The sequence below is a fragment of the Sarcophilus harrisii genome, chromosome 3 (genome assembly GCF_902635505.1).
Source record: "Sarcophilus harrisii chromosome 3, mSarHar1.11, whole genome shotgun sequence".
Classification (NCBI taxonomy): domain Eukaryota; kingdom Metazoa; phylum Chordata; class Mammalia; order Dasyuromorphia; family Dasyuridae; genus Sarcophilus; species Sarcophilus harrisii.
The window spans coordinates 487,319,596-487,570,022 of record NC_045428.1 but is presented as its reverse complement, the minus strand read 5'-3'; the positions used below and the strand labels follow the sequence as shown (position 1 = coordinate 487,570,022).

At 36.1% G+C, this 250,427-nt stretch overlaps 4 protein-coding genes and 1 pseudogene across 20 annotated transcripts; 1 reads left to right on the top strand and 4 right to left on the bottom strand.

Moving 5' to 3' along the window:
* Positions 1-36,019: 36,019 nt before the first annotated feature.
* On the bottom strand, positions 36,020-60,415 carry LAYN (layilin). 2 transcript variants are annotated; one of them, XM_031961159.1, is made up of 8 exons: positions 60,004-60,415; positions 59,488-59,511; positions 51,562-51,862; positions 49,560-49,717; positions 46,895-46,945; positions 45,208-45,291; positions 38,716-38,818; positions 36,020-37,790 (listed from the first exon to the last, which is right to left on the bottom strand). In XM_031961159.1, the coding sequence occupies exons 1-8, from the start codon at positions 60,098-60,100 to the stop codon at positions 37,433-37,435; spliced, it is 1,176 nt and encodes a 391-aa protein (XP_031817019.1). In that variant the 5' UTR covers positions 60,101-60,415; the 3' UTR covers positions 36,020-37,432. The 2 variants fall into 2 exon arrangements, with proteins under 2 accessions (XP_031817019.1, XP_023355233.1); XM_023499465.2 differs by lacking the exon at positions 59,488-59,511 and having other exon boundaries at positions 60,004-60,199.
* A 15,413-nt stretch (positions 60,416-75,828) lies between these two features.
* Positions 75,829-113,640, bottom strand: C3H11orf88 (chromosome 3 C11orf88 homolog). 10 transcript variants are annotated; one of them, XM_031961157.1, is made up of 7 exons: positions 111,019-111,192; positions 108,640-108,802; positions 108,284-108,531; positions 107,640-107,666; positions 107,118-107,188; positions 100,087-100,421; positions 75,829-75,909 (listed from the first exon to the last, which is right to left on the bottom strand). In XM_031961157.1, exons 3-6 carry the CDS (start codon positions 108,504-108,506, stop codon positions 100,362-100,364), a joined length of 381 nt encoding a protein of 126 aa, XP_031817017.1. In that variant the 5' UTR covers positions 108,507-108,531; positions 108,640-108,802; positions 111,019-111,192; the 3' UTR covers positions 75,829-75,909; positions 100,087-100,361. The 10 variants fall into 10 exon arrangements, with proteins under 10 accessions (XP_031817017.1, XP_031817012.1, XP_031817015.1 ...); XM_031961152.1 differs by lacking the exon at positions 111,019-111,192 and adding an exon at positions 110,856-111,012; XM_031961155.1 differs by lacking the exon at positions 111,019-111,192 and adding an exon at positions 110,379-110,563.
* BTG4 (BTG anti-proliferation factor 4) lies at positions 111,367-241,102 on the top strand. Of its 7 annotated transcripts, none has more exons than XM_031961145.1 (7): positions 111,367-111,555; positions 122,198-122,405; positions 122,960-123,097; positions 123,961-124,159; positions 190,045-190,317; positions 192,703-192,870; positions 196,466-196,733. In XM_031961145.1, exons 2-6 carry the CDS (start codon positions 122,233-122,235, stop codon positions 192,829-192,831), a joined length of 912 nt encoding a protein of 303 aa, XP_031817005.1. In that variant the 5' UTR covers positions 111,367-111,555; positions 122,198-122,232; the 3' UTR covers positions 192,832-192,870; positions 196,466-196,733. The 7 variants fall into 7 exon arrangements, with proteins under 7 accessions (XP_031817005.1, XP_031817004.1, XP_031817002.1 ...); XM_031961144.1 differs by lacking the exon at positions 111,367-111,555 and adding an exon at positions 121,558-121,733; XM_031961142.1 differs by lacking the exon at positions 111,367-111,555 and adding an exon at positions 121,579-121,697.
* On the bottom strand, positions 144,532-159,614 carry LOC116422523 (annotated as a pseudogene).
* Positions 160,102-184,139, bottom strand: LOC111720271. The gene is given in 14 exon segments (XM_031957247.1): positions 160,102-160,298; positions 161,329-161,617; positions 161,619-161,708; positions 162,252-162,463; positions 163,291-163,412; positions 164,054-164,175; positions 164,177-164,350; positions 164,352-164,372; positions 164,781-164,891; positions 165,298-165,419; positions 165,562-165,634; positions 168,601-168,843; positions 168,948-169,109; positions 184,083-184,139. Coding segments are annotated over 14 exon segments (1,995 nt in total).
* Positions 241,103-250,427: the final 9,325 nt, after the last annotated feature.

Sequence of the window (250,427 nt, the reverse complement as noted above, 5' to 3'; positions counted from 1 at the left end):
ATTAAAATTAACGACAATAAAAAAGTGAAAATAACATACTTTGATCTATATTCAGTTTCTATAGCTCTCTCTTTCTGGATGCAGATGGCACTTTCTATCACAAGTTTATTGGAATTGTCTTGATTCACTTCATTGTTGAAAAAAGCCAAGTCCATCACAGTTGATCATCACATAATCTTATTGTTAATGTGTACAGTGTTCTCTTAGTTCTGCTCACTTCACCTAGCATCAGTTCATGCAAATCTTTCTAGGCTTTTCTGAAATATCCTACTGATTGTTTCTTATAGAACAATAATATTCCATTATATTCATAAATCATAACTTATTCAGCCATTTTCCAACAGATGGGCATCCACTCAGTTTCTAGTTCCTTGCCACTACAAAAAGGGCTACTGCAAATATTTTTGCACATATAGGTCCTTTTCCCTCTTTTATGATCTCTCTGGGATACAGACCTAATAGAGATACTGCCACATCAAAGGGTATGCACAGTATGCCTTTTGGGCATAGTTCCAAACTACTCTTCAGAATGGTTGGATCATTTCACCACAACACCAACAAAGCATTAGTGTTCCAATTTTCCCACATTCTCTGTAATATTACCATCTTTCCTGTCATTTTAGCCAATCTGAAGGATGTGAAGTTGTGTTTCAGAGTGAGCTGCTTTTCTTCAATAGAGAGCAGGGAATGGGAGCCAAAGTTCTCTTTAGTACAAGGCTAGAATTGTAACTGTCTGCTCCCATAAATATAATTAGCATGGGGGAAACAATTTGTTGGCCCAAACTGAGGTCCTGATTGTTATGGGGGAGGGAAGAAGTACTCCAAGCTGTATATCCAAGGCGTGAACCCCTTCCTATCAAATGCCTGTTTCACAAAGAATACATATAGTAAATAAGAAATAAATCCATTTATCCAGGCTAATAATAATCAGAGAGGTTAAATAGATGAGATATAAAAGGCAATACATAGAGTCAATGAGCCTTTCCCATGAGAGTGATATCTTAACTCAGTGAAGAGAGACTATCCCATTTTACATTTAAAGGGAATTTTTCCAAGTGTCTACTGTAGCAAGCCAAGAATAAGGACATGATTGAGATGCCTACCCCTCTATATAGCAACTTCTTTCTAGTCTTTCAATCCACTAGGGACCTGAAGAGAACTAGAGCCTCATGCCTTTCTTCTTGAAGCTAGAAGGGAGATCTATTTCCAAATTCTCTTCAACTTCAGCTTTCATCAAGGCATGGGACATTGAGTAATAAGTCTCCACTAATAAAGACAGCTTTATGCAAATGATTTTGAATCCTGGATTATACTTCCATTTTTGATTCAGTTACTATTTATCTTTATAAACCTTGCGGGGAAATTGGGAGTAGTTCTGAGAGATAAGAGGTTAACTATTACATTAGCATCAGGAGTATGACAACAAGCCATGAAAGATAGTGCATTGGCCATATTTTCTTTCTAAATATGGCTTGAATTAAGGAAAATTTCTCAACAATTAGAGTGACATCAGAATGGAATGGGCTGCCTTTGGTGGTAGTTTTCTCCCTTTCAATAGATATTTTCAAGCAAAGGTTGGATGACTGACCATTTATTAGACATATTGTAAAAGGGATTTTTTTTTTTTTTTGCATCTGGTATTGAACTAAATAGATAAGATTCCTTCCAATTTGAAATTTTTGACAGTCTTTGATTCTTTTTTCCTCATTTTCTTTTTTCCTATTTAGCCAAAAAAGAAAACTACTCCCCAAAGAGCTTTTTATTCTTAGCTTTTCTTACTAGGGCAGCTAGGTAGTCAATGGATAGAGTGCCAGACCTAGAGGCAGATCATTTTCCACAAAGAATTGGGAAGGGAGAAACTCCTGTACTCCTTTTTCTTTCCTGGACCTTGTATATGTGCATAGGGTGGGAGCAGGGTACTTCCAGCCTTCCATTTCAGAGGACCTCCTCCACAGTAACATCTCCTGGCTATCTTGGAGAAAAGGTCTATTTCCTGCTTGTAGAGACAAATCCTGATAGGGTTACTAAAACTCTGGTTATGTTTGTTGGACCTAAGAAGTAACATTTTCAGTTGCTAAGGTACTAAACCTCAAGGGTTGATCTTGAACATTTAATTTAGACCTTCACTCATTGGATGTCTCCCCAACTACTGATATTATATGCTTAATTGTTAGTATTCTCCCCCTATACTCATCCTCACCCCATCCCCCCCTCCTAGTGACTGAACCCCTGACTGACATTGTATAATCCAGGCTTCTTAAACTTTTTCTACTCCTGACCTTTTTTGCCCTTGAAATTTTTATACTATCCCAGGTAAGTAGGTATATAAAATAGTTATACAAATCAAATATTTACTGATAACTCATAAATTTTTTTGGAAACAATTCTTGTTTACACACACACACACACACACACACATATGAATTTTGTCATTTATTAAAGATAAAACAAATTTGCATACTAATGAGATGTTTATTTTTACATAATTAAATCTTGGATTATTTGATACTTTTTACTTTTGCAGAATTTTTCTCAACCCCCACATTCATTTAGGTGACCCCATGTGGGATCATGATCCATAGTTTAAGAAAACTGATTCTAAATCCTCAACTTGTTATTCTCTATCTTCTTACAAAGTCCAGCTCCAGATTTATTTGCCTCTTCCACTGTGCTCTCTGAAATGTCTACTCTATTACTAATATACTTCTCTTTAAATATCTTTATCACTCCATTTTTCTGGTCTTCATTGAAACTTGGCTTCCTCCCAATGATACTATTTCCCTCATTCTTTTCTATGTCTGGGTATATTTTCTTTCATATCCTCAAACTTCTTTAATAGTTTCAGTAGAGCAGTCAGAATATTCTTTTCTCTACATTGTCACTTTCTAGACCTATCTCCTCTGAGATATATATGTATATAGTTGTTGCTGTTGTACTATATATCTTTCCATCCTTGTGTGGCTAAACTTCTGGAGAAAGCTATCCACAATCTATGTTTTCACTTCTAAATTCTCTTCCAAACCCTCTGAAATTTGGCTTCCAATCTCATCATTCAACTGAAATTGCTCTCTGCAAAGTTACCAATGATCTCCATTGCCAAAACTCTTGGCCTTTTCTCAGTTCTAATCTTTAATGTCTGCAACACTTGGCGCTATTATTCACTTCTTGAGAATACTTTCTCCTTAATAAATTTTCATGACACTGTCATCTCCTGGTTCTTCTCTTATCTCTCAAACTGTCCCTTCTTAATCTCTTTTGTTGGGTCTTCATTTATGTCAGGCCCATGAGTTTTTTTCTTTGTTTTAACATATTTAAACTTTAATATTGTCCCACCCCAATTTATTAAATTTAAATGAAAAATTTGAAAGTATATCATTTCATAAAAAAAATTTTTTTTGCAGAACTAGGTATTTGTTCTTTTATTTATTTCACTTTTCCTCCTCCTCAACTTCTGCCAGCCCAGACTAAAATCAATAGGTCTTGAGTCCTTTTTTCTTTCATAATTGGTGCTCTTTATGGGACAGCTTTTTGGATTTTTTTCATTGAAAGTATTTTTAATTAATTAATTTTAAGACATTGCTTTATGAAGCATATTGGGAGAGAAAAATCATAACAATAGGGAAAAATCATGGGAGAGAAAAAAAGAAACCAGAAAAAGAAGTGAACATAGCATTATTGATTTATAGTCTCTCTCCTTAGTTCTTTTTTTGGATGCAGATGGCATTTTCTGTCCAAAATCTATTGGGATTGCTTTGAATCACTGTACCACTGAGAAGAACCAAGTCTTTCATAGTTGATCATCATACATTCTTGCTGTTATTTTGTACAAAGTATTCCTGTTTTGCTTATTTCACTCAGCATTTGTTCGTGTAAATCTTTCTAGGTCTTTCTAAAATCAACTTGTTCATTTTTTATAGAACAATAATATTCCATTACCTTCATATATCATAGTTTATTCAGCCATTATTCAACTGATGGGGCATCTACTCATTTGTCATATCTTTGCCACTACAAAAAGAGCTGCTACACACATTTTTGCACATGTGGTTCCTTTTCTCTCCTTTACGATTTCTTTGGGATATACTCAGGAACGGCACTGCTGAGTCAAAGGTATGCACAATTTTATAGCCCTTTGGGCATAGTTCCAAATTGCTCTCTGGAATGGTTGGAACATTTCACAACTCCAATACATTAGTCTCCCAGTTTTCCCTCATGCCCTCCAACATTTATCATTATCTTTTCCTGTCATCTTAGCCAATCTGAGATGTATGAGGTAGTACCTCAGAGTTGTTTTAATTTACATTTTTCTAATCAATAAAGAATTACAGCATTTTTTCATATGACTATAGATGGCTTTAATGTCATAACCTGAAAATTGTTTGTTTGGCCCACCAGTTTTGTAAAAAATTTTTCTCACTCTATACTAAATTGGTGATCTCATCAGCTCGTATGGGTTCAGTTATCATCTCTATACAAACAATTCCCTTATCTAGATATCTAGCACTTGTCCCTGTGCTGAGTTCTGACCATATATCTCCACCTGCCTGCAGACAGATGTCCTGTAGGCATCTCCACCTTAATTCATACAGTCACAAATCTGTCCAAAATAGAGCTCATTATCTATCCCAAATCTATTCCATGTCTGAATTTCCCTGTTATTCTTGAAGGCTCCACTCTCCTCCTGGTGACCCAAGACTCCCAATCTCATTGACATCTTTGATTCCTCACTCTTAGTCACATATCCAATTCACAACTAAATCTTATAATTTCTACCTTCACATCTCCCATCACATGACCCTTTCTTTCCACTCTAGTTCAGATGCTATCACCTCTCACCTACAATACTGCAGTAGATTCCTAAGTGATCTCCTTGTCCCAATCTCTCTCCACTACAAACCACCCTCCATTAAGCTGCCAAAGTTATTTTTCTGAGGCATAGATCTGACCTTGTCACTCTTCAATGAGCTCTAGCGACTCTCTCACTTCCAGCATCAAATAAAAATCCTCTGTTTGACTTTTAAAGCTCTCCATAACTGACTTCCTCCTACCTCTCTGGCTTCTTACATCTTGCTCTTCTCCATTCACTGTGATCCAATTACACTAGTCTATGGTGTTCCTGGAACATGACACCGCCCCTCCTCTCTCCATGCCTTTGAACTGATTGTCTCCATGCATGGAATTTTCTGTCTCCTTGCCTCTGTCTCTCAGTTTCCCTGGCTACCTCTAAGACTCAGCTCAGATTCTAGCTTCTGAAGGAGGTCCTTTCTGACCCCACCTTGGCAGCTTATCCCTTCTTCTTTCAGATTATTTTCAGCAACTCTGAATATTTCTTATATGTGCTTAGTTATTTAAATGCTACATTAGAGTGAACAATCCTTTACTTGGAACTGTTTTTTTGCTTTTCCTTATATCCTCAGCACTTAGCATAGGTCCTGCAACAGAATGAGCTGTTTATAAATGCTTGTTGATTGACATTTGATTAACTCAAGGGACTAAGGCAGGGGTCCTCAAACTACGGCGGGCCAAATGTGGCCTGCTGAGGATGTTTATACGGCCTGCAGGGTTATGGCAAACTCAGATCAGAAGTGATGTTAGACCTAAACTCATGTTAGCAATACACACTTCCGGCACTGGGCTGAGGCGGCGGAGACAGAGTGTGAGGTGATATGGAGGTGAGGTGAGTTCCCAGGCCAGGGTGTGTGGTGTGGGGAAGGGAGAGAGAGGCAGAAGATGGAGAACTGATGGCCCGTGGCCTTGTACAGTAATGGCATCCACCACAACATTCAGGCACGGGGGATGTACAGTGATGCTGCGCATGTCACGGCTGCTGCAGGGGGAATTCACTGCAGCAGTGAAGTCAGAAGTGGAGCATGAAGAGTGGGAGAGAGAGTGTGGGAAACGGAGGCACCACAGCGCAGAGGAAGCTTGGAGGAAGCTGGGCATTGCAGTCTGTATGTCTCTGTGTGGGCAAAGTTATTGCTGGTATATTGTTTTTGTAGCACTGTATATGTATGTTGGTATTTTACTAATAGCAATTTGGAATCCCTAGGAAATAATGATGTCAAGAAAAAGAAAAATTTGACTCGGAGTGTAGGATATTCAAAGAACAGTGGACTTATGATTACTTTTTCATGCAGTCCAAGGAAAGAGCTGTATGTCTGATATGCCAGAATATTGTGTTGTGCTCAAAGAATATAATTTGCGTGAATACTATGAAACTCAACATAAAGATAAATATGATTGTTTGGTTGGAGAAGTGAGAAAAGATAAAATATTAAAACTGAAAAACACATTGACAACTCAGCAAAATACTTTTGTGAAGCAGAAGCAGCTAAATATTTCATCACTGCGAGCAAGTTTTCAAGTTGGCAAGCTAATAGCACGCACTGGCAGACCATTTGTGGAAGGAGAATTTGTTAAAGAATGCCTTCTTTCTTTTGCCAAAGAGATGTGTCCAGAGAAGGCCAATTTATTTAGTATAGTGAATCTTTCAGTATCTACAATTACACGGAGGATTGAAGAAATGGAGACAATCTGCATCAGCATTTGCAAAACTCCATTAAAAAAATTTCATATTTTTCCTTGGCACTCGATGAAAACAATGATATTTGTGATTCTGCACAACTTCTAATTTTTATTCATGGGATGAATGATTATTTTGAAGTCATGGAAGAGCCTGCTGCACTGAAAAGCATCAAAGGAACAACTATAGGAGAGGATATCTATAAAAAGGTTTACCATACTATGAATGGTTTTGAACTGGACTGGGCTAAACTAGCCAGCATGACAACTGATGGTGCTCCTTGCATGGTGGGGTCTAAGAAAGGAGTAATTGCTCGCATTAGCCAAGAGCTGGACAAACATAACCATTCTCATCCAATAGCCATACACTGCCTCATCCACCAACAAGTGCTGTGTAGTAAATCACTGAAGTGGGACTCTGTTATGCACTAAATCACAGACAATTTCGGGAATTTCTGTCTGAGCTAAATGTTGAGTATGAAGATGTTCTATATCACACAAGTCCATTGGCAGAGTCGAGGGAGAGTTTTGAAATGTTTCTATGACTTATTTCCACAGATTACAACTTTTCTGCTTTTCTGCTGAAGTAAAGTTAAATCAACAAACTTAGCAGTATTTCAATGGGAACTATAGGCCTGCTTTTGGCTAATGAGATGGTCAATGTCTGGTTCCATATTTGTCACTGCTAGTCCTAACAAGTGATGCGAGTGTGCATCCGTTAGTCTTGATCTGGTTGGAGATTTCAAATGTTTCATTCCAGAAAAAGTCTGTTCAAAAGTACCAGCGCTCAATGATGCAGAATGGAAATGGCACCTTGCCTTTCTGACAGATGTAACAGAGCTACTCAGCAATTTCAATATGCAACTTCAAAGAAAGGGGAAGTTCATCTGTGATATGCAATCACATGTCAAAGCATTTGAAGTAATATTAGGCCTCCTCATCAAACAAGTGAAGGAGGAAAACTTCTGCCATCTTCCCACAGCTCAAAATCTGTTAGCGGAAAAATCGCTGATTGCATTCCCAAACAAAACATGTGTGGATTCAGTGGAAAAATTGCAAAAGGAGTTCCAATTTAGATTTAAAGAGCTTCATCTCCATGAACAGGACATACAACTTTTCTGTAACCCATTTTCTATTGACATTGAAAATGTGTATACAATTTACCAAATGGAACTGGCTGAACTGCAGAATTGTGACTCTCTGAAAGACGCATTCAAGTCAAGCAGCCTTCATAATTTCTATGCATTTCTCCCCTCTGAGATATATATCCTCATCTCAGGAACCATGCACTCAAAATGGCAACCATCTTTGGCAGCACTTATGTCTGTGAACAGACTTTTTATGGAATGAAACATTTGAAATCTCTAACCAGATCAAGACTAATGGATGCACACTTGCATCACTTGTTACGACTAGCAGTGACAAATATGGAACCAGACATTGACCATCTCATTAGCCAAAAGCAGGCCCATAGTTCCCATTGAAATACTGCTAAGTTTGTTGATTTAACTTTACTTCATTTTAAATATTGTATTTGTTTCCATTTTGTTTCTTACTTCAAAATGAGATATATGCAGCATGCATAGGAATTTGTTCATAGTTTTTGTTTTTACTATAGTCTAGCCCTCCAACAGTCTGAGGACAGTGAACTGGCTCCCTATTTAAAAAGTTTGAGGACCCCATGGACCATTGATACAGTTTCCTGGTCACCTGGATACATAACAGTTTGGACCCTAGAAGAAGCCTTTCTGGAAAGCACTTAATCCATGCATTTTCCTGGGAGTCCAGGAATCAGAATTATAGTTTTGACTTTATTAATCAGTTCTGAGTGATCTTGAATGAAATTAATCTTTAGTTCTTTGTTTATTCTTCTGCAAAATGAAAGAATTGGATTGTGACCTGAGGCCCTTTCCAGCTCTAACTTTCTATGGTTTCTTTATACTTTCCCATTAATTTTTCTCTTTCCTTTGTGTCTTTCATTAGTTAATTTCTTGTTTAAAAAAAGTCCTTCAATGCCTTATTATACCATGGTGGTAATTCTGGCATCTCAAAGATTATTCTGGGGAAGTACAAACTATGGAAAGTTCTATCAGATTTTCAATGTAGGCACAGCAGTGGATGTTTTGTCCGCTGTATCTTTGGTAGTCACCAGTTATCTTGATTTTTGTCTTGCGATTGGACTCTGAAGACTCTGAAGGAGAAAGTGAGGCTAACATTTTGTTCAGCCCTGCTATTATTTAAATACAATTCATAAGCATCCCTCTTGGGATGTCATTGATCCTTTTCTAGAATGAAGGAAAAACATTCAAGTCTGTATGATGGGCCAACAGGTGATAAATATTTTTGGTCACAACAACTTATAAACTACCTACTAAATTGTAAAAGGGATTGTAACCTACATTATTAGAAGATAAAAAGAGATTTTTGAAGTCTTTGAAATGTGTTCTATAAACAAATATTTAACAAATACTTGCTAATTAACTCTCAAAAGATTAGGTTAAAATTAATAAAAGGGCAATTGAATCCCTCCAGAGAAAGGAATTATGTAAAACATTATTTTCCTGCCTTACAAGAAGCATTATGGGCATGATGAGGTTTAGAGTGGTCTAGATTCCTGGTGGTCTAGAGGTTAGTGGCTATAAGAGAGTTATTAAGAATCCCCATTAAATCGGCCACAGGTTTTAGGAGTGAAAGAATTCACTCATTCCCGAATTATTAGTTGCAAAATGAAAGTTTATTGTTAGATAGAAATCAGTTTACCAAGAGACTGACTTCTATAGTGGCAGATCTTTGGGAAAATGGAGTTTTGCACTGAGAATGCAATTCTCAGTGGACAGAAAATCCTAGCAGCTGAGTAAGCTACTGAAGTCCATTTGCAAAGACTTTAATTGATGGAAGCTCATTATATTGGGCATCTTAGGGGGGAAGCCTGAGCAGATCAGAACCAGTGGGGTCTGGGCACCCCAAGCGAGTCAGAATTGGGGCTGGGACAATCCCAGATCTCCTATTGGAATTCAAAGAGATGGTTTTTGGCCAGGATTTGTAACTGAATCAAAGGCTCTGGCATCCTGAAAAGACAACTTGTCTGGAAAGGATATGTCTCAGCCAGGAGGGGCTGGGAATCTTAAAGGAATCACAGATCAATAGGAAATATAGTTTCTTAAAGGGACCCCAGCCCGCGTCAGGCATTGTACACAGTGTTGGACCTCAAGCCAGGAAGACAAAAGTTCATATCCTACCAGGATTATTTACCAGCTGAATCACTTTGGGTAAATAAGAACTTCACTTAATTCCCTAGAATTTTTTTTAAGTCATAATTTGGTTACTAACAACCTTGATGTAGGGTAGTCTCATAAATATAAAATCAGACTCAAATGCTAGAAGGGACATTAGAAGTTATCTAGTTTAACCATATTTTTCAAGATGAGAAAATTGAGACCCAAATCATAGTTTTAGAGTTGGATAGGACATTAAAGACTACCCAATCTTCTCATTTAACAGTTGAAAGTGCAGAAAGGGTAAATGATTTGTCCTAAATCCAATGGGTATCTATCAGCCTAGCTGAAATTCAAATCAAAGGGCTCTGTCTCCTAATCCAGCCCTCTTTCTAGGGCTAAACTGGCCAGTGATATCAAACTCAAATAGAAAAAAAGGTCATACATAAGGATCCCTATGAGCTGCATATTACTTAGAAAATCACATCTTAACATTACCTATGTTCTATTGTTTTTGTTAAATATCTCCCATCTATATTTTAACTTGGTTGGCTATATTTGGGAATCATATCTAATATTTCTGGCATGTTGGATTTCTGGCTCATTTAATCTTTTAAAACCTGAAGGTTATTTTAAAGATGCATTAAGTGTATAAGTATGTGACATTGGTCAAAGTTAAAAAAAATAATTCAACAAATCCCAAAGCTGAGCAGATGTTGGGTCATAAATAGAGGATAAGTGAAAAAGGGACAGTTGTCCTTTGGTGACTAAGAGGGGACCCAACATATATTACATTTTACTTTTTAAATAGCATTATAAATAATGACTACTCTTGGAGGGGCTCTTTGGGATGGGGTTGATCCAGAGACTCAATTATTCTTCATCAGCCTTTAAATTTCAGATCAAGAAAGAGTCTTATGCTAATTTTCCCTTAGTACCAGGCAGAGAAGGTAGAATTCTGAACGCCAGCAGGGATGAAAAAGCCATGCAAAAATAGATCAAAAAGCTATGGTAACTGAAAAAATATTTGTTTTAATCAATGTGTGGAAAACAAATGATGATATTTGGCTCCTGGAATAACTTCTCCAGAGCCTAAATTGGCGGCTCCCATTCATAGGAAAGTCCTGTAACCACTTCTGTTGTTTTCTTCCTCCCATATGGACATGTTCTGCAAAAGAACATTGGCCCATTTGCACATTTGGGATTCCTGGTGGTTCTTTCGGATGTGTTTGGCTTGGATATCATGATTATTTATTATAGTTTCCCTGGAAAGGCATAAAGAAAAAAAAAGAACATTTATATTACTACTACTTCTACCTTTTGCTACTAGATCTTCTTCGGATAGAGTCCAAATTGCCTAAAATTCAAGCTGCTGGGTTTGTACTTATTTCTGGCACATACACCCACCCATGTGTACAGAAAATGATCATAATTTAGATAAGCCAGCAAAGGACAGTGAGTGTGAATTGGTGGGGCAAATATTTGAAGGACTCACCAGAACTGGGGACTGAACAATGACCAGTATTCATCTTTAATAATATTACTGTCACTAATTGATGTGTGTAGAGCACTTAAGGTTTGCAAAATACTGTAAGGGATAGTGGATGGAGTATAGGCCCTGAAATCAGGAGGACCTGAGTTCAAATCTGACCTCAGAAACTTAAAGCTTCCTAATGTGTGACCCTGAGCACTTAACCCCAATTGCCTAGGCCAATATATATATATATATGTATATCTGATCCTCACAAAAACCATGTGCTTGTAGACATTATTGTTAGTCCTATTTTACATTTGAGGTTGAAAAAGAATGAGTCACCTAGGCTCATACAACTACTAAATGTCTAAGGTTGAATTTGAACCTAGTCTTTCCATTTCCAAGTTCAATGAAAATTGCTTCTAACAAATTTCACTGGCCAGTCTAATATATCTTTAAACACTCCAGACTATTTGTTTGAAGTGAAAGAATTGACAATGTAAGGCAGGCCTCATGAAGATATGTACAGGAAGGAGCCTGAGGGAGTCAGACTGGCAGCTAAGTCAGCAAGGATTCATGGAACCTGGTCAACTAGGGAAAGTTTCCATGTTACCAAGTAGGGAAGAAGTTTCAATGGAATCAGGAGCTCCTAAAAGCAAAGGGGCAAGTCTACCGGTAGGAGCCAGGCTGAGAGACTGCAGCTAGAGCCATCAGCCAAGAACTGATAGAACTGTAGAACAGCAGTGAAAGGGGATGGTGTAGACCTAAAGAGGCAGGAGGGAAAACACTACTTCCTCATGAAGTCACTCAATTCTATTCACTAGTGGGTCTGTGAATTTATGAGGACCTCACAACTTCAGAAAGGAAAGGAGCTTACTAGAAAAGGACTTTTTTTTAAACTGTGCTTTTCTGTGTTTTTACTGTTTTTAATCTGTTTTGGGGTGAATGTTTTCTTAGCTTCAGAACTTGAAGGTGAACAGAACTTTTGAGAGACTTGAGCCAAATTCTGATGTTCCCAAAGACTTATCCTGGGTAGAAGTCAATTTTGTATTTATTTTGCCACAACTGCCTCCTAATTTTTGCAACTTTTTATATAGTTTCTTTGGTGTTGCTGTTTCATTCCATACTTTATTTGAAATTGTGTTTTATTACATTTTGTTTACATAGCTAGTTTTATACAGTTATTATACTCCAACCAGACTGGACTGGTTACCTATGCTAAGAGATATTTCCTGTCTCTGGGCATTTGTGTAGACTGTCCTCCAGTCTGTAATGCATTCACTTCCTCTTCATCTCAAGCCCATCAGAAACTTCCCACTTCCCCAAAGTGTAGCTTAGGAGCCACCTCTTCCCTGATCCTCAGAGCTATACATTCTTTCCCATCTAAGTTTTTATTGAGCTCTTTGTATTTCCATCTCGCACTTGTCTAAATCTACCCTACATTATAGTTATCTCCGTACTTGCAAGGCTGTGTTGGTAAATGTTTAACAACCAAGGTCAATCTGCAGTATTGATGTTTTCTCCATCACTTTCCAGATCAATGGTATAAAAACTCAAATAGAAACTGATCCCTCTGGGTTGCATATTGATTTAGAAAACCACAAATTAAAATTATGTTTTATTGTATTTTTATTTTGCTAAACATTTTCCAATTACATTTTAATCTGGTTTGAATCCCCCTTTGTAATTCACTCTGGGAACCGATAATGTGTAGATACAGCTGTTTGATGATTTCTGAGGAATATTCTTACTAAAAATTTAGTGATTCTCTCTCACAGCCACTGGAAATTGCTCTAACTCATCATTATATGTCATACTTGTATACTCCATGAGGACAGGGATTGTATCTTTATCTTTCAGGCTTTCTATGTGTCACATATTGTGCCAGATCCTGGATATATTAATACAAAAATGAACAATCCCTATCCTCAAGGAGCAGATGACATTTTATTAGGGGAAGGCAATAAAATCATAGATAAGTAAATACATGTTATATACAGAGTAAATACTCAGTAATTTGGAATATTTGCTAACCACTGGGAGATTTAGGAAAGGATTTTTTGTAATGCTGAAGAAACTGAGACAAGATAGAGATTAGAGTGTATTTAATAATTTATTAAATGGAAGAGATTTACTGGGTGTAAAGGGCTGAAACTTTGAGTTGATGCACTGAGGTTGGACAACCGAGCACTTAAGGATAATTACTGATTGGACAATACTCTATTAGCATTTGCTTGGAAAATGGCCCTTCTCACTATTCTATGCTGGCTCAATTTTTTGGTGTATACAGAGAATTGGAAAGGATTAGTGGGGTGGAGAAAGACAAGCCAGAGTCAGGTAGAAGAAGAGAAGAAAGGTCGTGGAGATCCTGTGTCCATCCTGTTCACTTCTATCTCTAAAGACCAAGAATAAAGAGCAAGGACTTTTGCTTATCCAGACTTCGGCTGATTCTAAGGTACCCAGGGTGCTAACTCGGTCTTCACATTTGACTACCAATTGTTTAGCACTATGAGATTTGCAGAAAATCTAGCAAAATATATCATAAGGTCCCTGTTCCCTTTTTAAAATTTATTTAATAATTATAGCTTTTTTATTGACAGAACCCATGCCTGGGTAATTTTTTACAACATTATTTCTTGTACTCACTTCTGTTCTGACTTTTCCCCTCCCTCTCTCTACCCCCTCCCCCAGATGGCAAGCAGTCCTATACATGTTAAATATGTCACAGTATATCCTAGATACAATATATGTTTGCAGAACCAAACAGTTCTCTTGTTGCACAGGAAGAATTGGATTCACAAGGTAAAAATAACTTGGGAAGAAAAATAAAAAAGCTAACAGTTTACATTCATTTCCCAGTGTTCTTTCTTTGGGTGTAGCTGCTTCTGTCCATCATTGATCAATTGGAACTGAATTGGATCTTCTCTTTGTCGAAGAAATCTACTTCCATCAGAATACATCTTCATATAGTATTGTTGTTGACGTATATAATGATCTCCTGCTTCTGCTCATTTCACTTGGCATCAGTTCATGTAAGTCTCTCCAAGCCTCTCTGTATTCATCCTGCTGGTCATTTCTTATAGAAAAATAATATTCCATAACATTCACATACTACAATTTACCCAACCATTCTCCAATTGATGGGCATCCATTCATTTTCCAGTTTCTAGCCACTACAAACAGGACTGCCACAAACATTTTGGCATATATTGGTCCCTTTCCCAGTAGTAACACTGTTGGATCAAAGGGTATGTACAGTTTGATAACTTTTAGGGCATAATTCCAGATTGCTCTCTTTTTTAGAATGGTTGGATTCGTTCACAACTCCACCAACAGTGTACTGGTGTCCCAGTTTTCCCTCATCCCCTCCAACATTCATCATTATTTTTTCCTGTCATCTTAGCCAATCTGACAGGTGTGCAGTGGTATCTCAGAGTTATCTTAATTTGCCTTTCTCTGATCAATAGTGATTTGGAATACTCTTTCATATGAGTGGAAATAGTTTCAATTTCATCATCTGAAAATTGTCTATTCATATCCTTTGAAGGTCCCTGTTCCCTTAACTGTATTTGTTTCCTAGAATTTCTAATACATCCCACATGGGCTGCTTCAGAATTTTGAATGCTTTACTTAAATACTTAGTAATTCACTAAAAAAACTGTTATTATTCAATTTGCTTTAAAATATATTATAGTCATTGATATTATGAATATAATTGCAATAAGTTTAAATTTAAAATTTTTCCTATTTAAAGAAGGGACAGATTGATGGAAGCCAACAAAACACGCATATAAGCTAGTTCATCATATTGGATAGGATGTTAATTTTGTAACAGAAGTAGTATTTTGGAGAGTTTGTACAGAATCTAAAGGCAGGAAGATTTATATTCCTGAATTCAAATCTGGCTTCAGATACTTGTTGGCTGTCTGACCCTGAGCAAGTAAGTCACTTAACCCTGTTTGCCTCAGTTTCCTCATCTGTGAAGTGAGATGGAAAAGGAAATGGCAAATCACTAAAGTATCTTTATCAAGAAAACTCCAAATGAGGTCATGAAGAATCAGAATATTGTTGTTTGTCTTTCATTCTGCATAGTATTGGAATCAATTGTTCTTTAAATATTTGGTAGAATTCACATGCAAATACATCTGGCCCTGAAGATTTTTTCTTAGGGTGTTGATTAATAGCTTGTTCAATTTCTTTTTCTAAAATGAGTTTGTCCTTCATTCCGGAAGAGAACCATAAAGGCAATGCCATAACGTGCAAATAAATTGGATTTAACTGAGGGAGGGCTATGCAAAGTGACAGGACTGAAAGGACTGAGCAACAAAAAGAATATTTTAATTTTATATTTTTCATATTTGCATGTATGTTTAACACAAACAAAACAAGGTATAATAATATTTTAAATATGAAAATAGTGTTATAAGCTTGTATCAACAATTAAAACTTAAGTTCCACTAAAATTAATTTTCTCCTTATTTTAATTTTGTGCATTTAATACAAAGTGATTATTATTTTAATTTCAAGAAATATAGCATTATAGCTGAGATTTCAAAAAACAGGACATTATGAAATATAAAGATAATGTCAGCATTTTATTCTCTATCTAATTTGTTTCTATTGATAACAGAACAAATAATATTTTAAAATAACAATGTAAACTTTAGTGTGAGGTACAACAACAAAAAAATTCTTTTGAGTTATCTATTTTCTAAAAATGAATATTACTTTTAGGTTCTTCTATAAAGTCTTTTATTTATTTTTTCATTTGAAATGTACCAAAACAGAGTTCTGATGTACAAAAATGTTTTTATTCAATGTGTTTTATTCTTTGATACATGCAAGAAGGGCAGTATTTTCAGTTTTTCTTGGAATGTATATTATTGGGGAGTGATACAAGCTATTCAAGGTAATAGAATTTTGAGGAATCAATTGCAAATAGTATTATAAACACTTTCTGTCAATAAGGGTATTTGTAGAATATTGAAATGGTGGTATGTAGATATTTGTGGCATGTCAAAGCTAACTGTAGTAGCTTAATAGTAAGGGGAGTTGTTATGGGTGTAAACTTTTCCTGGAACCATTCCTATTTCAAATAGCTGGGAGATTGGGTGGGGTGGATTTAAAGTAAGCTGCATGATATTATAATGCACTTGATCTACTGAACTACAATAGAAATCTATTAGACAATCATTTTGTCTCTGTATAGTTTAGCGTTTTAAATCCCAATACATCTTGTAAAAAGATTAATATTATAAGACAACTATTTTTAATCTATATTGATAATTGAGCATATCTCACATGAGCTCATTACTTTTCTAACCAAATTATTTATGTAGACAATCCCCACTCTTTACCCTGCAAAAATGCCCAGTTGTCCATATACTCTAAGATTAGCCCTGCTTCTATCTACTCCCTGTTCTAGATGTGGGGATTTAAATCACAGCAATTCAATAAGAAAAGTCTAATTCATTCCACTATTTGACAAAAATTAAATGTTGGATCATTGGTTTGTACCGTACATTACAATGAGTTTCTAATGTATACATGACCTATGTATTAAATATCATACCATAAAAATTTAGGGGAGAAGGGAAGAAGATACTTTTCACAACTATGTTGAGTGGGGGAAGAATTTTTAACTAATCAAACAGAAATGGCCACAAAAGAAAAAATGTTCAATTTTGATTATATAAAATTGAAAAGCTTTTGCACAAGCAAAATTAATGTAGTTAGAATCAGAAGGGAAAGAATCAAACTGAAAAAGATTTTTTAAAAATCGCCTTTTGTTTTGAAAATGCATGCAAAGATAGTTTTCAGCATTCACCCTTGCAAAACCTTGTGCTCCAAATTTTTTCCCTTTCTTCCTCCCATCCCCCTTCCCTAGACAGCAACTAATCCAATAAATGTTATAAATGTTCAATTTTTCTTTTTTTAAAATTATAACTTTTTATTGACAGAACATATGCATAGGTAATTTTTTTACAACATTATCCCTTGCACTCACTTCTGTTAAGACTTTTCTCTTCCCTCCCTCCACCCCCTCCCCTATCTGGCAGGCAGTCTTATACATGTTAAATATGTTATAGTATATCCTAGATACAATATATGCGTGCAGAACCATACAGTTCTCTTGTTCATGTACAATTTTTCTATATATATTTCCACATTTACCATGTCACACAAGAAAAATTATATCAAGAAGGGAAAAAATGAAAAAGAAAAAAAGCAAACAACAAAAAAGGTGAAAATACTATGTTGTGATCCATATTCAGTTCCCAGTCCTCTTTCTGGATGCAGATGGCTTTCTATATCATAAGTCTACTGGAACTGTCCTGAATTACCTCATTATTGAAAAAAGCTATGTCCATCAGAGTTGATCATCACATAATCTTGTTGTTGCTAACCTGATTTTTGGTTCTATTCTTTTCATTTCATCAGTTCGTGTAAGTCTCTCCAGGCCTTTCTGAAATCAACTTGCTGATTGCTTCTGATAGAACAATAATATTCCATAACATTCATATACTATAACTTATTCATTCATTCCCCAACTGATGGGGCATCTACTCAGTTTCCAGTTCCTTGCTACTACAAAAAGAAAGGGCTGCCACAAACATTTTTGCATATGTGGTCCTTGGGAAAAATCTTTGTGAAAGAACTCTCTGTTATCTTAATTTTGTATGGAATTGATAAAGATGAGTAAGAACAAGAGCTATTTACTAGTAGGGAAATAGTCAAAGGATAGAAAGTCAAATTTCAAATGAATAAATGCAAGCTATCAACATCCATTTTTTTTTTTAGAAGTTTCAAATAACTAGCAACAGAAATTAAATCAAAACTCTGAAGTTCTACTACACACCCATAAATTAAGAAATAACAAAAGTTGAAAATGGAGATTGTTGGAATGTCTGTGGGAGGACAGACACTAATCCACTTGCTACAACCATTCCAGAAAGCAAAATTTCCCTGCGCTTTCTGTTTTATTTTGTTTATTTGAAAGTAACAGCATTAGAAAGGTCCATGAAAGGTCTTTTTGCTCCTTCCACTTTATTATTTACACTTAGATTAGACTCTAGTCCTATCCCTTGCCCTTTTTGTAATTTTTCCAGAGAAGATTTCCATAGACTCCTTGTGTGTTCTAGTCCAAGGTCTAACAATTGTCAATGTCAGAAAGTTCTTCTGAAAGTCTAAGCTAAATATTTATGCTGTGCTATATGCACCATTTGCTCTTATTCAGTCAGTTCTTCATAAGAGATGAAGAGCAGTAGCTAACACTCCTAGATTTTATCTTACTCTCCTCTTTTTTCCTGTCAGTTAATCCAAATAACTGTAATCTCATCTTGACCTTTTGTATGCAAACATATATGTATATATACATATATGTGTGCATATAAATACAATATATATATATGTATTTGTTTGGAGACCTAGTATGGATGAAATGAAGTATCTTCAAATACTGGAAAGCAATTTGGAACCATATCCCAAAGTATCATTAAACTGTGCATAATCTTCGACCCAGTGATACAACTATTTGGCACATATTCCAAAAAAGCCCAAAGACAGAATGAAAGCACTTCTATAAACAAAAATATAAGAGCAATTTTTCATAACAAAGAATTGAGGGCTGAAAGATATTGGACATTATCGTATGGTGAAAAAAAGGAGGAAAAAAAAGAGCTCTTCCACAGAAAGAATATCCTCTTTCACCCATAAGAAAAGGACTTGGTGTAACATATCTTAAAAGAGTTTCGTTGCTAAATTTCAAATTATCTTGAATCAACAAATCTAAGCAACTTTCTTTGTAGAAACAAAAGAAAAAAGTTCAGTTCAACCTAATTCAGTCTAGCTAAAATGTATTAAGTACCTGTTAGAAAGGCGTTTCCTTTTAATAAAAACATTTTCTTTCTAGAATGAAACTTAGCTAGTCTTACAAAAAAGCAGATACAAAGAGGGCAGTGGTCTGATTGTTGCTGTAGCAGCCCCAGGTTACTAGTGACAAGTTATATAATTTCTATGGATCTCAGTTTATTCATCTGTAAAATTAAAAGGTTGGAATCTAAGATCTCTGAACATTCTAAATCTATGATCCTACAAATATAGGACACATCCTTTGTACTCCCTTCCAATGTTGCCAGCTGCAGTTCCAAGAAAATTTAGTTGCCAGGGGCATGATGGAAATTGAAAGGAATTTACTCACCTCACTCCAAATATTAAGTCATTCTGTGGTCTTTTCCATAGGGGGAATTCAAGATTATCAAAAAGAAAGACAATTGATTTGAAAAACTTTATACTATGCCAACTGGATATGGCTGATTAGCAAAAGAGCTAAAATAGGTTCTAGGCATGGGAATTCTCAAAAAAGAATGACAAACACAGAAACCAGCAAAGATTCTGGAATTGGAGGTTGCAATACAATCAAGTTTCTCCCACAGCTGCTCCTTAAAATATCTAAGGAAAACAACAAACTAATTAGTAATGGAGAAGTCTAGGGGGAAAAAAATCTACAGGCAAGTGAGCAGAGTAGGACCAATGAAACAAGGTTGGACTGGGATTGTGGACTCAACTCTTGGGTTTGAAATTAGGCTTTAGGGCTATTGTGGTAAACCCAAAGGAAGATCTGCAGACCCATATACTTGGAATTGGGCTGGGTTAGTAGCTTGTAACCCTGACCCGAAAAAGAATCTTAGATTCCACCTGGCTCTGAACAGAGATATATGGTAATGTTGTAGCCTTCCAACTAGCTGACAGAAATTGAGATAGTGACTGTCTATTGGAACTCCACCTGGAGAAATTTTGTAGCTTTATTGCCTAGATTCAAACCAGGTTCTGCAGTCTCAAAAGCCTATGAAGCAGCAATAAGACTGTGCCTTGGTTCAGACCTCAAAAAGTTTCCTAAAAATTTGTAGCTTTCTGGCATGAGCCACCCTTGTTATCTTTGAAGAATAGTGCATTCAATACCTAGAGAATGTTACTACATATAAAATAAATCCTGTATCTAACACAAAGTACCAATCTGGAAAGTAAAGTTGAAAGATTAATACTGAAATGTCCATTCAAATTTAATAAATATTGAAAATTATCCGTATATATATGTATATATATATATATATATATAGAAAATAAAAAGCTTTAATTAAAAAAAGAATTTAATATAATATGTAAATCCAGGAGACAAAAACCAAAATTTAATACTTATTAAGCATATCTAGCTTGCTAGCTAATTAGCAGATGTTGCTGTATATGGGTGACGGAGTAACCCCTATTCTTTGGATACTAGCATTTGTATCATACTTTAAGAATTTTATATTGTACTTTAAGGATTGTGAAGCACTGTTATGAACATTATTTCATTTTATTCTCACAACAACCTTGACAGGTAAGTGCTATTATTATTTTCCAGATGGGGAAACAGATTTGCCAAGGGTAAAAGTGCTAGAAAGTTTTGGAAGATTTGAACTCAAACCTTCCTGATTCCCCATCTAGCACTCTATTTGTTGTGCCACCTATGCCCCTTTGAAATTTTTTGGGGGGATTGCCCTAGGATTGTCACTTTTCTTAGATCATATCTTCCTCCTAACTGATAGCTCTAGGGGAAAGGATTGGGATTCCTGTAGTCTTTCCTTGTTCTATACCTCTACTTTGCCTCTCATCCAGAGATCAGAATCTTCACAGAAACATCGATCATTCTAGGTTCTCTTAATCTTGTTTATCTATTAATCAATATCCTAGGATTAAAACCAAGTCATGTGGTTTATTTACCTGTGAAATTTAGAAGATTTTAAAAAAAGAATTTAAAACAAAATTTATTTTTAAAGATTAGAATATTTTTATATAGCCAAAGCCACACTATTCTCCTTCACTGCCTCAACCCCCTAGTATTTTGGATTAAAGTTCTAATCTCTATCCTATTTAGTTTTTCATATTCCAAGCAATTCACTGTCATTCTTCAGTGCAACCTCCCCTGCCAATATCCCCACCTTATATACATCTAATTAATATACATAGTTGTAGAGCACTCAAGAGTTTTTAGGAAATGAAACCAGAAATTAGAAATATTTTAAAACTACAGAGAAAATTACATAAAAAATACTTGCCAATTGCAGGCATAGGACAAGATGCACAAGCTGGTTAAATCTTTACTATTTTTACCCTAATGACAAAAACTAATATAGCTAATAGCCCGGTACATTCTAACTTTCTGTTTTTTTTTTTTTTTTCTTCCTAATGAACCAAGGCTTTGGTTTCTAGAGCCAAGTCTGCGATACCCAACTCTAGTCTTTGAGCTCGTCCTACAAAATAAGAGGTTCTTTTTCACTCCAACCACCATTTCATCCCTTCCATTGTGCTTATTCCTTTCCAAACCCAAACTCCAGCTGAACTTCACATGTAGCCACTTTGGCTCTAACTGCTCCCAGTCCTGTGTGACCATGTACAAATTTCCATAAGAATCTCTTTCCAAGAGCAAAGGAAAAAACATCGTCTGTCTAGGACTCTAATTCCCAGAATTTACACAGTTGGACTCCAGAGTCATTCCATGCTTCCTAGTAAAGTCTGATATCCAGTTACACATGTACTATGTTTCAGGCATTGTGCTAGAGGCCATTGGATCCAAACAAAAAAAAAATTCTAAAGACCTGATCCTCTCCTCCAAAAATCTTACATTGATGGTAAGACCTACACATAGGAAACAAAGAATAACACAAAAGAGTCTGTAATAAAGTGCTAAATTAAATAATTCAATTCAGCAAACATTAAGTGCCTGTTATATGCCAGACGCGGTGCTAGGTAGACTTTTCATTCCTTGCCTCCAGGACTTTTCACTTTTTATCCCCCAATAACTAGAATGTTCTTCCTCCTCATTTCTGCTTTCTGACTTCCTTCAAATTTTACCTCAAATTCCATCTTCTGGAAAGTCTTTTCTAGTCCCTCTCATATTAGTGCCTGCCCTCTGAGATTACCTCCAAATACTTAGTATATATATTTTAAGTACATTGTTGCTTATATATTGATTTGGAATATGAATTTCTTGAGGTCAGAGTCTATTTTTGCCTTTGTATCCCTAGTGTAGCACAGTGTCTGACACATATAGTCACTTAATACTTTCTTATTGATTTAGAACTAAACGTCTGAGTTAACCTGCTTCAAAGGTGGGTCAAAGAGGTTATTCTATAGGCTGGTTTCTCACCATTCAGCTGCTGCTTTTGCTAGTTTCAGTTCCTTTCTAAGCTCATAAAGTTGTAAGCTGAATTTTGCCATCTCCAATATTTACTTATTTAAAACCAGGAAAGAATAAACACAACAGACCAAAAAATCCCAGTTATATGCAGCTAGGCGGTTTGAGCAGCTTACAGAAGAAGTCATCTTCACTAGAAAGCAGCCCAAAAGAGAGTAAAAGATCTTCTGATCTAATTTTTCTTATGCACACTTATCTGCAGCTCAGCTTCTGAGTCATTAACTCTTTTAATTTCTCGGTCAACCAAAAGACTTTTCCCATAGTAATTCATGGTACCTCAGTCACAAATAGCCAGAAACCAGCTCCCCTTATTTTCTGTGTTGCATTAGCAGCAAAATGAGAATGTTTATGTTTTGCATAACTCATTAGAAAAAGAATATCTACACTGGCTCTAAAAAAGAATGTCCTTGTTGGCCATTCCCTCAAAACTTACTTATTTGCCAATGGATGCTCATGAATTTTTTCTATCTTAAGCATTTATTTTTGGTGGAGAAAATAAATTACTAACCTGTAGCTGAAAGTTATTTTGACAGCTTTCCCAGCTATCTTTACTAATACCAGCTGTACTTCATCCTCCCTATTTTCCTTTTGGTTCACTGGTTGAGAGAAGGAATTGTTCCCCTCTATTGCTTCTAATTTCTCTTTCTATCACCATCATTTAGTATTCTCTCCTCCTTTGAAGTTCATGTTAGTTATATCTACCATCCAATCAAAATCCTGGTGGTTGTGGTCTACAAGCCTCTAAGGCACTCTTCTTCCTTCCTCAATGAGTTTGGTAGATGGCTTTCAATTTTTCTCTCCTCTTAAATTCCTATGCAAAAGGAACTCAACATACTTATTAATTCTCCTTCAAATACCCTAATCTCTCAGCTCCTCAACCTGTTCACTTCCTATCACCTATTCCTCCACTCTACCTAAATCACACAGAAAGACCATCATATCCTTCATCATGACATTACTTACAAATATACCACCTCCACATTCAAAAATTCTCATATCCCCTTATCTGATTATAATGTGTTGGTTTTTCTCTGCTTCCTTTTCTTTCTCTTATAAAACCCTACCCTTCATATGAATCATAACTTCTAATTTTTGAACCCCCTCATTTTTCTCCTACACTAGGATATCTCTCCTACACTAATTAATCTTTCCTTTTTTCCTTATCTTGACCTTTTGGTGAACAAATTCAATTCTATGCTGTTTTCCTCTCTTGGATACCTAGCCCACCTATCAGGAAGAGAGAGTATGATTTCTGGCGTTGAATATCCCTACCTCACTTAAATTCAATTCATTTGCTAGTCATGACATTACCTTCCTGATCCTGCACACCCTGCCAACCCCAAGCCTTTGCTCATTCTCACCATTTGCCATCTTTTCTCCTATATACATACTGTTCAACAAAGTATATACATACTGTTCGACTGCAGAAAGTCACTGGGCCTATTACAAATTTGTGCTATACAATCTCAACTGAGCCTGCACTACTGTTAGGCAATCCTATTGTACTTCCCCAATCAGTTCATTATCCCACTCTCTACAATGGCTCTTCCAGATCTTTTCATCCCTTCTCAAACCTTCCATTACTTTTTCTTCCCTTTATCTTCTCAGCTTCATATTTTACAGAAAAAAAATTGAGTTAATTTACTGGGAACACTCTCTCCTCTCCTCTTACTCATCTTGTAGCATTCATGCCTTCAGCAACAATATCTCTTGCACCATTTTATCATATGATGAAATGATCTTACTTCTTACCAAGATTAACTGCTCTATCTGCTCAAAGGACCCTACTCCATCCCTGTCTCCTCCAACAGATTGACCCCTTTGTTATTCCTACTTTATCATTTATTTTCAATCTATCCTTACCTATTGGTTCATTCCATACTTCCAACAAATATGTCCATAGCTCCCCCATTCTGGAAAAAACCCAACAATCCCAAAATACTCACTTGATCCTTCACTGATTAGTGTCCTTTATATCTTCTGCCCTTTGTAGCTAAATTACTTGAAAAAGTCGTCCATAATCAGTGCCTCCATTTTTTCTTCTCTGACTCTTAATCCTTGCACACCATTGTCTGACCTTATTCCAAGAAAATTGCTCTCTCCAAAATTACCAATGATATCTTAGTTGCCAAATCCAATGATCTTTTCTCAATTCTCATTCTTCTTGACCCCACTGCAGCCTTTGACAGTGATGAATATTGTCTTTCTTCTTTGGTATTCTGTTTTCTCTAGGTTTTAGGGACACTACTCTTTCCTGGTTCTCTTCTTATTTATTTAACCAGAGCTGCCAGGGCACTTCAGTTTCCTTTTCTGGATTTTCCCCTATAAGTATCTCTCAGGGTCCTACCCTCACTCCTCTGCTCTTCTCCTTCTGTTACTTTACTTGGTGATGTCATCTGCTCCCATGGATTTAATTACCATCTCTAAGCTGATGATTCACAAATCAATTTACCTTGATTTCAACCTCTCTCCTGCTCTCCAAACTCCCATCTCCAGCTGCCTTTCAAATATCTCAAATTAAATTAAGATGTCCGTAAACATCTTAAACTCAGTAGGTACAAAACAGAATTCATTATTTCCTTCCTGCCCCAAATCTTTACCTCCTCCTATTTTTCCTATTACTATAGAGGGCAACATCATCTCCTAGTTCTTTAGGCTGGAAATTTAGATGTTATCCTTTATTCATCACTCTTACTCTTCCCTCCCCCCCCCAAAAAAAAAAGTCTGTTGCCAAAGCCTATCAGTTTCATCTTGCAACATCTCTTGTATCCACTCCTTTCTCTCTTCTGGCACTGCCATCCCTCAGTGTGCTAGTCTTTATCACCTCATGGCTGCATTATTGCAATAGGTTGTTAGTGGGTCTGCCTTCCTCAAGTCTCCCCTGTAATCGATTTTCCATTTAGCCACCAGTCATTTTCCTAAAGCACAGGCCCATTCTTGTCAACTTTTAGTAGCTTCTTGCCTTCAGGTAAAATACAAAATATTCTTTGGGGCATTCAAAGCCATTTTACAACCTAACTCCCCTCTTATTTTTCCAATCTTTTAAAACCTCAGTCCCTGTCATGTTCTCCTGATCCAGGGTCACTGACCTCCTGACTGTTTGATGAATAAGAAAACTCCATCACTCTATTTCTTGGCTCCAGGCATTTTCTGTGCCTGTTCCCCATGCCTAGAATGCTTTCTTTCCTCATCTCTACCTATTGACTTTCCTGACTTCCTTCAAGTTCCAACTAAAATCTAATTTTCTCTAGGAAGCCTTTCCCAACTTGTCTTAATTCTAGTGCTTTCCTTCCTTTTGTTAATTAATTTCTATTTACCTTATATACAACTTATGTGTGTGTACATAAATATCTATATATGTATATGTATGTATATATATGTATATGTGCGCATATATATATGTATGTGTATATTTGTATATAGTTTCTCAAGGTAGTCAGAAAAAAGTGATATAAAGATACTCTCAAGGTCTCTCTTAAGAACTTTAGAATTGATTGTATGACATAGGAGGCACTGGCACAGGACTCCCTGGCATGGTGTACACTCATCAGAGAAGGTGCTGTGTACTCTATGAGCAAAGGAGAATTGAATTAGCTCAGAAGAAATGTGAGATGCACAAAAGTGGAGAGTCCATCCCAAATATTCATGAAGACTATTTTTATCTGACCTGTGACAGAGCATTTTGAGTTCATATTAGTTTGATCAGCTTACTTGGCTCTAACAGTAATGTCATTTTGGTCTTCTTCAAGAATGAAGGTCAACAACTCTGTGTGTGTGTGTGTGTGTGTGTAGATAGATATGGTTTTTTTTTTTTTTTTTTAGATTGTTAGTTTCTAAATGGCAAACGCTACTTTTTGCTATTTTTGTACTTCTGCTGTTTAGCATCACGCCAGGCATATAGACAACTAATAAGTATTTTTTGAGTCATTGATTGATTGATATATTAGGTACCTTTTCTAAAAGCTACCCTGTTCATCTTTTTTGAGGAGATTCTAGACATGGAGAATATATTAATGTTATTTTCTTTGTAATTCTTTTCTGGGGTGGAGGTACAATAAACAGAGAGCTGGAAAAGTGTGATCCTCTTGCTTTAGGGTCAGACTACCATCAAGATAAATTTGTGCTCAGTGGAAGTTCAGAGCAGGAATCATTTTTAGAAAAGGGGCCCTCAGGCCACCAGTCATAGAGATAGTTATTGTGGTGCCTTAATGTTAGAATGAGGAGTTTTAGATTTGATATGTTTTGATGTTGATTTTTCATTTGCCCTGTGTCCTTATGTATATAGAATAATTTATAATTGTACTTATATTTTGTTTTTTAATATTAAATCATTTAAGCCTCATTTTATATTGGAAAAAATAGGGCAGATATTCCATTTTTAAAATAGAAAAAGCAAACAAATGAGATATCTTGGTCTAAAAACAGTAAATATCCTTTAATTTTCTCAATAGCATTTTATTTTTTCAAATATATGTAAAAAAAAGTTTTCAACATTCATTTTTGTAAGATTTTGTGTTCTAATTTTTTTCTCCCTTCCTCTCTTCCTTACCTCTTTCCTTCCAACACAGCAAGTAATCTGATATAGGTTAAATATGTGCAATCCTTTTAAACAAATTTCCATTTTTGTTATGTTGTGCAAGAAAAATCAGACCAAAAAGGGAAAGAAAACCATGAGAAAGAAAAAGCAAAGATTCAAACAACAATAACAAAAAAAGGTGAAAATAGTTTACTTTGATCCACATCCAGTCGCTATAATTTTTTCACTGGATACAGATGACATTTTCCATCCTGAGTCTTTTGCAATTGTCTCATAACCATTAGTTTTCATAATTTTTCTTCAAGAAGAGAAAATAAGGGTATAAACTGCTCTCTGTCTTTTCTAATTACCAGGTCACAAGGAAACTTTCTACCTGGACAGAATTAGATTATCTGTACCTTCTTATCTATGATTCTAATCCAATCTGAGGCTAATATTTGTCTTGGCTTGCAGTAGCAGCTGTCACTGGGTCACTCCACTTTGTAGGTGACCTTTATTTTTATATACACAGCTAAGCAATCTTATATACTACCCCAGCTTCTTGCTGGCTCCTTTTTGTCTTCCCACTTTCTCTGGCATGGTGTTTTCTGTGTCTATGGAGAATGAAGGGTTTGAGGAGAATTGCTTATACAAGTATTGCCCTTTATGGCCAAACCATTTTCAGTTCATTTATGTGGAATTTTAAAAATTACAGACTTGTCACTCTTTGTATATTCATTGGTCGATTATTTAAACTTTGTGAGCCTCAGTTTCTTCCTCTGTAAAATGAAAGCATTGAACTATACTGCTTCTGAAATCTTTTCCAATTCTTAATCTTTGGTCTTAAAATGCAAGGTTATTCAATTTTAATCCTATCTGGATGATCTTGGCTGACCAGTAGTAACTAATTATCCAGTTATTCATCTAGCAATGACAACCCTCCAATTAGTTTCTCTTATCTTTTCACTTTCTGATTTTCCTTCACACTCTCAAAAAGTTCCTCAAAAGGAAACTGACTGATACTCATTGTCCTTGATAATGAGGTTAGCCATTATAGAATAGTAGAATTTTAGCATCCCCAGAGTTCAATCTGACACATAGTAAATGCATAATAGATATTTATTGATTTGACTTCCATTGAGAAGAATTGGAAGGATTTTTAAAGTCATCTAGGTCAATGGTGTCAAATTCAGATAGGAAAAGGGGTCACTAAAAATCATTCATAAGTATCCCTAGGGACGGGCCACATATTAACTAAGAAAATCATTGGTAACATTATCGATGTTCTCTTGCATTATTTAAAAAAAATTTGTGAAATATTTACCCGTTACATTTTAATCTGGCTTACTCTTAGGAGTGTTACACGGGTATGTGTCCTGGGGACTGAGGGCTTGACACCTCTTATATAGTCCCAGCTACCATCCAATACAATAATCCTCTCTTCAACTTCATAGGTACTTGATAGGTAAATTAAATGGACATCCATCCCCTGTTAAAGACTCTGGACACATGACCTCAGCAAGTGGTCAGTTCCATTTTAGATAGATTTGTTTTAAAGAAGCTTAGATTGATCTGAAATTGGCCTCCACTTATTGGCCTGGGTTATACATGCTGAAAACAAACAGAATATTCTAAGGTCAGAGAGCCTTCAAGATGATATTTGCAGTTCCATGACTCTGTGGGAGTAGAACATACACTTCTACTTACAATTCAACAAAGCTGTTTTGTGTATTATGTTTCATCTCTCCAAATAGAATGACAACTTCCCAAGGGCTTAGGACAATAAAGGCTTTATATCTTAAAGATTTCTCTATTTTCAGGCACAATACTCTGGCCAATTAGCTATTTGCTTCTGTACTCTCATAAGAAAGAAGTGTTAATGAAAGCAAGTGGTGAGATTCATTTTGTATCTTAACATTGCCACCTGTTGGTGAAGACAAAATTTCCTCCAATCTAATGATCATAGTTCCAACAGCCTTGCTTGATCTTGCTTGTGATTCCATCCCAAAGAATATATTATAACCCTTTAAACCTATCTAGTGTGACTCTGGGCAAGTCACTTCACTCTGTTTGCCTCAGTTTCTTTCTCTGTAAAATGAGATGGAGAATGAAATGGCAAACTACTGTAGTATTTTTGCCAAGAAAACCCCAAATGAAGTCATGAAAAGTTGGACACAATTGAAATGATTGAGTAACAATAGCAACAATAACAACAAGAATTTTCTAAAGAAAAGACACACCTGATAAAGGTATATTCCTATTGTAGAAATACATATGTGTGTGTATATATACAGGTATCTATAAATTTAGAAACATTTATTAATTTTTTTTTTTACTGTGTACTAGGTACTGTGCTAAGTACCATGGATACAAAAAGAGAGAAAAGATTATTTCTGTCCTCCAGGAGTTCATAATCTGATGAGAGAGACAGTAATGTATAAATTATATAGAAGATAAATAGGAAATAATTAATAGATACTAGAATTAAGATGGATTGGGAAAGGCTTCCTTTAGAATGCAGGATTTTAATTGGAATTTAAAGGAAGTCATGAGAGCAGTATTCTGAGTAGAGAGAGAATATCCATGGGACTCAGAAAATGCTTGGAGCTGAGAGATGAAGTGTAATATTTGTTTAAAAGCCAAAAGGCCATTGTTACTGAATCAAAGATTACATGACAGGGAGAAAGGTGTAAGAAGATTGGAAAATTGGAGGGAGTTAAGTTAAAACAGGTATTTGGATGCCCCAAAAGAGCATTTTGTATTTGATCCTAAAGGCAATAGAAACCTTCTGGAGTTGGTTGAATGGGGTATGGGCTGGTGATATGATCAGACCTGGATTTTAGGAAAATCTCTTTAGTGGCCTCAATGGAGAATAGGGGAATGGGAGAAATGTAGAAAGACTTGAGGTGGGAAGACCCTTCAGCAGGCTATTGTAATAGTCCAAGGTGAGATGATAAGGATCTATAAAAGAAGGTTCAGAGGAGAGAAGGGAAAGAATACAAGAGATGTGGCAAGGCAAAATTGGCAACAGATTGGTTATAAGGTGTGTGTATGGGGAGGATATCTGAAAGTGAGGAGTCTAGGGGATCAAGAGGATAATGCTATCTTGTAGAGTAATAGGGAAAGGAGGAGGGGGTAAGGAAAGATGAGTTCTGCTTTGTATCTACTGGACATTCAGTATGATGTGTTTGAAAGACATTTGGAGATAGGAGATTGTACAGGAGGTAGATTTGAGAATCGGCATAAAGATGGTAATTAAACCCATGGAAGCTGATGAGATCATCAAGTAAAGTAGTACAGAGGGAGAAGGGAAGAGGGGCTAGAATAGAAACGAGGGACATTTATGGTTAAAGGATGTAGTCTGGAGGAGAATCCAATATAGGCAACTGAGAAGGCATAGTCACATACACAGGAGAGCTAGGAAAGAGTGGTGTTCTGAAAACCTAGGAAAGAGAGTATCAGAAACGGGAGAGAAATCCATACTGTCAAAAGCTGCAGAGAAGTCAAGGAGAATGAACGTTGAGAAAAGGCCATGGGATTTGGCAACTAAGAAGAAGTCATTAATAATTTCAGAGAGAGTAGTTTCAGTGGAAGGATAAAATCAGAAACTGGATTATGAGGGATTAAAGACAGATTGAGAGAGAGAAAGTGGAGACATCTCTTGAAGCCTTTGCAAGGAGTTTAGCTACAAAGAGAAAAAAAAAATAGCAAGGAAGGAAGGCTCAAGTAAGGATTTTTTCAAGGGAAGTAGAATGTTTTTAGATTATAAGAAATGAATCAATAAAGAGGGAAAGACTGAAAAATCAGTGATAGAGTGGGGATGTCAGAAGGGACAGTGTTAGAGGAGTTGGGATGGAATGGGATTACTTGAATAAGTAGAAGAGAGAGCCTTTGTTAAGGAGTAAGACCACTTCACAGAAGGTGGAAGGAGGAGAGGGCAGAAGGCAACTGAATGACTGAGGAAGAATATGAAAATGAGTAAAGAACATTCTCAAGGAATATATGACATGAAGAAAGGATGTATTGTTCTTGTAGCAATAATAAGAGATGAGGGGTAGATAGCCAGAGTATTCAACACTCAGTCTCTACATGAATTAGTGCAACAACTTCTCCATCATTCAGACTCTTCCCTTTCTAGTTCTTTCTCCATTTAGCTACTACATTGATATTCCATGTCGTATGTCCATGTCTGTCACACTCTTATTCAAAAATTTTCAGTGTTTCCCTTTTGCCTTTAGAAAAACAAATTCTAAATTTTAAATGGGCAGTTAAAGACTTTTACCAGTTATGTCCCACTTACCTTTTCACTCTTATTGATTTCCCTTTACTATAATCTCCATTCTGATCAAATTGGTTTGTTACCTGTCTTCTGGACAGAATATCACATTTCTCACCTCCACCTTTGCACAAGTGGTAATCCCATAAGAATAATGTCAGGATTCAAGTTTGGCCAGGATAGGATAATGATAATTGAGGATAGTTTTCTTTACTAAGGAAAATGATTTTCAGGTGCAAAGTTTAGCATAAAAATAAATGACAGGGGATTGAAACCCAAGATAAATAATATATCTCCTAGCTACCTTTGCTATTATCAGGAGTGTATGAACTGTATCCTAGGACACTGAAGGAACCTGAAAATGTCATTACTCAGTCTAATGACTTTTAAAAAATAGTTGACAATAGAAATGATGCCCCAGAATGAGAGATGAATAAAGGTAGTTCCAATTTTCAAAAAGGTAAAAGAGAAGGATTTTAAAAATAGAATGGAGGATTTGACATTGCTTCATAAATTCTAGAATAACTCATTAAATCATTTGTGAATACTTAGTGAAATTTTGGTTATTAAGAAATCAATCCATTCTAAGAGATCATTCCAGACTAACATCATTTTTATTTTTTTAAGAAAGTAGAATTGGTACACTCATAGATAAAATATTACTAGATTTAAGATAACAATCTTGATTAGGGAATTGGTTTCTTACTCAAAAAACTCCAATGACTTCCTATCACCTCTTTTTATTGTTTAGTCATTTCAGATTCTTTGTGATCTCATTGGGAGTTTTCTTGGCAGAGATACTGGAGGGGTTTGCCATTTCCTTTTCCACCTCATTTTACAGATTAGGAATTGAGGCAAAAAAGGTTAAGTGATTTGCCCAGGGTCACACAGCTAATGTCTAAGGCTGGACTTGGACCCAAGGGCTCTAACTATGCCAGTTTGTTACACTCTAAGCTCACCTATAACCACTTCTATTGGAAATTAAAACTTTACAATCTGCCTCCAACTTACCTTTCCATATACTATTTACACATTGTTATTTATCATGTCTATGGCTTAGTTATCTTAGCTTTCTTACTATTCCTTACACATGAAACATCTCCCACACTCTTTCCCATCTCCACACTTTGTATTGACATTTTCTACAGTCTACAATGTACTTTCTTCTTACCTCCACCTCCAGTGCTTCCCGGTCTCAGATACTTAAGCTTCTATATGAAACTCAACTGTTAGTTAGTGCATTCCACCTCAAAAATTGCCTCATGGCTCTTTTGTATACCTCTATATTTTGCAACAAGAAGGTAGCACTACATATGTATATGTTTGTCTTCCCTGGTAGACTATAAGCCCCTTGAAGACAGGGTCTATTTTGCTTTTGTCTTTGCATTCCCAGCACTTATAAATTCTTGTTGATTGCTTGAAAAGATGGAGAAATATGCACTGTATCATAACACTACAAAACAGATTTGAATTGGTTGAATGGAAGGATACCGAGAATATTGATGAATAGATTTGATGTTAACCTGGAAGGAAGTTTCTAGTAGAGAACAATAAGAATTTTCTGACTCTTTTCTGTTCTGCAATTTTATCATTGCTTTAGATGGTGGCACAGGTGACAAATTATCAGATTTATGAATGACACAAAGCTGGGAGGGATGAATAATACGTTCTAAGACAAAACTGGAATTCCAGAAGTTCTTGACAAGATAGAATTATATGCTGAATCTATTAAGATGAAACACAATAGGGATCAATATGAGTTACACTAGAGTTAAAAAATCAGCTCTACAAATACAGGATGGAAGAAACATGACTAGATAACATGTGAGAAAGAACGGAATGTTTTTGTGGACTTTAATCTCAACATGAGTCAACAGTGTGACATGGCAAGCATTACTAGAGACACAGCATCCAGACTAAGGGAGTTCATAGTTCCGGTGCACTTTGTCCTCATTAGATGACATCTGGGCTATTGGGTTCGGTTCTGAGTGTTGCATTTTAGGAAGGACATTGAGAGGCTGGAATGTGTACAGAAGATTAGAACCATGATGATTAAAGGGAACTGGAAACTATCATATCTTATGAAAGATCTTAAATCAGAGCCTAGATGGATTTTTCTCCCTTCTTGATTCTCCCTCTCTTCTTTTAAGATATAGCTCTGTCATCTCCTGCCTTTCCTGATTCCTGCTCCCCAAATGTGAGTGCCCTCCTTCCCAAACTACTTTGTAGATAACCTCTTTGTATTTATATTATACATATATATAAATACATATGACATCACACATATATACATGTACATGTATGTATACAGAGTGTTCCAAGCTTTAATGGCTTAGAATTAGACTAACTTAAAATATTCTGCATATATATATATTTATGCATATATATATTTATCAATTTTATGCCACATATATTTTTAAATACTCATCTTCTCCATTAGAATGTAAATTCATACAAAAATACAACTACAAAGAATGAAATAATTTGAAAGAAGGAATTATTTTCATTCTTTGTAGTTGTATTATTGACTAATTATTGATCTTGTGGAGGGGAGGCCTTACTCAGTCACAGATAGGATTTGATGATCTCTGAATTTCTTTTTGAAAACTAAATTTCTGGTGTGTATACATGTTGTGTGTGTATATGTACAAAATTTAAACATATATGCATAGTATATGTATGTCTATATATATGTCTATTTAGATATTGGAGTCAGTCGATTTTACTATGTAAAACTCATTTCACTTATTGATTCTGTCCTGTTTGTATTCATTTAATCCTGATAATCAATTTTAGTTATAATTCTGCTGTATAATTAATGATCAGGATACAACCATAATTTAAAATGAGTAATTAATTAGCATCACTGCTCTGAATGAGTAAAAATGGAACTATAACAGAGTGGCTTTTAAAATCTTATTAATGATGTTTTTTTTTTTTTTTTTACTTTTCATTATGGAAAAAAGTTTTTATGTCTTCAAGTTATATTTATCATAAACAGAATCTACCTTCACTTTAGTAAGACTATGGACTTATTAGATTTACTAGAAGCACTTATCAACAAATTAGGGGAAAATGTCTTAGGATACAGAACAACATAAATCAGGAATCTCAATCCCACAGCCCACAATGGATTGAATGTTACTTGGTGTCTTTTTGCTCAAAGACTTATCTAACAAACTAAATATATTTTTGTAGACATGTGAATAGCCTAGCTTTATGAACTTAAGACAGATGTGTAGTTTTCATTTAAGAAGACTGATTTAGATTATGCAACTTTTGGAGGGAAATAGCAAGAAGGAATAAGATATATGTATGGTGTATGTATGGCCTATTGGCTGGAGGGGCCCACTCATAAGATGCTTATACTGAAGTAATGAAAATGTAGGGTTAGAGCCCTTTATATTTTTATTTTAACCACTGTCTAATTCAAAAATTCTATAACTATGACTTAAATAAATAAAAAGAAAAAAAAACTTAAAACTTTCCAATTACAGTGTGGATGGGGAAAGGAGATAGAAAGTGATTTGGAAAATAAAATCCAAATTTAATTTGAGTAAAGTGGATTAGAGAAAGAATGGTGATTAATTCGAATTAATTAATGGTAGTTCCTCTGAGGAGGTAAAGGAAATTGTAAACCTCTAAGACAGAAATATGCAAACGTATCAGAAAGAAATCTAGGAGTTATTGTATTTAATAAATTGTCTGTGTAAGGGGTAGGACTATAGGAATAAACTTTGAATTTTGCCATAATCTCTGCAAGACTTAGGGAGAAAGAATGCTATTAAATCTTATTGACTTAATTCATTAACATGGGTTATAAAAGTGATTTGTTAAAACATTCATCTATGTCTCCATACTTCTATAGCCCCATAAGACTTTAAAGCTAAACACCCGATTAGAATGATAGATAGTATTTATAAGTTGTTTTAAGGTTTGCAAAGGCCTTTACAAATATTTTCTCATTTGATCCTTATAATATCCTTGTAAGATGGATACTATTATTATCATCCTCATTTTATAAGTAAGGAAACTGGCAGAAGCAGAGGTTAAGGGACTTGCCCAGGATCACACAGCTATTAAATGTCTGAAATTGTATTTGACCTCAGTCTTTCTAACTCTGTGTCCAGTGTTCTTTCCATTTTACCACCTAGCTGCAGGTTTTAGGACAACTTGATGCTTTTTAAGTTTATGAATTGGAGATGATTTATAATAGACCAAGGATCTATCCTCTGGATCTTAGGCCAAACAAAAATTCTAAGATAAAAGTTTCTAACTTCTACATAAGTTCTCATATTGAAAAAAAAAAAAAAAACCGGGCTTAGCAGAAGAACTGAAAGGCCTTGAAGCCATGGATTAGATTTCTCTTACTTTCCAGAATATTGGAACATTTCTAATATAGTAAGAGGAAAAAAGAAAATATTTGAGGGCAATTCCAATAGACTTGTGATGGAAAGTGCCATCCACACATCTAGAGAGACAACTATGGACACTGAATGTGGCTCAAAGCATAGTATTTTCATCTTTGCTTGTTTCTTTCTTCTTGTTTTTTACCCTTTTAATCTGATTTTTCTTGTACAGCATGGTGAATATGAACATATTTTTAGAAAAACTGCACTTGTTTAACCTATAAAAGATTGCTTGCTGTCTTAAGGAGGTGGAAGGGGTGAGAGAGGGAGAAAATTTGGAACATAAAGTTTTACCATATCTTTGCCTGTATTCAGAAAAATAAAATACTATTAAAAAAAAGAAAACATTTGAGGCCAAAGGTTGAGGAAAACCTAGAGAGAAAAAAATGGCTGATTTGTTATCCTTTCACCTTTTATTTCATTCTTGTTCTGTGGGACATACAGATAAGAGAATATTCTTTCATACAATCAGGTTCTCCCACATGTGCCCTGGGAAACAGAAGACAGCAAGCTAATGTATTTTCATGATTGTATACGTGCAATTGATTTTTGTGCCATGGACAAGGGCCACAAAAATAGAACCCAGAAGGAAATTCTCCAACCTTCACTATCCAGCACCACCATTGTTGCCCTTTGATTAAGACGAGGTTGGGACCTACCCCTGTAGGATACTTACTGGGATAAGAGGAACTAACAAAATTTTGACAACCAGGAAAAAAAAAAAACTTCATTATTTCCATATCTGAACTTATTTTTCTCATGCCAGGCATCATGCATTTGTCAAATTCATACAAGATTCCTTGAAATTTTTAATAACAGAAATAACTTTGTTCATTGATTCTAATTTTTATTGAGCAAAGCATGAACCAGGAGGTTTATGCTTGCCAAAGGTATTTGCCACTAATATGGAGGATGTTTAGTGTAGAATACATGTCAAAAAAGAAATTGCTTTTAGAAGGTATCCAAATGTTTGTATTCATGAGTGCCATTCTGCTGATTTCATCAAGGTCTGGAATGTTAAGTCTTTGACAACCACCCATACAAGAAAAATCTAGTAGATAAAAATGCCTTTTGTTTGAATTATGGTGAATTGTTAGATGGACAATCTGCAGAAGACATGCATAAGTCGATATATCGTAGACAGACAATGCAACTGGAAAATAAGCTGGGTCCAAGAGAGATGGTGACTAGGCTGGCTTGCCTTTGGAAAATTATACTATTTTTTTTTAATGACCCTGAGCTTTTCCCTGACACAAAGGCCCATCTTTTTAACATCAACATTCTCCTGGTGGTATTGTATAGTGTGAGTTAAGAAATGCTGAAGTCTCCAAAAAACTGAAATTGCAGATCACCCAAAAGGGTAGTGAGGTACACGATGTGGGCATGATCAGGCTGCAACATAGGACATAGGCAATTGTGCTGGAGAAACAGTGCAAAACAAAAATGTACGACTGGGGAAAAAATGCGCTGTCACATAGTAAGAGCTATGTAATTGAGGCACGGTTTGCATGCTCTGCTTCTATCATTATAAAACCAACAGAACCAAAGAGTGGAATGGATCCCCTCTAGCAGACTTAAGTGGGGACATAAGTAATACTGCTCAGGATGGGCAAGCACAGCCAAGTTGAGATCTTCAGGGCTGGAGGGAGTCTCCATACTGATGAGACCACAGGTCCATCCAAGTGTTCAGGCAGCCTTACTCTAATCCTGCCAGTTTTATTCAAAGTAGGAATGTTTTTTCTTTCTTTTCTATTTTGTTGTCAGTTCAAACTTTCCCGCATTATCTAATAACCGTAGATTTCATTTTCCACCCAGCCAGACTCCTTATTCCTCCCCATCCTCTCAGGGGATAGTTCATAGATATCATTGGCCACAAATCCACTTTCCATGCTTGCCAAAGTCACAAAACCACTCTCAGAGGCATTCACTACTATGTTATCATAGTCACAAGACAAGTCATTGGGAGTGACTCCTCCAGACCGGGTCCGGAATGAAATGTTCTTCAGGTCTGGCCGAGGTTCGGTTAAGTCTGCTTCACTTTGTTTTTTTATGACATTATAAACTTCCAGATCAGGACTATTTCTTCTATGGGGAGGTGGCCAAATGTTTGGTTCCTTTGTGCTTTCTGTCTGCTCTCGTTTTCTGTAAATAAAGTAAACAGCATATTATTTCTAGTCTTATAGTAGCTGCTGCTGTGTTCTTCTACCAAAGGCCGCTTGGGCAGAGCAGTGGTATGGGGGTATATTGGAGTAGAATTGTGATTTTGAAGATGAACCCAAGATTTAAATATAAGAAAACACTTTGTTGAAGGGAAGAGGTTAGGAATTATGGAGAGGTAATTGCTAAAAGATTCCCCTAACTATTGTGTATCATATTCTCAATCTGAGAGAAGGGACAGTTTCTATATATGCCATTACTTCAACTACCACTTTCCCTCACACCCTAGTGGACCTAGCTCAGGGCCTTGTGCCCAGGAGTCTCAAGCAAGCCTACAGACCACTGGCTCTTCTTATAGCCTACTGATTATGAAGCTAGCATACTGGCCACTATGCCAATTCGTTCATTATCTATATAGATTAATTAGTATGTATTTTAAGAACTGTGCAAGGCACAGGGCAAATACAAAGAAGTTTATTCCTCTATAATTGCTTTTTTTTTCCCCCTGAGGCAATTGGGGTTAAGTGACTTGCCTAGGGTCACACAGCTAGGATGAGTTAAGTGTCTGAGATCATATTTGAACTTAGGTTCTTTTGACTTCTGGGCTGATGCTCCACCCATTGTACCACTTAGCTGCCCCTGTAATTGCTTTTAAGGAATATATAATCTCATTAGGGAGATAAAACTTAATACAAAGGGGAAAAAAGAGAGATGTGGTATGATACCAGTTAATGAAAACAATTCTTAGCTCATTTGACTTCTTGGTGTACACTTAGGAATTTACTTTTGAATTTCAAATGTGTCTTCTGGAGTTATTATTCCCTAGTTTTTATTAAATAAACAGTGATACATACATATACACATACACATACACATACACATTTCCATCAAGAATGATGATTTAACTTGCCTCCTTCCACAGATCCATAACCAACATATGATGGTAGTGACCACCAGAAGCAGGAAGAGGGGAATGCTGGGAATAAGGATGTAGGCAAGATTCAAATCAGCCCCTAGAGAGATAAATACACATTAACACTATTTGTAAATTTTGTATGTTCTTTAAGGGAAAAAAAGGTCTTTTACAAAATTTCAGAGTTGGAAGGGATCTTGGTTGCCATCTACTTTAAACCACATCTGAAAAAGAATCCTCTCTAAGACATACCTGACAAATGGTCATCCAGCCTGAAGACTTCCAATAAGAATGGGGTCCACAACTTCCTGAGGGAGCCAATTCCATATAAATATATACATGTGTACACACATATACACAGTATACATATGTACATAGGTATATATAACATATGTACATATTGCATGCATAATATGTAGACTATACAGTAATTCCATAAATATTAAACTATACACACATATATATCTAAATACATATATTAGGAAGTTTTTCTTTCCATCAAGTCTAAATTAGCCTCTTTGCAATTTCTGTTTATTCCTCTTTGTTCTACCCTCTGGGCTCAAACATAACAATTCATGTTGTTTGATTCTTATGTGAAGGTCATCCAAATATCTGAGGTCCTCTCTTCTTCAGGTTAAAACCTTTGGCTCCTTCATTCTATTTACATCTAACATGGGCTTCATTTCAATTCACCCTTCCACTTGCCACTTGTTCCAAACCTCTCCATCCCCTTTCAAACGTCCCATGGCACTCCATCCCAACCAAACTCTCAGTTGAGAACCTGGCCTCATACTTCACAGAAAAAACATTAAGACTATTCCGCAAGAACGCCTTCTTCAAAGGGTATAATATGTGTAAAGCATTTAGTTCAGTGCTTGGCACATTGTAAACACTTAATAAATGCTTGTTCCTTTCTCCTTTGCTCTCCCCTTTCCTCTTCATTTCACCTCCTTCATTTCTGCCTCACATGAGAAGTGTCCCTTATCTTTGTTGATGGGAAACTCTCTACATGCACAAGAGATCCTATTCTATTCCATCTTTTCCCCCAGATTGATCCCTCTACCATCCCTCTTTCACCAACCTTAATCTCTCCCTGTTTGCTGGTTGTTTCTCTATGGACTGCAAACAAGTTCATGTCTTTCTCATTAAAAAAAAAAAAAAAAAAACAACCAAACCCTCTCATTTGATCTGACCATCCCCAATAGCCATCATATAGATATTTCCTTTCTTTTGTACTTACTCTCTAGAAGGCTGTCTGTAATTTGTGTGCCTGTTTTCTTTCCTTTTACTCTTTTTTAAGTTCTCTAGCTGCCAACCTCATTACTTAGCCAACATTGCTGTTTCTAAAGTTATCAATGATCTCTTAATTGCCAAGTCAGACCTTTTTTCTCAAGGCTCATCCTTCTTTACCTTCTCTCTATAACCTTTGATGCTGTTGATCACCCTCTTCTGAATACTCTCTCCTCTATGGGTTTTAGTAAAACTGCTTTCTCTTAGTTTCTCTCTTAATTGGCTGACCACTCCTTTAATTCATTTATTTTTGAGAGGCAATTGGGGTTAAATGACTTGTCCAGAGTAAGCTAGTGAGTGGCTGGGGTTGCATTTGAACTCAAGTCTTCCTGACTCCAGGGCTGGTGCTCTATCCTCTAGCTGCCCCTTTAGTTTAATTTACTGGATTTTTATCCAGACCATACTTACTAACCATAGATGTTCTCCAAATGTCTTTGGACATTTTGGGGTCTTTTTTTCTCTTTTTCCCCTAGATTATTTTACTTGATGATGTTCATCCACTTTCATAGTCAATGATTATCTTTATGTAGATGATTCTTAGATATGTTTTCATCCTGAATTGGATTTCTGGAAGTAATATTAAATTTCATTAACTTTCTCCCAAACCTTATTTATTTATTACCACTATCCTTCCAGCTATCTAGTCTTACAACTTTGATCTCATTCTTTATTTCTCACTCTCACTCACCCCCCCCAATCCAATCTGTTGCCAAGTTCATTCATTTTTATCTGTTACACCTATCCCAATATATCATACAGACAATATCCTAGTATAGAACCTTATCCCTTCATATCGAGAATTTTATAGTCTTCTGCTTGATCTATCTCAAATCCTGTTTTAATCCTGCTCCAATCCATCCTTTATTTAGTTGTCAAGGTGATCTTCCAAAAACATGTCTAATTATATTACTCCCCTCCTCTATAAACTCCAGTGGCTCCCTATAGCTTCCAGATCTAATAAAAAATTCTTTGTCTGTTAAAGTCCTTCACAGCCTCATCCCCTTCTTAACTTTCCAACTTTCTTACATATTAATTCTCCTGGGGTCCATATATTCTCTGATCCAGTGATTCTGACTGTCCTTGCTGCTCCTGACACTTTTTCTCAAAGCAGTGTTTTTTTAATCCCTGCCTCTCATTCCTAGAATGAATGCTCTCCCTCTTTATGTCTGCTTTCTGACTTCCCAAGCTTCCTTCAACATTCAGCTGAAATTCTAGGTCTTTACTGTACCCTTCTTTTCCATCCTGCACTTCTAGTACCTTTCTCTTGAGTTTAATTTCAATTTACCTTGCATATGTCTTGTCTGTGCATAACTATTTATATATTGTCTCCCCTATTAGAATGGGAGTTTCTTGAGGACAGAAGATATTTGTACTTTTCCCTGTATCTTCACTGCTTGACATATAGTAAGTACTTAATAAAAGCTTATTTACTTGATTATTGTGGAAAAACTTTTCCAGCTGATAAATGTCCTTCACTAAACTGTTGTACTGAAAGCACACTTTAAGAACTTTCTTCAGGTATTTGGGGGCTGTTGTATTTAGAATAGGGATTAGACTTAGTCTGCTTAGCCCTAGCGATACAACCAGCGATAGCAAAGGGAGAAACTGAGGCTTGATGGGAGGAAGAACTTACCAAGAGGGTAGCAATCAGCATGGTGAATGGTGTAGGGCAGGAATGTCAAACACAAGGTCCTGAACCAGATGAAAATGTCATTGGGAAATATTTAACAAAATAAATAAAAATACACAAAACACCTACAGATAATATGACATTTTAAAACTAAATTAATATGCAGGTCACAGGATTAGTGGGTCGCATTTCTATTTGAGATTGACATCATATGTCATATAAAAACTGAAGGAATTGGTAATGTTTGACTTTAGGAAAGGGCAGCTAGATGGTGCCATAGTGCAGAGAAGACTGCGCAAGGAGTAAGGAACATTCATCTTCCTGAGTTCAAATCTGACCTCAGACATTTACTAGATGTATGATCCTGAGCAAGTCATTTAACTCCATTTGCCTTATCTGAAAAATGAGTTGGAGAAGGAAATGGAAAACTACTCCAATATCTTTGAGAAGAAAACCCCAAATGTGACTGAATAACAATAACAACCTTACAAAGAGGAAAATTACATTTTCTTTTTAGTCACATCTGTGATACCATTGATGGTGGGGGAAGGTGGTCTTGGTGAGGAAACTTAGTCTATTAATGCAGAAAGCAACTGTTTTGTAACTTAGAATTTTAGAAAATTAGTCTATGACAGTATAAATCACTTGCCTAAGATCTATAATTAATAATGTGCTGGACATAAGTCCAGGTCTTCTGACTCTAGGCACATTTATCTGTCTGTTATTTTTGCTGACATATTTGGTAATTTTTATCTTGCTAAATTCTGCCCAATGTTGTCTTCCATCAAGACCTTTCTAGGTCTGTACTGTACTAATCCAGAATGTTGGCTGACTCTTCTGACTTTGGATTATCTGCATCCCATCTTTACTTATATGGATTGTTCAAAATGACAGCATTCCAGTTTTCCTTCTATTTTATTAGTTTCACAATAAATTGTTTTCTGGGGAGGAGAGGATCAGCTGATATTCATAAGTATACAAATGGGAACCATCTGTAAGGAAGCCTCAAATTTTAGAAAACTGGAAATGTTGACGTTATTAGTTGGAAAGAAGAGAACCTGTGATACATAAATTAAATTGTTGTCCTTTCTATATATTTTTAAGACAAAGAGCTTGGCATTAGAGTTAGGGGTGGTAATTATGTAAGTTAATGATACCAAGTGTTTCTTTTTGTTCTCAATTTTCTTTTTTCTCTATAAACTTTCTCCTTTGGTTATCTCATCTATGCCCGTGATTTCAAGTATCATTGCTACTCAGATGATTCCTAAATATCTAATTTTAATCTCTCTCTTGAACTCTAGTCCCATATTGCCAAATACCTGCTTAAAAATTCCCATCAGGGGATAAACGTTGAAAACTATCTTTGCATGTATTTAAAAAAAAGTTATTATCATAAAAAAGGAAAAAATGATACACAAACATTTCATAATAAAATGATTATTGGTTGTTAAAAAAAACAAGCCTATCTGGATATCTCAGTCCCAATATGCTTAAGATGGAAAGGATTATTCCTTTCCCCCTTCCCTCCTCTAAATATTTAGTTTTTATTTCCAGTTTTCTTTCTTTTCTATTTCTATTTTTCTATTAAAGGATCACCTTTTTCTATTTCTATTAAGGATATCACCATTATCCTAGCCACCCATGTTTGTAAACTGAGAACTTCATTAGCTCTTCTCCTCCAGTTCCTTATAGCTAATTAGTTGCCAAATCTGTTTGCATATTTGTGAATCAGATCTATCATTTCATTGGTATAGGGAATTCCTAATGAGGAAAAATATCACAACTGCTTTTATTCTTTGGAAATTGCCTGGGGATGAGAAGTTAAATGAATTATATGGAATAACATATCCAAGACCTAATCTGAAAAGGTCAGAGGCTAACTTTGAACAGTTGCCAAAGTCTTGTTGAATCTGACTTTATAACATTTCTCATTCTTGTCCACTTCTTTCCACCTCACCAGAAAGCCACTTCCCTAGGTCAGGAGCTCACCACCTCTTAGTTGGGACTACATTGGGCTCCTAATTTGTCTCCCCAATTCTAATCTCTCTCTTCTCCCAGCTCTCCTCTCCACAGATGCCAAAATCATCTTCCTAAAGCCCATGGTCCTGGATTAAAAATCTTCATTTGTTTCTTATTGATTCTGAGCTAAAATACAAACTCCTTAGCCAGATATTTCAGATGCTGTGGAGTATGTTCTAAAGCACCTTTCCAATCATATTCCATACTACTTCACATGCTAGGCATGTGGACTCCTGTTTTCTAAATTTAATATTTCATCTTCTGCCTCAGTACATAGGCCATCTATGTACCTGCAGTGCACCCCCTCTTTTTTCTATGTCTAAGAATTGTCTTTCTGCATGTATCAACTTGAGTCACCTCATTTGAGAAACCTTTCCTGATTTTTTTTCTAGTTAATAAACATTGGTGGAATTGACAGTGTAGTAGAGGGGTTGACAATTGTAGAGGGATAAGATATTTATAGAAATAGCACAGTACAATTTAGGATATGCTCTGTATGAAATTAAAGGGAAAGCTTCTGTTAGTCAAAAAGGGATAAAAGGTTGGAGATAGAATCAGAAAGAGTTTTGTAATGAAAATGGCAATTAAACTGGTTCTGAAAGTAAAAGAAAAACTTTAAAAATGGAAATGCCTCCAGTAATGTGAGGTAATTTGCACAATATAAAGAAGCAAGAGACAAAAAACATACTGGGGAACAACTAGAGGTCCACCTTGGACAGGACGGGGGGAGGGGGGAGGTTGTGATCAAGTCCCAATGATGGGAACAGGAAAAATGAAACTATGGGAGAAATGAGAGGACATGAAGTTGTGATCAGTGGGGAATTTCAGAGGTTAGAATCTTGGAAGTGGAGGGGCTTTAAGTGATTGAGAGGTATGAAGTGTAACTACCCCCATAAGTTGCCAGAGTGAAATGAAGATGGAAGTCATGTGTGTGGAGGAAGTTGAGGGAGAGAGTAAACAGAGAAAGATTAGAATTTGGGAGATCAATTATGGATAGTGCAGCTAAGAGGTGAAGCATTATCAGTAATAGTACTGGGGTTGCCAAGGGTTACTAACTGTCCCCTAGCATGTCAGGAATGGTTCTTCTTCATTTCTTTAAATTATTTATGTTTTATTATATTTTTACTTATTTTGTTAAAATTTTTCCAGTTACCTTTTAAGCTGTTTGAACCTTATTTGAGAGTGTTATGGGCTACATTCTCTGCTCTGAACCAATAATGTCACAATAATGTGACTGATAAGGAAATAAGTCCAGAGAAGTCCTCATTCTTGGGTCCTCTAATTCTTATTTCTGTGCATCTGTACATTTAGCCACTTCCTTTATGTACTTAGTCCCAGAAGATACATTTGCCATCTTGGCTTCTCCTCTTCAGTCCTGATTTTCCTTAGGACATCTCTTTTTGAATACATCTCTAACTCTCAAGCCACTTTGTGGCTTTAAAAACCAACTGTCTCATTTTTAAGCAAATATGGAAAAATGCAGCTGTATCTGGTCTGTGACCAGAGGGAAGCCTGGCATTAGTTTTTCTTCAGGAAAGTCCTATGTGTACCTTTGGTTTCTTTAACTGTTCCATTAGTATCTTCTTTCAGGAATCTTTCTGGAAGCGTTGGAGTTACCGGTTCTCTTTTATCACCTAGGTAGACATATAGAATCAAGAGCATGAAAAATGGCAGTGATCAATCATAATTTAAATTAAATTAAATTTAAATTTTAAAATTTAATTTTAAAAATGGACAAAACCTAGAAGTGATTGCCTGGTCCAACAACTTCATTTAACAGATGAGGGACTTGGGAAGGAGCCCTGGCTTAGAGCTAGAAAAGTGAAGGGACTTGTCTAAGATCACATAATGTAGGATGTAGCCAGTGTTCAAATCCAGGTCTCTGACTCCAAAGTTGATGTCCTTTTCCACAATAATTATAAACATCTTTATTGATCGCCAGCAAGGCAATGTGCTAAATGCTAAAGAAAGTCAATACAAAGAGCACTAGCAATTTTTGCTTTTCCTTTCTTTTCCTTCACCTTTGCATTTCCAGAAAATGTTTTTAGGAAAGTTGGAGGCTGCTGCAGAGGTTTCATGATACATGGGTTTTTATGGGAAGCTCCTGAGTTCATAAGTTTTCAAGATCAGATTTGAAACTCAATAAGCCAATAAGTATTTATCAAGCACCTATGGAGTGTGTTATGTGTTGGACCATGGCATATGAGGCAAGAGGCAAGTAGGCATGACAAACTGAAAAATCTAAGATTGGTTAGTGATAATTTCAATGATTTGGAGTTGGCATTTTGGTTCCTATCTTATGGATTAAAGGGAGCCATTCACAAAGTTTATGAACAAATTTCTGAAAACAACATAAATTATATTTTCAGCAGTTTGTTGGCACTTTCTGAAAGTACTCAAAGAACAGCAGAAGGAGATAAGTTAATGTTTGCTTGGTTTTGTACCGTAGATTTATAGCTGGAAGGGACCTCAGAGATTATCTATACCAGTGGTGTCCAACTCAGATAGAAATAGGGGCTTCTGAACCATATACAAAGATCTCTTTGGGTTGTATATTGACTTGGTTTTAAAATAAAATGATTTATGTTTTATTATATTTTCTACTTATTTTGTTAAATATTTCCCAGTTACACTTCAATCTGTTTGGGTTTTAATAAGGAGTATTGTGAGTCTTATGCTTGACACCTCTGATCTTGATCAACTACTTAGTTTGATTGATGAAGAAACAAAGCCCAGAGGAATGATGTTCTCAAAGTCACACAGCTAGAATGTAGAAGAGCCAGGACTTGAACCTGGGACTGAGGATTATAATGCCTCCTCAAAAGGTACATGATTCTTTTTCAGAATGAAAAGATTAATAGCAGTCATATTTCCTTTTTCCCAATGCAAAGAAGACCTGGTTTCAAATCTCATAAAAGAAGGCTTATAGCTCTGTACAGAACAAGAGTAACCATGTGGCTCAACAAACAGGTAGTATTAAAATCCTGGAGTCAGGAAGACCTGAATTCAAATCCTGCCCTAGATTCTCAGGATCTGGGTGATCCAAGGCAAATTATTTAATCTCATTTGCCTTCAGTGTCCTCATCTGTAAAATGGGGATAATCACAATGCCTCTTCTTATGGAGTTATAAAAATCACATGAGGTTATATGTATAGAAGTGTTTTACAACACTTAAAGGGCTATATACATGCTAGCTATCAATAATTTAGATTGTAAATATGAGGCTGCTAACTTACCTCCAGGTAAATGACTCCATATCACAGAAGTAGCTGCCAGTATTGGTTTCTCTGAAGAAAATAAAGCAAAACAAGATTCACTTTCTATATCATTTAGGTGAAGTCAGAGCAAAACAAAACAAAACAAAAAAAGATTTTCTTCCTGCTTATTACTTACGGGATAGCAGAAAGAGTCCCATTTCTGCTATCATAGGAACACAGATTTAGAAGGAACTTAAACTCCCTCATTTTACAAATGAGGAAATGGAGATGTTCAAGTCACTTGCTAAGGGCTACGTAACTGGGCAGTCCCTGAGATGAGATTTGAACTCAGCTCTTGGTGATATGAAATCCAGCTCCCCATCCACCACACTGGGCTGCTTTGTATGACTTTGGTCATCTCATTACTCAGTTTCCCCACTTGTAAAGGGTTTGGACTGATGGTACTTTTCTGCTTTAAACCCTATAAGCTGATATCATTTTAAATAATAACAAACATTGAATTTAAGAGTTCAACGTACTTTTGACTAGACCATAAGGCCAGGAAAATAATTATGCACAGATTCATATACTATTGAGAAATGGTAGGAAACCAAAAATGATTTTTATATCTATCTTAACATATATGAATATACACAGACATACAGATCTGACATATCTTTTCTCAATGGGAGATGGAAACCATTATATGCCAAATTCTCTGCTCCACACCAACTTTTCCTTGAAGATGGGGTGTACAGATTAGCCAGGAAAGTCCCAATAATAATAAACTCACACTTAAACAGCACTTTAAGGTTGATAGAATACTATCCATAGGACAACCTCCCCCCCCCCCCAAAAAAAAAGACATAGTAAAGGTATTTATTAGTTTCAGTTTACAGAGAATGAAAGGGAGGCTGAGATAAGTGATTGACCCAATCTCATAATACCGAAGAAGTGACTCCAGACCTAGTTTTGAGACATCACAATGCTTGCAAAGAATAAGAGGTTTTCTAAAGTTCATCATCTTAAAGTTAAAGATCACCCAGAAAGTCAAGGAAAAAAATCTCTATTTGAGTGAGCTGGAAATTATGAAGTAGGTAGGAGAGAAGAAGGAAAAAAAAGGGCAGGTCGAGATTTTGTGGAAAGTAAGTAAAATTTTAAAGATAAGTAAAAAAGAAAACATACTTTTTAGAAAAGCTGGCAATGAAAGCATATTCAGGGACTAAAGAAAAGAGAAAATTTAGGGAAAAAAAGGCAAATTCCAAGGTACAAAAATACCTAATATAAATAATAATCTAAATCTAAATCTAAATAACATGAGCTCTCACCCCAAAAGTTTAAATCAGACCAAATTTTAAACAAGAAAAGCCTATTTGGACTTGTGAGTATTATTTAGATGCTCTTCTCTTCTCTCTGGCAGTGAAGAACAGGATCGAATTGGAAGATGCAATTTAGAAAAAAGAGAAACACAACTTGAAAGCAAAATTTTACTCCAAAAGGCAGACAAATTCTAATTAACTTCAAATGAAGGTATTATTTTTATCCCAAATTAGATCCAACCAGTAAAACTGATTCTAGCCCTGTCTGGAAATAATGTGAAATAGAGGCTAAGCAGTCAGCTTTGGAGATGAGGAAAAGATTGACTGAAAGCCATCTCCAGTTTGGAACTAAGTAAGCAACGATAGGAGTATTTGAGGAGCTCAAGCAGGTTAAGCCAATTCAGAAGTAAAATTCTAAAACAGAACTAGAAGCAACATGCCTATCCAATTCAAAATACTTATTAAAGAGTAGAAATGCCTGTTATCTCTGTCCAACATAATTGAGATAAACCCATTGATTGTCTCAATTCCTTCCTTCCTGCTTTGTTTTCCTATTTTCTAAAAAAAAAAAAAAGATCCAAAAATAGACATAGGAAACAATCTATTCTTATTATATCTGATCTGAAGCTTTGCAGGAGAGAATATATACCTCTTACAATTCATCTTTTCCTAAAACTTAACCTCTGAAATAAGCTGGAGTTTATTGCCATCTACCTTTTGGCTCAATGTCTGGCATTTTAAAGATTGTTATACTTTTTTTTTTTTTAACTTGTCTTTCAGGTTTTTTTAATTAAAGCTTTTTAATTTTCAAAACATTTTGGATAATTTTTCAACATTAACCCTTGCAAAACTTTGTTCTCCAATTTTTCCCCTCTTTCCCCCCACCCTCTTCCCTAGATGGCAAGTAATTCAATATATGTTAAACATGTCAAAATACATATTAAATCCAACATATGCATGATTGTTATACTTCTTCATATATCATTCAATGTTAGGTCACCACTGCATTTCCTCACTATCTGGACCACTTTGTCCTTTCCCCACCCTTTTTTCCCTTCTCTCCCTTCTTGGTTAACTGCTAGCATTTCTTGAATCTGCCTTTCAATTGAGATGAATAGCTACTTTCTGTCTGTCTGTCTTTCTGTCTCTCCCTGTCCCTCTGTCTCTATCTGTCTTTCTGTGTCTCTTATCTCCCTCTGTCTCCCTGTGTCTTCGTGTCTCTGTGACTTTCTGTCTCTGTCTCTGTCTCTATCTCTCTTTCTCTCCATATTCCAAAACACTGAAAAATTTTGGAACAAGCATTTTAATTAACAAATACCCAATATCTCTGAAGTAAGAGGAGAGGTTGGAAACTTTAAAGCATGGCTTATGTAGTGAATCATTACCCTCAGAATATTTGCAGATGAAATTGTTCTTCATATTGCATCTGTCATCATTCCACTGAGACATGTAGGGGCCTCCAATGCCCACTGGGGCTGATGGCTGGTGGTACATAACAACACAGACTTCGCTCCCACAGGAAGGCTCATCCACATACCAATTCCTACAGGAAAGAAGATAAACTATAAAGACACACAGGAGATGATGCTGCAAAAGCTCCAGCCTGTGCTTTCTCATCAAGCTCTAGGGAACTGTAAAATTAAGACAGTTCCAGATCGTGCCATAGGATGAGGGATAAGCTGAGATAAATGATATGGACAGGCTTTAGATTTAATGTGTCACAGTCAATCACTGGACATTTGCCACAACCTCTTTTCGAGGAGGTTGAAATCATCACAGACCATCTGCAAGGCTAGTTTGGGAATAAATAAGAGATTTAAAAAATTTCCTGGTTTTTTTCTTTTTTGCTAATTAGTTTTTTTTTAAATTGAAAAGGCCTTTTAAAATTGTAAATTTAATAAATGTCAACAAAAATAAGCAGTCAAATAGGCCAAACAAAGGACAAAATCATACTCTCAAGCCCTTAGCTTTTACAAAGGTAAAACCAAAAAAAATTAATAAACAATAAGAAGCAAAAAAACCCCTTTCGCTTTATTCCTTTCTAAGCTTTCCCTAAATTTTGGATCCCATTGTGCCCTTGTTTTTCTTCATGCTTTTATTCACTTTATACTAGTCCTTTTAAATTTCTTGGTATATTTCATATTGATCATTTTGTTGTATCATAATAATCTATTAATGACATTAATATAAAGTATTTTATATTCACCATTCTCCAATTGCTGGAATAAGATTGTTTCCAATTTTTTTGCTACTGTAGAGAAAAAACCTATGAATATTTTTGCACAAATACATTATTTTTTAACTTTTATTTTGTTCTTTTGATAAAAGTTCTACCCATAAAGCTGATGGATCTGTAGGTATGAACAGATTTGTGATTAATGGCATATTGTCATATTGTTTTCCAAAGTTTTCAATAATATTCAGTTCTACTAACAATAAATAAGTGGGATATAGCATTAATATATTAATATTAGTATATTAATTAACAGTGATTATTATATTTTTGTAGAATATATATGATTATATAAATGTAATATATGGAAATACAACAATACAATATTACATATGATATATGCACAATTACTTTAATTGATGATTAACAATATTAATTGATATATTGTTATTTATATATAATATTCCATCCTAGTCTCATAAACAATGGGTTTTATCCTCATTGGGGGGGTTACTATTTTTTGCCATGTTAGTAGGTAGAAGATGAAATCTTAAGGCTATCTTGGTATATATGTCTCTGATAAATAGGAAATTTGAGTACTTCAGGGCATTTTTAACTGTTTCTATTTCCTTCTTTCTGAGGTGTCTGGTTATGTCCTTTGATTATTGTCTCAGTGGCAAGTATGTATAATAAATAAGTACCAGTTTCTTATAGATTCTTAATGTCATTGGCTATTTTATGTATTTACCATCTTTGATATATTTACTACAAATATTTTTCTCTAAAATTTTTTTCTTTAGTTTGAGATATTATTTTTGTTGTGCAAAAACTTTATATAATTAAACCCACTAATTTTTGTTTCTAATTCTTCTTTCTGATTAATTAAAATATTTCACCTCTGTAAGTTGAGATGGTCATAATATTCTTGTTTTACTTTTATATAATTTGTTATTTAGTATTTAGATCACTAATCCAGCTTGGCTTGATTCTGATAAATGATACGAAGTATGACTTCAAAAAAATTTTTTTTAATCTATCATTTCTCAGTTTTTAAAACTGAACAATGATTCTATTCTTCAGTGCTTTTAAGGCCCAACTCACTGATCTCTCTTTTTGAATTCTTTATCCTATTTCATTGATCTTCTTTTCCTATTTTTTAGTACTAAGCAGGTTTTAAAAAAAATAATTATTGATGTATAATACCAGACTCTTACCGAAATGTTGATGTGCTGCCATCCGTCCACATATACAGATCTGGGCAGGCTGTGCTGTTGTTGCCCTGGTTCTCCTCACGCCTTCGGAGCCCAATCCAGAAGTCCCCATCAGAAGCCAGGAGATTTTCAATGAATTTTTCTATCAACCTCTGTTCATCTTCAGACTCGATACTGACTAGCTGACCTCCATCCCTGCGGCAGGCCATGCTGGCTTCATCAAAGCTGACCCTTCTGGAAGCATCATGAAAGTACACAACTTTATAGCATGGCCTCTGAGTCCCTCCTCTGCAGATTGGCTGTCCTAGAGAAAAATAAGCCAGCCGGCTTCAGAATTTCAAAGTATATACCTGGGAAGAAAAGTTTAGAAACTACTGACTTCAGTAGCTCCAGGGAGAAGAAGGTGAGATTGTGCTCAAAGAGTTTGCAAGGAATTCTCCTAATTGAAAAGCAGAAAAGCAAGTAACAATGTTAGGCAACCTTCTGCCTAATGTCTACCTTCCCCCCGCCCCTGCCTCTTCCTGCCATGGATTATTTTTCTTCCTTCCTGAAGTCCCCACTACATTCACTTCTACTTTGGGTATTGCTCCTTTGATAATAGGAATCTATTCCTATTCCTGCCCTTTGCAACCTCTTTTTATTAATCATGTTCTCTCTTTTGACACAGCTCCTACTCTTATACAGACCTTTATTGCCTCATATCTGGACTACTGTAATAGTCTTCTGGTTGATCTCCCAACTTCAAGTTTCTCTACTCCAGTCCATCCTCCACTCAGCTGTCAAAGTGATCTTCCTAAAGTGTGCATTTGACCACATTACCCTCCTGGCCCTTGCAAAAACTCCAGTGGCTTTCAAAGCCTTTCACAAACTGGCCCCTGCCTACAATCTGATTTCTTACCTCTTATAACCCTCCCACCTACTCTCTGAACTTGTGACTCCAGCCTCATTGCTGTTCCTTTTATATTAGCTTATATCTTTTAACTCCATACATTTTCACTGAAATTTTCCTCCTCACTTCTGTCCTCTGGCTTCCTTCAAGTCCCAGCTAACATCCCATGTTCTATAAGAAGCCTTTCCCAATCCGTCTTAATGTTACTGCCTTCCCTTTAAGATTATCTTCAATTTTTCATGCATACACACTACATGTGTCTCCTTATGTACATATGTACACATATATAAATATATAGGTATATTGTATTACATCCATACATATTATATATACACACATATTATTTGTATATGTGCCTGTCTATATATACATGTGTATAAATATATAAACATATGTATATATACATGTATGTATATATATATATATGCATACACACACATGTATTTGAAAGAAATGGTGAACTACTCCAGTATTTTTGACAAGAAAACTCCAATAGGTCATGAAAAACTGGACATGATTGAAACAATTCAGCAACTATATGTGGGTTTTGCGGACAGAGACTGTTTTTGCCTTTCTTTGCATCAGTAGCATATAGCAAAATATCTGATTCAGTTTCTTGTGTTGCTTGATAATTTCATGTTTATTTACTTGATTTGACTTAATGGATAAAAATAATAAAAAACTACATTTACATAGCACTTACTATGTGCTAGGTGCTTTGCAATTATTATCTCATTTGAAATTCAGAACAGCCCTGGGAAGTGATTATCCCCATTTTATGGATGAGAAGACTGGGGCAGAATGAGGTAGCTTTGGGGGCTGGATTTGCACTCAGGGCTTCCTGACTCTAGACCTAGTGCTCTACCTACCACACCACCTGGCTGCCTCCTAGATAAAGTGTCAGACTTGAAGTCAGTCAAGATCCAGCTTTAAATCCTTCTTTTGACACCAGCTGTATCAATTAACATCTTAGAGCCTCAGTTTTCTCCTCTGTAAAAAAAAATTAGAATAACATCATCTAGAATGTTTACAAGATTGTTTTGAGGTTTAGTTGAGATAATGTTTAAAGCATTTTATAAATGCTGTTATTATTTTTATGATGTCATTTAGTCAGTACACAAGCATTTATTAAGTACCTACTATGTGTCAAGAAAAGACACATAGTAGAGAATACAAAGAAAAGCAAAAGACGATCCTTTCTCACTCTTAGTTTAATGGGAAAGACAACATACAAACAAGAATGTATGAACAAGTTGGTGTGCAGGGTACACTGGAACTAATCAAGAGAGGGCAGATACTGAGAGTACCAACTTCTACTTAAAGACCTTAATGAATAGGAACCTCAAAAGTACTTGACATAGCCTAATCTGGATGACTTTTACTTGTCTTACTTATATTGTCTTACATACACACACACACACACACACACACACAGAGGGCTGATCCCCTGACATGGCCTAACAGAACAGATTTGCTCCAGAGCTAATGTGATGCATCCCACCTGACTACATCCTGAGATGACTAAGATCATCTCTCCAAAATAGGAGTGGTGCAAAGTATATAACCTAAGGAAGTCAAAGACAGAACAGTCCTATATGCATCAAAATATTTGTATCACCACTATTTGTGGTTATAAAGAATTGGAAATCAAATAAATGCCCAGCAACTAGGGAATGGCTATATAAACTGTGGTATATGAATATAATGGAAATTACTGCACAGTTAGAAATAATAAATATGATAATCCAGAGAGCTTATTTTATTTATTATATTATATATAACATATATAATTATTACCAGAATCTTCCCTCCAGGGGATAAGTTAAAGGAAAGGAGCCAGTAAAATTCATTGCTACAGAGGGCTGATCCCCTGACATGGCCTAACAGAACAGATTTGCTCCAGAGCTAATGTGATGCATCCCACCCTCAAAAGTACTTGACATAGCCTAATCTGGATGACTTTTACTTGTCTTACTTATATTGTCTTACATACACACACACACACACATAGTGTGTATAGTCTTACTTATACTGAGCTGAACTCCTCCTCCTTGTGAAGTTTACCTATTGATCATACTTTTGCCTTTTGAAGCTGGGCAGAAATCAAATTGCTGTTCTGTATAATAGCCCTTCAAATAAGAACAGTTTACATGTCTCCCCAAGTCTTCTTTTCTTCACTTTAAACATATCTAGTTTCTTTGGTTCTCTTGACATAGTTTCCTGTTTCCCTTCCCCCCCACTATCCTGGTTAAGTTCTTCTGGGCAAACTCTCCTGTACCTTTTAAAATATAGCATACAGTATCAGGAGTTAATCTTATGGAGGTGCTCTGATGAGAACAGAATGCAGAAGTCTTTATTCTTCTCTTCTGGGCATTTTTGCTTCTCATCATTATCTCTCTCTACCCCCTCCCCCTGTTTGTTTTTAAATTATTATTATAGCTTATTATTGACAGAACATATTCATGGGTAATTTTTCAACACTGACCATTGCAAAAACTTCTATTCCAACTTTTCCCTTCCTTCCCTATACCCCTTCCTCCAGATGGCAGGTAGTCCTATACATATTAAATATGTTAAAGTATATGTTAAATACAATATATGTATACCTATTTATAAAGTTGTCTTGCTACACAAGAAAAATCGGATTTAGAAAGAAGGTAAAAATAACCTCGAAGAAAAACAAAAAGGCAAGCAAACAATAACAGAAAGAGTGTAAATACTATGTTCATCATTATACCTGTCCACTCCACTGTGCACATACTACATTTCATCTTTATCTTGTTATTTGCATGCACATTTTATTTTCCAACTAGGCTGTAAGATGCTCCATGGCACTCGGGAACTACATCACTTTTCTTTCCCATATCCCCAACATTTGTATAGTGCCCAGAACATGGTAAGCACTGAGTAATTGCTTGCTGAACTGGATCTGCTGAATACAGACTCAGATCTCATTAGCTTTTTTGGCAACCTCATCACTCTGCTGACTCATATATTGAGCTTACACAGCCAGGCTAAGGATGCAGTGACTGAAAGTCCCCTGCTTCCATTATGTAAGGACCCTACCTCTGGTTTCTGAAACATTACCTCATTCCATTAGAGATTCCTGAAAAGCAGAATGGCTATTCCTCGAAATGTGCACAGAGGAGATTCCCAATTTCACTCAAAGGGAGGCAATTTTCTCTTTAGTGACACCATGGAGTCTCAGGAGATTCTGACAATCAAAATTAATGAATTTTCTTGATGATTCCTTGAGTCAGGAGGCTCAATGAGAAATCAAACACAATGTCCTCCATCTTACAAAGCAGGATTGGAAGTTCATGTATTGGTAGATTTTAAATTTATACACGTTCTTGTTGTCATCATTAGATGTGTAAGTAAGGATTATTTCTTTCATTGATCTTATCACTCACCTTCCCCACTCTCTCTTTGCACCAAACACACTGATTTACATAAATAAATATTTATTGATTGGTAATCTATTATTACCAGAATCTTCCCTCCAGGGGATAAGTTAAAGGAAAGGAGCCAGTAAAATTCATTGCTACAGAGGGCTGATCCCCTGACATGGCCTAACAGAACAGATTTGCTCCAGAGCTAATGTGATGCATCCCACCTGACTACATCCTGAGATGACTAAGATCATCTCTCCAAAATAGGAGTGGTGCAAAGTATATAACCTAAGGAAGTCAAAGACAGAACAGTCCTATATGCATCAAAATATTTGTATCACCACTATTTGTGGTTATAAAGAATTGGAAATCAAATAAATGCCCAGCAACTAGGGAATGGCTATATAAACTGTGGTATATGAATATAATGGAAATTACTGCACAGTTAGAAATAATAAATATGATAATCCAGAGAGCTTATTTTATTTATTATATTATATATAATATATATAATTATATATTATATATTAATATATTATAATTATATATTATTTTATTTATTATATAGGCAGAATGGGGGAGGAATTGATGTTTTGGTTTTTTTTGTATTCCTCAGTGCCTGCCTAGCACATAGTAAGTGCTTAATACGTGTTTCTTAATATAAATAATATATTATCTTAATATAATCTTAATATAAATTCTTGAATATAAAAATAAGTATAGCAATACAATTATAAAGAACAAGAAAAAATCTGAGAGACAGCAAGGATATAGATAAAGTATGGAACTTACAAGTCAGGAAGATTCAGATCAAATTCTCTCTTGGACATTTGCTATTCATATGACCCTGGAAAAGTAATTTAGCTGTTCCAACTAAATTTCCTCATCTGTAAAATGAAAAGGTTGGATCTAATACTTCTAAGGTTCCTTTTAGCTCTAAATCTCTGATCCTATGGTTTTATGACTGAATATTGTGCAGTTACAATGACCAAAAAAGCACTCTTTGCAGAGGTGGGGGGTGGGGGGGTATGGGTTTGAAATATTGCATATACTTGGTTATACTTGCACCAGACTTGGTTAAAGTATAGGTTAGTTTTCCAAACTACTTCCTCCCCGACTCTCCTTCCTTTCCTCTTTATTCTATGTTATAAAGGATGGGTAAGGGGATTTTAAAAAGAAGTATTTGATAATGAAGGAATTTTTTTTAATGAAAATAATGATAAAAAGATACTGATAAAAACATTTTAAATTAAGTGATAGAGATTCTTCTCCTGAAGATTATGCTTAATCTTTCACTGATATATATCAAAGAACAATATGGTCATTTCAACTTTAGAGACCACCTAGGTCAACCTTTTCATTTTATAGATGAGGGAACTGAGTCTTTAGAACTCAAGTCATGAGACTTCGAATAGAGCACTCAGTCTCATACTGCCTCACTGAAACATCATTATGTTTGAAATCCACATCATAGAGCATAGAAGTATCTGATATTTTTATTTCAAGAGCATGCAAAAAAGAAAAAACAAGTCTTTTAAAAAAGATCAAGGCCATGTAATATAAGAGCTAAGGCTCTTATAAGGTGGGAGTATAAATTGTAACCACTGAGAGAAGAAAAAAAAATTGGTTTCACAACTTTTTTTTTTCATTTCTAGGAAATTTGTCATTTATAGATGAGGGTGCCCTAATCTGCTTCAGGAGTGGGACAGTACTATCTCAGTCATACTAACCTACTTTACCAGAAAACCAGGACAAGGTTTGGTTGTCTTGGCTGCTTACATGCAGCCAAATCCAGATCTGTACTAAGGATAGGTAAATCTTTATAGGATTGAAAGATGAAATCAGGAAGTAATCCAGCAACCTCAAACTCTTCTTCCCTAACTCTCCCCTCTCCTCCAACATCTCACTAAACACTTTAAACAAGTAACTGATTTGAGTTTCACATCAGATCAAGTGTTGGAAAGGACAGTATAGATCTTTCAGTCTTCTAGGGATTCTTATCCTGGATCCATGAATAGATTTCAAGGAGTTGATGAAATTGAAGAAAAATCACATCTTTATTTTCACTAACCTTGAACTAAGTTTTAAGATTTTCTTCTATTATAATAACTAGCACTTGAATAACACTTTAAAATTTGCAAAATACTTTACAAATATCATCTTATTTGGTCCTTACAACATTCCTGGGAAGTTAGTGCTATTATTATCTTCACTTTACAGTTGGGGAAACTTAGGCAGAGAATGTTAAAACTTGTTAGAAAGTGTGCCCAGCTAAAAAGTGCTTGAAGTGGAATTTGAATTCAGATCTTTTTGACTTGGATCTGGGGTGGAGACTACTAACTCTTGTTCCAGTGGCTGCCTATTATAAGTATAGACAACAAAAACATTATTCTGTGAAGGGGTCCATAGGTTTAACCAGAATTCCAAAGGATCACATGACATAAAAGGTTAAGAACTCCTAACCTAGTCCAACTCCTTTAGTTTACTGGAGAAGAAACTGAGGCTCAGCGAAATGAAGAAGCTTGATCAAGATCCCATATGTGATAATAGAACCAAGTTTTAAAATAGGTTTTCTGTTTCTAAGTGCAGTTCTCTCCCATGACTTTCCCCATCCCTCCCTCCCCACCTCCCAGTCCCTTTTTGTTCTGCTTTTTTCCAAATTCCTTCAGATACTACATTATTACTGAGTAGATCTTTGTAACAATGAGTTAGATTAAATCTTAAATATTAGAGTTTAGGGGTTTTCTCGCATAACACTTGTTTTTACAGATGAAAAGATGCATGCAGGAATGTAAGTGACTTGCATAGCAGAGATGAAACTAGAATCCAGTTGGTCTGACTACCAGTCCAATGTTCTTTTCAACACATCATGCTGCGTCAAGAAATGAGATCCTTTGCCAAGAAATGAGGTTCAGCTAGAAGCTGGATAACATCTTCCAGTTGTTGTAGAGCAGGTTTGTACAGGGGGTGGGAGTCTGGACTACAGCACTTCTCAAAAGTCGACAGGTGGATCAGGGGAAAGAATTGTTAGAAATAGGCTAGTCTAATTCAGAAATTTAACAATCTAACACAGGAGCTGATTATAGTCAGCTTTCAATCGTCTGTGAATTGTTCACGGAAATTCTAAATTCCTAATTCAGTTTTATTTCCCCAGTTTTCTTTTCTTGGGACATACTTCTTGGCTGCCTGCTGATGTGGATTTTGGGAATAAAAATTATTCATCTGAATCAGAGCTGGACCTTAATCATCTAGCTTCCTGACTTTAGTTTCCTTTTCCTCCTAAGAGGACAGCGAGTAATATTGACCACTACAAAGAGATCTAAACCATCTAGCTATTTCCCCTCCTGAAAATATGAAGGCAATAGGGATCCAAGCCCATAAATGATTTGGGGTTACTTATGACATGTTTTGAATTTGGGTAGTTGAGTAAAGGTCAGTCTATTTGGCTAGGGAATAACCGAAAGTCAAAGCAATTGCTATCTGTTTTTCTTCGGCTCTCTGTTAAATCTTAGCCTTATAGAGAGGATCCAGCTTCTTTGGACGAGATCTGTATAAAATAAATTATGTTCCTCCTCCCCCTCTCCCCACCCCTCATTCCGTAGGCATGCAAAATTATATTGGAAAAGGCAAGAAGCCAGAGCTCTGTACCTCCTCTGAGGTCCAAGTCCGAAGCTAAAATGAAGCGATAGAAGGAAGGAAGCAAAGAAAGCGAGTTAAACCCTGGGAATCAGGCGGGCTTGGTTCCCAGTAACTATAGCTTTTCCGATTTCTAAGGCACAAGTATTTGGGTGGAAGCAATCTGCCTATCCTATGCCCACCCACTCTAATTTATACACCTCCCAAGAGTTAAGGAAATTCTAGGGAACACCGGCAAGGGAACTAAGCGATGCTAAAGGAGCACCCCGCCTTTCAGGGGCTTGCTTAAGTAGGTTTGACGGCTCAAGTCGCGGATTTGACAGGAGCTCAAAGGCTCCGGTCCGCTTTCTGTACAACCCACAGGGAATCTAGTGGAATTAAGAAAGATTGTCCCCTCAAGGAGCCCCCCAGTTTCCCTCTAACCGCCCCATCCTAGCAGAAGGGACTTCTCGCTGCTTGTGCAGGGCGGAGGATGCGCGGGGACAGGCCGCTTTGCCCCCCGGGGACGAGGAGAAGCCGGGGTCTCACCACTCAGCAGACGGCTCCCTCCTTCCCGCGGCCAAGCCAGGACTGCGGTGAGGAGCGCGGTGAGCGCGGCTCGGGGCTGCACAGACCCGGGCTGCATGGCCCAGGATCCCGGCGCCCTTAACAGCTGTGCGGAGTGCAGTAGAGCTGCAGCAGCAACAGCAGCATCTCCCGGGACCCGCAGCCGACCACTGCGAGGGCGCCCTGGAAGGGGCAGAGCCCCTGCCGGGAACGTCACGGCAGGGGAGGGCAGCCCCTCCGGCTGTCCCGCCCCCCAAATAGCCCTCCTCCCGTGGGCGCCGCGCCCGGGGCCGCCCTTCGGCGGGCAGACACAAGATGCGGCCCTGCCCAGCCAACGGCTCAAGGCTCGGCCGGCGCAATCTCCTTCCACTGGCGGTAGGGAGAACCGCTTTAGTTAGACTCCAGTCACTTTCTGAAAACTGTAGCAGCATCCCGGCCGGGCAATTTCTTTTCCTCTGAACTTCCTTTGCTCCACAGTCCAGTCTGAAACAGTTGCCGCTACTTTCCTCCTCTTCCCTGATCTCCTTCCCCCCTCCCAAAGAACTAAATCAAGCAAGCCTCCTAACTTCTGTCTAGTGAGCGCTGCGGCGGGGAGCTTTCAGAGATCAGTAAATCCTGGCAGGTTCAGACAAAGGGGGCCCGAGCTGAGCCAGCACATGCTTTCGACGGGAAGAGGAAGGGTTAAGGAAAAGGAAGGAAACAAGTGTTAAGCTTCTACTATGTGTCCGGCACTGTGCTAAGTAAGCTTTTTACAAATATCTCATTTGATGAATGGGATTTCAAGAGCACCTAGTTTAGCTGAGAAAAGGATGATCGATAAAGATTAACAAACAAACAACAACTGGAGAAGCTGAGCCCAGTAGGGTGGACCCAGAAATTGTGTAGGAAAAGTTATTAAGGTTGATGTGGCTTCCAATGGTACTGTAGTTTTGCTCTGAAAAAGTTTGCTCAAGATCCATAAATTAGAATAATATATACATGTATGTATGTTGTTCTAAAGCACTTTCAGTTTTATAAAGTGTTTTTTAACCCTCCCATATAATTGAGAGAACTTACCCTGAAATTAAAGTTTGCTCACGATGTCTAAATTAGAATAACTCACATAAATATGTCTAAAATCACGTCTAGGTATATAAATCGTTCTTTCCCTTGCCACAACCTTGTGAGTAGGTAGGTAGCTCAAGTAATAGTAACTACATTTTACAGATGAGAAAACAGGAGCTAATAAAATTTGTGACCCAGACATTTGCTGGATAAGTCTTAGAAAATGGCAAAACCACTTATTTCAATAATAGAACTGTCTGAAAAGATACTGCTCTCCACTAGAAATCTTAAAGAAATAGATGTTTCTTACCATGCTTAGAAATGAGAATCACCTAAAAATTTAATTAGAAAAATTATTAAAATATTCTGTGCTCCTTCAGTGTGTGTAGGTTGTACCCAAAACAGTCTTTATTCTCAAATAGCTTCATTCTAACAATATATATGTATATGATGAAGGACAAGATATATACAAAGTTTAGAAGTTGGACTAGACCAGGGCTTGGTAAACTTTTTCCACTTCAGCCTCTTTTCACCTGAGAAATTTTTACCAGACCTCAGTTATGTATATGCAAAATAGGTATATGATTACTGATAATCATAAAGAAATTTATTTGAAAACAATTTTTGGTATACATATAATTTTACTATTTATTAAAGATGAAAGCAAATTTGAATACTAATAAGGTGGATCTTCTTATGTTTACATAAAATATTAAATCTTAGTGGAATATTTGATACCTTTTATTGCCAAATTTTTAATGACTCCCACATTTTCACTCAACTCCATATGGAGTTGCAATCCACAGTTTAAGAAGCTTTGGATTAAAGTACTTTCTATGGTGCTGGGTATATGTGCTTTGGACTAAGTGAAGGAGAAAAAAATATATATATACATATATATATATATGCTACATATATATATCCACACACATATATTACATAGAATATAAAGTAAATATGTATAAATATGTCACATATTTCTTATATTTTATATATACATTTATACATACACATTCTGACTTTACTAAGCCTCTTATTTGGTTCTTTGGCTCCTGTGGAAAGAGATGTTGAAAGGGCATGGGGGAGGGAGGTTTACTAAAGAGATTTGTGACTGAACCAAAAGAAACTGTAAGGATTTAGGAGAATAGGCTCCTGATTTCTTTCATTAGAGGAAGGCTCTTTGTTGGGACATAGCCAATGTTAGCTCTTTCTTAGATTTTTAGTAACAACTGCCATTTCCCGCCCCCCACCCCTTTTTTCCTCATCTTTGTTAATCTGGTGGAGATGAGCTTTATAGTTGTTTTAGCTGTCAATTCTCTTACAGTGACTTAGAACATTTTTTTCATATGTTTGTTCATAGTATTCATTTCATTTTTTGAAAAATGGCCAATTCATGTTCTTTGATTATTTATCTTCTGAGGAAAAGGAATAAAAATTAAAACTCTGACATTCCATTTCATATCAGGTCGATTAAAAAAAAAACTGTTGGAGGACAGGGAGGCTATGAGCAGGCAGGCACACAAATGTACTGTGAATTGCCTTAATTCTGGAAAACAATTTGGAATTATATCCCCAAAGTGATTAAATTATTAATATTTTTGTACTACTGGTAACATATTACGTATATACTCCCAACAGGTCAAAGACAGAAAAGATTCACATGTAGAAAATATTTTTACTAATACTTTTTTATTGAAGCAAAGTGAAGCAGATTCCTGTCAACTGGGAATGCTGAACAATTGGTGATGTAAAATTTATGAATATAAAAAGATTTTTAAAAAGTAGGGAACTGGTATGAATTGATGCAATAAAATGAGTAAAACCATAACAATTCACATCATGACCACAATAATGAAAACAACTTTGAAAGACTACAGAATTCTGATCAACCCATTGGCCAATTATGACTTCAGAAAACCGATGATCTAATGTGCCTTCTACTTCTTGGCAGAAAGATGGACAAAGGTGGAGAATATGGCATGTTTCCAGACACAATTGTTGCTCTGTTTTGCTGATATAACTATTGTTTATAAGAGATGGCTCACATGATGGGTAGGAGATGTATCAGTAGATATTTATAAAAATACAAAAAAAGTATAAATAAAATAATAATTTTAAAGTTTGCAAAGTAAAACAGGTCAAAGGGAAGTTTCTCCCTGGACCAGTGCCTTTTCTATTAATAAGCATTAAGACCTACTATGTGCCAGGCAGTGGGGTTAAATTAACTCTCTTCAGTATCTCATTTTGTTACAATCTTGTGCCTGAACTACCGAACTACCAGACTAAGTTTAGTCAGGCTGCTCAAGTATAATTTATTGGAGTGGCCCACCTATATTCTCTCCTCACTTAGCTGTGGAGAACTCCCCACCCAAACCTGCTCATTTTTCACATTCTATTATTTTTGCCACTAGTTGTCATAGAACTGGTTTCTCAAGGGTCTAATCATTTCCACTTGGCTGCATCCCTTTGGATTTCTCTCCATTAGACTGTAAACTCCTCGAGGGCAAGAGATCTCTCTCTCTCTCTCTGTGTGTATGTATTCCTTAATGCTCATCAAAGTTCTTGCTACATGGCTATGGTTGTTGTTCAGTCATGTGCAACTCTGTGACCCTGTGGACCAAATACCACAAAACTGTCCATAGGGTTTTCTTAGGAAAGACACTAAAATAATTTGCTATTTTCATCTTCAGTGGATAGAGGTGTCCAGGATCGATCACAAAGTATTTGAGGCTAAATTTGAACTCAGGTCTTTCTGACTGCAGGCCAGGGGGTTTATGCACTTAACTAGAGAGCTGTCTCTTCTTGGCAGCTTAATTGCAGGCACTTAAATTGTTCGTTGGATGAATCATCCCCTCATTGTAGTAGAGGAAACTGAGGCTCAAGATAAAATGACTTGTCTTAGATACTCTTACTTTAATCATTCAGGCTCCAAATCTGGAAATCTTTTTTCCCCTTTCTCCCACCCTAAATCCAATAATCAGAGTTTCTTACCAATTCTTCTTCCTTTGTAGAACATATGATTTTTGAGGGCAAGAACTATATATTTTTTCCTTATTTGTATTACTGAGCACTTTTTATCTGAGGATTTAGCTCAGAAATATTTGAAGTGAAAAAAGGGAAAGGCCACAGATCCCTGATTGCTCTTTTGTAGAAAAATCTAAAAGTAGGTGGTTATAGGCCATCAGTGACAATGTAGCCAAGGTTCTTCTTTCTTCCCTCCTACTTTCATCAGCTTCTAGCTAATACAGCAAACAACTTCAGTTGGTAGGGTATTCCTAACTACTAAAACTTACCAGTGAATTATGCCTAATCTTGTCATAGGGGAGTAACAAATTCTTTGTAAAGTCTCTGTAAAACATCTTTTAATTCCCACTACCTGTTATCCATCTTCAAATCCTTATTGCCTTACCTGAAAGGGAATGCTCCCTTAAGGCATTCTCTATGAAAAAAGGCACCTTAGATTTTGGGCTGTTGCTACTTATTTCATTAAATGTTTGTGCTTTGAACTATATCCTTTGACAGTAAAATTTAACATATTGATGGGTGATTGATGGGTGTCCTGTGAACTATAGTTTTGAGTGGATGTAGACTCATCTTAAATCTCAAATCTGAGGTAGTTTTTCTGAGAAGCTCACATGCATTATGGGGATATATGAAGGGCTACAATATGAAAGCATTTATAATGTATTTATAGAACATATAGAAACAAACATGTTCAGTTGTATCCAACTCTTTGTGATCCCATTTGGGGTTTTCTTGGCAAAGATAGTAAAGTGGTTTGCCATTTTCTTCTCTAGCTCATTTTACAGATGAGAAAACTGAGGTAAACAGATAAGTGTCTTGTGCAGGGTCATACAGCTAGTACCTAAGGCTGGATTGAATTCAAGCCTTCCTAATTTCAGGCCTAACTCCTGACTCTATCCATTGAGCCATCTAATTGCCTCAAGAAATAAAAGACTAATTGCCATCTTCCCCCAAATTCAGATGGCCTATATTGGATATATGGTAGCTGAACCCTCACTACATCTGCTCTTTTTTGCAAATGTTTTTTGCTGCTGAGTAGAGATCAGTTTTAGGTCCTGTTCAAAACATCATCTAAGAGTAAGGGAGAGATATTGCCAGCCCCTGGTCTGCTCCAGTGTTCAAGCCATAGAGGATTATCTTTTGGCTAACTGGGCTGCTGCTGAGAACAAGGATGACAGTTGGATAAGAATTGACCAATATTGTCAAGTTGACAAAACTCTGTGATACGTCATTATCAGAATTCTTTCCATTAGATTCCAGAAATTCCTGGTAAGCTTATTAAAGAATTTCTGAGATATTTCTGACACCACAGCATTTGTTAATTGGACCTGTTGCCTAAGTGATTATGGGTTCTTAAATTCTACTTGTAACATCCATAACTTGGTAGCAAAGTCAAAGCTGGGGTGGGGTGGGTTTGTGGGGAATGTTCACCCTGGCCTGAGTTTGTGAACTTAAAAAGTGTCAGCGATGAAAACAACATTTTAGTTCTCAATGACAAACTAAAAAACAAAACAAAAATTCCCCAAACAATTTTTTTTGTAAAGTTGACTTCATTGGGAAATTTTCAGAAATATTGTTTAGCATGTCTGGGCTTTATATGTATGAATTTCAAGCTACTGACATTGTGACGTGGGTATTAAAAACCTGGCAGTGGTCTGCTTTTTGAAAAACTCTCCAGAGTTTTTCCAGGATAATTAGAAAGGTCAGACTTGAGGAAAAGTAATACAAAACAAAGAATGAAACTTTGACTTCCATCCTTTAATGCTGAGGTAGCATTTTGGAAATACCAGCATCCCTCCTCCCCCTATTTCCTTCTTGTCTGTTTTTTCTGATGGCTCTCCTGTTGGTATACTCATAGCACCTGTTTCCGGTGCCTTTGACACACCTACTGTAGTCAAATTCTGCCAATGCTGACAATAAACTTCAAAAAGAAACACAAAAATGTAAACAAAAGAAGGATAAGAAAGTGTGAAGTGAGAGAATTGGAACAGATATTATCAAGTGTAACAGTGACCAAATAGCATAGAAGACAATAAGTACAAACAACTTATCAAATTCTATTGAAAATTTGTAAATTTATTCCACTGACCTTTTAACCTAGAATAACAAAAAAGAACCTAATAGGTGCTAAAATGTGGTAGGAGGAAATTTCAGAAGTGAAATTAGTTTCCTTCATTATCAATTAAGCTGACTCACAGTCTTCACTTCTTCTTGATCCATTCTTTCTGATTTTATGAGTTCTTTCCTGTGGTAGGTAATAAGTCAATTTCAGTAAACAAAATTCTGCAGTTTGGAATATACACTCTACCATCATGAAAAGGTCTTTTGAAAATCTCCCCAGGAAACTAGTATAGACGTTGGGGTACTGCATATTAAGTAAGTATTACAACAAAGGGCAGCTCTAAGCATAGATAAAGTAAGCCTAAGTGATGGTATTTGAGGAATATGGGAAGGATTCCCTATGCCTACCCCACCCAAATGTCGCAGTGTTTGAAATTCCACCATCAATTTCTCTATAATGAATAAATCTATATCTTTTAAAATGTAAGCATTCTTAGGAAGAATTAAAATTTCTAAGTTGCTGAAGTCTTATTGGGGAAGAACTTTTCAGGTTGGTCTTCCTAGAAAGAATGACCTGAATCAGTCAAGACACATAAGGCAAGAACAGGTAGACCAAGAAATTATTCTTAGGGCTGATCCTGCTTAAAAATAATTTCATAAAATCAATGTCAGAACCGGAAGGAACCTCAGAGACAATTTAGTACAATGCTTGTCTATTTAAGAATTGCCTCCACCACATAACAAGTGTTCATGTGATCTTTTCTTAAAGATCTCTAATAAGGGAAGACATATTTAATTATAATCTCATAAATATGGCAATTAATGCAGTGAATAGAATGTTGAAATTGGAATCAAGATGACCTGACTTCAAATACCTCTTCAGACACTATATGACATGGGGCAAATTTAATATAAGAATAATAATTGCACCTATCTCATAGGGTTGTTGTGAAGATCAAATGAAGCAGTATTTGTAAGGGTTTAGCTCAGTTTCTGGCACTTAATAGGTACTATTATGAATGCTAGCTGTTACTATTAGAAACTAACATAATTTTAGAAAAATAATTTCTGAAATAGTGAAGGCAGAATCTTGGATTCTATTCATATATGGCCCTTATACTTTTATGGAGATGCTTTTAAAACTGTAACAAATCTAGGCATACTATATAGGGTGTTCCCTGCTCCAATTTCTGCCATATTTAGTAAAAATAACTAGGGGCAGCCAGGTGATACAGCGAATAAAGCAGTGGGTTTGGAATTAAAATCATTTCTTGAAGTTCCATGAGTTCAAATTCAGACTCAAAACATTAGCTGTGTGACCCATGACAAGTCACTTAACCCTGTTTGCCTCAGTTTCCTCATCTGTAAAATGAGCTAGAGAAGGAAATAGCCAACCACTCCAGTATTTCTGCCAGGAAAATGAGTGAATTTAATTCAGGTTATTATTATAATCTTTGGACAGTATACCAGCATTATACCAGGAAATTGAGTTGCTTCTATTTCTATCTGAATTGTCTTAGGGAGATTCTGGAGATCACTTTGTTGGACAAGATATCAGACACTGAAGTCCTTTCTCGAATTAAATTGCCAACCATTCAAACTCTACTGCAGAGTGTGCAATTCCGTGGGCTGGCCACATTGTTTAAATGTCAAATGTATACTTGCTAAGAAGATTTTTATGGAGAACTCACAGAGGGTAAGCACTTGTGGTGCTAAGAAAAAAATGACACCAAGACACTCTCAAGGTCTCAAGAAGTTTAGAATTGATCATATGACATGGGAGACACTCTCAAGGTCTCAAAAAGTTTAGAATTGATCATATGACATGGGAGACGCTGGCATAGGACCACCCAGCTGGCATGGTGTGCTCTTATCACAGAAGGTGCTGTTCTCTATGAGTTCAGAACAAATACAAGCTGTGCAATGTTAGAGAATCCATCCCCAATGTTCATAGGGACTATTTTATGTCTGACCTGTGATAGATCATTCTGAGCTCATATTGGTCTGATCAGCTACAGTTGGACAAATTAACACATAGTGATGTCATTTTGATCCTCTTTGAAAACAAAGGACAACAACCATCAACCGTGGATAAAATTACCTTAGAAGAAATGGGGTAGCCCTCATAGGTAATAAAAGGATAATAAAAGCAGTACTAGGATTTGAAATATCAAAAATGGCAATGATAGCTGAATACATGGTCCACCATTCATTATCATAGCAACACAAGTCTTTACTATAATCACCGAAGCTAAAGAGATCAGAGTTCATCAATTCTTTAAGACCTACAACATCGTCTAGATATAACACCAAAAAAGAGATTTTGTCACATATATTATATGGGATTGGAATGATAAAGTAGGAAATCAAAAGATAATTGGAATAATAGGCAAGTTTGGATTCGGAGCACCAAATGATGTAGACTAATAGAATTTGGTCAAAATAATTTCATCATAGCAAACACTTTTTCAATAATCCAAACGATAACTCTCTCTATATATATCACCAAATGGACAATGTAGAAATTAGATTGATTATATAATTTGCTGCCAAAGATGGAGAAGCTCTATACAGTTAAAACAATACCTGGAGTAAGATCATGAGGTTATTACAAAATTCAAACTTAAATTGAAGAAAATTGGGAAAATCGCCGTACAGGTATGACCTAAATATCCTTTTTGAAGTTGAAGTGATGGATAGATTTAAGGGATTAGATCTAGTAGATAGAGTACCTGAAGAAAAATGGAAAAAGGTTTGCAATATTACAGGAGAAGCAGCAACAAAAAATATTCCAAAGAAAAAGAGCAAGAAAACAAAATGGCTTTTGGATGAAATTTTACAAATAGCTGAGGAAAGAAGGAAAATGAAATGCAAAGGAAAAGGGAAAGCTATTTCAATGGAATTCCAGAAAATTTCAAAGAAAGGCAAGGAGAAATAAGAATGTTTTCTTAAATAATCAATGTAAAGAAATAGAAAAAATAATAGGTTAAAAATACAAGAGATTTCTTTAAGAAACAGACGTCAAGGAAATATTTCATGTGAAAATAGGCATCATTAAAGACCACAAATGGCAGGGACTTTTAAGTAGAAGAAATTAAGAAGAGATGGTAAGAATATACAGAACAATTATATGGGGAAGATCTTAACATCATCGATAACTACAATGGTGTGGCTACTTATTTAGAACCAGATATACTGGAGAATAAAGTCAAGTGGACTTTAGGAAGTATGCTAACAATAAGGCTAGTGGAGGTGATGGAGTTCCAGCTGAACCATTTCAAGAAACGCAACAGTGCTTCCTAGATTAGAAAAGACGCGGTTTTGTCCCAATGCTAAAGAAGGGCAATGCCAAGAAATTTGCACACTATTGAATAATCATACTCATTTTACATGCCAGCCAAGGTTATGCTTAAGATTCTGTAAGCCGGGTTTCAGTAATATGTGAACTAAGAATTGACAGAAGAGTTGTTTTGATTTTCAAAAGGAATTAGTAGAAACCAAATTGCCAACCTTCATTGAGTTATAGAGAAAGGTAGGGAATTCCAGGAAAAATAAAAACAAAATCCAAATCAAACATCTACTTTTGCTTCACTGACTATACTAAAGTCACTTGACTATGTGGATCACAATAAAATGTGTTAAGTCCTCAAAGAAATGGAAGTACTAGATCATCTATCTTGTCTCCTGAAGAGACTTGTATGTGGTACAAGTAGCAACAGTTAGAATCAAACAGAGAAGTGATTAATTTAAGATTAGAAAAGGAGTATTAACTTATATGTAAGAGTATATTATATGAATTGCCATGTTGGATTAATCAAAAGCCAGAATCAGGAGAAATTATCAACAATCTCAGATATGCATATACTTTTCTGATCGTAGAAAATAAAGAAGAATTAAGAAGCCTCTAGATGAGGATGAAAGAGAAGTGAGGGTGTGAAAGCTGGCTTGCAGTTTAACATTAACAACAACAACAACAACAACTAAGATCTTGGCAAATTGTCCCATCACTTCTGGCAAATAGAAGCAGAAGAAATAGAAACAATGTTACATTTCATATTCGGGTGCTCAAAGATGCAGAGGGTGGCTGCAACCATATGAAATTAAAACCTTAACTCCTGTAATAAATCTAGACAGCATACTAAAAAGCAGAGACATCACCTGGCCAACAAAAGTCTATGTAGTAAAAGCTTATGGTTTTTCCAGTAGCAATATATGGTTATTAAGAATTAGACCGTAAGAGAAGCTGAGTGCTACAGAATCAATACTTTCTAATTGTGGTGCTGGAGAACACTTTTTGAGAGATCCTTGGACAACAAGGAGATCAAATCTGTCAATATTTGAAGGAATAATTCAGACTATTAATTGGAAGGTCAAATACTGAAGCTGAAGCTTAAATACTTTTGCCGTACTGAGAAGACAGGACTCACTGGAAAAAAAAAAACCCTGATGTTGAGAAAGACTGAAGGCAAAAAGAGAAGAAAACAGTAGATGGACAGTGTCATGGAAGCATTGAACATGAGCTTGAACAGACTTCAGGATATTGAGAATAGAAGGATCTAGTATGCTATGGCTCATAGGGTCATAAAGAGTAGAATACAACTGAATGACTGAACAACCATCTATTCTATGCACAGTGAGGAAAAGTACAAGACACAGGGCTGTTCCAAAGGAGTTCATAATCCAATTGGGAGAGACATAAATATGTTTAAAGTTAAATAACAATTCAAGAGATAAATGATAGTTCTAGGAAACAATATAAAAAAACATCACAAGATCATAGGTGATATTTAGTGATAAAGATTTGGATTTGAGCCTTGGATCTAAGGGAAAATAAGGGAATAATAATAATAATAAGCATTTTATTTAATTGGGATAGATATAGGTCTTATTTCCATATATAACTTAAAAGTATAGTTAGTGCACACTAGCATGTATAAATTCAGAAAACTCAACTTTGCCTTTTGAAAGCAATATCTAAATGGAGACTCCAAGGATAAATTTCCAGAATCTATCTTAATGCTTGATTGGTAAAACTTCAGTTTCCAGAACATTTTTTTTTCAATTTAATGTTTCTTTTTTTTATTTTACTCCCATTTTGAGTTCTCATAATTTTATGGAGGCCAACAGAGTGTAGACCTTGGCAGTTTTACTAAGATGAAAATGCTTTATAAGATTGGTAGAATAAACATTTATTAAATGTCTATTATGTTCCATGTACTCTATTATATGATCTTTTCAAATATCTCATTCTGTCTTTATAATGGCACTATCAGGTAGGTGCTGTTATGATCTTTGTTTTACAGTTGAGGAAATTGAGGCAGACAGAGGTTGTGATTTCACCAATGTCACATGGCTAGGAACTATCTCATGCTGGATTTGAATTCAAGTTTTCCTGACTTTAGCCTCAGCATTCTGTGTCATTTAGCTGTGTGACAAATTCCCTTAGAGCCTAATTTTTCTTATCTGTAAAATAGAGTAAGGTTGGATCATTTACAAAATGATATCCTTTTTAGTTTTAACATTTTAGAATTCCCCAATGAATGCTCTAGAAAAGGAATGCAAAGAAAGTAGATCACTCACTATAGATTGGAAAAGCTTTACATAGGAGAAAGGAAAAAATATATGTCCATATTCAAAAAGAGTTAAATTTACAAATTCAAATGGTTAAGAAAATGCCCAAGCTAGGAAAGAATGTGGTTTATTTTTAGGTGACCACACTTATAGCAACACAACTGGTCCAAAGGAAAGATCTGATTTAGCCCTGCATGGTTTAAGGAACCCAGTTGTTGTTATTCTAGCAGCAGTTATCATGCATCAGACCTAAAGAATCTTTTAGCTGGGCTAGTTTTATGCACAGGAATATAATAGTCCATAGAATCATGAAATTTTAGAATTAGAAGGAAGTTCAGGAACAAGTCCAACCCCTTCATTTTACAAATGGAGAAACAGGCATTTTGCCGAAGGTCACTTAGCAATCTTGTTTTTTAGGGATTTTGCTAAATTTTCTTGAAAAACCATTATTACCTAGGTTGGGAAAGAAAGACAGTCCTCTTTAGATAAGAGATTTAAATCATCCCCAGACTACATCATGCCATTTAGGTGAAAAATGGAAAATTAAATTTTGTTCATGAAATAGATGATTTTCTATAAGAATTTCTCACAATAACTCTATTCTTCTGCCAAGATTAGAGATATATGAGGCTATGACAAATGTCAAAAAAAAAAAAAAAAAAAAAGATCCACTCAGTAATTAATTGTAGACAACAGTTAGGGCCAGCCCTAAGAAAAAAATGTGACAGAGTTTTATAGTAACAGGATTCAAAGAGGAGCTTAGAGATTATCTAGTTTAATCCCTTCATTTTATAGATGAGGAAGTGAAGATCAAGTAAGTTAAAATGATTAGCTTGCTCAAGATCATAGGTCTCCTGCCTCTGCAGATGTAATGGAAAAAATGTTAGATAACTAAAAATAATAGCTAATAGCTAACATTTATTTAGCACTTGCTGTGGACCAGGCATTATGCTGAGAACTTTACAATTATTAGATTCTCATAACAACGTTGGTAGATAGATGCTGTTATTATCCCCATTATAAAGATGAGGAAACTGAAGGAGGATAAGTAACTTAGCCAGAGCCTCACAGCCAGTGAATCTGGGATCAGATTTGCACTGGTCTTCTTGACTCTAAAATGCTCCTGGTAACCAGAAGGCACCATGCTTAAACTCAAATGGTGGATCATAACTGTGGGTATTTGAATGAGATTTTGTTGTTTGTTTTTTGGTTGGGAAAGTCCACAAAAGATAAACACTGAGGACTCCACCATAGGGAAGCTCAGTCAAAGACTTGTGCTATGAGAAACCATTATAAAGTTAGCATTAATGAATTTTATTCTAATAAAAATGATAGGCTAGGATTATCTACCTTTGAAGGCCCAGTAATGTCTAACTTAATATTGACAGGACTTTAATAAACACAAAAAACTTAAAATGTTTATACTTCGGTTCGCTGATGTGAATATAAGCTGGAGTGATTAATTAGCCTTTTTTGTAGGATGTGTGTTATGAGTGGGTTCTATTAGTCTGTTTTCTATAAATCAATATATGCCCTTAATCTTTTTTTTTTTTTCCAAATAAGTGAGTTCCTAAGACATAAGAATAAATCTGGCTTGATCACTTTATGCAGTTAAAATTGTTAAGTCTGTGAATGCTTTTTCAATGTATTTAAAGAATACCAGAAAGTTGTCTTAATCATTGTATAAAAAGATTATATGTATCTTGTGTAGAAAGCTGAAAGGGAACAAGTCATATTAGAAAGTAGTAGAGCTGGGGCTCTAAGTTTTTCTTTCAATTTCACAGGTCTTACATTTTTGTTAGAGGAAATTAATTCATGACACAAAAATAGTCTTTAGGGAGAATGAAACAACGATAGGTTTTTTTTTAATTGCTCACAATTACTTAGTTTCTCTCTTAAACTGATCAGTATCAGTATATATCAGTAATGGATTAGTATATTAATCAATAATCAGTTCCACTAGGGAACTTGTCTTTTCCATTATTAATTGTTAAAACCCCTTTCCTTGCTAACTATATATGTTCTTACAAATCTATTTTATCCTCTTCATTTTATCTGTAATCTCTTTTCATTTTATATCTATTGCCAATTTCTCTCCTCAATATTATTTGTTACCTACATCAATATATCTTCATTAAATACTTTAGTCTCCATGGAGAAGAATAATTTTCGAAGATCAAAATTTGATAGCTGTAAGAAATACTTGATAAAGTGGACAGTTTTGTGTGTGTGTGGTGGTTTTTTTTCTGGCTCGAGTAGTGGTAGTGTGTATTATAGTGTAGGAAATATGCTTTTCTGGCAACAATCTATCTTTGCCCTATGCCCCAACTCCCTGTTAAATTCCCTTTTCCCCCTTCCAAGCTCCTTTTCTATAATCCCCCATATATCTAGAATCCATGCTTTAAACTTTCTAGGCTAGAAGCATCCAGTCTCCTGGTTTGCAGCTTGTTTGTGAGATCAGAGGGAAGAAGAAACCAATTACATTTGAGCAAAATCCTGCCACCTTTCCTTATAAAACAGTAGGTTCTCTTTAAGACCTCTGAGCTGCCTGATGGGTAGAATAACCATTAACCAGGAATCCTGCTTACTTAATTGTCAAGAGCTGTATCATGACTTAGGTACTTCTGTACCTCCCACTTAGCTTGAAGCCCATCATACCTAGATCTCTCCTGTCATATCCTTGATTATATTCACATATCATCAAAGATTATGAGCTAAAAAGGCCATTTAATTCAATGGCCTCATATTATAAGAAATTGAGGCCTAGGAAGGTTAAGTGATTTCCTCTGGCATCACATAGGTAGATAGTATCTGAAACAAGATTTGAACCCAAGTCCAACTATCAAAGATCTCTTTTCACTGTATTTCTCAATCACACTTTGAAGTATTATCTACTGCTAGTTTGCTGTGGGTATTGCCCTAGCTTGGAGAGGGGATGTCAATTGTTTCCCCAGCTTTAGGGGGGTGTTATTGCTCTAATGTTCTTTCCCTGTTGATTCTGTATCCTCTTTGGTGTTCCCTTTGGCCTCTCTAGTTAAGCTATATGATTTCTAAATTAAAGAGCCTATCTTTAGTCAGGAAGTCCAATGTCTGACCCTGGATAAGCCATTTAATTTCTTGTGCTCTGGACTATAGGTGTCAAACATGGGGTTTTTGATTGTTATTTGAGATTAAAATGTATTTGAGAAATAATTTAACAAAACAGAAAAACAGCGGAACATAGATAATGTTAATGTGGTTTTTGTTAATGATATGTGGTTTTTAAAGTCAATTTACAGGCATCAGGGATCTTGATGTACAATTTGGTAGCCCAGTTTCCATTTGAATTTGATATCAATGTTCTAGGCAACTCTTTAAGACTATTTGTTGCAGAGCCAAGTGCCAAAGCTCTAAATTTTTTCATGTAGGAGTTTCTCTTTATCAATGAAATTATAGGGCGATTTCCTATTCTTATCCTATTGTTTCAATCAATCATTGACTAGATCATCTGCTCTTATGTAAGACCTTCCTTTCAAGACCTGGCAGTAGAGTCCTGGTAGGGCAGAAAAAAAAAACCAAAACACAAAAAATAAAACTATTGACTATGTAATCACTAACAGTGACTCATATTTACATAATACTTTTAAAGAATTTTATAATGCTTCACATTTCTCAAAAGCAGGGAGTGCAAATATTTCCATTCTACAGATGGGGAAATTCAAGCTCAGAAAGGTTAGATGGTTCAAATACTTCAGAGTATGATGCCAGAGCCGATGCCTGAATATTCATCTCCTGATTCAAAAGTCAAGTGTACTGTTTCTACTCTTCTATAGTAAAATACATCCTTAATTAGGGAAATAGAAGTGGGAAATTTTAAAAGGTTTAAACTTACTTTATTTGGGGTACTTGGACCTTTGGCTTATGAAGAAGAGAAACTAATTCTTTCTAAAAAAAAAATAAAGAAAAAATTGGACAGATATAAATGAAATGGACTTGTCTTCTTTCTAGTCATTGCTCTTGACTTGTACTGACTTAATTTTGTCCATTTAAAAACATTTTGGCAGAATAATCATAGTGCCTACACTATAACAAAACATTACAGACTGTCCCTCAGACAAATTCATGTACATTTTTCAGTATCAATCTCACTTCTATTCTTTCTTCTCTTTGTTTTCTTAATAGATCAAGAATCTCTTCTCTTTTCTTGGCCTGTGAAGGAAAACAAAACAAAATAATGAATATATTTACATGTCGTTCTTTTGACTTATGAATATGGCACCCACTTTCATATTTAGGTTCTGAAAATTTGGTTTTCACCAATAGCTCGATTTTTACAAGAGTACATTTACTTAAAACAGGATATAAGAGTAGTATTAACAAGTAATAAAAATCAATGAATGATTATTTTTACTGCCCATTTCTCAAATTAGAACCTCTCAGACTTCTAGAAAAGATAGGTATTTTAGTCTTCTCAGTTCTGCTTTCACAGCATTAATTTATCAGTCTCATAATGGAAATAGTAGAAAAGCAGGTTTGTAAGCCTATTCTCTTTTATCAATGTCCACACATTTTCAATTGCTGTGTTTTACTTGGCTTCTACATCTGGTTTCCAAGGAGAGAACATGTCACCCCCTACAAAAATGACAGCAGCTTTAGGGACTCTTCCACAAGCTGGAGTTTATTAGCAGGTAGCAATATTACTCTTACTAGATTCTGGGTAGAAGGGCATAAAAAAAAAGGAGGGGCAGTTTATACTTTGCTGTGAAAGACTGATTACAAAATTTCATGAAATTAATGAGATGCAGGAAGATACAAGCAAGACACTCTAATGAAAAAGAAAATAAATATGGAAACAGAAAACTCCTGTACAGGTACATTTGAGCTCTGCTTCTGCAAAGAAGTGGTATATTCCCTCCTAAGTACTTTTTTTTTGCTGAGGTAATTGGGGTTAAGTGACTTGCCAGGGTTATATAGCTAGGAAGTGTTAAGGCTAAGGTTAGATTTGAACTCAGGTCCTCCTGACTTCAGGGCTGATGCTCTCTCTATCCATTCCATCACCTTGCTACTCCTGCCTCCTAAGTTCTGAGAAATAATAGATGCCAATAGCTTCCCAATTACAATTCCTAATGTGAGAATTGTTACAAATTGTCGATATATTGCAGATTTAGTACTGGGATAAAAATGCCTTTCTAATTTGAGATTACTGGGTTTTATTACTGGTAAAATTGCTGATGACTTCATGATATAGTTGCATAAGGAATATTGAGAGAATGGACTCACAAATCTAATTTCCTATTTTACTAGCTAGAATTGTTGAACTGATAAAATAGCATGGGAAGGAGAACTAAGATGACTATATTCTCTGGAATTTAGGGAGGCTTTAATTTGGGAATGGTTGCCAAGAATATTTGCTTAATTCTTACTTGGTTCTATACCTGCCATTTTATTTTAGGTAACTGCATTATCACATGATAATCAAATTCTAGATGATCTAGTAGAAGTTTGGTCAGGGGAGAAAATGGGGGTTTATGAGTAGAAACTGAATAGATAGTACAGACAAAAACTAGAATAGGGCATTATACTATTAAATTATTTCTGCTTGATTTTCCATTATTTTCCAAAGAATATTAGTTCCCTTTAAACTAGAAAATTGAAGAATCTCCCCTAACTCTCATACCATGTGGTAGAAATTAATTTACTCTTTTTCATGATGATTCACATTTTTAAGCCAAAGTACAAACAATCTGCAAAAAAATTTAGAACATACTTTCACATCAAGGACAGTAAAACTATCACACTTGACTATAACATCAGTCACAGAGACATTTATAACAAGGAAGAAATGGCATTTAACAGATAGGGAAAGCCGTTCCATTAGATCGAATGTAGATAGAAGAGATCCATGTTGAAGGTGGCACAATTATAGGAGAGTAATTCTGTAGGAGATCATATCATCATTCAATTGACTATGAAATTCTTGGATTTCAGTGTTTGTTTTGATTATGAAAAATTATTTGATTCACTGAGAAGTATTTATTAAGGGCTTACTGTGCCAGATACTGTCCCAAAGTGCTAGGAATTAGATTAAAATACAACCCTTTACCTCAGGAGCTCACATTATAATTGTGATAGTCGTGGGAGAAAAACACGGAAAATAAATGGTAAAGACAAGGTATATATGGTATGAATGGATAGTAATATCAAAGTTTGGCTTTAGGCTTAAGTTTTTAAGAAATCCAAGGAGGTCATGTGTCAGACATGAGGAGATACAGCATTTCAGGGAGCATTTCAATTCAGGGAGTCAGCCAGTGGAAAGGCACAGATTTGGAGAATGGACTACTATATATAAAGGATAGCAAGTAGGTTAGTATAGCAGGATCTCAGAGTATGTAGAGAGGAATAAAATATAATTTCATAATAAAATAAAATATAACCTATAACCTAGTAGGAAGGAGTCAAGTTATAAAAATTTTTATATGGCAAACAGAGGATTTCATATTTTATTCTGAAGTAATAGGAAGCCACTTGAAATCATCCTGAAGGGAAGAGTGACATTGACTTTTAGTTTAGGAAAAATCACTTTATAATGGATTGCTAGATGGAGGTTGGCTGGAATGAAGAGAGAATTGAGGCATGGAGACCAATCGGAAGGTTACTACAATAGTCCAGCAATGAAGGATGATAAAGGTTTGCAACTGAGTAACAGCTATGTATCTGGATAAAGAAAGGGACATACATGGGAGATGTTGTGAAGGCAGAAACAAGACTTGACAACTGATTGGATGTTTGGAATGAGAGAGGACTTGAGGATAACATTAAGGTTGCAAACATGGGTAACTGGGAAGATGGGTGATGAATTGGACAGTAATAGGACAGGTAGGAAGCAAGGTTGGTTTTGTTTTTGAGGAAGAGTTAATGAGTTCTCTTTTGGACATGGTGAAGGTGACTTGTTTATGGCACACCCAGTTTGACATGTATGGTTGCTTTTCTTTGATCTTGAAGACAAAAATGATATGTTAAGAGTTGAGTTTCAGTGTATCCGATGTGGCTGATCAGATCAATACAAGCTAAGAATGCTCTGCCACAGGTCAGACATGAATAGTCCATATGAACATTTGGGGTAGATTCTCTAATTTTGTGCATCTCACATTTCTTCTGGGCTAATTCTACTTTGCTCACATAGTATAGCATCTTCTCTGATGAGAGAATGCAATGCTGGGTTTTTCTGTGCCAGTGTCTCCAATGTCATATAATCTTTTTTATCTTTAAAAGACTTGAGAATGTCCTTGTATTGCTTTTTCTGACCACCTTATTATGAGTTCTTGCTCTGTCTGGGTTTGACAAGTGTAAAAGACAGGTGGTGATATAAGATCAGCATTTAGAGATTAGGGCTGGATATGTAACCGATCCGAGAATTATTTGATAGATATAACTGAGCTAATGAGATCACTAAAAAGGGAAAGAAGACACAAGACATACTTTTGGGGAATACCCATGGTAGCTATTACCTGGATAAAGATACAAGAAAACAGAAGTAAAATAGAGTAGGTGACAGTAGTGTCACAAAAACCTGGAATGGAGAGAATGTTTAGGAGAACAAATTGATCAAAAGTGTCAAAGTTATAAGGAATTGAAGAAGGATGAGGATTGAGTAAAATCTTTTGGATTTGGCAATTTAAAGATTGATAAATTTGGAGAGGCTGGTTCCCTCAAATGATATGAACAAAAGTCAGATTTCAGAGGATTTCAAAGCCATCAAAGGAGAAGGTGGGAAGGGATAGGATTGAAGGGAACATGGTTTTTATATGAGATGGAGCAAAGGAGCAAATAGTTGGGAGAAGACATTTGAATGATGTAAGATGAGATGGCCTTGACTAAAAGCCAATGTCACTCTTCCCTTCATGATGATTTCAATTTGATTGAATTAATGACCTTAATTTTTCTTTTTTTTTTTTTTTTTTTTTTTTTTTAGTCAAGAATGAGTTGAATTCCTCAGATAAAGAGGGTCAAGGGAGAGTGTGCTGTGGGAGGCTAGAGGAGAAATGAAAGGTCTGGAGTAACTGCTGTGGCAAGTGGTATAGTAAATTAATAAGAGAGGTGTAAAACTAATTGCATTGTTGGAAGTCCGGATTCAATGAAGTTGTGATAATGTAAAAAAATCTGTAGTGGACTCAACCAGCACAGCTTCATGACTTTTTCCAGCTCCATAATCACAAGGATATGAGCAAGAAAGGAATGTAGTGGGGATAATTCAAGGTTGAAGTTTAACAAGGTATGATTGTTAATAAGACAAAGGGCAAAGGCTTCCCTCTGGATGCTTTTTTTTTTTTTTTTTATGGACATGACATTGTCCTAATTGCACCAAGTACCAAAGAGACAGTACACCATGGTGAAATGGATCCAGAATTAAGCAGCAGGAGGAAAGCATGCTAGTTTGCCTTCAGGAAACTTGAATTTTCTCCCTTTTGCCCCCTCTTCCTTTTTTCCTCCTCTTTGAGAAAGCCAACAATTTGATACAGATTATACATGTGCAGTCATGTAATGTTGTGCCACAGTTCTATTTTATTGTCCTGACTCAGTTTCCCTAATTGTCCTGACTCAGTTTCCTTGAATTGTTCTCTCAATTCCTAATTGTTCTGCTCAATCCTGCAATACCATCCCTCCCTCCTAATCACCACGATCCAGATAAAAAGATCTTTTATCTTAGATATCATCAAAATGTTGGGTGTCTCTCCCCATTCTGTAATCCCAATTTATCAGAATGTCTAATACCTCCCCTCACCCTGTCAGAATCGCATTGATAGTCCCATTTCCACTATGCTCTGACTTTGCCCCTGTCTCGGTTTACCCCTGTAGCTGAGCCACCTGCATATATATGTCATTGAGAACTCACATTGGTTGCTGGATGCTTTGGACATCAGTCCTGGGGGCAGCATGCCCCCAGCACAATCTCTCCCTTTCAAATAAAATATTAAAAACTCATCTCTATTTTGCCTCAGTTTCTCTGGAGTTACATTTAAACATGTTTCAATGTTAGTTATATTGTGGGAAAAAAAACAAAAAACAAACCTTGAGAAAAATAAAAAGTATACTTCAATCTGCATTCAGATTCCAACATTTTTTTCTCTAGAAATGGATAGCATTTTTCATCCTAAATGCTTCAAAATTGTTTTGGATCCCTGTGTTGCTGAGAAGAGCTAATTTACTCACAGTTGATCATCATACAATTTTGCTGTTACTATGTGCAATGTTCTGTTTCTGTTCATTTCTCTTTGCATCAATTCATGTAAACTTTTCCAGTTTTCTGAGAGCATCCTTCTCATTGCTTATAATCCAATAGTATTATATCACAATCATGTAAAACTTAATCAACAATGGAAATTTCCTAGATTTTAAATTCTTTGCCCCAACTAAAAAAGTGCTGCTATATTTTTGTACAAATAGATCCTCTTTTTGTTTTTATCTCTTTGATATACAGACCTAGTAGTGGTAGTATTGCTTTTATAGCCTTTTGGGCCTAGTTCCAAATACTCTACAGAATAGCTGAATCAGGATACCACTTCACCAACAATACATTATAGTATGTCTCCCCACCAACATCTCCCTCCAACATTTGTCATTTTCCTTTTTATTACTCTGATAAGTGTGGCAAGATGGCTCGGAGTTATTTTAAGTTGTAATTTAGAGCATTTTAAAAAATATGACTATAGATAGCTTTAATTATTTGAAAACTGCCTTTTCATTGCCTTTGACCATTTATCATTTGAGGAATGGCTCATTTCAATAAATTTGATCAGTTTAGTCTTGTGGTCCCACCCTCTGTGGAGGTTGTCAAGTCAGAAATCCAAGTTATGTCAAGCCCCTGAGGCCCCCTCTGTGGAGGTTGTGGGCAGCCCCACCTTCCTATGTCCAACTAAGAAATCCGTTATATCCTCCAGGTTAAATTTCCCGTATAAATCTGCTTATGGCCCATGCCATTGTTATGCCACAGTTCTCTTTTATTGTCCTGCCTCAGTTTCCCTAATTATCCTGACTCAGTACTGCCTCAGTTTCCCTGCTTCTCAGTTCTGCAAAACCTCCCCTTCCTACTTCCTATTTATCAGAATACTTGATAAGGATAAAAGATCTTATGTTTTAGAATATCAGAATGCCTCTTCCCATCCCAAGCTATTGGAATGTTAGGTACAGTCTTATCAAGATGCCTCTCCCCATGTTTGGGGTGCCTCCCCCTGATTATGTCATCTCATCTCCGGTGGCTCAACCAACCTAGTCAGTGTCTCATTCTGCTCTAATACCCTGACCCCACCCCTGCCTCAGTCTACTCTCTGCGTCTGAGCCACGTGTATATATGTCATTGAGAGAACTCAATGAATTCTTGGAGACCATAGTCTCATTCAGCCCTGGGCCAAACATGGATCCAATTGATACAAGTATATCTCTCCACCTAATAAACTATTAAATACTCTCTAATCTCTATCTTGCTCAGTTTCTCCGGTATTATACCATCTCTGCTGAACTCTCTGAGTCAGTTCACCATGACACTCAGCCTCATGGTGTCTTTCCCTTCAGTCCTCATAATGGACTTAGTCAAGAAAAGGACTTAGCAAAGATTACCATAAATAAGCATTTCTTTTAGGAAACACAGCCTTGGAGTTTCCCAGATGTAAAGACATGAACTCAAGAGGGAAAATCAAAGAGCTAGATGGAATGCACCTAGCATACCCCAAACTTATCTGAAGATAGTCTGGGAAAGCTGACCTCCCTTTTGTATGCAATTATGACTGATAAAAGTTTACATTATATATTATTTTATGGTAATAAGACAAGCTGGGAAAGCTAAGTTCCCATCAAGACTGTTTCAAAGGTTGCTGTGACTGTCTTTAAAGATGCTAATTAGATTGGAGAAAGAATGGATGAATTAACAATAGACTAACTTCATTTTATTCTATAGGAACAAGATTTGGGTTTCTTATTGATAGAAGAAGATAGTATAAACTTTCTAGGTCTTAATAGATTTAATGGTAGCTAAAGATGGTTCTGGATGACCTTGGGGGAAAAGTAAGGCAGGTGACCTTGCCCAGCCTTCTCTCGCTTATATCATGGCATCCCTCCCTAAATCATGGTCCTCTTTCAAAATGAAAGACAACAACTGTTATGCCCCAGTTCTCTTTTATTGTCCTGAGTCAGTTTTCTTAATTATCCTGATTCAGTTTTCCCAATTGTTCTGCTTCAGTTTATAATTGTTCTGCTCAATCCTGCAAAACCACCCCTCCCTCTTCATCAGAATATTTGATAAAGATAAAAAAATCTTGTATTTTAGAACATCAGAATGCCTCTCCCCATCCCAAGCTATCAGAATATCAGATACTGTCTTATCAAGGTACTTCTCCCCATCTCTGGGATGCCTCTTCCTATCTCCGGGATGCCTCCCCCCATTATGTTATCTTTAGTGGCTCTCCCCACCCTATCAGAATACCATTCCTGCTCTCAGCACCCTGACTTCGCCCCTGCCTCGATTGGTTACCCCCTGATTCTGAGCCACCTGTATATATGTCACTGAGAACTCACATTGTTTGCTGCATTCTTGAAGACAATAGTCTCATTCAACCCTGGGACCAAACTATGGATTCATTCCCAGTAAATCTCTCCCTTTTAAATAAATTAATTATTAAAATACTCTCTAATCTCTATTTTGCCTCAGTTTCTCTGGCATCACACAACAATCTCTATGATTAGAAATAGGAGCTGCCCCAATGGGGACCTAGCTGGAACTGGCAGTTGGGCAATATTACCCTTTTTTTGCTTTGTTTTTTCTTCCCTTCCCTTCCCTAGGTCCACACAAGGTATTCATATCCTTACTTGCTGGTGCTCTTGAAGAAGGGACCCCAAAATTCTAAAAACTTCTTGAAGGAGAAAATCTTCAACAACTCTTGCTTCAGCGAGGGACTCCACCCGAGGGAAACAAAACAGTTTCATTCTGTTATCTAGAATTCCAACAAATTCCAGCTCGAGCTGAAACCCAGCTAGTAGATGAGCCAATTTGGGACTCATCTGCTGCCAGAAGGGGGTTCCCTAAAACTCCCTGCCTTTGTGCCAAATCCCAAGGGAGTGCAGGGGAGCCAAACCTCTCCATTTGGTTCCCTGAACCCTGAACCCTGAATCTGCCATTAGATCTTATCATTTAACTTCCTGACCACCAGAAACTGTAATCTCATTTTGGTTCCCTAAATCTAGACCTTATCATTTGGTTATCTACTAAAGGGAACCTCCAAACCTAAACCCATATTTTTGGTTCCCATACCGGGAGCCCCCAAAACTAGACTTCACCTCATCATTCTGACCAAAGGAATGTAATTTTTTTGATTTCTGAAACCTTGCATGATATTTTCAGACCTGGCTTAAATTAAAATTACTCTGACTCTTAACTGACCACTAAGAGGTCCTATGCCAAATCCCATTTGGTCATTGTTTAGGGTCCAGATTGGCTCTGAATAAATGTAAATGTAAATTCTTTCCATTTTGATCAGAAAGGAATGTATTCTCCCCAAACTTTTTTTTTTTTTTTTTTTTTTTGACTAGGTAAAAGAGACCTTTCTTTGCCTCATTTCTTACTTATCCTTAATCACTCTTTGGAGTCTTTGTCTCAATCAAATTGAGACCTGTTGAAGACCTTACCTTAAAAAGGCCAAGGTCTCCCACTGCATCCAGGGCCAACTCTAGACTTTCTGTTCTATATCCAGATGGCTTTGGAGGAGAAAGTGAGACTGGTTGATTTTACATAGCGCACTCTCATTTAAAAACCCAATTCACTTAAGCATCATTTCCCCCTCATGTCAGGGTCCTCTTTGAGAACAAAGAACAAACAATAAAGTAAAACAAACCCATACAATCCCCATTTAATTCTGGCGATAAATCTCTCTGAACTGAGACAGACTTCTCCAAAAAAAAAATAACCATTTCTGAGGCCTATAACTTGACATTTGCACCTACTAAAAAGATTACTTTCTACTCTCAAGTCCTCTGAGAACCCAGGATATTACAATATATTCTCATGTAATGGACAATTACATATAACCCATTAAAAATTGGAAAAAGTATATATACATATTACTTTTTCCCTCACTTTTCTTTTACTTCCACTTAATATGTCATTTACATGGCTCTCTTCAACAATGAGATGAACCAAATTAGTTCCAATTTATTCAATAATGAAGAGAACCAACTATACCCAGTGAAAGAACTATGGGAAATCAGTATGAACCACAACATAACATTTCCACTCCCTCTGTTTTTGTCCACTTGCATTTTTTATTTCCTTCTTTTTTTACCTTATATCTAAGTCCAATTTTCTGCAGCAAAAAAAACTATATACATATGGATATGTATACATATATTGCATTTAACATATGCTTTAACATATTTAACATGTATGGGTCTACTTGCCATCTAGGAGGGGTGGGGGGAAGGAGGGGAAAAGTTGGAACAGAAGATTCTGCAAGGGTCAATGCTGAAAAATTATCCATGCATATATCTTGTAAATACAGACTATTAAAAAAAACCTCAATTCAATTGAACTATAATAGGCTCCATGTAGCATGAATAAAATCTTATATTAAATGAATAAGATTCTCTTGAAAAAAAAAAAGAATGTCATTTAAAGGTTTGTATGTTTTAATTTTTTAGATGTTATTTAAAAAAAAAACTTTTGATTATGAGACTCCAAAGAGGAAATAGAATTATCTATATGAAAAATCAGAATGTTAATCTATTCCAATGTTTAATCTGCCCCATTCTCAAACTGGTTTCAATGAATCAGTCAGTAATTCTTTTTTTTCCCCTAATTGAAATAACAGAGCCCAAGAGCTTTGATGTAATCTCTAGCATGTCAAATGATTGAATTAAGATTTACACAGATTGATTTGTAGCCCACAATTGCAACTTGTCCTTTCTTACAACTTTCATAATTTTTCTCTCTCAATGGTTATCTACACAATGCCAAACATCCATACATTTTTCCCCCAACTTCAGTTCTTTTTACAGTTATGATTACTTCAAGAAGCCAGTTACTTCAATAATGGAATAAAATTCTCTAGAAATACTTATGTCAAATGCAATTTGACTTATTCTTGGATATGAAAACGAAATAACAGGTTTTAAAATTATGGACAATAATAGTGTTTATGAAAAAATGCTCCAGAATGTTTATGTTGTGCCACAGTTTTCTTTACAATTGACTTGAATTTCAGACACATAGCCCTGCTTGTTCCTTCCACTGTAATTTTCATAAAAAGGGCAATACCTTTCTTCCCTTGGATTATTTATGACAGTTATACCGACTGAAATAGTTCTAAAAACAGAGTGAGATAGTGTCTGCACCATTTGGCTTATTGTTTCTACACAACCTGGGAGTTTAAGGACCCAAGTATTAGGGTGAATTGAGCAAATTCTGAAAACCTGATTGTTCCCTCAAATGAATTAGAATTCATTGAGTATAGGGTAATCCTTCAATATCAAGACCTGAAATATGGAGTCAAATATGAAAATGTGGTGGTGGTGGTGGTGGGGAAAATGGGTTAGAATACATGAAATTTCATTTAAGAGATTCCAATAATTATCAAGAGTTTTGAGGAAAAAAAAAACCCCAAAACAAACCACCACCATAAATTCAAGGGAGAAAGCTGACTAGAGAATTCGTGGATTTGTTAACTGATTAAATGACTCAGGTATGATAAGTAGGTAGCAGATGGAGTATATGAATTTTCTCTATCAGTTTATGACTCAGGTATGATAAGTAGGTAGCAGATGGACTATATGAATTTTCTCTATCAGTTTTTACTAAGCAGCCTTAATCAACAAATACCAACAATTCAATGGGTATTAGAAGATGAAAAAGAATTTAGGAATAGAATAGAAAAGCTCCTATTTCTTTGATGGTATTTACATGTGTTATTTTTAATATATGTTTAAAGGTATTTTAGTATTATAAAACTATAATGATATGATTTTGAAAGACTATTCCCCCTTAGCCTCAAGTCATCAACAAGAACTTAGGTTTATAGGCATATATGATAAATCAAGAGGAAGCTAAGATAATGTTCAACTTTGCTCTGCATTTGATGTGAAAGCTGGAGACATTTCTAAGATGAAACCTTAGAACAATGGTGTCAACTCAAAAAAAAGGTATGACAAATTGACAAGATATCCACTGGCCATATATTGACTTAGAAAACCACATACTAATATTACATTTTAATTTGATTCTGGCTCATGGCCCAAAAGGCAGTGAAGATTTTATTTTGAAACAGCAGTCAATAAACAAGCATTTATCAGATACCTACTATTGTGCCAGACACTGTGCTAGGTACTGGAGGTAAAGGACAAAAACAAAAGTCTTCACTTTCTAAGAATTTATAATTAAATCAGGAAAATTGCATGTCATTAGCTATTATAAAGTCTTTTTAAGTGGGGAGAACAATAGCAAATGAGGGGATGGGAATTAAGAAACAAGGTAGGAAGATGATGGTACTTGAGCTTTTATTTTTAAAGAAACAAGAAATTCTAGAGGGAAGGACAAAGTATTTCAGATATAGGACCAGCCTATACAAAGGCTATACAAAGATAGGAGATAAGAGTCTTGTGAGTGGGGAACATGAAGATGACCAGAGTGGTAGGATCATAGATGGCAGGAAGTGGAGCAATGTGAGGGTTGAAGATAATGCTGATGTTGCAAGGAAATCCTAGGGAAGGAAGAATGTTGACTTCTGAGAAGTGAGTTTTGGGGAAAAGGCAATGCTGTCTTGGATGTTGAGTTTAAGATATCCATTTTTAAGTATCCAAAAGGCAAAAATGATGCATGACATTCAGTAAGAGCTAGGAAAGTGGGACATACTATATGTTATTCAGTCAGTGTCTACTTTGGTAGTTATATCATCATTAGAAATGGCCAATTTTAATTTTTTGTTTGGAGACAGCATGATACAGTAGTAAAGAATTCTGGATTTGGAGTCATAGGAGCTAGATTCCAATATGATACTTTTATGATTCAGCATATTAGACTCTGGTCCTCAGTTTCCCCAACTATAAATGAAAGGTTTTGGACTAGCTGACATCTGAGGTGTCTCTTCCAGTTCTAAAATTATGACACTAGGAAAATGCTAGGTTAGAATAAAAAATGAAGCTGCCCTTTGCTGAAAGGAGGAACACTAGTCTTAAGTAGCTTTTGAATATATATTCTGGTAAACAGAAAAGAGAGAAGCTGATTGAGAGAAGAGAAAGGGTAAAGCACAAAAGCGCCAATATACTATGTCTTTCTGAGTTCTGGGCTAATGCAGAGTGCTGGGAGGTTTATAACCCCCAGGTTGACCAATCGTTGACAAATACTTTGGTGAGAGAAGAGTACAAAGTGGTCCCTGGCCCTATGTAGGCCACTTAAGTTTCAGCAGTGAAAATGGCAGAAGGGTAGCAAAAGGTAAGTGGGGTAGGGAGCCTGCATTTTTAGATCACCTATAACTATTGCCTTAATTGTTGGTCTGCTAAGGTAAAGACTTTAAAGTCTATTCTTTACCCCTCTGTAAAGAATGGACAAAACAATGCCAGAAGATCTGACAATCTTAGAATTGAAAAAGGAGTTACAAACCACTTAAATGAATGCTTCATAGGTTTTCCTTATAAACACAAATAAAGAAGTTGGTGGAATTAGTGTAACCATTATGTCCAAAGGTAACAAGAAATATAATTTCATGGGAGAGGTATATAGTTACCTTATATTTTAGAGTAAGAATTTTTTTTTAAAGACTGGCAAGAAAAATAATTGCAGCATTATTTATCAATATCCATTGCAGAGGTTGAGGTATAGAAAAATTCTATGAAGAACTTTATAAGAAAACTCCAAATTAAATCAATGCACACTTTGATATTGGTTAACTTCAATGCCAAGGTGGACAAAGACAACTATAGCAAAAGATTTAAAAAAAATACAATCCAAGAGAAAAGGTCAAAGAGCACACAGAAACCTTTTAACTAGGAATAAATTTTCATTTTCCAGTCACATCTCTTTGTGACTTCATTTGGAATTATCTTGGCAAAAATATTGGTTTGTTATTTCCTTCTCTAGTTCATTTTACAGATGAAACTAAGGACAACAGCTTAACTGACTTGTCCAGGATCGCATAGCTAATAAGTGTCTGAGTCTGTATTTGAACTCAGCTCACTTGCCATCTATCCACTATGCCACCTAGCTGCCATGAAGTTTGAAAAAAAATTATCTAAAAGTAAACAATTATCAAAGTGATGCTCCCAAAATATCACTCTCCTCAATACACTGATTTCCTAATATAACTAGGTCCAAAAATATGCTATCATTAAAAGCCCTTTATATTAATCTGTCCTGAACCTATACTTCTAACCTTTTAATATACTTTTCCCTTTTCTGTGGTCTAAAGCTCAAACTAGTGGTCTTATTGTTCTTCAAACACCATACTCCCATCCCTGTGCCTTTGCTCTGGCTGGGCCTCTATCTAGAATAGTATTTTCCCCTAATATGTGTTTCTTAGAATCCCATGTTTACTTTTAAGACTCAGTTTAAATGCTGCTTTCTACATGAAGCTTTTTCCTGATCTCCCATGTCCTATGAATAGATGAAAAGGCATTTATGAAGCATTTACCATAAGCCTTAATCTATGATAGCTAGATTTAGAAAATTTTATTTTGCAGACTTGCCATATTTTGTTTTAATTCCTGGTGTCTTTCCTTCCAAAGTTACATTGTATATATCTCATATACTTATATCTATGTCCACATTGTCTTACCCATTCAAATTTAAGCTCCTTGAGAGCAGGGACTGGTTTTTTTTTTTTTGTTGTTGTTGTTGTTGTTGATAGCTTCAGGAGGTAAAGGGTTATTTCTTCATTATTTTCAAATTGATAGTGACAACTTGTTCTGTGATGGTAACTTGTTCTGAATGACAGAGAATGGGATTCCTTTACTAATGATACTACTACTAGTATAATTCATGGACAAAGTGAAATCTGAGCTGTTTAATGATGAATAGAATTTTTTGTTGATCAACATAAATTAGAAGTTAGAAGGAAAGCAGGGATTCGGGAATGAATAATGATGTTCACAGGAGAATGAAGAAAGTGCTCTTTTTTTGAGCGTTTGGAATGAATGTTGGAGAATAGTGAGAAGTATATTTAAATACAGAGGATAAGGCAAAATTTTGAAAAGCCTTAGAAGTCATAAGAGTTTGAGTACACTACTATACTAATCAGGGAACCCAAAAAAGGTAGATTTTGGTCACAGAAGAGATAGAATGAAAATAAAAACTTAAGGAAAATTAGTCTAGCATCAGTGCAACATGCATTATTATTAGGCCTTATTAGAAGGCCTAAGGTCATATAAACCAGCAACAGGTCTTATTCATCTTGCACTGATTCTAATTTTCCTTGTAGGAGAGTTCAGATAAAAAATGCCAAAAACTATGGATAAATAGAAGCTGTGCTAATAATAAAAATGGAGAGGAAAGGAAAAATATGTTTTTTTTAAGGAGAAAAACATTAAGAAAGTAGTTTTTGGAAACAATAATCATAGAATTATATAATCAATCATAGGATTGGAAGGGATGTGTCTCCCTGTAATTTCTACCATAATAATTTTAACACTCTAGAATAATAGAAAAAATTATGTTAACAGAAGCAAACCTACAGAATTGAGAGCAAGTATATTCCGTTTCAGGTCAATAAATGGAACAGATGATTTGCCCAATGTTGAGAAGTAAATGAACCTAGTAGTCAATGTTTGATAAAGCCAATGACCTCAAGTTGCTGGGTAAGGATTCATTATTCACCAAAAACTACTGGGAAAACTAGACAACAGTTTGGAAGACATTAACACTGCATGCCATGTACCAAAATAAAATCCAAATGTATAAACAGCTTAGGAAAAAATAATTACACCATAAATAAGAGCAAAGAAGAAAATACTTTATGTTATTCATGGATTTATGAAGAAATCTGTATTTAAGATTCAATATAAAAAGTTCATGATAGGAGGATTAGAGAGAATCATAAGAAGAAAACAGGTTAACTTACCTGATGAACATCAAGAAATGCTACGAAATATAAAGGCTTTGTGTTTATTCTAGAAAGTAATTTTGACTATAAAAAAGTAAGTTTTCATAGGCCTAATTTTGTTTTTCTTCAGCATTCTATTCACTTAAGCTGCAAAGTGAAATCTGGTCTGTTGAATGATGAGTAGAATTTTGCTGATCAACATAAATTAGAAGTTAGAAGGAAAGCAGGGATTCAGTAATGAATAATGATGTTCACAGGAGAATGAGGAAAGTGATCTGCATAAGAGCAGAGATAGATTCTCCAAAATTATAGGCTGTTGTAATCAAGACATAGCTTTTTTTTTTTTTTGTATATTTGAATTAGAATAGTATAATAATCCAATAAGCAAGAAATGTAAGATACAATTTTATAAGAGGAAATTCTTTAATACTGCAGATGAAGAATCTGTACAAAGATATGTCTAGGGGGAAAAGGATAAAAATGGTTCCAAAAATTTAAAATATTTATTCACATAGGAAAAAAAAACATTGTACAGTTGATTAACCTTTTCACTTTTCATTTATTTGGCCAGTCTACAGTTAATCCAAAAATATTTACTAATTGATCTGAAATTTCATGACATGGGCATTCCCTCTGCATATTCCTTCCAGTGATGCAAGATCAAAACCTATTTGTGTTTCATGGACTTTTGTAGACTAAAATATTACCACTTTGAAGCCTTTCCATCTTGGTGAAACCTGCAGAATATATATATATATATATCCTGGCATTGTCTTCAAGAACTTGGGGTGAAAAGAGATTCTATTAAGTATAATTTAATGAATTCTAAATATTCCTGTCAAGGACACCATCCTTCCAGGCTTGCAATCTAGTCATCCTCTACTCCTTATACAGGATCAAGAGTAAAGCCCTAAGAGTTGTCAAAGAGATCTTCCTAAATTCATTTTACCCTATTGCTCAATAAATTCCAGCAGCTCCCTGTTCTCTCCAGGATTAAAGAATAAAATCCTGTTTAGCTTTTCAAGCTCTTCACCTCTTCCTTTTCTACCTCTCAAATTTTACATTTGACATTCTTTTAGGAACTTTCCAATATATTTGCTACAAACTTCCTTGCTATTTTGCTTTCACATAAGAGGTACTTATCTCCCCACATCTCATTGCTCTATGCATTTTTCACTTCCCCTATATATGGCTCTTCTCATTTCTGTCTTCTGGTATCTCTGCCATCCTTCATACCTCATCTTAATCCTACCTTCTGCAAAAGGTCTTTTCCTATTCCTCTCAATGTTTGTGCTTTTCTTCTGAGACTGTCTCTATAACATATTCTGTATATATTTTACATGTACATATTTGTTTGCAATTGTGAACTTTTTGAAGGCAGGAGCTGAGGTTTTGCTTTTCTTCATATCTCTACACTTAGCACAGTGCCTATCACATACATAGCAAATGCTTGATAAATGCTTGTTGACTGAGTCTGTTGGCACAGGTACTATATTAGTTTTATTTCAGTTTAAGTTTCAATATGAATTATAGCACAATACTCTGGTGGTTGTTACTTGACGCTTGACATTTTCCAATGAAAACTGGATACTCTATTTACTTTGGTTAAGCAGTGAGTGGGGTGAATTATACTACGTACACCACATTTCTCTTTTTTTTCAAAAGTATTCTAGTACTATTGATATTTCATTTTATATCTGGTGTCATGTAACAATCATCTGGAATAGCGGGTAGAACACTGGATAGAGCTCTAGATCTGGAGTCAAAATCACCCGAGTTCAAATTCAGCCTCAGACACTTATTAGCTATGGACCTTGGACAAGTCACATAATCATGTATGTCCCAGTTTTCTCAACTGTAAAATGAACTGGAGAAGGAAATAGTAAAATGACTTCAGGATCTAAGAAAACCCCAAATAGGGTCATGTATGACTGAAAAATGACTCAGCAATTATAGTCATAGTGTATTGTGCTATAATTCAATTCGTATTGAAACTTATCTGATATAAAGCTTATATGTATGTGGGATGATTAGAGGAGCACCATCAATTTAGCTAAGATAGATAAAACATTTGGACTTGAATAAAGTAAAAAGACCTGAATTCAAACTCTGCCTTAAGATACTGTGTAATCTTGGACAAATTGTTTAACCTCTGCCTGCCTCAGTTTTCTTATCTGTAAAATTAGGATATTATAAGGGCCAAATGAAATATATTCTGTGAACCTTAAAGAACTATATAAATGCTGTTATTATTATCATCAATGATTATCATCAATATATCATCACTATTATCATCAATGTACTAGGGCTCAGGGACAGGTTTATACTTGTATATATTCCTTCCATATTGACACCTTTTGTTTCCCTCTCCCTCATCCCTCCTCCATTTCCCAAAGTCCAGATGATCAGGAGATGGTACTCTCTGGGGGTCATCAGAGCAGTTCAGAGAATTCCTCATCCCCACCATGTATAATTAATTTTAATTAGATCCAAATTGATAATTATTTATTGACAATTTCACTCACATTAGAAGATTAGATCTAAAAGTAATCTTTAATTTTGTAACTTGAAAATTAAGGTTTGTGATGTTTAATGGCCCAGATGGTACTTTTCAAATGCTATCTATAAGAAAGTGGCTTTTCCTTTCTTGGAAAAGTTGTTTATTTTGCTGCTTAACAGAGGTTAAGGGCCTATTTTTTTGAATTTTTTTCTTCTTGGGGCCCAAAATTTAATGTTAGGACATTGCTTAGAAGTTACCTGTTTGATAGGAAAACTGAGAAATGTCAGTGCTTGCTAATTTTCTTGCTATTCCTCTTCCATAGTTCACATGGAATAATAAAGAGTATCATGATTTACAACCAATGTAGAGCAAAATTGGATATTAATCAAAACATAACACAAAAGACAACTTCACTTGGAAATAATTCTCAAATTCTATTTTTTTTTACATTAGTTATCATTCTCTATGCATATTTACTTCAATCTAGATTGTAACTAGGTTCCATAATTGCCACAGAGAGAATTCAGACATGTTAATAATAATGATATAGAGAAGCATAAAATGATATATTGTTCACTTAAAAAAAAAAAGGCTGAATAATCAGTGAAAAGGCTTCCACCTGCACTATTCTGATTTTAGAAGGTGGACTTAATGGCAATAATATATGTTAATGGATGGAAGACACTGACTTATTAATTGAAGAAAAGAGGATTGCTGACTTGCAGTAAAGATTTGCAAACATCAGCACCTTTCTACACCTTCTGGAAACTGCTTTATCTTGGCTAAGTTCCCAGATTTGACATTTTTCATCTTAAAAGGAACATTTTAAAATAAGAAAAAAACATTGTAATTACATAACCAGGATTGCTACATGATTTTAATACTCTAATATAACTTTTTGTTAAAATTTAGGTGTATCATGAAAACAGTACAAAGATTTTAATGCTGCCATGAACTTTTTTTAATAGCTTGAAATAATGTTCTTGATAAACATATAGTATTCTTTGCTGACAAAATATTTACCTGATAAAGAATTTTCATAAAAACCTATCTCAAAATATTTATAAAAATGCATGCAAAAATACATATCTATGATTAACTAAATAGGCTTTTAAATTAATTCTTATCTTAAGTGACAATGAGTGAAATTAGATTTTAAAGTATTGTTCTAATAAGATGAACAAAACAGGTAGAGACAAAATTAAATTCTAAACTCCACTAACAAGGTTTTTACTTCCCCCCAAAAAATTAGTAAAAGGTATTTGAAACATGTCTATGAATAGAATATAAAACCCTACTGACAGATTCAGTTGGTAAAATTTGTTTCAACTTAAGGTGATCAAAAATTGTGAGACTGGTATTTTTCCAATTTTTGTTATGCCATATGATTGTTTAAATAAACTACTATCAACCAAATCTTTTGTCATGTTTTACTCAACTCTTAAGATAGAAATGTACTTATGTTAGTGGTAGACACTGATTGGCAATTAAACTTCAAATGGCAAAGGATATGTTTAAGTGTATATCTTTGAGATACTGTCATATAAACACAGAATTTATAATTTATTGTTTTCAGTTCCTGAATGTTCTTAAAATTTATCCTTTGCAATGAAATCTTTCAAGTTGGGATATAATCCCTAAATGATTAATTTATTTCTATGTTTTTGAGTTATCAAAAGATTTAAACATTTTTCTGCTTATAAAAGTACTTTAGATGAATTTATATAAATAGGATCAACTGTCTTTAAATTGATCACTAAGCAATGGATTTACTTGACTAGAGAAAAAAATCACAAACTCTGAATAGCTAGGCTTAAAGAGTTTATTAAATTCCCAATATTTTATGGGTAAGAAAACATACACCTGCACCCAACTTCAAATATTAGTTCAACTTCAAAATCTGCAATACTTTGCTTTTTTAATTACATGGTATTTAAAACAACTTAAAAATGGTTCTGCGTATAGCAATATAAAACCACACAAGTATTTTGTTATTTAGTTGGGTTTGTGGCATGGATATGTGCTAATTGGGATTTTCCTATAGTGTTGAGCCTGTATTTCAAGCTACAGACTCTTTTGACTGTAAGGTATAAAATATAGCCTTCTTATACCTTCCCTAAAGAATTTCTGCCAGCTCTCAATTTGCACTAATCGTACTGGGACCAAGTCTTTTTTTAAAGTTCTATTTCAGAGACAGATTATTGGAGTTTGAAAGGATGTAAATAGATTATAGATTTTATAGATTTATTATAGATATTAGATATAGATTTATAGATTATAGATCCATTTTATAGATGAAATAAATGACTGAGATCTAGCTTTTCTTCCATGAAGTTCAAGAGATCTATAGCAGCAACTCCATAAGCTTCTCCAATTTTGTGCAGCTGTTACTCTTGAAAACTGGCCTCCTTTTATGATAGAATCAGTGTTTAGGTCTGGCCCTTAATATGTCATCTGTTTTACTGTTAGCATATGATCATTTGAATAGGAAAAGGCAGCATAAGATAGTGGCCTAGTAGAGTGACTATATCCCAAACAAGGAATGCTAGATGATTTAATTGACCTTCAACCAAGGCCCAATAGTTATAGATGAATGTCCAAGAAGCCTGTAACTCATTAAAATAAATCAAAGAACTATGCTCATTCTTGAAGACCAGAAGGTGAACTTCTCTGCATGTTACTTTAGAATAAAAATGAAAGTATTTTAGGAGGGCTTCAGAGATAATAAATTTATCAAGGTCTAGGGGGAGATCTTGGTCTTAACTGATTCTGCTTTACATGGTGCTTTTGTTAATAGCATTCTTGTTAAGTGAAGAATCTGATCACTTTATGCTTCTGTCCAAATATCTTTTGAGCTCACACTCAATTGGGAATCTTGCTTCAAAAGGATGCTATTGTTTCTCTCCAAAACATGAAATATCTTGTGTCATTCTATATTTTCTCTCTCAGCTTTGGGGATCCCTCCTTTCAGGTTGAATATCATCCAATTTTACTCTTGGCAGCTAAAGAATACAATCTGTGCCTTAGACTATTTTCCAAATCATCATCTTTATGGAAGTGGTTTGGGAAACTCCTGTTATTTTCCAACCAGAAGGAAAAAAACTGCCACAAAGCATCTAAGCCCAAGTAAGGTACAATCAGTTATAGTAGTACGATAAACACTAAAACAGTATCTTTACATGATTATCAGAGTACGTGCTGCATATGGAGTTGAAGGACCCATGGGGCTAGTTTTCTGATGTGATTAAAGGAAATTGGACTAGATGACCTGTAAGGTTCTTGTTATGTCTGAATTTAGACTCTTAGAAATTATGAAGCCATTTAAAAAATGATTATATCTTTTTGATCTGAAGACATTTTGGACTATATTTTGCTGTGATTAATAAGTATCCTTTTTTGAGCCTAGGAGAAAGAAATGTCTCTCATTTTACTGTATGACTTTTTAATTTGCCTAAAAGAGGCAAATTCAATTCAATTATTTATGGGCCCAGGCATAATAATCCCTATTAACCTAGTGTTATAAAGTTTACAAAGAGTTATAAAATCTTGAGAAGTGGGTACAAATATCCCTACTATTTTGAAGGGAGGCAAGCAAATTCCAAAGAGGTTTGATAGACTGGGGAAATGGGAGAAAATTAGATTAAATGACAGTAATATAGGTAGAGAAGGAAGTTAAGATAGAAGAGGAAATTTTAGAATTAACAAATGTCTTACTGCTAAAGTTTAAAAAATACCCCCCTTTTTTTGTTCCAAGCAAATCTATGTGGCAGAAGTGGGATAAGTAGGTTGGCTATTTTAATTTTAATTAATATCAGTGTGTTTGTATTTTCCCCATTTTGGCAGAAGTAAGGATAAGTAGGTTGGCTATTTTAATTTTAATTAATATCAGTGTGCTTGTATTTTCCCAATCTTAAACTAATTTTTTGGAAAGAATAATTTGGTATGTCTTATTCATGTACCCCAGAACAATACAGTTGAGAGACAGATTAGATATAGAAGTAACACTAAAACTTTAGTGGGTGATCTCATCTATTCAATATCTTTATTTTACAGGTAAGAAAAAAGGAAGCATTAGAGAAGCTGAGTCTGATTCCTAATCTAATTCTCTTTGTACTATGATATGCTGTTATGTAATCAGCAAGGACAAATCAAGTGTTCAGCAAAATATTTTGCAGCAAACCAGTTCTGGGCAAATGTGAAAATCATTACATCATCAAAATACAGCAACTCAATAGAGCAAAAAAATTCACCAGAAACTTGTTTCCTCAATTGTATATGGGATCATGGTACTATCGTTAGCAGGAATTTTGTTTTCCACTGGTCTCTTGCAGAGTGATTTGTATTGGCAAAACTGGCATCATAGTAAAGACTAGATGATTTCTAAGTTACCTTTAAGTTCCAAAGTCTATGATCTGGGGTAATGAAAAGGGTGGTTGGTGCCCTTGGAATCAGAAGAGATCTGGGTTATAATTCTGCCTCTGCGACTTACTATCAGTGACCATGGATAACCTCTTTGAACTTTAGTTTCTTCATGTGTAAAATGGGGATAAACAGTATTTACTACTTAGGACTGTTATGAAAAAAATAAAGTTTAAAATACATGTGTGTATATACACTTACATATTTGTATAGATTTGTTTTGTGTATGCTATTGTGCATACATATGCTCTTTTTTTGTCATTCCAGGGAAGTTCATGACTTGAATTCCTTCTTAAAGGAGTTGAGTGAATACTGTAGTCAGCACTGGTGGAAATGGGTGTGGCATTTCTTTGAGGCTGCAGGTCATTAAAATCCAATTCCCAATAAATAAATACTACATATTTAATAGGTTACTGTGCCAATCTTATTCTTTGTGGTTTACTTGGTTTGGATTTGTTCATTATACAATTTTGATTTCCTATGGGAATTATTAAGTGCTTCATCCCCTTTTAAAAAGTTCAATAGAGAATGGTCTGATTTCTCCTTCTAGAATTATTGAACTATTTATTTATTTATGTTTCTCTTTATAAAGACATGATCAGATAAAGAGCTCTTTTAAAGGTGGCAGTACTAAATGTGGATTAATTTTATAACCACAAACGAAATAGCTGACTATACATTTATTTTAATTGTTGCAAGGCTATTTCCATAACTCTCAAGAGGAAGAGTCATGCTGTGTATAGTGCTGTAAGGCTTTCTTTAAACATGGATAAAGCCATTTAGTCAAAGCAACTTCAATCATTTCTTTTTGATTTTCTGCCACAGAAATATATCACAAAACTATTAGCATCTTGTTGATTAACCTAAAATTATGACATATGCTTATAAAATACTCCAAAGGTGAGGGTAACATTAAAATTTTTAAAATGCAGATAACACCAAGGGAGATAATAAAGTAATACATTTGTTTCAATAGAGTTTATTCCATATTTAGCCTTCAGTTTGTTAACCTTAAATGATATTTATGGGGGTAAACTTCTGAGCTGGAAATCAGTGAAAAATGTTCCAATCTAAAACAGTATTAACAATGTCCAACATTTATAGAGCAGTTTAGACATCCAAGCATTTAAAGCAGTCTAACAACACAATTAAAAATTTTTTAAAAAATGAATTATTTTCTGCTCTCAGTCAGAAGAGAGTAATAACAGATATAGTAAAAAAAAAAATGTTAAGAGAAAAAAAGAATGAAATCTAAAACCAAGCTATTTTAATAATCATATTAAGCTATATTACCACTCTTCAATCCATTATATACATTAAGAAAATAGTGAACTAAAATATTATGGCAACTTGTATGGGTATGTATGTATATTAACTATTTACTAAGCACCTAATCCAGGCACTGTATTAGTTTCTGGAATGAAAAATGAAATAGTCACTATTCTCAAGGAACTTGTGTTCTTTTGACAAGGAAAGAACATGAACAGAGAACAACATGTAAAATACATAGTAATGTAGGATAAGGATAAGAGTGGATACAACAAGAAAGATCAGGCTATATATCTCATGCAGAAGGTGAGACTAGAAATTAAAAGGTAAATCTTAGGGACGTAGATAAGGAGGAAAGGATATTCTGGGCTATGGGGACAACCTACATAGGCAGATGAGATGTCTTTAATGGGGATTGGCAAGTAGGCCTTTTTGCTTATTACATGAAAAGGAAAGGAGAGGAGAAGAGTGGTGATGTGCAGTAAATCAGAAAATTAGAATGAAATTAGATTGTAAGAGGCTTTATATGTTTATATTTATTCCTAAAGTCAATAGGGAGCCACTGAAGCTTCATATTTATGTACAGATTGCAACACAATATAAATGTGAAGGATTGTCATCGGGAAACAGAAAAGGAACTGTGTTCATCATAAAATCAAAGAGATAATGAAAGGGACAATTAATGGATAGCCTGCAACCTCTACTGACATATATGCAATGTAAAAAGACTATGAAAAAAGGCAACCAGCATATTGGGTAGGTGTCCTGTGGCAAATCAATGAAAAGATACATATATGAGAATTTAATGGCATGATCAGGTAGAGTTACAATCTGCATGACTAGAATAAATACCTAAACTGATGAGGTTATAGATCCATTGGATTATTAAAAGACATGCACATATACATGATATATGCATACATATATATGTATATTATATATAATATAAAGCTATTAGCCCTAGAAAATGTTACTAAGAATATAAAATTCTGTTTTTACCACACTTGGAAATGTCAAAAAGCACCACTATGCTGTAAACCAATAAGATATTGTAATTGTATTTTCATGTAAATGGGGTTAGATCACATAAAAAATTGCTTTTGCTTACTCTGGCTATGTGTGACTTACAATCTGAATACTCCGAGGATGGTGGTGAAAATCCCTGGCTTCCTCCAGCTCCCATGACAATCAGCTTGAGCTTTGAGATGAAAAAGCTTCTCCTTGTTGGCTACTTAGCAGCAAGAACCAATGAGTCAGAAGACCTTTAAAGAGGGGATGATTCCACATCTACTTTCTTTTCCACTTGGAAATTGTGGAATGGCTACAAACCTGGTGGCAGAGCTGGTTTCATTCCCCATTCCAAAACATATGATGACTGTTTCCATGTGGTGATATGTAAGAACTCAAGTGGTTAAGTTTGCACTTGGGACCTTGCTGCCATTTCCACTTAAGGGTTTTCTTTCCTAAATAGATGAACCAAATAATTATGTCCAGGCTTGAAGGTAACCTTCTGGGTTTGAGAGATCCAGGTATCCTGAATCTATCACACTGAATGGTAGAAAGGTGAGTTTCTATATTGGAGAGAATACCACAATAGGGGAAAGACTTCCAACTTTTGAAGCCAGACTTGCCAAAAGAGATGGACTTTGAAGGAAATAATGCAGAGGTGAGATGAAATGCAAAATGTCTAATCAGAAGGCCTGCATATTACTTCCATGTTTAAATAGTTTTGAGTATAATTCTCTTATCAGAGCAAAACAGTAATAGGCTCCTATTTGTTTTGGCCAAATGAGTAGTCTGAATTTTTCATTTTTTTGTCTAAGAAATAAATACCTATTCCTTTTCTGTTTTATACATTGAGAATTTTTCTACCCCACTGCCACCTCTCTTTTTTAAAAAGTTCCCTCCCCCCAAAGGCTAATCTTTAAAAACAAAAAACCTCTCTCCATAAAAGCACTGGGATCAGATTTATTAAGTGGAAGAATGTGAGAAAAAGTCAGTCAGTTAGCTTTTATTAAGTACCTTCTATGTCCCTATAACTGTTAAATGCCAGAAATGCAAAGAAAGACAAAAGGAGTTCACAGTCTAATGCAGGAGACAGTATGCAAATAACTATGTACAACCAGCTATATACAGGATTAATTGCAGGCATTCTCAAAAGGCAAGCACTAAAATTAATGAGTTGGAGAGGTTCCTTGCAGTGAAACCTTAGCTAAGAAATCAAGACAGAGATGGAGAATATTAGAAGCTGAAGTACTATATTTGAGGACAAAGTGTCACTGGATGACAAAGTATGTAAAAGGAAGCAAGATATAAGAAAACTGGAAGGTTGGAAGGGACCTGGTTATGAGGGGCCCAGAAAGCCAAACAGTTTTTTATATCTGATCATGGAGGCAGTAGGGATTGTACTTCATGGAGGCAGTAGGGCGGAATTTATTGAATGGTGGATGATGAAGATATGGTCAGATCTTTTTAGAGAGATCAATTTGACAGATGAGTAAAGAATAAAGTAGGGAGAGACATAAGGTAAGCCTTGACAGTCTTTGTCAATAATACAGTTATAAATGATAACAGCCTTCACTTGAATGGTGATAGTGACTAAGACAAGAGGAGAGATATTACAAAAAATGGAAAAAACAGGATTTGACCACCAATTGGATATGGGGAATGAAAGAGGAAAATACAGGATGCCATCTAAGTTTCGAGTCTAGATGACTGGGGAAGATTAGTAGTAATTATTAGATTAATGGTAAAAGGGGACATCAGGAAGAAGGATGGATTTTGGGGAAAGATAATGAATTCAGTTTTGAATATGTTGTGTTTAAAATGGCTACATAAGTCAGTTTGAGATATCTAAAAGGCAGTTGAAGATGCAAAACTGGAGATTGGAAGGTTAAAGCTGAATAGATTTGAGAATCATCTGCATAGATGATTTCATGAATCCATGAAAACTGATTAGATAGATCATCACATTAAATTGTCATTTGTCCTTTGGTTTTGAAGAAGGCCAATGACATCTGAGGTGAAATCTTGACTTATTTGTGAAGTGAGGCAAAGTTGCACAAAGCCATCAACTTCACTCTTCCCGAGTCATCAAGTCTAGTGGCAGAACAAGTCAAAACTGGTGATGGACAACTGGTGATGCAGTGGATGATCTTTAATGTCTGACCAAGCTCTAAACACTCTATGCTGCTTTCTTCAGTCTCCATGGCTACTGGAACAAATTGTTCTCATCTGCCTACACTGCCTGGACAAGTCTTCACATGTTTGGGATAGAAGTTCCCCTAATTCATCAACAGGTTGGGGCTTATCAATTATGCTTAACATGCTTTAAGCCCACCTGGAGAGGGGGTTTATTAGGGTATAGCCATTGCGAATGCTACAGCTTCTTGGGGCCATAGGTGAGAGCTGTATGAATCAGGTAGACACCAAACATAGATAAGCAGCCCTGAAAAGGGCTTGGCAAGCCTTTACTTCACACCAGAGGTGCTAATCCTCCTGAATACCTCATATGCTTCACTAAGTAGTATAGAAAGGAAAGAGAAGAGAGCCCAAGAGAGACTCTTGGAGGACCCCCCCCTCCCAACCCCCCAGTTAGCAAGTTATTATTTTGATGAAGATCTAGCAGAAGAGACTGAGGAGGAGTGGCCAGGTAGCTAGGAAAACCAGAAGAGACTAATGTTATGAAAACCTAGAGAAAAGAGGCTATTAAAGGGAAGATGTTTATTAACAGTATCAAAGATTGAAGAGAGGATAAGAATGATGGGGAATGAGAAAAGGTCTTTAAGAATTTGTTAGTAACTTTGGTGAGAGCAGTTTAGTTGCATGATGAGATTAAGAGCACAAGATTAGCTTGTGCTAGGAAGATTAAACCAGACCACACAAAGAGTTGAGAGACAAGGATCCAAGCCATTAAATGAACTGCTCCCCTTTCCTGCATGTATACCAGCCTCATGTCTGATCTCCCACCAATGCTTTCTATGTGTGTTAACTTTCTCCACGGAAGCTAGAATACTCAACCTGGTCTAGGGCCCCTCTCTCCGAGTTGTTGGGGGTTGTCCCAGGTGCTACCATAACAGCAATATAAATTTTATTTTGGAAAAAAAAAAAAAGAGAGGCAAGAAAAGGCATCTATTGTGGAAGCCTTCTCAAGAATTTAGCCACAAAAGGCCTACTTATATATGTGGAGGGATTTGCCTTGGCAAAGAGAAATGCCACTTCATGTGGAACAAGAGGTGAAGGAAATAATGGCGGAAGGCACCCTAGTGACAAAACAGGGAACCAGGGAGAAGAGAAAATTCTCTGTGAGGAGAAAGTGGAGTGCTTAGAAAAATTGGGGCAAGTAGGATAGTGAATCAGTGAAGGAGTTATAAAAGGATTCTTTCCCTAGTAAGGGCCCATTTGAGATTATGAAACAAACATTAGATTCAGTCAGCAGTTTTTCATGATTTTCTCCAGCTTCTTTCAGTAGTATGTGAAATAAAGGCAGGACATGATAAGAGTAATCAAGGCTGGGGTTTGGGACAGGATAAAGGGGCTGGATAAGAGGCCAGTAATAGGGGTCAAGCTGGGGAAGGGGAAAGAGTATATGATGAGTGCAAAGACAGCTTGAGAAAGAACTGAGAGTTTGAGGGACTGGAGATCATGGTGAGGATGCAAGACAGTTTGGAATGATAGGTAGAATGATAAATTAGATAAAAGAATTTTAGAATTCATGAATATAAGATATGGAACATTTGTGGCAAGATCAAGCTTAAGGATTTTTATTAGGAGCCCCACTCTTCTAGGACTGAACCTTTCCAGAACTGAGAACATGTTCCAGAACTGAGGAACCCAGATGGAGTCCTCTAGCCCCAAAGAGACACCTGTGACTTTTTAATATTAGATCAATAGAACCAGTTAACTGACAAGTTCTATTAAGCTGACATACATAGGGAAGATAAAAATGCAATAAGTTTCTTCTATTAAGGAGCACATAATCTACTTGAGGGAGTACAAAATATCCAAAGATAGATATATATGGCATATATAAAATACAAAGTAGGGGAGCACTAACAATTAAAAAATCAGAGCTGAGTCTTGAAGAAAGGTATTCCAGGAGGCAGAGATGAAAAATGAAAACACCGAGGCAAGAGGATTACCCTCTACATAAGTCAAGGGAGAGAAGTGAGAGATGGAACTAGATGTGAAGAACAAAAAATAGTACTATCTGGATGCACTATAAAATATTCAGAATTCATGAATCAAATTAAGTCAGTACACTTTTAATAAGTCGTTATTTGTCAGGCACTCTACTATGTGCAGGGAATACAAATAAAATAAAAAGACTGCCTTGAAGGAGTTTATAGTCAAACAAGAGGTTAACAACCCAAAAAGGGTGGGGGAGAAAAAAATGAATGTATTTGGGTGTGTGATAAGAATAGCATTTCAGAACAACTCTAAGAAAGTCAAATGTCAAAGTCAAAAGTCAAATATGTATAGAGTGAAATGAAGACGTGGCTGATCTGGGCCACCACCTAAAATGGAAGTTCTGGAAGGAGCCAGCCAAAAAGAGGGAGAGCTAAATCTGAAAGTACTTTCAGGGTATAAATGAGATTCCAAGTGAATGAGATTCCAGGGTGAAGAGGTGTCTAGACACAGTGAAGAAATTCTGAGTTTCAGGAAAGGCCATGTGAGTGCGGGATGTATCTAAAAATATGGATTTCTTTGGCATGATGCTAGGATGAGGTTAGCTACTGCGGAGAATGCTAGATTTGAAGTCAAGATCTGAATTTGAATCTTGCCTCACAGATACTTCACGAGTTGTATGATCCTGGATAAGTAATAATGTCCTTTATAAAATGAACATTAATACCTATTTCCAAAGGCTGATGATGGAAGGATGACATGAAAGAACATTTTGAGAACTTTTAAGTTCTACACAAATATTAACTATTACTTCTATCAAAATTCCAGAGAGTTCAAAAGGACCTTTGATGTCATCAAATCAAAATCCTAAAATACTGTCATCATTTTTTTTTCTGAGGTCCTATTTTTAAGCTTTCATAAAATCACTGAATGGCTAGAAAGGACTGGGCCAGATTTCTGCACTCTAGAGTCTTAAATAGATGATTACCTCTAAATCAATTCATTGATTGAAACTCTTAGCAAAAAAAAAAAAAAAAAAAAAAAGAGAGAGAGAGAGAGAAAAGAAAATTTAATAAAACATTTTTGTAATCATCACAACGTGGAAATTTAAAATTCTTCCTGTGCTATATGTGACTAGGAGTGATCTCAATAAATAAAGACCTTTGCTATTCTAACTAGAAAATTCATTTTGAGCATATATAGTAGTTTGATGAATTATATAGATGAATTGCCTTTGATGAAACCTTAGAAATTGTAAGGGAAGCTTGATATTCTTATTTGCAAAATATCCATCTCCTATTATACAAAGTTGATGTTTTTGGAATCTCCAAAGTTTTTCACTTCTATAATAATTCTTCATTTATAATAAAATACTTAAAGAGTTACTAAAACACTTTCACATATATTGCTCAGTTTAGGAAAAAAAAAAACCATGATGTAGGCTGGATGAGGATTATTATCCCTAATTACTAATGAGGAAAAATTAAAACCCAGGTAGGTTGTTTTGCCCAATGTTGCTTAAGTATCAAGTAACAGAGCTAATATTCATTTCTAGGTTCAGCGCTCTTTTCAGAAATCATGGGAATGATTTCCTCTTAAAACTCTCCCCACTTAGAATTAAACAAAACAAAACAAAACAAAACAAAAAAAAAACCTTGTTTCTTCAAAAGTCGTTCAATCAATTCCAAAAATTCCATAAAGAAGAAAATGATGACTAAGTATCTTAGTAATTTAATCAAACTGAAAAAATAACAAAAGAACCCACGAAATGGGACAATATGATCAGCAAACTCATCTATTGTTCTGTAATTTATGTGGAATTCCCGATAAAAGTTTCAGAGTTTGCCAATATCTCCTGTGATTAAAGACACTTAGCCAAAATGGGGTCTTCCATCTTTGCTTTATCATAGAGAAGCAGTTACAGGAATAGAATTTGTCCATTAACCAAATAAATGGTTTCTATAAATCACAACATTAGTTGCTGAGTTAAAGGCTATTTCTCTACTATGCAAATTAAACCACTGGGATTGCCAAAAATTGATTTGTTCAGCTGATTTCTTTAACTGTGCCAAATTCACTCTTTTCAGCTTTTGCTTAAAATGATTTTAGCTGATACAATCACACTTTCACCCCATTTTACTTAACTGCTTCTATACTTGTAAATGGTATGTGTTGTATTAAGTCTTGGTTGACAAACTATGTGAAATCTCATCTTTCTCTATTCCATGTATACTATAATTTTGGTTTATAACTTCTTAAAGGCTTTTGCAGAGTTCTTGAAATAGCCAAAGACCCCTTGAAGAGAACCTGAAAGACTCAAAGCAAATAGTTATTTGGAATTCTGCTAAGCATTCCTAACAGCAACTCTTAAATACCCAACAATAGATTATTATCTCATGGATGATTCCCAAAGGCTCCAGGTTGACCAAGAAAGAACTAGAATATGCCCAATTGAGCAAAATCTCATCTATACTCCCTAGAAAACTATAAGAAAATGTGGTTGGAGACAAGTAGTGGCTCCACCAAAATAAAATTATAACAGCACACAAGTAATTTATGTCACAATGACTATATAAGAATATGGACTGGCATTTTTTTTATAAAAGTAATTCTAGTCAGATACCTGCATTTTAGATTCTGACTACTCGAATAATCATCCTCATTCAATTAGTACCAGTGACATTCATTTACTATTATATAACCAGTTTGCAAGAAACTTAAAGAGTTCAAGTTCTAACATTGATGTATTAAGTTAATCAAAATTATATCCATTACAAAGTCCAAGTCTTGATTTAGGTCTGGTTTCAAAATGCAAAATTTGCACACAGTTAATTGCTTAATAAACACTTTCTTATTTATCCATTTTTTCCCATACCAACTTAGCAATGAAAATTCCTTTTAAAGTTTAGGACTATTGTTTATATTGAAAAATTTGGAAAAATTTTTGTCTTTCCATGCAAACAGTAACAAAAGGAATATAAACTTTAAAGAATGTTGCATCAATCAGATGTGCTTTTGAAATATGATCCTACCTTTTGGAGGTATCTTTCTTTTTTCTCAGTTTCTTGAACCTTTCTGTTTTTTTCAAAGAGCTGTTCAGTTTCTAAACAAAACAGTCAAATTTGGAATATAATATTCTGAAATTGCCATTAAAAATAAAAAATTACATATGCAAAAAATAGCATGTAGATTAGGAGAACTTATAAGATTAAACCGTAATATATTAGTGCTATACTGCACTGTTCCCTGGAACTTTTATTAACTCAACAAATGGACCAAATGAATCCAAAATTAGATCCGATTCCAGAGATCTAGAAAACTTTTCTAAAAAAAAAAAAAGAAAAATCTTGAACTTTTTGATTTCTGGGATTTTATTGAGAAAACTTGCAACTTCTTTGAATAGAGAAATTGCCAGGCCCTGAACCAAATACAGATACATTCAAGATTCACAACCTTACCCCTACCAATCTCTACTGTTTTCTACTCAAATAAGGAAAGTACTTCTGCCTACTATAAATACTGAAGTACTTTAGATCATGAGAGTTGATACTTACTGTAATTCTCAGTGTTTAAAGTTCTTTCTGTAAAAGATAAAGTAAATTAATCATTTTAGGATCAGTTGGAAAGAGACTCAAAATCTTAAATGCTATGCATCTCAATGTCTGCTAACAACTGTAACAGATCCATTTACTTTACATACTATCAGTGACCTCTGATAACAAAAAAATTTAGAATCTAATCCTATCAACTTGCTTGGTCACTTCGAATATTCCTTTCTCTTTCCTTAAATTTCACAGGCTTTCATTTGTGATTAAAAAACAAAAAACAAAAAACAAAGACCCCCCCCCAAAAAAAACAAAAACAAAACCCAACACTATACCTTTCGACTATTTTTCATAAACCAATAAAGAATGGTTTTTCTTTCATTCTTTTTAAATATGTCTCAACAATGAAACTTAAATTTGAAGACCTATAGGGAAGGGACTGGGGAATGCATCCCTGACCCTTCCTCTTTCCATTACTGCCATGAATTTTGAGATGAGATGTCAAATGTTTAATCTTCTAGTAATAAATTTGCTTCATGAAATTTGATTTAATAGCATAGTCAAAAGTTGTTCCTGAAAAATAGCGGGGTACATGAATATTATTGGATAGGTTTGAGGGATCAAGGGATTAGCCACCCTTTTCCACTACTCACCAGCCATAGTGGGCCCAGTAGTTCGAGCTACAGGCAATCGCTGCTGGGTGCCGCTTGACACCAACTGAGACTCGGGATGTGGATTCATGGTTGCTGAAACCCAGAACTGTTTGGCCAAAGCCACATCCTCTTCTGAAGAGCCGGTAAACACCAAAGGTCCAGGGTATATACTTTCAATGGGCTCCCTTGAGTCAGTCTCTCTTTCCCCCTGGCTTGTCTCCATGGCAACTGAGGACACTTCTTTCCCACTTAAAACAGGAGACCACAAGTCTCCCAGTTGTATCTCGTGGCCGCTCCTACTTTTGTCCCACCCGCTATAAAAAGGCAAAATTGGGGTCAGTCTGGTTTTCACCTACCCAGAACCTCCAGCGAAAGTATACCAGAAATCTGCAGAGGCAGGAGAAGTCAGAGCAGCGGCTGTAAAAGTTCTGCACTCCTGGCATTGACGCAGTCCCAGCAGCAGTAAGGATTTGGAGACTCGGTACACCTGCTCCTGAGAGTAAGGCTGGAGGTATCCAGCTGTTGAGGAAGCACACCATAACAGGGAAATTAGCGTAGCTACAGGTCGATCTGGTATTATGGTATATAGCTCTTACTAGCACTTTATGATCACAAATTCAGAACTAATATTGAGCAATATGCCCGATTGGAATCTAATACTTGGTTATCAATTGAGAAGAGAACAGTTTTACTCAAAGAGAAAAAATACCAAATGTTGCATGTAGTTAAAAAATATTGATAAAAAGATTTAGCAAGTTTATGTGCAATTAGGTTTGCTGGGGAACTATTTCTTGATATTCCGTAAATAATTAAGAATAGCTAATTTCTTTATTAACTTTATTCAGAAATATTTTGAATTCTGACATTAGAACTAGTAACATTACTGTAGCAGGAACTGACATTTACATATAACAATTCTACTTTCTATTGGTATGCTAGCTTTCACTCGCACTTTTGTAAAGGAAGTGTGTTCAGTATGATATACACAAATCATGTCATGATAGTGTTAAGGAAACTATTCATCAGGATGTGTCTAGGAAATTGGTTACCATCTTGGATTTAATTTCTTAAAAGATTTTTCATGCCTTAAACAATGAAACTTTTAAGGTTAAGCTACTAAGCTAATATACTAATTACCCATTTACTTTATCCTCCCAAAATAGCATTATAGCTCCTTGACCAAGTCTATTATGACTATTTTCTGTCAGGGGAAGGCGCTGCTTTTGTACGTTGTTTCTTCTTTTGGCCTCCAAAACACATTTAGTTATCTGGATAGGATGAATTACAATCTGTTTACTTGGCTGTGTGGTTAGTGATTGGTACTACTACTAGCAATCAGCTAACTACACTGCCTAGTAACTAGACTCAATTTCCCCCCGCCCCATTCTAACTTCTAAAAAAGTGGCACCTTCATAAACACATTAAATTTTAGGTCCAAGTCCACATATACAGGTCACCTAATTGAGTTTATCCTAAGTCTGCTAGAAAGTTTGAAAATGTGCTATTTCCAGGATTACATACACACTGCAAAATATGATTAAATATATCTTCAAGCAGTTTTCTCTTACCCCTTATTAAATCCCCCACCCTCTCCCTCAAACTTTTCTATATTTTAGCTAAATGATGCAGAAGCAGACCCCACGTTTTATACACTCACAAAAAACGGCATGAAGTTACATTTCACACATTTAACACTTAACCTTCATTTCCAAGTTTACTTTGTCAGATTGCCAAACTGTCCCTCTAAACATCCAGCGTGCATACTAATACTGCTGGATAAATCCCAACAAATCACAATTTTCTCCTTAAGCAATTCAAGGCAGGTGCAGGAAAACGAGCCCTTCGGAAGAGACCGCCACCGCCGCCTTCTCCACCATCGAGACCTGCCAAGTGAGCCCACTTACTCCTTCCTCTGGGGCGTTTGGCAGCCGGTGATGCTGTGCCTTGTTTTGATGGCAGTGGAGTTAGTGATTGTAGGCAGTAGAATACAATCAGCTAACTACACTGCCTACAAACCGAGCACTGGACACGCCGCTGGTGTGGGTGGACCGGCGCGGGAAGGGCTGCCCCCGGAGGCATGGGCGCCTCGGGTCACCTGGCGTCTGTTGGTCAGTCAAGTCTCCCCCTCCGGCTTCGAGCGAGCCGCTTTCTCCCCGCCAGACGCGAGGCCCGAGGTTCGTCGGTGCGGTCGCTCCCCCGGACGGGCCCCGGGCTACACTGGCCACCCAGCCCGATCCGGGCCCGCCTTTTGTATACACCTTGTAGTCATGGCTACCCGGGCGCAGTTGGAGGAGGGGAGGGCGTGTGTCTCAGGACGCGGCCCCCTCCCCCCACCCCCGCGTCCCACAGGACCGGCGCTGCCTGTTTCCCGAGACTACCTCGACCAAGTGGCCGCTGACCCGTCGGCCTTACCAGCCCCCTCCCCTCTCCCCGCTCCTTCCTCGGGGTGCAGGGGCCGGCTTCCTCCCTGCTCTTCCTCAGGTCCTGGTTCTTTCTCAAGCTCCCCGCCTCTGCCCTCCCCTCGTCCCCCCTCAGGTTCCTGAGGGCCACTCTTCCTGCTCCCTCCTCTTACCCCTCCTCAGGCTTCAGGGGCCTGGCTCTCCTCTGGCCTCCTTTAGTTTCTACTCCCTCCCCTCAGGCTATTGGCCCGCTCCGCCCTGCCTTCCCTAACCCCCGTCCCCTTAAGCTCTAGGGCCCCGTTTCTCCCTCCCCCACTTTCACCCCTCAGCTCCCACCCTCTGCCTTTCTCCTGGGGCTTCCTTTCCCCTCGGCCCTTTCCCCCTCTCTTCTTCCTCTCTCTCTCCGCAGGGGGTCTCTCCTTCTCCTCAGGGGGTCGTTTTCCCTACTTTCCTCAGAGCTCCTCCACCCTTCTCCCCTAGTCCAGTCCCAGCCGCTCCCCTCAGCTGCCGGCTACTGCTCGAGGGCACGGCTTCGTAGTCCAACCGCCATTCGAACCTGGCGCGCGACGGGGGCGGGGCAGGCACGCGCTGGAGCTGGGGAGCAGGGCGGGGCCGGCGGAATGGGCGGGGAGGAGGCGGGGCTCCTGGAGGCAATAAAAGGAATGGGACGGGAAGGGGCGGGGCAGAACGCTCCACAGGGGACTGGGCGGGGGAGCAGCGAGTCTGTCAGGGGGAACCCCAGCTGTTCTCGCCTCTCCTTTCGCACCCTTCCCCCAACTGTCCCGATACAGCTCGCGAGGCCAAGGTTCCCCCTCCCTCCGGGAAATAAAGCCCTGAGGCTCCAGCCCCCAGCTCAGGGAGATAGTTTTCCAGGTACCTCAGGATGGGGTGGATCTCCTTAGGTTCCCTCAAGGTCTTCCTCAGCTTTCCCTGAGGAGACAGCCCGCGAGTGAGCGGGCCTTCTCTTCCCAGGAGGGCGGCCCTGTGAAGAGATGCCCTTGGTCTGCCTGCCAGAGGACTTGGCTTCAGTGACTAATGGGAGGCCAGGCCAGGAGGAAGAAGGCCTGAAGATCCCAGGCTCTGGAGCTGGGAGGGAGGGACCTAGAGAGAAAGCCATCTGCTGCAGCTCCTCCTTTTACACCTGAGGAAACTGAGGCCCAGGGAGGCCACAGTGACTTAGGTTCCCAGGAGCAGCTGCGGCCCAGTGGCGGGCCTGCAGAGCCAGGGCCTGCACCCTCCCTCATGGTCTAACCCAGCCCCCACATCCTGCATGGAAGGACCCAGGCCTGGGATATTGTGACCTGCCTCCGACATAGGAAGCAACAGAACTGGAATTTGAACCCAGGGTTCTCAGGGTTCTCTAGCACTAGTATTCTTGGGTTGGTTAGCTTCATTGGGGGCTTCTATTATGGTTCTAATGAATTCAAAGTCACAGGTTTGGAGACGCCAGGTCAGCTGTAAGTCAATTGTTACTGGTTAGTCCTTAAGGATTGAGTATTTAGGATTCGGCTAACAAATCAGAGAGTAATTAAATGTAGGACAGAGTGAGCATACTAATTCACGGCCAAGGCCATCAAATCAATGCCCTCAGTTGCACATTACTGACTGTATGAGCCGTGGGAAGCTGCAGCGGGGCAGATCAGGATAAGGAAGACTTGGATGAGGCAGGTAGAATTCTGAACCTTGGAAGGATGAAGATTTGGCCAATTAATCAGAAGGAGAAATGGTGTTTTAAGGAAGAGAAACCACAGCCATATAAAAAGTTTGTGTTTTTTGCCCAGAGTTCTGGATAGTATGAGAAGCATCTGCCTTAGAGTTGCTGGATTAATTTGGTTTCAAATCCCTCCTCAGACACTTAAGAGTCTAAGGCTAGGCAAGTCATTTGACCTCTTTGGTCTTAGCTCCTCATCTGTAAAATGAGAGGAGTTAAGTGGAATTGGCCTCAAAAGTTCCTTTCCAGTTAGAAATCTACCACCCTGTGTTTGTGTGTATTGATGTGCTAGGTTGCACAATGTAGGTGGTTAATAAATGCTTATTGAATTGTATGTGGAGTTACTGAGCATAGAAAGGGAATGGGACTTGTAATTAAAATAAACTTTTTAGAAGTGGAATTCTAGGGATGGTACCATCCGTAAAATGTTAGTTTTCTTGGTGCCACTTGCTTCTGGGACATGGTATAGAGGCCTATTTGGTAATTAAATTTCTTCAGAAAACCAAAAACTGTTATAGCTACAGACTGCATCTATTACTTTCAGAGAATTAAATGAGAAAATGTTGGTGTCCTGGACAAATGCACAATTATTACCATGGCTAAAAACAAATCCAAAACATTAAGTGTAGAAGTCATTTGATAAGTAGCATCATATTTGTATGAAGAGCTCATATTTCTGCTAAGTGACACTTCATTTTGAACATAAAACCTTGCATCTACAAATCTATACCAAAGTCAGTCTCCTAGACTCCACTGAGAAATAAAGATAAAATATGCATAGAAAAATAAATGAATAGTAGACAGAAAATACTAAAATAGCTTTCCCTAGTTTAAATCATCTTAATCATTTAACAAATGTCAAATATGGACAACCTGTTAGAAGCTATACTGAAATCAGTATACATTTTGTAAATACAGATAACTGCCTAGTTACTACTCTGAAGTCATCATTTTTCTACTTTTTAAATATACATCATTTAATAATCAAAAACCTTTACCCAAGGGGAAAAAAATCTGCAAAACAGGCTAGATCACTTAGCACATAACTATTGGAAACGATTGTTAATCTTTAAATGGTTAGCCATTTTAAAAGCTATAATTTTTGGTAGCATTTCTTATTTAGTATTATAAGGGTTAATATATTTACCTTGGATATCTTACCAGCACTGGATAGCTGCCAGGTACTACCCATAACACTTTCAGGTAGATGCCTTCATAAGCATATGTATTTATGCATGTAAACTTTTCTTCCAAACAAAGGTAATGAAAAAATCAATCTAAAAAATCATCATAATATATAGACATTAAAATAATTAAAAAGCTAGATAATTTATACAGCATGCATAAGTACTATGAAACAAAATAACCACAAAATGTATGTGACCTAGCTCTCAGAAAAATTAATGCTTGTTCTTAGGTGACTGTTGATTTGGCCTACCGTTACTAGAGAAACTCTGAGGACTTGTTCCCTTTATAGTTCATGTCTAGGCATGTCTGGGGACCAGGGAGACCTATAATTTAATCTAAGTAAGAATGCTTGTAGTGTTAGATAGCCAAACAGAATAATGCAATTTGTTTTAGACATACCAGAAAAGCACTTTTCTTCGAAACTGTAAAGTCTTTTCATTTGTTGTCTATGTGGGTCAGTTTAGAAGGGGGTGGGGCAGGTTTTGGTTGAAGATGAAGAAAGGTAAGAAGACATAAAAAAGCACATCTATTTCAATAAATTGTTTTTAGCCTGTTTTCCTGTTCTGGGAATCAAACAATATGGGGATTTTTAAATAGATTTACAAAATTCTTATCTCAGCCAAAAGGAGTAGTAAGTGGAAGTAGTTGTATTTCTTCTGTGTAGTTTTGGAGTACATAGTGGATTTACCCTTTGGAATCAGAAAGGAAGAATCAGACTGATTACAAAATATTAGATGGTGCAGTTTCTTTTTAGGTCTACTGGATTTTAAGGGGAAAACATGGAATACATAGTTTCTCTTAGGGAACTTCAAATCGCCAGGATTTTGTTTCTTATATATATCTAATGCCAGATTATTCTTAGGTATGATTAGAATTCATGAAGTTGCAACATAGGAATTTCTTTATGCCACAAGCAAACTGAAGTCAACATTAATGCCTTTTAAGAGCTTCAAATCAATCAATCTGCCAAATTATGAATAGCTATTTTCTTTGCAACTAAAATGAAGTGCCAGCAACTTTTAACTACATACTTTTAGCTTCCATTTCATTTTATTCTCATTAGTTGAAGTGCCCTAGATTCTTAAATGGTCTCTTATTTAAAAAAAAAATTTGACTACTTTCAATCCCAAATCATTTAATGAATTTATCTTTTAAATGAGTCAAAGATAACAACCAACTAGGAAAAGTGAAGTATCTAAGCCTAAAAATAACTTAGTTATGAATTTCCCAACAAAAATTTTTGAATGCCTTTTATAGGGTTGAGTGATGATACAAAGGTATTAGATACAATTCCTGCCCTGAAGAAGTTTACAAACTAGTTAGGGAGACAGAAAATATAAAAGACAAATAAGGATACATGGTAGCAGATGATGAGTGCCAATTCAGACAATAAAACTCTTACCGTTTTTTTAATGTTATCAGTATCTGGCTCAGAGTTCTCTTTTCCACCCCATCATCCTCTGTGACTTCATTGGAGATGTTGTCTACCATTCTAATACTTTGAAATCACAGTTTCTTGATGTACTTTTATGACCTTTGTAAGTAGTCTTGCTATGGCCACGTGAAAAGCCACACCTTGAACCTTATAACTTAAACTGTTGTTCAGCCTTCAAGATCTCTAACTTTGACATTTTCCTTTCTGATCTCATCATTACATCTATCGTGTTCCCTTCTATTCATCCTGTGTTTCAGCTTCATTCACCAGTCCCTTTCTGGGCTCATTTGTCTCCCAGAGAACCCTGGACATTATTATAGGTAATTTCAATAAATATCATCAGTGATCTAAAATTCATTGTCCTTCTGCCATATTTGCATTGCCATTTCCTAACCTGGACAAATTCTCCTGTTCTCTTGTTCTGTTTCTTTGTTCTGCAAGTATCAGACATTGATGAAGAAAAATCACAAAACCTAGTTAATTGATTCCCATTTTAAATTTATGCTGCTTACTATCAGCTAGATCCTCACTGCTGCTTAGCAATCTTTATAGTTTAACTGGCATCCTATCCCATTTCTCTACAGATGTTCCATACTTTTTAAAATCAATATTCCTATTCTTCTCTTATTCTTTGTAGACAGTTTGGACTTCTATTTTAATGAGAAGATTGTAAAACACATGTGTGCATGTATCTCAAGAAAACTCCATTTTTCTACCTCAAAAATTTTAAAATAATTTTACTCAACATCTTTATCTTTAGGAAGTATTCTTACTTTTCAAAGTTAACCTTTTTACTTACGTCTTCTGTATAATCTTCAGTTTCTGTCAGGCTGATTTATTGATTATATTTTCTTTTTTTACATCTTCAATCACTTCCTTTCCATTGACTTCCTTCTACCCTGCTCAAATCTCATCTTAAACAAAAAAGAACAATCTTTTTCAACTCTGCCAAAGTAGATCTATTTATCTCTTTGCCTTCAATATCAACCTTTAATATGTATTTATATATATTTGTATCCACACACACAAATACATATATACATATATAATTTTAATTTCCATGGAAAAATAGAGCATATAATCAAGCACATAATAAAATAAAATCCAAGAATGAAAGATGAAACTAAGATCCTTAATAAATTACAAATGATTATACTCTAAACATCTATTTTCTACAAGCTTATCTTGTTAGCTCTATGTCAAAAGGCGTTTATATTGTCCCTGTTTTCATAATCTTTGACTACCTTTTCTTAGTATATAACATGGATTTTTCTGTTGCCATTGTTATTTTCATATAGTTGTCAACATATATATTATGTTGCTCTTGCTCTTTATTCTAGATGATTTAATATTATATTTCTTTGAATTATTCTTTTTTTTTCTTATGGCACCATAATAGGATAATTTGACTGTAGATTTAGAGCTGGAAAGGATTTCAAAAATCATCTAGTTCTTTACAGATGAGAAAATTGAGGCCCAAGAAGTTAAACAATTCCATTCCATTTATATGCCATAATTTATTCACCTATTCTATGATTCATGAACATGTAGTTTCTTTTAAATTTTTTTGATATTACAAGTAATGCTATTAGGAATATTATACATATATTATATATACATATATATACATATATATATATATATATATATATATATATAATTTTTTTTGTCAATAATCTTTGGGTATAGAACCGCTATGGGAACTATTGGGTCAAATGCTATGAACATTAAAAGCTATATAATTCCATATTCCCCCCCCCAAAAAATTGTACAAATTTACAATTATACCAACAACATAATAGCACTTCAACTTTATTACAACCATACCACCACTGAATTTTATTATCTTTTATTGCCTTTGCCTGTGTGATAATTGTTAGCTAGAATCTCTAAGAATTTTTAAAAATTTGTAGTGTTCTCTGAGATTTTGAACATTTATAATGTGATTGTTAATGTTTTGTTTTTATTCTTTTGAGAACTTCTTGTTTATACCCTTTGATTGCCATACTTCTTTTAAAAAATAGTCTACATTCCTGGTTATTTATTTCTTAATCATTTTATACTCAATTCTTATCTGCTAGTGGTCCAGACTCTAACTAGTGATCTTATTTGCTTCCACTTTTGTATTAAAACTGCTGTCCAAGATCATTATTTACTGCCTGGCAAGAAACCCAAACTTCTTTTTCTGATCTTATCCTTTTAAGCTATTTCTGGGATTTGCCATTAGATTATCTGTTCTATGAAATTTTCACCTCCGTTCTCTTCTGTGAGACAAAATTATCTAACCCTTTTAGTATTTTCTCTTTGTTGTTAATTCTTTGTTTTCCAATATTTACCAATGTTTTTTCTTCAGCCCTCATCTTTTTTTTCTTTTCCTGCAGTCTCTTGATAATCTTGCTAGTGCTATTACTTAAATAATCAGCTTTATATGGATTATTCCCAAATCTATACCTACAATTCTCATTCCTTTTCTGAGTGTGTTTTCATATCCAGATGCCTAGTTAACATTTATCTTCCCTGGATCTCCCATCTCAAATATAGCATTTCCAAATGCTAAAATCATCTTTGTTTTTCCTATCTTTCCTAATTTTACAAATGACACCATCCTTCCAATGACAAATTAAATGAGTCATCTTTCCCTTCTTTTTCCTCATCTGTGTTACATCCAGCTATGTATCACCCATCATTAGTTGGAGTACCTACACTGATGAAATTGGGAATCTTGAAAAATTAAACAAAATCTTTATATTTTAAAAAGATATTTTTGGAGATGATAGAACTATAGAGTCACAATGTTAGAAATGACCTTGAGGTCATATAGAAGTTCAAAGGCATACAGTTGGAAAGGACCTTAAGAGTCATTTAATTCAGCCCCTTTATTTGTTACTGTGAAGCAATAGGGTTAGGTGACTTGCCCAGCATGACAGAGGTAGTCTGAGGCCAGATTTGAACTCAGGCCTTTTGACTGTAGAGCCAACTTCTTCCATTTTTTAGATGAGGAAACTATGGGTCAAAGTGGGAAAACTAATCTAATTAAAGTACAAACTTAGGGCTGTAGCCCCAAGAGATATCTCTTATCCAGATACCTATTATGATCTGAGATGATGAATTTAAAGGATAAACTGCAATCAAAGGCTCTCCCCCTCCCAAAATTTCTTAATATTCTGTAAGTTCATAAGTTTTTTACAGGAATTTTGTGATCAATCTCTCTATATTTAGTTTGACTTAAACCCTATTTATGCCCTCCACTTTCCTAGTTATCCTTCTCTGGATAAATTATAATTTGTCAATGTTTCTTTCAAAATGTGGTGAGTAGAACTAAATACAATACTCCAGATATAGTCTGACTGGTCAAAATTCTGTGCTTATATGAATGTTATTCAAAATTGCTTCTATTTAATTGAAGGAATAGATCTTTAATAGTGGTAATTTCAGGCACTGAGGGTGAGCTGGTAAAAAAAGATCTTTCTGGCCAGGGGATCTTTCATTGATTCACTTTAAATCGCAGTAAGGCATAAGTCTTTTTAATCTATTGAAAACCTGGCCCCAAATGAAGAATTTCAATTGTCAAAACAGAACATTTATTTGCTAATTATTTATAGGTGATACTTCAAATAATACATTTAATTTTGCATAAAAAACTGAACAAAAGGAAGTATTACAGGAAGCTTTATTCAGTTTGATTGTCCCTTAGTGGAATCTAGGCACATTATTATTCTTCTGTTCTATTTCATAAGTTCCAAGACCTGCCTGGGCCTGTTGCAGAAAGTAATACCAAGGAAAAGTTCAAAGTCTCTTTAGGTGATGTGCTTCACCAACCCCAAACTCAATAGTACAGTATTTCAAATGGGAAGTTGAAAATGATAACAATCATTAGGGCTTGTCCTGTTAATCTTCTTAGCGCTTGCATTATCTGAAAATGAAAGACTCCTCCTATCTGCTCTTACACATGCATCACAGTGGGTTGTGGTAATCAAATCCATTCTCCAGTTCAGTTATAGATCCAGTTAATGATCCAGTTTTATACTGATATACATTGGAAAACAAAGAGGATCATTACACATATGTATTAAAGGATGAGCTTTAAAAGTTGTCTCTATCACTGTATGGGCAACAGACATTATTTGTCCAGTTAGAGCTGTATTTTTTTTTTTTTAACCAAAACACAGATAGTTGTGTTGAGTTTATTTACTTTCTCCATTTTTGTTGTTGTTGTTGTTGTTGTTGTTGTTGTTGTTGTTATTATTGGAGTTAAGTGATTTGCCCAGGATCACACAGTTAGGAAGTGTTAAGTGTTTGAGACCATATTTGAACTCAGATTTTCCTGTCTTCAGGGCTGTGCTCTATCCATTGTGCCACCTAGCTGCCCCTAATTTCTCCATTCTTAAGACAAAAGATACTTATAGGCACAATTTGTTCCAGGAAATCATTAGGAGATATGAAAAAAAATTGGCATTAAATAAACATTTAAAAGTTATCATAGTCTTTATATCCTTTGATTGCCATTCTTTAAAAAATTGTCTAGATTAAAAGTGAAATAAAATTATATCTACCTGGGTAACCAGGAAAAAAATTAATTTCAATTCAGACTTATTGGGTTGCTTACTGTGTCCTGAGAATATATACAAATAAAACAAAAAAAAAATCTTCTTTGTTGTAGAAATAATAATTAAAAAAAAAACCAATGCTATCATTACATTTGCTGATGCTTGATTTGCTCATGATGTTTCATACTTCTTTTTATCCATTATTGCTCCAAAGAATTAATTAATGGCATCTTAAAAAATTTTTTTAGCACTACATAAAATAAATTTATTTTTTTTTTACTTTTAAGATAAGTTATAATAAACTTTGAAGGAGATAAGACATTTTCTCTAGGACAGTTTTAGGAAGGATAAATTAGCTACATTAATTAGACAATGGCAGAAATTCTAAATGAAACTATTTTTAGCCTTTATAGATAATTTTCTATATCATAGAATAATGATTCTGTCTTGGCTTTATATCCTGAGTTTCTTTGGAAGAGTTCAAAGAATTTATATATGAATATAGGAGATTGAAGTAGGTGTATGTTGGTAAATGTTTAACAACTGGCTCCCTACCAAAATGTATTCATGTCCCATTTTTAAGTTTAGTTTTCATGAATATTTTTAAAAACGTTTTTACGTGTAGGCAATAAAATAGTAACTCAAACTTTGATTAGTAGCATGTGCCTATTTCTGAGATATAAATGATTACAATGAAATTTTAATCAGCTCTCAAAGAACTATATCAAGCTAGCTTTGGCATATGCCAGGAAAGAGAAAATAAAGTAATAGATCACTTAAGGGAAATATTTGTTCAAGATTTCAGGCAAAAGCAGAGCCAATGATGATATAGGACTTAACTGCTAATTATAGAATTAAAAAAATTTATCACAAAAATATTTCAAAATGTTTTTGATTATGAAAAAACAAACTTTTTTTCCTGATTTTTTTTTAATTATGGTGTGCAAAGACTCCATTTAAATGTTGTTAATTTTAAACACTTAATTGTAAATTATAGGATTCTGGGACAATACTGTATTTTTATTTTTAATTGCTTTAACTCACATAAAGTAGCTCTGATCTTTCTAGTCTTGAGACTGGAGTCTAGTGAGTCTACTGAAATGTTAGATTCTAACTGCACCTCTATTGTCTTTAGTATTAATATATAATTAAGAGATCTGTATATGTATATGTGGGGGGAATCTCCAGACATTTGATGAACTGTCATCTTAGGAACATTTGTTGTTGTTCAGTTCTGTCTGACTCTTTGTGGATTGTAGCATGCTAATACTGCCCATGGCAGTATTTTCCTGACAAAGATACTAGAGTGGTTTATTATTTCCTTCTTCAGTGGATTAAGGCAAACAGAAGTTAAGTGACTTGCCCAGGATCATACAACTACTGGCTGAGATCACATTTGAACTCAGATCTTCCTGATTCAAGGCCTAGCACTCTATCTACCGAACCACCTACCTTTATGTAGGTAACATAAAGAATTTATAATTCTACCTCATTCTTTTGAAAATTCTATATATAAACATTTTAGAAAAAAGTATATAGTCAGAATAGAGTCTACTTACAAAAATTTGCCTTAAAGAGAAAAAAAAAAACTTGTAATGAATTTACTTAAACTTTAAGACTTCAATAAATACATGGTTTTTTGAGTAGTTACTCTTTCTAATAGTATAGATAATATTTATGTTCTTTTCATGTTATCCTATGAATCCTTTCCATTAAGAATCTCTACTCAGTGCTTTGGAGACATTTTTCTAATTCTTATAATACTACAACAATTACAATGTATAATATTTAAATGTGAAAATAGAGACTAAATTATTAAAATGTAAAAAAATTTAGACATAGAAGATTTGATCCATAATCCTTGTAACAAAAATAGGAATAATTTAGGATGTGAATTTTGCTTGTAATTTTTTATATTTGAATTTAGTGTAAAGATCTTGCATATCATGCCAAGATAATTATGCTCTATATAATCTGACAGTGTTGTAGAAGTAGTCATTTCAGTTAGCCTGATTGATAGCACCTGTTCATTGTATTAAACACCCAACAGCCTTTGGGATTTGGGGGTTTTATTAACCTCATCCTAATTGTAAATGGATTAGGTGTGGGGAAGAGATTGAAATTTTAAACTCAAGTATGCTAACTTCCTTGCTTCATACAGGAGGATAAAGTGGGTTATTTTGGGGCAGAGAGGACACAAGTATATGCTTGACTAGTTTAACTAGATTACCTAATTTCTCTCTTGGAGATTTGAAATGTGTTTTTTTTTCTCCCAGAATTTAAAAGAAATAATGCTTGCTGTCATAAAACTTATGCTATCTCATCAAAATTGTACCTACAATTGTGATTGTAATACTTATCTGTTTCTTGTGTGAATCAAAGTTTAAAGAAATACAGTGTTGTTATATATTTTCTTCAAAGGATTCTCAAAATCACTTTGTAAAGGTATAGATATTTTTCGGCCAAGTGTTGATTGACAGAGTATGCTAGATTAACCCTTTAAGGAGTTTAACTCTAAATATCGGGTTTTTGTTTTTTTTTTAAACCATAAAACTTAGACCAGAGTTATGTGGTAAGTAGATATTGATGGTATGTTCAACCCTTGCTACTCTAATTTCTTATTGTCCTTTTCAGTGATTTGAAGAAATTTTTAGATCTCCTTCTTAAAAATGAAAGATGAAATTGCCACAACAATTTTCTTCATCACAAGATTGGTGAAAAAATCTGACAAACTGAATAAACAACAAATAGAAGAATTTGCAGCTAAGCTGATGGCAATATTATTTGAGACATACAGGACACACTGGTACCCAGACGTTCCTTCTAAAGGGCAAGCTTTCAGGTAAGGCCTATTATGCTGTATGGCAGAGGAAAATAACAAATAGCTATGCTAGGAAAGTATTCAGATTGAAGACTGAATTTTTCCTCATCTTACCTCTCCTAATTTTTTTTTTTATTGCTATTCACATATAATGGGGTTAAATATTTGACTACTGGGGCAAGGGAGGAATGTACAAGTTTAACAGTTAATTCTTATTAGCCAATCTGAGCTGGCTCCAGCATATCCCTGTACTCAAAAGAAAACAAGCTGTAGGCAAAACTTGTCAGAGAGGGATCTTTACTGTGTACTTAGAGCAAAATATATAGAATTTGTCTCTAAAAAAAAAAAGTTTTAAAATAAAGGCGACTCTTCATCTTCGTGTCAGTTATAAAAAAGAAAAATAGTTCTCTAATAGAACCTTCCCTTTCACAAATTGTTCCTTTCCCTAGCTATAAAAAGAAAGAAAATGTAATATGCTTATGATCTAGATATCTTTGCACAAAAGATAATTTTGTGCCTTTGCCCTTTCTGTTACTACACCTGAATTCACTGATTTTTGCCCTTTTCAACTTTAGGTGTATCAGGATAAATAAACAACAGAAAAAAGATCCCCTTCTAGATAGGGCATGTGCTGAAAGTAATGTGAATTTTTTTCATCTGGGACTTCCAAAGGAGATGACCATATGGGTAGATCCCTTTGAAGTATGCTGCAGGTAAGTGCTATATGCAGAAATAAGTGGTGTGTATCTTTGTAACTTCTAGTCACCTTTAGAGATAGGCTTCATGGAAATTAGTGCCAGGAAGATCAAGACTCTTCCTTCCCCTAATCAATATCATTCGGGTATCATAACTATCAAGATATCAAAATCATTATGCCTTTTCCAGATGTTTCAGTAGGCTTCCATTATATTCTGAATGCTGGTGTTTTTTAATTTTTTTTAAAAGTATTTTGATTATTGTCCTTTAGTATGGTTTTAAAATTATAAAGGAAATAGGGTAGGACATTTTGGTTGAATTGTCACACTCTAAAAATTTTAGATTAAACCCTTATGAGTCAGTGTCTTTCATTTTAATAGGTTTCCACTGGTTTGAAAGAGGAACCAAAGTTATCATTAAACTTAGCATTTGATTATAATATTTTTCTTCAGGTTATGACCTTTGGGTAAATACTCAAGGTATTGTCACAATGCATTCTATGCTAAAGATCCAATTTGGTCTACTAGCTGAACCAACAAAAAAATGTACTTTCTTTTCTTTACCACCAATTAAAAGGTGGGGGTGAGGGGAAAGATTAGTTTCACTTAAAACCTCCTATTATTATTTGTAATATTGCAGTAGGCTTAGTCAAAGAGTACCCCAATAACAGCTCTTTGCTTGTTGCTTCCATTCTTGTGACTGTCCTTTGAATCAAACTCTCTTTAAGTGATGAAGTAGACTCCCTTTCACTCTGCTCCTCAGAAAATGTTTAAATTGTCTTAGAGAAAGAAGTGAGGGGCTCATAATTGTAGTTTTTAGAAATAAAGAGAAACTTAATTTAATTTCTTTTCTCAAAGGTTTGTTTCCATTTTCTATTTAGGTATGGTGAGAAAAATCGTCCATTTATAGTTGCTTGTTTTAAAGGCAGACAGGAAGAATGGGAAATATCTCAACAGATCAGTCATGCTGTCAGCAAAGTCACATCTGACTACTATTCTGGCACCTCCTCTGATGAGGATACATGTGGCAGAGAGCCTCAAGTAATTCCTAAAGTCAGAAATCCAAAAAGCATTTATCAGGTAAGATACAACTAAACTGCTGTGGAGGGGAGGGATATTTTGCTTGTCTTCATGTCTCAGTTAATGAGTTTGTGCTTAGTTCCAAGACCCACTTGGTCTGTTTCTAGAATGCTGAGTCTTTGCATTCTTTCTCAGGTTGAGTATTTCAAGCAGCCCCTCCAAACTTGGTTCCAAAATTCCCGTAAAAAGAATATGACTGATGGGCGCCCCAACCTCCCAGGAAGTACTTTTTATGTCCCATACAAGATCCACAAGTGCTACAGGCCTGCTGCTGTGTTTCCAGGACCCCGGGTGGATAGATACCACTGGGTCAACACAAATCGACAAAGTAGCTAAAGTATACAATTCAACTGATTTCGATAGTTCACAAGAGCAGCTTTTTTATTTCCTAACCTAAAATGAGTCTGACGTTGAGAGGCACCTGAAATAGAAAAAAAAAGAACCTCACTTGGGGCCAAAGTACTTGATGGTGATTCTTCTCACCTGTATTATGACTCTATTCTTAGCTAGAATTATAATGTTTCACTTTTAAATGAAGTTTTATATGTAATGGATGTACTCAAAAAGGTTATATAATGAAGTTACTGATTTATAAGATTCTACTGATTATAAAAAGTAACAAATAAACTTCACTATGTTTTTAACTCCAGTGTCTGCTTTACTTTGATTCTTCCTCATCCTGACATAGTCCATAGTCCCCATCTGGTTTTACTTGTCAGATTCCATGAGGTCAGCCCTTTGAACAGTTTGTTCTCACCAGCACCTTAGAAGTATTAGACTTTTGATGTTCATGCTTTGCCAGTCTAAAATGAATAGTCATAGTTCCATTCTTCTGTACTATAACATTCTACTAACTTTACCTACTTCCTTTAGGAAGAAGCATTTTCTCTATTACTAAATTTCTTACTTAAATTGCTTCCTCTGAGGTCTTAGTCTTAGAATGTGGGAGGAAAAGATGCAGGACACTCTTCTGCCTATAAATATGCTTCCCTAAACCCTAATATCCTTCTCAAATGATCATTTTTCTCTTTTTCTTCCTCTCATCTTTAGACTTCTATTAGACTTTCTGGTTCTCTTCTCTTTTTTGGAGGGTGGGCATAATCTGGACCAATAATTTTATTGGTAAAGGAGAGTCTGTCTGCTAAAGCAGACTTATTCTGCAAATTATAACTTAAGAGGTGTTTGAGGCATTGAGACTGTGACTTACCTAGATTATATAGCCAATATTATCAGAAATCAGACTTAATTTGGCTTCTATTCTTATCACTATTATAACTGATCTTTTGATGATTACTAATGACATCCTAATCTTTCATCGGCTTTTAAAAATGATACATCTTGATTTCTCTGAAATATTTGACGTTGATCACTTAACTATTCTATACCTCAGTTTCTTTATCTATAAAATGAAAGGATTGGACTTGATGGTCTCTAATAGGATCCTTCTATCTCTAGATCTATGATCCAATGCAATTCTTTTCCCTATAACTTTTGGAATACTATAATCCTAGATCTTTTTCACTTTTGATTATTTTCTTCTGTTTTTATTTTCTCTTTCTATTCCTGAGATAGAATATTTACCAAAATTCTATGTATGATTTTCTCTTTTCTGTAGATAATTTTAATGATTAATTCTTTGCCAATTGTCATCTTTTTAAAAATAATTTTCTGAGATCATCTAAGCTCTAGAACTACATTCCCTACAGCCTAGTACACTAACGTTCAAAATTGAGCTAATTTTCTACCAAAAACTAATTCTTACTTCTGACTTCCCAATTTCTATTGTCTGGCCAATGTCACTTAGGAATAATCAATAACTTAGTCACTTTTTGGATCAGCAGTCTCCCACTACCCCAGTCTCTTTGAAATTTCTTTCCCTTTTTTCCATTTCTAAAACAGGTTCAGGTTCTTGCTGATTTTTTTTTTTTTTTTTGCCTAGAACTTTGAATACTAGGTTAAGGACTTTTTACTTTATTCTGAAACTGAGGTTTGGTGGAGGCAGGAAGATTGGGGCTGGGAACACCTCTGAGGATGACTGAGCATGAACTGGTTGGTTGGTTAGTATCCTTCATTCTTGAAGAGGACCAAAATTACATTCCTATGTTAGAGTTGAGTTACAGTGTATATGACTGTGGCTGATTAGACCAATATGAGCTTGGAGTGCTTGGCCACAAGTAGAGCACACACAGTCCATGTGAACATTTGGGATAGCTTCTCTAATTTTGTGCATCTTGCATTTCTTTGGGGCCAGTTCAATTCTGTTTTGCTCATAGAGCACAGTACTTTTTTCTGATGAGGTTATATTGGGCAGACTTATGCCAGTGTCTTCCAGGTTATACAATCGGTTCTAAAGTTCTTAAGAGAAACCTTAAGAGTGTCCTTGTATTGCTTTTTCCGATAGTCTTGAACTGGACTGAACAGAGCAAAGAATGGTTTTTAGGGGATGGAAGTATCAGGTGGATTAGTTAGCCTTTTTTGAGGCTAATCTCTCTAGTTTTGTTATTCCTTCTAATGTAATATGGATGCTAAGACGTAGCTTTGATTATATCTTTTTTCCTAATCACTCTTTCTAACCTTGGAATTCCTCCTTACACCACTCCTCTCTCTATCACTTTGGAGATGTAGTCAAAATGGGTTACATATTTTTCTCTAAAAATTTCCTGTTCTTTTTGGCCATGTGCTTTTATTCACACTGTTTTTTATCCCTAGTATTTGTAGCAATATTTTTTTTCTCAGTGAGGAAAGAAAAAACTTGGCAATCTCATCCTTATTGCAAAGTAGCTTATTTAGCTTGATATAGATTATCTCTGTTCTTTAGGTTCACCACAAATTCTTATATCTGTAAATCAGCAGACTGGCTAAAGATCTATTTCACCTTTAAACATTACATTGCTGAAAGTCCTACTTCTTTTGATTTGTATCATCAAATATGTATATCTCCTTCCATATTATAAAAGAATTTGTATCCTTACTTATAACTGATTATAGTTATAATGATATGAAAAGAGATACTTATTTCTCCCCATCTCTGACAGGGCAAAAATGTGTTTTAAATTCAGCTTTCTAGGTACTTTGAGACATCTCTGATTTCATCAATGTAGATTCTCCTGCTGCTAATATTAATCATAAATTTCTTTTATGTAATTTCATCCTGAATTATTTGTTCAGGCCATTCTCATAAATTTGTTATAGAATGTCTTTGATAGTCAGTGTCTTAAGGAATACTTCTACTTTCTTCCTCTCCATTTAAAATTTTTAATGATAACGTTCCCTATTGTTTTTGCTATTCTTACTAGACATCTAAACCAAGTCCTTTTCTGGTCATACATTTTCTTGATAGTTACTTTTGATGTTAATTATCTACAAGTTTTTAGTAAATATAATATAGCTTGCTCGAAGCCATAATGCTGTTGTTACCATCTCTATGTTGACTATTGGATTATTTGTAATTTTAGAATTTTTTTGAGATCCTGCTATCATCCTAAAAACAATAGAATACTACATTAAGAGAATATTGATGATAAAGAGATTGGTCATTTCACACTTCCACCATACTCCACATGCATGCATTAGTGTCCCAGCTTTCCTACATCCCCTCCAACATATATCATTATATATTTTCCTGTCGTCTTAGCCAATCTGATAGGTGAGAGTTTTTTTATATGCATTTCTCTAATCAATAATAATTTAGAGCATCTTTAATATGACTATAAATGGCTTTAATTTCTTCATCTGAAAATTGTTCATAATCCTTTGACCACTTGTCAATTGGGGAATGATTTATCTCTTAGAAATTTGGCTCAGTCTTTTACATATTTTAGAAATAAAACCTTTATCAGAAACAGTAGCTATAAAAATTGTTTTCCAGCTTATTGCTTTCCTTCTAATCTTGACTACTTTGGTTTTGTTTGTGTAAACGATTTTTAATTTAATATGATCAAAATTATCCATTTTGCAATTCATAATGTACCATATATATATATTATATATATATATATTTATTTATTTATTTGGTTTGGTGATAAATTCTTCCCTTCTTCAGAGATCTGACAGGTAAAACATCCCTTGCTTTCCTAATTTGTTTATAGTATCATAAGATTTCCTTTAAAAGAGTCTAAAAGGATGATGGATATCAGGTATAGGAGAGCTATTTATTTCCTATATTACAAAATAAATTCTTAAAGCATCAGACTTATAACCACACATTAGCAAATACTTTAAACATGAAACATTATGTAGCTTTATTTTCACTTTTGACCTGTGCTGCCTATCCAACTTACAAATCTGGATCATCTGTCAAGCTAGACTTGTGCTTTATTTATCTATTTAGATTAAGAATCCTCTTGCTGGTTGTACTCTTTTCCTCTGAAAAGTGCTAAGGAATCACTTCCCTTTAGCAGCTAGCCACTGATTCCAGAACTCTTGAATTTTCGATATCAGGAGGAAATTTCCAAAGCTAGAAACAGCCACATAAGAATTACTGTTTATTCATATGCACTAAGAGAAAGGAATCCTCTGTACAGCAGAAGAAGTAGTTAAGGATTTGAGGACCAGATTCATGTAAGCATATATTTCAGTTCCCATTTGTGTATAATCTCTAACTTCTTTGGAAAGGTGGAGAAGAAAGGAAAGAAAAACAACTCAAACCTTTTTCCCTTTTCGGAAGCCAAGGGAAAGCTGGCAGAAGAATCCCAAGCAATGTATTAAAAAGAGAAGAAGAGAGGTTCTTCTTATAATCTATCTTCCTGGCTCTACTGCCAATCATCTTTGACACAGTCCCTTAGTCATAATGATAAGTATATAATTACTACATTATACCAAACATAAGTCTATGAGCAAGGGGTCAGAGAACCTATGGTCCAATGGAAGTAACCAGGTATAATTCATCTTCATGTATGTGTGTGTACTATATACAGATAAGAAAATGGCATTAGAAAGGTTAAAAGATTTCCCCTAGCATCAAATAATTAGTACCTGTTTGAGGCAATATTAAAATTTAGGTTTAACTATCTCAAGGTCCTGCACTCTCTGTTTTTCCATCTGATCTCTCGGTGTCTCCTGGAACTGGATTGAAATCAGAAAGACCTGGATTCAAATTTTACCTCAGATATTTACTAACTGTGTGATCTCAGTCAATACTCAACAGATTGTTTAACAAAAGTTATCCATTTAGTTGTATCTGTCATAGTATTGTATGATTTTGACATTTATGTGGGAGATACTTAATATGAGGAGAGCCTTAAAGGTATTTTCTCTAGTAGTATATTAAAATACTGCTGTGCATATTTTTTTAAAATCTTCTCCAAGTCTCTTCCATTTGTGTGACCAGAAAGATTATCTGCAAAAGATTTCATTTTCTTCTTATGCTTTTGTTGAAATATCCTAAATGTATGCATAGATTATTCTTATAGATCTTATAGAAATGAGAGTAAGTATATGAGTATGTAGTTTTTTTTTGAGTAAAAACACAATCTGAGTTATTTTCCATTAAAAAAATTCTCTTTTCAAAATGTTAAGTATTAGTTTTTGAATGTATTCAAAGTCATTAACTCTGAGGCATTTCTTCTGCATATATTTAGTTAGTTTTTTTCTTCTTTCTGACTTCATTTTTAAGTGTACTTATCACTTCCTATGTTCATTACAAAAATGTTAGAGTGTCAATATGGTCATTTTTCTATCTTGTAAGAACAGATCACTGAAAAATGCTCAAAAATTGATTCATTTCTCATATGTTTATTTCCTTCCTTTTTTATCTGTAAATGCTCTTAGGAGAATCTGACTTGATTCAGCATGGTTAGATCTCAAACCAAGTTTTTCTCAAGTTGATTTTCTTTTCAGCTGTTTTTGCCCGCCCTGTCTTATGAGGTGATAATAGTCAACTAAGCAAGAAGCACTTAATTATTTATTATTAAAGCTTTTTTATTTTCAAAACATATGCATACGTAATTTTTCAACATTAATCTTTGCAAAACTTTGTGTACCAATTTTCCTCCCTTACCCTCACCACTTCCCTTAAATGGCAAGTAATCCAATATATGTTAAACATGATAAAAATATATTAGATCTAATATATGCATATATATTTATACACTTATTTTGCTGCACAAGAAAAAAATGCAAGCAAACAACAACAAAAAAGAATGAAAATGCTATGTTGTGATCTGCACTCAGTTTCTACAATCCTCTCCCTGGGTGTAGATGGCTCTCTTCATCATAAGATCTTTGGAACTGGCCTGAATCATCTCATTGTTGAAAAAAGCCATGTCTATCAGAATTGATCATTGTATAATCTCGTTGTTGCCATGTATAATGATCTCCTAGTTCTGCTAATTTCACTTAGCATCAGTTCATGTAAGTCTCTCCAGGCCTCTCTAAAGTCATCCTGTTGGTCCTTTCTTACAGAACAATAATATTCCATAACATTCATACACCATAACTTATTCAACCATTCTCCAATTGATGGGCAGTCATTCAGTTGCCTGTTTCTTGCTACTACAAAAAGGGCTGTCATAAACATTTTTGCACATGTAAGTCCCTTTCTCTCCTTTAAGATCTCTTTGGGATATAAGCCCAGTAGAAATACTGCCTGCAGGATCAAAGGATATGCACATTTTGATAGTCCCTTGGGCATAGTTCCAAATTGCTCTACAGAATAGTTGGATTAGTTCACAAATCCACCAACAATGTCTTAATATCCCAATTTTCCCACATTGCCTCCAACATTCCTCATTATGTTTTCCTGTCATTTTAGCCAATCTGAGAAGTGTGTAGTGGTATCTTAGAGTTTGCATTTCTCTGATCAATAATGGTTTGGAGCACCTTTTCATATGACTAGAAATGGTTTCAATTGCTTCATCTGAAAATTGTCTGTTTATATTCTTTGACCATTTATCAATTGGAGAATGGCTTGAATTCTTATAAATTTGAGTCAATTCTCTACATACTTTAGAAATGAAGCCCTTCAATGAGAAGATACAATTCAGTTCCAATTGATCAGTGATGAACAAAACTAGCTACACCCAGAGAAAGAACACTAGGAAATAAATGTGGGCTGCTTGCATTTTTGTTTTTCTTTCCAGTTTATTTTTACCTTTTTAAATCAGATTTTTCTTGTGCAACAAGAGAACTGTATAAATATGCACACATATATTGTATTTAAGATATACTTTAACATGTTTAACATGTATGACACTGCCTGCCATCTAGGGGAGATGGTAGAGGTAAGGAAGGGAAAAGTTGGAACAGAAGTGATTGCAAGGAACAATATTGAAAAATTACTCATGTATATGTTCTGTCAATAAAAAGCTATTAAAAAACACGCTGGATCAAATGTCAAACTATAAGACAATAAACATCAAAACTATTAGTTATTAGTAAAAAAAAAATAAAGAAAAATAAATCAAGATCCAGAATTTAAAAAAAAAGAGATGAAGCAGTTATCAGAACCTTTGAATGTAAAAATGTTTTCCCAGTTTATTGCTTCTCTTCTAATCTAAATCTAATCTAATCTAAAATTAGTTTTGTATGTACAAAAACTTTTTAACTTAATATAACCAAAATTATCTATTTTGTGTTCAATAATGAGCTACATTTCTTCTTTGGCCACAAATTCCTTCCTTCTCCACAGACCTGAGAGATAAACTATCCATTGTTCTTCTAATTTACTTATAATATCACTCTTTATGTCTAAATCAAGAACCCATTTTGACCTTATCTTGGTATAGGATAGGTGACCTATCTTGGTATAGGTCACCAAGGTGACCCCTTGGTATAGGGGTGTCACCAAGTGACACCCCACTTGATGTAGGTCAATGCCTAGTTTCTGCCATACTGGTTTCCAATTTTCCCAGCAGTTTTTGTCAAATAGTGACTTTTTATTCCAAAAGCTGGAGTCTTTGTGTTTGTCAAACACTAGATTACTATAGTCATTGACTATTTTATTCTGTGAACCTAACCTATTCCACTGATTAACTACTATTTCTTAGCCAGTACCAAATGGTTTTGATGACCACTGCTTTGTAATATAGTTTTAGGTCTGGCACAGCTAGGCCACCTTAATTTGCATTTTTTCATTAATTCCCTTGAAATTCTTGACCTTTTGTTCTTCCAGATGAACTTGTTATTGCTTTTTTCTGGATCTGTAAAATAATTTCTTGGGAGTTTGATTGTATGGCACTAAATAAGGAGATTAATTTAGGTAGAATTGTCATTTTTATTATATTCCCTTGGTCTTCCCATTAGCACTTGATATTTTTCCAATTGATTAGATCTGACTTTATTTGTGTGGAAAGTGTTTTGTAGTTGTGTTCATATAGTTCTTGACTTTGCCTTGACAGATAGACTCCCAAATATTTTATATTATCGATAGTTATTTTAAATGGAATTTCTCTTTATATCTCTTGCTGTTGGATTTTGTTGGTAATCTAAAAAAATACTGATGATTTATATGGATTTATTTTGTATCTCACAACTTTGCTAAAGTTGTGAATTATTTCTAGTAGTTTTTTAGTTGATTCTCTAAGTACCATCATATCATCTGCAAAGAGTGATAATTTGATTTCCTCATTACCTATTCTAATTTCTTTAATCTCTTTTTCTTCCCTTATTGCCAAAGTGAACATTTCTAATACAGTATTGAATAGTAAGGGTAATAGTGGGCAACCTGAAAAAGGCACTTATTAAACTTTATGTGCCAGTCACTGATAAATATTAGGGAGAAAAAAGGGAAAAAAAGTTCCTGTCCTGGAGAAGCTCACATTCTCTAATAGGGAAGCAAACAAGAAAATGGGTAAATACAACGTGAATATGTGTCACACACATATATGTATTTATATATGTATGCATATATATACATATGTGCATACACACACACACACACACACATATATATATATATATATATATAAAACAGATAATCAGAAGGTAATCTCAGAAGGTATGGCACCAGTATTAGGATAGGAATGATGTCTGGAAAAGGACTCATGCAAGTTAATGTTTCCACTGAATTTTGAAGGAAGCTAGGGAAATTATAAAGTAAAAGAAAGGAAGAAAAACATTCCATTAGAGGAAGACAGTCAGTGCAAAGACACAAATATAGGAAATGAAGTGTTATCTGCAGGAAGCAGCAATTAAGAAGATCATATGGCAGGATCATAAGGTGTGTGGTGAGGAAAGTAAAGTATAAGAAGACTAAAAAAGTAGGAAGGAACCAGATTGTTAAGAGCTTTAAATGCCAAAGAACTTTATATTTGATCCTGAACATGCTCAAACTCATACATTAAGAAAATCACTTTGGCAACTGAATGAAAGATGGATTGCAGTGAAGAGACACTTGAGGCAGTGGGAATAGTTAGAAGACTATTGAAATAGTAAAGGTAAGAGGTGATGAAGGTGGCTGAGTGGAAAGATAGGGCTATATATGAGGGATGTTGTAAATGTAGAAATAATACTTTCTTATTAACACTGTAGTCATGAAAACCTAGCTAGAAAAAAACATCTATGAGAAAGGGTTCTTTATGATGTCAAATGTTACAAAAAAGTTAAGAGATGAGTCTTCATACTGATAAATATCCTTACATTTGCCAATTAAGAGATCATTGGTAATTTTGAAGAAGATAGTTTCTGTTGGATAAATGAAATTGAAAGTTAAACTTCATAGTGTTAAGAAAGTGAGAGAAAAGTTAATGGAAGTCTCTAGTGCTATGTATGGAAAGCTTTGGCTAAAAAGGGGAAAGGGGAAGGAGAGAAATGGAATAATTAGCAGGGATAATTGGGTCAAGGAAGTGATTTTGTTGTTGTTGTTGTTGTTGTTTGTTCTAAGAAGAGATGGATATGGAAGAGTTTGTGGGAAATGGGGAAGCAACCAGTAGATAAAGAAAACCTGAGGATCTGAGAGAATGGGGATAATAGCTGAAGAAGGGAGAGGATGGTATCAAGAGTACATTGAGAAGTATTTGCCTTGCAAAAAGAAGAGCCACACTTTATCTGAAATAGGAACAAAGAGCAATGTGGGGAAAGATATCTTAATTATATAAGTTAGGAGGGAAGAAGAGTAGGCTTTTGGTGAATGGCCTCAATTTTTTCAGTGATATATGAGATAAGAACCTCAGGAGAGATGATGTGTGGATGGGTGGGATGGGGGAATGCCATGGAAGGCTTGAGGAGAAATAAGAAACTTTGGAATAGCTGCTTTTGTAGTGAATCAATTAGGGAGAAATAGGATAAATTTCCTCCCTGTGGTTAGGGCCCAGTTGGGATTATGTAACATAAATTTGTAGTAGATTTTCTTATTTAGAATCAAGTAAATAGAAAAGGCAAATGGTGGTAGTAAGCCAAGATTGGGGCTTAGCAAGGTATGATTGACAATAAGAGAAGGGTGAAAGGAATTTGAATAGAGTATAGAGTAGAGTTGAGGTGTTTCATAAATTGTCAAGAAAGGCAAGAGAGGAGAGTAGTGAAGGCCTGGGACAGAAATAGAGGATGATGGAGATTAGGAAAAGAAGAAAGAACAGAGATCATAAGGCATGGAGAAAGATGGAATGATAAAATGTGATCATTTAACTGTATTTTGGAATTTAAGAATAAAAGAAAGTTAAAAAATACTGGAAAGAGTGGTGAGGGAGGAAGTCTTGAGGTAGCTAGGTATCAGTCAGTGCCAGAAGATAGGAGTAAAAAAGAAAGAAGTTCAAGATGAAAGCATATTTGTTAATTATGGTACAGATATTCAATAGGTCACAGTGAAAAGGGAAGGAAAATATGGACCAGGACATTGTGTGTGGGAGTAGGATTGAAAGGGGAATAAGAGTAAGGAGGTTGGAGATGGGGTTTGGATTTGGAGCCCAGGGTTCATAATCTCTAGCATAGGGAAAGTATGAGAAGTTGAGTATATGTTAAGCAAAAGAGAGTGAGTTCCCTCTCTCCGTCCCTTATCAGTCAGTTAATTAATAAACATTTATTAAGCATCTATTAGGTGTCAGGTACTGTGCTAAATGCTAGAATACATAAAAAGGCAAAAGATAAGTTTCTCCTTTCAAGGAGTTATTCTCCTAATAAGGGGAGAACAAAGAAATATATACAGATATGAGCTATATATGAGCTAAATAAGAAATAATTAACAGAGGGAAGGCATTAGAATTAAGAGAGTTTAGGAAAGGCTTCCTTTAGAAGATGGTATTTTAGTTGAGATTTAAAAGAAGCTGGCAGGTGGGGATAAGTTAGGAGACTATTCCAGGCACTGGGGACAGCCAGAGAAAATGTCTCGAGCAAAAAGATAGAGTTTCTTGTTTGAGGGACCCCAAGGAGGTCAGTGTCACTAGATTGAAGAGTATGTGCTGGGGGAGTGTGGTGTTAAAAAGACTGGAAAGATAGGAGAGGTTAAATTATGAAGGACTTTGAATGTCAAATAGAATATTTTGTATTTGATTCTGAAGGTGATAGGAACCCCTGAAGTTTATTGAGTAGCAGAATGACATGGTTGGCCCTATACTTTAGACAAATCACTTTGGTGGTTAAATGGAGGGTGGAGTGGAGTGGGGAGAGACTTGAGGCAGGCAGACTCATTAGTAGGCTATTGTAAAAGTCTAGGCAAGGATGATGAGGGCCTGCACTAGAATGATGGCAAAGTCAGAGGAGAGAAGGGATATTGCTATTACAAGAGTATTGGTATTGATGTCTCTTGCAATAACATCTCTTGCCGAAGTGAAATCAGCAGACCTTCACAACAGTTTGGATGGGGGGGTGGTGGATAAGAGTGAGGAATTAAGAATGACAGCTTTCCATCCTGGGGGACTAAGAAGATGGTGTTGCCCTGTATGGTAACAGGGAAAATAGGAGGGGGTGAGGGTTTATGAGGAAAGATAACGAATGCTCTTTTGGACATGAGGAATTTAAGATGTCTACTGGACATTGAGTTTGAGATGTCTGAAAGGCAGTTGGAGATGCAAGACTGGAGATCAGCAGAGAAGATGAGTCAGGACAGGTAGATTTGACAATGTTCAGCATAGAAATGGTAATTAAATCCATGAAATTACCAAATGAAATACTATAGAGGGTGAAGAAATGATGACCCATGATGTAACCTTTTGGGGCACCTATGGTTAGGGTATGATCTGGATGAGATTCATTAAAAGATATTGATATGGAACAGTCAGATAGGAGGAGAACTAGGAGAGAGAGTTGCCCCAAAACCTAAGGAGAACAGAGTATCAAACAGTGATCAACAGTATTAAAGACTCAGAGAGGTTGAGGGGTGAGAATTGAGAAAAGATCATTGAACACCATTGAATCCTCTCGTGGAACATAAAGAGTTAAATAAAAACAAAACAACCAACATGGAGAGCACATCTAAAAGACTATGAGCATCCTATACCGGTAGTCACCTTCTTTTCTTTCAAGAGTAAAAAGGTTTGTTTCATTTTTTTCTCCTAGACATTGTTGCATAATATTTTTCAACATAATTTTTGAATTACTTTAGATGATCTTGTTAAGTTCTGGGGAACAACCCTAGGGAAATGTGACCTAGTAACTGCTTCTTCAGGTTCTAAAGCTCTTGCTTTCTCAGAAACCATAATTGAAACCCAGAAAATTGGGGTTTTGACTTTAAAATTCTTGTGACTACCAAATAATTTTTAAAAATCAGAAGTAGATCATGATTTGATCAGTGGAAACAACATTAAAGAAAATATATTTTCATTTGCTTTGTTACTGTACCCTAATGATTGTGGGACCTTTACTCTGACTTGCAACTGAAACCTCCTTTTTGGGGTGTCTTTCCCCTTTAGAGTGAGCTCCTAGAATTAGGGGCTATCTCTGTTTTTCTGTTTTTATCCCCAATACTCGATACAGTACTTTGCACATATCTAGGACTTAAATGTTTTTTCATCGATGCATCTAGTCTACTCTAACCCATACATGAAAGGAAAGTCTACTATAACATTTCCATGAAGGGATTGTCCAATGTCTGCTTGAAGACCTTCAAAGAGAGGGAACTCACCACCTCTCTGGACACTTTTGAATAGTGTTAATTGTTAAGAAATTTTCCTGATGTAATTTTTCTTCTTTTTAATTCCCACTCAGAGTTGTTTGGCCATCTGATCAAACATTAGTTATATGGGTAATCATTTCATCAGTTTCACCTGATATTTTAAGTTAGTATGGTCTCTGATAGTCTTTACCCTTCTGTGATCTGTTGACCTAATCCCTTATACCAATATACCAATTGATGTTATAGAGTGACCATACATAAAACTATTATTCTGCTATTATAAACCTGAACTTGTAGAGTATAGGCTCTATTGTTATTATATTTGGGGGGGGGGGTTTATCTGTGTTCTAGCTGTCCCTTTGACTTAAGTATTTGTTAAAGAAGGTATGACCTTAGGTTTGATTCTCTCTTATAGTTTGAGCTAGTTGTTGGGGTATATTATGCAAATATCTCTTTCAATTGACTCTTTTTCTTACAATCCAAAGAGATGAATAAACATTAGTTTCTACTTGTGTCTATAGCAAGGAATCTAATTCATCTATCAGCAGTAAGTGATGATAATGAATTGTTTTTGTGGAACACCTACTAGCCTGTGGGAATGTTAATAAACCAGCAAGTTGCTCCATCCCTTCAACACAGAATAGGGTAGTATAGCTTTCTATTAGTCTGCTTATTTGTGTATTCCATGAATACCAAGATTTCACAGCAGAATTCTTACTTTGTCATAACAATGGACTAGAGGATCACAGTTTTATTTATTTCAGCATTCTTCTAGGCTAACATTGTATCTAGTTTCTCTCTTTATCAAGGGATATACTGGTTGTGAGTTTTTGTAATTTTCTTATCTTTTAGATAAAACCCCACAAATTTATAGGTAGATGTGGTCTATCTCCAAATATCAGTACATAGGGTACAAAACCAGTAGCATCAGTCAGTCAATAAACATTTATTAAATGCCTACTGCTATGTTCCTGATGTTGTGCTATTGCTTGGGATGCAAAAAAAGGCAAAAGACAATTCCACTCTCAAGGAGTTTACAATTTAATGGGAAAAAATGCCCAGCATCATTTCTGGTAGAGTTGTAGGTGTGCACTAGGAAAACCACATATTTAGATCCGTAGATATTTTTATTCAGATATTATTATAACTAACATGCTCAAAAGTGTGTGGTTGAAATGATCAGGTTGTGGGTCCCCATTAGGGTGGCAAAGCTAACATTTCCTTGAACATTTCAAAATCTCTGCCTAAATTGAAATGGATCATTGTAAGAAGTCCATATTATTGAGAAATATCTAATTTTTCTTCCAACTGCCAGTTCCTCAAATACTTGAAGACAAGTATTCCATCTCCAGTGAATCTTCTTTTTTTCCAGGTTAAATGTTGGAATACATGGGAGAGCTGCTGAAATGCACAGGAGCCACCTAACAGTGGCTGCTTGGAGATCCAATCCAGAATGGATCTCCTCTTGTGAGAGGATGATACAAGGAAACTGAAAGGCAGTTGCTGTTCTCTGACCTCTCTGACTGAGAGGCTGTTACATTGTCTGACCTCTCTCCTCTTCCCTCTGCTTCCAATTTATCTTGTTTCCAGTCCACAATACCTGTGTCAGCAAAGGCTGCCCTGCAACTCCTTCCGATGTTATGATTCACAGTTGTGGAGGCTCTCAGAGAATTGGCATGTCCCTTAACAGTTAAATATATCTAATTCTTTCTAATAATCCCCATATGCCAAGGGACTTCAAGAACCTTTTACCTTTGTTGTCTTTCTTTGAGCACTCTCCAGTTTATCAACAATGTCCTTCTTAATCCTTGGTACTCAGAACTGAATAGAAAAATCCACATGATGTCTGGGGACAGGGTATAGTGGGACTATCACCTTCCTATTCCTGGAAGCTATCTCTCTCTTAATATATGTAGTTTTTTATTTTATTTTATTTATTTTTGCTGAGGTAATTGGGGTTAAGTGACTTGCTGTCTAGAGTCACACAGGTAGGAAGTATTAAATGTCTGAGACCAGATTTAAATTTAGGTCCTCCTGACTTCAGGGTTGCTCTATTCACTGCACCAACTAGCTGCCCCCTAATATATGTTTTTTTTTAGCTGCCAAATCACATTGCTGTTTGCAGTTTACTAAAACCCCAAGATCATTTTCAGAACAATTTTTGAGTATCCATGCCCTTTCAATATTTGTGAAAGTGACTTGCAACCAAATTTAAAACTAAATTTATTCCTATTGAATATTATATTAGAATTAACCCAGTACTCAAGCCTGTCAATATCCTTTTAGATCTTGTCATCCACTGTATTAGGTATCCTATCCACCTTTATATTATTTGAAAATTTGATAAGCATACCATCTATGCTTTTAATCAAATCATTGATAAAAAATGTTAAACAACAAAGGTTCAAGTTCAGATACCTGGGGTACTCTCCACTGGAAGCCTCTTGCCTTGTTGACATTGAACCATTAGTAACTATTCTTTAAGGCAGGTATACAACCAGTTCTAAATTCACCTGATTATATTTTAATTTAATTCATATCTCTCTATCTTCTCCATGAAAATAAATGAGATATTTTATTGAGTATTACTGAAATTAAGGTAATTTGTAATCATAGCATTCTCTTCATCTGCTACTTTAATAATCCTATCTGACCTTTTTGTAAATGTCTGCCAACCTTTTCTTTGATGATTTTAGGAATAGAAGTTAAGTTCACTGATTTATAGTTTAAAGAATCTCTCCTTTTCTCTTTTTTGAAAATTGGGAAAACATTTCCCCTTCTCCTTTTTATAGTACCCTAGGTTTCCCTGAGCTCTTACACATCACTGACAATGGCTCAGACATCACATCTGCTAGTTTTTTCTTGACTCAAGGATGTAGTTCATCTGGTTCACATTTCTTGAATTCATAAAGGATAACTGGATGCTGATTTACTATCTCCTTAATTGTCTTGGATATCAAGTCCTTGTTAGTAAATTTTTGTCATTTTCAGGGTAAAAGTCATTTTCCTTTATAGAGAAAACATAAACAAAATAGTTAAACAATTCTGCCTTTGTTCTATTGTCATTCATATTATCCTACTTACCCAAATATAGATCCTTTTTGGATCTTTCTTTTTCATCCAATATAGCCAAAATTATAAAACTTCACCCTTCCTTCCTCCCTCCCCTTGGCTTCTTTCCCTAACTTTACCTCAGTTCTGAACTTTAGCATTCCTGGTGCTATTTTTTTTTCCAGTACCATGCTATGCTCTTATATTCATCCTCTATTTCCTATTTCTATTTTCTGCACCTTTCTTGTACAAATCTAAGTTGGTTGGTGAGTACCTTGTATATCCATACCAGTTTCATCAGATAAATCCCATTTTTCCTTCTCATTGGAATTGTTTTCCCTTTTCCTTAGCATTGCTATACTTGTCTTTGGAATTTTATTCTTGAATATCTCTCACTCCTTTTTGGCTGATTTCAGTCTATGGGAATCCTACCTCTCTTTCCTCTTTAACTTTTGAAATAACCTTTCCCATAAACTAGAAGTTTATATCAGATCATCCAGATTCCCTATCTTTTTCTATTATAAACTGTAGGAGGAAGTGGGCACTTTCCCTCAAGATTCTCATCACTTTCACTTCTCCAACTAGTTTCTCTTTATTAGTGAAAATCAGACCCAGAACAGAGTGTCAATATAGGTATGCTTTAATTCCTCTACTAATATGCTTCCTCATTAGTGACTAGGAAAGTTCTTACACTGGATATCAGCTTAGCTTCCTTGGTACTGTTTTCTGTCATTGCTACTGCAGAAACAGAGAGGCTACATAGGCCATCAAGTCATTTTATGTTTTATCTTTCACCCACCCCAAAACACTAACTCATGGCTGATTTAGTGAAGAGCTTCTATGTCCAAATGTTGGCCTTTTCACAATGGACATTTACTTGTTCAATATTTTTGTTATTCAAACAATTTGATAATTTGGCATCCCAATAATCAAGAGTGTATATTTTTAAAAAGTTGCTTGAAATTTAACACTTTTGGAAAACAATCCTGATAACAATTCAAGCAATAAATAAAGTCACACAACACCATGATTATTAAAAATGGTTCCCCAGGGAGTGAAACATATTGACATCATTATGTGGTAAAAGTTATTTTTAAAGGCCTTGATTCTCTTATAGTTTTAATTTTATTTCAATTTTAAAAATATGTGCTTAAATTGCCAAGTCTGGTTTAAGGATGGCTATATGTAGTTCATCAGAATTTTATATATGAAACTACAGAATTTCAAATTATATTAAAATATGTAGAAAAATGTCATTATGATTATTATTAATGTTTTGATTAAAATAATGTGATGTCTTTTAAAATCAAGACATAATAGTATGAACATTTGGTAGTTTTATTCATCATAATAAGTGGATTTGTATCCATTCTCTGAACATAGTAGGTATTTGGTAAACATGGAATGAATTAGTTTTTATGTGGAGAACAATGGTGGATCTTGTTTATGAGAATAAAATTTTGACTCCTTTCTATGAAGAGGTCAGTCCTGATCTAGTCATTGGTGTGTCTGTCTAATTAACAACTATTTGAAGTTCACTATTTTTGAAACAAGTTTGCTATTGATTTTAAATACACATAATTCAGCAGGAGGTAGAACTTGATCCCTGCCTTGTAATCTGTGTGGCATTTCCATTAAGAAGAATGTGCTTGCTAAGAGACTGCAGCTGTTAGTGTATTAATGGAAATCTAATGGAGTGCCTAGGCAGGCAGCCAATAAATCAACAGGATTAGGTTCTAGGAGGTGTCTCACTCAGACACAAGTGGGAAGGGAGAGGAAAGATCTTTAATTTCTATGCTATACTATTTTTTCTCTTCTCCCAGAGGCCTTGAGCTCTTGGCAAGTCTGTGTTAAAAAGCCTTCTGGAACCCTTAACGAACTTTTATTATATTGGTAGATATCTTTAAAAATTTTTGTAAAATAAAGTTCATAGTGATCTGTGCTGGATGTTTATAAAAATAGAATAGGATTTCCTCACATTTCAGAATACTACTCATTGACAGATTTTTTAATTGAGCATAATCATTATTAGAGAGAAAAAGAAGCTTTATTTAAGAAAACCCAATGCATGGAGTTCTGGAAAAGCCCACAGGACAATTACTAATTTATTAATGAATCTAAAATGAAGATAGGATAGGATTATTAAAATGGATAATTATTAACAGGATAATCTTCATGGGAAATCCTATGATTCCTGAGCCTGACTTATCATTCTACTTTTAGAATTATGCTTTTTGGAGAGTCAGGTAAAAATATCCAACCAATTTCTAATTTTCTTTTGAAAAAAGCAATTTGAAATACTTAGTTGTTGGATGAAAAAATAAGGAGGAGTTAAAAGTCCAGAGTTATGAGGGGATTTTGAGGTTTTCCTTTATGGTATATGCTGAGGTTGGGTGTAGGCACAAAATGATGAAGTTTGGTGTGATGAATTCATAATGGTTTTTTCCTTGTCAAAAGGTACATTTATTTCTGAGAAGAGATTATAGTCAAAACGAAGAGGTCAAATAGGTACTAGCAGTGGTACATATGAAATATGTTTAGGAGAGCATATAGCAAGGAAAGGAATTTGAACAACAATGGAAAAGACAAGTTGCTCAGTGAAACTCATAATTAACCAGAAAGGAAATACATCATGAAATAGGAGTATGTCATTAACTGGCAGGCTAAATCCATAGAGGAGTTTAGCACCCTAAAAAAGCTAGTTAGCTATATATAAAAAGACACCCCATAAGGCATAAGGAAGGAGTGAGGTAGAAGATACCACAAGACAGAACACCATGGTGGACAAATCCAAAAAGGACTTGGCAAAGATGGCACAAATTTATAGGGAAAATTTAACCTCAAAGTTTGACTTCATAATTTGACTTTCTGATTAGATACAGTGAGATGGGGTTTCCCAAGATCTCCACAGGAATTGGACTATAAGTCTGAGCTGATCAGTACCCTTTCCTGCTAGACTCAGGTAATATTATAACTTTATCAGTACTTCAGGCTTTTTTTTTTTTTTTTTTTTTTTTGCCAACCCCAACTAATTACCCAGGACTTCATCAGTATGACATCTTTTTCTAAAGTTTCATTTAAATATCATTATTCTTTTTGTTGTTTTTTTTTGTTTTTTTTATTATAGCTTTTTATTTACAAGATATGTGCATGGGTAATTTTTCAGCATTGACTTTTGCAAAACCTTCTGTTCCAACTTTTCACCTCCTTCCCCCCATCCCCTCCCCTAGATGGCAAGTAGACCAATACATGTTAAATATGTTAAAGTATATGTTAAATACAATATATGTATACATATCCATACAGTTATTTTGCTGCACAAGAAAAATTGGACTTAGAAATAAGGTAAAAATAAATTGAGAAGGAAATGCAAGCAGACAAAAACAGAAGGCGTGGGAATGCTATGTTGTGGTTCACACTCATTTCCCATAGTTCTTTCGCTGGGTGTAGCTGGTTCTCTTCATTATTGAACAAATGGAACTGGTTTGGTTCATCTCATTGTTGAAGAGGCCATATCCATCAGAATTGATCATCATATAGTATTGTTGTTGAATTGTATAATGATCTCCTGGTCCTGCTCATTTCACTCAGCATCAGTTCATGTAAGTCTCTCCAGGCCTTTCTGAAATCATCCTGCTGGTCATTTCAGAACAATAATATTCCATAACATTCATATACCACAACTTATTCAGCCATTCTCCAATTGATGGTCATCCATTCAATTTCCAGTTATTAGCCACTACAAAAAGGGCTGCCACAAACTAAATATCATTATTCTTGCTGTGTTTTCATTTAATCAGTTTTTCCTAAAATTTTTGAATCATGAAAACATCCCCATCGAGTGTTATATGAAAAACAGACTTACTCTACTCTAAAGTTTGTAAAATGCTTTTAATAGATTCTCATTTAAGCCTCATACTAATCCTGTGAGACAGGTACTACAGATAGTATCCCTTTTTTACATATGAGGAAACTGAGGCTACATGACATGTCCATAGTCAGACAAAATCACAGGCTGGATTTGAATTCAGATTGTTGTTGTTTTGGCTGATGTTGTTTTTAGTACTAAAGAGCTGTCTGTGGGAAAATTTTTTTTTAAGAAGGAAATGTTGACATTCATTTTATATATATGTATACATAGTCAGGAAGACTTGGGTTCAAGTCTATACTAATTACACTAATTATGTGTAAATCTTTTAACTTCTCAATGACCAAGGCAGCTGATATAGATGAGTTGTTCAGAACAATGTAAACTGTAATCATTTCTTTGAATTAGTTTTGTTATTCTGCTAGTCTTCTGCACTGATAAATGATATTTGAGAATTTTTTAATTCCAGAAGAAACCTTCATCAGTATTTTAATAAGACTGCAGTAATAAAGGAAGGAGAGCTTATTCTTTAGAGTAGAATAATAAATATTCTTTTCAGTAGAAATGTAGATAAGAACTTAAGGTGCTATGTTATTTTCCAATGCCAATTAATTTTTTTCTGTTTAGTCTTTAGTCATTAAACACACATATACATATATAAAGCTTTACATTGCACAAGCCATTTGCACATGTACTAACTCATTTTTAAAAATCATCTTCTTTCTTCAAGAATTTTGTCAGTTGTTGTATTAATGAATCTAACTCCTTTTTTTTTTCTTGTGGATTGAAGTAAGGCAGACTTTTAGTTTCAGAACTGAAAAACACAAAAGAGATACAGGGAAAAAAGTATTAAGTTATACCTTCAGACACTGGTTGTAACTTTATGCTATATTATCTGATGATTGCCTAGGCTGGTGAAAGATCCTTGATTATTTAGTCATTGTGTTTTCCCTCTCCTAAATCAGAAGTTCTTACCCTTTCTTTCCTTTTCATGACTTACTCTTAGAGGTTAACATTTGTTTTGCTAATTATTACTAAATCTTTTTATTCCTCACTTTACTACTCCATGCTTTCTTATTGATTTGAATGTATTTTTAAACCAGAACTCTTTTGTGTGTGTGTGTGTTTTCTTTCTTTTGACTGTGGTAGACGAAAGTGACCTATCCATGTTACTTCCTCCTTGATTTAAAATTCATCTACTTGTATACCCTAATTATATGAAGTAATTATCTTACTCTTATTCCCCTTTCATCTCTATTGTTATTATTCAGCTGTGTTCAACTCTTCATGACTCCATTTTTTGTGTTTTCTTGAAAAAGATACTACTGGAATGGTTTACTATTTCCTTCTCCAGCTCATTTTACAGATGAGGAAATTGAGGTAATAGGGTTAAATAATTTACCCAGAGTCACATAGCTTGTGAATGTCTGAGGCCAGATTTGAACTGAGGAAAGCAAGTCTTTTTGACTCTGGGTTCAGAGTTCTATCCACCGTGCTACCTGAGTTTTATCTGTGGGAAATTTCTTTTTTCCTTTCCTTTCTTGTCTTGTAAAATAATCAAAACATAATAATAATAAAAATTCCAGGTGTCCTCTTTTATTTAACTTCCTCAGTGATGCCTTATCACATTAGAGTTATGAGGGGTATTTGTATAGTCTTCTCCTATTAGAATGCAAACATTTTATCCTTTTATAATTCTCTCTGATTGCCCACCCTTTTTTAATGTCTCTCTTGAAGCCTGTGTTTTTATTTAAAAGTTTCTACTCAGGTTTTTTTTTCTTCAGGAATTGCTAGAAGTCCTCTACTTCATTAGAAGTATATTTTCCTCCCATTGGGCTATACTTTTTTCTTAGTTAATTATTCTTGGTTGTAAGCCTATGTATGATATGTACACACACACACACACACACACACACACACACACACATATACCTATACCTATATTTGAATTTTTTTTCCTTTTGGAATACTGTTTTCTAAGCTCCTTTATCTTGATAGCTATTAAACCATGAGTAATCCTGAATGTAGTTTCTTTGATTTAGGAGTACTAGATTTGGGCTATGATATTTCTAACAGTTTTCATTCAAGAGCTTCTTTTAGACGAAGTGATCATCAGATTCTATATTTACTTTGCCCTCTGGTTTTAACAGATTTGGACTTTTTGTCATGATTTCTTGAAATATATATCCAGGTTTTCTTTGGTTGTGGCTTTTAGGTAGTTTGATGATTCTTAAATTCTCTCTCTTTGAGATCAGTTGTTGTTGTTGTTTTTCAATATGAACTACCCTAGATTTTCCTTTTTTCCCTCTACTTCTTTGAATATTTCTATTGTCACATGGAGTCATAACTCATGTTTGAGCTATTCTAAATTTTAAAGAGTCCATTACTTGAGAAAATTCTTTCCAAGAATTTGATGCTGCCCTCCTAGTCTAAACTTTGCAAACTTCTAATGCCATTTTGGATCTAGACACAACAAATGAAGGCTTGCTCCTGATTGTAGCATAAGTAGATAGTTGCTGGTCTCATCCCCTGTCATTTAGCTCAAAGGCTACATGGTTCAGAATAACAGCTGCTGGCTTTCCCTTTGGACTTAATTCATTGCCCTGGTCACACAGTTGTGGGTTGAATTCAAGATCTTACTGCAGAGTCAGAGTTGCATAACTTCTATTCACTTCTGTTCTAAGATGGATCTACAGTTGGTCTTTGCCCTGGAATATATCTTCAGGTCATCTCCTTAGTTCATACTGGATATATAACCCAGCTGGTTATGTCTTATGTTCCCTGTTCTTTGAATTGGAAAGATACATTGCTGTGTTTTTTATTATTATTTTCTGTTAAATTTTCTAATCTGATGCTCTTTCTAGATTTTTGTAGAAGTTGGGGAGGAGAATTTGCTAGTATTGCCCTTCCTACTCCCCATTTTGGCTAGTATTCCAACCAGAAGCTTTGTTGATGACCTAAGATATAATTCTTGCAATAAAGTTCTTACAGAGTTTTATAATACTGATTTGATTAAATTCAATTCAGCAAGCATTTAGTAAATACCTACTGTGTACTAGGCACTGTGCTAAGATTCTTGAGGATATGAAGCCTAAAAAGCTCTTGTTCTCTTACATTCTATAAGGATGTTATATATGTAACTGTAGTGGACAGTGAGTTATCATTCATATTACACTTGAAAATGAAGCATTTAAATCTGAGATGACTTACACTAAAAAGATCAGCACTTCAGGTTTATAAGTTTCAGTATCTATTCTGTAGAAAAAGTACAATATTTACTACAGTAGATTTGAGGTCTCACCTCTTATTTTTCCCCATGATGTTATTCTCTCCTTTAGGATTTGTTGTTCTAAAGAAAACTTATTTTTCAGAAAATGTTCAAGATTGATGGAAAGTAGATGGCATATGTTCTTCTTCATACACTGCATAGAAAAAAGTTGACAACCCCTCATTTCTCTTAAGTATACATAGATACACTGGAACATCATTATTCCAGTAATGTATGAGATTGTATTTACTGACTTGTGGGCTAATAGTGTTATTTTAAACTTTATTTTATTTTTTATTTTTTTAGCAGATAGCTGTTTTAAGTATTGCATGATTATGGTCATTCAAATTTTGGACAAAGCTCCTTGCTAATAATATAATAGCTAATATTTACATAGTGCTTTATATACATATTACCTCATTTGATCACATAATTCAATATGGGCTTGTTTTTGATGGAAAATTTCATCTGTAATACCATTTCCCTCTCCCTTTTAACATATAAGTAGGCCAAATTATACTTAATTAAACAAATGCATTAAAAAAAGGGAAACATTCAAGAAATAGGCAGGTAATTGCAGACACTTGACTTGGAATCAGGAAGGTTTAAATTCAAATATGGCTTCAGATACTTACTAGGTATATGATCCTGGGCAAATCCCTTAATATTCATCTGCTTCAGTTTTCCTCAGTAATAAAATGGGGATAATAGCATCTATGTCCTAGGATCTATTTTCAAAGTGTTTTGCAAATCTTTAAGTACTATATAAATCCTAATGATCATCATCATAGAGCAGTGTTAAACTCACTTAGAAAATAGCACTAAGAAAATTATGATATCACTTGAACATATGAACTTGGTTCTGGGTCATAGTGAATTTAACGGATGAAACTCTGATCATGTATTAGCTTTATTCCTACATTACTAATAGTTATATAATTCTGGAGACACATTGGTATCACGAGTAATTCAAAAAGTCACATGACATCCATAAGCTGTGCTTTAGAATAATATACCAGAGTTTATAAGATATAGAAGTCTTCAAATTTTACCCATTGGATATGAAAGAGGTCTATCATTTCAGTATAACAACAATATCCCTATGCTAAAATCCTCTGAATAGGTCAGTTTGAAGAATTCACTGAGTTCAGAAATTAACTTAAAAAAAAAAAGCCCGCATGGTATCAGTACACTGTTATTAGTTACCTCTTCTGGGGACCCTGGATCCTTGTGAAACTTAACTTTTGTGTCAATGAGCTTAGAGAGAAGATCTCTTTCTTCAGAGGTAGGTTCTCCCTTCAGTAGAATAGCTGTTATACATTGGTCAGACTTCTTATTCTGGAAAACTGCTGACATTTGGAGCTTGACTGAAAATACATCACTGAGACAAGCTTTCAATCCCTAATCAAGGAGGAGATAAAGTGATAGGAGCAGAGCAGTAGGCTTTTTATGTCAGTGTTATTTAAAACTTTATTGTAGAGAGAGATTGCAAAGGATAGAGGGCTAGTGATTATTATATCTTATTTATTACTTAACATTTGAATACCCACAAAATATTTCATGTAGCAATTTACATTCACACACAAATTCTAAAGTGCCTCCCCTGACTTTGGACAGTAACTCCTGCAGACAGTCTCAAAGAGTCTTGGTAATCAAGGTATTAAATATAACTTGGCCCTCTGGAAGTCTGCTTCCCTCACTGGGAAGGCTAAAAAACTTTCACTGGCTTCTCAGTGAACAACTATCTTATATTTATGTCTTTACTCATAGTTTTCCCTATCCTCTTTTCACATTTGCCTGTTGAAATCCCATTCTTCTTTTGAGATCTAATCCCCAAATCACCTTAATTTGCTCTTTTAGCTCTCTTCCTTCTCTGTGTTCTTTTATTACATTTATCACATTCTTTTTTATATTGGTTATTTGTGTTTGTCTTCTTCTTTCAGAAGTTAATTCTTTGAGAGAAGGGAATTTAGTTTTATATTGTATACCTCACAGTGATTTCAGCATAGTAGATACTTAAATATTTAATTCTTCACCTACAAGAAAATGCTTCAAAATTTAAAGACATTAATATTTCAAGCCAATTACACTGGACCACTACCTACCTATACAGAACTGAATGCCTTATGGTTAGAGACATTCTGCTTTAAAAAGAATCATGTTACCTCATAAAACAGCTTTAGAAAAATAGGATTGGAATCCTGGTAGAGATCAGCAGCAGTGATGTGGGCTAGACAGTGAATCAGGAGTAGAGTGAAGCTTCCCACAGATGCCAAACTCTCTCTCAAAACGAACAATTTATTCTGATCATTCTGTATTGAGAAAATACCCTACATCAGAGACATGAACTTCATAGACAGTCTTTCTAGCTTGGTAAGACTGAAATAACTCATACAATCATAAAATTCAGAATTCTTGAGATATGCAGTACCTTCCTGAATAATTAAACCTTAACTTTTTGTTTTCTTATCTTAGTCCCTTTCTTCCTTACATTATCACTACATTTATTCAGGAACTTAATCAACATTCCTTTATTTTATTTTTATAATCTCCTATTTGGTCTCCCTGTATGCTAACTCTCTTTCATCAGTCCATCCTCCAAAAAAGTTGCCCAAATAATATTGTTAATGTTCAGGTCTAACTATGTCACTTTCTTATTAAAGAAACATTGCATTCTCCCTATTATCATTAAAATAAAATATAAACTTCAGAGGCAGCAGCTAGGTGATGCAGTGGATAGAGCACCAGCCCTGAATTCAGGAGGACCTGAGTTCAAATTCTGGTCTCAGACACTTGATATTTCCTGTCTTTGTGACCCTGGGCTAGTCACTTAATCCTAAATGCCTCAGGGGGGAAAAATTAACAAACTTCAGTTTAGCTTTTAAAGTCTGTTATAATCTGGCTCCAAACTGCCCCTCTAGATTTTTCTTTCATATTATCCTTCATTTGTATATCATATATTCCAAGCAAACTGGTCTGCTTGCTGTCCCCTTAACTCAGTTTTCCATTTCCCACTCCATCTCTTTGCACAGCTACCCTGAATGCTTGTAATTCACTATTCCTTTACCTCTGTGAATCTTTATCTTCCGTCAAGAGTCCTCTCAGGTGCCACCTCCAATGAGAAGCCTTATCTAATCCTACTAGTTGTTAGTATTCACTCTTTGTTTCCTTAAATTATCTTAAATTGATTTATCTTTATTAATGTTGTATCCTCAACTCCTGACCTCTGTCCCAGCAGATTTATAATGTGGGGGTACCCATCAATTATATGCTTTTTATGGAAAATTAGAACTGATGAGGTCTAGATTTTGGGTTTCCCGGTTAGGGAACCAAAATGATGAGATTATGATTAGGGTTCCTGGTGGTCAGGGAGTTAAATGATGAGGTTAGTGGCAGGTTTGGGGTTCAGGGAACCAAATGAAGAGATTTGGTTCTCCTAAATCCCCTTTGGATTCAGCACAAGGAAGGGAATTAGGGGAGCCCCCTCTGGCGGTGCATAAGTCCTTCATAAAGGTATTTACAAACCTGAAAAGCTAGACTAATAAAAAAAGAAGTTTATTATAGACATTGGGAAGTCAGCCTTTGCTATGCATGAATAGAAAGACTGAATTCCTTAGTGGCAAGGTCTGACAGAGAAATAAAGTTTCTAGTAGAGAGATCCTGACAGAGAGTCAAAAAGTCTTAGGTGAGAGAGTTAAGAGAGGGTAATGCTGAAAGAGATTATCATTTCAGCAGGCAGAGATTTGCTGTTATGCCAGGGAGAGAGAGTTTCTTTGGCATGGCATATTAGGTCCTCTGTAAGGACTGAGTTTAAAATTGGCTCTTTTTATAATAGAAGTCTTGACAACAAGCTGGGGTTTGTTCTTGATGGGGGCTGGTTTCAACTTGAGCTGGAATTTGAATAGATTTGAATGAGTGTCTCTAGGTTTGATCTTTAATTCAATGGGAAACAATAGTGAGTGTTATCAATAGGGGTGGGACCCTGTCTCTCAGGATAACAGAATTAAACTGTTTATCCTGTTTCCCTCAGGCAGGGTCTTTTACAGAGGCCAGGATTCAAGGAGAATTTGTCCTTCAAGGATTTTTAGAGTTTCGGGGTTCCCCCTCGTCAGAACCAGGTTGGAAGAGTAGCTTTAAATATTCAACTTGAGAAAGAATGCCAAGTCTCAGTATTCTAGAAACTCCATGTTTTGGACCACTGCCATCTTACTCTCTGAACTTCTCATGTAATTTCCCCCCTCTATACATTCATATAAGCTTTACCTCATGTCTAAACTATACTTCTTTTGCAACAAGGCTCATCTAAGTACAATTTCCTCTGAGGACCCTTATGTAACCTAACTTCCCTCCACTTAGTGCTTTCTTCCTCCCAAGTTTTCTTTACCTCTACTTATTTGTAGACATATTATTTATTTCCCTATAGAATATATGTTTCTTGAAGCCAGGGATTGTTGTTCTGGTTTTACATTCTTGAGCTCTCCCAAAGTATCTTGAATTAATGGATATTTATTGGATTTAGTTGAATAAAAGGAAATTTCTTACTGGTTCATTTTTCTGGGAGAAACTTTTTACTGTCTCCCATTTTTTCTTGTCTTTCCTCTACTTTTCCCTGTAAATATGATTATTATTAGCACATAGATTATTAACCATTTATTGTATTAAATCTTATCCAGCTACTATTCCTTTTGTGGTACCTTGACTTTTCTCATTTTAAAAAAAATATTCTGGTTGTAGTTGAATTTTCAATTGTCTTAGTCTTCATTGTTTTCTTAAATCCTTTAAATTTTAGTAATAGATACAAAATATTTATTAGCCCTTTAACATTTATATAAAGCCCATCTTCCCATATGTTATCCAGTCAAAATCATTTTTTACTCCTGATTTCCTATTTGCTTACTTGGAGCTGCTAGGCAGGCACTACCTCACTAAGCATATCTTGGGGATTGTGGGGAAGAGAAATAGTTGCAAATCATTCTCTGGTGAGAGGTACTCTGGAGGCCAGGATTTCCTGAGGGCAGATCACATGACTTAAAGGAAATACCATTTTAGAGTCACGAGGTTTGAAAAGGATAGATAGGTTTATGGACATTTATGAATTTCTGGGCACAAGCCAGGACATATTCATCTCATTGACTCTAGAAAGCTCTTACTCAGTGGCATTTATTATCCTTTAGTTAAAGATTTTTTTTTCCAGTGGGATATATTAGGGATTGAGAAAGAAATATTAAAATATGTATATATATAAAAAATATATGCATGTACACATTTACACATGTGGACACATGCAACGCTGTAATATGTGCATATATGTAGATAGATACATATATGCATGTGTGTATACACATATTCATTTAATTTTTTCATTTGAGTCTTTATTAGATCCTAGAAAATCTTGGCTGAGAATGAAGTTGGAATACCTAATAGAAGAAAGAATTGTGGAAGGCATTGCCTGGGGCATGAATAGCTGGGAGGCTGGAAGCAATGTGCAGGGTGATTTCTGGAGCCTGAAAGGGAAACAATTCATTGTACTTATAGGGATTTTACATAATTGCCAAAATAATCTTCCTAATGCATATATTTGTCTTGGACACTCTTTTGAGCAAAACCTTTCAGTAATTCCCCAGATTAAGAAGCATCATGGAACACTGCAGTGAATAAACCTACTAGATTTGGAGTCAAGGAGTTGAATCCTATTTTACTAGCTGTGTGATCATGGACAAGTTACTTAATCTTTCCAAGCCTCATTTTCTTCATATGTAAAATGGGATATTAATACTTGTGTTCCTAATCAGTTGTTAGGATTATCCTTTGTAAATTTTAAGGTGTTGTAAAAATGTGATCTTTATTGTTTTCTTTTTAAAACAAGATCTGTCATTTCATTAGTGTGGGGAATTCCTGTATGGATATTCCCTCTTTTCCACAGAGGCAAGCCATTCATTAGTAACTTGTATTCAGAGAGTCTCTTTGGGTGCTGAAAGGTAACATGATTTGTTCATGTACACACATGCAGTATATATATCAGTGCCAGGACTTAAATCCAGTTCTTTTTGACTCCAAGGCCAGTACTTTATCTATAATACCATACTCTCTGTTGAATTATTATTATTATTAGATACAAATATTTTACCATAGTACTTGAAAACCGAACTTCCCTTTCTAGCCTATTGCTTTCTTGTTTGTCATATTGGTCTATTAAGTCATGCTCCTCTCTTCTGCCTTCATGCATCCCCTAAAGCTATTTCTTATGCCTTGAATGCAATTTGTCCACATTTCTTTCAATTAAAATTCCTCTTTGGTTTTAAGGTCTAACTCATGAATTGCTGTCTGCTTCCCATCCTTGTCATTGGGAAGTAAACTCAAACATTTTTAAAGTACTTTTCATTTCTTCTTTGCCAATATTACATTTTCCTTGTAAATACCTATTTGTTTATAAGCTTGTTCTCTTTTACTAGACTATGAGCTACTTGAGAGCAGTTACTACATCATTTTCCATCTTTGTTTCTCCAGTGCTTGGTAGATGTTGAAAAACAATGTTGAATTGTCCTGGAAAATTCCTTGCTCAACTCAGTTGTGCAATGTCAACTAGATTAATTTGAGTTAAGTGCATTGATACATCAATTCAGATTGCTCCTGGGCAAGCAAAGCCAATAAAATTAAGAGCATTTAAAAGGTCTTCTGCAAAGTTGAGGCAATCAATTTGCCAATTTTCTCATTAGAAAGATTAAACTTAGAGCTGGTGATATTACTTTGTAACTGAGGGCTTGGATGTTCACAAGATGCTATTCCTCTTCCACTCTCTATCACCTCCTTTCTGACAGCTTATTTTGCTGTGGCTGCTGGGGGATCATCATTTAGGTGAGATCTCAGTGTGTTCAGGCTTACTTTGATTTGAGGTGTAAGGAACTGTAGCATCGAGAGGCCATGTTGGTAAATCACAAACTCCCTGGCAGAAAGGTCTGATGGCTGAATTGGAATCAGCTTGCTTTTCTGACTTGCTCGATGATAGGGGTACTTCTGGGAAACACTTTTGAGGTCTGCAGTAAGAAAGAGATCCATGGGGAATTATTTGCCTTGCCCACTGACCAAATAAATGATACTTAAGTGAAAACAAGAACACTACTCTCCCAGTTTTACCATCATGAAGTACCATTTATGCATAAATTGAATCATTCAACATTTCTTGAAAGCCTATTATAGAAGAGAGACAAGGGACTGTAGGTATTAGCAGATAATGTCAAACATGGAGTCAAGAAGTTGAATTCAAATCTAGACTTGGACACTTACTGGCTGTATGATCTTGGACAAGTCACTAAACCCTGTTTCCTCATCTGTAATATGAGCTGGAGAAAGAAATGGCAAAACACTCTAATATCTTTGCAGAGAAAACCCCAAATGGTATCATGAAGAGTTGGATACAAATGACTGAACAATAGCAACAACTGTACTTACTACTAAATCTTAGTCCTTCCAATGAATCTAGAGGGAAATTCTTGAATTATAGTAATTCAAGAGTACCAGACATTAAACCTTAATTTTCTACAGTTTCATTTCTTTTTGTGTCAGTGGTTGTGTCCCTTTTCTAGTCAAGTTTATTGTGAACAAGCACATAAAGTTTAGAAAGATGAGGTATCCTTGGAGTAAGGTGAATTTCTTGGTTTGGGGTATAGCTGTTCTATTAGTTCAGCTATTTGATAAGCTTTGAGTTTGTTGTCATAGGTCTTCAGAAAAGAGAAATTGGCAAAGTACAGAGGCATTGGACTTTGAATTAAGTTGCTGAGCAACTCTCAGACTAGAGTCAAAAGACTACACAGGATTTCTGTTTGTAGCCTTGATTCTACCTGCATAAAATTACTCACATTCTATTTAAGTTCTTATCACCTTTCACCTAAAATTTAATAATCAGTTTATTTTCTGCTTGCTGTTATTTGTCCTCTTTCTAATCCATCTTCTACATAATTATCAGAATAACTTTCCTAAAATAGTCAGGTTATATCACTTCCTTGCTTAAAACAAAACAGAACCAAAAAACCCAACAGTTCAGACAGGCCCCTATTACCTCTAGGACAAAATAGAAACTCTTTAACCAGTACTTAAGTAGTCAAGTAGTCCACAATATAGCTCCAACATATCTTTCCATTTTAGTTTGTTTTACTTTACTTCATGTACATTGATTCTAACTCTTCATTGTTATAGTGCAACTGGATGATTCCAGAACTTAACTATGTATTTTCATAGGCTGTTTCCCATCGCCAAATACACTTCCCTCCTTGTCTCTTTCTTTCACTGCCCATATCTTCCATCAGGCCTCAGGTCAGGAGCTACTTCCTCTTTGGAAGCTTCTTTGATCCCTCCTAGTCTCATTAAATTACCTTGTTTACTTCTCTAGACATGTTTTGCAGTCTCCTAGTAGAATATAAACTCTTAGTGGAGGCTGTTTTGTTTTTGTTTTTATGTTGTCATTAAATCAACAAGCATTTAAGTGCCTACCAGGCCCAAGTATAGTGCTAAACAATGGAAACACAAATACAAAGAATGAAATAATCCCTCCTTGTCAGAGTTTTCATTCTAACAAGGGAATTGAAACTTTAAAGAAAATAAATGCAAATACATATGCTGTAATTAAATGCAAAGTAGTTAGGGAAGGAGGACATTAGCAATTGTAATCAGGAAAGTTCATATAGAAGATGGTTTTTAAACTATGTTTTGTAGGAAAAGAGGAATTCTATAAGGTATAAGTGAAAAAAGGAGTACTTTTCAGTCATGGGGCATAGCCATAAAAAAGCATGAAAGCGAGAGATGGGGAATTTTGTATGAGAAACAGAAAAAGCCACTTTGGTTCAATTATAAAGTGTATGTAGAATTTCATGAAGCTAGATAAGTTTTGTCCAGTTTGTGAAGGGCTTTAAAAGCTAAAAAGATAAGTTTGTATTTTATTCTAGAGACAGTAGAAAGTCATTGGAGTTCACTGAGCAGAGGAGTGACCAAATCAAGTCATCTCTTTGCTTAAGGAAAATCAATTTAGCAGCAATACGGAAGATGAATAGGAAATGGGTAGAGAGTTGAGGAAAGCAGACAAGTTAGGAAGCTATTGCAATATTCTGGGCAAGATGTATTTAGAGGTATGTGAGTAGAAAGAAAGGGTCAGATGCAAAAAAATTTGTGGATGTAGAAAGAGCAAGACTTGGCAATTAATTGATTGGCTTTGTGGACGAGTGTGATGAAAAATAATGGAAATGAGAAGATAATGCTCAGGTACAGGAAGGATAATGATGCCTTCAATTGAAATATGATAATTGGAATAAGGAGATTTTTGGAGGGGGGAAGATAATATATTCAGTTTTAGACATTGAATTTGAAATGTCAGTGAATTATCCAATTTGAAATGTCTGATAGACAATTCCGGTGATGAGGAACTGAAGTGTAGGGAATAAACTGTGGCTGGATATGTACATCTGCATAGAGGGTAACTTGACCATAATTGGTACTTAAATGCCTGTTGGATTGAATTATAAGTTAATTGTAGCATATTTTCTTGCCTCATACTCTTCCATGGTACTCCAGCCCAAGAGTCTAATAGTAAATTTTGCTTTCAATAGCAAAGCTAAAGAATATCAATTTATTGATATTCTTTCTTTGTGATAGTGGCCAAATATTTTTGATAAGGGCATGAATAGGTGGAGAAAGCTAGAAGAGAGCAAGTCTGCCCAGTAATTAGCTCACACCTGTTTCTTGTCCCTGATCTCCAAAGACTGGGCAATGACTTTGGGCTCCCTTCAGCATTTGTGTGAAGCTCCTCAATAATGGCCCCAACAAAGAACAGGCAATAACACCCTCCCTGAGAGAAGCAGCATCCTCCCCATAGAAACTACTTTTTGGGTAATTCTCCAAACACACAGGGTTCCTGGAGAAGAGAATCTGCAATACCCATTGTGGCATTCAGATCACAGACAGTTGGGCCAGTGTAAAGCCCCACCTGTTCCACATAATTGAATAGTATATATCTCGGACTTCACCAATTATGGACACTTTTAATATTCCCTCTCTCTCTGTCTCTACCACCCCCTTCCCACCAAAATGGTACCTGGATTTGTAAGAGTTGGAGGCGGTTCAGGTCCCTTATGTATTGCAGCTGACTAATGGCCCCATCCAGGGTTCCCTGTGTTTCTCTGACTAATATTTGGAACTCACCAGAATGATGCAGAACAATCTAGGACAGAGAAATCTTAGCTTAAAACTCAATTCAAACTGCTGCTCCCTATCTATCATATGACATGCCAATTTGGACCATATCCTTCTCCAATGGGTAGGTTCTCAAGAGGTACTTAGAATGAAAGGATGACTTTTATACCAGTCAAAATGTATAGTCAGGAATTGAACATAAGTTAGAGTTAGGGTATGGTTCAAGCATAAATTCTTTTTAAAATTCCCTGGAGAAATTAATGGTCAAGTAGGTAATTGAATTAGATCATTGGTGTCAAACTCAAATACCCAAATTGATTTAGAAAGTCTCAAATTAACATTATATTGTATTGTATTTTTATTTATTTTGTTTAACATTTCCCAATTGCATTTTAATTTGGTTTAGGCTGTGATTTTGACATTTCTGATCTAAATGACTTTTGAGTTTTCTTTTAATGCTGAAGATATGTGATTCTGTGAGCACTTCTCCTTCCCATTTCAATTACCCTAAAGTCTTACCTTTCTAGTCCAATGCCAGCTCTGTTTGCTCTGATATTTGCTCTGCTGCCTCCACATTTCCTTCTCTTGGCCATGCAGTCTACCACCACTTTCCTGACTGAGTTTTTCCACTGCCTATCCCAGGCATTGTAGGACTTTTCTCTCTTCCAGAACCACTTGTGTCTCCTGTTCCCATTCTTCTTTTAAGGAGGGCAGAGAAGAAAGACAAATAATAGCAATTGTCCAGAATGAGGGTTGGTGATAGGGACAATGGAACCAGAAGGCACTGTCAGAATAGATTTCTAAGATATTTTGAAGAATTTTAGGGAAAAGGGAATGACATTGCATCTCTCAAACAAGATGTGGCACCTGTCCTGACAGTTAAGGGATAGCAGATTCCCTACCCCTCAGGATGTTCTCTGATGATCATTCTGGGATTTGGGGGATATGTGAATGAGATGTCTAAGGTCTTTTCCCAGTTTGAGTGAGTAATCCCAGCATCAGAGGGTAGGGCATTAGAACTCTGGATCTTCTCTGGGCTTCCTGAAGAGAATGGGATTCCAAATCACAGCAAGTTTATTCAATTACCATCAATCTGTCTTGAGGCAACAGCTATGAATAGAAATAAAGGGGCAAATGGTCAGAAGGCAATACATCAATGAGAATGTTTTATACCATCTAGTCTATATTCTTTCAACTCTGTAATCCTGAAAAAGCAAAAGGTGATGGGACTAGGAAGTCTTGGGATTTATTTTTACATTTTTGATATTCTTGTTGATTTAATGAGAAAGATTTCAGAAGCAAATACTATAATAATGCTTGCAGCATCAAGGTTATAGGACCAGGTCAGAAGAACAGGAACAATAAAAAAAGCCTCTATTGTCTCACTTCCATTAGTGTATCCCAGTTGTGAGTATCAAGGAATTCCTGGCTGAGAGCTTCCAGATCCTCCATAAGCTGCTCCTCATCCTTCCACTGGTGACGTCAGTACTGCTCTCAGGCAGCCAGCTCCTTTTCCAGTAAGACAGTCTGGAAAACATCACTTACTCAGTCCTGCTTTGCCTTAGATGATTCACAAGTCTACTGCCATGCATGAACTCTCCATCCAGGCCAAAGATCCCCAAAGCAGATGGAGATACTGATTTTTTTTTTCCCAATTAGTATCCAACAGTATCCTAGGTTGATAGGATATCTAGGATAAAATAACATCAGTCTTCTTCATTCTCTTTTCCTTCACAGAGACCCTGGAGGCACTAGAACAGGGTGTGGAGTTGTATATTATGCCATAGGAGAGGAATCTAAGTTATATAGAAACAGTTTGGAAAGAGCAGGATTGTTGCATATCATGTCCTCTTCTATCTTTAGAGCTGCTACCAGTATTAGAGAATAGTAAGAGTACCTCTCTGTAGCATTTTTTTTATTTTTTTTAAAGATTCTTTTATTCTTCTCTTCCACTCCTCAATAATATTTCTCCATCAGCCTCAATCACCTACCAGGTTGGAATCTTCTACTCCTCCAGACAGGACCCCTAGTACTTGGACAATAGGCACCACCATTCCAACACTGGGATCAATCTGGGCATCATGACTGGACCAGGTTCCCCTGTCATGGGGTTGATAGTTTGGGCTCCAATAGAAATTGGAATAAGACCTGTGGGATACCCCCAACCCCCAAACCCCAACTTTAGTGACCATAATTAAATGGGATAGAGTTTAGGAATGAGGAAAAATCGGAAGTAAATGAGAAAGATTGCTTCCAGCATCGCATATCCCACTTGAGGCTATGAGTTCCGAGCCATATTTAAATGGCTACCTGTAGTTCAGGCCCAGGGAAACTGAAGCCCTTTACCATTGGATTCCTTTCCAGGAAAAAAGATCAATTCTCATTTGATAGGAAAATCAGTCTTATTGAACTTTTGGAATCTTTAATTCTCTATTATATGCTCAACAGCTTTGAGGGGTGGATTAAATTGAAAAAGGAATCTTTTGTACTTGGACAGGCAATATCAGAACCAAAATTCTCCTACTTTGTCTTCCACTCTATAAGGTGGCACCACCCTGGATTTTTCAATGCCTTTCCCTCCCCACAGAGCATTTTCAAATTCCTATAGAGATTCCTTCACTACCTTTGCCATCAGCATCCTCCATGGTACCAGCCAGTAGAATAAATTGACCAGAGTTCCAGTTGCATTTCATGCCCAGGATGGGAACCAAAAGCCCTGAACCAGCAGGATCTGGGATTTCCATATACACAGCTAGGATCCATACTTCTGTTCTGGGATACTGAATCATTTCTAACATAATAAAGGACAGAAAGTGATAAGGTTAAAACATGTGCTCAAAATCTTTCCCTGTAGGCTCAAGAATCATTTCTTTAACCAAAGGAAATATTCCCTAGGAATTCCCTAGGAAATATTAACAATTTGGGTCCAACCCAAGATCATGAATTCTGAAAGAAAGACTAACTCCCAGTACATGTGTTCTGAACCTCTTTGGAATAGGGGTTAAAATTAATATATTATTTTAGGAAGCTGGTGGTAATCTTTCTTTCACATAGCCTCAGAGAAGAACTGAATGCCATGCAAACAAACAGGTTTAGTTTAGTAGATGGGAACTAGAAGCATATTCCAGAATAAAAATTGAGAAGGGCATAGAGGACCCTGGAGACCAAAGATTTAGTCCTGGCTGTACCTGGTTGTACTAACAATGGGACCTCAGGGAATTTGCTTGATTTCCCTGTCTCTCAGCTCTCCATTTGTACAATGAAGATAAGAATGCATGTCTTATCTACCTCACAGGGCTATCTTGAAGATCAAATGAGAGATCATATGAAAAAGTACTTGGAAAAGTACAAGATGTCATACAATTATAAAGAATTTTCAAGGGAATGAGCAAGTATGTAAAGGTAGATGAAGGGGATTACAAACTGGGATAGAAACCAAATATTCATAGGAGAGAGAACACCTTCATTAGGAGTGAAGGCAGCAATATGGGGAGCATTATGTTATACAAAGATAAAATGTGTCAGTTTTGATGGAATTACAAAGAACGCAGAATCTTTCTATTTCCCTTACTCCATGTAACAGGGGTCCACTGAAAGATAGGGTCTGGTGGCAGGTTTTAGGGACAGCAGGGAGTTTTTTCATTCCTTAAAAGTATTTAGAAAAGATTTCATTTATTTTGCTCATGTATCAGTTGAATCTGCTATAAGTATGAGTAATCTGGCTGCAGCTCTGTCCCCAAGCTCAGGAATTGAACAAAAAATACAGCATTTTGATCCTAAGATTACTCTGAGCTATGATACCTCATATCATAATTACCTACCCATCTTGCCACCTGTAGCTTTGATGCCAGATGCTACCTGAAGCTGTCTTTCTAGTCTTTGAACCTGGTATAAGAGATGGTAGAGACTTAAGGAGAGTGACTGCCTCAGGTCCCTGGCTGCAGCTTCCATCTTTCCATTTCCCCTGAATCTTGGGCTCTCATTGATTTGTTGTAAGACTTCTTTCATGTGCATCTGGGCAGCCAGCACATTGGCATCCAACAAGGCCTGGGGACCCCCTGCATGGGGTACTATATGGCCCTCCTGTAGACAAGCCTCTTGAAGCCAGCCAGGCTGACTTCCCACTCAGTGGTTCCACAAAATTGTCCCCAGGAAAAAGGAGGCTTCCTGAGCTGTCTCTCAGGCCTCCCAGCATAAGTACCTGTCACCTAGAAGTAAAAAAAAAAAAAAAAAAAAAAAAAAAACCAAAACAACTAAGAGGTAAAGATGAGAAAGGGGCAATAAGGTGGACCAAGGAGATGAACAGAGAAGACTCTAGGTATTCTTTTCTTTTCCCCAACCTTGATTGCTCTCTGTTTCTCTGATCCAAGAATATTTCTTTTATATTGAATATGCTTGCTACTGGATTGGAGATAATGTGATTCTCTATTCTATAATTCTGTGGTTCATTTTATGATATAATTCTATTATCACTATTATAACACAGTTTAAGATCAAATCCTTATAAAAGGAGTAGTCTGTCTAAGAAAATAATACTATTGACATAATAAAATTGTTTCTAAGAACTAATCTTAGTGAAAGTATCTGGGATACTAGGAGAATTCCTTTGTAATTCTCGATCATTGTTTGGGGATATGATAAGTCCTTTAAAGGCCCCATAGGCCCTACTCTCAAACTTTAGCTCAGATCTGTGACCAGATCCAAAAAGAACCATCTCTGGTGCTTCTGGTTTACCTGAAGTTACATCTGTGGTGGGAATCAGGGTAGCATTCATTAGGTCATAGCCCAGATTTCCTGATTCTGGAAGCAATCTTCCTGTGCCTGGGTGGATGAAGTATCCAGGAGGAATGGGCCCAGGGTATCCATTATTTGGGAGCATTGAACAGTTGGGGCCAGGTACCAGGAGCCTGGTGATGAGCTTCAAGCAGGTGAAATCAGGAATCCCTAAGGCATATCCTTGATATTGTTGGGAAAAGAGGTTGCCTATAACAGTGACACATTGTGACAATCTAATCAAACTGGGTTTTGTTTGTTAGCAATTAATTGGGTCTAAGTAGAACCTTAGATCTAGCATTGGACAGACTACGGAGCTCCCCAAGAACAGAGAATTTTCTGTTTTTTTCTGTCTTGAGGATAGGGCTTTACAAAGGGAGCTTAGAATTTGGTACTGACAGAGATCAGAAGTTTATTGGAAATATATTGGAGGAGACTTCCAGAACCCATAGCCTATAGAGACCTTACTGATCCAGGGAAAATGTCTCTAGGAATAGAAATTTCCAGAGAAAGAAAATTCGGGGATTTCTTATTCATCCGTATCAGTATTTCACTTTCAGTAAACTTTCTTAAGCTTTACTTAAATACTTGCTACAATTTAATACATTTCCTTGTTTTCCTTGCTCTTTCTTTCATCTTTCAATTTTTACTTTTCCTTTATAGCCATAAAATTTCACCTACTTAATCTTTATTGATATTGAATACTGAAGACAAATAATCTTGGATTAAAGAAAGCCCTCCAAACATCTTGCACTTTTACTTTTCCACCTCTTCATCTTTTGTGGTAAAACTGTGACACACCTATAGTTTTCTTGAGAAGGATTTCCTTATTCAGCTTATAGGGTGTTATTTAGGATTCTTTCTTCAATTCAGAGTTTTATAGAGCTAATGGTGATTAATGCTTTGGGAAATAAAAGGGAAAGCAGGCAAGCAGGTGTGTGTGGAGGGGATGAGGCTGAGAGAATAATAGTGAGCAGAAGTTCTAAACACAGAGTCTGAAAAGTGCTTACCTGGTTGAAGTAGCTGAGCTCCAGTGCCCATTCCCAGGATGACCCAGGCCTTCAATCGTTGACCTTCATCCAAAAGAATCTGGGACAAACGGCCTATTGCTTCATCCACTAGGGGAGATGTCCTGTAACCATGGGGCAGAGTTCAATTTCCTGCTCTTTTAGGGGTTGATTAATGGGGAGGAATATATTCTATATGATTAGTTCTGAGATGTCTGACTTATCCGTTTTGCTTGGGTTCAGAGATTATATGGAGGGAATGAAAGAATCAGCAGTCTATAGAAGTTTCCTAATTAATTTGTTTGCTGGTTCACAAGGCATTGATTCTATATTTCAGGGGGGAAACTGAAATTCAGGGTAGAAGATGGATACCCTTCAGATTCCTAGGTGTCTTGGTCAAATAGAGATAAGAAAAAGCTTTGAAAGTTGCACTTTCTGTATCTTACTCTCCATTAGATATTTTGAACCTCCACAGTTGCACATGCTACTTGACAAGAAATATCCATGTGCTATGGAAGGCAACTTTTTTGTATTAAAAATGAGTGTACCTAGGAAAATATCATTTAATAAGTATTTTTCATTGTGCTCTATTATGTATATTTCACTCTCACTGGCTACCTCCTTCACCCCATATATACCGTTCTGGCACTATCTGGGTTTCTATGCATCTCCCCTACCGTGGTTTTAGAACCTATTTTCTTGGAGATACTAAATAAATTCCTATCCTATCCATTTTGTCTTCCTCCTGAGGTTCCCTAATACCCACTTCTCAGGGTCCTGTATAGACTGAGGTATCTTCTCTGATGTGACTTCTGTTTTTGCTGTCAGGAGCCTCTGGACCTCTTTCAGGGCTGAGCCAAAGGCTGCCCATTGCAATTCTCTGGCTCTTTAAGTCTTGTCGCAGTAGCTTCAGTTGTTGTCTCAGGCTCTAAGCATATTCATCTGCCAGTCCTTGCCTTCTCCTGGGCTCCTCTTCTGCCTCCCTTGCAGTTGCCTGAGCAGTCTGAGAACAGATCACAGGAAGTCTGCTCATTCCTAGGACTTTCAGTAATGGAGGTAAATAGCAACTGGAACAGGTAAGGAGTCTCTTGATGTTTAGGAACCAAGGGACCATGAACACTTTTATTTGGAGTCATAAAACCAAGGGTTAAATCCTGGATTAACCATGTTACTTTGGGCAATTTCTTGATCCTTATTTTCCCAATTTCAAATTGGGACAATGATAATTGCTTCATTCTAATGATACTTACTACTTTACAGGATTGTTGTGAGAAGAGTATTTTGTTAAATTGCTCAGTGTTTTATAAATGATGATGATGATGACGGAATGAGGATTGCTATTATTATTGTAATTATTTAAATAGCCTGGGGAGGCAGTGATATAAATAGGGAGTTGGATGGGAGGTGGAGTACAATGGAAGAGAAGAAAAAGGAGTGTATAGTTGAGAGGGCAATGAGTCAAGGGGAGTTGGGGAAAGGAGTGGTGAAGGTACCGCCTGTTGTTGGTCCTTCTGGACATTAGCTGCAGGAATTCGGAGCTTCATGTACCATAACTCCCGGAGGGAACTGGCTTTCCTCAAAAGTTTTAGGTAGAGAAGTTTTAGCTGGAAGAAAAAGGTAGATTACAGCTCTCAGCCTTTGACTAATCTCTTTTAATGCTGTGGTTGCAGTGCCCTCTGCTGTCTGTCAATGGGAAACGCCAGAAAAAAGCTCTCTGTAGTTTCCCTACTGCCTTTTTTTCCTCTTACAGTTTCCATTGGATTTGCTCTAAGCCTCTGAAAGTTTGTGAAAATCATCCTAAACCACTGAAATTTCCTAACTTCTTTGCTCTTCCTTGTGTCTTATATACCATGTCTAAAATCTTCAGAATGCCATTTCCCTGGTCTTGAGATCCTCCAGCTTCCTCTGCTCAAGGACAGAGGTCTGACTTTCTGACCTCTTTTGATCCAACTCTTCAAACTCTTGTCACCCTTCCCTCAGGAGAAATGTGGCCCAGAGTTTACTAGTTACCTCCTCCTTGGTCTGATTCAGCTTGCCTGTCACTGACAGAGATTGCTTCTGTAGGATCCTGAGGAAGGCATTTGTATCAAACCACTCAAGGTCAAGCTGCTCCTCAGCTTCCCAGCACCTACCTACAAAGGGTAGGGAACATAAAATGGACTCTGCTCGTTAAGTGGTTCAGATGGAGAGACTGTGAATGTAAGGTTCAGACAGCATTTGTGTCTAGTGGGATCCTATGGTTTCATGTATGCTAGTCCTTAGCCAAATACTTACCATCGTGACCAGACATCCTAAGTATTGGAAAATCTTGGCAGTCTGGCCCTATCTCACTGATGTCAGCAAAGTTCTAGAAGAGGAGTAGGTTTCCATGTTGTATTTTTGCTGATGCATCCGGAATGAAGGACAGGGAGTAGACTTTCTGGTCCAGCCCAGGCCATAACTCTGAGCCTGGAGATCACATAGAGGGTGTGGAAAGGTTACCCTATGATGCTGAATCAAGAGAAGTATTCTCTTCCTTCAAAAATTCTGGAGGGATTCTTAAAGCAGAAGAGTGCCCCCTGGAAGAGGCTGGTGACTAAGACAGCCAGACATCTCAAGGATAATGAGTTACCATAACTCCAGTGAAATAAACTCCAGAAAGAAGATTAGTTTTTAGGAAATGGGACTAAGATACAAATAGAGTTGGTTTTGATAGTGATTTATTCCTCTTGTATCACTCACCAGAAGAAGCAGGCAGAGTCCTAGGAGAAGGAAGATTAATTCGAGAACCACAGACCAGTCTATTTTTTTCTGGGATGTGGGAGTTTTTGCAATCCCAGTCTGAATCGAATATCTGGGTGTTGTGAGAACAAAGGGCCCATCCCTAAAACATTAGCCTCCTGGTGGGAGGGCACTGGATAGGAAGAAACCTGTTAAAACTGTTGTTTTACTCTGCTTGCCATAGAGTATCCAAGATATTAGCAACCTGAGCATTTTAACAGAAGCTAAATAATCCCAATTTTATATTTTTACCAGGATTCATCTCTGGATTGGAAAGAAACTAGGTGTTTGGTATAGCTAGTCATGTAGTTTGCATCCATGGCTAGCATAGTTTTTTAAGGGCTAAAATGGAGAGATCTAGTTTCAGGTGCAAATCTTAATGGCACCTGTATCCATGTCTGGCATAATATGTGAACCCCTAGATAATGCCATTTATAAGTGGATTGGATTTTTTCATTTACTTTGGCTGAGGGCAGACAGACAGTGTAGTTATGGCCTATTCGGCTATATACACTTCCTTTCCCCAAAATGGCACTCTTTCCTCTCCTGAACACACACACACACACACACACACACACACACACACACACAGTGCTGCTAGTAGTATGGGTTTGAAACAGTCTCAGCCATCCCCAAGATTCAACCTGAAAATGCCATAGAGAGTCTAGGGCCAAGGCATCTCTCACCCTCTGAAAAAAATAAAGTTTCTCTGCAGAATAAGTATGTGCCTTAAGAGGTACAGAGGAAGGGATGGGACTATACGTAAGTGTAGAAGGCAGACAAACCATCTTTTGATGCCTGTTACTGCTCAGGCAGAAGGCATAGACCCCAGGCTGCTGAAATTGGTGCAGGAAGAGAAAGGAGTTGTGCTGATTGAGCCAGGAATCCTCAGCTAGAGCCCGGAAATTTCCCCAGTCATATTCCCCAGGTGTGTTGTATAGATGACTGCTATGCACAGAGAAAGAAGGCGTAACGGTGCCATTTCTTTAATGTTTCATAATCTCCCTCCAAGGAAATGAGGCAATGATGGGAAAATACTGCACACTAGTGTCTACTGGTCGTATTCAGGGTAGTGTTCACGTGCCACTAGAAAGGCAAGGATATCATGGGTATGAATGCAGACTGTGGGATTTAGGATACCAGGCTGTTTGGAATTCAAGTTCAGGGCCCAGAGAGAAATCAGCTTTTCAACACTGGTTGCTTCTGCAGAATTTGAAAGTGGGGAAGAGCTAGTCATCACCTAGACCAATTTGAAAATGATCCTGAATGATCCTATGGATGCTAATGGTGTTCTAGAGAGATTATTCTAGTGTTGTAGGGATGAAACACTGAAGTCAACTACGAGCCTCACCTGGGACCTGGGCTGGGGTTCTGGGATTCCCAAGTGGCTGATGAAGTGAATAAAGCAGTTCAGGCCCTGGTCTGGTCAACCCCAGAAAGCCACGATCTAGAATGAAACACCAGGTTCTCTGTACCTACATTGCCTAGAAAAGAGTCTGCCTCACTCAGTATTCTCCAGAATGATCTGGCTCTTTCCTTTTTGGATACAAAGGGACAAAATACAATGCATTAAATCTGGAGACAGAACCTGAGATCATATCCAGCTCTGTATTACTTGAAGTCACATCCAACCAGAATTTGGTTAAAGACATAGTAAACTATGAAGACTATGAAGACAGCTCACCCATTGAAAATATAAGTCTCATGCAACAGAGGTAGAAATATAGCTTGACTTGTTAAGGACATATTCTGCACAGAGTAGGCATCTGACCTGCAAAACTGCAGAGACAGAATTCAGATACTAGGCGTAATTTTTCAAACCTAGGTTACCTTCCTTATCTCAACTTTGAGTCTTCTTACCATCAATACTGACTAAATACACAGAGGAAGACTTCTGGTTATATTCAGAGGTACATGGGAATCCCATGGCTCAAGGGGAGAGAGGCTTATCCAAGAAGTAAGAAAGCTAGAAATAATGGGAAAAGATATAATGTGTTTAATTAAAGTTTGGGGGTAATTTCATTAATGTATCTTTTGAAGAGAAGAATACTATAGGACACCACCTGAGTATATCAGTGTTGTAGGAACAATAGAGACAGAGCTATTCAGTACCCATGTACCTTCTACAGTTCCTAGGCATATTTCCTAGGTTGGGCTGGCCTGGTATACATAATCCTATGGACAGAGTGTTGTACTAGGGGGCAGTGCTTTTGTTTAGACCCCTTCTTCTGCCTTATTTTTTTTTACTTGTACAATGAGTAAAATTATTTTTTATCCTCCCCCCACTTTTTTTTTAACTAAGAGAGTTTTTACGATTAACTTTTCTTTTAAAGGGTTAGGAAGTACCATATTGTTTGTTTTGGGGACCTTGACTCCAGTAAGGGTTATCAGTGATATTGAGCTGTCTTGACTACCTTATAACCCTATGCACTCACATGTTTGTTTCTAGGGCTCTGGGTATTATGGTTACATGTCTGATAGTATTGAGAGTGCATTTTAGTTGTGATGTGGCAGGGGTAGGGAAAGAGTTTTGGAATGTGGAGTTCACAGCACCTGATTCCCATCACTATCAATGGAGGAGATCCATGGGATGCTCTCATGACAGGTGAGCTGCAGGATATGTTGTTGTCTTCCTTGACACTGGGGCCCACATTTTCCATTTAGATCCATCCTCCAGCAAAGGCAGAGCTCCAGTACTGAGTCATATCCATGGACATCCCTTGGTGTAGCACAGACCTGCACGAAGATATCCCTCCCTTGACAACTTTCTCCAAAAAACATCCTGATGCAGAGGAACTATAGACCACAAATCATAGATTATCCTATTCTTAAACTTATGTAAAAAGCACTGTAACCTTTGAGAATGGGGGAAAAGAGAGGAAATATAGAACAAGCTTTACCTCCTGGGCACAGTGGTTGGTCCATTCTCTCTTAGTCAGGCATTTCCCCTCTTGGTTCCAGGTAGCCCCATTCTTACAGATTCCATATTCCTGTGGGACACAGCCATTGGGCTCTCCTACATCTTGGTAACCAGGGAAGCAGGGGCATCGACCATCACTGGGCTGTGAGAGAAGACCATATTCTGATTATAGACATATTCTGAATAATGTACAATCTTCTTTTAAGACTCGCCTCAGATGCTACTTACGTGAAGCTTCCCAGTGTTAAAGTTTCCCTCTCCCAAGAAATGACTTTGATTAGTCAATGTGTTTTATATTTACTTATCTGTGCATATGTTGTTTCTCCTCAGTAGAGTGTAAAATACTTACATGTAGAACTGCTTCTTTTTGTATTTACAGTGCCTAACCTAGAGCCTGGCAAATAGGAAGCATTGAATAAGCATTCGTTGAACAAATTAATGGAATGCAATTTCTTTCTCCACTCAGCTCCTTTCTTTTCTTCTTTATAGTCTTAACTTCAGAGATGGGTTCAGATATATGGATAGAGTGAGGTGGACAAGACAAGGGCAAAATGGGATTTGGAAATTGTAGGACTAGAGAAAAGTTAGAGGAGAAGATCAAGAGTGTTGGCTCATATTATATTGGAGACGATATATATATGTATATGTTTTCCTTTCATGGCATGCAAATTTGGAAGTTTTCAATGACTCTCACCAGACTCTCACCAGAAAAAGTTTCTGACCTTGGAGTGCTTAGGTCAGAGTATGTGAAAGGCAGTCTTAAAGTCTTCATTTCTCTCATTTCATTTAGAAACATAACTAATCTGAGCCATGGTTGTGTCAAACTTTAATAGAAACTGAGGTGAGAATATAAAGGAACAGGAATTGTTGCTAGTTACTTCTTCACCACCTCTGAACAATAAACGCCCTCCTGTTCATGTGGAACTTAGGGTTTGGGAGTGGAGGACCAATGAGAGTCAGAAAAATGGAAGAGGGAGGCAGGAATGTATTTTATAAACGCACACACACACACACACACACACACACACACACTAAAAGGTGTAACAATAGAATTAAAGTATTGAAAGAACTAGCATCCATACTAGAAGCTTTTTAAAGAATGCTAGAGGCAGGCACAATGCCACTTTAAACCACAAAATGATTATCTTGCACAGTGATACTCATTGTCTTCCTCCTTACCTGGAATACTCGACCAAGTCCTTGACAGATACATGTATCCTGTCCTTCCTCTGGTTGTGTGGCCTCAGAACCACAAGGGAAATAGGCATCTTGGCCAGACCAGTGGTGGAAGAATCCCCTTGGACATTTGTGGCAGGTGGGGGAATTTTGGGGGCCCTCAGAGGAAAAGAAAGTTCCAGGGGGGCAAGGGGCAGGTGAGAGGCCTGAGCAATGAAAACCTGCAAGTGACAGGCTTGTGAATAAACCTTAATGATAAGCAAACCTAAGCCTTTTGGGAACTGGGGTTCCTATATCTAGGGAAAAGACCCATCTGGAGTTGGGGGTTCTTTCCAAGGCCTGGAAAGTAGGTCTGTGAATATGTGAACAGTGCTAACATAAGAATCCAGACCCTGAGTCTGGGACTCATTGAGAGATGGGGATTTCCTCTGTAGAGGAAATCTCTCTCCTTTTCCTACTCTGTAGCCCTGTTTAACATTCTTGGGACAGATGTAGGTTCTGGATCCCAGCCCTTCCCTGACCCTGTACCCTCTGGGCAGCTCTGCTGGCTGAGATCCTCTACTCTTTTGCAGGATATCTTCTTTCTGCAATCCTGGGGATTCTGGGGAGGCAGGTGAAGTTCCTTACTTTGGCAAGCAGTGCTAAGAACAGCAAAGAATAGCCAAAGGAGCCGCCTCTTCAGGATTCCAAAAAGGGGGAGGGTCCTTCCACCCTGCTTAGTGAGAATAGAGGGAGAGATAGTGAAAGACATAGAGGCAGAGATGGACTGAGATGGAGTAATAAAGAGGGAGATAATTCCACTGCCACCCAGATGGAGAAGCAGTTAGTAATGGAGAGGTGCAATGAAATAAAAGAGAAAGAGATAGGGATGAAGAAAGATAAAGACAGTTTGTCATGGAGACAGTCAAACAGAGACAGATGCCCTGGATATACCCAGATATGCTTACATAGAAGCTCAGGAAGCTCTCACTGAATATTTCATGGTATTGAAAGTAGAGACAGATCACCTGTGCGGCTTTGACTTTGGCATACCTCGGAGTTTACATCCTTTATGTCTTTTCTCCATTCTCTATATCCCTTCCTTCAAACAGTTAGAATAAGCTGACAGTGCAAGTGGCTTTTTCTGGGAATGGTACTAGGGCTCAGTCATCGCAGGAAACATGTCAGACAGCTGTGTTCTTGTGTGAATTAGACAATATGCAATTTGGACCCCCTGTGAAGTGCCCTGGATGGAGAGACATGGGGCCTTTGGTGAGCTTGCAAACTAGTTTCCTAGAATCTTGTGGAACTCTAATTTTCTCAAATGGAGACCCAGAAAGCTACACCCAGGTTCAAGGCACACTTTGGCTCAACTTCAAAACCATAGCTTGCAGCCTTCTCCCAGTGTTTCCAGTTCAAAGCAAGAGAACACATCAACTCAAAGCAAAGTTATTTAATGAAATAGGATAATAAAATACAAGAAAAATTACTCTCTCCTCTCCCTTCCTCTTCTTTATGTTTAGGAACATAACTCACCCACAGATTTTCCTCACCATGAGTAGAAGAGGAACACATTCTAGAAAACTCACTGTCTAGGCCATGTTCTGGGTGGAACACCTCTCTCAGTACCACTTCCTGCTTCTCTTTAGAACTACTGATGTCTTTTTCTAGTCTGCAAATGTCTTCTTTGAAGCTATTATTTTTGCTGCACTTCCCATTACTACCTGTGTCACTGTGAGCAAGTTTACTAAAACTTTCTGGACTTCTGATGCTGCCTGATAATTTTTCTATTCTCCCTATTTTGACTCCTTAATTCATTTCTCCCACAGTGACTGTTCTGAACCTTTTCTTAGCTCTCTGCTTCATTGAGGAGATTGAGATTACCAAAAGTAGACTCTATTGACTCTCCTATTACTTTCTTTAATACAGCCCATTTCCTTTTTTTCTCCTGGTCATGAAGGAATAGATATCTTTGCTATTTATTCAGGTTAATTCTTCCCCCTCTACTTTTTTTTTTTAAATTCATTCATTCATTTACTTTCTTATTTATTTATCTATTCATTCATCCATTTATTTATTTGTTCATTTATTCATTTATTTATTTGTATGTTCATTCATTCATTCATTCCTTTCTTTCTTTATTGTAGCATTTTATTTACAAGATAAATGCACAGGTAATTTTCCAGCATTGACAATTGCAAAAACTTTTGTACCAATTTTTCTCCTCTTTTCCCCCACCCCCTCCCTCAGATGGCAGGTAGACCAATACATGTTAAATATGTTAAAGTATATGCTAAATACAATATATATATATACATGTCCATACAGTTATTTTGCTGCACAAGAAGAATTGGACTTTGAAATAGTGTACAATTAACCTGTGAAGGAAATAAAAAATGCAGGTGGACAAAAATAGAGGGATTGGGAATTCTATGTAGTGGTTCCCCCTCATTTCCCTGAGTTCTTTCACTGGTTATAGCTGGTTCAATTCATTACTATTCTATTGGAACTGATTTGTTTCATCTCATTGTTGAAGAGGGCCATGTTCATCAGAATTGGTCATCATATAGTATTGTTGTTGAAGTATATAATGATCTCCTGGTCCTGCTCATTTCACTTAACATCAGTTAATCTCTCCAGTCTCTCCAGGGCTTTCTGAAATCCTCCTGCTAGTCATTTCTTACAGAACAATAATATTCCATAATATTCATATACCACAATTTATTCAGCCATTCTCCAACTGATGGGCATCCACTCAGTTTCCAGTTTCTAACCACTACAAAGAGGTCTGCCACAAACATTTTTGCACATACAGGTCCCTTCCCCTTCTTTAAGATTTCCTTGGGATATAAGCCTAATAGTAACACTGCTGGATCAAACACTGTGCTGGATGCACAGTTTGATAACTTTTTGAGTATAGTTCTAAATCGCTCTCCAGAATGGCTGGATGTGTTCACAATTCCACTAACAGTGTTTTCCCACATCCCCTCCAACATTCTGTGTTATCTTTCCCTATCATTCTAGCCATTCCCTCTGCTTTTGATCCCATTTCCTCTAGGCTCCTCTAGTTTAGAATCTTGTTCTATCCTTGCCCACCTTTCTTTCATATATTTTTATTTTCTCTCTGCTTTTCTCTGTTTCTCTCTTTGTCTGTCTTACATACACACACATCATTGATTCATATAATAAAGCTCGCTCTCTTTGATTCTCTTTGTTTTTCTCTTCTCTGTCTCTTTTCTCTGACTTTTTCTCTCTTCTCTTTGTTTTTCTCTCTGTCTCTCTTTATTTCTCTTTTTTCTCTCTTTCTCCTCTCTCTCTCTTTCCCTCCCTTCTCTCCCTCTTTCTGTCTCTGTCTCTCTCTTTCTCACACACACATCATTGATTCCTTCTTATTTACCTATAAACTGCTCAACTTCTTGAAAAAGTTGTTAATATCCAATCTCTCTACTTTTAGTGAAAAGAATCCTGGATTCAAGATCCATGACACGTAATCATCAATCTTTTCTACAATATACTGAATACAGAGTCATCCATATTTTTCTTGAAGACATTCTTTAAGGAGGAATCTTCTACCTTCTAAGTCAGGTTCTTCTTTTGTGTAATTCTTATCGTTAGGAAGTCTTTTCTTATATCAATTCAATAATAACTCAGCAAGCATTTATTAAGTACTCACTATGTATTGTGCATTGTGTTAAATGTTAAAGATATAAAAACAAAAATAAAAGTAACTTACATTCTGCTTAGAAACATCATATACTTAAATACATAAAAAATAACTTCAAAGTAAATAAAAAATAATTTCTGGGAGGGAAGATCACTAATAGCTATGGAGACCTAGAAAAGCCAGAAGTATTAAATATGTAGTGTGAAGTAGATTAAGACAAAATACAACAAAATGTAGATAATAGTAACATAGTTTTCTAAGTCATTTTATAGCCCACAGAATTCTTATACATGGATAGAACAGAAACAAGTGGTCCCTGTTTCTATTTGAGTTTGATATCACTGCTGCAAAAAGGAGGCACTTGAACTGAACCTTGCATGAAGGTAGGAATTCTGAGTGGTAGAACCGAATAGGGAAAGTATTCTAGGAATGGGGCACAGCCTATACAATGGAAAGGAGGTAGATGAAGTATAGTGTACAAGAAACAGCAAATAGACATGTTTGTAGAATGCTAGAATTGTAGAATACTTGAGTAGATATCATGTGAAATCTGTCTTTTTTATTATTATTATAGCTTTATAATGACAAAACATATGCATGGGTAATTTTTCAACATTGACCCTTGCAAAAACTTCTATTCCAACTTTTCCCCCCTTCCCTCTACTTCCTCCCCTAGATGGCAGGTAGTCCCATACATGGTAAATATGTTAAAGTACATGTTAAATACAATATATGTAGACATATTTATACAGTTGCCTTCCTACACAAGAAAAATTAGATTTAGAAAGAAGGTAAAAATAATCTGGGAAGAAAAACAATAACAGAAAGAGTGTAAATGCTATGTTGTGGTCCACACTCATTTCCCATTGTTCTTTTGCTGGGTGTAGCTGGTTCTGTTCATTAATGATCAATTGGAACTGATTTGGATCCTCTCATTGTTGAAGAGAGCCATGTCCATCAGAATTGATCCTCATATAGTATTGTTGTTGAAGTGTATAATGATCTCCTGGTTCTGCTCATTTCATTTAACATCAGTTCATGTAAATCTCTCCAAGTCTCTCTGTATTCATCCTGCTGATCATTTCTTACAGAACAATAATATTCCATAACATTCATATACCACAATTTATCCAGCCATTCTCCAATTGATGGGCATCCACTCACTTTCCAGTTCCTTGAGCTGCCACAAACATTTTTGCACATACAGGTCCCTTTCCCTTCTTTAATATCTCTTTGGAATATAAGCCTAGTAGTAACACAGCTGAAGCACAGTTTGACAACTTTTTGAGCATAGTTCCAAAGTGCTCTCTAGAATGGTTGAATCTGTTCACAACTCCACCAACAATGCATCAGTGTCCCAGTTTCCCCATATCTCCTCCAGCATTCATCACTAACTTTTCCTGTCATCTTAGCCAATCTGAGAGGTGTGTAGTGGTATTTCAGAGTTATCTTAATTTGCATTTCTTTGATCAATAAAGATTTGGAACATCTTTTCATATGGATAGAAGTAGTTTTAATTTTATCATCTGAAAATTGTCTGTTCATATCCTTTGACCATTTATCAGTTGGAGAATGGCTTGAGTGAAATCAGTCTTGAAAGAGACTTGGAACCAGATCATAAATATGGGCTTATCTCTTACAGGAAAGTATATGTTTTATTATAGAAATAATAGGGAGCCTCTAATACTTCCTGGCTGGGGTTCAACATAGTTATATCTAAGCTTTAGAAATGTCAATTTGGCATTGGATGATGCTAGGATGTGTAGAAAATTGGGGAAGGCAGAGAGTACAAGCAGGGGAACCAATCAGTAAACTATTTTAATAATAGTCCATTTGATATGTGATGGGAGTTTAAACTAGGATAGTGAGTTTGTGAGCAGTAAAAAATAAGGGATGGGAATGAGAAATGTTGAGTTAATGTTGACAAAAATTGATGATTATATATGGAGGGAAACAAAGTATATTTCTTGACATCTCATGGAAACATTATTTCCACTTGTCCAATTCTATTTTTAAGGAATTATTTTCCTCAATAAGCTTTTGTACTTCCTTTTCCATTTGGCCAAGTCTACTTTTTAAGGAGTTGTTTTCTTTAGTGAATTTGTTCTATTTTTTCTGCTGCCTTTGCCAAGCACTTGATTCTTTTTTTCATGATTCTCTTGCACCTTTGTCATTTCATTTCTTAATTTTTCTTCTACCTTTCTTATTTAATTTTAAAAAATCCTTTCTAAGCTCTTTCAGAAGTTCTTTTTGAAGCCTGTGACGAATTGATATTTTTCTTTGCATGTAGCCCTTATGACATTGTTGTCCTCTTATGAGTTTATATTTTGGTCTTCTCTGTGTAGAGTAACTCTACAGAGGTGTTTTTGTTTGTTTATGTATATTTTTTCCAATCTATTTTGTGATTTTTTAATTTTATATTAAAGTTGGCCTCTGCTCCTGGGATAGAGAAGGCATTGTTCTAAGCTTCTTGCACCAGAGGTGCAAAGTCTTAAAGGTATTTTGCTATGCGGGCCTGCTGTGCCGGGGTACAAGTTCTTGTTGCTTACCTGTACTGGGGACCGTGCCAGGGCTAGGGACCTTGCTATTGGCTTTCTAGGGCCTGGCCTGATGCTGGATTGCTTGGATGTTGCTTGCACTGGACAGTGCCTCCCTTTTACCCAAATGATACAGACCTTTCCTGCTAACCTCAGTTGTCTTGGGTTGGGAAATTGTTTCACCATATCATTTTGCTGGTTCTGCTGCTCCACAATTCATTTTGAGGCATTATTTTGTAGTTTGGAAATGAATTTGGGAGAGTGTAGGGGAATTCCTGCTTTACTCCCCCATTTAGTAGTGAAAAAGGATGGCAACCAGATCTAGGCATATTTGTAGGCAAAAAGTGGATAAAGAAAAACTGAAGATTTGAAAGAGAATGGGGATGATTGAAGGAGAAGCCTTGTCACTAAGCCTCTTGTTTATACCTGTTAGTTATGGGTCACCCTTAACTTCTTCCACTATTTTTAGTTTTACTCTCTGGGCTGAAAGTGGAACAATTCTAATCTCTCTTCCATATGATAATCGTTCAACTACTTGAAGGCTATACTATCCCCATCAAATTTTCTAATTTTATGCTAAATATTCCTAGTTAAATGGATCAATCAAGGAATGTTTATTAAGTACCCATGATATTATAAGTCCTGGAGATACAAAGACAAAAATAATAGTTTTTGCCCTTAGTTTTCCTCTTTTAGGGAAACATATATTCTTATATGAGTATATATTGAGAACCTTCTTCATTCTGGTTGCCCTCATTGAAATACTCCTAATATAACTGAATATAATGTTCTAAATATGATCTGATTAGGTCAGTAGTAAAATTATCACCTCTTTAGTCTTGAAATATATCCTTCTCTTCATGTAGCCTAAGATTTAATTAGCTTTTTTTGGGCTGCCATAACACATCAGTGACTCATATTAAGCTTTCAGTTCCCTTAGAGCCCTGACTTTTTCAAACAAACTATTTTCTATCCTTTTATCTATTTAAAAAAAATAATGAAGTTGATTTTTTTGAACTAAAATGTAAGACTTTAAAAATGTTTATCCTTATTTAATTTTATCCCACTTGGTATTCTAGCATGACAAAAATATCATGAGTCTTATCCTCATCTAGTATGTTAGTCATCCATGTCAGCTTTGTGTCATTCATATTTAATTAGCATGCCATCCATGTCTTTATTTAAGGCATTGATTTAAAATCTTAAATACAATATAGATCCCTAGAATACTTCCTCTCAAATTAATGCAATGGCTACTTTTTTTGGTCTGAATATTCAAAACACAGTTACACCCAATTGTATATCATCTAACATATCTCTCTATATTTTACATAGAAACTGTATGAAGTGTTTTGTAAAATGGTTTTCTAAAATGTAGATAAGCTATATCTCTTATCTTTTCTCTTCATTTTCATAGCTAATCAGTTACCTATTACTTTTCTTTATCAAGCATTTTCAAATCTATTCCATCTCTTCTTTTCTTCCTGCTGCTCCCCTATTAAGAGCCTTATTACTACCTCCTGAAAAATCCTGGTAGCTCCCTTGATAAGTCTTGCCTTCATTCTTTCCTCCAAATTCAACTCTAAACCACTGCAAGATAATTTTCTTTATCCATAGATTTGGTTCTAATAATAACTTATATTTTTATAGCACTTTAAGTTTTGAAAATCTTTTTTTTTTTTTACATAGCGATTCACTAAGAAAGATAGTGCAAGTGTCACCACCCCTATTTTATGATGCAAGTGATAACACCTCCATTTTTACAAGAAATAACCCTATTAGTGTCTCTGACATTAACTGATGTCAATTTTACTTGCTTACTCTGTGACCATAGAAAGGTGAACTGCCAGAATGGAATGCAGGGATTTTTTCAAAGTGGAGAGAGGGAGAAAGGAAAATTGGAATTAGAACAGTACCAGCTTGACTGGTTTTGCCAATCATTTACATTTTCTAAAACTTTAATAGCTAGGATTGGCATTCTTTTGAGCATGAACCAGATTCAGGTATTTATGATGAACAGCCAGTGATCTAGAAGTGGGGATCAGGGACTAAGAGGAAGACTACAGTAGAGGATTGGTATAGAGTGCACATAGTAATGGCTTAGTTTCCTGTGATAAGGTGAAGTGACTCTTATACTTTTATAGTATAGATACTCTATTTTTTTTTTTTTTTTTTTTTTTTTGTTGAGGGTCATTTGTAGCTCTTACACTCTTTACTGTTTTTTACCAGTTTTGTCCATTCTTGAAGCAATGGACTTGAATGAAGTGTCCTGGTTTGGGAAAATAAAGTGATTGTTTGTATAAACAGACAGTTAAGAGTTAAGAATGACTATCCTTGATCCTTCAGTTTTTACTATATATTCTTTCAATTAAGTGCTTCCAGGGGTCCTCAAACTACCACCCGTGGGCCAGTTGCAGCAGCTGAGGATGTTTATCCCCCTCACCCAGGGCTATGAAGTTTCTTTATAAAGGCCCACAAAACAAAGTTATTGTTTTTACTATAGTCCGGCCCTCCAACAGTCTGAGGGACAGTGAACTGGCCCCCTATTTAAAAAGTTTGAGGACCCCTAGACTTATTCTAACTATTCATGAAAACTTGAGTAATTAGGAAAAAGCAAAAATAAGGATGAAGAGGAGAGGTTTTACTAGAGCATTTTTAGTGTCTATTGTGTACCTTCTCTGATGGTAAACACTTTGCAAGTACTTTCTCATTTGACCCTCAGGGCAATTTTACTCTATTTTGTAGAGGAGGAAATTTGAGGAAGACTAGCCTAGGATTACAAAATTAGTAAGTGTAACTCAAATCTTCTTGACTCCAAGTCAAACCTTCCATCCACTGCACTACTTAGTTGCCTCAAATAGGAAGGTTAGGAGAAAATTGTCTAATTGTTACTTACCAGCTGATTCATACAAAAACAGAGACAAATGAAAGAAACATGTTAATACCTATAAAGGTCAGCACTGAGGGGAAAAATTAAGCAACTCTTTGAGAGCCAGAAATTGATTAGTGATTATTTCAGAGAATACCCCTGTTGTTGAGTGATTTGTGTAATAGATGGAGATTGTGTGATAGGTGCAGAAAGGAGAAGTTTGATTGATGGTGTGTTAAACTGGTTTTTGATACTGAATACAGTTAGATGTATTACAGCATCCCCTACATATAACATGCAGATGAAAAAAATTGAATCTCCAAGAGATTGTGACCTGTCTGTAGTTACACAATCAGGTATTCAAGGCAAGGTCCATGCCCCAGATCTTTTAAATTAGTTGACCAATTCATCACTTTTAACAAATATCCATTGTGTCAGGCATTCTGCTAGGCATTTCCATTTAGGATAAAAAAGTTCTGGGCATTGTGCCAGGCATTTTCATTTAGGATACAAAGAAAAAAAAGTGAAAACAGTTTCTACCCTTGTGGAGATTATAGTTCAGTAAAGGGATATAACAGATATATAAGCATATATAAATATATGCAAAGCAGATAGAAAGTAAATTTGAGAAAACACTAGCAGCTGAAGAGATTAGGGAAAGCCTCATTTAGAAGGTAATTTTAAACTGAGCCTTAAAATAAATTATAATTTCTAAGAAATGGAAGTTAAGAGGGTATACATTTCAGTAATAGCAGTAGACATATAAAGACGTGGAGGTGGGAAATAGCATGCTATTTATGTATGAGCAACAACAAAAAGGTCAGATTGGCTGAATCACAGTGTGTGTATGGAGAGAGGGTTGTGCAGTGCAGGTGAAAAGACAGGTTGCTGGCATCAATCACATTGTTAAGGGCTTTGAGTACAAAATAGAGGATATTTGATTTTACCTTAGAGGTAGTAGGGAGCCATTGGAGTTTTGAGTAGGAGGGTGATGTGGCTTTGTGCATTAAGTAAATCAGCCTGGCAATTATGTGAAGGCTTGGAGATGGATGACTCTTAAAGTAAGGAGACATATTAGGAGGATCCATAATAGTACAGCTGAGGGAGATAGAAGTCTGAACTAAGGTAGTAGCTGTATACAGGGAGACAAGGGGATGAATACAAGAGTTGTGGGAAAGAGATTTGGCTACTCAAAACTAAGGATAGAGTCAAAGAAGACACTAAATTTTCAAACCTGCATGACTGGAAGAATGGTGATATTTTCAACAGAAAAAAGGAAATTCAGAAATGGTGTGGGCTTGGAATTCAGTTTTGGTCATGGTTGAGTTTGAAATGTCTATGAGACATTCAGTTTGTCTAATTGGTTGCTGATTCCAGACTAGAGTTCAGGAAAAAGATAAGGATTAGAAATACAGATATAAGAATCATCAGCATAGAAATAATAATTGAATCCATGTGAACTGACAAGGTAACCAACAAAGAATATATGTAGAGAAGAGGTCCTAGGTGAGAAACTTGCAGGTTCACTCACAAATGGGGGGAGTATTTTAGAAGATAATCTAACAAAGGAGAATTATAGGAAGTGATTGGACAAATAGGAGAAGAATCAAGAGATGTCTTTATTATATGTTGATGCAATTGCATCAACTCCTCTGCCTAAAAATTCCATTGTTCAAACTCCTCTGCTAATATTCAGAGTTCCTCCAGTCTGGTAGTTCCATCTTTCCTCTCCCATCCTTCCAGTTTTTTCTCAAGCTGTTCTTCTCCATGAACTCTGTGCTCTAGCCTAATTTAAAAGCTTTCTCCTTAGAACTGTAGCTTAAGTTGTTCTCTTTGCTCACCATATCTGTCGTTCCCTTTTTCATCTGTTGAATTCTTGTCATTTAAGGCCCAACCACATTCAAACATCATCTCCTTCAAGAAATTTTCCCTGACTTCCTATTCAAGCCATGTTATGTTTTATAATATTCTAATGTATTTAGGAACAACATATATACATATACATGTATATATGTGCCTATGTCGTGTACATATATGATATGCATATACAACACAAAGATACTACTTAAAACAATACAATGCCTATTTTGTTGGTTCTGATACTATGAAAGTTTTTCTTTCCTAATTCAAAACAAATATTTTGAAAATAATACTATGTGTTTTAGTTTTCTGATTTTTTTGCTTCATTTCTTTCCTAGAGTGAAGGTCCTTAAAAGAGCCTTGTCTAAACTTTATGTCTCACTTAGTTCTCTATATGAAGGAACCATTTAATAAATAAATTTTATTATTTAATGGGTGTGTGATTATAACTGAGTATCTGGGAAGAAGGAAGTGTCATGAAGAGAAATGGAGAATTTAGGGGAGGGGAAGGATTGTTGTTAGCATTTGTTTTGGGGGGAAGTGGTTTCAATTTTGTGTATTTGAGGGGCTGGCTGAAGAATGTCTAGTTGGACAAATCAGCATGGAAAAAACTGCTGATGGGAAACTGTGTTTCAGGAAGGTTGTTTGACATTTGGGGTTACCAGGGGGTGGGAATCAGTGCCCTATGGAATCAAAATGAAGTAGAGTTCACTGAGGAGAAGTTCAGGAAGGGGAATAAATTACAATATCAGGAAACAGAACTACAAGAATAGCTGAGTTTGCATCCTTCTGTAGAGATATATGCCTACTCATCCCTCCACTGAGAGTCCTTCTCTGAGAGTCTCTATCCCCATGCACTTATGTCCCTCTAATGATAACCACCTCATTTTTCTCTTCCTCCCCCACATGCTGGGTATGGTGAAGATGAGTTCAGCATAGGCCAACTCTTTAGTAAACCTCCTAGGTCCTCCTTTGCTCAGGTTCTCATATGAACAGGCCTTCCATAAGATGACCACTGGATGGCATTGTAAGTTTACAAAGAAGGTGAGGGAGCTAGGGAGCTGATTGCAGAACTTGAGTGAGCTTCTAGAAGAAAGGCATGAGGTACAAGTGTGTGTGTGTGTGTGTGTGTGTGTGTGTGTGTGTGTAATGCATTTTCATATGTAGGGGAGAAAAAAGTGCTACTATTAACTCTTCCTCCTCGTAGCCTGGATCTGAGTTTATCTCACTAATCTTTCTCTGTTTCATGAAGTTGTGTGTCTCTTGTGTTCTGACATGTTTTAAACACAGTATCTACAAACTTCTAGAGCTCCCATTTCCATAGTCTAGTCAGTGGCTTCAAATCCCTCCTTTTTATAGTTTAAAACTCAACCTGGCTTCCAGTGAGTAGGGAGCCAGCTCTGTAGGGGGTAACTATTAACATAATCAAATGACTTGATGCTTATTTTTTTATTCTTGTTGTTGCATTGTGTCCTCAGAAGTGAACACAAAACTTTAAAAATTTTTCTCCCTCCCTTCCTCCCTCCCTCCCTCCCTCCCTCCCTCCCTTCCTTCTTTTCTTCCTTCCTTCTTCCTTCCTTTTTATTTGTATTTATAACCCCATTGCTTAGTATAGTACCAGCTACATAGTAAATGCTTAAATTTTTTTGGTTTGTTTTGTTTTCTACTCCTGGAATGTCATCCTTTAGAGAGAATTTCTACCTATTCCAGCATGCTACCTAATGACAGTGACTTTCCAATATGTTCCTGGTCTCAACCATCTTCAGCTCCTTTCCCACCCTAACCCCCCATCCTCTTTAGCTCGGGCTTCACGGCCGGGTTGGGCAATAGGAATTCTCATTTTGGTGGGTTTCCCCCTAATCCTGGCTGTATTAAGCTGACAAAAAGAATCTAGTGGAATCTAGAAGCTTTTGATGTCTCATGCTTCTCAGCATGGTCAGATGACTTTATTAAGCAAGCTGGGAAAATCCTTATGGTGTCAGACCACTAGAAAGAACTTGTAGAGATAGATGGCAATTGCCTCCTACTAAATTGGGAAAAAATGCAAAATATTGATTAATTCATTGACCAGTAAGTAAAATACCTGATTTCCCTTTGGTGTGACATTACTGATAGTCTCCTTACCTCTGAGGGTGTTCTTTCTATGTAGCAAATTTTGCTCTACCTGTTTGTTACTCAGTAAATTTCCAAATATTCAGAAATTCATAAACTTATAGAATTAAAAGTGATCTTAGAGTTTGTCTAGGTTAAACCTGAGCAGAAATCTCCTCTTCCACTTTCAAATAAGGCACCATCTAGCCTTTGTCAGAACTTTTATTGATGGAAACATTACTGTTAAAGCAGTCTGTTTCACTTTGGGACTACTTTTTTCTGGGCTCAAAATCCAAAATATATCTCTTTGTACCTTTTATCCAAGTTTTGTCCTTTGGGGTCAACCAGAACAAATCTAATCTCTCTCTCTCTCATGGTGACTTCTTTATTTCTGTTAATATAGACCAATTTCACATCAACTCTTTTGGCTGCCATATCATGCTCTAAGTTCACCAAAAACAATCCCAAACCCTAGCCCTTCTATAAGAAATATTTAGCCATAGTGTCTTCATTCTGTGTTCATGTAGTTACTTTGCAATCCACGAAGGACTGCATAAATACTTCTTTAAGTTTCAATAGCTTAAATATGTTAAGCATCTGTGATTTGGGTGTGGAAGGATTGACATAAATTGTAACTGTGATGGAGCTTAAATCCTTCAAAGAGTTGCTTGAGACTTAGACTATGTGACTTGCCCATGTTACATGACTGTTTGCCTCTAAATCAAATACTCCAACTGCTATGTTACCCTGGACCTTATTACATTTCATCTGATTAGATTTAGATCTCTCTTTTAATCTTTGGAGATGTTTTTGAATCTTGATTACATCAGATAATAATGTTTTATTTATCATTCCCAACTTTGTCAATCAAAATTTTGATAACTGCCATTTATAAATTACTGATTAAAATGTTTATAGCATGGGGCCTTTCACCCTTACCCTTAATTCCTCAATAACCAACGGGATGCAAATATCTCTGGCCACTGGAAACTGCATTCTTACCCAAAGAATGAAATATGGCAATTGTTTATTGGACAACTAGCAGAAGTCAAAGGAAACATGACTATTTTGAGGCAGTTACTATTGCTTATGCCAGTCTAAATATGTAAACTTTAGATACCTAACATGAATCAGATCCATTAGATCCATTAGATCCATTGCTTCAATTTCTTTGTTCTTTACTTCTTCCTTGATCTTATATATATTTTGGCCTTTGGATTTACCACTCCTCTGAAACTACTCATTGATTGATTTTTGGTCAATTCGAGTGATTTCTTCTCAATTCTGATACTTTTTGACTTTGTTTTTTTTTTTTGGTTGTTTCATTACCTTTCTATTTTTAAGTTCTGTTTTTTGATACCATACTTATGAGTTTTGTTATTATTTTATTTGTCAGATATGCATTTCCCATTGAGCTGGACATTTGAGCTATGACTATATAGGAAGGGTTACATGTTTTCTGGTATGTTACTAAAGGACCTATGTGGCAAAAGACTTCTGGATGGTCCCTTTGATGTGATAGGGAAGAAGGGGCCTGTATTAATGAAAGTTGTTGATTGAATCATGAAAAACTGTCCAGTTTTTAAACCTTAAAGAATGAGGAGAAACACCTTCAAGTTTCTTTCTAAGGTGCCCTCCTTGTTATGACACAGAGAGCACTAGTTGTCCCTCTGACTTCTAAAGATGTGGTTGCAGAGGTGAAGTCTCTTTCCCCAGTCTTTCCTCAGCAACATTTATGGTGTCTATATACACAGGACAGCTAGAATCTGGGCTTATATAGACTGAGCCTGGGCTGGACTTTAAATCCTTGGTTGGAGGGTATTCTTGTGTGGCTCCATTTCTCTCCTCTATAGGCCATTCTGTGTCATCCTTACTGTGTCTTCTCTTTCATTTTCTAAATAATGATTAAGTACTGCTGATTTTCAATTCTGCTACAAAATCCTAGGATGTTAAACCTGAAAGGGACCTTAGCAGTCATTTAGTCCAACCTTCATATTTTGTATGTGGAGGAAAATTTTATATGAGGAGGAAAAAGGGGAAGGAATTTACCTGAGTCCAGGCAGGACTAGAACTCTGATCTCCTGACTCCCAGGCCAGTGCTTTTCTCATCATATCATTTTTTTCTTTCCCTTTCCCCTCCATTTAGACTTTTCCTCTATCCTGGAGTTGAGTAGGAATGATCATCTTTCTCCCATCTTTGCTTTTAGCTCTCTAGGACCCTAGGAATGCACATATTTCTGGTCACTGGATATTGTACAATCAATCTAAGATAGCAAAAGATTAAGCATAGTAGTGGCTTGTTGCACAGTCAGAAATCCCCTTTTGGGGTCAAGGAAAGCACAACCAGTTTGGGGCAGATATGTTTGCGCATGCTTGTTCAAACACACAGACCTTATTCCAGACACCCAGTCTGAAGCAGCCTCATGGGGACATATAGGGATCAAAACAAGTTTTGAGGTCTTTAGGAATATTCTGCTATTCTCTGATTCCCTATAACAATTTCCTCTTATCCAAATGATTCACTCTTTTACTGCTAAATAACTTGAAAGAGATATAGAGATAGAACTCTCTTTTTTATTCTATTCCAGAGACTTGTTCCCTGGAACCATTTTGCTCAGAGTTAACACTTGACCTTAGTTTGCTAAAAGACCATATCTTGTGGCAACATCTCTTCATCTTCAATGACCTCTACCTAGGTCTCTTTATCTTCCATCTGTGAGCAAAAACCTGACAAGAGCAGCTCCAGGACTGGCAGTCAGCCTAGGGCAAGTAAAGGTCATTTCAGCAGCCAAGGGAGGAAGGAGTTAGGCCAGGTTATAGAGTGGCCAGAGAACATTGCATTGAGGCAGGTCACAGTCATTTTTATGTCCTTGCAATACAGACTGGGAAGTCTGCACAATAAAAGTGAGAAGGGAATGGTGTCTTGTGTGTATAGGCAGGTAATTGTGGTGTTTTATCTATAAGGTTAGGTTCTCTACCTTCTAAGCCCAAGAAGCATTAGACCCTAGCATTTGGAATTACATCTATCTCTTTCTGCATGGAAAGGTCCAAAAAACTGAGAATATGGTACCATACTTTGCCCCAGGAGCCTCTTCTCTAGACTATATGCCTCATTTCAAGTCCTAGCACTTTGATTCAGTTATTAGAACAAATTCATCATTGGAGTGGAACCCTGGGGTCTTTGATTGGAAGTAGTAAATTTCCACTTTCTATGGCAGCATCTTTGCTTCTGTAGTGGTCTCTACTTAGGTTTATCTCATTATTTCATGGGGCCAAGAGCAAGGACTGCTCAGGTCAGGCATAACAGAAATGATCAAATATTGACTCACAGAAAGATCTACAGATGGTGAGGGGAACTGGTTGGGGGTGGAAAGAAGGAGAAAGGGAATGGACTGAGAGAGTGAGGAGTAGGTTAGGCTAGGGACTTGAGCTCTTGTTGGAGAGTAAAGTGGACTGGAGTAGGGAACATTTGAGAGGTGGGGTTTGCTGAATTGAGTGGGGAAGATATCCAGAGTTTCTGGATATCTGGAGAACTTGTTTTGTTTCCATGGTCATGTATCAGGGTAAAGATGAGTGGAAAAAGAGAGTATAGTGTTCTCTGATAATAATAATAACTAACAAAACATTTTGTACATGTTATCTCATATGAGCTTCATGACAACCTAGTGCTGATTGACCTAGGGTCATACAGCTAGTAAGTACTAGAATTGGAATTCAAACCCAGCTCTTTCTTCTTTAGAAATTGCTTCCCACTTCTCACTGAATGAATAGAGGTAATGCATTCTAGAGAAAGTATATGGCCTAATGAGACTAGAGAAAGGAGAATATATTAGAATAGAAATCAGTAGTCAATCTATTCTTCTACAACTCTACTTACCATTCTTGTAACTTTCTGTAACCCCTGTACCTCCCTCCTACTCTTGTGTATGCGATTTTCCCCATTAGTTAGAATGTAAACATTTTGAAGGCAGGGACTATCTTTGTTACTTTTTTTGGATAACCAGTCTAGTACATGTACTTTTTCTAACTCCTTTTGAATACATTTTGTATATTCTATCTTTCTTTCCCTTTGTAGAATGCAGGCTCAGACTTGGTTTCCTAGCAATTATTTGCCAAAGGAGTACTATGATACTCGGGGTCTCACTAACCATAGCATTTAACCCACATTAGCTGCATATAATAGATGATCATAGATTTAGATCTGAGGTAGGCATATCGAAGATTTAGTTCCTCCCCACTCTTCACCCCCCAAACACACACATAGATAAGGAAATTGGAAAGTTAAATGACTTGTAAGTGGCAAAGTCAAAATTCCAACCCAGGTCCTTCAGTGTCCAAAAAAAATCATCATCATCATCATCTCAAGTAGAAAATAGAGAAAACATGGCCAAATAAAAGGCTTTGTCTGAGAAAGATTTTGCCCTCGATTGGTCTTATTTCAGAATATAGGATGCAAATAGAATAGAACCAGTCTTTAGACCTTCTGAGCTCCTGTACCCAAGACACTTTCATCACCTGGAATAGTCAAGTTTTTCTCTACAGCTCTCTCTTCTACTGAACTCAGCCCTTCTTTAAGGCACTCTGCTGGAGAGTGGAATGATCTCACCCAAACAAACTGCAGGTGCAGTCCTGGCCCAGTAAACCACAACAACTAGGGGCCTGTGCAGGGCACAATACACAGGAGTCCCAGCAAAGCTTTTCAGATCGGGAATAAAGGATGATTATTTGTTTAGCATCATTAGCAGGAGCCCAAGGACTTGTCAAAAACAAAGCAAAAACTTTTGTATTAAGCAGATTAAAATGTAAACTCAGCTGAGAAGGCTCCACAACCTTCAGTGGCTTTGTTGTGCCTGGCATTGTGTGTGATTATATGCAAATCAACAGGAGGCCTTTTCTGAAGGCCTGGTCTCTGAGCCTCCGTTGGGAGTTAGGAGTTAGGAAAGCAGTAATTAAGAAAGAAAGAGTCAGTAGCCATCTCTAGACTGCAGTCTCTCAGGGAAGGAACCCCTCCTCCCCCCTCACTGGAACAAGGACCCTAGCCATTAAAGTGCTAACAATATGTTTGTGTTATTTACAGAATACTTCCTATTGAAGCCATTAATGAGGTGATATGTATGCTAACAGTGGAGATTCAGATTGGAGAGGAATACAGGAAGAGCATGGAATTTGGAATTGGAGGACTTATATTTGAATCCTGGTTCTTTCTTACTTGTTGCCTATGTCACTAGTCACATAATTCTCTCTGGGCTTCAGGTTTTGCATTTGTAAAATGAGAGTGTTGGAAATAGATAATGTCTATGGTCTTTTTTCCATCTTGAAATCTTATGATTCCATGTCTATATGGTCTGTACATCATAGTTGGTGAAACCACTAGTTAGTGGTCTACATCTGTGTGAGTTCAGTGTAATGTGTGTTGTGGAGATCTTGGCATTCTGTAGCATATTTCCATTGTGACTTGTCCTAGTCACAAGTGTTAGAAAATGCCAAATATGGAAGTTGGTATAAAGTTGGAGGGCAGACACAGCCAAGATACTCCTTCTTCCTGGATCTTTTGGGTGTGTGTCCATAGTATCTAGTTACCTGTCCTTTTCTCTCCTGGTTAGTAATCAAAAACAATAAGTTTCTACTCTGTTAGGATCTGTTATGTCAGTGACCTTGTGATAAAAGAGGTTGATCAAAGAAGGCTTTTTTAACTTTTTCCACTTGCAATCCCTTTTCACCCAATAAATTTTTACAGGACACTGGGTATATAAGTATATAAGATCAGTATTCAAATCAAACATTTATTGATAATAAATCATAATTTCACAACTCCCACATTAAGTTACAAGACCCTGTAACTTGTATGGAATCACAAATCATAGTTTAAGCTAAGGATCAGAGACAGAGTAGGAGACAACCTTCTAGATGCAGATGGGTTGTTGATCATTGTGTAGTATTGCCTCAAAGATTTTCCTCTTTCACAGACACACATCTTAGTGCCCAGTTCTTTCTCTTCCTTTTGGACCTGGCAAACCAGGGTATCTGCAGTCTCTTCAAAATGAGACTCATTTTGGAGTTCATTTTATTGGTTTGCTAATGACTTTACAAGTGATTCCCTGGAACTTTCCTCTTGCATCAACTATGGCATAATGCCCCTTAGCACTGGATATGTCAATAACATCTCCCAATCTGAACTTCTGGATTTTGAGAATGAGAATGGAGTTAAGAGGGTGAATGAAATCCCCAACTCCCAATCAACTTCAAATGATGAACTTGTCTAATTATTCCTCTGGATTGAACTCAGACAATGTCCACTGAATCTATATGAATTTCCAAACTGATTTTTGCAAGAAAACTCCCCCACAAAAATGTATCATGTGCCCATTGATATGTATCAGAAATTAGATTATAAATAAGGGAAGAACAAATTTTATTAGAAAGAAAACTACCTACTCACATTCCTTCTCCTGTTTGAACTTCTTCTTCAGGTTTCTTTTGCTTTTGAATTTCACAAATGTGGGAAAAATTAGTAAGGGTCCTGGGACCAGTAAAGTACAATACAGAAATCCATCTTTGAGAAGAGTTTTGAGCATAGGTGATAAGAATTATCTGTCTCCATTTACTAGCCTTTATTTTTTGTTTGGCGATTCCATGATGGTTCACCTTCTAGGCTTTGATGTATAAAAGCCAGAAATGTTATAGTCTTTAGGCATATGCCCCCTTTGGACTTTCAGAGGGATGAATTTGGTTTTGAAGATGTGTGTATCTAGCAGATGGAAGGATGGATGGATAGGAAGAGCCACAGATGATGGAGGAATTGAAAGAGAACTTTGCAAAGATATTGTCTTCAAATTGGGCTGGATAAAAGAGGCCGCCAGACGGGGCTGTTCACCTGCTTGGCTTTTGTTTTCTCCTGCAGGATCTGCTTTACACACCGCCCATGGGGAAGCATGCTGTCTGCCATCTGCAGGAGAAATACAACAAACACCCACACGCGAGCCAACGGAAAACTCTCAGCAAAACAAATACTCTGCTGGGGAGATCCCAGCCTGGCCAGGCCCACATGTGTGCAGAGGGCGGGAAAGGGAGCACCTGCCCCTGGAGCCACTCCTTTTACCAGCGTCCTGGGCTGGCCAGCAGGAAGTTACCTGGGCCATTAGAGGTTTATGCCTCATCCCATCAGCCCTTCCAGGTGAGAGACTCTTTCTGAGCTCAGGTTTGAAAAAGTTGTTCAAAAAATCAGTTATTAATGTTATTAATAACAGTAATTTGGCTAGTGTGAAACCATAGGAAATGGTTTCAGAGCCTGGGTTCAAGGCAATTTCAGAGACTCTAAATTGCAAAGGAGCTGCTGATCTGTCTTTGGCAGAATTGAGTTCCTTAATCACTTAACCAGTCCTTATCCCTATTATTAATAAGAGAAATAATATTGATGGTTACCTGGGGGGAGCATAGGAGATGATTGTAACTGAAATCCCATTTAGCTTGTGAAGCAAGGGCACCGCCTATATTTACATATACTAGGCATTGGCTTTCATAGGTGTGTCCTGTGCCTGTATGGACATAGCTTGGGAAGCCCCTTACTTAGTTCCTGTGACAAAATAAGGAGTGCTCTGAAGGAGCCACCTCTGTACTTGTAGACTCCACCCTGATTCAATGAAGAAACTTAGGACAGAGATAGCAAAGGGTGGGGAGAATTTGTTGGCTAGTGCTAGGAGGTACTGAGGGGGAGTCTCACTTAAATATTCAGTGACATTTTATTTTGGAGTCCCTGATCTGGGGATTATGTTTCAAGAGTCTGTTCTCTCTTCTTTTCCCTGTAGAGTTTGCCACCTCCCTCTCCCCACAGCCCCAATCACCTCAATCATTGATGGCTTCACTCTAATGAGTGGCAGCTAGAAACCAATGCCCAGGAACTATTGGTGTGAGACTGGAGGCTTGTTTGCTCTTCCCATGGCCAAACCTGGTAGGCTGTACCCAGTGGTATTGTGTTACTCAGCCAAAGAATTCCTTTCTTCACCTCTCTCCATTTACAAATGGGAAACAAAAACCCAAGCAATCCTTCCCTGGCCCCAAGCCCATTGCCACAGATCCTTAAGTGTCATACTGGGGAAACAGCTTTCTTCACTGTCTAAGGTACATTTTCCTTATGGTAAGAAGGGTTTTATCCCCTCTTTCCCAGATCCCCTGTCTCAAAATTCTTTGTAGCCCTCTCCCCCAAACAGGTGGATTAAAGATCCTATAAAATGTCTCTCCAAGTGCTTCCATCTTCCTAGCCTCAACTTTTGGGTCTAAAGTAGGAGCTCTGATTTTCCTTGGCCCAGTTAGGGAAGGAGATGGCTTTTTTCTTCCTCTGAAGTTCCTACCTCAGTTCTTGATTGGGAGTGGCTGGTATACCTTAGGACAGAGAACTTTTTTTTCCTCAAGTTCAAACAAGGAGACCTTCTGTTCTTTTCTTTACTGGGGGTGGGATGGGGGTGATGCCTCCATGCTTTCTCCTGTCATCAAATATGTCTCTAGAACTTCTGAGACTCCTGGAACTGCCCTTTTGATGTTGCTCAGAAAGAGGGCAGATCTGGGAGGCCTATATCTCCCTGGAGGGAACCTTTCCAAGGTAGACTGCTCTATCTGCCAGCAAACCTGGAGAGAAAAGTGACCAGGTTCAGATGAGATCTGTCTTTGCCTGATTCATTCCACCAGGCCTGCCAGGTAAGGTTCTCCCATCCTACAATCAAGTTTGACAATTCTGTGACAACAATAGGTGGGTAGGAATAGTCATAGAGGGCGAGAGAGTAGAAAGAGAACTTCATGAGAAGTTCTGTCTGTCTGTGCTGTGGGCTGGATAGAGAGGGCCCAATTTTCCTACAAACCTTGTTCCTTTGGGAGATTGTTGGATCTGTCTAGAAGAAGTAGCGAGAATATTGAACTGAGAACCAAGTTATGGTTCTGGTTCTAAGTATTAATTTACTTTGTGACCTTGAACAAGTCATGTAACTATCTTAGCTCAGTTTCTTCACCTACAAAAAATATAAGAGAAGGTATTTGAGCATTAGAATATAGCAAGAACAAAGGCAGAGGAAAGCATGGCATGGTTTGGGGAATAACAATTAATCAACTGAGATGAGAATATAGGATAGGCAAAGGAAGGTAGCATGAGATAAGGCTGAAAAGTGGGAAGTCTAGTCTTCATTCTTTGGACAGTAGGAAGGCTTGGAGATTTCTGGGCAGTGAAGTGATGTGATCCAGAAATATTCGCAGATTAATTTGATAGGAATAGGTCATATGAATGAGGAGGTGAAATTAATAATAATCATAATAACTAAAATTATTATACCTAACATTTCTATGTTAGGTTATGACTCTAACAGAGTCAAGGAGAATGGTAAGAAGGATATTGTGAGAATTCAGATAACAAATAATGAGTAGTTGAACTTTGAGTTGGTTATGAGAATAGTAAGGGGACACTGTATGTGAAAGATAAATAGGCAGTAGAGTTGACAGAACTGGTGACTTACAAGGATGAATAAGAAAGATCAGCCAAAGGATGATAGCTTATACAGGTATCTGTGTTTGGAAGTATTTTAGATCGTTCCTCTTCATGGACTCTATGTTCCAGCCAAATTTGCCTATTTGCTATTTCCTGGACCCGGCATCCCATCTCCCACTACCATGCTTCTGTCAAGACTATCCTTCAGGCTTGGAATAAACTCCCCTTTCCTGGAACTTCCACCATGGATTATAACAGGTACTACTTCTTTCCTATAAAGGCTTTCCTTATTCTCTCAATTAAAGCTCTCTTTTTCTCTTTTCCAAAATTATTGCATTGTAATATATTGGAAAGCAACTGAGATGTGGAATTAGGGGATCTAGAACATCATCCTGACTGCCACTTACTAGCCATTACACCATGGGCAAGTCAAACACTGTGGACCTTAGTTTCCCTCATCTGTAAGATAAGGAGGTCGAATGAAATGGCCTCTATAGTTTCTTCTAGCCCTAAATCTATAATCCAATGATCTATGAAATTGTAGTAGAATGTGAGCCTCTTGAGGATAAAAATTGTTTTCATTTTGTCTTCCTATACTCAGGGTTTAGTACAGAGCTTTGTATTTGGTGTGGGCTTGGCAAAAACTTGTTAATTTTTAAAAATATAAACCTTCTTTATTATCAAGTTAAATACAAGCATTTCAAATACAAAGAACAGAAGATTATTGTACACAAAAAGATAAACTTCTTTCATGTACTTTTGTTTAAAAGCATTAAATTTAATAGTAGTAACAAAGCTGATCTGCTTTGTTTTATGTTCCTTTATGGATCCTTTTTGGATTGTTTCTTCTGTGTAAATTTTAGATGTTTCATTGACATTTTTTTCTTTTTTTCACTATTTTCATATCACTAGTCACCATGCTTTTTCCACCCTATAATAAAAATCCTTCTTGGTAATAAATAAGTAAAGTCATGTCTGAAAATGTATACTTCATTCTCGATTTTGAGTCTATTACTTCTGTTAGGAGATGGGTAACATGCTTCAACATCAGTCATCTTGGAATTGTGGTTGGTCACTGCATTGAGTAAGTCCTTCAAAGTTTTTGTCTAATAATATTTTTATTATTATATAAATTGTTCTCTTGATTCTACTCATTTTATTCTGAATTAGTTCATGCAAGATTTTGTAAGTTTCTTTGAAATAGTCCTTTCTATAACTTCTTATGAGACAGTTTTGCAAAGGATAGAGTGCCAGGCCTGAAGTCTGGAAGACTCATATTCCCAAGTTCAAATCTGGCCTCAGACACTGATTAGCTGTGTGACTCTGGGAAAATCACTTAACCCTATTTACCTTAGTTTCCTCATCTGAAAAAGAACTGGAAAAAGAAATAGGAAATAATTTCAATATCTTCTCTAAGAAAACCCCAAATGGTATCATGAAGAGTTGAACATGACTAAAAAACAACAACAAAATAATTTGTTTAACCATTCCCCCAAATGATGGGCACTTCTTTCATTCCCAGCTCTTTGCTACCACAAAAAAAGATGCTATAATTTTTTTTATACATACAAATCCTTTTCCTCTGTCTTTGATTTCTTTCAGATATACATATGTTTAGTAATGCCATCACTTGGTTAAAAGTATATGAATTGGGAATATTTTGTTTATAGTTAAATTTGCTTTCCAAAATGATTGGACGAATTTGCAATGCCAATAAAATTGCTTTAGTGTGCCTGTGTTCCTATAGTCCCTCCAACAATAGTGAAATTGAATTGTTTGTGCTATTGACAGAGACAAGGAAGGAAGAAAAGAAAATTTGAGGAAAATATGAGTTCAGTTTTAGATTTCTTGAATTTGGGAGGTGGAGATGCTAATCTGGAGTAAAGGAGAGAAGTCAGACTTTTAAATACAAATTTGCAAATGGTTTACATAGCGATAGTAGCTGAAGCCTTGTGAACCAATGAGATCATCATGAGAAAGGACATACAGAGAGAAAACAGAGCCAAGAACAAGTTCTTAAGAATTCCTAAGGAAATTGTAAGAAGACAGAGAAACATATATTAAAGAAGTAGAAGAGTCAGGAGTATGTAGGACACCCAGGAGGATTTTAACAGTATCACATGTTACAGAGGTAAAAAATAAAAGACAGCCTTTGTTATATACAATGTCCATAGAGGTGATATCCTTATAGAAAAGTCATTCTTTAGTTAGTGCTAGATGATGAAAAGAATCCCTTAAATATTTGTTTATTTTCCATCCTCTGCACTTTTGCCTATCTCATTCTGTCCACTATTAGTGTCTGCCCCCCTCTTCTACATCTATTAAAATCATAATGCTTCTTCAAGACTCAGCTTTTGTTCATTTAATAGAATCTTAGAAACTTAGAGGTAGAAGGAGGCTAAGAAACATTTAGTTTAAATATCCATTCAGAGGGAAAATCCTTTCTTTGTCATATTAGACATGATCATTCAACCTCTGCTTTAATACCCAGTGACAGGGAATGCAATAACTAGGATAAGCAGCCCATTCAATTGTTGCACAGCTCTAGGTATTAGAAAATCCTCTTTTTATATTGAAAAGAAACCTGCTTTCCTATAAGTTCTAATCTTGGTTCTAGATTCTCCCCTCTGGATCAACATATGGTCCCCTTCAAAAATGTGAATATTGTTATAAGATTATAGGATCTTGAGGTAGAACCTTGGAGATCATCTTGATTCAAATCTACCATGTGATTTGATCAGTGTATCCTCAGTCTTATATTAATGGCATGGAGGGGGAAAGTGGTATCAGGGAAGCATGGGTTGTATTTTGCTTCATTACTGGTTGAGAGTCCTGGAGCCAGTGGTAGGTCTGCTTGAATTAATTGTTTTGACATTTGATACCAAGACCTTGTTTCCATGGTTCTATCATATACCTTGATAGTTGCAACTTTGGACAACCTAAGCCTGACCTGCTATTTTCTAACTATCCTTTACTTTTTCTTGCAGTCCTATTTAAAACTCATATGTAGACCAGGAGAGAGGGAGGTTTTCACCTTGAGTTACATGATTTATTTTATTTAGGGGTAAGAAACAAGAATATTCCTATAATTTCATTGGCATAAAGCATTCCCAGATGAGGAAACATTTTGATAAACACTTTCTCTTGTGTTCTTTTTCTCAAAACTAACAAACAAACAAAAAACTGCCTAGAGTACTGAGAAGGTAAGTGACTGGCTTAGAGTCACACAGTCAATATATCAGAGGCAGGACTTGAAACCAGGTCTTATTGGCTTTGAAGCCAACTCTCCATCCATTGTACCACACTACCTTCTTTTCTTTAAATTTCTTTCATTGTTGAGTTTTTGTTTTGTTTTTGGACCAGAGGTTTTAGACTTCCTCTAATAATATAAGTTGCCACCTACTCTGCAAGTTATCATCTTAGGGAAATATCTGGGACACTGAGAAGTTAAGTGACTGGCTTGTGGTCACACAGCTGGTATTGTCAGATAAAGTTCTCAGATATCTTCATAACATTATTGATTTATTTTATTTCATTTTCTGAAGAAACATGAGATCATGTAAATTCCTGCACCAAACCAAAGCTCTTGTTCCTTGGAGTAACTGTTAAGATAATAAAGTCCCCATTGATGTACACCATAATAAATCATCCATTAGGGTATGTTGTTGTTTTTTTCCACTGTTAAAATGTAATCTCTTTTAGGGCAGGAATTGTTAATGTTGTTTCTTTGTATCCCCATTGTCTGGCACACAACGAACGCCTAATTGATGGTTTTTGATCAACAGATTGAGGATAAATTTCAGAGTCATATCTTTGACTACAAGTAGAAATATTTCTTCATCTTTAATTTCAGCATTTCCCATTGCTTTCACGTTGGCCTGCTGGATTCCAGAGTCATTGCCTCGTAATTTTGATGACTTCCTTCAAGACTCAGCTCAGATCTCATCTTCTGCAAGAAACCTTTTTTGGTACCCCCAGATGCGAGTACCTTTCTCTCTCAATTTATCTTCCATTTATTATGTATAGGTGTTTTATTAACATGTTATTCCCTCCCCCCTTAGAATGTAAGCTGCCTAAGAGCAGAGTCTGATGTTGATTTTTGTTTTTGTTTTGGCCCAGCACATAATACTTAATAAATACTTATTGACTAACTGACTGCTCAGCCCCAATATATTTACACTGGTGTTCATGAACACATCAGTCTAGTTTAGAACACAGACTAGTCTAGTTTAGTAATGACATTGCTTTTATCAGGTAGATGCTGTTTCCCTAGTCATGTTTTGCTAACTCAATGGTTCAGTACACAAAGGACATCAGAATTGCTATATTGGACCCAATCTAGCTTCTGTCAAAAGTTAGAATGTTCTGCTTTTGACATTGGCAGTTCTTTGTGAGGTCAACCTAAATACTGACTTCCTTGTTTAATAATCTATTATCAATTTAGCACCTGCAAACATATCTAGAATCTTCCTGAAATAATATATAGTTTCATTCTGTTTCACCTTCTATAATTAACAAGTAGTAAGAAAAATAGCTATATAAATGTGAGTTATGTTTAATGAATTCCTAAGGAATTCATGTCAGAGAAATGGACTGACAGAAGGCTGGACTTTAATGTCTGGCTTTCTCCCCTCAGGAACAGCTGTAATTCCTGGGTAGCACTGGTGGTAGTGGGGACCTCATTCCTCACAGCAGGGGCTGCCTTGGACCTCCTCTTGGACACAGTTACCAAACATGTTTTTCATCTTCATTAATCTGCTCCCCTTCTCACGTTTCTCAGGTCACAGCTGCATTGTTATCTGATGGGCTGGTTGCCAGCCTTCTGAAGCCTGACAGTTACAAAGGATGGATTAGCTGACAAAGAATATTTATTTTTTAAAAATCCTTTTTCTTTATCTGTTATTTTATGCCGTGTAAGGTGCATATTGCTTTGGTTTGATAAGTGTGGCCTTTTTAGAGAAGTGATCAGAGTTGTGATATCAGTGTTATTGAAGCAGTGACAATTATTTGGACACGTAGACTAGTAGATCTTCTGATGGCTTTAATGGTATTTTGTCCACTTCATCTTATAGTCTCAGAGAAGTCCAGGATGTTGCTGCCTTTCCTCAAAAAGTGATGCCTTTTCAGCAGGTGTTCTGGCTAGAGCACAGTGTTGGATTGATTTAGATAATGGATAACTTGTTAGCTCAGGGTGGTTGTGTTTTGCATAATGGCATTTTGAGAGATCAGGCAGTACCTTTCACACAGACAGAAAAGATGAGCGGTTGACTGCCTTTTCTTCATTAAGGAGAGTCACTTCCACTGCAAATGCTTTTCAGCTCAGATAGGTAAAGTGTCTTCTATGTGAAGCTGAGATTCTTTATCTACTTCATGGGTATCTGAAGTATACCATTGTTGGAATTGCCATTGTGAGGTTTCTGAGGATAGTTATAAATCCCAGTAGCAAACTTCATTCATTATCATTGTCCATAAAGTCACGGTCCCCTTAGGGGTCATAATCCCTTAGGAAACATACACTTTGAGTAATCCTGAAGAAGAATCCCAAGTTGTGAGATTGGCTTCCAGAATCTGGGCCTGTCTGTTTCTGGGACAGCTCCAGACTGCAGGATGTAGGATCCAACTGAAAGTAGTAGAAGGAGGAGGGTTAATTGAGAGGTACTTGCAAGGAAGTGATTTGACACTTAGCATCCATGATCAGCACAGTTTCCACTCTGGGCTTCCTTATCCTTGGAAAATGAGTAATATTTCCTCCACTAATTAGAGGAACAGAGAAGCAAGATGGCATATTAGATAGAGAGAGTCAAAAAGATGTGAACTCAATTCATGCCTCTGTTAGATGTTATCTATATGATTATAGGTAAGTCACTTTTTAGTATCGTAGGCAAATCTCTGACTATAAATTACAAAGAAGTTGCTGAAATGAAAAATTTAGACCTTCATAAAAAAAAAAAAAAAACTAGAGGGGAAACCTGATGTGAAAGAGTAGCTTCAATTTCTGGAGAGCCCAAACAATTGTTGAAAGGACAGGATCCTGAATTCATAGCCATGGTCTCTAATGGATTGTCATATTTATTTCCATTTACATATCACTTGGTTGTTTGTGGGACTGAACCTACTTGGTCAGAAGATACAGCTTTTGGAGAATTCGTTGCTTCCAAAGAACTCTTAGAAGACACAGAGTGAGGAAAGATAGTTGCTGGACTTTGAGGAGATGTTGCTAAGATCCTAATTCAATCCTAAATGATAACTTTTATAGCCTTTCCATCAAATTATCTTAATTTTATAGGACATTAAATTAGCAAGGCTTTAGGTCTGACCTTCCTCATTATCTCCTGACTAGGAATCAGTGAAACAAAGAATAATGACTCTCCCCTTCCCTCCTAAGACTGGATAGGTCATCATTTTCCCTCTGATGGGTAGTGGTGGTCAAGTAAATCTTTTACCCTTATCTGTAGCATTGTAAGCATACTGCCTTAACATTTTAACAGTGATGGATGGCTCTTGATCTAATTAGCATTAATTTATACTACAAGTGTTTAATTAACTTTCCTAAGTGTGAATAAATTAGCATTTATAGTTTTTATAAGTAAAAATTGCATACAAGTGACTCACATCTCTGGATAAATTAGTCATAGTACCTCAGAAAGTCCTTTTCTGTTTTTGAATGAGTTACTTAATCTCTATATACTTTTGTTTTCCCTTCTGTCTAATGGGAATAAAAAGATTTCTATTTCAGGACTGAACTTTGTGTTCTCCAATGACAGTCAAAATGATCTATGGTTGTTTCTAGGATCCAAAGAAATAAACATGAGTGCACTTTGAATAGCATTCACTATTATTATAAAAATGCCAGACATCATTACTATTGTTTCCAAGTGACTTGGTAGTATAGGAATCTAGGTTAGCTTGATAGCACTGGGAAATAATTTACCATAGGATCATGGATTTAGAGCTAGAAGGGGTGTGAGAGGTCATTTAGTTAGCCCTCTTATTTTATAGATGAAGTCTAGTGAGATGAGGTGATTTTTCCAAAGTCAGAGAGGTAGTAAGTGGCAGAGCTGGTATTTGAATTTACATTCTTTGAATCCAGAATCAGCATTGTGCCAGAAGTATCTGAACATAACCAACCTTCTCTTTAGGTCACTTTCAGGTCAGTGGTAGATTTCTAACCAAAATTACCAGACACCCAAAGGATGGGCAGCTCGATGGGAGTTGGAGACATGTCTAATCAGTCTGGCCCTTCTCTGATTCATGTGGGAGATTTAATTGTCCTTTCAAGTTTGGGTTCTCAGCTTTGTTTGGAGGCAGGGAGGGGTGAGGAGGGGGTTATGGCACTAGTACACAGCCTTCTGTCTTCTCTAAGATCTACTTGATAAAACTGCCCTTGGTGATGGGGTGAGATTTCTGTTTCCAATTTTACAGAACAGTGACTTATCAGAGAGGGACATCTGAAGGCATTGGCTCCAGGAGCCTGGTCGTCACTGAGCTTGTCATCTTGGCAAGTGTCAGCAGAGGGAGTTATGCTGCTGTAGTTCTACACCTTAGATTTCAGTACCAAGGGTCCAGGAGAAGAGAAGGGACAGGCCCTAAATACTGACCATCATTCTCTTCCTATATAATAGCTTAGGTGTGGGCTAGGGGGGTAGAGAAGTAGCCAGATCCAGGCTGACTAGGGATGTGAGGCAGAGGTATACTTTCAAGTGCACCAAGTACTTCTAAAGGAAATGTGAGCCTGATTCCTTGATCAGGCAAGTACAGATGCCACTAAGATTAAAGCCCCAGTGTCATTAGAAGCAAGGAAAGTATGCCTTGTTTCAGCTGAGATTGAGAAGAAGGGTGATAATAGATACTATGACCTGGATAATGGGAAGAGAAAGGGTTACCCATTGGGATTGTCAATTCCAATTTACTCCCTGACTAATCAGTCTCTTTCTGTCTCTGGTTTTTTTTTTTTTTTTTTTTTTTTTTTTTTTGTCTCTCTGTGTCTCAATCTCTCTTTCTCTCTCTCTCCTCTCTGTTTTTTTTTTTTTTTTTCTCAGAAAATAGGCTACCTTAGTCTGAATGAAGTTCCATTGAGATAGGGGCTGATGGTGGGGAAGAGCTTTGAGAACTTTGAGAGTCCTCGGGGATGGTATTATTGAACTTCTGTCCTACTTTGCTGAAGTTCATCTGGGACTTGATGGATGGTAGTGGCAAGTGCTAAAGGTAAATGGTCAAGATAGACTGGCTGGAGATTGCGATTTAGTAATCGCAAAACTTGCCAATGGCCTTAAGCTAGGAATGTGGACATTGAGTGTAGGATCAGGAGGGTGCTGGTAAATGTTTAATAACTGGCTGTCTGGAGGGTGGGGGGGGGGGGGGGGGGGGGAGGAGATGTGTCCAAGACACACTTTAAAGCTTAATTTGCATTATTAATGTTTTAAGCCAAGACAACAAAACAGTAAACCAAGTCTTGATTTGTAGCATTTACTGATTTCCAAGGTATATAAATGCTTATTCTTCTTATATCTCTCCCCCCCCCCCCCCCCCCCCCACACACACACACACACCTGTCCCATGATTCAGTGACACTGATCTCCTTGCTGTTTCTGGAATAAATCACTTCATTTCTTGCCACCTGACATTTTCATTAGCTGTCTCCCATGCCTGCAATTCTCTTCCTACACATTTTTTCTCTTGACCTTACTGGCTACCTTTCAAGTTCTAGCTAAAATCCCACCTTCTATAGGAAGTCTTTTCTAACCCTTTTTAATTCTATTATTTTCCTACTATTGCTTATCTACAATTTATTATAGGTAGGTAGATAGATAGGTGGATTGGTGGATGAATAGATGGATGGATAGATACATAGAATGGATAGAGAGATACATAGATAATAGATGGATAGATGGATGGATGGATGGGTGGATAGATGAATGGATGGATGGATAGATAGATAGTTTGAATATTGCTATATGCATGTTCTCTCCCCCATTTAATAGTGAATTCTTTGAAAACAGGAACAGTCTTTTATTCCAATGCTTAGCATAATGAGGGGCACAGAGCAGTCACTTAATTATAAGTGTTTATTGACTGACACTGACTCACCTTAACACTGAAAAATTAACAATTGACGCTAGCATATCCCTGAGTCCACCCCAATTGAGAGGGAAGCTGGGAAACAAGAATCTATTCTAACCAGAGATTGGCATGGAGGGAGGTCTTAATGCTTGGGGCTCTTCCTGAGAAAATAGTGACCTCAAAGGATATGAACAAACAGTTCTCAAAAGAAGCATTCTGAACTATTAACAACCATATGAAAGAATGCTCTAAATCATTAATAATAAGAGAAATGCAAATCAAAACAACCTTGAGGGCAAGGATGGTCTCTCTTTTTGCTTGTGTTTATTTTCCCAGTATTTAGCACCAAGTAATTGCTTAATAAATTCCAAATTGCTTTCCAGACTGGTTGTACTCATTCACAGATCCATTAACAGTGTATCAATCTGTCTATTTTTTAGAAATCCCTCCAATAATTATCATTTTTCTTTTTTTGTGAAATATCTGATGGGCATAAGGTGGAATCTCAGAATTGCTTTAATTTACATTTGTCTAATTAGTAGTGGTTCAGACTATTTGGGGCTATAGATAGCTTGGGTTTCTTTATTTGAGTGTGTTAATATATATTATTTCTCAATTGGAGAAGGAGTTTCATTTTTATAAATCTGAATTTTAGTTCCTTATGTATCTTAGAAATGAAAACTTTATAAGAGAAATTTGCTGCAAAGATTTCCCTCCCAGTTGTTTGCCTATGAATCTTAGCTTTGACTTTGGGCAAAAACTTTGAAATTTTATATTAACAAAAATTTCATCTACTTTATCATCTTTATTCAGTTATCCCTTATTTGATCATGAACTTTTCTTCTATCCATAGATCTGATAATTATTTTTTCCCCATATTTCTCTAATTTGTTTATGCCATTGACCTTTTATATCTTGGTCATGTATCCATTTGGAGCTTCTCTTGTCTAAATCTTAATTTCTTTCATATTGCCATTTAATTATCATACCAGTTTGCTTTTTTTTTCCCTTTCAAATAGTGATTCCTTAATCTAGTAGTGGGAGTCTTTGTGTTTATTGAATATTAGAATACTTGATACTTTTACTTCTGTATGTTCCCCTGATCAATCTGCTCACAAAGGGAACATAGGATCACAGCTTTATTATTGTAAAAGACTTCAAGAAATCATCTTTTCTAGTCATCTTCCCCCCTCCCCCCCCCCCCCCCCCCCAACAGGGCAAATGGGGTTAAGTGACTTGCCCAGGGTCACACAGCTAGTAAGTGTCAAGTGTCTTGAGTCCATATCTGAACTCAAATTCTCCTGATTCCAGGACCAATGCTCAGTGCCATTGTGCAATCTACCTACTCCTAGCCAACTTATTTTACATAGGAGCAAGCTGAGGCACAGAAAACATTAATAGCTAGCATTTATATAGTACTTTAATGTTTGCAAAGCACTTTATATATTTTATTTCATTTGATCCTTACAAAATCATGGTGACATAAGTGTTATTATTATCCTCATTTATAGAGAAGAATACTAAGATTTAGGTTAAAGGACTTTCCCAGAGACATATAGCTAAGTTATGTGTCTGAAGTAGGATTTGAAGTCTGCTCTTCCTAAGTTTAGCACTCTATCCTAGTACTTAAAATCATATAGGTAGTATGTAATGGAGATATTGAATCTGTCATGTGGAAACTTGAATCCTGCTCCTTTGACTTCAAATTTGTAGCAGTAAAATGTTGAGTTTGGTTCTGGTCAGACTCTGGAGAAAGTGTTAAAAATACCTTAGATAATCCAGTATGCAGGCCATAGATCTAAAATTGATCTGGTTCTGCTGGAAGAAAGGACCCTAATTGTAAGCCCCTAATTGTTTCCTTGACATAAACTAACCCTGCCATGTTATCCATGTAGATTTTATATTATCTATGCTAGATGATTTATGCGGAAAAACTGCTAGCCCATCCAGCCTGGAAAGTAGTTATCATGCAGTAGGAAAGGACCTGATCAGGCAGGAGATTTGTACATTTCCTTGATAAAGCAGAAAGACCATTGAATTTAAAATCAGAGGACCTTGATTCAAATCCCAGTTTTACTTTTTGTGAAGCAGATTTTGGACAAGTCTAGGTGACTTTAGGGAAATCATTTTATTTACTGCTCTAAGTTTCCTAAGTTTCTGCACAATGAATGGGTGGGGTCTTAAGAAATCTCTTTGTTTCTTTCTCTATTTAGACTTATGACTTCAAGTTTCAGATGCCTTAAGTGGGAAGATATCTCCCAAAATAGGATAAGTCTTAGGTTCTCATTTTTTTCATGAATTTCAGAAACCTTGACTTGGACTGGCAAGGGAAAGGGAACAATTGACTTGGGAACTTGGACAATTGAGCCATTCCCTTACTACCTGGTAATCAGTGCTGTATTGTGACTTTTAAGGGATGTGGCTACTGCAGCTTTAGAATGTTCCTTGATTTTTATTTTTGGTGGAGAGATGAGAAGTCTGCTTTTCTCTTCCTAAAGAAAGATTTTCAGGGTCAGGTGATCTTGGCTAGAAGACCTCAGAACTTTCTCTGTCAATCAGTCAATCAACTAAGCACCTACTAGTGCCTGGAGCTGAAGGGTCAAAGTCAAAAATGAAATTTTCCCTACCCTCAATGAGCTTACATTCTATAGGGGAAATAATATATGTTTATATAACTATCGCAAGTATCAGAATATATATAAAATATATAAAATGATGTCCCTTCTCTGGTATAGAGGTAGTGAAAGACTGGACAACTAGGTAGAATGATGATTGTAGAGTGGGCTCTCAGTCAGGAAGATCTGAGTTCAAATTTGGCCTTGGACACTTACTAGTTGGGTCCCTTAGCCTCTGTTTGCCTCAGTTTCCTCATTTACAAAATAGGGTGAATAATTGCATCTGTCTCTCAAGATAGTTGTCATGAAGATCAAATGAGATAATAATGATAAAGCACTTAGCACCCTGGCTGCCACATAGTAAGTGCAATAAAAATGATAGCTATTTTTCTTTTTCTTCCATTATAGATATGACCTTATAAAAACCATTTGTATTTCCAATAATGATCCAATAGCAATAACAATAATGATAATAACTCACATTTATGTAGGGCTATAAGATTTACAAAGTGTGCCACATACATTTGACCTTTGTTCCTAGTTCCCTGGTCAAGAAAGGGACATAAATGTTGCCATCTATTGTGTTATTATTGGATAGTCCTCTTGATTCTGGGATAGCTATCAGTCTTTAGTATCTGATGAAATATTATATGATTGGGAAGACTGTTTTCTTGAATGCTTGAGTTGATCCTGGAGTCAAATCAACTATCTTTTATGATAGCCATTGACTAGTTCCTGCAAATCCCCTGACTTAGTTCTCTGACCTTGAGACTTGTCTCTGAGATCAGTGAATAATTTGGAGCTTCCAAACTTGCAGAGATCCTGGCCCACAACCTGTTTGCCACGGACTAGGCATACTGTAAGCTGAACCATCTGCCAATGGAGGGAATGCCCAACCTTCACTTATGTGGGAGCCCTCCCGTCTGTTCCCCATGCTGAGTCAGCAACATGCCCCTTGGTGTCCTTGGCTTTCTGCCACCAAGCAAAGCCAAGTATAGTTACAATGATTTGGTTCAGCTGGAATCTCACATCCTGTGCTTGCTTCCAACATGGTACTTTGCCAATTTGCACCCCAGGCAATGAAGAGCAGCAGTTCTGTGATTCGAAAGCTCTTGACCTCATACGGGGTTCAAATGGCCAGCAGTGAAGGCCATAAGGGAAAGTGTAAGGGTCAAGCTGCTAAGCCTTCCTTGACTTCTATTGAAGCTACTGGCTATTTCTGGAGTGGTATGATTCTTACCCACCAGCACCAAAGATCTGGCTGGCAATCAGCAACTCACTGCTAGAGCATGCTAACTGCTTGGCTTTCCTCCATCCATCCAGGGCATTTGGATTCATTTTTGTTCTACTCATGAACTTTGGAAATAAGCTAGTAGGTCTCACTGGGAATTGCTTCTATCATTGTCATTTTCTTTCCAATTCCAAGGGATTCTTCATTTCCTTCCCATTCTCTCCTCACTCTCCAAGGATAAACACCTCTTCATAGAACCAATGCCACTAGGACAAGGATATGTTATAGAGAAGGGAGACTGTATATAGGGGAGGGAGAGGGAAAGTGTTATTGGGATATGGGTTTGAATTGCTTGCTTGACATTATTGAGTGAAATTCTTGAAAGACTCCAGGGTGGTGAGAATTAGATAAATGAGTAAGTCAGAGAACTAGGTCATTGGACCCACTGACAATGCATCCATACTAAGCTCATCTGAATAGAGTAGATGGGTTTATGAAGGTACACAGGAGAAACTTGGGTTGAACATAAGTATACATTTAGCCAACTACCCCAGGGGCCAGGGCTTCCAGGAGAGGAGAAACCCTTTAAACCATCTTTTCTGTTTCAGGTAAAGATCAGCTCTATTTAGTTTTCAAGGTCAGAGTGATGAATAAAGTATTTCATTTCTATCCTACAATTTCACTTCCATTCCTTTTCTGTTTTCTTCACAGTATGCAGTAGGGACTTTGAGTTACATGGGGAACAAAAGTAACTCCCTTGGGATTTCAGGCCTTCTTAAAAGACTCTAGACTGCAAGTTTCTGGACAATAGGCATTGGTGTTTTCATGTGTCTTCATATTCCCCATTGTAACTCTTGCATCTAATAGACATTCAAGAAACACCAGTTGAATGAATGAGTTTTCTTAGGTGCCTTCCAGCTTCACAATTCTGTGCCCTCAGAGGCCCACATAGCAAGACAGATGTTGTGGCTGCACTCCTGGCAGAGTGCAAAGATCAACAGATACACAGATCTGCTGGCATGCAAAGACCTTTATCAGCAATCATACAGCTGGTATTGAGGGAGGTAGTAATGAACTTAACTACTTAGCATTTCTGGGAGAATCCTCAGGCATAACAACAGTACACTCAGCCAGTGCACCTGCACCACGGAGATGATCAGAAGCAAGGTGTCTCACTACACCAAGGCAAAGTTGGTCAGCTTCTTCACAGCTGTTTCCCACAGAAAGGAAAACTCCCCAAGTTCCCAGGCAGTGTAAACTGGCCGTGTGTTTATAAAATATGCTCCAAGACTCAAGGAAAATAAAACATTAAAATGCATGAACCTGCAGCAAAGTAAATGACTAAAAACTGAGGGCAGGAGAAAGAGAATAGTTACATGCCAAAGTGTCTTCCCCTCTGTGAACACCCAAACTGATCTGAAACAACAGTTTAAAAAATAACCCAAACATACAAACCTTTTGAAAATGAAAAATAGTGGTGATATGTGGTTTAAAAGGTAGAGGTATCATTTAAATCTTGAAAGGGTGGTCCCCCAGACAGTGCTAGGAGGTAACTGTCATGGACCACACAGTTACCAAAGGAAATAGCAGCCCTTAACTTGCATTCATTGTGCAGACTCTTAAAGTCTTAATGATTTGAAAGAAGCAGCATAAAATTAAGACAACTCTGAGATACCACTACACATCTCTCAGATTGGCTAAGATGGGAGGAAAAAACAATGATGAATGTTGGAGAGGATGTGGGAAAACTGGGACACTAAGGCATTGTTGGTGGAACTATGAACAGATCCAACCATTCTGGAGAACAATTTGGAACCATGTTCAAAAAGTTATCAAACTGTGCATATCCTTTGATCCATCAGTGTTTCTATTGGGCCTATGTCCCAAAGAGATCTTTAAAAAGGAAAGGTACCCATATATGCAAAAATGTTTGTGGCAGCCCTTTTCACAGAGGCAAGAAGCTGGAAACTGAGTGGATGCCCATCAATTGGAGAATGGCTGAATAAGATGGTATATGAATGTTATGGAATATTATTGTTCTGTAAGAAATGATCAGCAGGATGATTTTAGAGAGGCCTGGAGAGACTTACATGAACTGATGCTAAATGAAATGAGCAGAACCAGGAGATCATTGTACATGGCAATATCAATATTAGAGGACAATCAATTCTGATAAATGAGATTCCAATAATGAGATGATTGATGCCAGTTCCAATGATCTTGTGATGAAGAGAGCCATCTAGAAAGAAGACTGTGGGAACTGAATGTGGATCAGAACATAGCATTCTTACTCTTTTTGTTATTGTTCACTTGCATTTTGTTTTCTTACTCATTTTCTTTCCCCTTTGATCTGATTTTTCTTGTGCAGCAAGAGAATTGTATAAATATATTTACACATATTGGATTTGGCATATATTTTAACATATATAACATATATTGGATTATTTGCCATCTAGGGGAAGAGATTGGGAGGAAGGGGGGGAAATCTGAAACACAAGGCTATGCAAGGATTAATATTGAAAAAAATTATTCATGCATATGTTTTGAAAATAAAAAGCTTTAAAAATAAAAAAAAATAGAAGCAGCACAAGCACTAGGCTTGTGAATTTTCAACTATGGCTTTTGCACCAAAGTCAATCATTATGTCCAAAGGATTCTTCTATTTCCTGAAGTCAATGGAGAACATGTTTTCTAACTAGAGACTCAAATCCCTTTACATGAATTGACTCTTAGTCTTCTCATAAGCAACTTTCCTTCATGTTGAGCTTTATTGAGATGATCTCACACAATTCTTTCTGGAAGATGATCCTGATGCAGAAATACCATGTGACAGTCCAGGTTAGGAAGAGGAAGAGGAGAAAATGCAAAACAACAACTGGTACCAGCCTATTCTTTTGACATTGAAATTGAAGCAAACATCAATCACAGTTGAAGGGGTTTGGATGAATTACAGGAATTGGGATGACCACTGGCTGATGCACTCTCACAGACCCTTTTCATAAGCTAGAAGTCATAGTTAATTTCTCTATCTACAAAGTTATGAGCCCATGGTATTAGCTTGTAGTTATCAGAACTTCCTCTACATCACCTTAGTCTCCTCTTCATTGAATAAGAAAACATCAGAGCTGGGACAGATTTTGGAAGTTTTATTAGCCCAATTTCATCAAACCAAGGTTCAGAGAGAGTGACTTGTGCAGGGTTCCACAGATAATTAGTGGTAGAGCCATAGCTTTAATGCATATGACAGTCCCCCAAACCTATGTGTTTTACCATTACACTGCATGGCTTCAAGCAGCACTGGAATCTGAATACCCTTTTGTCTTGTAGAAGTTACCAGTTGGCAATGAAAATAGCACTAGTACACCAACACATAACTGTATGTGCTATAGAAAAAAGAACAGCTGAGATACATCCATACTCTTTATTACTGGGAAAGGCTGAGACAGGAGGATCACTTGAGCTGGCAGTTCTGAGATGCTGTAAAGCTGAGAGCCAACTAAGTGTCCAGACTCAATCCTGCATTAGTATAGTGAGTCCCACCAGGATCAGTGGGCAATTAGGCTATCTAAAAAGGGGAAAACTGCCTCAGGTCAGAAACCAGAACAGATTAAATCTTTTGTACTTGTATTGGGCCGTGAGGATACACCACAGTTCCAGACTGGGTGAGGTAGGGACACTTAGTCTTAGGAGAAAATAAAAGGGAAAGAAAAGGAAACGAAGGAGAAAATAAAGAGAATGTTACATTAAGAATAACAAGGCCTGGATTTTTCAGCCTTTCTCCACTGTTAATTGCTTTCTCTCTTTTAATGATCAGATGAGAGGGTAGGATTATATCTCCAAGTTCCTTTCCAACTCTAAATCTTGTGACTACTAATTTTGAGATGGCACTGAAGGTCAGATTAATCCTGGGAGGACTGCTTGCTCAGAATGTGTTCTACCAATTTCTCTAAGATCAACCTGTCAATGGGAGGCCAGTGGAGTTTTTGGTGTGAGAAAGATACTTAAGTAATTAACCCATTTCTTAATCTTTTATTTGGTGGTGGGTAAGGAGTTGTGTTTGAGGCTATATTGGGAATTGTTGGAGTATCCTGGAGCTTCCAGGGCAGAGATTTTAGAAATTATGTTTCCTTCTTTCTACCTTATTGTTTTTGAAGTCATGCAAAACTTATTATTATTTATTAGCCATGTTTTAAAATAACACATACACATCCATGCCAAGAAAAATAAAGAATATGAAACAAATATGCTTCAATATGTACTCAGAGTTCTCTGAGTTCACCTCAGTTCTCTCTTTGGAGCTGGATAACATTTTTCTGTCAAGGGTTTTTTGGAATCATCTTGGATAATTGTCTTGATCATTGTTACTATATTATTGTTACTGTGTATAATGTTCATTTGATTATGCTCACTTTACTTTGTAACAGTTCATATAAATCTTCCTAAGTTTCCCCTCCCCCGAAACCATTCTGCTTGTCATTTCTTATTGCTTAATAGAATTCCAGCACAATCACATAACACAACTTGTTCAGCCATTCCTCAATTAATGTCCAATTCTTTGACAGCCCCCCAAAAGTTGCTTTAAATATTTTTGTACAAATAATTCCTTTCTCCTTTTCTTTGAACTCTTTGAGACACAAATCTTGTAGGGTATGTATATTTTTTAATAATCCTTTAGGCATATAGGCATACCTCATTTTATTTTCTTTTGCTTTATTTTGCTTCACAAATACTGTAGGGTTTTTTAAAAATTACAAGTTGAAGGTTTGTGGTAACCCTGTGCCAAGCAAGTCTATTGGTGCCAGTTTTGTGGTACTCATATTGTATCTACCTCACATTTTGATAATTATCTCAGTATTTCAGAGCTTTTCATTGTTATTTATGACATGGTGATCTGTGATCAATATTCTTTGATGTTACTATTGTAATTGCTTTGGGGCACCCCAAACCATGGTCATATAAGATGGGGAACTCAATTGATTAACGTTGTTTGTTCTTACTGCTTCATTTACCAGCTGTTCCTCTGTCTCTCTGTCTCTCACCTCTGACTTCCCTCTTCCCCGAGACATAGTAATATTGAATACTACACACACTTGGTTTATAGAGCAGCAGTAGAGTTTGGGAGAATTGACTCCAATTTTTAAAAAAGTTCTATTGTGGGTAAAGTGCTATTAAACATCATCACAATATTTGTGAAGAGTCAATCAACAAGGAAAATTTCACTGTTATCTTATTTTAAGAAATTGCCACAGCTACTCTAGCCTTCAGCAACCACAACATTAATCAGTTAGCAGTCATCAACATTTAGTCAAGACCCTCTACCAGCAAAAAAGATTATAATTCACTGAAGGAACAGATTCTTTTTTTCAAGAAAGTATTTTTAAATTAAGGTATATACATTTTTTACATAATGCATACTTACTGGTATAAACTTTTTATAACTTTCATATGTACTGGGAAACAAAAAAAATTATGTGACTCACTTTATTAAAATATTTTCTTTATTGTAGTGATCTGGAAGCTGGAATATTGTCAAGGTATGCCTGTTGTTCCAAATTGGAACATTTCTGTGGAATGACTGAAAATTTCTTTTTTTTTTTTTTTAAATGTTTATTTTTTTTAATAGCCTTTTATTTACAGGATATATACATGGGTAACTTTACAGCATTAACAATTGCCAAACCTCTTGTTCCAATTTTTCACCTCTTACCCCCACCCTCCCTAAATGGCAGGATGACCAGTAGATGTTAAATATATTAAAATATAGCTTAGATACACAATAAGTATACATGACCAAAACATTATTTTGCTGTACAAAAGAATCAGACTCTGAATTATTGTACAATTAGCTTGTGAAGGAAATCAAAGATGCAGGTGTGCATAAATATAGGGATTGGGAATTCAATGTAATGGTTTTAGTCATCTCCCAGAGTTCTTTTGCTGGGTATAGCTAGTTCAGTTCATTACTGCTCCATTAGAAATGATTTGGTTGATCTCGTTGCTGAGGATGGCCTGATCCATCAGAACTGGTCATCATCTAGTATTGTTGTTGAAGTATATAATGATCTCCTGGTCCTGCTCATTTCACTCAGCATCAGTTCGTGTAAGTCTCTCCAGGCCTTTCTGAAATCATCCTGTTGGTCATTTCTTACAGAACAGTAATATTCCATAATATTCATATACCACACTTTATTCAGCCATTCTCCAACTGATGGACATCCATTCAGTTTCAGTTTCTAAGCCACTACAAAAGGGCTGCCACAAACATTCGTGCACATACAGGGCTCTTTCCCTTCTTTATAATCTCTTTGGGATATAATCCCAGTAGTAACACTGCTGGATCAAAGGGTATGCACAGTTTGATAACTTTTTGAGCATAATTCCAAACTACTCTCCAAAATGGTTGGATTCGTTCACAACTCCACCAACAATGAATCAATGTCCCTGACTGAAAATTTCTAAGAACTATATCTCAGTTCTGAACTAAATACTTAAGGTGGGGAATTGGGACCACCTTGAAGTTTTGTTATGAAATAGCCTTACCCTCAAAAGGAATACTCCTTCCCTGTTTCAACTAAGTATTCCAAGAAAAAGAAGAGAGGAGATGTAAGCTCTTAAAGTCTCATAAATATAAACAGATCATAATTCTTATCTGCCTCACTCCTTGATACATAGAAGAAAAAGGAAGCTCTAGGAAATGTCATATAGGAATTTTGTAGAATTGGGCCTTAATTGTATATTTCTTCACTTTATTTTCAGAATCTTTGGACCAACAGAATCATTTAAATCATTCTCTAGTCCCTGATGAGGGCTGCCTTATGCTAAATTTTTTTTCTAAAGTCAGTGAGCAAACTCATCTCTGCTCTCCCTTAATCCCCTCCTTTCTTAATGCAGAAATGGGCTCTGAAGGATTTGGGACTACTTACATGGAAATGACATTTTCAGGTCTCTATGGTCACAATATCATTAATTTTTATAATAGAAAATGGATTGGAATTCTCTTTTCCTAATCTTTTCGGGAGATTTAGGCATATAAGTAAAGGAAAGAATTTTCTATTTTTTTAAATGATAGCATTTAATTTTTCCAAATATGTGTAAAGATAGTTTTTAACATTCATTTTTGTAAGACTTTGTCTTCCAAATTTTTTCTTTCTCCCTCCCTTAGACAACAAGCAATATGTTTTAGGTTAAAACATATTTAAAACATATTTCCACATTTGTCTGTTGTGAAAGAAAAATCAGACCAAAAGAGGGATAAAACTACAAGAAAGAAAAAGCAAACAAACAACAAAAAAAGCGAAGATGCTATGTTTTAATCCCCATTCAGTCTCTATAGTTCTCTCTCTGGATGCCAATGACAGTTCCCATTGCAAGTCTATTGGGATTTTCTAAAATCACCACTTTGCTGAAAAAAGCCAAGTCCACAATAGTTGATCACATAATCTTGTTACTGTGTATAATGTTCTTTTGGTTCTGCTCATTTCACTCGGCATCAGTTCATGTAAGTCTTTCTTGGTTTTTCTAAAATCAATCTGCTTATCATTTCTTATAGAATAATAATATTCCATAACATTCATACATAATAACTTATTCAGCCATTCCCCAACTGATGGACATTCATTCAATTTCCAATTTCTTGCTGCTACAAAAAGAGGTAATACAAACATTTTTGCACATGTGGGTATTTTTCCTCTCTTTTTTGATCTCTTTGGCATATACATCCAGTAGTGACACTGCTGGATCAAAGGGTATCCACAGTTTTATATTTCTTGGGACATATTCTTAAATTGTTTTCCAGAAGGGCTGGATCATTTCAATTCCACCAATAATGTATCAGTGCCCCAGTTTTTTCATATCCCCTCCAACATTTATCATCATCTTTTCTCATCATCTTAGTCTAGCAGGTATGAAGTGTACCTCAGAGTTGTTTTTAATAATTTTACTAATCAATAGTGATTTAGAGCATTTTTGCATATGATTATATATGGCTTTAATTTCTTCATCTGAAAGTTGTCTCTTCAAATCCTTTGATCATTTATCAATTGGGGAATGCCTTGTGGAATTTTTCATTTATAAAGGAAGATTCTTTAGTTTCCTTTCTCTCTGTTCCTAAGTCCATGACAATCATCAACACCTTATTAGACACTGAAGATCCAAAGGAAAAAAAAATTTAAAAAACTGTCCCTTGTCTTGAGGTAATTATGTTCTGTTAGACCTGCAGGCCTTGTGAGTTGTGCCTTACTTTATGCATATTGTTTCTTTTCTCAATAAATCATAATTATAAGATATGCAAGATATGTATAAGATATATGCTGCCCATTTTCCAGGGTGAGATGTAGAGTTGAGGGTGAAAGTGACTCAGGAGAAAGAAGCATGTATTAACATTGTGGCCAACATAATACTACATGGTGAACAGTATCTTGGTCTTTGACAGTTTCAATAACATTAGTCAGAATTTAACAGAATCTTGGGGCTAAAATTCTATTTAAAGGCCAGGGAGGAAAGTTTGTGCACTTGGCCACCCTCCTGGGGAAGGAGATAACATGTGGCTTTAAAAACAAACAAGCAAACAATCTTCCCTGAAATCCCATCTCACCTCTGGACCAAACTACAGCTTTCTGTTTTTAGAGATTTGTCTCTCCCTCTTGTTACCTCAGGGCCTAGGAAGCTGCACCAGTGCCAGGAACAGGTCCCTGCCATCCACACCAAAGTTCCTGTTGTGAGGTGTTAAATTGGCAACACTGGTGAATCAGTTTTGCCTGGAGGAAGGCCTTTTGAATAGAAAGAAAAACTCAGAGGCATTGATCTTATGTTGAGTTTAACAAAACTGATTAAAAAAAAAAACTCTTTTGCTCCCCTGCTTTTAGGAAAATTGAATCTTGTTATTTTGATACTTGAATGGATCTATAATCTTATCAATATGAATATTTCCTCCATTACTGAAGATTACAACTGATCTATACCTTCTCTGGCTGGGTGATTCTTTACAGAGGATCTATCCTACAGATTGGAGACTATGTGCTGATTACCAGACTACCTCTCAAACTGTCCATCTATTAACCCTCACTCTTGCTATCTATCATCTCACCCTGCTTGAAGTCTTTTTGTCAGCTCTCATATGAAAGTCATTATCAATAACATGCTGCATCCTTCTGATAGAAAAATCTATGTTCCATAATTTGAAACTGTAAACTTTTAGAAAATTTTTTTTGGAGAATAATCTAAAAGTACATATAAAAGTTATAAAAATCATCATAACCTTCCAAAATTCTGTTGGGAAATACATTCTTAAAGTTATATACCTATATCTACAGAACCATACCTTTATGTATAGGTAGGTATATGTTTGGAATAGCTAGTTGGCACAGAGTGGGTAAGAGTGCTGGGGCCTTTTTGCCTCACTTCCTTATCCATAAAATGAACTGGACAAGAAAATGACTATGCCAGTATCTAAGAAAACCTTAAATGAGGTGATGAAGGATTGGACACAACTGAAAAATGACTGAATAGCATGTGTGTGTATATAAATGATGCCTGCTTAAAAACTTTTGCAGGAGTGTTAAATGCAAGTGAAAAACATTGGAAGCAATCTGAATATCCAACAACAGGACAGTTACTAAATAAATTAAATTAATATTATAGTGCCTAGGAAAAACAAATAGCACATCAAATATAAAGAAATATAGGAAATACCTTTATGAAATAATGCAATGAAGAAAGTGCAACCAAAATATTATATACTAACTCCAACCACATAAGAAGGAAAGTTGAATAAGAATGAATAAATGAAGAACACTAATATGAACTTAATTGTCACACTATTTTAGCCACTGAAATTAATTTAAATGCAAATACTTGCTCAGAAATTTTAGTTGGTTGTATTGATGTTAATATTAAAGGTTTTAATAAAACTTTTAATAAAAAAATCCCACCATGCAGCTTTCCTTAGTCTTGAACATGATTTTCTTGAGAGACCTGAGAAACTGGAACATGGTTGCCAAGTCATTTTTCAAGGGTCCAAGGAAAAAACAGATTATAGAGCCAATTTGCAAATGAACCAGAAAAATGACAAATATCTGGGTGCTAAATACTCCACCCAATGTCTTCACAACCCACACCCTCACAAGAGGAAGGTGCAATTTCCCACAAAGATGAAAGTGGGGTAAAATGAAAGTCAGGGAATTCATTTCCATATGTAATACAAGGTGTGCAAACATTGAGAGCAGGCTTGCACGTGACTGACAGCATCTAAATTTTTTTAGGGTCACTCATACTGTGCATCTGCCTCAACTCCTTGTTGCTGGAAGGAAGGATGGGTTGCTTTAGCTGTGACATTGAGAGTCACTGCACAAGAATTGATTGCACAGGATCAATATGCCTAGCACTGTGATAGGCCCTATGGGAAATACAAATAAATATGAGATGGTTTCTATTCTAAAAGATTTCTTTCTCCCTTCTGAAATTATATTGTATTGTTTTGTATTTATTTTATAAAGATATTCTATCTCTCTCTTCCTCAGGAGAATATAAGCTCCTTGAGATCAAAGACTTTTGTTTTTGTGTGTCTGGGCTTGCCACAGTAGTATTTTGTACAGAGTAAGATATTACTATATATGTATTGAATTGTACTGAAAAAAACTAGGGAAGTAAAATGTACATGTATAAACAACATAACAATAAACAACAAATCACAGAATAAGACATAAATATAAGAGATGTCTCAAGGCAGCACATGAATAATGGCCAGATAAAAGGCAGACAACCTTCACTCTTCATTCTGCCCCTTCTTCTTAGATCGACACTCCACTGAACTGAGTGGGAGGAAAAAGGCTGCATTGATCATGTAGGTCTGGGGACTCTAAGTGGAGGTGGGGAATTGGTTATGGAAAGGGTAAAAGGGGTAGTTCTCATAATGAATGTGACAAGTACTAAAATAAAGTCACACCTGAGATAAGTTTTGTACTAGGTAACCTCCTCTTTATTCCATTTCTGATTTCAAAAACTTAACAGTTCTTGAAATTTGGTCAAGATTTTTAGTTATATGCTCCTATACTTGGTAAGTCCTGGACTGATTTTTTTCCAATTAGACACCAAACATAGGTATCTTTTGCCTTTCCCAACTATCCTCTACAGTATTAATCTGGTCCCAAATCATCTCTTACCCATTATGATTCATTATTACAACAAGGGGCCGCTGTGTAAACTACTGTTGCTCACCACTGATTAATTTACAATCAGCTAAAGTCATCTTCACAGAATCATAATTTTTCATCTACCACCCACAACTGTCCCTATGGTTAACAATTTCTCACCACCTGTTTCTCTCCCCAAACCCTTTTTTAATCACTCATTGGCCATATAGGACAAAACTATTCCCATTACCCCCCTCCTTTTCTCATTCCCATCTTCAAACCACTCCAAACTTGCCCATGACTTGCACTATACTATCTAGAACTTTAATTCCATAGCAGACAAATTTCTCTTTCTCTCTTTCTCTCACAGTCTTTCCATCAACTAGCTGACATTGAAACTTCTCTTGTCCTTCTCTGTCCCACTCCATTCTCCAATAATGTTGCATTTTTGATAATCCTTTCCATTACTGTTTTTTGTTAAATTTTTTAATTTATTAAAATTTTATTTTATGGACTAAAACAAGTATTTCCATAGCATTGTATAATTTTTAAAAAGATGATTGCATATGAAAAATTTAAACCTATTATCTACAGCTTTCTATTCCTTTAAAATATATAATTATCATATAAATTTTTTTCCACCTTTTTTCTCCCTCCTCCACCCTAAAAATGGATATAATTAGATGCAAATATGCAAACCATTTACCCCCCTCCTTTTCTCATTCCCATCTTCAAACCACTCCAAACTTGCCCATGACTTGCACTATATAAACCATTCTATATATTAGTTCTTTCTCTGGATCCAGATAGTGTCTTCATTCTTAGATCTTTTATAATTAATTTGAATATTTGTAATAGTCAAACCATCGCCAATTACTTCATTTTAAAAAATTAACAAGAATTTATTTTTCTTCTTAGTCTCTCCCTTAGCAAAAAAAAAAAAAAAAAAAAAAAAAAAAAGAAAAAACTGAGGCCTTTGAAACAATTATGTATAATTAAGCGAAACAAATTTTCTCATTTATCATATTAAAAATATGTCTCATTTTATATCTTTATTGTCTCATCTCTCTAACACAAAGAGGGTAGCATGTTCATCATTGGTTCTTCCCCAGTTCTATCAGTCCTTTTCTATTCTGGTTTCATGCTGCTGGACATTCTACATTTATCACTGTACTTCCTAAAATGAGGTGCCTAGAACTGAATATATCAATACAGGTAAGATTATTGTGTCCTTATTTCTAGAAACTATGCTCCTATTATTAATGCAGTTCTGTCCATGTAGCTCTTTATGTCAAACTTAGAAAGCTGCATGGAAACAGATTTTCAATAAAAAGGCTTTTAGGTATTCATGGTGGAGGTCTTAATTAGATGGAGAGATAGGCAGTGTGGTATAATGGAAAGAACACAGTGTTTGAAGTCAGGATAATAGTACTCATGTCTCAGTCTGTTTCTCTCTCTCTCTCTCTCTCTCTCTCTCTCTCTCTCTCTCTCTCTCTTTCTTTCTGTCACAATTGGGGTTAAGTGACTTGCCCAGGGTCACACAATTAAAAAGTGTTAAGTGTCTGAGACCAGATTTGAATTCAGGTCCTCCTGACTTCAGGGCTGGTGCTCTATCCAGTGAACCACCTAGTTGCCCCTCAGTCTGCTTCTTAATATCTGGATAATCTTGGGGTAGTCCCTTAGTAATCCCATAGATTTGCTTCTCTGGTCCTCAGTTTCCTCTCCATAAAGTAAAGGTATTGGATTGAATCAGCATTTCTTTTTAAAAAAATAATAGCTTTTCCATTTTATTTTTCAAAATACATGCAAAGATAGTTTTCAACATTCACCTTTGCAAAACCTTGTGTTCTATATTTTTCTCCTTTTCTTTTCTCTCTCCTCTCCCCTAGACAACAAGTAACCTAACATAGGTTAAACATGTGCAATTCTTCTAAATATATTTCCACATTTATCATACTGCTCAAGAAAAATCAGATCAAAAGGGGAAACAAAGAGAAAGAAAAAAACAAGCATGCAAACAACAAAAAAGTTGAAAATGCTATGTTATGATCCACATTCCATAGTCCTCTTTCTGGATGCAGATAGCTCTCTTTATTACAAATCTATTGGAATTGGCCTGAATCATCTCATTGTTGAAAAGAATCAAGTCCATCATAGTTGATCATCACATAATCTTCTTGTTGTTGTACATAATGTTCTTTTGGTTATACTCATTTCACTTAGCATCATTTCATGTAAGTCTCTCCAGGCCTTCATTTCCAAAATATATAGAGAATTGACTCTAATTTATAAGAAATCAAGCCATTCTCCAATTGATAAATGGTCAAAGGATATGAACAGACGATTCTCAGATGAAGAAATTGAAACTATTTCTAGCCATATGAAAAGATGCTCTGAGTCATTATTAATCAGAGAAATGCAAATTAAGACAAGTCTGAGATACCACTATACACCTGTCAGATTGGCTAGAATGACGGGGAAAGATAATGTGGAATGTTGGAGGGGATGTGGGAAAACAGGGACACTGATACATTGTTGGTGGAATTGTGAATACATCCAACCATTCTGGAGAGCAATTTGGAATTATGCCCAAAAAGTTATCAAACTGTGCATACCCTTTGATCCAGCAGTGTTTCTACTGGGCTTATATCTCAAAGAGATATTAAAGGAGGGAGAGGAATCCACATGTACAAAAATGTTTGTGGCAGCCCTCTTTGTAGTGGCCAGAAACTGGAAACTGAGTGGATGCCCATCGATTGGAGAATGGCTGAATAAATTGTGGTATATGAATATTATGGAATATTATTGTTCTGTAAGAAATGACCAGCAGGAGTATTTCAGAAAGGCCTGGAGAGACTTACCTGAACTGATGCTGAGTGAATTGAGCAGGACCAGGAGATCATTATATACTTCAACAACAATATTACATGATGATCAGTTCTGATGGATGTGGCCCTCTTCAGCAATGAGATGAACCAAATCATTTCCAATAGAGCAGTAATGAACTGAACCAGCTACACTCAGCGAAAGAACTCTGGGAAATGAGTATGAACCATTACATAGATTTCTCAATCCCTATATTTTTGTCTGCCTGCATTTTTGATTTCCTTCACAGGTTAATTATACACTATTTCAAAGTCCGATTCTTTTTGTGCAGCAAAATAACTGTTAGGACATGTATACACATATTGTATTTAACATATACTTTAATATATTTAACATGTATTGGTCAACCTGCCATCTGGGGGAGGGGGTGGGGGAAGGAGGGAAAAAATTGGAACAAAAGGTTTTGCAATTGTCAATGCTGAAAAATTACCCATGCATATATCTTGTAAATAAAATGCTATAATAAAAAAAAGTCTCTCCAGGCCTTTCTGAAATCATCCTGTTGATCATTTCTTATAGAACAATAATATTCCATAACATTCATATACCATAACTTATTCAGCTATTCTCCAATTGATGGGCATCCACTTATCTTTCAATTCTTTGCCGCTAAAAATGGGTTTCTCCAAACATTTTTGCCCTTTTTTATGTAGATCAGCATTTCTTAAAGTATGGTGTGGGGAAACCTGAAGGTCCCCAACATTTTTTCTAAAGAGTCTGCAAGAGCGAAACTATTTTCATATTAATACTAAGATGTTTAAATTTCTAATATGGTAAATATTATTAGATATAATTCATATAAAAGCTCTGTAGATTTTCAATAATTTTTAAGTGTGTGAAGGGATCTAGAAACCAAAAAGTTTGAAAACTTTTGGATTAGAAAATCTTTAAAATCCCTTTGAACTCTAAACCTTGTGAGTCAAGTTTTGACTGGTTTGTTGCAGACCTCCTGGTCTTTTCAGCAATGATTTTACTCTGCTCCAGGTTTTTGGACTGGGAATCTCAGATGTTTTCACTTGCCTGGTGCAGCTGCAGACTGCTCTGTCCTGGTAAATGAACAGCTCCCTCAGGCTTAGTCACATAGGGAGTTGAGGATGTGATGGTTAATGTCACACTCAGTCAGTGAAAGGCTTATCAGAGGTTTTCCTAGTGCCTCACAAGAGATCCTGGCAGGAGGAGATATTTAAACGCTTCCCCAGTGAACAACTTGTTTTACACTTTTCTGTAAAGAGCTGCAGTGGTATCTTGTTTTATCCTACCCTATAAGATTTAATTAGTCATTTCAGTCGAATCTGACTCTGTGATCCTATTTAGAGTTTTCTTGGCAAAATTATTAGAGTGGTTAATTTAATTCACATTCAAGATTGAAGAATCAACTGATTTTTCTTACTCAGCCTGATGAATATGGGCATATGTTTAAAAGAATTGCACATGTTTAACCTATATTGAATTGTTTACATCTAGGGAAGGGAGATTGGGAAAGGGAGGGAGAAAAATTTGGAACATGAGATTTTACAAAGGTACATGTTGAAAACTATTTTGGGGTGTATTTGGAAAAATAAAAGTCTATTATGTAAAAGTCACTTACAAAAATAAAAGATAAAGGAAAAAATGAGGGATTAATAACAACAATCCCATAAACTTATCATATTCAAGGATTTAGAGCCAAAATGGACTTTGGATATCACAAACACTAAAGCTTTCATATTACATATAAGGAAACTGAGACCCAGAGAGGTTGAAGGGAACTGTATACTTAAATTATAACACTTTAATTTTTTAAAATCATAATTCCTTCTGAGGGTCTTTAAATGAACTGGTAGAGCCATCTATATTCTCTCTCCCTGGCATAGTGAGGGAGGTCCTGAGTTGCTGAAATACTAAGGACAATATCTAGTTTACATAGTGTTCCAAATCACTCCAGGACAGAGTAGAAACATGATTGCACAGCTCCTACTTATCCTTGTATATGCTCTTTTAGTACCTACTTTCTTCCACTTCCCTTATGATGCTGCACATACACTCCTATCAGCTCACAAACACTTGCTGTATGCCAGGTACTGTGTTAAGCAATGCAAATACAAGCAGAAAGACCATCCCTGCCAACAAGAGGCTTACATCTTAAAACTATATATAAAAGGGAGCTAACAGAAAGGTAGGGAAGGTACTCACTGAAGGGGACATGGTAGAGAAAGTCATGTAGCAACATGTGGCAGCACAGCCTCAAGAGACACAAAAAACCTCTTTGACTTGGGTCTCCTTAAAATGGAAGTTCTGGAGGTACTATTCTACAAGAAGTATGGCTTAGTCCCTAAGTCCTTGCTCCAAATGTCTCTTTTTTAGATAGGACCCCATATTCTAGACCTTTTCTGCTGTTCTGATACTCATCATAGGTTCCTTTCTTTTAGGATTCTCTTCTCTTCTAGGGAAATAATAAAGAAATAAGTTAATGAGTTACCTCCCCACTGTAATGTCTACTTTTACTGGGCCTTTTGGAGACAATGACAATCTAAAAGTGTGATTTTAACTAGGAGAGGAAATTTTAGATCCTGATGCAGGCCAATATTGGAGATATTGTAGGAAAAGAATCTCTGAACTCCTACAAATTGGGCTAGTTATAAGTAAGCATGTAGATAACAAGAGAATGAGATATCATTTGCTTTAGGAAACCCAAATATCCTTGAGAGAGAAGGTCTTAGATTAAGTGAGATTTTTCAGTCCTCTCTTACTTCCTAAAAATTGAGGGGGAGCTAGCTTTCAAGTTCCAGGTTCCTTATTTTTGGTTGGTTCTGTATTGTCTCAGACTTATTGAGAGTTAGCTGGAATTCCTAGAGTTATTATTCATTTAGATTAGAAAGGGACCTTAGAAGCCATCAATTCCCACCCCTTCATCATATACCTATGAAGGCACTGAGAACTTATGTAACTTGTCCAGGGTCATATAGCCAGTAAATGTTTAAATTAGGATTTAAACTCCTAACTCCAAGGTTAGTACTCAAGCCATTATTTCATACTCCCATGACAGAACATATCTCAAAGGGAAAGTGTTAGATTTAAGACTTCATGGGATAAGTTATAGTGTTAATTGGAAGAAGACAGATGTTGATGTACTCTTTGAAGCTGATACTTGGTCCAAAGGATATGACAGAAGATTTTCCCCAGGGAATACTTCATCAATTCTGCTATCTTCATTTTATCTAATCACCATCATCTTAAAGTGGGTGAATTTGCAGAAAGATGCCTTCATGTTTGATGAAAAGAAACTACTTTATTCAATGGATAGAGTGCTGGACCTGGAGTCAGGAAGACTTGAATTCAAGTCCTGCCTCAGACTTAATTTGTGTTCACCTCAGTTTTTTTTTAATCTGAAAAATGGAGATAATAGTTTTTGTGAGAATAAAATGAGATAATATTTGTAAAGTAGTTAGTAAACCTGGAGAGAGTATTGGGTTTGGCATCTTCATGAGTTCAAATCCACCCTCAGACATATAAGTGTGACCCTGGGGAAGTCACTTAATCTGTCTGCCTCAGTTCCTCATCTGTAAAATGAGCTGGAGAAGGAAATGGTAAATCACTTCACTATCTCTGCCAAGAAAAACTACAAACGGGATCATAAAGAGTCAGACATGATTGAACAACATTTATGTATTTTATTAATTGTAGCTATTATGTAAGGAGATGCTTCCTCAACATCAGAAAAGCCCCAAAATATAATGAGTTGCCCAGTAAACTGGAAGTTTCTAGGTCCTTGAGGTAACTTTAATAAGTGATAGTGAAATATAAATGCAAGTCCATTTGAAATTTTGAATATTTTTGTATTTTTCTGGGGGAGAGAACGGAAAAACTGTGTTGCCTTTCTCAGCAGAATTATCTGTGGGCACATGTTATGGGCCAGAACTCTGAAACAAGGATTCTTACAAGGTGTTAAGTCAGTGGAATTGATAAAGACATGGTTATCTAGTTTAGCATGGTGATTAATAGTTCTCTAGTTCAGTGCATGTACTTAGTACTTAATATAGTTCCACAAGATTCACACCTATGATAATGGAGTATATAACAACCAGCAAGAACTGAATGAGATTCATTCCATCTTTGGTCAGGCTGCTGGTGGCTCTCCTGGGGGACTGAGAGACAGATTCATTCACTGCATTTTACATCACCATAGTGGCAGGTTTTTCTCCCTAGCTTCTCCACTTAAACCAAGACTCTGGAAGGCCTCTAAGAAAGCTGGCCTGGGTTCCAGGCATGAAACTAGATTGTGAAGGAGATAATAAAGGATTTGTACTTTAACACCTGGCTGTTCTTGTGCTGATTACTCTACTGAAAAGAAGGCTGCTTCAGAGACCTCCAGAAAACCACCAGGAACCTTATAGGCACAGAACATAAGGGGTGATTCTCTTTAAGCAAAAGTTATCTCATTAAGAACTCATTCTATATTATCACAGATATAGGGAAGTAGGGACACACAAATTAGGGATGAAAGGGAACTTGAAAATCATTGAATCCAACTCTCATTTTAGAGATAAGATTATTGACAAATAAGTCTTTTGCTAGATAGAGATTGAAGAGATTCAGAACGGATGGTGTTCTGATTCTAGATCAAGTGCTCTTTCTATCATATTGCTTTATGTAACCAATCTCTTTTGGCACTGGAAAAGACTCATCCAGAAAATCAACCCAGCACTTGCTGAGAGAGATAATTCTCTGGCCACCTCTTCCCATCAAATCACAAAATCATAGGCAGAGGTTAGAAAAGAGCCCATCTATGAATCAGTTTTCTTATGCCCTGGGCAAAAATATGTAAAAAGGTGAAGTCTTTGAAGCCTTGCAGTGTATCCCTTTTCTCTAGATGCCCTTAGGTTTTTCTTTAGTTGCTATGGCCCCTACAACAGCCCACCTAGATTTGTTCTTCCTTTCTTCCTCACCTCCACACCCAAACATATTCCTTCCCATGTCTCATTTTTCTTAGGGCTTTACTAGGTGGCTGGTTGACAGGTCTGATACAAATAATAAATACCACACTGTTAATGAAAGTGAGTAGAGAATTTTTAACCTCATCCAGGCAATCTATTTGCGTTTTATGGAAGGCTCTTGGAAAAACAATAACTTAAACTAAAGTACATTTCAAGCATTGGGGCAGGCTATTGTTGATCGTGTAACACTGGAAATGGCCCAAGTCTAGGTAAGCTTCATCTAGTATGGTCTAACCTGGAGGCAATGGTGAGAAAATATAGAAGAGATATTCTCTAGTTAAAACCATTACATATATGTAGTCTGTTGTTGGATCCATATACTCAAAGCCTTGGTAATATTAGGTTATATTGTTCCCTTAAGTAGATATGGTGCTGGGATTGTCAAGGGTTGTTACTATGTAAAGATCATGGTGCTGATCGAATCTTCTTTGCTTTGGGGGTATGCAGAAAAAGAATTGTAGGTGAAAAGTTCCTATTCAGGTAGGAGTCAATTTTGGTGCAAATAAACTAACATCAGGAAATAGGTAGATGAGTCATGGGAAGTGAAGAGGGTAGAAAAGGGAGGAAGGATGGGGTAACATCTGAAGCTGCAGAAGAGTTAGAATTCATCATCACAACAACAAAGTCAAGGGGTGGCCAATTATTTTCCATAGTTAAGGGGTCAGGAAGATTGAATTTGTCATTGAATAAGTTAAGAAGCTACTGAACTAGAAGAATAATGATCACTACTTTTTCTCCACAGTTGGTCTGTGCTGTTTTTGCCATTAATTTGCACCTGGCTTCACCCTTCAATTTTTTTTTTCTGATATCTTTTCAAAAAGAGTCTTCAAATGTCTTTACTGCCACCATTTCTTCGTGATATGGACCAAGTTCCTATATCATCAGATATTCCATTTCAGTTCAACCCAACCTCCAATCTGATGGAGAAAGAGAGGCAGGATGGTACAGTGGAAAGAGCCCTGGACTGGAGTCAGATGACATCCAAAGTTGCCTCCCTCATTTACTATATTAAATAAGCTTGGGCTCATTTAATTTTTGCAGGTTTTAATTTACTCATTGTGAGTGGTTTGGACCAGTTTGTTCCTATGGCATTTTCCATCTCTAAATATAATTGTTTATTAAATCAATACTGCTTTCAAGGTTTTGTTTGGGGCTTTGGAGAGATACAGACAAAACAAATCATAATTTTTGTCCTCAAGTGCAAGGAGCTTGATGCTTCACTGTCATGGCCTTTGAGAAAGAATTACTTTCATGTTGGGATAAAGCTTTAGAATAGATTTACTGATGGAAAAGAGAAGATATTTTAGTAAAATTCTCCCCTTTAGTTACTGAATTGTAGGAGTGCCTGAAGGAGAAAGCCGTAATGTTTGAGGTTGAAATATTGTAGCATTAAAAAGCAAACTTAATTACCTTTGGCTTCCCAGACAGATTTATATGTACATAATTGTGTTTCATCTCTATAGCCTGGAGTATTCTGAAGTACAGAAATTGTCCATGCTCTCTATCCAGAGTCTTATGCTAGTTAGGAACTAATCAGAGTGGAGTATTAACACTATCCAAGCAGCCCAAATTGCTGGGGCCCCCATGGAAGAAGCCCTCCCCAATCGGAGGGCTGTTTATTTGGTAAACAAAAAAAGAGAAAAGACGTCCTTTCTGAAATTTTTGCTTGAGGGGGCTTGAACTTAAAGTTATACCACTGCATAGGATTCTTTATTTGAATTTCTTTACTGTGTTAACAGATATCATTATCTGAAAACTGGAGATCAGACGTCTTCAATCTGTTGCTAACTCATGTCTTCCTCTTCTGTACTTGGATAAATGATTGATTAACAAATACCAATTAAATATCTACTATGTGTATTAAGCATTGGAGAACCTAAGAAAAAATGAGACAGTTATTGCCCTTAAAGACTGTTAGCTTCTAACAGAAGATATATATATATATATATATATATATATATATATATATATATCATATACAGAAGGTACATTTAATGAATGTGTGACAGCTAACTGGGACATTTCAGAAGGATAAGCATTCTGTCTCATTCCTAAAAGATAATTGAATCATTGTAATCTTTGAGCCAGAAGACATATATATGAATCATACCTTAGAGTTTTAGAAAAAAAAACCTCATATAATCTTTGAAAAGAAAAAGATTAAGAGGAAGAAGCAGGGACTACATGAGCTGAACAATAGTAAAATCAGGAATTGGGAAATGGGATTCAAACCTTCCTGGGACTTAAGAAGGAAGTTTGTAGCACAGGGACAATGTGAAACACAGAGAGAGAAATAATGAACAGTTGAGCCTTGGAAGAGGAGGGAGAAATTAAGAAAGGCTATTGGGTCCTTATAGAAATATTGGAATAAAATTTGAACTGAACCTTCCATTTTAATAAACTCTTTAATGACTTAAAGGAATTCTAAAAGGTCTAGTCTTTCATTAACTTCCCTTCTTTGTGCCTGTTCGGTACCAGGCAATGTTATTCATGCTTCCTTCTTTTGTTTGAGTATTTTCTCTATCCTAATTTTGCTTTATATATAAAGAAATAGGGTCATTTATGAAGGCTGGTATTGTATACTTAGTTCATTCTGAGAAAGGGGGGATGAGAAACTTAAAAATATAGAACATTTGAAATAAAGAAAGAAATATTTATATTTAAATATGAGGAATTTTCCTAACTGAGGATTCTGAGCTTTTATAATTGTATTAATAACTTTTCATCTGATATAAATTCCATAAATTAGGAGAGAAAACCACCAAGTGGCTTTGAGAAATCTTATATCATCCCTGAGCTAAAAGGAAGTTAAATGTCATGACAGGGTATGGATAATTAAGTCATAGTAGAGAGGTAGAGAAGAGGAGTAGTAAATGAAAAGCCACCCCTTAATCACCCTCTTCCCTGCCTCACTCTCAAAGAGAAGTGAAGCCTAAAAGAATTCACTTCTGTCACTGTCCAGGTTTGTGTATTTGGACTAGTTAGCTCAACCCTTTACAATAATACCTAACAATAAGTGTGACATATACAAAATGAATACAAGATAGCTTTGGGAGGGAGCAGCTGACAGAGTCAGGAAAGGTTTCTCATAAATAGTTTCAGTATGAATTACTGAACTGGAAGGAATTTGAAACATCATCTAGTTTTGTTCATCTCCATTACACCCACCCAGATGAGAAAACTGGAAAAAAAAGGAAGTTTTTTTTTCCATGGTAGGAAGCAGAGCCAATTTCTGATCTGAAATCTTCTGAGTCCAAATCCTCTGTTCTTTCTGTTTTATTACAAGAAGAATCAATAAAGTCCTTCTACAGAGAAATCTAAAAAAGGTCATAGGATAAATATCCATATCTAGCTTCCATGAGTTCTACCTGATTACATGTTAATCTTAAAATAAAGCTATATATAGTTCATCCTGATCTGTCCTGTTCAATAGGGGCTTAACATGTTAAGTATTATGTATTTCTAGTTTAGAAAATTCATCTGTTGATGTAGATAAACAACTCATGGTCTTAAAGTGTTACTTGGGATCACTGAATGGTGGAATTAATTGTCTCTAATCACACAAATTGTATTAGTCAGAAGAAGAATTTGAAACTAGGGTTTCCCAATTATAAGACTGTCCCTCTATTCTCTATTTCATTTCTCCTTTCTTTCCTTTTATTATACTATGCTGTAGGTTTTTAAAGTCATCCACAGAGACGCAGATCATCCTCACATTATCTTCTAATAAGGACAAGAGGAAAATATAACATTTGTTTAGTAAGTCAGTTAATTATTCATGCTTCTATCCATTCACTATTCATTGAAAAATATTTATTTGGTGTTTGTATTTAGCTCTCTGTTAAGTATTCAAGGAGACATAAAGATAAATAAAACATAATTCTTGCTTTTGAGGAACTTTAGATATTTAGCAATAGAATAAGCAAAGGCTATTATCAATAGGCACCCTTTTTATGTTCTGGTGCCCTATTAGCCAAAGATTACAGGATAGCATAATAGATGATGGACAGTGAAGACAGGGGTTAAAATGATGGTCTAGACTGAATTTGGGAGAAAGGTAGAGAATGGAACAGGTTGAGGTTGGACAAAACTAATGGAGAGGATGACGAACAAGTGAGTTGATAGTCCCATTGTACATTGGTCACATTAGGCGGGACATGAACAACATGAGGAGAGTGATGAGGGTGGTGAAAAAAGGTAGGATCATTTTATAAGGAACAAGTGAACAAATGGAAGATTTTTAGCTTGGAAAACAAGAACTTTTGGGGGTGGAGTTGGGATTGCACAGACTACCTGTCTTTAAATATTTGAAGGGATGTCATTTGAAATTAGAAATTATGGAGAAATTTTTAGCTCAATATAAGTAAGAGTGATAGCAAGAGTTTTCCAAAAACATATTGCACTTATTTGAGGAAAACAAATTCCCCGATCAATTGAAACATTCAAAAGTGACTGGATTGCCACTTTGGGGTACTGATATAGAGGAGGTTCATGCATCTGAAAATGGGTCAAATAACATCTTCAAGATCCTTTCTAGTTCTGAGATTCTAGGATTTCAAATATTTAGGGAGTCTCAAGTTCCCATGTTCCCAGTTTGGTTTAGGTCAGTGGTTTTAGAAAATGTATATATCTGGTTATAATTCAAATAGGCTCATTTGGGTATGTGGGTTTTAAAAAATTGTTTATCCTTTAAAACTTACAGTTTGAGGTTCAATAAAAAATTATATTTAGTTTGGAGGTTGAACAAAGATGAGTAATTGCTTATTATGGTTTTTGTGTCGCCTAATTCAGTTACTCTTGGGTTGTACATGTGCTATGTGTTTACTATGTCAAAGAAGTGTAAGCACTGGGTTCTTTGAAAGTGATAAAAACAGAGTGAAATGAAAGATAGCATTATTTATTTTAAATTCCATTGAATTAAGGATGAAAAACATCTACCATGAAATAGTCCTTTAGTTCAGAAATAACATCACCATAGTTCTAGGAACAAAGACAAATATTTTCAGATTGTACACAGAAAAATATGGTAAACAGTATGAAATATATATTTCAACATAATGATTTTAAATAGGGCTATAAATGGGGAAGTGTTCATGTGTAGGCTCAGTAGGGGGTGATGGCATCAGTCACCATGTGATGAACATTTTCAGCACAGAAAGTTTAGATGGGCTGTAGATTATCTCTTATAAGAAAAAAAGCAGTGTGGCACAGAGGAAAAGTTATATATGAGTATGACACCAGAGGATTTCAGTTCCAATCTTAGCAATATTATCTGCAAGCCATATGACCTTAAGCTTAAGGGCCTCAAATTCAAGTCTATCTGTGAGTTGCTGTTGTGAGTTGTTTCTCCATATGAGTTAATAATGGTGCAGGTTCAATGTAACTTTTCTGACCTTAATTTCCTTATTTATAGAAGGAGGGATTGAACTAGATCATATCTGAGGTCTTTTCCAAATTTCCTAATCTATGAGATTATGATTGAGAAGTGGGTTTGAGGGGAAAAAAATACTAGAACCAGGGAAAGAAGGAGGATAATATGGATTGGTTTATGACAGAAATTGCCTCAGTAGCATCTGATTCACAGGATGCTAACACTCCTAGTAGAAGCAAGCAGTGGCAGGCTACATTCTTTAGTTAGGCCTGAAGAGGAAGTAATAAGGCTTTCCTAAATGTGACAAAGACCCTGTGACAAGACACAATACCTTCCAGGCATTGAGATTATAGCATTCATCTCAAGGGCAAGTCTTTATAGTTTATATTTTATCTGTTACATAACTAATAGATATATAATAGACATAGGATACTAACAAGGGTACACAAAGAGCTGGAACAGATGGATTTGTACTTTTCCAGGACTGGAAGAGCAAGAGGAGATAATTTTGGAGAAATCCATGGGGAGATTGTTAATGATCTTGCATTCTATTGTCATAAAGTTTTTTACTTTTGTATTTTGAAAAAGGGGCCCCCTTCCTTATCATTACCAGCAACAACTGCCTTCAACAGTTGAAGAGGCACAGAAACTCTTGGAATGGCAGCATCACCAGGATAGGGATTCTGTTTCCAGCTTAGCCTTCATAGAAGATCATTCAGGGAGGCAACCTGTGTGGAGGAGTCATCTCCAGCAACTGCCACTCATAAGACAGGCAAAACAACCTATTGATGGTAGCAAAATGCCTTAGGGAAGCACAGGAGGTATGCAATTGGCAAATCAAGCCACTGTCACACCATCTCCCTTCAGTTCCTGATAGAGACAATCCAGGACACTGAACCCAAGAGGCTTGGGAATGGAGATTCTTCTAGTCCAATGTCAACAGTTAATATCCTAGGAAGCAATTACAGTGAAAGCTTGACAGCTCATGTAGGAGCTTTAACTACTTATTCTGAAGAACCAGAAAAGAAAGTTCTTTTCACCCAAGTCCTTAGTATTGTCAAATGGTTCAACATCAAAAACTGATTGAATTTTATCAATGGAAAGGCTATTAGGGAAGAGGTATTAATATCTGCTTTGCTGTCGTATCCTAAGGGCCATGAGACTTTTCCATCTGACTTGAAGTTGAATCTTTCTTATGTATCATCTCCCCTATTGGTGAGTTCCTGTAAAGTTTTATTATTCTAATTGTATCTATAAGGCTCAGTATAGTGCTTTGCACATAGTAGAGATTTAATAAATACTTTAGTCATTCATTCACTCACTATGATATGTGATATTCTGGGTAGGCTGAAGCAACCCACTAGAAAATAGCAGTGACACTGGATAAATGAGGGACCCAAATGACTTCCAGGGATCTGAATGTTGTTTGGAATACAACATAAAGGATACAAAAATTATATCATGTGAAATAATTAGAAATAATATATACATTAGAGGATATATTTTGATATTTCATAGATCTATATTTTTGTAATATATATTATTCCTCCTTTAAATAGTTTGCAATTTTCCTGTTACTTAATAAATGATCTGTAAAGGTTACTGTAGCCTAAATTTTCATCCTCTTGCAATTAAACTGATGATGAATTCAGAAAAATATTAGCTGTATAATACTTGGCTTGTACTTTGAGTTGGATAGGACTGACCAGAATTTGTGTCTTCCTTCCATAGATTTAGAGAACCTGGAATTACTTCTATGTCTATATGAAGCTTCAGAGTTAAGATTTCTGTGATGTAAACAAAGAATCACAGAAATCTAAAGTTGGAGAAACCTCAGTGGCTAAATAGTTCAGCCCACACCACAAAAGGTGGTGGCTAGTCTTACTAGCCAAGTGGTTATCCAGTCTGTGCTTCCAAATCGCCAATAAAAGGAAACCTATTATCCATTAAAGCATTCCAAGCAAGTAAGAGCACAAACAACAAAGATTTATTAAAGGCTTACTATGTGCCAGGCACTATGTGTAGCCCGTTTGTTTATGAAAAGCTCTCATTGTTAAGAAGATTAAATTTGCCTCTTGCAATTTTCATTGACTATATCTCCTAGTTCTGCCTTATGGGACTAAATAGAATTAACATAATTCCTCTTTCATCTTTTAGATTGTCAATTACTTAAAAAGTTATCACGTCCTCCCTTGAGTCTTCTTTTTTCCAAGTTAAATAACTCCAATTTATTTGACTGATTCTCTTCTATCATGGACTCAGTCTTTTACCATCTTGATCACCCTTCTCTGGACACTACAGCCTATTAATATCCTTTCTAAAATACAATGCCAAGAACTGAACACCATATTTTAAATATGGTCTGATCACAGAAGAGCAGAATAGGGTTATCTCCTTCTTATTGTTGGAAGATATATTTCTCTTGTTCAGTCATTAAGTTGTGTCCAACACTCTGTGACCCTGTGAACAATATTGTTCTTAATAAAGAGACTGGAGGGTTTGCCATTTTGTTATCCAGAAGTTAAATAATTTTCCCAGGATAACCCAGCTAATAAGTATCTGAGACTGGATTTGAGTCAGGTCTTCTTGATTCCAAGATGGGCATTCTATCCACAGAGCCACCTAATTACCTCCTATATTTCTCTTAATGTAGACCAAATTTTCATTATTTCTTTTGTTGTTGGTTTTTTTTGCTTTGCTACTATATCACACAGCTAATTCATATGGAGTTTGTTCACTAAAACTCCCAAGATCTATTTTGTGCAAATTGCTGTCCAAATATTCCTCCCCAATCTTATATTTATGGAGTTGATTTAAAAAAAATCCAAACATGACTTGATTTTTAGATCTATTGAATTTCATCTTCTTTGATCAGCCCAGTACTCTATAAAAATCTATTTGGTACCTGACTGTCATCTAATATACTGTTACTTCAAACTATAGGATATCTGCAAATTTGATGAGCATTCTATCTATATTTTAATTCAAGTCAATAATTCAAGTCAAACTGCATAGATCTAAGACCAGATGCTTAGGGCACTGTACTGGGAACATGCTATCAAGTTGCCTGTTAAACCATTAATATTTATTTTGAATCTAGCTATTGAAACAATCTCAAATCCATTCAATTGAATTGTCATCTAATCCACATCTCAGAATAGTATGAAATAGTGTATTAGATGCTCACTTAAAAAATCTAAATAAACTATATGTGGAACATGCCCCGATCTGCCAGTTTACTAATCTAGTCATGAAAAGAAATAAGGGTAATTTAAAGTGACTTACTCTTAATGAAGCTGGTTCTTTATTATCACAGTTTCTTTCTCTAGATGTTCATTAAGCCTCTCTCTGAGAATCTAAGTTAGAATTTTCCCAGGAACCAAAGTCAATCTCATTGACTCATAGTTTGCAAACTAATTTCTTCCCTTTAAGACATTTGAAATCTACATTATGGTAGTTCCTCTCCTGGTCTCTCGGTGACTCAGAAATCTCATCTGCTAGGTCTTTCATTCCCCTGGGTTGTAACTCATGTGGGGTTCTGTGATTCATTTGGGTTTCTGTGATTCATTTGGATCATCTGGATTCAAATTCAGCCCATTTTCCAATATAGCATAGAGTTATGCTGAGAGGATTTATATATTAGATATACTCAATACTTAACATTGATGGGAATTAATGATTCAATCAATGATCAGCAAATATTTATTGAACTCCTATTTATGAATCGTTCTTTGCTCATCAGTATGAAGAATACAAAGAAGAATAAGACACATTCTCTGTTTTCAGTTTTATGGTCTATTTGGGAAGATAATGTGTAGATACACAGAAAGTTAATCAGAATCCAAGGCAGTATATGATTAAGAACCAAAATGAACAGAGTGAAGAGTTATTGGAGTGAAGAGGTGAGGGAAATCCCCTTTGTCCAGTATATTTATTTTATTAATTTATTTAAAACTTAAATGCAAAATAAGAAAAAGCAAAATAGAAAAAGGAAAAAAAACCCACATATTGTTATGTGTCCAGCAGAAAATTAGGGAACATTCAGAACATATAACAATAAATTTCCATTTCAAGAAAGCATATCTAATAATAGAAGACATTGTATTCTATAACTGTCCATATTTTCTTTGCTTCCTTGTAGGTTTTCTTTTTTTCTCGGCTGTGACTTTTTATTTTATTCTTTTTCCCTCTTTCCTCCCCCAGCTCCCCAAAGCACAGGTTATATATGTATGTATGTATATACTCATGCAAGTACACATACAAATATGCATATACACACATACATACATAGACACATATCCACCTACATCCATACATAGACATTTATAGACACACATATAGACTATGCATATACACATACCTACTCTACATCTAAAAGGAATACATACATCTAAAATTATTAATATGGCTAACATATAACATGTGTTTCCCTCTTGACTAAATTGTTTTTAAATTTGACTTTGTCTGAGGTCAATTATTACTTATCCATACTTTTTTTCTAATAAATTCTACTCCCGATCATTGTTTTTATGTTTGTATATATCTCTTAATTCCTATTTCTGCTAACTCTTCTACTTTACTTTTATTTGTTGATGTGCTTTATTCTTGCTTAACCTGCCCCCATCTCTCCCTTCTCTTCTCCTCTACCCTTTCCTTTTCTTTTTATTCCAATTCTATTTCCACCTTATTCCACTTCTATTTACTTAAATATCTTTCTATACCCTACCTTATCCTGTCCTTTTCCCCCTTATTTCTTTATAGATTTTGGAGAACATACCCTTCTTGGTATGTGTGTATATATGAATGTATATATTTCTCTCTATATATACATATATGTATATACATGTATATATGTACATATATGTTGTTCCCTCTTTAACCCATTCCTGATGTGAGTTGGTTTTCAGAACTAGCAGTTCTCCTCCCCCATCTAATTCCTCTATGTTGGTTCTTGCTATCACATCTCATTCATAAAACATAATTACTATTTTTACCTTTTCCTAGAAGGTTTTACTTATTATTTATTTGTTTTCATTTGGGTTACCCAATTACTAATGTCAATCTTAGACATATGGTTTATATTTCTACATATAAAAACATAACCAATTTGTCCTTATTTAGTCCCTTGAAATTAGTGTTTGATGTTGGCTCTTATATGTTAAATTTCTGTTGTTGAGGTTTGTTTGAGACAAAATTCTGAAAATCTGAGAGTTTGTTGAATTTTCATTTTTTAATTCAATATCATACTTAATTTTGATGGATATAATATTTTTGGCTGCAACTTTAGTACTTTTTATTGTCATTATACAGGATTCTAGAACATGCAATTTTTATTGTAGCTGCTGATAAATCCTTTTATTTAATTGTAGCTCCAGCGTATTTGAATTTTTTTTTGGCGGTTGTTGCTTGTAAAATTTTCTCTTTTATTTGGGAGTTTTGAAATATAGTAATGATATTCCTTGTTTCCTCATAAGACCTCTTTGAAATGGAGATTGGTGGATTTTTTTGTTCCCATTTTTACATTCCCCTCTTATTCTATCACTTGAGGACAATTTTCATTAATTATTTCTTGTATTATTGTATTAAAGTTCTTTTTATGGTCATAATTTTCAGGCAGTTCAATTTTTCTTATGTTTTCTCTTTTTGATCTGTTCTCCAAATATTTTTCTTGTAAGATGTTTCACATTCTCTTTTATTTTTTCATTCTTTATAATTTATTTTATTATTTTTCAGTCTCTTATAACTTCTCTGACTTTCCCTTGCTCAATTCTAATTTTATCTTTTTAAATAGTATTTTATTTTTTCAAATACATGCAAATACAGTTTTCAACATTCATCTTTACAAAACCTTGTGTTCCAAATTCTTTTCCCTCTTTTCTCTTCCCCCCTCCCTAGACAGCATCTGACATAGGTTATAAATATGTACAATTCTTATAAACATATTTCCATATTTATTATGCTGTGCAAGAAAAATCAGATCAAAAGGGAAAAATAAGAAAAAAATAAGCAAACAAACAACAAAAAAGTAAAAATAATATGCTTTGATGCACATTCAATTTCCCTAGTTCTTTCTCAATGCAGAAGGTCTTTCCATCACAAGTCTTCAATTCTAATTTTCAGAGTAATTTTCTTTTTTAAGATTCTGGATCTTCTTTTCTAGTTGGTTGACTTTCTTTTCAGAGTCTTCTTGTTTTTCTTAGATTCTTCTTTTTTTTTTTTAAGTTTTTTCACTCTCTTATTTGTTTTTTAAAGCCTTTTTTGAGTTCTTCTTTAAATTTCTTTTGAGAAGGTTTTACTTTGGGGTAGAGGAGACTTTTTTTTTACTTCAGTATTCTCCTCTGAAGATGAACCTTTGACTTCCCTAATCCCCTTAGTGACTTTCTATCCCTCTGACCTGGAATCCAAAACCAAGACCTCCACTTTCCTGTAAGTGCCCACAACTAGCAGCTACCTTACCCCACTGCTTCCACACTCACAAGATGTGCTGATTTCTGCTGGCCTAGGGTGCTAAGTAATGGGTCTGTCTTCCCTTATCAACAGAGATTTCCTCAATTTTCTGAGACTCAAGCCCTTGGTTCCCCATACTGTCAGAGAGATAAAAGTTTCTGTGTTTCCAGCTAAGGTTACCTTAGAACCTAGTTTGCCTCAGGGCTTCCCACTTGCTGTTTATGGGGAGCTAAAGTGTAAACACTTTAACCAGATTAAACTTCCATTTTGGGGTCTTTCTTCTGGGTTTCTCTTTTCTAAGAGGACCCCTCTTCTGCTCCAAGTCTTATTTTTTTTTTACCAGTTTGTTTGACCTGAGGTACAATTTTGTTTTGTTTCTGGGGAAAGTCTGAAGAGCTTGGAATTTTGTGACCTATTCCCTCATCTTCTTATCCTCCTCTCCCACTCAGAGTATTTAGAAGCCTTCCTGGAAGAAAAAGGACATTAGATGGAATTTGAAGGTAGACGTAGGTAAGAGATCAAGCATATGAAGGGCAAAGGAGATTACCTATGGATTCTACAATTGTGGACTTTGATTTTCAAGAAAAGCCAGCAATAATTGCTTCAGGAATAAAAGAGAAATCCATTTATTTTTGGCTGTGGGATAAGGAATTTGGGTTTGAGAACAAAAGAGCAATTTTCCATTTTAATCATTGCTTAATTATCTGTCATATCTGTGAGGGAAATGAGCCAGAAGCAGAAAAGAAAGCAGGTAGATCTTTATGGAGAGGAGGTGGGAAGAAGGGGAATAGCAAAACCATGGAAGTCATATCAGAAAGAGGTCCTGCTATAGGAGGGTTACATATATCCCTTCAATTTAGATGTTTTCTACCAGGAACAGAAATGATCTTGACTGCAGCTTGTTCCAAGACATATTTTAAATTAGAGATCATGGGAAAGTAGCCATGGCCAAAAAGAGTTTCCTGATAGCCTACCTCATGTTGATGAGCCTTTGTGCACTAAGTAGACTGGCCCTTGGACCATAGCCATAGTCTGTTAATAGAGTTCAGTGCTAGAGACATTCTATTTTGGTAGGACTTAGTAGCCCATGTTCCCTACTGACATAAACATGCAAAATGCAAGGCCACTACTGCATCCCAATGAAACTTTGGAACAGCACTTTGTGGATGTTTAAGATGTTATGGTATTGTACTGCAGAAGATCTCATCAAGGACAGGTATGACTGGAAAAGGATGTGGTACAGTCATTTAATAGATGGACCACCCTTGGAAATCATCAGTAGTGCCAAGAAATGACAAAAATCATAAGAATGACTCCAGTGTATTAGATTGTTCCTCTATATTGGAAAATGCAAGGACAAGAATTGCACAAGATAGGAAAGCATGAAAATATGGTATGTATACATGATGGGAGTAACCATAATAGGTGAGATGATTGGTCCTACCTAAGTAAGGAAGAAAGTCTTTTGCTTTACATTTTTGCTGACATTTTTTATTTTTATATCACCTTCATTTCTAAATATATCCCTACCAAGCAAACAATGCCTTATAATAGAAAATAAAAGTTGAAAAATCAACTTATTAAATGAGTCTGAGTGTATACAGTATTGCACTCTTATAGCCTCCTCACTTCTGTAAGAAAAGGAGAAAGGTATATTTTCTGGAGGAGCTTATTTTGAAGCTTCACCTTCAAAAACTCCAACTCTCAAATGATTTCCCCCTTTGCCCCCATCTCAAGTTCCTATTGCCTCTATTAGAAAGAATTAACTATGAGCCATCTTGGAATCTTTTGTACTAGTCATCAACTAACGGCAATTTGGTATTGTCCTGAGCTAGAGGAAATGAAAAAGTTGAAGAGTGGGTGATTTTTGAGAAGCTCAAGGATCAAAATGTGCTACCATCAGAATAGTCCTGGGCCTCCCACTGACTTTCTCTCACTGTGGACCTAGCCCCAGCTGGATCAGGAACAGCCTGATTCTCAATATTTACCAAAAAGGCATGTGAAGATAAAATAAAACAAAAACAAAAAACAAAAATAAGCCTCCAATGAACCTCTCTTTGGGTGAACTTATGAAGAATGTGGCACTATATCTTTGCAAAAGTGCTCTTTCCTGGATTACAGCTTCACTCACCTTTCATTAGGTTTGAAAATTAAACCCCCTATGGAAAGATACCTTTTGGGCAGCCTATGCTTTCCTGCTGGCATCTGCTACTGTCACTAGCCTCATCTATAGTGGCTGCCAGCAGTCCAACAAAAGAACGACCCACTGCCAAGCTTTAGGATAGCAGAGTAGACATTATCAGTGGGCCTCAGACCTCAAGCCCAGGGAATTTGGTGCTGTTTGCAAAGCCCTGAGAGCATCTGCCCAACCTGAGACTGGCTGAGATCAAGGGGCTGGAGCCAGAACTTTAACAAGGAGGAAAGAGAACAAAAGACTAGTGTGAGGATTGCCTAGAGGAGTCTCTGTTGAGTTGGCTGTCCTAGGAGTTTGGGGGAATATATTTGTCCAGGCAGGAAGCCATGATGGACCCCAATATACATATGACTCACTGGCACCTGCAGAAAGGACATTGCCTGAAGCTTTGAAGCTGCTCCCTGCTGGTAGAATCTGCTGAGAATTGCTTTTATGGGGTCCTAGCCAGGTTCTCACCCATCTGATCTCTAACTTTCCCTGGGTTTCTTGGGTAGTGGAGAGAGTGCCAATCCTCTATGAGAAATTACCATTTCTTAGACCAACCCTAATCTTTCTTTTTGTCCTGGGCAGAGCCTCTATTTTATTTCTATCCGTGGTATGGTTCCAACCTAGTCCTCAGTTGCAAGGATCAAAAGTTTTCGACTAATCCTAAGCTTCCCATCTCACTGACCTTATTCTACAATCTCTTTTCCATACCATAGGATAGGATGGGAAAAGAGAAGATACACTTAGGAATTCTGCAAAAAAAAATCTCTGTAGAAATCAAAATGACTGTCATACAAAAGGTAACATAAAGGAATCTAATAGTTATGAACAGATGGTAGTATACAATTAGGGGAGGAACTTTCAAGGACAGGAATAGAAAGTGACTTTAGGGAAATGTATGCTAGGAATAAATGATAGATTGGTCATATGACAAAGGTGAAGGATGGCAGCTAAATTGCTTAAGTACCTCAATGGTAGTAAACTCAATCTCAGAAGATAGTGATAAAACCCTTCAGCCCATTAGGTGGACCCCAAATGGTACACTTGTGGGAGTACTTGGATAGAAATTGCACAGATTGGGCAAGAATACATGGATTGTAATCAATCTCATTGCCAGGAATTTCCAAACCAGAGATAACAGATCCATTCAAGCATTTGAATTATCATTGGAATAATCTTTATTATCGTTATTCAGTTGTTTTAATATTGTTTGACTCTACTTGAGATTTTCTTGGCAAAGATTCTGGAGTAGCTTATCATTTCTTTCTTCAAGTCATTTTACAGATGGGGAAACTGAGGCAAACAGGGTTAAGTGATGTGTCCAAGGTAACACAGCTAGTCAGTATCTGAGCATGGATTTAAACTCATGAAGATATGTCTTCCTGATTCAAGCTCAGTGCTCTACCTACTTTGCTACCTAAACATGCCCTCCACTTTCATATTTGCATTTCTTTGGTCTTGCTGGTCCCTAAGCTTGGAAAGTCTTCTTTCTCTCTTTTCACTTGTTGGAATCCTACTCAGCTTTTAAAGCCCAACCCAACTTTTTTTTCACACAATTTTCAGGGTTCCCATTGTAAATTATAATGCCCCTTAAATATTTTGGTCTGTAGCTTTTTAATACATTTATCAAGTAAGATGCATGCTAGCTATCTCTGAGTCATATACTCTTGTTTGACTATAAGTTCCATGAAGACAGTTATCTAAACTTTGTACTTCTCCCAGGTTCTAGCACCATGTTCTATAAACAGTAGGCATTTTAAAAATGTTTGTTGAATAAATAAATGAAGGAATATTCCCAAATAAAAGAACAAGCCCCTTAGAAGGGCCTCAAGTTCAAACTTATCTGAGTGTTTAGTTTATTTAGATTATATGATAGTTTATATGATAATATAATATAACATATTATATTAGTTCCTGCAGCTACCTGTAGATTGATAACAATGGTGTATTAATATATCTCTGGTTGTTTCCTGGTATGAGCTGGAACTATACTCCAAAACCAACACTGATGTAACCCAGAGTTTTTGCATATGTGAAACTAAAGACATATCAGAATGTCTGCAATTTACTCTGACCTTTGCTGACTTTTAATTTAATTTTAAATGGGTATCCTTATCCTGACAGTTATGAGCATATGCTCTCTAGACTTTGATAGTGAGGACAAATCACAAATGGCTTGTGAGGTCCACTTGTAAACTAAATAGCTTACCTGTTTCTTTGTCTCCAAGGACTCTGGTATCCAGTGAAAGAATCTGTGGATCTTCTGAACTGCTTGAAGGATAGCTTGTGCTATGGACAACATTGCTATGGAAGATGGATAACATCAACTCTCCTCTTTCTAACTCATTTTTAAACTTCTTGTTCTCACTGAACAAATAACTATTTATGTATCATGGGCTATTTGCCTGTATTACACAGTCCAGAACTTCATTGTATATGATTTTCTTCACTGATAGTTATATATTTGTATTTGTCTTATTTTTTGAATTAGATTGTAAACTCCTTTGGGGAAGGAACAGTCTGTCATTCCTTTGCTGTATGACAATTCAATTCACATTTATTAAGCCCTTTGCATACAAAACCAAAAACGAAATGATCCCTATTCTCAAGGAGTTTTTATTTCCATAGGGCAATAAAATAGATAAACAGATAAGAAAGTACAAGATATGTCCAAAATTGAACAAAATAATTCCAAAAGAGAAATAGTATAGTACTTATCACAGTGCTAGGCAGAGTAGATTCTTAATCTATTTCAGTAGTAGATTAATTGGAGCAACAAAGACCTCTCTATATTCCTGATATTGGAATAGAATTTACCTTTAGAGTAGGTTGAGATCATTGTAAGAGATGTTCTCCTGGTAAGTTTTGTGCATCCATATCACTAATTTCAGGTGTAGCCCAGCAGGGAGGAAGCTGAGTACAGGTAGATTTTTATTATCCCATGAAAGATAGGATAATTCCATGTAGTCAATTCCCATTGACTTGGGAATCTAAACAACTAGGTCTATCATTAATTAGTTTCTTTGAGCCTCATTTTTCTCATTTGTAAAATTGAGAATGTTGAACCAGATGATCTTTACTATATCTTTCAACTTTGTTTGGTGTATGTATATACATGTATATATATATATATATATATATATATATATATATATATATATGTGTGTGTGTGTGTATATGTATATGTTTATATATACAGAGGCCAGTGAGATGTAGAGTGAAATCAAAGTCTGAGGAATGAATGGAAAGGCCAAGATTCTCACCCACCTTTGGTCAAACCCTGCTTTTCATCGATACTTTTATATGACATTGTCTTAGACAATACTTGTAAGATTTAAAAAAAAATTTTTATCCTAATTACATGTAAAATAACTTTAACATTCTTTTTTATCTTCAAATTTTGAGTAACAAATTCTCTCCCTTCCTACCTTCCTGCAAATTGAGAGGGAAAGCAATTGACATAGGCCATAAATGTGTGGTCATGCAAAGAATACATTTCCAAGTCATTCTGTGAAAGAAGACAGACCTAAAACACCCCAAGAAAAATAAAGAAAAGAAAAAGTCCCTTTGATCTGCATTCAGGCTCTACCAGTTCTTTATTTAGAGATGGACAGCACCTTTCATCATAATTCCTACAGAAATATCTTAGATCATTATATTGATCTAGCTAAATCCTTCATAGTTGATCATTGTTACTTACTGCTCTTAGTGTGAATGATGTTCTCCTAGTTCTGTTCATTTCTCTTTATATCATTTAAGTGTTTCCATGTTTTTCTTGATGAAAAGATTGGATCTGAATAGAAAATTTGACTTTCAAATACAAGATACAAAAGAAACATAAAAAAAGATAAACAGGAAAGAGAAAACATAAGGGATTTGATAAGATTAAACCATTTATATTCCTACATGGGAAAATGATTTTTATAACTCTTAAAACCTTTTTCATTATTAGGGCAATTAGAAAGATTATACATAGAAAGCAGAGATATGACTTGAAGGTGATGATATATATTTTTTTCATCAAGAATGCTTGAAAGTTCTTTATTTCATTGAATATCCATTTTCCCTTCTGAAGAAAAATACTCAGTTTTGTTGGGGAGGTGAATCTTGGTTGTAATCCTATTCTTTTTTTTTGCCCTTTGGAAAGGGCATATTCTAAGCCCTTTGATGCTTTAACGTAGAAGCTGCTAAATTTTGTGTTATCCTGTGGCTCCATGATTTTCGAATTGTATCATTTTTACCTGTTTGCCAAATTTTCTTCTTGAACTAGGAGGTCTGGAATTTGGCTATAATATTCCTGGAAGTTTTCATTTTGGGATCTCCTTTAGAAAATGATTGGTGGATTCTTTCAATTTCTGTTTTATTCTCTGATTCTAGAATATAAGGGCACATTTCCTTGATAAATTCTTGAAAGATGATATTTAGGACTTTTTTATCATAATTTTCAGATTGTCCAATAATTCTTAAATTATGTCTCCTAAATCTATTTTCCAGATCAGTTATTTTTCCAAGAAGATATTTACATTTTTCTTCTAATTTTTCACTCTTTTGATTTTGTTTGATTGTTTCTTAATATCTTCTAAGTCATTAGCTTCCACCTGCCCAATTCTAATTTTTAAGGAATTATTTTCTTCTGTGAGCTTTTTGTGCTTTCTTTTCCATTTGGCCAATTCTACTTTTTAAAGAGTTCTTCTTTTCAGTAAATTTTTGTATATCTTTTCTCATTTGGCCAGTTCTTTTCAAGACATTCTTCTTTTCATTGAATTTTTGTACCTCTTTTTAACATTTGGCCTATTCTGTTTTTTTTTTAAGTTGTTATTTTCTTCTGTATTTTTTTTTTTGCCTCCTTTATCAAGGTTTTGACTCTTTTTTCATGATTTTCTTGCATCATTCTTATTTCTTTTTTCCATTTTTACTTTTTTGACACAGGGATTTTGACTTTGTTGTCTTCTGGATGTTGGGGATCTTCCTTATCACCACAGTAATTTTCTAGGGTCAGATTTTTTTTTCTGTTGTTTGCTCATTTTCTAGCCTATTTTTTTGACTATTAACTCTATGCTAAAGTAGAGCTTTGTTTCCTAAGTAGAGGGGGTATTGTCCCAAGCTTCAGGTTTTTTGTGTAGCTGTTTTCAGAGGTAATTCTGGGGACCTGTAAGTTTTTTGGCAATTCCAAGATGGTATGGTTTAGGGAGAGGTGTGATTGCTCTTCTTGCGTCCTGTGCACTGTTTTGTGAAAGAACACTCTTTTCAATCCTGGAACTCTGACTAGGATCCCTGTTCCCTTTCAGCCACAAGATACTAAGTCAATGGAATTGATAGAGACAATAATTATCTAATTTAGCATGGTTCAGTATGATTGATTTAATCCAAAGGCAATGTTATGGGCCAGAACTTGAAACAAGGTACTAAGTGGAATTGAGACAATGATTAAATCTAATTTAGCATTGATTTACTCCTACAACAAATAATGGTTTCCTAGTGATATAATGATTGGAGTATATTTGGTGGACAGCATATAAGCAAGAAGCTCTCAGGGCCAGATCCACAAGCCCACTCTCAGAGGCGGAGACAGATTCATTCCAACTTCCACCTTTGTGCTGGCTAGAAATTCGGAGGGAGCTAGAGGCTGAAGCTGGCAGAGGCAAAGGACTATCGGCAGGGACCAAGGAGAGAGATAGGCCTCTAAGAAAGATAACCGGGCCCAAGGAAGGAGACAAGACTTAAAAGGAAACAATAAAGGATTTGGACTTTAACTCCTGGCTGCATTTGAGGTGATTATTACTCTGAACTGAAACTAAGGCTGCCTCCAGAAGCCCTCCAAGAAACCTGCTCCCAGAGAACGATTATACTTTAGAGAAGAACATTACATAAGGGGGTCTGCAAACTGCCACTGTTGCCTCTGATTTGATGGCCCTGAGGCCTGCTGCTGGTTTGCTGGGGTTGTCCTGGAAAGATCTGCACTGGATTGAACTCCTCTCTTAGCCTGGTGCAACAAATCTTTTCTTCACACCTTCTAAGTTGTCTTAGGCTAGAAAATTGTTTCACTCAATCTTTTTGTGGGTTCTGCCACTTTATAATTTGTTGAGGGTAATTATTTAAAGGTGTTTGGAGGGGTTTTGGGAAGAGTGTAGGTGAATCCCTGCCCTTACTCTCCCATCTTGGCTTTGCCTCTCTTTGTAGAGCTTTGAAACTCAACCATTAGGGAGGTACTAAACAGGGAAACTTTTGTTCACCTGTGGTATTTGCCAATAATGTGGAGGCCATCCTACACAATATCTAAACAAAAGACGGAATCCTTACTCATGGCAAGGTCCTACAAATGCTTCTATTAACTAATGACGTAGAAAATGTGCACTGGGTTCTGGAATACTTCAAAGCTTCCTCAATGAAAAGAGTAATAATGCAAAAAAAAAAACTGATTTACAGTAGAAAAACAAAGTAGATGAAAACATACCTTGTCCAGACTATGACAGGTACTTGGACAGGCACTGCAGCTGTATAAAGAGCTGAGTCTTGAAATGAGTAGGAGAGTGGACAGGATTACATTCAGGGCTTTCAATGATCCTAAAGTTCTTGCTGAGACAAAATCTCATTTGTATCGCATCAATATTCTCCTAGTGATGCTCTCTGCATATGAATCCATTGATGCTATGATCTTGGACTAATCAAAGATATAGCTATCTCAAAGGACAATGGGAAGATGCATAACTGGTTTAAGTAAACTATACCATGTTATCAATAATGAACCTGTGTATGAGAAGTGATATATAAGACACTGTTGAAGATATATATTATTGGAAAAGGGAAGGGAGAAGTAGACAGCTCATACTGTCTCATAAGAGTTAGTTGTTAATTTTTAGTGTGAACATCTATACCTTGGAAATTGGCAAATGATACAAAATAGGCATTGATTATTGTTATTGATTTATTGACCTAAGAAAGTGATGCAGAAAATGTTGTTCATGCAGATTGAACTTTAAGATGTTTCATATGTATATTTTTGAGAGATGATTATTAAACATTTATTAGCATACCCTGGTTGTTATGTACTTAAAATGAGTAATAATTAACAGCTAAAGTAACTAGTGTTTGTACCATGTTAAAAGAATGGGAGAAATGTCTTCAGTGATTTTGGAGTATCCTCTGTTTAAGAATTATGGAAATACCTGTACAGGAATTGCACAGAATGAAATGGTATGGAAGGGTTGTAATTTTTTTTTAATTATTATTTATTTTTAATTATAATAACTTTTTATTGACAGAACCCATGCCAAGGTAATTTTTTTTACAACATTATCCCTTGCACTACTTCTGTTCCAATTTTTCCCCTCTCTCCCTCCACCCCCTTCCCTAGATGGCAAGCAGTCCTATATATGTTAAATATGTCACAGTATATTCTAGATACAATATATGTGTGCAGAACCGAACAGTTCTCTTGTTGCACAGGAAGAATTGGATTCAGAAGGTAAAAATAACCTGGGAAGAAAAACAAAAATGCAAACAGTTTACATTCATTTCCCAGTGTTCTTTCTTTAGGTGTACCTGCTTCTGTCCATCATTGATCAATTGAAACTGAGTTAGGTCTCTTTGTCAAAGAAATCCACTTCCATCAGAATATATCTTCATACAGTATCGTTGTTGAAGTATATAATGATCTCCTGGTTCTGCTCATTTCACTCAGCATCAGTTCATGTAAGTCTCTCCAAGCCTCTCTGTATTCATCCTGCTGGTCATTTCTTACAGAACAATAATATTCCATAACATTCATATACCACATTTTACCCAACCATTCTCCAATTGATGGGCATCCATTCATTTTCCAGTTTCTAGCCACTACAAACAGGGCTGCCACAAACATTTTGGCACATACAGGTTCCTTTCCCTTCTTTAGTATCTCTTTGGGGTATAAGCCCAGTAGTAGCACTGCTGGGTTAAAGGGTATGCACAGTTTGATAACTTTTTGGGCATAATTCCAGATTGCTCTCCAGAATGGTTGGATTTGTTCACAACTCCATCAACAATGTATCAGTGTCCCAGTTTTCCCGCATCCCCTCCAACATTCATCATTATTTTTTCCTGTTATCCTAGCCAATCTGAGGGGTGTGTAGTGGTATCTCAGAGTTGTCTTAATTAGCATTTATCTGATTAATAGTGATTTGAAACACTCTTTCATATGAGTGGTAATAGTTTCAATTTCTTCATCTGAAAATTGTTCATATCCTTTGACCATTTATCAATTGGAAAAATGGCTTGATTTCTTATAAATTAGAGTCAGTTCTCTATATATTTTGGAAATGAGGCCTTTATCAGAATCTTTAACTGTGAAGATTTTTTCCCAGTTTGTTGCTTTGAAGGGTTGTAATTTGTATCAGTAAATGATCCCTAGTCGTACCAAAAAATATATATCCACCAAACAATTAGAATATAAAGTAATCATGCCATCTAACATGTTAATTATCCCTGTTGTTCATTAGTTTTGCCCCTGCTTTTTCAGGTAGCACTATAAGTTTTTTTTTGTGCTGATTTGGAAATTTTTAAAACAAGAGAGACACAAATCTTTCTTATATCCAATAGGAAATGGCTGGAGGCTACCCAGAAGACTGAGTTAGCTAAGTGAGTTTGCGTCTAATGCTGTGAATTAAGATGTCAACTGGAAATGAAACTTCTGGAAAGATAACCACACTTTCCATTTTTATGCCAGGGAGGTAATTGGTGCAAGTGATTAGAGCTGGGCCTCAAATCAGGAACACCTGATTCCAACACCTCAGTCACTTACTAGCTGTGTGATATTAGGTAAATCATGTAACATTTGTTTGCCTCAGTTTCCTCATCTATAAAGTGGCAATAATAATAGCACCTCCCTTGCTGGGATGTCATGAGGATCAGATGAGATAATATTTCCAAAGTGCTTAATACAGTGGCTGGCCCACTTAATACACTGGCTCAGTCATTTAAGTCTTATCTGACTCTTTCTGACCCTATTTTTGGAGTCTTTTTGGCAAAGTTACTGAAGCAGTTTGCCAATTCCTTCTTGAGCTCATTTTATAGATGAGAAACTGAGGCAAACAGGATTAAGTGACTTGTCTAGGATGACATAGCTAGTAAGTATCTGAGGTGGGATTTGAATTTATGAAGATGAGACTTGCCAATTCCAAGCCCAGTGCTCTGTCCACTCTACCACCTAGCTGTCCACTGAAACATAGTAGGGACTATGTAAATGCTAATTGTTTATGCTTCTTTTCCCCTTTCTACAAAGAAGTGAGCTTATGTTTCCTGGGTCAGAAGAACTTGTGAGTTCAAGAGCTGCCAGAGCAAACAATAAATACTTGATTGATTGACTGATGGGATTCATGGAGCCTTCTGGGGCTAGAATTAATTGGTTTGCTGCATCAGTGTCACCTTTGTAGCATTTCTATGGCTACCACAAAGCCTTCTTCACCAGGCTATTACTTTGTAAAAGCAGTTGATAGATCTCAGTAGCAAAGGCTTATTTTTAGATTGACAAGATGTATGAGTTGTGTTACAGTGGAAAGAGTATTGGATTTAAAGTCAAAGAACTTGGGTCTAAATTTTGATTATGCTACTTGCTACTTATGTAACCTTGGACAAGTTAATTAATCTTTCTGAACTTTATCTAATCCACATGATGAAGGGGTGAGACTAAATGAGCACTGAGATTTCTTATAACTCTGTCATTGATTACATTTTAAAGTAGTTGTCATCATCACCATCACTGATATTCTCATTATCATATCATCTCATCATCATCATCATCATCATCATCATCTCATCCTAGAGAAGAAGCTTCGTGAAGTGGACAAAGCATCAGCCTTTAAGAATCAGTGAGATGATATTGTCTTGACTTGATTATTTACTAGCTATGTGATGTTAGGTAAATCACATAACTTCTTTGTGCCTCAGTTTCCTAATCTGTAAAATGAAGATAAATAATGGTAATTATTTCACAGGAGTTCTGTGAAAATCAAATCAAATAATATATGTAAAGCACTCTGCAATTCCTATGTAAATGTTATTGTTTTTGTTATTATCATTAATTCTTTTTTCTTTTCTTTGGCTGGGGCATTTGGGATTAAGTGACTTGCCCAAGGTCACATAATTAGGAAGTGTTAAGTGTCTGAGACTAGATTTGAACTCAGGTCTTCCTGACTTCAGGGCTGGTGATTGATCCACTGTGCCACTTAGCTGCCCCTATTATCATTATTTCTACTCTCCTAACATTGCCCATCTGGAGACTTGATGGTTTAGAAGAAGCTGGGTACCTGTCAATGCTGCAATTCTATCTGTGACAGAAATTGCTCAACAGCTGGGCTGGGCTCCAGAGGGAATGGCATGAATGCAAAGAGATTTGCCTTGACATGTTAGGATTTTTATCCTTTTTGGAATAAATTCAAATTCACAAAAATAACTTTTGTCTTTATTACATGTCTGTTCTTCTATTTGCGTGGTATTTGGGCGTGCAATATTTATACCAGGTGAAAAATATTGGGTCTATGGAGAGCTTCGTCTTTCAGAAAGAGGAACTAGTTCTGTGTTGCTCCCTTGGGAGATTGACCAACGGCAAATCATTTCAACCATTCAGCCAACTTCCTTTCTTTTTCTCTCCTGGGTTGGGCAGAAAGTATACTAACCCAGAAGGAAGGGAACATGCTTATCAGAGATAGGCAGGACCTACACATGTCCCTAGTGACTATGTGCCCATCAAGGGAGTCCATGCAGACTGAGATAATTCCATTCAATCAGGCATCCAAAAAGCATTTATTAAGCACCTCCTAACATCAATGCTCTGTATTTGATGCTTGAAGATACAAGGATAAAAATGTGGATTTAAAGCATGACTTTTCCTCAAAGAAGCTACATTATCCTAGGAAGTTTCTGTTTCAGGCAAAAAAAAATTTCCTGTTCGGATGAGGCACTCAAATCCTTTACCTGTGTATGTAGAACTCACTTCAGCTTGCAGGAGTTGCAGGAGTACCATGATTACTGACCACTGATCCATCTGGATAATTTTACAGAGATAAATGAGGTATTTAAAAGTAGTTAGTGATGACAGATCCTATTTAAGAGTTGTGGGAGATCATGTCATGTGCTCAGACAATGCTTCATGCTACCATAAGAACAGAATTTTATTTCATTAGAACTTCCAAAGTAGAAGTGGGGACAGCCTAATGTAATGGGTTTGGAGGACTTTAAAGAAAAATAAGTCACTTTTTAATTGTTTGACCATCCTTGTAATGCTTTCTTTCTTTTTGGTGGGAAGCCATCTTTAGAACATGTTACTTCTGAAATAGAGGAGTGCATGGAAATCATGTTTGCACATTTGTTCTGGGTGGGTGGGAGTATGGAGAGAAAATGGATAGCTTGATGTTCTTCATGTAAAATCAGATAGAATGAAAGCAAAACGATCATCTACCAACAAGACTGTGGTACCAATCATCTTGGGAACATAAGCATTTTTTTTTGAAGAGGCTATTTTTTTCCCCCAGTACTCTGGGGACAGCACAAACAACAAGGACAAAGTGGTTACTTTTTCAGACTATCTTTCTGAATGATTTACACCAATCTGATTCTTAATTTCCACATCTGTGAAATGGGAGCAGTGATATTTACCAGCTGCCAATCTTGGAAAGAGTATAGAAGACATCTGTCCTAAGTCAGAGTTTCCTGGGAAGGAGGTACTAATTATTCTAGAATATCACTGAAATGAGCAAATTGTGAATCTAAAGTTCCCAGGCATGGATTTAGACCTGCAAAATCTGCCACATAGGGCTAGGCTGTGATTACAGGGAGATAACAGTTTTGGCTGCTAGAGCTTTGGACCTTCTCCACATGGCCCTGGTTTGGGCACAGATCTTGCAAGCTTTGTTTGAACATTGCTATTTCTGCTTCCTCTGAATTGTTCCCAA

Excerpts from the sequence above, each read along its gene's own strand:
- BTG4 (XM_031961145.1), top strand. The coding sequence starts at position 122,233 with ATGAAAGATGAAATTGCCACAACAATTTTCTTCATCACAAGATTGGTG. Across the intron at positions 123,098-123,960 it reads CCCTTTGAAGTATGCTGCAG|GTATGGTGAGAAAAATCGTC; the intron begins GTAAGTGCTATA and ends TTTTCTATTTAG. Across the intron at positions 124,160-190,044 it reads ATCCAAAAAGCATTTATCAG|GATCTGCTTTACACACCGCC; the intron begins GTAAGATACAAC and ends TTTCTCCTGCAG.
- C3H11orf88 (XM_031961150.1), bottom strand. The coding sequence starts at position 108,506 with ATGGAGACAAGCCAGGGGGAAAGAGAGACTGACTCAAGGGAGCCCATT. Across the intron at positions 107,189-107,639 it reads TTTAAACACTGAGAATTACA|AAACTGAACAGCTCTTTGAA; the intron begins GTAAGTATCAAC and ends TGTTTTGTTTAG. Across the intron at positions 100,422-107,117 it reads AAGAAAGATACCTCCAAAAG|GAAAGAAAACCCTTAAGTGG; the intron begins GTAGGATCATAT and ends TCATCTATTTAG.
- LAYN (XM_031961159.1), bottom strand. The coding sequence starts at position 60,100 with ATGCAGCCCGGGTCTGTGCAGCCCCGAGCCGCGCTCACCGCGCTCCTC. Across the intron at positions 59,512-60,003 it reads AGGGAGCCGTCTGCTGAGTG|CTTCGGACTTGGACCTCAGA; the intron begins GTGAGACCCCGG and ends GCTTCATTTTAG. Across the intron at positions 38,819-45,207 it reads AACAGTTAAAGAAACCAAAG|GGGCTGATTTGAATCTTGCC; the intron begins GTACACATAGGA and ends TTATCTCTCTAG.